The sequence below is a fragment of the Seriola aureovittata genome, chromosome 3 (genome assembly GCF_021018895.1).
Source record: "Seriola aureovittata isolate HTS-2021-v1 ecotype China chromosome 3, ASM2101889v1, whole genome shotgun sequence".
Taxonomy (NCBI): Eukaryota; Metazoa; Chordata; class Actinopteri; order Carangiformes; family Carangidae; genus Seriola; species Seriola aureovittata.
The window spans coordinates 23645374-23920849 of record NC_079366.1 but is presented as its reverse complement, the minus strand read 5'-3'; the positions used below and the strand labels follow the sequence as shown (position 1 = coordinate 23920849).

The 275476-nt window shown below is 40.1% G+C and overlaps 2 protein-coding genes and 1 long non-coding RNA gene across 12 annotated transcripts; 1 reads left to right on the top strand and 2 right to left on the bottom strand.

The window, feature by feature from the left end:
* Nucleotides 1–31926: 31926 nt before the first annotated feature.
* mtnr1aa (melatonin receptor 1A a) lies at nucleotides 31927–63790 on the bottom strand. Its single transcript, XM_056367822.1, has 2 exons — nucleotides 63534–63790; nucleotides 31927–33557 (listed from the first exon to the last, which is right to left on the bottom strand). Exons 1-2 carry the CDS (start codon nucleotides 63715–63717, stop codon nucleotides 32689–32691), a joined length of 1053 nt encoding a protein of 350 aa, XP_056223797.1. The 5' UTR covers nucleotides 63718–63790; the 3' UTR covers nucleotides 31927–32688.
* Nucleotides 63791–76409: 12619 nt separating this feature from the next.
* On the bottom strand, nucleotides 76410–150820 carry fat1a (FAT atypical cadherin 1a). 9 transcript variants are annotated; one of them, XR_008827204.1, is made up of 32 exons: nucleotides 150581–150820; nucleotides 143989–147278; nucleotides 132427–132741; nucleotides 121014–121075; nucleotides 115542–115871; nucleotides 114247–114463; nucleotides 112827–112895; nucleotides 112142–112281; nucleotides 105273–105548; nucleotides 104898–105108; nucleotides 99469–103542; nucleotides 98643–98839; nucleotides 98359–98512; nucleotides 96786–97019; nucleotides 93245–93631; nucleotides 92382–92596; nucleotides 90699–90836; nucleotides 90312–90455; nucleotides 88613–88810; nucleotides 87306–87911; nucleotides 86018–86240; nucleotides 85788–85919; nucleotides 85528–85685; nucleotides 84104–84572; nucleotides 83381–83534; nucleotides 82830–82940; nucleotides 82052–82695; nucleotides 80985–81122; nucleotides 80626–80688; nucleotides 79549–79608; nucleotides 79086–79121; nucleotides 78032–78059 (listed from the first exon to the last, which is right to left on the bottom strand). XR_008827204.1 is itself a non-coding variant. In XM_056372555.1 (31 exons), exons 2-31 carry the CDS (start codon nucleotides 147248–147250, stop codon nucleotides 77380–77382), a joined length of 14034 nt encoding a protein of 4677 aa, XP_056228530.1. In that variant the 5' UTR covers nucleotides 147251–147278; nucleotides 150581–150813; the 3' UTR covers nucleotides 76410–77379. The 9 variants fall into 9 exon arrangements, 7 of the variants coding, with proteins under 7 accessions (XP_056228530.1, XP_056228523.1, XP_056228524.1 ...); XM_056372555.1 differs by lacking the exon at nucleotides 80626–80688 and having other exon boundaries at nucleotides 76410–78059; nucleotides 150581–150813; XR_008827203.1 differs by lacking the exon at nucleotides 79549–79608 and having other exon boundaries at nucleotides 77955–78059.
* Nucleotides 150821–187183: 36363 nt separating this feature from the next.
* LOC130166625 (uncharacterized) lies at nucleotides 187184–193402 on the top strand. 2 transcript variants are annotated; one of them, XR_008827177.1, is made up of 4 exons: nucleotides 187184–187315; nucleotides 190144–190243; nucleotides 191721–191757; nucleotides 192896–193402. It is a non-coding gene; the product is annotated as an uncharacterized LOC130166625 (long non-coding RNA). The 2 variants fall into 2 exon arrangements; XR_008827176.1 differs by lacking the exon at nucleotides 187184–187315 and adding an exon at nucleotides 187337–187767 and having other exon boundaries at nucleotides 192896–193371.
* The last annotated feature ends 82074 nt before the right edge of the window (nucleotides 193403–275476 follow it).

Genomic DNA, 275476 nt, shown 5'->3' with positions numbered 1-275476 from the left:
ATGGCATCTAGATACTTGAAGTACAGCCTTTTTTTTTTCTTTCCCAAAGGCATGTAACATAAAGACACTATGCCGTTTGTACAAACAGTTTCTGTGTGTTGAGACTGACGCTGCAATAGACTTGTTTCAAAGCCGACAGTTTGGCTTGTCATTGCAGGAGAAGCGCAGGGGTAAATGGTAACATTTAAGATGACAGTATTTCAGGTAGATAAGGGTACCTTCAGGTATTGGTGTTGTGTAAGCTGTCTCACTGTCAAGGCTTACTGGGACACTTGATGGATCCGAGCCGTTGTTAATGAAATTTGTTTCACCTGTATCTTTCTTTCAAGTCTGTAACAAGTCTGCCGTGAAAATGGTCTTTACACTCTTCACTTAACTGTATATACAGACCTAACATCAAGCTCCAATATGAAGAGCATGGAGTTATTTTCATAGAAATGTTATGCGATTTAAATGTGTAAAAAAGAGAAAAGTAAATAAAATAAAATAAAATATAAAGCAGACTTTATAAAAAAAAAAAATATATATATATATATACAGTATATATCATCACTTTACAATACAAACCAGTGTCACACCTACATCAAGGACAGAGGAGGTTAAAGACAGAAGAGTATGACACTGTAGGGATAATAGCTATCAGCCCTTCCTCTGACCTCCAGCAAGGTGGGTTTGAGATGATCGACAGACACATGACCTGCCTGAGAGTGACGCTTTACCTTTCTCCTTAGGATGAACAGTGTCATACACACAGGGATAGTCACCATAAGTGCAAATGTAAAACGGCTGGTGGCAGAGGCTGTAGAATAACTGTGCCCCTCATGTGCACACCCCCCCCCCTTTTTTTTTCAAACCCTTTGTAGGAGGTGTAGGGAAGGGAACCATGAAAGGTCAATGAAGCGAACAATGAAATTTTGGCCTATTTTCACATATGATCTTGATGTTACATCATGAAAATGTGAGGCTGACTTGAATCGTTTCATCATCAGTTATACTGATAAATAGGTTTTGATTGTGAAAAGAGCATCTGTGCTTTATATTCAAGTGGCACATGCATCTATGCTTCTATGCTGCTCTTTGTCCTGTGAGGTAAATGTGACATACATGACCTATAGCAATGGTGTGTAGGCCACAACATGCTACAGAGAATACACTGTCTCTGACACCTAGAGTGCACCGTTCCACCTGGACACTTCCAAACATCTGAACAACACACGCAATCTATATTTCTGCTGCTTTCAACCGGCCTGGCCCCACCAAACACACTCAGACAAAGGTTCATCGTTTCTCTCGTAGATCCCACCGCCCTCTTTGTAGGAACCCCCAGACGAACAGTAGACCATGACAAAGATTTGATCCCTCACTGGCTTCCCACCACCTCTGTTTGTTCACATGTATGATCAAGACAGAGGCGATGCTCCACTCCGCTTACATCCTGCCGTGTGAGCCATTCTACCCTCACTTGCAGTTTACTATATGTTGATTTAAGAGTTTTTTTTCTTCTTGTCGACTCATAGCAACTTGTAGCTTGTAACAACTTGTAATTTTAGAATCCATTTTAGTGCTCACTTTTAGAGCTGTACATGGCCCATCCTCAGAATATATTGCAGATCTCCTACACCCCCACACCACGAGCCGAGCTCTTAGAGTCCTCTACCCTGGGGCTTCTAATCGTATGATTCGCTGTAAGTCCTTTGGGGGCGGGGCACCTTCTAGTCGACAGCTCTTAAGGTCTAGAATAGTCTTCCACTAAGTTTAAGATCCATGGACTCTGTGGACTCTTAAAAAGCAATTAAAAACCCATCTGTTCAGACAGGCTTTCATAGCATGTGGTATTTTATGCTTTTAACCAGTGTCCTATATCTGTTTTTCCGCTTGTATATTTTATTTGGCGTTTTTACGTTTGCTTTTATTTGATGTATTTTGCCTTTAATTCTTTCATTTGATTTTATTCATTTGATTTTGAAGCACTTTGTGACTAGTGTCTGTCTGTGAAAAGTGGTAATCCCGCCTACTATGATCATGACTGGTCACTTGTTTCTCTAACTGGGGTAAAGAGCTGTCAGAACTGTTTGGATCTCTGAACAAATCTGAGATATGTGCATGAACTCAGGGTCGGGGTATGGAACCAGGATAAGGAGGCTTTGGCATTGTATTTTTTGAACAGGTGAGCAGCTTTAGCCACATAAGCTAGATTGCATTACTAATACTTATTTTTATCAGTGCAGTTCAGTTCTGGTAAAGTGGTAGTAGACTTTTTTTTCCCCCCTAGGACTTCCTTAAATAAATGTAGGAAAGCTCTGCTTTGTGTCACAGTGGCCATGTGGGAACACTTACTCAGCTGGAAAGTGTATCTGAGCAAGGTTCCTGCCAAATTAGCAGTCCAACCTGCCCATCATTCTGACCTATGATAGCCAAGAGTGAGAGAGAGAGAACTCACACAGGGCTTTCAATGCACCGCTGCCTAGTGGGGAAGTAGAGAGAGCAAGCCATAGGCAGATGTAGCTGAACAGCTGGAAATCAGCTGCTGCTTGGAGACCTGGCAGTCAGTGCCATGTCTGAGAGAATGAGAATGAGTGGTCATTTAAATGTTGCATTGCTTTTTTGGCTGCTGAATAAAAGTGGATGCCAAGTGCCAAGGTGCCCATTGTTTTGGGTCAGCCTCAATGAGAGAAAGATGAGTTTGTTATGATTGGACAAGCAAATGAATGCAATGCTGCACACAGGAGAGCAGTCAAGCATAGAGGGTGTGAAACCGGCCAAAAAGCTGAGATCACAACGGGGAAATCTGCAAAACCACAAAATGTCCAAAACATTACTCTCAATGCTCTCAACCGGTCGGCAGTGGAGTGTCACACTGTGTCATCGCACTCGATGTCTGTGTCACCTTGCATACAGAACACGGAGTTAATGCTGAGTTAGGCGTTTGTCTCCCACTGGGGCAGCCTATGTAAGAAAACAGAATGCACCACATGGCATCCGGGGCAAAATACAAACTCTCACTACATGTGTTACATTGAAAAATGGGTCTTTTGTTTCTGCGTTGTGTTACCAGCCGAGGAATGAGCTAAACTAGACATCAGCGATCAGTGCAATATGTACGTTGGTCTTTAGTGGCTTGCATTAGTGAGTGAGCAGAGGAATAAAGATGACTGGATTTATGGTCCTATTTGGGATCAGATTAGCAGCTAAAGCCCAATGCGACTGACAGTATAATAAGCCCCAATGATTTTAAATATTGTAATCACTATATGCTTTCATTTGCCATTTTTCTGGCTTTCCTTTAACATTTGGTCTTTGTATACTATATATATTTAAATGTCAGTTTCTACTTATATTCATGACTTTATATTTTCCTTTTTTCCCCTCTAACAAGCCTTTTCATAAATTCAACCACCCCCTAAGCTTCCCATTTCTCTCCCTCCATCTTTTTTTTTTTTTTTTCCTGTCAGTCTTATCGCTGTGCCCTTGGCTTTCATTTCTCTGGGGCTTTGATGGGTGCTGTGATGGCAAGATGATTGACAGGCTGAGCTGATTTCCAAACACTAATCATGACATCACCGCTCAGTGGATTTCATTTCACATCACATCGTATCACATCACATCACGTCACATCAAAGCAGGCTGATTGGAAGGTGAAAAAGACCAAAAGACGTTTTCTTCCATATCCTATTGGGGAATAATGTACATTGTCAGTATCATTCACTGCAGAAATAATCTGCTCAGACTTTGATGGATTAGCGATTATTGGAACAAAGAAAGACTTAAACTTCAACAAAAGACATATTTTATTCATTTATTTTATTTTTGCTCTTGCCCTTTGAATTAGCTGCATTGTCTTTAAATTGTTATATAAGTTGGAAGGAGCTGAACTACTTTTAGTGATATTTTTTTAAGCATCAAGACAGTGACTTTCATTCAGTTACTGCCTTCCAAAACATTTAATGCATGACATTAACATTTTGTCAGCTTTATATTTTGTTCTTTTGTTTGTCATATGGTAATAGAATTGCAAGCATGAACTGTGTCGGGAAATACCTGTTTTTAAATTGATGTTGCAGAACTTATTTTCACGTCAATTGTTTTTTTTAAATGCACTTTAGGCTTTTGGCTTTCTGAGCCACGCTTATTTGTCATCCATCTCTTGAATCATGGATGTCATTGTAGACTTGAACACAAGGACAAAGTTCAAAATGGGCCGAGCAAACTGCATCATTTGCATGTGACCTTAATGCAACTTTTGACAAGAAAATTAAGGTCATGTAATGTGTACTGGGATTGCCTATGTCAAGGAAGTTTCAAGTCCCTGCAACTTGAATTGCACAGTAAACTGAAATGACTTGAAACGAGACTGCGTCAATTTGTTAGAGCATGTTTTGGAAGAGGGTCAGCAATTTGTCATTAAAGGGCTGAGCGACAAAAAAAGTGCTTCTCCTTTTAAAGGTAGTGAGTCTAATCTATTGATACGAACGGTACACTTGATTACCAGACAAATGTTTGACCATTATCGAACTATCTAAAAGGAGATTGGCTGCTATGTTCAACATGTGAGATTTGCAGCTACTTAAGCCAAGTTCCTCACTCTATGTAATATGTCAGACTTCACAAGAGTTAATTAGTCATAACTTTCATACTTAAACAAACAGGTAGTTCTGATTCCAGGATTTTAATAATGGCAGACCACCATCAGAGAGCCATCACAAATCTTGTATTTCACCGCAACATTTGTGTTTTGGATTACAATCTGCACATTATTGTCCCAGTGGGCCTCAGAGGGACAATAAAAATCCTCAAAAAGCATTAGTAACCAATATTCAGACAGAGACCAAATTTTGAAAGCCTCAGCTCCAGATGCAGGATAGTAATTGTGAGGATTGGGAGAAATCTCAGCGGCTCAGTAAAATGTCAGGCTGATTCCTCTGGGCTAACTAAGAATATACTGCCCTGCTGGAGCCTGAGCTGACGGAGCCGTGCATTCTGCAGGTTCCCTATAGATGCATATCACATACACAGCCGCCCCATCCGGTTCAGTGTTCATATCCTGAAGACGGAGAGCTACAATGCAAAGTGGTGCCTTTCCAACAAATTTCGTTGAAATATATCAAAGCAGCATTCATTTGTTGGCCACTGGAACAAGCTGTAAACACAGCATACAGTATACAACAAAACTGAACACACCCCCAATATCAATAAACTGTTCAACTGTTGTATCATTTTACAATAATTGTATTGGTTCTAAGTTAAAAACAAACAGGTTAGAAAGATCACATTGCACATATGGGCCCTAAAGTAAAATCCTCATGCAACAAAAGTCGGTTCACCTGCGATCCTGGCAACAAAAGTGATTACAACTGTGGTTTCCACTTAAGGCTGACTGCATGAACAAGGCTGGAAGCTAATCTGTGAACAGCACAGCTTCCTCACTTTGGGCCTGGGTTGGGGCTAATGCAACACGGCTCCGGCTCAGGTTAGGAATTACCTGAACAGGAGAGGCTACAAGAGCATCAGTAGACTACTGAGCATCAGCCGAAACACAGCTGCAGGAGGGGTTAGGATGTATAGGAAGAGCCATTATATCAATAACAGAAGGTGCAGTGGCTGTCCTCTTGCCTAGTCAAGTCCCCTGACCTGAATCCAACAGATCCGACATCTATTTCAGGGAAATCCGCGGCTAGTGTGATCCATTGTTCATATCAAAATATTGATTAGTGCAGTCGATTAGTGAAGTCGATTTTAAGATAGCCTGTTTAGTAAAGGACAAGATCTAGATGCAAATAAAACTTCATGTAACTTGAGAGAAAATAATACAGTTAACAAAAGTGTTAGATGTGGTTAATGAACTCACGCCCATGAACCCCATCACTAACACTCTCTGCCTCTCTATTTTCATCACTCTCTCTCTCTCTCTCCACACATGACTACACTATACTATAAATAGTAGCTGCATTCCACCAAATCATTTTCTCACTGAGGGAAAAGCATTAAACCTAAATAACCATGCCTTTGCCTGACAGGCAAAAGGCCAATGTTTCACCTCCAAGCCTGACGCTAATCATGGTGACAATATTTAGAAAAAATGCATACAGATACTCACAGCAGCCCTGTCATCTCTGACATTTCCCCATTTTCCATCTTGTTATCTGCAGCCTTCTGTTGACATTCCCAAAGCCTCACGTGCGGAGCCAGAAACAGTCGAAGGAGGATCTAAAAATAGCATCAGCACAACACAGCTCAGTGTGCCCAATATGAGTGAGCACGTTTTTAATATCTCCTCATTAAATATGCATGAGATTAAGTACTCCAGACTCCACTGTTTAGTGAGTGATGAGCTTTTGTTTTGAAATTCAACTCCCTCCGCCCAGCCCCCGAAATCTGTTGTTTTTCCAGTTCAGTGCAGATGAATAATGCTTGACTGAATGACACGTGAATGGTATGATAGAGAGCACCCTGTACACACTACTGTAATCATTATTACACAGTGAAGTGTTTAACATCTTCACTCTAAATTTCCTGTTTGTACATGCAAACACATACCCTTTCATTTCTGTCTTGTCTGTTGTGTTTTCTTGGAAATTAGTACAACTCTGGTTACTACAATCACATGATTTACCTGATGAGTTAGATTTATGACATACTTCATCTCCTACATGCAGGAAAGGAGGAGCAGCCTCTGTCTCCACAGCTGTCAGACTCGCACTGTTAAATGTTTTAATCATGGTTTGAGTGATTTTGAATGTCAAAGGTTGCACTCTCACCCTACAGGGCATATATACACACACACACACACACACACACACACACACACACACACACACACACACACACACACACAACATTTCCTCTGTGTAATCCTGTATGTCAGAGCTCTTTTAAGGGTCTCAGGGGTGGGGGGTGGTCGGGGGGTGGGGGTGTGCAGGGGGAGATGATGCTCCTCTGCTGCTTTAACTGGGCTCACATACCTCCAACGATCCCTGCAGGTGCCACTAATTCAAATATGGGTCATCTCTTGTGACCCCACAGACTGGGCAGCATATGCCACAGTAGATGCCGACAGGTCTGGCCAAACTTCATGCCTGTATTTCATGAGGTGCGACTTGCAGCAGCTAGAATTTCTTCATCAGTTCTCTAATAATGATTTCTCCAAGAACATGCCGACTCTGCGGTGAAATAAGTGCAAATGTTACCAGGCAGCTAAAATCCCTTTGCTGAATTGGCTCCAGTGACAGCCTCTATAATCCAGGTGGACAGGTGTTTCCATGACAACAGCTTGCCCTGAGCTGAGCTGGCAAAGCTTACAAACAAATGATTACATGAGTGAAAAAAAACCCTATGTCTGTGCCAAATATGTGCATGAAGAGGCATTCTGCCTCCTCTGCTGCTCTGAAGCATGAGAACGGAAAACGTGTCCAAGTTTCTCGCCGAGCGCTTCAAACGAGAGCTGGAGATGCTAAAGTGGGAAACCACAGAGCGGGCATGAAGTGACCTTGGATCTATCAGGAGATGACTTAGTACAGGAGCTGTTGACCGATGGTGCACGGTGGTCCCATCTCTCTTGCTGACTGAAGATGAAGCTAATAATAGAGCGACTGTATCTCACAAGTGTTCAGCAGCAAACACAGAGGCAAGAGAAAAACCTCACAAAGTTCTTCCACTAAAGTTAATCCATGAAGGAGACTGTGTGTTGTTGATGAATGTATGTATGTATGTACGAACGAATGAAGCTGAATAATGAGTGGTGGACCTGACAGCAGATGTGTGTGTAGCACAGCGTTAAGGTCGAAGACTTCCACCCGCAGCAGTTAGTCCCTCTGAGGCCTATAGTATGTGCTGCTTTTACAGATAGCGCTTAATTGGAAGTCTTGTCTCGTTTTTTCACATCCCTGCTCATTTATTTACTCTTTGACTGTTATCAACTACTGTTCTGGGTGCTAATCTATACAGAGGATGAGAACAAATGCTGGGCTTGCAGCGTTTCAGCAAGGTAAGTCAGTTTACATCAGCTGTTGAGCTATAACAGCAGACACGGCATACACTGTTTGAAAGCGTAGCTCAACATTCAGGATAATACTGTACTTAGATTTCAAATACGAGGCTACAGCCAGAAGACAGTTAGCTTAGCAGAAAGACTGGAAACAGGAGGAAACAGCTCACCTGGCTCCATCCGCAGGAATCAAGATCCACCTACAAGCAGCTCAGTAATTCAATCATTACAAAAAACAGAAGGATAAAAAAACACCAAGTTGTGGTTTTATCAGAAGATATACACTGGATTATGCCATTGTCACAGAGCAAGACAGCTAGCATACGAAGCAAGTTCAACATATACAGGATATATTTTCCTTATCACTGAACCAACCAGCTGGCGATCAACTGGGTCTGCTAACTCTGGGTTTTCCTATCCAACTGCTAGCGCTTTCATGTGAAAGAGGTGGAGTTGTTAAGTACAAGCAACATCGTCAGAACCATGAGTAAAGTACTTAATATGAGAAAAAAAAAAATGCTGATACCTGCTGATAAATAATTGTTTATAACGACATCCAAAAGTGATCTTCAACAAGCTTAAATGAAAACAGACTAGAATAGAAAAAGTCAGGCTAAGGATATTTTGTAAATAAGTATAGGAATTATTATTAAGTTATTACTGAGTGAGTATTTTTGCTCTGTTGTCTGATGATGAATATGTGATGAAGATTAAAATAGAAAAAGTTAAAGCTATTGTCAGACTGTTGCTGCAGCCAAAGCAAAGAGGAGAGGAGAGAAGTAGTTCATGTCTGATGAGGTCAATCTGACTGAAGTGTTCCTTTATAATCATGGGAAATATGTGTGGATAATGTTTCTAATAAAAGACATCACAGGGTTTAGTTTTTATTTCCAGTTACCGACACAAAGTTTCCTCGTGTTATTCTGAGCTGCAGTGATGGAAGAAAAGAGTAAAAGCATCAACACTGTCAGGAATCCTGTCGGGATTCAATTAAAATGAAGCTATAATAGTTATTATGTAGTTATTTTTAAAACCAGAGTGGACACATGGGATGCCTCAAAAAGCAAAACGATTCGACTGATCTATAAGAATATCTGTTGCTCTTTATTATTTGTCATTTTATTGCAAACTCTTTGTTCCTATTGGGATCCTGTGGGAACGATGACTCAGTTTTTCCAGGTATCTGATTGGTCAGTAGTTGAGCTGTTGACAAGTTTTTATCTGATCCTCTGAAGTTAACCTGCTCCGGAGCAGGTTAGGGGTTCAGCATAAGGATTAAGCCTGAAGCTATCTCGCTAACCCCCGAATCCTGCTTCGTATATGCCAAAGCTCCTAAATTAACTGGCTGCTGGTTCTTACATTCATATTTAACAGACAGATGAGGGTGATGGAGATGTTGCTAGAAAGCAAATAAGCACATTTTCCAAAAATATGAAGCTATTCCTTTAACAATGGCTGACCTTGGCTAAGATAAAGTATATTGAAAGTGGCCAGTTTACTATACATACATTTTTAGTGCCCTTGATATGCTGTTGTATATAGTGCTTCTCCTGTTTGCGAGCATTATCACCACTGTATTCACTGCATTCATGGGTGGAACAGAGAACATATTGTTTCCTGTCCGGAAGAGTAAATAAGGCAAACAGGACCTGCCATTAGTTAACATCAGCAGAACAAGCTTCTCTTATATTTGGGTCAATAGTGTCATGTACCATGAGGGGGGTTTCTGTGCTTTTTAAATAACATGTCCAGTAACACAGCACATCATTTGACACAGCTGACACATTCTACAACGCATCAAAGACACCCTGTCAAAAACATCCCCCATCCCTCATACTTATGTATCCGCTGTGTTTCTGTGAATTCTGGGACTAATGATAGTTTCATTTGTGTTTTGAATTGTGCAAACTTCATTAAATTGATATTTCAATGTGAATACATCTCATTTGTATCATATTTTTTAAACACCAGATTGGCACAGATAGAGAACACAACATGATACAAACATACAACAACAACAAAACATCCAGGCATATTTTTAAGCAATATTGCACTAGTGGTTTATTTAGTTAAAATATCATATTAAGGTCCTTTGATGTAATGAACAAGTTATAATGCATATTGCATTACTAACTCATAATGATAAGAACTATGATTTCTATTACACTGTAAGCTTGATTACCTATGGTTTTTTCAACACCTGCGGACGCTTCTCTATTTGGCTGACTCAGCATTCGTAAAGAGGGCAACCCTTTCAGTAGGAGTAATCTTTTTAGAGTAAGAACTAAAAAAGTGAATGCGATAATCCTGTATATCACTTGCTGTTGAATAAAGAATGTCGTGGGCTCCGTCCACCAGCAGAGCAAAGAGAAACTGAAGAAAAGCAAGATGTGATGTGATGATGTGAACAGATAGTAACTCCTTTGTTCTCAATTAAATTGTTGGATAAACATGGGCAATGCTGCACTAGAGGGAAAGTCAGAGTATCACCATAATCTAAAGTATGTATACTCTGGGAACTATGAACATATACAGAAAAAGTCATTGATGTTCACCAGGTCATTTTTGAGACAAGTGAAGAAATTCTGTTCTGATGGTGGTGCCAGATGAAATGTCAGGGGGAGTTTTTGGGACTTGCTTGTATTGGAAATGGTGCCGATGGGTCGTTATGGTGTGGCAAACTCCCTGGTTCGGATCTGACCAGACTCTTTGACTGCATGTCATACCCTCTGTCTCTCCCCATGTATCTCTGCTGTCACGGTAAAATGAAGGCAAAATGATATGAATAATTATTCATTCTTGATAAAAAATGGGGCTCATCAGCCTCCAACTGTTCTTATACTGTAGTTGATGATTGCATAAGTGATTATAATGAAGAATCATTTATTCATTTAAAATATGTCCCTATTGTTGTCCACAGCTTGAGGTACTTGACGACATTTAATAATTGCAATTTTTCCTAACAGGTAGTGTTGAGTAGGATGTTCCTATACAACTAAAGGATTAACATCACCTCTAAACCATGACCCAGAGGTATTCAACAGGCTAGAGGACACAGTTCATTTCAGTTCATCGGTTCTGTGAATAAATAAGGTTAAACACTTTGTCTAATTTTGGCATGTACAAATCTGCATGTATATTGAGGAACTTGTTTATTTGGCTTCCCAATACAGACTGCACCAGCATTAAAAATTTACAGAGTCAATGCCTTTTGAAACTATTTTTGGGAGCCACAGCCCACAAAAGCTACCTTTCCCTGGGTAGCACAGGCTGACAGGGTAATTTAGGTTTCTAAAACCAGCTCTCACGTTTGCACTTGTGATAGAGGAGCATTAAAGCATAGAGGCATTAGAAGTCCTTCTCTGTGGACTCCGGCTTATATTCTCACAGAGCTGTCTCATCCAGGAACACTTCAAATTAGCATCTCTACCCACAAGGCAGTACTAGGAAAACACTGGACTGTCTGTAACGTGGGAGCCAGGAGCTGGCTGACAAAGCCCAGAGGGCCACAGCAGCCCTCGCTGTCTTTGGTTGGAGGTTTTAGAGCACGAGTGGGAAAGGCAGTAAAGAGTAGGTGGACAGTTTCATCACTGTGAAGAAAGGGAGAAAGCAGGCTGTTCTCCCAAATAGTTCGGGAGGGTAGCAGTAACGATTAAAGAAGAGCAGAATTGAGTTGATTACTTAATGTGAGAAAAAGCACACCTAAGTACGCTAACAGCCATTCAAACCCACACACTCGCTCCCAGGCAGGTCCATATACTCTGAATGGATTTGAGACTGCATGAGAAACAATATAGTACAAAAGCCAATCACATCCATTGAACATGCAAGAGGTCATGTCAATTATTCATTATAAGCACAGTTCTCTAATTATGCATATCCACATAAGCATCATCAATTATGCACATAAATTATTCACATTATTAATGTGTCAAAGCAGAAATTGGAAGAATTGGGTTTTGAATCTAATGTTACATTAAGGGATTTTTCCAATGTTGCTTTTCAGACAATCTCAAGTAGTTACTGTTAAATAGTGAAGTGATCAATAGTAAAAAATACTACTTAATGTAACAATTCACATAGCATTTACGGTTTCAGCCAGTGAAATCAGTTGATCAACAGTAAGTGAAAGATGTAAAACTAATGTCCACCCCGTGGTAAAATACTCTAATCTCATGGTTCACCTTCTAGCAATTCATGGAGCTTTCAACTGTGTCTCATTGCTTTCTTCAGCAAAAGGATGGATGTAGACGATCTCTTTGAAGTTCCATACTTAACTCAAGGTCAGTGAGTGGGGTACATGTACCCCACAGGGTGATTCTGCAGTTAAACCTGGGGGTACAATGGAAAGGTTATGGAGAGACTCAGATAAAACGAAAATATTTTATGCTAATTCTATCTAGTAACAACAGGTCAGTGAGCCAATCAGAAGAGAGATTTTGAGCCTTTCCTCTGATTGGCTGGCTGTTTTCTGAATGAGCGAATAAAAATATAGTAGATTTCCTGTACAACACACAGAGAAACCAAATCCTGCAAGGTTGGATGTTGGGTCCAGGTGGGCGGGTCTTGGTGCATTGGATGAGGGCATTGCCTGCTCTTTGTGACATCACAAAGTTACAGAAGTCCTGACAGCTTGTTTTTAAGGCTTAGTTTCTAAATACAAGCTGTGTGCATCCCTCTGTGATGAACCATAAAAGAAGACATGGAAATCTACCTTCATACAATACAGGACCTTTTTACCCCCACAATAATGACTTATGATAAACCAACACACCTGAGCTTCCCATCGACCTGTGTCAGTTGTAACATTTTTACACCAAACTGCAGTATGATTATAATTATCCATAAAAACCAGGTCGTTAGCGAGTAGGCAGAAAAGTTGGATAGCTAAAAGTCATGGACAAATTCTGCCATTCCAAGTTATAGTAGTATGGATACGAACATGAATGAGCCTACTGAGAAAAAGAAAAAGACCAAGTTTCAACATCAACAGTTCCAAACAATCACTTTGTCTCGTATGGATTCACATGTGCAGCCACATACAGTGTTTTCACTGCAATCCAATTCACAAGCAATTTCACTTTCAAAACCATCTATCAAAGGAGGCCATGATGGGAAGAGAACATTGAGTTTGGCATATGTTATCTCAGACATGTGATCCCGAGGTACAGAATGAACCTCCATGCCAAGATGTTCATCCCGATGCTTCTCCATCAGCACAGAGAAATAGGAGGCTTTGTGTAATTGTAACGCGCAGATGGATTTAATTAGACTTTTCACACACACACAAGCGAGGGAAACCTGTTGTACCCTCCAATGACATCAGCATGCTAAGTTTGTTGCTACACTTTGGGGAACCGGTGTTTTCTCTGGAGGGGGACTCATGAGGAAGCCTCTCATTCTGATCCTTATAATTAGCTTCTTATCATTCCAGTTAACCAGTGGCCAATTAACACACTATCTGATCCATAGTGCATGTGTTTCTTACCTTCATAAAAGATGCAAAATAAGGTAATCAGTATCCTTGAAACCCTACATGTTGGCAAAAAACACAACTTTAAAGATTTTTTTTTTTTTTTTTTTTTTTTTTTTTAAAACAGTCCTATCATGAGCCACAGAGGGAGACATCAGACTGACAAGCTTTTAAGGATATAATGCCTATAAGGCCTTTATGCTTTTTGCATAAAAGCTAGGATTGGTCAAAAGATGCCACTTAATTGATTTTGCACAAAAAAAAAAAAAAAATAGCTACATAAATTCAACAGCAACTTCATTAAGATCTCTAAATTGCTTCCACTATTAGTCAACAATCTTGGAAAGCCTTGCGTTTCCTCTCCAACCAAGAACCATTTTCATCCTCTCGTTTCTATTTTTGGATCTGCTCTGTGTTGTCCAGCATAGCCTTTCCTTCCAGAGGCTTGTTACTTAGAGCTGGTGGGATCTGGGCACATGTGTCCCTGTTTGTTTCCCATGTATTTACAGAGAGGTTAATGCGTGCTGACATCACATAAATGTCCTCTCATCCAACTGAGAATATGCCAACCATGCAGCAAGCAAACCAAGTGCACACACGCACACTCACACTCTATCACTCTGCCCTTACTTCCCATCTGAGTTGATCTTTTTTTTTTTTTTTCCTTTTTCAATACACTGTAATCCCATCTCTCCCTTCATCTCCATCGGTAAATAACCAAGCTTTCCTGCTTGATTACTCTAACAAGTTGATGTCGCAAGATGGACTGGATCAGTATGTCTGACTTTCTACCCTCAGAAGTGTTGGAGCACTTTCCAGCAAGCATGCCAAGTACCACTAGTAAACTTTAAAGGGACATTAGCAAGAACAGAGGTCTGGGATTTCCTTGGTGATCTTTATGGTATACAGTAATAATGTGCATGTACTGTACTAGACTGGAATTCTGGGAAGTGATAAAATTAAAATAATATATCATATATATATATATAAATGATATATTTCAGTGGAGTTTGAAGTTCATAATCTTTATGATCAACATCTTCCAGTAAGTCACTTAAGAGTATGGGACCTCTGGACTTAGTCAGAGCTGGAGTTGGGAACTGAAGTGATGGGCTGATGGTTGCCCATTGTCAAGGCATTACAAGGTTACATTTTACAGCAGAAAACATCAAGCTGCAGTTTTCAGGAAAGATTTAGGTTTAATTGTTATACAGAAGAATTCAGCTTCAGGATACATTAAGACTTCTTTAAATCTTGTTTGTACTTGTGCATCATGAGATACTGTACATGGACATCTTGAGAAGCAAGCAAATAACAAACAACAGAGTTCTTTATGTTGAAGACGACTCGGAGTCTCTATTTCTTTTTCAGTTGAGTTATGAGAGGAGCATCCGGACAAAGCTGTCCGTCTGAGCCTGAGGTACAGTGATAACAAGGCTGCAAAGAGAGTTTTCTTCATCTCTGCAGCGATGAACTGGAGCATACAGTGCAAGAACAACAACATCATCTCACAGAAGAAAAGCACAGTCTGAGACACAATACAGGCAGAAATTTATACTTCACAGACTGGAAAGCCCATTATTCCAGCTGGTGAAAATTGCAATGTCTCCCATAATAACTTAATCAGCGTAAAGGTAGCGCGGCTGACATGCTCCCAAGAAGGGAACAATTATCTCTGGGAAAAATATCTGGCGTTGTCAGTATCTCTCACTGTGCGTTTACCTCGTCGTTACGGTCATACAAGCTATTTTTATGCCATCGCACCATTACAGTGGAATCTCAGAAACAAACATTAATTATCTCAGCTTGTGGCTAAAATAATGAGCTATGATAGCAATTCAGTTTGCTTTGTGTCTCACACCATCACATTCAAATACTTAAATGCCACCGGAGCTCTTTGTCTAAAAGACTGCTTAAATCTTCTGACTGACTCTTTTCAGTGGAAATTGACTTGCTCCCTAGACAGCAGAACTAATCTGCTGCCATTATATATAAAAGAAGCCATGACCGGTTTCATCACACCAGAACAGTGCATGTGATGGATGGGAAAAGTGAGTTCACGTCTTCCTCAAGTATGACCCCACAACTACTTGTCACAAAGTCGTTCAAAAATAATGTATTTTTTCAAATTAAAAAAATGTTCCAAATCAAAAGGTTTGATCGTAATAACCCCAAATGACAAAGAGACATGTTTTTGTTCCAACAAAGCGACAGTGAAGAGCAGACGCATCCAGAAACATGCACGCACAAAATGCACGGACCTTGTGAGAATCACCATTCACAGTGGGGTATTATAGAGTCTGGTGTCACGGTAGATACAGCCACCTGGATAAAAGGGAGGAGCTGTTCTCTTCCAAGCAAGAGAGGACATATGTCCTGTACAACACAGTTCATTAACCCCATATGTTACCCTGAGCGCAAAACACCACAAACCGGCAGTGTCCAGTCCAGTAGAAGAGCAAAATCATACCAGTGCCAAATGAATAATCTGGCTAAATGTGACTTACTTTATATTTTCATTTCACGTCGGGATCCAAATACAAACTGATGTTTTGAGAATAATTTGAGAGATTTCTCATTTCCATCCAGTCAGGCTGAAGTTCAACTATTGGAACAACTTTTCTTACACAGCCTCAGCCTCTCTCCCCAAGCTGCCATTTCTTGCACACTTTTTCACAAGGGGGCAATATTTTTGAAAGTGAATACAATTACAAAAACGATAAGAATAGAACCATTATCATCTTATTACATCTTCATCTTAATGTAATGGTTCATAGAAATAGATGAAGTTCCGCAGTACAAAGCAACACATGCACTGCCGTAACACAATGTATGCGTTACAGCAACCAGCCGTCAGTGTGGCCACTTGGATTATTATTTTCCCGTGATTTTAGAATGATTATTTTGTGGAAATGTATCATAGATCAAATATATGTTTTTGCCATAAATAAAGTTGCAAACAGAACTGTGCATAATTTATCATAAAATTTAGTTTATTTTCATTTTTGTAATATTATTCTCCCATATTTGTTACATGATGTGGATTTTAGTAGCATAACTCTTCTTTGAGGTGAAAAAAATCCCAGTGTCATCCATACAGAATCACTTGATCCTCAGTCTCTTGCCAATTTGTAACATGTAGTAGTGGTACCACGGGGGGGGGGGGTGTGAAGAACTGTCTTTAAAATGCTGATCTGAGGTTACGCCTGCTTGAAGATGAAGATAAAGAAAATCTGTCCCACAGCTATTTTGATTTGTTGTTTCAGTAGTTTAAAGCATGTGAGCTTTGTTCTTCAACATTTAGCTGTAATGTTGCGCACCGCTCTATCCTGGAATCATGCATATCTGATTCAGGCACTTATTTAACTGTCCTCTGGGTTTTTGTTTACAGATGTGCAGATAGACTTTAGACACTCATCTTGTGAAGGAAGTTTAGGCGTTTAGGCCGCACAGGTCACTTCTGAGCAGCAGCTCACTTCTGAGCAGCAGCTCACTGTCAAGCTAGCCCAGTCCCCGGTGGCCGTTGTCATAACAACCAAGGTCGCAAAGATATCATGGACAGAGCTTTTGGTCTCACCACAACACTAAAAGTATTGTGCCATACAGCTGACCTGTAACTGTTGCTAAGACTATAGCCCCTCAGTATTTTAAACACACAGACACACACTCCTGTGCTCCCATAGGTGTCTTTTCCTGAGTAAAGAAAGTAAATTCCCAGGTTATACAGGGATTTCTGTGTCCATTATGCAACTCTAGCTGACCTATATAAAACCTGTTCCTAGGCTAAAGGTGTCATCTCAGTGTGGTCACCCCACTACCCCCTGTCGTCGAGGGCCACCAGCCTCAAGCTACAATATCAACACTGTCATACACATAGAGGATGCAAAAGCTATTGTGCATTTGATTTACGTCTTTATCCCTGGGTCTAATCACTTTCTGTAAATGTAATCATGCAGTGGAAAAACTGTGGTTTAACTCTTAAATACGTGTGTTGCGGTTTTCTCCTGGTTAGATCACATACTGTGATCATCACATTATGCACAGCAAAATTACTTTGTGGTTTTCATCTTTGGGCAGCCAGTTTGAGAAAAAAAAGAAGGTTTTCTGGTGTTATGCAGCATTCCTGCTAAAGTGACAAGAATCTGATCCCCCGTTAAATCCTGGGATTCTGCAGCTGACTATTTATTAAAATGGGATTTGGCGCATTAACATTCACAAGATTTACAAGTCTAATTTGTGAAGATTCTGACAAGTGGCGCTATAGCTGAAATTTGTAAGAGATGAACAGCAGAGGCTACAAAGAAATTAAAAAGTGAAAAAAGTTTAACTCCCCACATCTTTGGCACCAACTTACACTTTTGCAGACGGGCTCTTTAACCGTATTATTTCCATGAAGATCAGTGTCAAGCGACAGAGTGACCAGAAGAGAGCCGGTACGGTGATAAGAGAGAAAGAAAATGACAAAGAATTTTCTCCTTGAGCATGACAGATGGGAAGTAATTTGAGCAGCGGATATGACAGCACCAACGTGTTGCTGAAGGTATTTGAAGAATTCTTGTCACAAAACAAAGTAACACATCCGATCTAGTCAAGTTAAGACAAGGTGACTTTGGATCTGGCAGCCGCACAGGGTTTTCTACCCCCTTGAGAAATGCTCTTGTATACGAGTGTGTGCAGCATGAGATCCTGGCACTGGTACAATGCTCTTACTTGTTTCCTTCACATCTTTTTGACAACAGATGTACGGTCATTTGTCTTTGTCTGCCTCAGTTTCCTTAATTGTCCTGTAATTGATCGTAGAAGACGTTCATGTACCATACGGACCCCGGGGGTGACAAGCTGGAGGTTACACACACAGAGTAGAAATTCGTTTTAAGTGCCACACTTGTATCGTGGTGACTTTACAAAACACAGAATACATTTTTCAACATTTTTCATTGGCAGGAAAATAAAAAATAATGTCCAGAAATTCTCCTCATTTTAGTTTAAGAAGATTTCATCTATAATAATACAGCAGCTTTTTCTAAAAAAAAAAAAAAAAAAAAAATAGAAAAGAAAAAAGGGCAACAACTCATATGACTGGCAACTGGAGAAATGTTTTTCCATTTCAGCACTGCTCCCATAAGATAGCTTGAACTTTACATGTTGGAGGAAATGTACTTCATACTTCATTAGATTACTGCTGTGAAATTTCTCATTGCAGCCCTGTCCCCTGGTGTACATGGTTTTATCTAATATGTTTTGGAGGAAATCTAATTGCAGTGCAGATTATGTCATAGGGAGGTGGTCCGAGTGTTTGGTAGGCATACAAAGCCTACAAAGGATTTATGGTAAGAAGTCAGTTTGACTTTAATGTATTACCAGAAGACTAACAACTAAGTTTAATTTTTTATTCTTTTAGTATGTATAATCAGTTTTATGGATGACATTTCTATGTAAATCACATTTGCTCCTACTCTTACTTAAATCAACAGCTGCATTGTTGCCGAGGGCAACATAATGACTGACAAATACATAGATACCTTAAGTATCTTTAATCATACTGCTGCTGAATTGGACAGATTGTAATTTCACATCAATATACCAGCTTCTGTCCATTACTTCTTTTTGACATACTTAAATGAAGATGAAGATATAAGATCACACATTTGTTCAATTTTGCTTCAGATCACTGATTTTTCAAAATAAAGCAGAACTGAAAGAGAGAAGAAAACTGTGCTTGTTAAAGTGTGTACAGTATACATAAATGTGTGTGTGTGGGTGTGCAAGACTTCCACAAAGAGACGGGGACATGCTAAGTCATGGAGCATGTATTCTCCTCCAGCTAGCCCAGTTAACACTATTAATGGCTTTGCAGCATGTCCAAAAGCTGTCTTGCTCCCTCATTAGGAGGAAGTGTCACTTCCTGGACCTTTGCTAAAAGGGAACCCTGCTGTGAACTGAAACAGAGAGCAGACCACTATCTCCTACTGGGGCCGCCCTTGAGCATCTCTCTCGACTCCCTTTCTTTCTTCGTCTCTAAACCCATCCATCATTGCTTTTCCTGTTTTATCCAGGACCCGAGGAGGACTTCTTAATTAGCGCAGTCATTAAAAGTAAGAAATCTCACAAAGAGGCTGTGGAGGCATCCGCTAATTCCACATTCAGACGCCGTCATCCCTCCGTCAAAGGGATAGATTGGATGGTCTGAATGTGCCACTGTGTAATGAAAAGAGCTAAAAATGACTGTTCACTCATTTTTAATACAGTGATTTATCCATTTGAAAAACCATCAAGACTTCCTTAATTCTCTTTGAGTTGTCAATGTACTTGTACAGTATCTGTCTAAAGTGAAGTCTACAGACACATGGAGAGAGATGAGCTGCTGGTTGAAATGGTGCTGTCAGTATTACTGATGTAGTAAAACAAACTTGTATTTCTATGTTTTATTTCGCAAAGGCTAAAAAAGCAGTAGATGTACAACTAAAAAAATGATCGATATGATTAATGATGCCGCAATATTTCAGACAGGCTAATGGACAGCTCTTCTTTTTTTTTTCTTTTTTTACATAAGCAGTTCATCTATGTTATGTAACCCATCATAATAATTAAAGATGTATGTAGCCTAATGAATCCTTATCTGGGTGCATATATTGCCATCTGCAGTGAGTGAACTGAGCAGTGTGACCAACTAAGTTTGATTTAGCTTATCTTAGTTTATATCATTTTAGTTTAGCTTAATTTATCTTCACTTATTTTATTTTAGCTTAGTTTGGTTTAGTTTAGCGTAAAGACCGGAAGCAAGAGTATCTATCAATATCACTGAAGTTCACTAATAAATATATTCTATCAAGTTTGTTGAAACCGCATAAATGTAGCATTGTAAAAGCATCTACACTATTGTGTTTGTGTCTGAACGTACCTTTGGAGATGCTTGTAGATATAATTTTGAACTTTTTGAAACAAGCTATCCATTTCCCCCTGCTTCTCTGAGATTTGCATTTCATGCAAAATATTACACAACAGTATATTTCCCAAAATATCAACATATTCCTACTGTCCTACTTCTGAAACCCATGAGTTACAAGAGTAGCTAACCTAACCAACGTTGCCTGCCAACAAATGGCACTCTTTGACAACCACTCAACGTCAGTTGCAGGAGGAAAGTGATCTTAGACAACACACATGGACATATTTCTTCAGAGTAAGAGTCTGGTCCTATAAAAACTGCTGCACTTCTGTCTTTGTTGAAGCCTACAAAGTAAAACAGACTGCTATGTTCATGTGTTACTAACCTGACGCGCCAGATGGTTTATTACACAGGACCATCTGGGAAGACTTCATTGGAAACTCTTTGGAAAAGGGCAGGCGCTTTAAAAAAAAAAAAAAAAAAAACCTGGCAGGTGATTGATGATGTAGAAGGAGAGTGCAGAGGATGAAACACGACAATAAGCCCTAATCTGAAGACCTTTGTTAGTATGTCAGCAGACGATTTTGTAAGGAAAGCTTGCACATAAAAAAGGCACTGAACACCTTAGCTGTCAGTTCCTCCCTCATGTGATGCTGATTGGTTCCAACCACTGTGGTTCAGCCATAAACAAACAGCCTGGAGTCTGGAAAGATGGATTCTCAGTTGAGAGAAATCCAGCTGCCTCTTAATGAATTAGCCAATGACATGTTGTCAGTAACTCACATATTAACATACTGAAGTTTACAGTATCTCAGTTCATGCAGCCTACAGGTCTTCTATTTGCTGTTAAGAGTACATGCTGTAAAGACATAAAGCTAATCTCAGTTTACCACAGCTCTTGGATAATATGATGGGAGTCTTGTAAGGAGCGTTAAAAATAATGTGGATATTTTTTAAACAATTTATGTGTCTTTACTTATAAAGCATTTTCCTGTCTTGATATGGGAACAGTGAACATTTATCAAGACTGGCATTTAAAAGTAGAAGGATGCCAGGGTTATTTACCTCTAGCAATGCGTATCGGCACGGATTTCTAAATTGGTTTTGGTTCGCAAAGTCCAGAATCGATTTGTTTAGATTTGGTTCAGTTCGATTTGATCCATGTTGATTAACTTATATCAGAAAAATACCCATGTAGCATGAAGTGCCTCTCACACTTTATCCTGGGAACTTAAATTTCAACGACATTCAACAAGTGAGCGACACTGTAGGTCCCTTAAAAACTGTGTAAAGTGCACTTTATATACTAAAATATAAACACACTTCCCTGTTATGAAACTGTGGCAAATGTAATTAAAGAAACATGAGTCATCTATGTTTTTTAGGCCCACATAGGCAAAACAGCTGACCAAGAATGAGACGTGTGACTGACAAGGACTGAATGAATAGGCCTATTTAAAAAAATACATTTTATCCCACGCAACTGCACATGGACTGTCAGCAGCAGATGCTTCAACTAACTTGAGATATCCACTTTAATGATCACTTTGAGCACAGACAGGGCAAAAACTGAAAGTCTGCTCACTAATTCATCTGCACTGTTTGCAGATATTAGGCTGATGCCTTGTCAACACAGACAGCAGCTGGCTAGCTAGCATTAGCCACCCAGCAGGGAGAGACTGAATGAAGTAGAATCTGCACATTGCTCACACATTGTTCACTCAACTTCCAACTTCCAATCTTCATCAGACACAAACCAAGAGCTCAGATCAGAGTGCAGAGTTTTTCAGGCAAATTTTTCAGGCTAGATGCCGCCTCTCAATAATAATATAGTTTGAGTTTCAACATCGTGAAACCAGGAAATAAGTAAAAAAGTGCAACATGTATTGCATTTAGACCCCGAGGCCATTTATGGAAAAGCAGCTGCTTCTCTCATAGATCTCTAACAAGTGAACAAATCAGGGTTGGATTTTGAGTCAGTATGAAAAGTAGTGATTGTTATTAGAGTATCATGTGGTAATTTTCAGATTAAAAATTAATAAAAATATGGAACTTTGTTTTGTGATATCTGAACACAAACAAATGTCTCACGGGTGTTGGTACACAACAGTTTAGAAGTGTTATGGACCTCATTCGAGTCCGCGGGCCTCTCAGTTGATGATCACTGACCTGTTTAATCAGAGCAACTGTACTATCTCATTCATTGACTTGCACTCTGGCAAGACAGTGTCAGCTCCAACCAACCGTCACATGAACACACTCCCGGATGCACCCAACCAACAGAACCTATCAGGGCAGCGCGGCCTGGCTGCTCTCAGCTGAACTTACACTTCAAGCACATTCAATAGAAACCGTCAAACGCTGAATACAAAGACTCTGAGATGAATAACGCCTGCATTCCATGAAGTTTTACACTTAAACACAGTGACTAATGGTAAATGCGACCATTAAACTTCCAGTTTTCTGGTTTCCATTATTTACCCCTTGTACCGTCTTTTTCACATTTACCATGAGTGCAAATATCTGCTATACAATGTGGTTAAATGATACTTTTTGACATGAGCAATCAAACACAATGAACCTGTGCGCTGTGGACTATTGGAGACCTGTGACTGCAAAGGATTCACCAGTTGTGAGAAACAAGTGCTTCAGCATTTCTTGGTTGCCTTTGGAGGAACCTTTGAAATGGGTTCAGACGTTGTCAACCTGTGATGTATACAGTGTAGAAATGGGGACTTATGAGGATCTAGCCTTTGAATTGGGACACAGCCTAAGTACATATGCGAGGGAGGGGAAACTCCGGACTTTGCAGTTTCAAAAAGGAACCAGCTGGTCCTGACATGATTTAGAGTATTATCCGTGTAATCGTTAGGGCTCTAAACATTAAGTCATCTCAGCAAATTCATTTGGCGTTGACGGTGTCATGAGGACCTCAGCGATTAAAAAGATCGGCTGTCAAATATTTCATGCTTTCATTACTCAACATGCAGTTAGGATCATAGTGAGTTTTAACTCTTTGTTGTACCCGCACGATCTCTCAGCTGTCCTCCATCAACATCTGTGAATTGTACGCTGCTAAACCTGTCTCTATTAGCTTTACTCTGCCTCACAGAAACAGTGGCACAGAAACAGTGGCACACACACACACACACACACACACACACACACACACACACACACACACACACACACACACACACACACACACACACACACACACACACGGCACTACATGTGACCCAGATAACCTTTCGTGCCTACACTTCTCTCAGGGTTCTATAAATAGCCGTCAACATTAAATGAAATATGACTGCATTTCAATGTAAATAATGCAATGAGTGGTTAAATACATAGACATCTAGACTACCATGCTGTTGGTACATCCACAGCTCCAGGCAATTATTTACTTCCATCTGGTGTTAGTGTGGTTTCAGATGTGTAAAACTAAACTTTACCATGGTGCGGATGCTTTTCATTCGGAAAAACATTTAGACTGTTATACAGAATAGTTAACATCCTGTTGGAGTTATTGAGGTGAACAGTACAATTCACCCATTTTACAAGTAAAAAAATAAAAAATAAAAAGTAAGACACAGCTTTCTATAAAGAGGAAGAATGCAAATAGCAGAGTCCTGAGCATCAATGCTTTTAAGGAAATAGATAAAGGACAATAAAACTAAATATACTGGCCATGTGCAGGTATTAGGAATAATTAATTTAAAGTATTTTCAACATACATAAATGCCATCGTTGTCTGTAATCCAAGGATAAAGAGGGGAAGTACAGTGAACGTTTATGTGTTGTGTATTTCCTCCAGATTCCTACCTCAATCTACTTATTTCTCCGCTTGTGGGTGTTGATTGGCTCTGAAAATAGTCTGGTCCAGCAGTGAAGCACGCCGCCTCCAGAATCCCGTAGCATCATGGGACTGAATCACAGCGGCGTTAAGAGGAATCTAAAACACACAGAAAAACACAACGATAAAAAGAACAGGCTTTTTCATTTCACTGATTGTATTGTAATATTTTTGTATACCACCCCGGTCATGAATCATGTGTATCATGATATTGATGCCAACCTATTAACTGCATGTATAGAAGATTAATTTGACCATAAGACGCATAATGAGGTTAGATAGATATGTTATCTTACTGATCATGGGTTAGTCATCCCCATTAACAGTGCATGGAGTCCTGCTACTGTGTGAAGGCTGGAACATGCTTGTCCAGGCTGCTTATAAGCAAGTGTGCGCAGGGTTTACTCAGAGACACGCACCAGTGGATGTTTCTTATAGACATGTGTGGATTTCAGGTAAAATGTTCAAGGTTTTGTTTTTTTTTTTTTTCTTTTCTGGCTCGACGCTTGACACTAAAGTCCAATCAACATGTTAAGATTTGGGATGTGTGTGCTCAGGTCGTCTGTGAGCCACCTGTGTGACTTGCGTACAGTTCCAGAATTATGTGGCTTGTTAAGCCCACGTTTTTACTGCCTGATTTCCTCCAGTGATGATTCGTTGTTGCAGTAGGAATAAGGTTAAGACTCCACATGCTCAGGTAATGAAAAATGATTCAGTTTAGTCCACATGCATAAGACTGCTCTTGTGCTAATGGTGGGAAGATAGAAAATGTGAAGTCAGTGCTACTGAAATCTATAAAACGATTCCTATGTGTCCGTAATGAGACAGTACTATAACCTCTCTCTCTTGGATTTTAGAAAGCACCAGTGGCCTTTTTCTTTGACGACATGTCGCAGTTGGAAAAGCACTGGTGTAAATTATAAAACTAACGATGGATTAATTCCACTTCGGTTTGAGGGTCATGGTTATTGTGCATGCTGCCTCACTGTCACAGCTTATTGGGAGACTTGAATAGAACAAAACCATCATTAATGTAATTAGTAGCATCTTTGCCTTTCCTACTAGGGCAAAGTCAAAACATCTGCTGTGAAAAAGGCCTGCTGAGATAAAAGGCTCTGGAGTATGTGACTGTGAGGATGTGTGTGTGTGTGAGCCGCACACCTGGGTCAGTGTTTCATGGCAGATAATGACATCAGCTCCAAAGTGATTCTTAAATAAATTCTAATTATCTCTCAAAGTAAAAGTAGTATCACACTAATTAGGGCGCAGACATCTCACCTCTTTCTATTAGGATATCAGCATCACATAGCCACCCTCCCGCCCCCATCCCCACCCCCTCCTAAGAACATTAAAGGTGGCTGCACCGTTCTTCATCAAGGCATGCTCTAAATCTCAAAGTAATAAAAAAGAATGAGGGCTAGAGAAAATGTCAGTATTATCTGAGAGCCACCTGAAACCCAGTTGCTCAAATATGAGTCACCATCGTGCCTTTCCTGGCAGAGCCCTTTGATGAAATAATCCAGTGCTCACACACAGTGTTGTACACATTCATCCGAATAAAAAGGATGATGCTTACTTAGTGTTAGCTACTCCTACGCTAATATAGCTATAATTTGGAGTAATTTTTCCTATCTAATCTCCTTATCCGTTCTTGCATTGACCTACCTACAGTATATCTCTCATTCTGAACTCTTAAATGTCACTGTAGCTTTTCTTGTCACATACTGATTGATCCTTAAATGTGTATGCTGGGTGTGTTTAGTGTTTAAAAAAGAAAAAAGGAAAAAAAAAAAATCCACGTTGATGTCATATTTTTTGAGTTAAGGACGTCATGTTGTCTGAGATCACAAGCGCAATGATCTGTCATGTGATCACCCTCACTGACTGTGATTTCTGATAAGAGAACGACCCCTCTGTGAAACCAGCGAGTGCGTGACAGCTCTGTCACAGGCTTTATGTACCGTTCTTATATTTTTCAAAGAATTGACAATTGCTCGAGGGCCTATGATGGAAGGCTATAATGTAAATGTTATCTCAATAACATCACCAGGCCTGATTAATTAAATTACATGAAATATTAGCCAGAGTCCAAGGGTCCAGTGCATACAGAGGGGAATGGGGGTGGGCGGGCACTGAGAGAACTTTTCTGAATAAAACAAGGAAAAGTTGAATTTAAGTCCATGTTCCAGATTTGAGAGGCCTCCAGGTTTTAAACTGACCACTTAAGTTTGTAATCCAGTTTAGTTTAGTGAGACAGGACTCAGTTACGGCTCTTGCTTAGTTTTTTTTTTTTTAAAGGCAACCTCTGACTCATTGGGACATAAATCAATGTTTACTGCCACACAGCACAGTTTTTGTTTTTTTTTGGGGTGGTCAAAAGAACCTGGCTGCTCATACAGTATGTTAGGCATAAGAATGTGGTTCTTCTGTACCCTGCAGTGATAAAAAAAAAAAAAAACAACAACAACAACAACAACATAAAAACAAAAAGAAAAACCACATAATGCACCTTTAATGTCGAGGCACTGCATTCAACTTTGAGTGCTGTGTAAAGGCAGTTTACAGAAAACAGTCATGTAAACAAGCTAACCAAAGTGCTCTCATTATCAGGTCAGAAAATAAGTGAGCAGTGGAAAACACATGCTATTTAGAGCACACATTTATTCAAACCACTTCACTGTGCCATGAATGCAAACATGTTTAACCCTTGCAGCTTTTGTTGAAAAGCTGTGACTATCTATCTTTACACAGTCACAAAAACATACTTTACACTGAAGAGGAGACAAGTGGCTGTGGCATCAACCTAAGATGAATATCTTTGTTTACATTTACAAAGCTTTCATAGTACGGCTTTAATGGTGTTTGCGCTGCTGAAACAGTCACACTGTACTGGGAAACATATGTGAACCATCATCAGTTTCTAACAGAGTTAACACACTCTTCAGTTATTTCTTTTTCTGCTTGTTTGGGTCATTGTGTAAGAATGTCAACACTTTTGTATAATGAAACCACTTCTTTTATTTCAATATATCAAGATGAGTTGAATAAGATAGCCTGGTTTATTTGAACAAATTAAGTCAAAAGCTATGTGTGTGTGTGACACAGTGGATGAGATCACACCATTTGTCCAATTTGCACTTTATTGTATGTGTTTTCAACCATGCTTGTGATTTGTTTATCCAGAACCATCTTCATTTGAAATAATCTACTGCATGTGACCATTAATCTTCCCAGGTTAAATCCTAATTAAGAAAACCATAGTTCAGTTATTGTTGAATCTTTAGTTTGGTTGAATCACAAATTATCACTTACCATACTCGACATGCTTTTTTTTCAGGAGGTAAAGAGGGTGGCAACCAAACACTTCCTGCCTGCTGTTTATGTCATCGATGATGTCACGGGCAATTCCAAGTATAGGAGGATTGTAGTGGGTTTAATGTTATGTTCACAAGAATTTGTTGGTGATTATAGAAGTTTTCTTTTTGCAAAATGGTGATGAATGTTGACTTGTAGAGGACTGATCATATTAACCAGAACACGTGGAACTGCCATTTACTTTATGGTGAGAGAGAGACTAAGACACCCCTGAGTATAATATGGATCTACCTAAGTTGATCCTTCAGCAGATTGATGGGCCTATTTAAAAAAGCTGTTGTCTGTCAGTCACTGAGAGAGGGATGGTCATGTCACTGTGAGAGCTTTGTGAAGTATTGCTTTTATAGCAAATAAATAGCAATTAACATTAGTTACATTTATTCATTTAAATCAAGTAGGTCAGCTCATTCAATACTCCCATACTGTAATATAATATTTAGTGCCTCCCTAGGTAGATATATAAACTCCATCTTGGACTTCTGTCTCTGAACTCTTCCTGGTGTGTTTTTGCACAACCAATGGAATTGCTTACAGCTATATTTTGCTACTGTACAAACCACTGAAAACAGTATAAAAGTAAATATAACCCATTTGTATGTATTCAGCATAGAGGTGTGCTCCCACAAAAGACTATTACTTTTTTTGCTGATTGAAGACCATATGAGTCGCTGTGTTTTGGACCGTTTGCAGAGGTGTTATCATGCATGCTTGCAGCACTGCCAGAGGGGTATTACAGTGGTCAAGGTGTGAGATGACCAGCACCTGCACAAAGAGCTAAGTGGATAAGGGACAAGTGGATATTCTTTCTGGTTTTATATGCAGTAGTTAAAAGTGACATGGCATCAAGTAGAGTTTTGGTTTTTGGTTTCATCCAGCAGGAAGAACAGAAAGCAGGTAACAAGATAACTGGTAGCATCAGCATAGTAATGGTAAGATAAACTATGCAAGCAGATGATCTTATGAAGAGAGGTAGTGAATACAGAGAAGAGAAGAGGAGCAAGCACCAATCCTTGAGGTACACCAGAGGAACTGAAGTAACACTTGGACACACCACACCACAAACACCTTATGGTGGCTAAAGGAGAACTGTACTTGAGATGACAGAATTACTGGAGGGATTGGACTGGGTTGAATGAAGTTAATCATAAATCATAAACCCCAATATTTTGCAAGAAATCAATCATCATTTTTGCAATTCAGTATAATGATTTACAACCACATTTATCAAAGAGCGTATCAAAGTAAGCCCAATTTCTGCACATTTTCTTAACACTCATGTCAGCCTGTGTGATTCAGGCTGTTGCTACTTCACTCGTCATTTTGGTGTTGAGGGAAGCAAAACTAAATGTGTGCAATAACTCCCTGATGTTTGCTGATGTTTTTGAATGAAAGCCGTGAGCTGAAATGTGTTACTCTTCCAGTGCATCAGTTACTGCTACAGAGTGGTGAAGAAAAAGAGAATAACACATGTAGCTCCATATCGGCGAAGTTATGAAAAAAGGTACACAATGCATGTTTTGGTTTTTTGGTTTCATTTTTGAATGGTTGAAAGAGACTGAAAAGCTTTTGTCTGCTTTATCCAAAAAAATAAGAGCATCTCCAGCCTGATGTCGTTACTTTCTTTTTTCTTTTCCCTCTGCATATTTCTCTTTTCTTCTCTCTCTATGTTCCTAATGGTCCATATCATTCTTGTGTGGTCAGGCCGAAACCAGAGCTGACACGCTCCGCTGGGAAATGTGATAAAAGGTATGTGAAAACAGCTTCCATTATTGGATGAAAGCTGGAGAAAGCATGAAAAAACCCTGTGGGAGAAAATGACTGAATGAGTGAAGTTGCCACTCTTGGTGGGAAGAATGAAATAAATATACAATAGCAGTGGAAAAAGAATTGAAAATTGTGTCTTCTACACACATTTCGACACACTTCTGACAAGTGGCTCATTGTCATGCTGCTGAACATTTTAAAAATAACTTGTGTAATTTAGCACCAAAGTACAGGAGGGATGGATGTGAAGAAGTGCAATATGAAAATAATTCTAATTATAATAATTTTCTATAACTCTTATTACATTTTTTGTTTGGTGTCCCTCTGGCTGGAGTCCAATGATTTATGTCAGGTGTCATTCAGTATGTAACTTTGGTCACGTGACCAAAGGTGGTTGTGTAGCTTGAGACTACAACAGGGTTGTCACATCACCATAGATAGCAAGTAAACCATGAGTTCAGGTGATTTTATCACAGGTACTGCAGTGTTTGAAGTCAAGAATGAATTAAAAAAACAAATATCCCCTCTTAATCCTGAGCAGTCATGAAGAGTCCAGTTTGGTTTTGTTTACCAGCATTTTGAGATATCTGTTGCTGAGACTATTGACTCTATCTCAAGACAATGGGGCTCAACTCATTTATTTGTGACACTCAAACCAGTGAAAGTGATGTTTGAAACACTCAGCAGCAATTTGTCTCTTCAGAAAAAAATGTGCTGGGTGCTCAGACCTCACTGTCGAGTTTTGTCTTTACTTTTGCTATTGTATTATCCAATTTACCAAAGGTTCAGAGATTGACACATAAAGCACATGTTTTGGGTTATGGTGTTTTGGGTGTAGTGACCCTTAACTGATCAGTTCATGTGTTTTTATCCAGCACCGCTCCAGGGGAGATACTCACTTGGTGGCGAGTCAAGTGAATAGATATTGTAAAGATGTGCTCAGTGAATATTTTTCTGCCAACAAAAACATTTTTCAAGAAAGTGAGATCTTTCCTTTTAAGGTTTACACAGACTGCAGAACTTTACTGAAGACGGTGTGGGCTCTGGTGTGTTTTGACTTTTGCAGGATATGCTCTGCTGGAGCTCTGATCTATGGTCTTGTCACCGTGAAAGATACATTCTATTTTCTTTTCTTGGTATTGAATTAGTAATGGAAGATGGACCTAATCATGACCAGTGTAACACCTGACTTTTCTCTTCCATTTTGTTGTACATCCTGGGCTATAAAAATCTTTGGGCCCAGATTACAGTATAACTCTTTTTGGGGGCAGTGTAAATCCCTGGGATTTTTACATTTGCTCATCCCCATCCCATTCAGTTGTTTCCTACCACAGCTCTTGGGATTAATCGGATAGAGAAGGGGGCAGGGAGTCCGCTGGAAGCTGGCTCTTTCAGCTCTTGCTTTGAGGATGATGGTCAGCAGCCATTATGTAAGCCAAGTGGATTTCAAATGCATAGTTGAGCCGTTCTCCTCTGTGATGCATGATGCCTTTGTCTGTGTTCCACTAACCGGGAAGCCCACGCACGCGATGCAACAGACATGCAAACACTATTGTACAGTGGGCTATACGGCCCCTGCTTGTCTGTACACTGCATAGTCCTTCACATTGTGAAGGACACTAATGCCCACCAACACTTTTTTATAGATGCTCACCTTGAGATTCCTTTGCAGACAGAACCTGATCGCTTCTGTGTGAGATTTACCACACGTGAGTCAGATGATGCAGAGAAAAATGCCTGACATACAAAATATTCATTGGATGTGTTCCACCTTGGATACAATTACATTACTCAGGCAGATTTGTAGCAGAGCTGTCACAGTTGATCCTTAACAAAAAAATATGAATAGAGGACAAGCCAACAAAAACAATTTAAAGGTTTTTGTGCACAAGAAGAACAAGAAGAACAATTCAAATACACCCAGGTTCCAGGTTATTAAGTACACCTAGCTGAAGTCAATTGAATATAATTCAACAGCCCTGCAATAAATCTTTCTTTAAGTTATCATGTTCAGTTGTTGATAAAATTGTTTTAGAGAGATGCTGATTTACCTTTATAGCCACTCTGGAGAATGTAGTACATACACATACTGCAGTATTTATCTTTTTATCAATGAGACCACGTGGACTTAAGGTAATTAGAGGTTAACCACAGGATGGGTCTTATTTGTGTTGCCATCATTCATATCAGTAACATAGCATTGCACTGCATTGACAGTTTTTTATAGAGACAACAAAGGCAAACAGTAAAATTACTACTCAAACTATCAATTGGAAACATCCATGACAGTTTACAGACCAAACATTTGGTTCAACTGTGACCTAACATATTTGCTGTAGTTGTGTGTGTATTGTGGACTCCTTCATTAGCAGTTTAACCTCCAGATAATCTGGTTTAGATAATCTGGTTAAACTGCTGATTAACCAACAAGCCAGTCTGATCATCCGACTGCTCGGACTGCTCTTTAGTGTGGTTGTGTCCCAAGAGAATGATGATGGCCAAAAAAAAAAAAAAAAAAAAAGAATCGCAATAAACTTGCATTTTGTGAGTGATACTGAATGAACTGAACACAGGACTGAAGCAAGATCCTCCATCAATATCAGATTTTATTTTGCATATGAACAATTCCTGATATCCATGCATACAGTATAATGAGCTCACAAGGTGGCGAAGAGAGAGAGAGAGAGAGAGAGAGAGAGAGAGAGAGAGAGAGATTTTTGTTATTTACTAAAATATATATTCCACCTAATGAAAGGGACGGTATTGCAGGGCATAATAAAGACAGCAGCAACACACATTGCTTGCACTCAGTGTTACAGTGTCACAAATGAGGTTACTAAAATTGATTAACTTCATTTATAAACTTCTGGTTATATTTTCAACCACCATTTCTGTAGAAATTGCTTCTTTTTTTTCTTCTTTTTCTTTTTTTTTTTTCTTTTTATTGGCCTTGAAATTTTGTCTTCACTTTACTGGAACCTGATATATCTTACTATACATCTACATGACATTTCATACAAAATAAATACTTATATGATGCATGATACATTTATATCATCACTGTAAACATAAAAACAAAACCAACATCATATATTTACTGTACTACAGATACTGCAGAGTCAAACAAAAGTGCTTGATAAAAGACAAAGATAATATGCACCCCTGTTCTTACTGTGATTGTTCAGAGGTCAGATAGCACCGTATGACATGTGTGGACAGCCTAGAGGATAGAAGCTGTTGTATAATTATATTTGGTATTTTTCCTGCTCATCTTTCTTTTTTCTTTTTTTTTCTTTTGTCAGTCACAGCAAATCTGTTCACGTGCTCTCAGTATCCCTCTGTGTTCTGGATCAGACAGAGTCCACCTTGACCTGGTTATTGTTCGTCATGAGCGGGGACGGTTTACTCTTGAGCCTCTCCCCCGCGTCATTTGAGCTGTCCTGGAAGAAGATGCGCGCCGTGCACACCGACACTACAATGCGCTTGTACTCGCGGCGGAAGTTCTGGTTCAGCACACCGTACACGATGGCATTAAGGCAGCTGTTGAAGTAGGCCATGAAGTAGCTGGCCACGAATAACCACTCGGGGATGAGGGGGATCACTACCTCCGGTTTGATCGCTACGGCCAGGCCGATGAAGTTGAGCGGCGCCCAGCAAACGGCGAAGAGCACAAACACCACAAACATGGTGACAAAGTTTCTAACGTCGTGCGGCGTTAGCTTGGGCCGATTGTCTGGTTTGACCCGTCTCCTCACCTGTATGACCAGTATCCAGATGCGCAGGTAGCAGTAGGTGACAATCATGATGGGTAAAATAAAGTGAAAGAAAACCACTGCGATAGTGTACGCCGAGCTGGCTGACTGTTCGAAGGTGCAGGAGTAAACCCGCGGGTCGTACTGAAGCGAACCCACGAAGAGGTTGGGCACGATGGCCACCACAGTCAGCGCCCAGATGAGCATCACATAGCAGACGGAGTTTTTGTCACTGTACAGTTTATCATACTTGAGGCTGTGGCAGATATAACAGTATCGGTTGATGGCGATGCCGGTGATGTTGAAGATGGAGCCGATGACGCTGACGCCCATGAGGAAGCCGCTGATCTGGCAGTGGACGTAACCCAGGTTCCAGCCATTGTGGAAGATGGAGGTGAGGACCAGAGGGTACGGGTAGATGGCCACCACAAGGTCTGCCACTGCCAGGCTCACCACGAAGATGTTCCCTACAGACGACACACAACCAGAGGAGAGACAAGGAAGGACGCATGAGTCACTGACAACAGAAGCAGAGCATCCAAATGAGCAAGATAAAGAGAGACACTGTCAAATTATTCATTCAGAAACATTGTGGAGGTATCTGCCTGAAAAAAGGACTGAACCACTGATTTGCTTGTTTTGGCATATTTACTCTTCCCCCACTTCTCTGCCAGCCATTTGTTCCAATGTGGAGAGAGTTATAGTGATGCTAAAATTATAGAACAAATATCAGCGTACAGAGAACAAATCATGAACATCATAGAAAAAAAACTCTGTAAACATCTCTAGTCCCCAAGGAGATTTATGAAGGAACCATTTCAATTTTATTCTTTAACACATACAAAACTATCACCCTGAAGGTGTTCTGTGTGACGATCTAAATCAAAGTTCTTTAAATTTAAAAGAAATGCAAAAGCTGCCTGGCAGGATGGATAATCCTTTTGAAAATCCAAAAGAGCTATGCCATGTTTTGGAAAATGGTTGGCAGTAATTTTAAGAGTACCCGATTTGTAAATATGCTAAAACATGCAAAAACACCAGCGCAGTCCTTTAGAGACCTCAGTTTGTTTTTGTTGCTACTTCGTTACATAAGCCGCAGGGAAAGGGCCTCAAGGCTGGATGCTGAGAGGGAATGCATCTGCAAGTTTAGCATTGTGTGTGTGTCTGTGTGTGTGTGTGTGTGTGTGTGTGTGTGTGTGTGTGTACTTGTGTGAATGCGTAAACATGTTTGGGAGTTTCCCCCGGTTGATTTGGCGTGTGTGAACTTCAACTTGCTTTCAACTGTCACCTTTTGATGTTGGTGAATAATGAAAGGGAGGAGGGGGTCCCTGTCGCTAAATAATGCATTTTCCTAATTGCCGGCAAGGACTCCACATTGTGCGTGCCAGGCGAACATGATCTACAGGCGGGGCGGTAATCAAGGGCACACAAGTGCATTCTTTGTCCCCAAACTGATGGGAAAATTATACATGACCTGTCGGAGAACACACTGTGGCACGCGGAGAGGCGAGAGTCAGCGGCTGTGATCTTCACCCTCTCTCAAGTGCAACGCATGACGTACTTCAAACAGGCTAAAGAGCAGATATCTTGTTACGCTCTGTGGGATGAATGTGCAATGAAGGCACCGCTTTGTGTCTCCATTTTTCCTTAATTATGCATTTTAGCATCATTTACTGTTGAGCGGCCTTTCATTACAGGTACCGCAGGATCCTAACATGCAGCCTCACAGCATTTTCACAGCTGTCACTTGTGTATCAGTGGAACGTGTTGCATTTATAGTAGTAAGCACCATATTACAAGGTCTAATGACAAGCCCGGATTCACTTTCCTCAATGTGACAACACCCTGTCACAGCTGATATGATGCATTTACTGCATGTCAGACGGGAACTAAGCGCATCGTATATCTCCACAATCACTCCAGTGCAAGAGGCAATTTCATGTCTGCCATGACCCCCTGGCAGACCTGTCGGTCTCGCCCCAAGTACACAGCTGATCAGCCCGGTGGTCTGTTATCTCCCATAGAACATACCAACCATTCTACTGCCGAGGATCACATGCAGCTATTAATTAAGTTTTGTCCTTTTATATCTGTCATTCAGCTGCCCTCTATATGGAATTAGGTGCACCTGCTGTTGTCACAAGATCCCGTGATTGCTTGAGAGCTTTACTGAATATATATATATATATGTATATGTGTGTGTGTGTGTGTGTGTGTGTGTGCGTGTGACATTTATCTTTGTGAGGACTTTAGGGAGTAAGGATATGCTTACTGGAAAGTAAGAACATTTGTCTCCAAAATGTGCGTTCCCAAGGGCGACTGACGATTAAACAACAAACCCTGTGAGGCTTTTCTTGTTTCCCATACGCTCATGCTCGTACATGTGCATCAGTTTGTGTGGCAAGATACAGGATACAAAGCAACATCATCAAACCACTGCTGCATATTGCCACTAGAGGCCAAAAACTCCACAGGATACCTTTGGTTTTAAGGGCCCAGTTAGAATTAGATTTAGGTTAAGGTTCAGAAGTGTTGGATTCTGGCACCTCTTAGACTTTTGGCCCTCACTGTAATTGTAGAGGTGGTAGAAGCAGCAAGCTGCAGCTTTATTTTGGCCACCTGGGAGCAACAAAACAAGATGTAAACACAACACTGACATATCACCGCCTCATAAGGTTGTTGTGGCTCACATAGATGTCAGTAAGCAGTTGTTTATTTACACATCCAGCAGACATAAAGCAGCGTTTTCGTCCACCTGATTAATGTAGGTCTCATATTCACTCTGCAGCCACAGCTCTGGTAAATATCTGCAGCTAAATGCTCCTCTGTGAGCTGCAGTCGGGTGATCATTGTTACTGTGTCATTACTAATGATTAGTTGATCAGTTGTTAATATAAAAGAAAAATGATTAGTGCAGATTAAGAGTGAAGGAATGTCAATAAAGGTCCTCACAGGGTGTGTGAACTTATTTTAATCACATTATGAGGAGTTGCCCATTTGTGGTTAAACAGTTAGTCCCCTCAAGGTCAACCACTGAATGTTTTGGTTATTGGTAAAGCTTGAGGTTAGGGATGTAGCGGTTAAGGTTAGGGTAAGTCTGTAAGGAGTTACAAGTCTGTACGTGTGGGGGTGAGGGTGATGGCTGGCTGCAGCTAGTGAAGCCTCATGCTGTCAAAAGAGAAACATGCTTCTCATGTTTGGAGATGCTGCTGAGACAATGTGCAAACAGTCACGTTTAAGGGGCTCCCGCTCCCTCCCTCGTCCGTTCTTGACTGTAACAACCCTGTTACAAGGTTTTAGAGTCAAGTCGCTCAGTATGAACAGCCTTGACCTTGACAAGGTCATGTTTTGAAGGGCCTACAGGCAGCTGGCTCTTTTGGCTGTTGGACTCTCTCACTCACTGTCTCCGTCACTGTGACTAGTCTTGTGATTGACGCATCCCTCAGAGTTTTCATTTGGCTTGAGGAGAGATATGGCCTGTGTGCTGTGTCCCCTTTTTTTCCTGTTCCTGCAATCCCACACTTTCAAACACTTTCTGTTAGGATTTTGGTACAAGTAAAGCCCGTCTGAGCTTTTTCACCTCTGTAGCTCGCAATGAATTTTTACACAGAGCAGCAAGATAAAAAGATATGCGGTGCATTTAGACTGTATCCGGCCACACTGACTTTTCCTCACATTGTGTATTGTTGCAACATAATCTGAAAACTGAGATTTTCAGATTTTAGAATTGTTTTTCTGACATGATGCGAATGAAATACTGGCATCACATCAATATCAGTTTTTAACCATCATATATATCGGTAATGACACCTGCTTCTCTATCAGCCCGGACCATCTGAATTAGGATTTACGTCCCATTTTTCAGAGCACAGTCACTCTGGCTCAGTCGAGCTGAAAGTGAATCGTCTGTGAGCGGCTATACTGTGGTCTTTCCACAGATTTTCCAAAGGGATTTAAGACCTGGCTTTTACTGGGTCATATAAGGACTGTCACTTCCTTGTCCTGCAGCCACTGCAGTGATATGGAAGGGCTGTGATTTAATATGGAGCTTAGCGTAAGTGCAGCCAGGCAGACTATTTTATATTCTTAAATCTCTTGCTTCTACTCGTTCATTGACAACTTCTAATCTAATCATTTAAGCTCCACCTTCTTGGCTCTTCTCCATTCACAATTTAGTTGCCTCTTCTTTTAAATCAAATCAGGCAAGAAGAGGAAACTCCTTCTTGCTTCATATTATCCAATCAAATCAGATTGAAACATCTCCACTCACTAAACACTGTGTATGTTATTTACTCCAACCAGCGCCTCCTGCACTTCTGTCTCCCACACAGACATCAACATAACCAGAGGGCTGACCAATTATACAGTTATTCCACTGTAATTGGGTATTAGCCCAAAGTAAGTCTATGCCAACAGCTGATCTGCGTTTCATCAGTGGGACTCTGGATTCATAAACAGTCTCTCCCGACTGAGGTCGGTGCATATCCCTCGTGCGGGAACATAAACTGTCCATAACATACGGCTTCACATTTGGCTGCATGTATCTTTCCTCCACCCTCACAGGTTCCCCTGTCCCTCTGCACTGAGAAGAGCACCCACAGCAAGAGACTGCCACCTTCACGCTTTATATTACAGCAGGGATGTTGTTAACTGTCTGTTTCCTCCAGACTGCTGCGCATTACAGCTGAGAGTTACAGAGTTATATTATCCCTTGTTTCAGAGCAGTGTCTTGCTCTGGGAGTCATACTGTTTCCGGAGCAGTGATGTCTTTCAGTATTCTGACATGTTGCCCAGCAAAAGCTGCTCTAACTGCTGTCATTCAAAATGTGCTATCTCAGCAAAACTTTAGTTCTGCCAGTGGTTCTTTGAATCTTTGTCACCTCTCTGACCGACGCCCTTACTGCCCAGTCGTTCAGTCTGGTAAGAGGCTTCCTGTCACATTCAGAACACATCAGCCTTGTGATAACTTGTATTGGATGTTTTTACACAGAAAAGCAAATTAATCGTTGAACCATGGTCTATTTTCATGTGAAATCTCAACATATAGGTTGTTTCGTATCCTTCCCTAGATTTTCCCTGGAATAAGGCTGAACAATTAATCGACATATCGAAATCACCGTATGGCCAAGTGCAACATCCAAATCACAGGAGGTGCAATTGTTTGATGAAGGTAAAATGTGTCACAACATGAAGGAAGCATTGTGGTGCTACAGAGATGCTCCGGCCACAAATCATAGTCTCCTGATTTAGGAAACATATTTGTTTGATACAAGCCCCAACAAAAAGTCACATCGCGATTGCAATCTCCCAAAATAATCACAATATGATTTTTTTTGCATATCGTTCGGCCGTTATGTTACGCCTCTATCTCTGAATTCTCACAGTTCCTCCAGTGGCAAGAATAAATATGTGGAGCCCTTGGATTTACCTGGTGTCTTTATCAAACACACCCATTAAACGTTCATAGTGGTGGTGGAAAAAGTAAGTTATTATTAATTCAAATCAATCTTGTTTGTTCATTATTGTAACTTAGATGAAGATCTGTCAACATTTTAAGACAGAATTATACATAAATTTCAAAGGTACTTTTCTCACCACTGTGTATATATGAGAAGCTAGCTATTATTATTTCTGGAGTTTTGGTGTAATTCCAGTAGAATGGATGATCCTTTAAAGACATCGGCCTACAGGCAGTCTGTGCAGACAGCTGTCTACCAACTCTTACAGGCTGTTACACTGATCAACACGAAGTGTGAATTTGATGTCTCTTTCTCGGAAAAGGAAGAAACAGGCTCTGATAATACTTAAACAGTATGGAGAATGTGGGTGTTTAATTTCTGATTTTGAGCAGCTGGTAAACTGTACAGTCATTTTGGAGCTTCACCACCCACTAAACCCCTGGAAAAGTCTGAGGCACTGTGTAAGATATAATGTGCTGCAGGTTAGCAGCAGGAAGAGCAAGTCTGAATATGACAGCATCGACACGCTGTGGCCTTTTGTCCTGACTGCACTAATGAACTAGGCATTTCATTACCCACGGTCAAAAGTCAAGTCTAACTGCATACCTTGTCAGGGGAAGTTACCGAGGTCAGCGTGATTGTGCAGAAAAAGTACGTAAGGTCCTTTACTACGGCGCCAATGGCAGAACATACTGCAAAACGCTCATTTTAATGTATGATAATGTGTGAAAAACCACCCCAGGAATATGAATACATTTCAATATGTCAAGAATATGTAAATGTTGATTATAATTACATTCCATATATAAAGTAGTCAAATACCTTTCTCTACTATGAATTCAAATTATGAACGGCAGCAACAAGACTGGTGAAAGCTTTTGCTATAAGACGTGGGTATTTTCCTGACCTTGAAATGTACTTTGTTACTTTGGTATTTTCACGCCCAGTGCTGTGCGCGACACGAAAGAGGCAGCATAAAGGCATGATGGCACTTACAAAATACATTGAGGCAGCACAAGGCGAGGTGTTTATAGTTTTACTGGAAAATGGGTCTTTTATGCTGAAAAGCAGATCCGTTTTTAATGCAACCTCATTCAGCTATTAATTTTGTGCAAGTAGGCTCAAACTAAATGCTTGGCAGAAATACACAGCAATTCCAAAACAGCAGTGAAAGGTAACACTGTGTGTTTTGTTTGTTTTTTTTAAATCAGACATGCTTTTTAACTGAAGGACATCTTGAGAAACACAACAAAACTGCAAGTTTAATACAACTATAGCAAATGCTTTAGGGAATATGAACGACTTCCTCTATAGCTATCCAAAGTTCCTATCTGCAGTTCCTCAAATGGCCACTTGAGGCTGACTCCAAAGGTGAGTCAATCCCTATAAACTGTCATGTTAAAATGCCCAACTTTACAGCAGAAATAAACATGTTTATTTTATTATGTTTTGGTCTCTATAGCAAATTTCCTCCTTCATGACAACTATATGGGGGTTAATCTTTATATAACTTAAGGCTTAGAGTTATGCATAATTGAGGATGTGCTGCTTTGATTGACAGGTGGGTGAGTGTATGGTTACCACAAACTGGCATGCACAACGTCTCGGCTTCACACGGCCCAACTCGTTGCACATTTTTATGGTTAGCTGGGAGTTAGGTGGAGTGAGAAGGCACTGCCAAGATGGCGATGGTGGAGCAGCCCGCTCTGAGCTTCAAAACCGCTCCGTATAGCTTCTGTGATGAGCAGATCCATCTTTATTTAAAGTCTATGGATGGAACACTTTGCTGATATACATGGATACATATTCAGTCACCTTGCCAACATGACCTTGTGTTTGAAGTTGGTCTTTGCGCCTTTAAAACAGAGCCGTCAGTGTATAACCTCTGCAACTGTTCTTTGCTTCTAAGAAAACACACTTGTGTGGATTTTCCCTCTTCATTAATTCTGTAATGCTCTCACATGATTCAGCGATCAGTAACTGTGCCGACAAATCTGGAGGTCGTGAATAAAGATGAGCCCTTCATGAATGAAAAGACGTGTATGGTGTGTGTGTGTGTGTGTGTGTGTGTGTGTGCCTGTGACTCTGTGTTGGGGATATTTAGGAGTGTTGTGGAATTCACTCAAAATATCTCCCAGCTACCACTATGACAGAAAAAAAAAAAAAAAAAAAATTCGGATTATCAAAGCAATCCGTCCGGCAGAAATAGGTTGGCAGCTCCCGGGTGTGCACACAGAAATGTGACAAAACCGCACACAAAACATCAACTATGACTATGGAACTTTACTTGAACTGTATTAATAATAATCCAAAGAAAACAGAAATGGAGCGAGAAAGAGAGTTGAGGCAAAATGGAGTAGAATTAAAACAGAGTGAGGAAAAGAAAGAGATGAAGGCAGCCCCATGAAGAAGCAGAGTGATTATGTCCCTGGGTCACTATTGGATTTGCGGATATTGTGTTTATGAATGAAACCGGTGACAGGCGTGGATGATGAGACTCTCGGCAGGTTTAATCTCTTCACTTCTCTAACAGAACCTATTTCAAGAGTCTGGGATGAGCACAAAAACACACAGAACATACAGTACATTAATAATAAAACACGAGTGACAAAATCTGCCGGTCGCCTCCTCTGTTACTGTACAGAGAGTCTGTTTCCAGCTGCTGATGGAAAAGTGAAAACGGAAGCACTTTTGATATGGATTTAGGCAGAAGTGGCTTATTCCTACCCCGGTGTGGCGTGGCGAAGGAAAGAAAAGGATTTACAAACTGACCTCAAGTGCCCTCTCTGCTGGGGAAGTGTACCGACCAGAAACAGCAGAGTGGAAAGCAGCATTATGAACTGTCAGCCTGATTCTAGTTTGCACCGAGCACCAGGGCTTTTTTCAGAAAGCAGCTGGCCCCAAGTAGCCTGAAGAATATTTAAATGTCAGAATCAAGTGTTAATCACCACAGTTAACACCAACACACACATACACACAGTGCCCGTTAGACAAAAAAAAAAAAAAAATCTTCCAAATTACTGTGACAGCACAATGCAACGTTTCTTTTTATGAGCTTGCTTTTTAATTAGAGGTAATTTTCTGACTCGTGACATCCAAGCATGTTGCATGAGTCTCTTATCAGGCCGAGGACGTTTTCCCATTGGGCAGGAGATTCCTTTGGAGATGAATCGGATTAGCACACAATATCCTTTATCCAGCACATTTTTCTCAAACAGTGGTGCATTTTCTGTTTCTAATAATACAGGAATTTTGCTTACAGCAACACAACAGATCTCAAGTCTCAAGTATTTAGACTTTTGCTTTTACTAAAGGGGAAGATAAACAAGCTGCTGTTCTGCTTGATGCTGTTATGGGCGTGCAGGCTGTCAGCACTAGAGATGAAATTTGAGTTAAGATTTTGGTCACATCTCAAACCCAGTGCGGTTTTCATCAGCTAACTGGCCAACCTCGTCAAACATAAAAATAAATAAATAAGTAATAAAAAAAACGTAAGCAGCCTCAATCTCAAATTGCTGGGCTCCTTTCTCACAGCCACCACTTGCAATTTTGAGCATCATGTGTTGTGAAAATACCTGTCCGCCACATTTACTTTCTCTGGTCAGGGAGCAGAGATGACAAAACACCACGGGTGGTGTCACACTGGATGTCAGCCAGGCCCCCACAGCTGGTGGCCTGACAAAGCCTGACAGGACCAGTCACGTCTTCCAGATAAAGCCCCCTAGACAAGTTGTCCAATGTCATGTTGTCAATCTGATTACACAGTCTTCATGTGTCATGGAATAGTGGCAAAACAGGATTTTAAAAAATTAACCTGTTTGTCAGACCAAACATGGAATTTAACAATGTTTGCTTATCTGCTATCTGCGTTTAACACCAGTATTGTTATCTTTAGTCACAGACGTACAAGCGTTTATCTGTCCATCACACTTGATGAACATCGGGTCATTGTGTGGGGGTTACTGTACTTCAGATCCCCCGAGGAGCAGTGGGGTTGGGTGAACCATGTGGCCACAGCTCTCTTAGCTGCTGGTGCTGCTAAGATTTACAGTGCTCCAGCTGCTCCCCAGTGAGCCACACTCTGTGGTTCAGCTAAAGCATCTGTTATAAACTGGAGAAAAACCCAATGTCATCTATACAGCTCTACACACTGTAGCATATTCTTTGTCTTCCTCTTACTGTCCAAGATGACAACTAGAGGACACTGCCAGCAGAGACTCTTATCTGAAGCTGAGTGCTGTTTGAATGAAGGTATTTCTGCGTGAGTTCCAGCTCCATCAAACTGTCATTAATGTGGCAGGTGCAGGTTATTTTGCTGATGCTAGCATCCAGAATGCATTTAACCCCTTTCACACCGGTGACATGTGAATGACGTACAGTTCAGCCACGTCTGAGGCTGCTGTTGCAGATTGATCTCCGGGCATCGCTGTTCAGAGAAACCATAAAAGATGAAGCTGCAATTTTCCTGATTTTGAGAACCTTCATCGAGGTTGTGGTCAATACCGAACAAACTGTTTTCTCATCGCTCTGGACAGATTCAGTGTACATGATGTGTGTGCCTTCTCGTACCGTTTTCAAAACCAACTAACAATTCAACTGAAAAGAACCATTGCTACGAAATGACCTTTACACATACAAACACACACAAACATGCACAACAACATTACAATCACCAAAATAATGGCTATAGCGGTTCAGTATGAATTACATTATTTCCTGTGTGAAAGTCCTTTCAAACACAGTGGGAACAAAATGATAGCGCAGCATGTTCAGACACAATTCTGATAAATTGTTTGCTGAAAACCGATTTTTGGGACGGAGGTCAACCCCCCCCACACCCCCGCCCCCCTACCCCCCCCACCCCACCCCCGCCCACACCCCCCCTCACTGTTCCACAGGTGATTCCAGTCTGAGTAGTAGAGTAGCTGCCTGAAAGGCAGACCAGTGCAGAGCATGGCAGGGGGCTGATGGGTTGACCCAGATAGGGGGAGACAGACTTAAAGTTCAACCAGGACACTCGAGATAGGTTTTACAGTGTCATGCTGAAAACTGTCTCTCTCTTTCTTGATCTCTCTTAAACACACACACAAACAATTGATTCTTCTCCACCTGTCTCCTTTAAAAAAAACAACAACACAGATCCCTGTGCTGTGACAAGTTGATCTACGGTTCATACCTCAAATTTGCAGCGTTGATTGTATGCCTGCTCGCCAGGGTTATTGTTTTCCTAATGTACGCCTCAGCTGATTTAATCTTCAACTCATCCGGGAACAGAAACATTATGAAAACCATCATTATTTCCACATATTGATTCAGTTGCCAAAGACAAGTCGGGATTGGTCAGAAAGACAACAGAAGTCATGTTACATAAGAGCATGCAAATCCAGCTCTGCAGACAGAGGGCTACTGTACAGATGAACAGAGGTACTGTCTGCAGATGGTCACATGGAGAGTGTTAAACATCCGATTCTGCTCCTAGTCGTGCTGGAGCTCCAGCAGATTAGTGGGTGACAAAGAGCCTCTTGGCTTTAGAATATTAATACAAAGTGAAGTCTGACACTATTGCCATACAGTATCTGATATAATGTTTGTGCCCAAGGGACCTCAAATCTAATGCCAAGACCACACAATAGGTGTTTAAGAAAAGATAGATATGTATAATACATGATGTAGAGGAATCACATACATGATTTACCTTTGAACAGTATAAATATGAAACGGTACCGAAACAGAGCTTGTAACATAAACTGTGACAAAACTAGAGCTTGTTCCTTTAGTATACAGATAGATCAGAATATTCTGTTGCCATAGTGACAGTTCACAACAAAAATGGTTAATGCAGTTACACAAGAAAGTGATACGGCAAAATTCATACAGCCTACATGTCTTTGTGAAAAAGGCTGTTGTATTAGAGGGTTGGTGACATAGTTAATACTATGAATGTATCAAGACACCTTCACCAATGCCATCACTCACTCAGGGTACTGCATGAAAAAAAAGCCCAAAAATCATTCTCTCCCTAATGACCATTACGAAAGACGTGTCTGTAGGCTCCACCTGGAGTGCCAAGACACAACCTTTATTTTCTTTTTATTCAATGTAGCTTTTATGTTTGTAAAACTTTCTCAGAGCCCAAAAAAGCTATTCTAATGAGTGTGACATCATCCAAATGCAAAGTCTATGGGACCACAAGGACAGGAGAAACACTAATGCAGCAACACAGCCAGGCAACACAGAAAGAAACCCTATTTCCATTCAAATGAATGTGCATTATCTTAGCATCTGATATCCAGTTTATGTATATTACTACCGGCAATTTGTTTTCAAGACTCTACATCATAAGAGTGTTTGAAGAGGGAGAAAAGAAGATCTCAAAGTGTGTGTCAAACTTCAAAATAAAAAAGATTGTGCATTTATTTTGCCCCCCACGAGCAAAATGTTTTAAATGCTGGTGTGACCTTTACAAATTGTCAAACAGCAATTTTAAACAACCATGCACATCCATCACACTGATAAACCAGCAGTGATGGTGTTAGGACGCAACAGAAAATTACATCAAATAAAATTTCTAAAATACAATCTTATAAAACAAATAATCAAATGACACAATTGTGACTGAAATTATTAGATGTTTTTTATCAAAAAATAAGTTAAGTACCAGAGTAATGTTGGCACACAGTTTCATCCACACACACACACACACACACACACACACACACACACACACACACACACACACAAACATACAAGGACCAACTACAGGGTGGGTTGGATTCCCATTTGCAATTACCAAGCAGCTTGATCTTGTCAGAAGATTGATCCCATTTATGTCATTCAGGTCCCTGGGAAGCAAGTATTTAATGAGGAGTTACTGCCACTCATTATGAAATGAGCACATTCATCGTGCTTCAAGGTCAATGAGGTTATTGTAAAATAAAAACCAAATCTTCTGTAAAACCCAGAATGTTCCTGTTAAAAATTACGATTTTTGAGAACTAATTTTTCCCCCCATAATTTAAATTAAATGTCACTGACATACAGTACAAGACGCTGCTGTAGTAAATATTTACGCCTGGAGCTGAACTTATTTTCAATTAACTATTAATATACTTTATGTTTACGTTGTGGAGGCAGTTTCATACGTGGTGCAAGTTCAGAGCTTATACGCAGCTGATGCCGGGTGTGTATCTGTGAGCGTGTGTGTTTGCTGTTTGCTCCACTTTCTCATGACAGCAGCTGTTTAACTTCAGGATCTAGTTGTGGGTGAAATATTTGCAGCTTGGTATTAGAAACCATAAATCCAGGGTTTTCACCAGCACCTCGTTCACACCTCGAAGCTTGGACAGCCACCAATTCTCCACATACAGCAGATGATGTGTGTGATGAGTCACCGCCTTCAACTTTGGCTTTTTGGAGCTTAAAGCTGCACTAAATGATATTTGTGAAAGATGTCGCTCATGGTGACATACCCACGGAGAATTATCACCTAAATGCAGCTCCACTCAGCTCACCTAAGTGTTTTAGCATCTTTCAGCTAACTGGCTTCTGGAGCGTGCAGCTTTGCTGTTTTCTTTCGCTGTTCTCATCAGCCTCATTCTATCATCGCCTGCAGCTCTGACAAACCCACTGTACACTACCTGCTCAGCAGCAACAAGCTTAGAGAGTAGGGGTGGACGATCTGGCAAAAAGATCGTATGCCCATATCACTGTCTTTTTTTTAACAAATTGTGTCACCACCAATTACACTTTTTTTGGAGTACTTGTTTTGTCAGCACTGTTGTTTATTTAGAAGGTGCTAGTATATGTAGTTCATTCGCTGCTGACTAGCTAACCCCCGGCTCCTCCCGCCTTCTCTTGTCCTACGCACGGACTGCAACTCCACTGTCTCGGACTGCAGCTGGTGATGGTGGTTCTAGTTCTGCTCTGGTGGAGAACTGCTACATTTGGCGCTACGCTACGCTAGCGAATGCTGTAGAGCAGAACATGGACTGCCATCACCAGCGGCAGATGGCGGGCTAGCTGTTTAAATGTTGACAATGGGGTGGTTAGCAGCAATGGAACCTTTACAATTGAATATCTAAATATAGCACCTTTTAATGACATGATCTGTACGTTTCATCTGACAAGTAAATTATATGCCAAAGATCGTCCACGATATAAGACCGTCAGATCGCACACCGTGAATACAGACACAGTATTAAGTAAAAAATGCTAATGTTGCTTCGTGTCTGCTTGATGTTGATAAAGACAACTGCTTCAACCTCGACTACTCTACAGGGTGATAATATGTCAGTGTTGTGTTATAGTAGTAGTAGTAGTTATAGTAGTAGTTATTCTGCTACCCTCTACAAGCCAAAAAGAAAACATAGGCGAAGTCTGAATTTGCACAACTACTGGAGCTACATGTGTAAGAGCTGGAGTTCATTCTCAAACATTCTGACACGTTTCATTTTGAGGTGATTAAAGAGGTTGTTGCGACTGTTGCTCTGCAGTCTGCAGACACTTTTATTCTACTCAGCATCCAATTTTTATAAATATAACATTAGGTCTTCTCCATCTTTTACCACCACCTCTTTAACTCTGTCCATCTCCATTTCTTCACTTAACATGCGAATGTGCATTTCATTGAGCATCAAAAGGGGAAGAGTACGCTCATAATCTTCTACTGACCTATCAGTGACACTGCCTGCATTAACAGCCGTACTGGTTAGCATGCATGGAGCTGCACTAATGTTCACAGTGCAATTTAACAGTGACAATCAAAATCCATGGTACATATCTCTACCATTGTGCTGGTTATGAAAATAATCTGCAATGGACAGGGCTGTATGACACTTTTAGGTGATGAATCAGTAATGTAATGAGTTATGTAACTACCCCAAAGCGAACAATCCTTTGTATATTTTGATATATTATTGCTGTTCCCATGGAAATTGAGGTCAGACCAGAGCTTTAGCATCTGTTGAGCTTTATTATATATGATTAGTTTGCGCAGCAGTTATTTCCATCATCCTATCTGACCCCAATTGACCTGAAAGAGCTCAATGTAATCTCCTTATACCATAGCTGGAATTCTTTTTGCATTTTTTTTGATGTCATGTTTTTACTGGGTTTTCAGACTTGCATACCATAAATTTGAGGACTTTGAGCAGATGAGCTGTATTTTATTACTGTGGTTAACGGCTTATCTTACCATTTTTTTTTTTTATGAGTGTCACTCTGAGCATAAGCTTTTGACATAGCCTCCAATTTCCTATTTACTACATGTAACAGCACCACTTCAAAGTCACATACACTGCAGCCAGAATGTCATATTCCCACTAATCCCTATATTAAAAAGCCACTATCTTTTTTTTTTTTTTTGCATCACTTGTATTTTCCACATTCATGTGTCTCTCAACCTTGCATCACTTCCTGTGCAGCCATTCCCATCACAATTATGATGACAAGATCAAAAGTTCATTTAAACATTGAGGGGGAGAGAGAGAGAGAGAGTGTGTACAATCAAACAAGCATATGAGTACAGAAACTGTATCTGCGTGTGGAAAGAAGCTTCATGGACTGGTAGTAAATACACAGAAAAATAAGCATCATCTGTAAACACACACACGGCAGCTGGGAGACGGACATCAATCATCCGCCCACGCTTGTCATGCATACCCTCTCTATTCCAGTCCGGGTCTCACACACTCACAAATAGACATACGGTACTGTTCTGCAACAATGACATCAACAAGCTGATAATAGAAAGGGGGACCCAAAGACAACCAAGAGGAGATATGATTCCTTGGACAATATATATATATTTTTTATCATATTCTTATTTTTGTTCGCGACATGGGGCGAATGGACCCTGATGTGTCTGTATTTAGCTTGTGTTTGTTATTGTTTGTGGGGGGGGGAGTTAAACCTAAAGGATTTGTAGAAATAAGAAAACAAACCAAATTCAGTCTCGCAAGCATAACTGGAGCTGCAACTAACAAACATTTCCGATATAAAATAATCCCTCGATATTTTTCCAATAAAACAAAGAATTGTTTAGTCTATTCAATGTCAGAAAACAGTGAAGGTTCGTAGGGCCCACAGGGGACGTCTTAAAGAACTTCTTTTGTCTGATCAACAGTCTGAACGCCAAAGTTGTTCTTTATATGAATCATAAGAGAATCCTTGCATTTGTGAAGCTGTTAAGTATTTCTTGTGTTGCCCTTAATCGCCAAAAAATAAAAATAGAAAAATAAAAAGCAGGCTAATGCAGGTCAAACAATAAATAAATAATTGAATCAATACTAATACATTTTCTGTCGATTGACTTATTGTTTCAGCACAACTACACAACACAATTCACATTTTAGCCTCCCAGAAATGAAACATTCACAACTGAGATCCGTGTATGCCGAGACACACCCAGACACAGCGCCCTGACAGCGTTCGTTCCTCAGCCCCCAATCTTACCCTTGACCCTCAGCTCTATATGTTCACCCTCAAAGGTTCACCCACAGTGAACCTAATTCCACTTCCAACCCTCATTTTATTAGGCCCACCCCAACTGTGAAGATGTGAGGCTCCGTCAAAATGACCTCACTTTACAAAAACGACCTCAGTCTGAATCTGAATCTCACACACACACAAACACATACACACACACACACACACACACACACACACACACACACACACACACACACACACACACACACACACACACACACACACACACACACACACACACACACACACACAGTAACTTAGTCTGAAATTACAGCACAGGACAGTAATTTGCAGTCTTGACAGGATGATTTAGCTCATGTGAAATGAATGGACACAGATGATGAATGAATGATCAATTACTCATCTCGGATCTGATGATATTGTATTTAAGGCTCCGCACTAAATAACTGACAGCATTTGCTGCTGCTTTTTCTGAAACTTAATTGAATTACAAAAGAAGGGGAGGACAGATTCTCATACTCTGCTTTCACCAAAATTTGATGCACAGTTCTCGTTTTTCACCCTCAGGGGGAAAGCTGCTCGCATCCGTCGGCAACATCATCACCCCAACCCCGTGGGTACATCACCAGCTATGCATCTCTCCACACCAGTTCATGTAACTTTCCCATCCTAAGAGAACATCTGTTCTGATGTAACCATTTGATATAACGGAAGTCTCCACTTTGGTTAGATCAAATCTAGTGCAGGGGATTTTTTTTAACATAACCTTGACCCGAAACTGGGGAGAATTTTATATTATTGTGAAAACACCAACTTAACTTAGCTTGCCCTGTGCTCCTTTGACTATTCCAGTCCTAATATGATGATCTCAGGGGGTAATATGATGATACGATAGGTGGTAAAATCTGTCTGATCAAGTCGAAAAATATTTACAGGTTCGCATTTCTGAATTCTTTTGTTTGTCTGTCAGAATTGTTCAGTTGTTCATCTGTGACTTTGTACATGAGATTAGAGCTGAATCAGCTCAATTAATCCTTTTAAGTCATTTTCAAGCAAAAAATTCCTTTTTCATTTTATATCATTGTAAACTGAATATCACTGGTTTGGTATGGGACCAAAAACAAGAAACCTGAATATTTTTTCTTTATTTTTAGATTTTAAAGGCTGAACAATGAATTGATCATTAATCATTAGTTGCTTCATAATAATTGCTTTCATAATCAAAACATGCAGATGCAATGTTTGTTAAGTATAAATGCTGTACAGTACAGCCACAGCAAACAGCAAGGAGCTGCAACATATTGCAAAGTTGTAATAAATATACTACATGCTATGCTAACTACATTACATATGGACATGGAAAGGACTTGGTCATTTCTGATCCCTTATCTATTCTTCTAGTGGGTTCCATGTTTCATCAAATCCAGGTATGCCCCGATATTAACACTATTTAATGTTAATGCTAATGTTAGGTTAAATTTTTCTCCAAATTTGGAAAAACACTTTAATCGCACTGTGGTCCTGCTATTGGCTTTGAGAGGTTGTTGGCGGTCGCATCAATCCTTTCCTTTAACCTGTTTTTTTTTTTACTTTGTGCCACCCAGGTACCTCCAACATCATATTTCACCATTAGCTAGCAAAAGCACTCATCTATTTTCATGGCATGCATTGTCACCAGATGTCAAAGCATAACAGTGGTATAGCCAAGTTTTTAGTATAGGAAACACTGCATGGTGTTCAGTACAGTACAATGTACCCAGAGCCTTTATTATCTTGATTATCTCTGCCATGGCTAAGGTCCCACTTCCTGACATTAAAGCTCCATTAAGAGATTTCTGATATGGACAATGAACCAAACCACAACTGTATAATGTGAAATGGTTCCCACCGTGAATCAGCACAGCTTTAATCAGATTTTAGCCGTGTTTTCTCTCATCATTTTGGTTCCTGAGCCTGTGTTTAAACTGTATGGCAAAGAGCTGAAGTAAACAACAGAGCTAAAACAAGAGAATGTTGAGCATTGACATATAGAGCAGCCACAAACAAGACTCCAGTTAGATAAAATGATAATGTTGCTCTGCGTCTTCTGAATTTTTAAGAAAGCAGTTGTTTGCTAACATTATCATTTCAGGAACTGTGTTTCTGTTGTTTTCACTTAATACAATTATATGTAATTTTGGGCAATGCTCAAACCTTAACAGAGGAGCTGACAGCATCAGAACTAAACAATTGTCCAGAATCAAACAATCTGGGAGCAGCTGGCTCTGAATGGAAAAATTCTTAAATGCCATCCCTAATGACCTCGTATTTAATATGCTGTTATTGTGCAATACTATCAACAAAAACACCATCCTCTCATTAATACTCAGAGCAGATATAGAGGGTGTTCCTGGGATGACAAAAGATGCAGTCTGCAAAGTATGATCGGCAGAAAACAACCATCAAGTCAACTAAATATCATCCCTTATTCACACAAAGAAATTCAGTGTTACTGTTATTGTGACCTGTGATATGTTCTAATTTGTGTGACCACTGAACTTCCCATAAACTTTTCTTAGCTACTTTTACTTGAGTCAGTGAACAGCAACCACAGCAAAACAATCTGTCACTGCATCACGCACAGCACTTCTAGTTAAAATTAGAATTTATAAGATATTAGGACGACTATGGCAGCAGAGTCAGCAAAGAGGTTTTTAATAAATGTCCCAAAGCAGCAAGATATCATACATATCTACTCCCATCTCCCATTTTATCACACTGCAATGATTTCCATAAAATATATCATTATTTCTTCATAATACTACATGCCACATGAGTTCACTCTCATATTCTCAGAGAAGCTGAGGCTTAAGACTAGGTCACTGAGCACTGAACAGCATGAACATCTAACTTCCTACTGCATAATTCTCTTTTTGCTTTTGGACGGCACCCAAAGAATGCTGGAATGAGCCCAAGTGATGTGTGAATGTCTGTTAAAGTGTGACAAAATACACTCATTTAGACAATAATCACAGGGAGCATGTTTAGGGGTCATTAAAGGAAAGCATACTGCGATGAGGAAATCACACACACAAAGCTCCTGCTCATTAGAGGGACGCCTAGGACTCGACTAATTACTTTTACGAACGTGACAGGCCACGAAGAATGTGTCATAATCTGCCTCTTGAGAATTAGTGTGCACCTCTGCACTGCTAACTGTGACTCGTCTTATTAGAAGAGGGCTGCTGAAAAGCTCTGACTGCTCTCTCAGAACTCTGCAGGTAAAACAAAGTGCAGGAGTCGCTGACACTCCATATATCCTCAATAAGAGCCCACGTCTTTACAACGGAGCCAGTTATATAAAGTGGAGATTGAGTTAAGTGAGCTTAAATGATGCAAAACAGAGACAAAGGGAAACTAAATTGGACTCTAGCAGCATAATAAAGATCTAATAATGGAAATATTCATTGGCGATTAGATTGAATTAAATGGATGAGTTAATGATAGGATTGGCTGTTGGATAACAACATATCACTGCACAACAATAAGTATTAAATAAGTGGATGACTGAGCGCACAGAGCCAAGCACTTCCAGCCACCTTTCCCCATACATACGGCGTATTGAAACAATAACAGACGAGTTTCACATTATCTACATAAACATCTGTCAGTAGATGTAGATGTCGGCTGATAAGTAAGAGCAAAGTGCAGAACAGAAATGCCAAATATGTTTGAGATCAGCATCAGCTGGTCACACATGTTAGACACACTTTTTTAAACCTGCATTAACCTATTTTATTTTTCACTTGCTTACTTAGTCATCCAGTAAATACAGAGTGATATTACTGACTACCAGACAAATATAAGTCCAATGCACTCTTTAGCTCTGGATTTGTTCACCACCAACTCTTTGGACAATCCCTGTAACTGCTAAATGCACCACTATGTTCACAAGCTAGTCACTAAATCTTTTTAACCAAAACAGTACAATCATGAGCCATAAACCCACAACAATGAGGTAAAAGAGGCTAATACGCTGCACAGAGCCGAGGGGAACTGTGCAGAGTTGGGTGATAATTCTCTCTAAATTTGATGCTACAAGTGGCCCCTGCCATATTATACATAGTCATTTGAACCACTGTTAATAAAAAAAAAAGATTAAAGCAGCTTTAATATATCATCATTACGAGAGCCCCATGAAATTACCAGATTGTTTTAAACTCCAGTATCCAGTATCAGGGGCACTGTTCACTATTCAGCTGACTTCATTTCAAACAACAAGCTTTAGTAATTAAATATTGGACACACAACACAGAAAATGAGATTGTTAACAATCTTACTGACAAACTACTGACTTCAAATTGAGTAAAATCTTGTACTTTACTGTTTGTGGACTGATTTAAAAGTCCCATCGTCAGTCTGTTCCAAAGTGAATCTGAAGACATGAGAACATTTCTAGCTATTACATAACGCAATAGTTTACAGATTTCTGAGGAAATTCAGGATGAATCTTGTCTTGTGCAGACTGAACTGTGCAGAACAACCGTGTCTTCATGAATACTCTTCTTTTTCTGTCTCTGAACAACAAAACATGATCTTACCATTTGTTATCTCCTGAGAAATTTACATCCTGTTTTCATTGTCTGACAGAGCTTTTACAAGTGCTGCCTAAATTCTGACACCTCTAGGCCTATACTCCAAAATTAGTTGCTATTATCAAATAAAAGACTTGTTTTCCTATTTTAGACTTGGCATGGTTTGAACCATGTTACTAATTTCACCCAGACAACATGCACCCCTCTACCCTCAGGATTATTTTTAGCATGCAATGCCCCTCCCTTCTTTGCTTTCTAGTTAGTCAAATTGTTATTTTTCAGGACAGTGCTGCGTCAGTCTCAGTGAAAAAATCACCGTGCTGAACCCAGAGACAGTGGTCTGATAAGGCTGAATGGGGCAGTGTTCGCAGAGCTACATCAAATGGCATTCGTGTGTCTGCCAAAATAATCATCATTACATGCCATTCAACCGAATCAGCCCATTGGCTCATAAAGAGTGACGAAGCTTTCTGATTGAGCGCTTTGCTTGTTAGTCAACCGTGCTCTGTTCTTTAGACCTATTAATGATAAAATAACAAATAGGGATAACGCAGGAGGAATTTGGACCATAATGAGGTCAGTTTGTGTGTTAAATTACATCTGAGGAGGACTGGACTGAGCCTGCATATTTTTCTGTTTTTCATCAGTGTCCCGCTTTAACAGTCATACAATCTGACGCGTTCACAGCTGGAAGCTGCTGAGTCCAACCACAGTCTTCCACTGTTTGCCACTGAGTAGAAATGGTGGACTAAGTGCTTCAGTCAAGGGCACCTTGAGCGCAGAGGAAAGCGTTTTCTTGCCTCCCCCATTCTGCTTCTCTCCACTCAACTCAAACTGGGATTCAAACACCCTTCTCATCACCAGCCAGCATCTCTAACCTCTGAGCTTTTGCAGCCTTGTGTGTGTGTGTGTGTGTGTGTGTGTGTGTGTGTGTGTGTAATCAAATAGTTACCGCTCTACAGTAAGCACTCTACAGTATGCATGTGCTATGCATAGTTCCCCTTGGATGAGCATTAGGTTTTACTTGATCTCACTGCCCTAAGCTTCCCATGTGCGTCATCCCGAGCTCCCATCAAGCAGAAAGAAGTTTCACTGTATAATATTGTAAATGATTAAAAATAGTATGGAAAGGGGGAGGGAGGGTATAGCTTGAGTGGGGGGATGGAATCTTGAATGGCTGCAAAAATGCTCTCTTGTATGTGTAAGTATTTATAAACTATGTGTCTTCCTTTTGAAGTTACACTCTTTCCTTTTGAGTGTGTGATACGGACACAAACAGACTGAGAGCTGGGGGAGGGGGTCGTGACAAAGCGGACCAGATGCCAGACGCCTGTTCTTGTTAAATTCGACCACGTCAGGCCGGTCATTGTTTAACACTTATCAAAAATAACTCATTTTTTGCCCACTTGGCCATTATATAATCTGGAATCCACAGGGTTTGTGCGATAACCGTCTTATTGCCTGACTGGCTTGATGCAAAGCGCTATTGGCAGAATTCCTCTACAGGTATGCAGTCTGACAACATAACATCCTTAGAGAACGGTGGGGGTGTTGGATCAGAGTGATACAAACAGACAGGGTGTCATGGAATATGAAGCCTAGAAGGTCAAATTTAAGTGAAAAGAGAGAAAATATATATATCGAGTGTGCGTGCGTGAGGGTGAGTAAACTTGGGAGGAAGAGAAGCACAAAGAAGGTGATAGACTTGAGATAAGGCACAGTAAAAAAAATAAATAAATAAAAAACTTGGTGAGGGGAATTCCAAACACTGAGCAGAAACAAAGAAACAGAGAGGTTTCTTTTCAGAGGAGAAATGTGGAAAAACACAGCCTACATCATACAGTTGATGCAAACCATATATACAGAGTGCATTACTGCAGGCAGGCTTGTGTGTACAGATAATCCTGCAAAATATTAGAAAATCACGAAATCGTCTAGAAGCTGAGGCACCGTGCAAAGAGGCTGCTGAGTCAAATGAGCGCTTGCTGGGTCAATTTTTCTTTCTCAGATGACCCTGGAAAGAGGCCTAAACCCAGCAGGACAATATGGCACCTGCCAAGACTTGAATAGTCAGGTCAAATGGAGAAAAACAAGACAGCTTTTTGCTGAGCAATTTTCCAATGATTGTCACTATTAATGTCACAAAAAAAAAGAAAAAAAAGGATAAACCCAGTCGCCCATGGTGGAAGCAACAAACTAACATGACATGAAATGGCAATTCTCAGAGTAAAGAAATAAGCCGCTGTCTCTTTCACTGTGCGTCTGCTTTGTATGACAGGCTCGCACCAAACTGCTGCCTCCTTCTTCTTCTGTTTATCTCCACTATCATGTGCTGTTGTGAACCTTTCTCCCTTGTTGTGTCTGAGAGCGAAAAGGCAGCAGCAAACAACCCAGACAAGGTTGGCAACGATAACATCATGCACACAATCCCAGCAGCGGACCCACAGCCGCACACATATCTGCTACCTAATTAGATACATGTGTGATCTCATGTTTTGAGTTTTAATCCTTATGAGAGCCACAAAAGCCCCCTGACAGGAAATCTGTACAAAGTAGATCTGCAAGCCCGAGCATAATTAATGAAAACGTACAAAGTCTCTTACATGTTTCGGGATTTGCAGGGAAAAGCAATGGAAGAAGTGGTTAATGCTGACTGTAAGTTATCAGGTGCAGAGCAGCCTTGGGGCACGCTAGCAGGCGCGCCTTTTTTTCGTGTCCTGGCTGACAGTAGAGGCATTAACTAATCTATAGCTGGGAGTTAAGTGCCTCATGAGTAAAAGAAGGAAATCTTTATCCTCTCCCACTCAATGTTCATTTATTCAGCTTGGGCAAACTATGAATTAATTGCAAAGTCATGACCTCCTGGCTGTTGTGGGTTCCCAATTAGACCGTGTTTTTCACCCACTGAGCCCTTTTTTCTTTCAGTTCTTATACTATTAAGCTGCTCCACCACACTGTGCCGCTCCGACGCTTGTCACAGCAATCACCGCGGAAACTGACAAACCCGGTGAGCAGCTACGACTCCTGTGCCTTCACGTATGTTAGAGAGCAGCTAGGATGATGGCACGACACAAAACCAAATAAGGATTTTAATTAAATGCTGCAGTGTTTGTGTGACCTCTTGTTTTTTCTTCAATATTAACGATCCTGGGGATAAATACTCAGGATGGTATCACATTCAGAACCAATATTTCAATGAAGTGGAACAGCAGGAAAAATGTGACTGCCCTGAGATTGTGTTTATTTTATGAGGCATATAATCTGATAATGTCTTGGCAAAGAGAAACATACAGTAGATAGAGTGTAGTTCTTCTTATGTCAACTTTAGCACACACTCATTCTCCCTAACCTTTGGCCTTTTTCAGTTATTGAAGGCCCCTTTAATAACTTAATCTTTGAGGCCCACTTGAACCCAAACTAAATACCTGTAGAAGCCACATTTTTCATGTCAAGATTTTGTGCAAATATTATGTTGCCCCGTAAGATATTCAATTTGGTAACATAATTGTGCTTTGCATTTAACTCACACAATATGAACTCCATGCCCTTTTTCCTTCCCATGTTTCCCCTTTACCGCTCCTTACCTTGGAGGTTTTCAGGTAGAGCGGTTTCACATAGTTTTGACTGCACGTTATTGTCCTTTTTTTCATTCCATCTAAAGGCGTATAGAACTTTTATTGTTTATTTTCTAGCTTTCATGAGGGAACATACTTTGTTCTCATAATAAATGTTGTTTATTTTATAAATACTATTGGATCACTTTGTTTTTCTTGTGATCGCGTCTAACTGAACACATCATACCTGGAGTCTCGAGGCAAGGGTGCATTGCAGGATTGTCTTTACAGTGTCTGATATGGTTTCTCCAAGTTCAAATACCTTGTCCACGGGAGGTTTCAAGCTTCCACATAAGACTTGCACATCTTAAATTCAGATTTAAAGTTATAATCCTTAAAATTTCATGCCACCAAACCCGATTTCTCTGTAATAGCCAATCAATGAATTTACGTGCAGGAAGTATCTCTGGAGTACACCATTCCCATGCTGGATGAGGGATTCACAGGCTACAACCATGTTTTTCAGTCATCTGTCTTATGCGCATCTGAAGGAACAGAATCACGTTATCAAGACAGGCCAGGTAATAGCGTGGTTTATTTTTTGCTATACGCTCAAAATATGTTTATGTTTCAAGCCTGTTTCCTTCCTTTTTACATACCTGACTATAATGTTAATTAGATGAGTAGGTGAGATTCAGCACCTTACAACTCATTACTGTGCCGGAACGTATCATGTGTTTAAAAGCATGGGGGCTGCTGCTCTGCTAAGATGGTGCTCATGCTACTCCTCCTGTGTAGAGACAAATTCAGCCTCCCTGTCTAATGTTCCCTCTTGTTACACAGTGTAAGACCTGTAATAGGTTACTGCTGATGTAAACTGATCATCTGATCATCACTCCCAGCTTAATAATGTACCATGCCAAAAAGCAAAAGTCATCTCAAACTGGTTTCATGAACATGACAATGAGTTCAGTGTACTCTCTCAAACTCTGCAGTGAAAACATCAACGTCAAGGAATAACAAACAAAACACAGTTTTGAGTTTAACAAAAAATGTGATACCACATGTTGTTCACTGTCCTTTGTTTAATACAACAGGTTGTACAACACACACTTGCCTTGATCACGGTGTGCAAAATTTATTTTTCTACAACAGTTAAACTTCCTAGCCATATAGTTGGTATACATTCACAGCTCCTGTCCCTTATGATGCTTCCGCACACACACTGCAACCCTGAACTTATCTGCACATTACTCAGAGGAACTGTATGTGAGAGCGTAAACATCCGAATCCGTTGGACTGGACATTAAAGGTCCCATATTGTATTTAGTGACATTTCCATGTCTTTTTGAATATAAAGCAGGTCTAGGTTCTATATTAATACAGTGAAAGTATCAAAGTGCTCAGTCCTCAGAGAAATGCACACAGCCTGTATTCAGAAACTGAGCCTTAAAATGAGCTGTCAGGAACAGCAGTCACCGCTCTCAGCCACGCCCCAAGCCCAGCCCCACCTGGACCCACCATCCAACCTTGCAGGATTTGGAGTGTTTACCTGAACCTGCTATATTTTTATTCAATCACTTTGAAATCAGTCAGCCAATCAGAACAGAGGCTAAATGACCTGTTGTTGCAAGAGCACCAGAGAGAAGCCTGAGAGAGGAGCTGTAAAACTACATTGTGATGGTTTTTGGTAGCCTACTTAAAACCACAACTATATCTCCTTATGGATTATCAACACTTCAAATACGTAAAATATGGGACCATTAAACAGACTGCCAGATCCATAGTACAAAGTTCATGTAATGCCCTATTGAGCAGGTCACTGTCTGGGGAATTCACAAGGTACCATGAAGAAGAAGAAGAAGAAGAAGAAGAAGAAAGGTTACTTACACAAAGACACCAATGAAAATGTTTGACTGGAGAAGACGACGAGATTCGAAATTCTGTCAGTAAGGGCCATAACACCAAAATCGTCAGACAACCGTGAACAAAACATTGCGACTTCTGCAGTGCACGCTCTACACAGAGGCCTCCCCTCACCTAAACCAAATGGAGTGTTTTCAGTAGCTGAGACACAGACAATCTCCTGTTGTGTATGAAAGGGAGTTCATATGAGAAAACAACTTCAGTCACTGTTAGTGAAACTGTAGCAGAGTGAGCCAAAGCGGGCACAGCAGGGTTCACAAAGAGGCAGCCTTGTCATCAGAGGTGGGAACACATGATACAGCCACCCGATATTGACACTGCTGGCAGTGGATACATTATGCAGTGTAGCTTGACAATGCCTTACACATTTTCAAAGACATGGCTTCTCTATGTTACTGAACTCATCTTCATCTAGATTTTACAATTTACGTTTTTTTGAAGTGGTGTTTAGCCATGCAGAGAACACACAGTTTTAGAGAGCAGTAAATGCAGCCATTCAGGCGGCAGGTGTCGCGGATGGTTCCTAGGCACAGCATGCATTGAGAAAATTATATTGTTGGACAACTGCACTGGGGATACCTGATTTTCTTTTTTTTTTTTTAGGAGAAAATAGTACAGAGAGGCCAGGTATGTCATATGCAAGTGTATCATTAAAGTTAATAAAAAACAGCTTGGGACCTACTTTCAACTTAGCAAAGAGACCTCAAACTGACTTTTGAATTTAAATAGAAATCAGCGTTCAGCTTGTCAGAGACGGGACACGAGTACATTCTTTCTTTTAGCTTTGTTCCAGCATAACAAATTCAACTCAAGAAACTCTCTTTGGTTTAATCATTGCTGTGCAATCTTGATACAGCTATGTGAGGCCCTGATTAACCCTGGTCTACAGGATTACAGTTTCTCACAAAACAAGTCTTTCAAATGGCTATCCTCATGATGAAAATAAAACAGGACGCTGCGAAAGCAACATCTACTGTACAACATCTACAGAAGAGGATTTGTTTTCTTTTCATAGTCAACTCCTCTATTAAGCTCCACAGTTCGGAGCTAATTTCCGTTTAGAATCTCCCAACAAAGCCAATGGATATTTAGAGAACTAAAACATTGATTTTAACTGGAGACATGCTTAATTCTGCATTAATGCCTGAATATTTTCATTACCCTGAGAGCAATACTACTGTACCAGACACTCTAGAGGTGTACTGAACGATTCCAAATAACATTCTGCCGACACACAGTCAAGTCACGCAACCCCAAAAAGGATAAACTCCGAAACAGACAGCCCTGCTCCAATGTGGAGCGCTTTGGTTTATTTTGCAGCAGAGAATCTCAGCACACTAAGGTATGAGCTAAAGCTCGTCTTTGTCTGTCACTTCAGCCTGTGATTGGTACAGTAGGCAAGTCACTGTTTAAACTTCCTGTGCTGTTGAACCTGAAAGTTTCAGCTTTGAGAATGATATGTACAAAGAAAACAGGGATGGTGTGACACAATTAAGACTTTCCAGATATTCTACAGACATCTCGCTCCCTTTGGTTCTCATGAAAAAGAGGATGATACCGTTATTTTCTAATGAATATTGCTGGAGATAGCCAGGTCGCTGTACTGGACAAGGACTGCTCAGATTTTCCACTTTGCCAAGATGCTTAAAAATTAAAATTAAAATTAAAAATTCAAATGTTAACCCCTTTTCACAACACGTCAAATCAGTTTATGGCCGTCTGTGACATACAAGATACAAACAGCTCTGGATCTAACATGGAGGAGAAGCTAAGAGTCTCGTACCACAACCTATGCGAAGAAATGATGTTGCATGGCATGTCAACAATCACAGGTTTGGTTTTCTCCTCTATTTTCGTCAATAAAAGCTACATAAACCCACCTCATGTAATATTTCATGATCTAATGTCGCACAACAGCTAGCCAAAGCGGTCAGCTACCACATTACCTCATTGCAATCTTTTGTTTTTTTCTTCAGCATGGATTTAAAATTTGATTTATCTACAACAGAACAGGTACATTTAACATGATTTATTGGCAATGAAGTCATTCTGTATCCAGCCATGCAGCTTCAAACCGCTCACCATGTGTTGTTGGCTTCACGCTCACTCGCTCACTGGCCATTTCGTGCGCTGATGAAGGCCATGCAGAGACAGGAGTGCTGCTGCTGCTGCTGCCTGCAATATGTGACCACGACGCCTGCCAGCTTTTCCAATGAGTATAGTTCTTCCTCATTATTTAATTCATCACCTTGTTGTTGGACTGCTGTGCAGTCTCTAACAACATTTAGTTCTTGCCAAGAAAGTTTATGCCCATTTGTTTTTCCACAGAGGAGATTTGATTTATTTGACAACAGGAAAAGGAATTCTTTGAGGATGGAAAACGCGGCAGTTAAAACCTATTCCTGAAGGTTTAGACTGGTGCTCCGCCCGAGTCAACTCTGTGGCTGCTTTTGAAATAATAATTTGCGGCATCAAATTCCCTGATAAGGTCCAGTAAAACGAACAGTAACGGCCCGCCTGCCATCAAAACATTCCAACAGTGATGAAAGTATGAATGGAAAAGTTTTTACACCAATCAATATGTCTGCCAATTTGCCAATGGCTGATTGAAGAGAAAATTGTAAGAGCCTTAAGTTAGGCATGCATGTCTCCAGACCTTGAATGGAAAGTGGCAAATGCACTTCAAAAGGCATGAATTTGAAAAACCATGTCATCAGCCTACGTAAGCCTTATCAGTATTCATGGACAGTTTTGCAAAACACAATTAAGCTGAGGTTTTTATTTTGATCCTCAGACATTTTTCTTATAGATGCCGGGTCGGAATTCTGTGTGGCAAAAAGAAAATTGAATATCCAATGGAGTGAATAAAAAAATGGTAATCCCAGCTAGAAATGCTCAACCATATAAAACATTAAAGTGGAGATAATATAAGTTAACTCCATGCTTGATTGAATTCCTGCTGCTGCTGCATTATGTCCTCCTTACATGTAATTAACTATAATTAATGGAAAGACTTCAAAGATACAGTTTCCTAAATATATCTCTCCTCTTGTCTCATACTTTGCTTCACAATTTAACATGCAATACCATAACTTACAGAAATCACACGTTTTCAGTTTCAGAGATAGATTCTTTTTCAAGACAGCTAAGGCAAAAACTGTGTTGTCAGCAGCTCTGTGAAAATAGTCAAATCCAGGGTAACTATGGCAGAGTTGCATGTGCGCTTTATCATGTATTGATTATCATAAAGTAATGGCAATTTGCAAGAATCTCAGTGAGAGGCAATCACATCCTTGTACATCCTGGATATCACTTAGTATTCCCCGCAGGGGATCTCCGCTCTCTTATCCACATGATGGAAATCTATTCTGACCCTAACATTTCTGCAGTGAGTGAAATGGTAATGTCAGGAGTGTATTTAGCAAATCACCCTACTACAGCCTCCAAATAATGACAACCATTATAAGTGTAGCTGCCAGTTAGTGTGTGCAGACCTGAGCACGACAGAAGCCTCTTGGGTTTTCGCAGCAGCGCCCTGTCCTCTCTGAATATCAAATCATGAGCGTTTTACCACCTTCACTCAGCAAGATAAACACTGCTTAGTCAATCTTGTCCAAACTGGGGGGCGCACAATTTAATCCAAACCCCTTATCTTAATTACATTCACGTCCAAGTGGTGTGCATAAAAACACACACGTGGCTCAATGTTCCATCGTCGACCTGCTAATAATTTAAAAATTCAGTTGTCATTATCATTATTAAATAAAATCTCCTGACTGGAGTCACATCGATAGTGGAAAAGCCTAGGAGGCATCAGTCTAAGCACCGCTGGGATGCGCGCCGGGCTTTCCCCGTGGCTTCAGACAGTGTCAATAATTACTATAGTGTTTCTCTTCGCTTTTACTCTCTGAACGTGCTTAGCTGCCCGTGTACTTGGTGTAGGTCAGTGAAATTATATCCGCTTCAAAAGTAGGCTATAGCAAGTGGAGGTCGATTTGAACTGTCCATTTACAGTAAGCCTATATATATATATTATACAATAACCTCAGAATACATTTAAGAGCATAAAAATATGTGGCAGTTGTATTAAAATGATACAAGATAACAAAAAACAGTGACCTTAATGGGAGGTTGTACTGTGTCGCGAGCAGCATTTTCATGCTGGCTCGGCTTTAACGACCAGCTCACAGGAAAAGATGGACAACCGTTAAAATGACAAAACAAACAAAATTCTCATCCGTGATGATAACAGAGCGCCTGAGCAAGAGAGGACGTCAGCTTGAAGACGCGAAACACTTCAAAAAAGTGTGTTTTAACCTTGAGAACCCGCACATACAGGGTTGTTGTCACTTTAAAAATGTTAGGCTGAAGAGTTTTTATTTTGGTTTTTTTTTTTGTAATTCAGCAGAGTGCAGATCACGCGCGCGCGCCGCTCCGTCGCCACGGACGCACGCGCACACTTTTCCCTGAATTTCACTCACCTGCGTTCCTGAGCTTCTTGTTCCGATAAACGGAGAAGATGACCAAGAGGTTGCCCAGGATGTCAACAACGATGGTGAAGATGAGGAAGCAGCCCAAAGTTGTGGTAACCCACGGCGGGCGGTTCAGGACGGTGTCACTGGGGTCTGGCGAGGAGCTGTTCAGGTGAGACCCATTTATAACCATTGTATACACTCACTGAACTTTCTCAACTGAGCCAAATTCAACGTGCCGTCCTAAAGCCTGGATTTCACAGACGCCGGTGATGGGATACTAAAGCCTCCCGCGGCTTTCATCTTCATCCTCTCCACGCGCACTTCTCCCTCTTCTTCTTGTACTTCTTCTCTCCCGCGTGGACTTCGCCCAGCTGCCGTGGATCAGCTCTGGTAGTCTCCTCTCTGTGGTCGCTTCGGTGTCACTTCTGCGCCCGTGTGCCATTCACTTTGTCGGTACGCATGTGTGACATGAAGCCGCAACTTCAAACCTTCCCAGCATGTGATCAAACAGTTCGGAGAGGAGCGGGTTTTATTTCCAGGGAGAAATACTGTCGCTTGGTGGCCGAGAGGAGGAAGAGCAGTTCTACTGCTCGGAAAAGCTTCCTACTTCTTTTCATTTACCAGAAGCGTGTTCATTCATGGCTTTACGGTCTCCCGCTTTGCTTTATTTCACCCCATTCATTATTATTTTTGAAGAATCATTCATGTTTTTTTTATCTGTTTCAGGAAAACGCCCCAATACTCAGTAACACATTAGGAAACTGTCTTATTGTCGCCTATAGGCTAAAACAAACTGGTGATTGAAGGTCATTCTGTCTTTAAATTATCTATAATCCACAACTTATGCTTTGTCAACTTTATTTTGAGGCGTTGAAATGTGTTTTACATACGATTCAACACTGCATTTAGTCTGTATAGCATAAGGCCATATTATTGGCCACAGTGAAACCACTGACCCTCCCACTGTGCAGACTTAAAATATACAGAAATACTAAGATTTTTGTGTGAGCTTCCATTGTTGGAGTGGCCATTATGCTATTGTTTGCATTGTAAGTTAATGATGTTCACAATAAATGGGTCAAATCCACCCCAACCCCCCCAACCCCCCCAACCCTCCTCTACACACACAGAGTTTCTGCAGCCTATTCCCGAGCTGTCTCATTACATGACAGATTGTCATAATAAAAAGGTAAAACCTAATTTTATGGTTTTATTTTGATCTGCAGATTTAAGGATACTGAAAAATAATCATGCTTTGCAAAGATGAAGCCAATCAGTCAGTAGTCATGACCCCAGCCCCCACCCCTTTAACACAGGATTTTTAATTATGAAATACAATAGAGCTGAACCGTTTATAGATCAGCAGAATAATAAATCATTAATATTTTAAGTCATTTATCACAAAAGACAGCTGTTTTCAGCCTCTTAAATATGGAGATTTCCCCACTTTTCTTTATTTTATATCACTGAAATGAAATATCTTTCCCATATTTCTGACATTTTAAAGACTAACCAATGAAACAATCAAGAAAATGATCCCAAATTAACTGATAATGAAAATTATTGTTCGGTGTAGCCTTAACATACTGTAGTTTTTGACTGTATGAAATGAAGCAGTGCGCCAAAGAGTGATTGTTTAAGTATGTTTCAGAGGACTGAAAAGAAAGCATCACACATAAATTCAGACAGAAAAGCAAACATTAGAGAAATGTCTGAAAAAAGTGTAGCAGGCAGTTGTTTTTCTACTTTCCTATCCTGTTATTCATATTATTTTGTATCATTTGCCTGAAAATCATATCTTGTGACCTCTTGGAGCTCACCCCTTAATGACCTGTACTGATTGTACTGACAGACCCACGAGTCACTGACAGACACTTATAAGTTATCGATAACTTATCCTTTAAGTAAATCTACAATAATCATTACACTTTACCATCAATATGATAAATAGAATTGTCAATATGTTTTGCTTTTGTCAGTGCCAAATCAATTATTTACCCACTGTGTAGTCATGACAATGAACAAGCAACATGTGAAGTCTATTTATTCAGCACCCTCATTTCAATAAGGTTTGTTATGTTGTCTGTATCCTCAGCTCTCACTGAAAAGAAAAAAAACACTTGGCCTTGTTACATTATTCACCAAGATACCCACAGCTGCTAATGTTAAGCTGTTGAGAGCCAAACACGCACTTTCTGAAAAGCGCCGACCTATTTGTCTGTATGAAACCACATCAACACACAAATTAATTAAAAAAAAAAAAAAAAAATTAAAAAAAAGTTTAAAACTGACCATTGGTAATAGTGAGTCATTCTAGTATCACATCTGCAGCTAATTTTTATATAACAAAAAATATATATACAGTATATGAGGAAAATGTTTCTCCTGAATCCAATTCTTTCTTTTGAAGTCACCAAGTTCTTTTTATCAACATGTGTACATGTTTCACTGATTTCAAGGGTAACTGCTTTTATTCTGAAGAGACGCATCTTTGTCCCTTTCTGTTTCTCAGAACATTATGTTACTCAACAATGTCCTAAAATTATTAGTCATAATAATCCTGTGCTGCCCTTTGAACCCTTCCTTTATCCTTTAGCCATTTCATTGCTTCTTGCCATATCATTTTAAAGTACAAACAGCTCATTATTATAATAAATATTATAATATTTGTGAGTTTCATTCAAGCAAAACTTGATCATTATCTCTCCCCATTCAGTCCTCTATATTACATTTCAGGTCAGTCTGTTCTTCATACTGAACTACTCTGCTATCAGACATGGATCAGCAAACGCAGAAATCTGTATTGCATTCGAGAAACACATTAGAGGAACAAAAAAGCCTGCTGTATATCAGAATAAATTGGAGGGAGGGAAAAGAAGCAGCAGTGTCTGATTCTGAATAATTATAGCAGTTAGGGAGACAGTATAGCAAACACACTGTAAGAAAAAGTAAATGAGGACTTGGAGGGAGAGAAGGAGAGGAAAGGAAAGTGTGAATCTTTGTGCGTCATTTGCTGATGTTCAATCATTTTTATTTTGTTTGATGATAAAAAGAAGCCATGGCAGCAAGAGCAGAACAAGTGGAGCATATTTCAGAGCTGCAAATACTTATAAATTGCCTGTTATTCATCAGATACATTTTGTGAGGAAAGTATTAATATGATTATTTCATGGCTTGCATAATTTACAATTAAATGTTAGTTGTACTCATTGCAACTCACAGAATCTTGACCCACGCTACAGATCAACAGATAGATCCCTGTTATTTCAAATCAACACGTTGCAGTCTTGTTAAACAAAGATACCGCAATATCAGCTTTACAATTATTTAATTGTCTCACCTTGTGTAAGGAAATATAAACTATATTTCTATAGCTATTTTTTCCAAAAGGGGATAAAACCTTTTCTGGACATATTTTGTGGAAACAGCACTTAGGCTTCAGGCTTCTAAGTTGAGGTTTATCATGGCAGCAGCCGACTGATATTTGAGGCCCAGCATTGCTAGGAGATCAAACTGCTTCATGTACTGCTCACTGGAGCACATCATATCCCTGTAGCCCACTAACAATGAAATGCTGATATGATATAAAGTTGGTTATGTACCGTTAGCAATTTACAACATACGTCCCATCACATCCAACAAAGTGCAGAACTGTTGACCCAGCTTGATGGTTGACATTAGCACTGATTTTTAATAGACGTTACTTTTAATTCATGTTATTTCAACACCTGCCGAGTCAGTGACTCCACAACTTAAGTGGTGCGCTATGCTAGTGACTGGAGCAAGTTAAAGCCCTGTAGCCTACAAACGTAAATACACAATGGTTTTTCCCCTCCTTTTTCAAGAGGTTCACATAGCATTGATCACAAACTTCATCATGCCATTTAACATATCTGGGCCTTTACATAATGTGAATTTTGTGTTCCGTTCAGACAGTAAAAGCTAGGAAGCTAATATAACTTCCTCAAAAAATGTTTCTTCACCCAGCCCGCAAATGTTAGCACAATTTCCAATGGCGGCTGGTGCTAAAAAAAAAAGGCAGTTTTTATTTTTTAAATTTTCATTAGTTTTTCTTATTGAGTCCTTCAGTCTGTTTTTTTAATTTCAGTCTAGTTTTATGAGTGCATAAGTAGTTTTACTTGTAGCAGTTTGTGTTAAGAGATTTTCACATTACAAGGAAAGCCTTGATTTAAAGAAGCCAAAAAGGTAGGGTAGGATGAAAGAATGCATGACATTAAATATGATCTACAAAACCATTGTTTATTATAAGATCACATATTATGCAGTTTTCTACACCTTCAAACCAATAAAATAAAAAAGACCCTAATGTTTCCCAAGCACTGGTCAGAAGCACTGCAAACAGCAGCATACAGAATGTATGGAGTCCTATTATACAGAACAACAAGCAGTTAACAGTGTGAAAGTGATTATTAAGTGTAAATCCACAAATTAAAGTAACAAAGACTGAAGTGTTGATAACATAGTCCAAGTGAATTCTTTCTTAAGTACTGCTTACTGATCAGAACGAGAACATAAAAGCTGCCAATATTTAGGTTTAAAAACAGTGTTTCAGCACCAGCTAACGTTAAGTCAAAGATCCTCTATACAGAAGATACCGCATTACAGGCAGCGCCAATGGTATGAAATGGACACAGTTCCGGTCTCCTAAGTGGCTGTTGTCCCTCAAACCCTCCCTCAAGCCAAAGCAACTGGCATGAAATGTGACAGTAGCTAATACTAATATCTATCCCTGTCTAAACTTACCTCTCTGCATCCTTTGAGAATTAAAAGACAGATGTTTTTCTTGTTATTTCCGCCTATTGCTACACAAAGCTCAGGCATTTTAAACACTAATTTATGGATTACTTGTCCCTGCCAAAAGAATACAACAACAGACGATACAAAGATACAGTACAAATTTGCACCTTTTTTTGTCGCTGTTTTTTTACCTACTAAACGACATCTGATCAACCCAGTACAAAGTCATGTCAATTTAATAGGCTAATAATCTATTTTAGCAATTGTTAAGCAATGAAACAAGTTTTATTGAAGTTTTAAAGTTTAATCCATGATTTAACGTATAAGTAAGTCAATCCAAAAATAACTGGTCCATCTAAACATCCCTTTATCGGTTGGCAAGCGATGTCAGCAGTTGACAGATCCGGCCATAGTATGGCACTGACACAGAGGCAGGTCTCCAATAAAGTAAATTATCTCCAGATCTGGTTGTCTGAAATATGTTATTTTGATGTCAGAATGTTCTGAAGACATGTGGCATGTGAAAACTGGGTCCAATATTCATTTCTGTGACCATGGAGCGAAAGAATCTGTGATAATCTGTGATCTCGTTCACTTCGCCCATTGGAATGAATACAGTCAGACCTGCTTCCGGTCTCCTAAAGGGGCGGGGAGGTGGAGAAACCCACGTGACAAAGACACAGGAAATAAACGGATAAGAAGCGTCTCGGTTTCTCTACTGTCTTTGGTTGCCCGTCTCATTTGCCTAGATTGATTAAAAAAATTTAAAAAATATATAATTATAAAATAAATGAAAAATAAAAAAACACAGCTTTGGGCTTCTCTGACGATGTGTTCCCTGGCAACAGGATGTTTCCGGGATACGATGGCGTTCTCAAGGTGTTATTTCAACACTCAATCAAGGGAAGCAACGAAATCGATCCCGGGATTATTGGAGGTCTCCCTTTCATCATGGCCAAGTAAAGCAAGCTCAAAGGCTCCACAAAATTTCATACAATTGATTGTTCTGGATAGGATGTGTCGATTTTTTGTCACCTCTTAGTTGTGCCTTGTAACACCAATTCTGTACCCTCATCTAGACTAAGCCTGCCAAAAAAAAAAACTTAGGTTTAAACAATTGTCAAGATGGATACTTTCGTGCCGTTTGCACTTCTCAGAAAGATGTTTAAGGTTGTAGCCCGTCGTTGTCTACAACATTTCGGTGCCCAGCAAACAGGGAAAGCAATAAAAGGCATTACTTACACGACATCCAGCAAGCCAGCTCTGTTTGTCAAGATAAGAGCGGGAGAAGCCCGTCCTAGATCACCTGCCTGCTGCTTAATGTTTAAATTGGGTCCGGTCCAAGCTCTTTAATCCTCTTTTGTTCTTCCAGTGTAAGCAGTGTAAAAGGATGTTTCTATAAAGAAATAATAGAATTTTCTTTCTCCATGGGTCCACTTGAATTTGCAATTTTCTGAAAGCTCCGATTTAACGACCAGGAGTAAACGACAGCCTCAAATATGGTAGTCCGTAGAAAACTATCCAATCACATTAAAAGAAAAACTTAAACGCAATTCCGATTGGCTTCTAGTAAAAAATGAGGTCCCGGGGCAAATCTTGAAGCCGCCAATTGAAACGCAGCCTCAGCTCACCTGCTCTCCAAAAGTTTGAGGAGCTACATCAAGGTTGTATTACTCATTTGGCCAGCGCCCTGGCTGGCGGAAGTAAACCGGAAGTATACGTATTCATATCAAATTGAAATAAACACAATTTAAAAACGATTAGAACAATAATTAGATGGATACGGGGTGAAGTAAAATGAGTAAACAATTTTGACGTAATAAATAATTTTGCTTAATTAATTTATGTTTAATATGATGTAGTCTGCAGAATTGGAAGGGGGGCGGCGCACCAGTTTTTAATCCATTTCAACACCTGTTGAGTCTTGAGCAGCTCCTGCTGGGGGAAGTGTTTGTTCTGCATTCTTGAAGGAAGTAGAAATGATGGTGCTCAAATCACAGATAGTACTAAACAGCTTGTACCAGTGTTGACTCTCAGCTGGTTAACTGCTTGTGTACCTGTAGGAACTGTGGAGATATTTTTAAAAAATTATTTTCAGTACCTGCCCACAGAGATGATGCATCAGTCAAACTACAGACCAAAAATTAATTATTAATTAGTTTTATTTAAAAAATAAATAAAACTTTAATGTATTCCCTTTGGTAACTGCACAACTCAAACAAACCCCAATGATATACTGATTTATTAGAAACAATAATTCAACTTTGATTAAGCACGCCAAAATATTTCTTCCCGTACATCTGTAGCTGAGACTTCCAGTATCTACCTCCTATTCTTTGCTGGAAGCCATCAGTGTTTTCCCCGCTGTACCTCTATAATCATCCAGAGCAATGAGACTTTTTATGTAATGGATAATTGAAGCAGTTTATAAATCAATAATTTCAGTGGTAGAGGAGCAAGCATAGTACATGTAACCCGGCCCAGGACAAGTAATGAAAAGGCATCTGAAAGGGAGAGAGACGTATCTGCAGGGGATACAGCGTTTTGTTTTGACTCTCATGCTTTTAGGAAAGCATGCTGTCGCTACAAGGGTTTACTTTTATTAAAATGGTCTTAAAGAGTAAACCAGATAATGCTCTGGCTCAGGACGCACCTATGAACACATGCTTTTTACCACATTGTGTCTTCAGAGGAAGAAAGATGAGACAGAAGTGCATTTTATAGGTTTGAGTTCAAAGTGATAGAGAACAGGAGGAATGTAAATACCGTCAAACTTTAATTGCAAAAGTTTAAAAAAAGGACAGAGAGACAGAGATGGGGCGAAGATGTACAGTATGGTTTCATCGTACTAAACAGAGAAACAGGTTAGGGAGGAGACCCGGTATGAGTTGTGTGTGTGTGTGTACGTGGGGGGGTGGGGGGTGAAAAGGGGAAGGGTGAAGGGGGAGAAAGGAGAGTGGGAGAGAAGTGCTGTGTATGGGGGAGGGAAAGGGCAGATGCACCCATGATGAGGACAGGAGGGTACCAAGAGGACCCACTACCCCTCCACCCACCCACCTACACACCTACACACACACACACACACACACACACACACACACACACACACTCCCGCTTACGTCTCTCATTTGAGAGAGCTGTCAGCAAAATGAAGGAGAAGAGACAGAAGTAATGTAATGAGTGCGGTCTCGACACAGCCCCGGCATGTCTCTGCCGCTTCACTGGTCATCACTACATCCCACAGAGAAACGAGAGTGTTTGCTTTTATCTGCCGTTGTTCCCTCCCCCTCTTCCTCCCCCTCCTCCTCCACCACTCGGCTGGTTGCCATGACAACAGCGGAGCTCCACCCAGGAAAGAGATGTGTATGCTGGGAGAAAGAGGATTATTGGGGTCAGTGGTCTCTCGCATGCGTGTGTCTCTCTTTCTCTCACGCACATGCACACACACGTTTTCTCACAGCTTATGACTATGCATAAACACGTAACAATACAGTAACTGATTATTTTACATGAATGGGACCGGACAAATAGTTTTTGTTGTTGTTTTCGTTGTAATTCATCGACCCCCCGGAGAGTTAAACTAAAGAACTCATTTGCCCCAGACCGCTAATAGTGCAGTGTGTTTTGTGGATTATTCAAACTCAAGTTGTTTACTATTGCACTTCCATAAAGTTCAAAGTTTAAAGGATTAAATGGAATATATTAATAAAATTCTGTCATAACGATGTATAAGTTGGACTGTCCTTAGTGCCTCTGCCTTAGTGTTTGTACAGTGGCAGTGTGTGTTTTCCTTTCATGTGTTATAATTAAATGTATACAAAATTATTCATTATAAAAAACATAACCAGACACTTTTTAAACTCGCGTATAAAAAGGGAGAAAAATATTCTGAAAAGGGGCTGGAAGCACATTCTACACCTACTTCCTTACTGAGAAATTCAGGCCTTGTGCCCCGCCCACCACTGCTGCTAATGCTAGGTGAAAGAGCAGTGCATATGAACACGGTTAGTGTTTGAGGAAACATCGGAGAGCCTCAGCCACACGTGAGCCTCAGTCAGACCTAGACTCAGATGAGCAGTCTGTTGTGCACCAAAATGGGTGACTAGCAGACGTACCAAAAAGGTTAGCATTGTTAGCATCTTTTATTTGTTCATGTTGTATGTTATGTAAACCACCACCACACAAGTTGACCGGATTGGTTCCTTAGATTTGTGACATTTGAAACTGTGCCAGTCTGAATGAGGTTTTTTGAATCAATGTAATTTCAAGATGGAAACAGTCATGGCGTCGACTGCTTATTTCACTCATGATATGTCTTGTATTATATAATAAATCATCACGTGGACCGTTAACAAGGTAAAACACTTGATTTTCATCAGAGGGTTCTTTAAAAGACTGAAAATGCTTTCACAAAATGAAATGAAACTCAGCCTAGCAGATTTATTATTAGCTATGTATAGTCTTACTTTCCTGTGGGCGAGGCTGTAGACCTTGAAAAAACTAACCCTTGTAAACTTTTGTCTTATCTAATAAGTTAGCAAGTAAAAGTTTAATAGTGGAGTTATTTAGAACAGAAATGAAGCCGCACTTCGAGCTAACGATGGGGCTTGGAGTTCGGTCATTAGGAGCACATTCACATTTCTGTCTGGCTGATGATTGGTTAATAAAAGTGCTGCTCTCTGCCAATAACTGAACATTGGCAATTCACAGATGATTAATGATGACTGTCTTTAAAGAAAGGAGCTGATGTCTGCCAAAAAAGTTGCTAGATTTGTCACATGGTTGAAGTGGGCCTCTGTAACCCCCTTGATGACATCACTATGACACCATCTGGTTTATTTTCTCAGGCTTGACAAAGCTCCGCCAAAGTCACAAATGACATTAAAGTCCTGATTTCAAAAGTTTGACTGTACTAACTTTACCGACGAGTAAACAGATTGTGTGTAAAATTGGCTTTTTTTTTTAAGGCTTAGGAAAAATCTTCTAACAAAACAAGTAAATACACAGCTCTGGCAGAATGGCTCCTCCACGATGAAACATGTCATTACTGAGAGGTTTAATACAGTTCAGATTGGCGTGGCAGCCATCCTCGCCTTATTTCTATGCCTGCTGCCTCTGTTGTGACCAGGCCACTTCAACAAGTGTCTTTGTTTTCCCACAGCAGCTCAGCGTTTCTCCCTGTCTGCATTGTCTGTCTGTGGGGAATAATTCTGGGGCAGACAGCTGAGGTGGGTCGATGTTAATAACAGCTCTGAGTTTCTCTGTAAAGATCAGACATTTATGGGTCTGAGGGGGAATCTCTGCACAATTTTTCATGAATGACTCGGCAGATTTTCAGGCTCGGGAGGTCGATTTTTCTTTTTTTTCCCCCTCGACATTCACTTCTGTGTAGACATATTTAAACAGCACGTTAGCCGCTAGTTAATCACCTTATTCCACTCTGCATTTCTCTCAGACACTTTTGTTTGATTTGACTTGATATTTGAGGCATTTAATATTTGCATATTGTCCAGGGAACCAAGGTATGCATTTATAAACGGTCTTGTGCACACATCCTGTGCAAACAGCGAATCATAGCTCGAGGCGTGATTGATGAAAAACTAATCTCTGGATTACACTGACTGTTTTAAACTTTCAGTGTGAACTTTTTTTACATTTTTTTTCCAGAGCATGCATTGCATATATATAAGATATATGGGACATTTTAGTTAATATTACAAATGTGACCATCTGGCTTCAAACGTCAAAGAGAGAGAATGTAACTGTTAGACAGAGCTGTGAGGGGGAGATCATGCAGAGTGTGTAATCACTGTGCAGGTTTGCGTACCAACAGATCAGTGAATTGGCTGATTTGTGTTGCTTTATCCAGCCAGAAGGATCTACTGATTGGAATCATTTGATGAAACTTCTCATCTCTCACTGGGTTGTTCTGCTGTCTCGGGTCTCACAAACGTCCCGTCCTCCCTCAGCTTTCATGAGCTGCCATATGCAGCCATCTTGTGGTTGTCATGTTGTACTACAGACTCACAGCCTCCACAGCTGAGAGCTAATAATCACAACATTCGAAGCAGAACACCTCCTTTTCCAACAGAATTGCATTTGTGATTCTATAATATGAATAATGCATTAAAAGGTCCGTCTTAATTTATTTAATGGAAAATATAAACACCTGGTGCCATTTCCAGAGTTAATTGGATCCATCAAGCATGACATTAAGCAGCACATGAGTGGTTGCAATTAGTGGTGGTTCGATTACCCACCACTGCTAGAGTTTGGGACCACGATCGTTTCTGCAACCCAGCTGAGAGAGTATTGTCCATTCCCGCTCTGAAACTAAAAGGTCTTTGTAAGAGCCGCCTCTCAGGGTGAAAAATGCAGAGGTGCACTCTGATGTTTGAGGACTGACATTATGAGAGATGAGGAAGCCAGAGGAATCCAGTTATTAACAGTGAGTGAGGCAGAAGCATAAAGGAAAAATGGCCTTAACAGCTGCAAATTTGGGAGATTATTAGAAAGTGAGAAATCAGGGATGCTTTAATGACATTTATACCTGCAGATTGATGGCTTATTTCAACGCAAGTAATCCACTAATGAAGGGTCTTTAGTTTCTCACTGTATAATAAACCATCGGTTCTGCAGTTATAAATGTTATAATGGGTTCTTCCACTACAATGATCCATTAAGTCTGCAGCTCTTATCTTATTCAGTTAACTACTGCATGTGTACAATTTGAAATCCCAAAAGACAGCAGAGCCCACTGCCATTTATGTGACTGCACTGTAATCGCATTAAAAATGTACTCCTCATATCATTGGAGAGATCCTCCTAATGAAAAGACACAGCAAGTTGTGCTGCACAACATAAATTGCCACTAACGGTTTATTGGTTATTTGAGCATCAATTCATTAGATAATACAACTATAAAAGCCACTAGTTGCTTAGCTTTCTGAGATTTCATTCAGTGGGGGGACACACTCTGCAGCCCTGTGGTACAGTGGGCTTCACTATTGTGCAGACAGGCAGTTATGACTCATTAGAGGGAGGATCAGGAGAGATGTGTCTTGACAGTAGTCAGCCTATAACAGCAGACTGGGATTGACTCTTCTGTCCTGACTGCAGGTCAAAAGGTCACTGTTCCATGAAAGAGCCCGGGAGGAAGAACAGTCAGTCCTGCTTGGAACCACGACCAGGTCATCACAGTGCACAGAGCCAAACAGTGAGAGAACAGACTGACTGTAGTGGTGGTGGACCCGGCCTGGAGGTATCAGGGTCATGTTAGTTTATCAGCCTCATGTGAAACAACGAGGGTTTCTATTGATACAAGCAGCGACAGGGAGTCCGAGGAGGAAGGTGAAATGAAACTGTCAGACTTTAAGGAGGCCTGAAACAAGATGTGCTTGTGACTTTAACTTGTTTTTTTTTTTTAACATGATAGTTTCCGTTTTCTTTCCCTTGAATCCTGAAGCTTCATGATTGTTAATGTCATCTCATTCCAGGCTGCCTGACAGTGTCATATTTTTCTAACCCAACTCCTCATTGAAGTTATGTGATGTTTTATGTGAGTCACATATTAAACTAAAAATTACATTCATTTTACTGAGGCAGCGCTCAATCAGTCTGCCGACAATTTTACTCAAATAGTCAATTAATTGTTTGGTCTATAAAACATCCACTATTTCTATATCTATAAATTGTTGATCCATAAAACAGAGACAGATACACACGACAGTTAACAAAAGCATGTTGTCAACATGTTTACTTACTGTTACACAAGATGCAAACAGTGAATATCAATTCTCTCTCAATTAATCATTCTTGAGATCAAAGTTGAGTAAATGATCAATCCATAATCAAAACTGTAACAGCTTAATTATCTGTTAATCAACTAATTGTTGTATGTGCAGTGCAACGCAAATCTTAGATTAAAGATCCAAGCTGGGAAACACTACAGCAATCCAAACATTTAAAAAAAAGCCACCTGTTTAAAAGTTTGTATTAAAATTTCTGCCTTACATTATTACAAGTTTTATTTTCAATACCAGCCACAGCAGCAGTATTGTAACAACTTATTGGTTCTATTAATAAACAGGCTTTGGAAATAAATGCACTCGGAGACGGTAGAAATATTTTTTAGGAATAATTTATTGCCAGTAGGAAAGCGTGAGCTTGTGGCAGTATTCAATAAAAACCTTAACAAGACCATAGCATTGCTCACACACACATAGACACATGAAAAAGTCACGTGTCCATGGATAACTCTGCACTATAAATATATTGGGTCCCATTTTCTTGGTGGAAAAATAAAGAGGTTCCAAAGTCAAAATTTACAAACAAACAAATTAAAAAAAAAAAAAAAAACAACAACACAAGAATATGCAGTCGTTCACTGAAGACCCTTTTTGAAATGAGCAGGAGACAATAAACTTTACGAGTACACTGTGCGGGAAAGCCACGCTCTTCTCTCTTTTTTTTTGACACTTGTTTTTTTCGTGAATGTAAGCACAGTAAGGCTGATAATGTCACACCATTTAACTCTTTTTTGAAAATAAAAGCATAGAATATCTACAAAACCTAGTAAACTTTGAAATCAAAACTGTACATTTAAATTTACATTGAAAATGAGGACTTGTATAAAAACATTTTGCTTGATTTTTTTTTATAGAAACAAAGATATTGTGGTGAAATACTCTTTTTTTTTTCATGACGTTTTTCCTGTTGTACATTGAAATGTTGATCCTTCAGACAATCCACTTCCTGTGTGAGATGACAGTTACTTAAAGCAATGGCACCGCCAACTCAGAGGGGCAGGAGTTGGACTGAGCAGACGCAAAGATGCTACAGAGTCTCTCCCATAACTTCTTCAGATCTTCTCAGCCGATTGGCCTTCACAACCAGTCTCAACAACCCCTGTGTTTTGACTCATAGTGTGTGTACATGTATGTATATGTTTGTGTGTGTGTGTGTGTGTGTGTGTGTGTGTGTGTGTGTTGTTGTGTTTTGTGTTTCCACAAACTGTGTGTTTAGTGTGGGTGGTGTGTGAGGGGCAAACGTAAGGTGTAGCTGTGGGTTCAGGCACTTTTGTTTGGATCCAGTGTCAGACTTCAGTGTGCTGTTGGGAGTCCAGCGCCGGGATGGACAGCCGCTCAAAGTGGCCCTCGTCGCCGCTTTCGTAATCGCTTATCATCACCTCGGACTCCTCGCAGCACGCCGACATGTCCGAGCAAGAGGCTGTGGACGTGTACAGAGACATGGACATGTTGTCCAGAGCTGAGGAGTCAAAGTCCCGACTACAACCTAAAGGGAAGCCCCCTCTGTAGCCACTGGTGCCCAAGGTAGAAGCTGGGGTGGTGTTGGCTGAGGTGGAAGTAGCCCCTTGGCCCTCTGTGTCACCCCCGTCGCTTGGGTAGGAGTGCTGCGGCAGGTACTGGTTAAGGCTGTAGAGCTGGGGCAGGGCCGGGCGCTGGCGGACCCCGCCCGAGCCGCCTGTGCCGGCAGCAGACGGGTCCAAGTCTCTGCCCAGCGGCCGCAGCGTGTCACAGCGGTCACCGTACTCGGGCAGAGGTGGCGGCGGCAGGTCGTCATTGGCAGGGAAGTCCTCTGGCGGCGGAGGGAAATCGCTCTCAATGTCGAAGCCGCCGGGATAATAGTCGGTGTCGATGGCATTTGGGTCACTGTACAGAGGGGCAGGCGACTCCACAACCTCATACTGTGGAAACTCCTGGATTCCAGGAAGTTGAACACTTGGCATCCAATCAGATGTGTCCCAGTGATATCCTGTTAGAGAGGAAACCAGCCATTCATTAGTGTTCCTGCACTAAAGCTCAATGCATCACATCTGGTTATTAACATTCACCAAATGCCATCATGTTAAACGTTAAAAACCCCACACCATGCAAAGGGAACACAGTACAACAACGTCACACCAACACGATGACTTGTTCATTAATACACACTTAATTTTGTGAGAGACTTTTTCACAGACAGTGAGATAAAAAAAATTATTCAATCTCCCTGTTTTATTCTCTGCCAAAACTATGAAAATACTTTCTGAGTGTTTCTGTCCTTCCTGTTTAAAACATGGGTATCTCTAGTTGTGTGTTTGGGACATCAGTTGGCTAAAATGGTTCGATCTAACAACACAGGCGAGGCAGATGTGGGCGAGATCCCACAGTCCTCTACGGCTCTGTATCTCATTACAGCTGCAAATCAATCCCGTCAGTCCTTTAGGATTTCACTTCAATCTCTCTCCTAATTAAACCTGGACTACATATTCTAATTCAGTCGGAAATACGTCACACCACTGATGCTGAAGACTTTCTAACTTTCGTTTCACTGTATGTTTAAGGCAGAGTTCTCCTTCCTTCCACAAATACTAAATATCAGAGTGAATCTTTTGAAAATAGTTACTGTAGATCCTGTGACAAACTCTTAACAGTAGTTACACACACATACACACACACACATACACATTTACAAACACATATGACTCAGAATATTTCCAGTTAGTTACGGAGCATAACCTTTGATCACATGACACTTGGATTAACATTTTCTCTAATGTTGTCACCACATCAAAGCCATGCATGGGAATGTTTCTGGGGGGTAATAAATAATCTTACAAGGGCATACGTAACACCGTATGAGGCCACTGATGCAGAAAGGTGCTCAAGTGTCGCACCAGCTTTGCCTTAGTGAGGAGGTTTAACCCTTAAGCTTTAGGGGTTAGTGGTTAAGAGTTAAAGGGTGGGATCGGGGGGGAACACCAGTGTACATCAGGCAAACAAAGATGAAAAAAGTCACCTCTTGGGTTCTTGAGATCATGAGCCAAAAAAGACTCTTTATATCAGGCAAGAAGGAGGAGAAAAGAGAGAAAGAACAAGTCACATTAGAACCTGAATGGAAGGAACAATCGGCAAAGAACACAAATGAAATGAGGACAATGTAACACTACAAGACCAAATAATGATGAAGAGAGTGACAGGTTAATTCATGGAAAACAGGTTTGCCATTTTCTTAAACAGACTTCTTGAGGTGTGTAATCAAAAGTTGGCAAAGATCAATACCGAGACTTGTAGGCAACACTTGTGTGCCTGTTTAATTTAGTATTTGCATATCTTAATTAATTAGCAGCTGCATCTGAAAAGGCACACGTCAGGGTTGGATGGGCTTTGTCAGAGTAAGATAATGGCAACTCTACAACCTGCACTTCACATCCCAACACCAAGGACAAAACTACTGGCAGATTGAAGCAATAAAAGAGTACCTTCTCCTTCCACCGTGTCAACAGCAGCGTTGACAAGGTGGATTACTGTCACTATGGAGGCTTGTGTGAGAGGCAAGGGAAGGGAGAGTGGGTGGAAGAGACCTAGCATTAGTACAAATGCTTTTATAATTTCAAAAGAAAGAAAGAAAGAAAAAAAAACACATGGAGAGCATGGTGGGTGGGAGCACAAGCAACACTTCCCATAGATGTTGCCGTCCTTGTTGCTTTTTTTTTTTTTTTGGCTTTTCTGTGTCGCCAACGAATGTTGGGGGGGTTTCATGGCTGGGCACAAGACAATGGGGGTAGGCGACACAGTATGGGGGAGGGTCTGGTTTTGTTTGTGCAAGATAACACACAACAACAACAACAACCATAACAACAACAACATACTGAATGCTACGGGGTGCCATTGACAGTACAGATGGAAGAATCAGTGAAATTCCCTGGAGATATAAACGCATTTCCAACCCTAAACACAGAGAAGAGCCTCTGTGTGTGTGTGTGTGTGTGTCTGGGAGACAAACTGAGGAAATAGAATTACTTCCTCACAACACATTTCATTTCTTAATCGTTTTAGGATTCGTTCTCATTTTTCGAGGGTGTAGATGCAGGTTTTGATGACTTATGAGCAGCACAATCCCCCAACATGATATCCCAGTGATGACACAGGGTAATAAGTATGAAATGAAGAGGAGCTGGGAGAACATAACATATGCGTATATACCCGTGTGATATGTTCCTTGATGTTTGCTTTAAACATCCGCTTGTGGCTATGTTTTGAAGAAAAAGAACAGACAGACACAAAAGAAAAGAAAGAAAAAAGAACATGCTTGTAAATAAAAAAAAAAAGGAATATGCAGATGTGATTTTCAAACAGAACATAACTGCTGTCTAAGTAAGTCATCAAACTCCTTTTGTTGAAGCTGAGCTCAGGTAAACTGAGACCGGCTGAATTGAAAACAGGGTCAGAATGCTTTTTCATTTATATATATATATATATATATAATCCCAGGAGAATTACACAGCACAAGTTTTTGTGATTGCTTCCGTCTGTACCGGTAGTGATTGAGGACTTACAGGCTGGACCCCCTATTTAAAACCTTGTTCTGGATCTGTGGACTGATTTGATCCATATGGGAGCTGAAGCCCCGCAGCAAAAAGAAAGAGAAAAGATCACATGACCCCAGAGCAACCATTTGGGCTGTCCATTCTGAGCATGCAGAGAAAGAGCGTTAGCACTGAAATCAACAAAGGTAACTGCTGCAAAAATCGTGCAGAAGAAAGAAGAAAAGACAATAACTCATCACAAAGTGCAAAATGACATTTCCTACATGTACATCTACATCTGTAAAGTGCTTTTCAAACTCTGCTGTCTTGTTAGTTTTCCTCCATCTTCACTAGGAGAGATAGATTTTACAAGCTGAATGGCAGCATACCGTTATCATCACAGGACTCTGACTGGAAGGAGCTGAGGGACTGGACCTCAGACATGCTGCCCCTGGTGTTATAGGGGTGACAGGCACTGTCCTCTACAGGCTTCTTGGTCAGGCACGGGTCCAGGTCCACCACTTTAGCTAGTACAGAAAGCACAGTACAGTTTTAGCATAAAACTACATGCGTGAGATATGAAAACATCCTGTGTAGGACATAGGGATATGGTTGAAATCCATTATTAGGTATTAGAGTATAGAAATGTGCGACAAGCTTTGCTACATTTCCATTTTATGGGATATTTCTGCATTTAAACTGTTGAAAGTGAATATAAAACATGCATATTTTTCTAGTTGATTATAATATAATGGTCTGGTTCTGGTTTGTTTATAATATCAAATTTATGTAATGAACCATGCCTCATGCAGAACAGTGGAGCACAGTGGAACACACGCAATACCACAATCATTTTCTTTCATAAAGAATTAACTCGGGCAGCACTTTATTTTGAGGGTACATAATTTTTTTTAAACAATTCTCAACAAGTTTCCTGGAAAGAACTGCATAATTTGGAGCCATTTAGACAAAATAAAGGCAAAGTTCTGTTATTTTAATTATTTAAAATAGACTTTAGTTACTTGTGTTGAGCCCATAAGCACTTTCAGACTTACAGGGGAATTTCCCTCAAAGAACTGCCCCATTTAAACCTAAGTAAATATTCATTCATTATTTATTTATTTTTAGAAACTTTTTTGTCCATACACTGTATGCTGAATTGTATGCCTGGCTGTAGAAACGTTTACAGGTTAATTTAGCAAATAATTGAAATGGGAAGTGTACCAATTTAATACTGTCTCTATTTTCTCTATAATTATTACCAAATGATATCATGCTTTACAGGAAACCTCAAAGAAAATTATGGGGAATTATAGACCCTTAAAATAAAATGACAAAATCTTATTATTCAAGGATTCAGGAAAGCCAGTGATGATTTTTGAATAATCTTGTCCTACTCCTGCATATGCATAAGTCTTTTAGAGGGTAGGCAATAAGGCACAGGGAAGTTACTTACTGTCATAGTCATAGTCCCAGTTTGGCTTCTGGATGGAGTCGCTGTCTGAGACTGAGTTGGAAGGAGGGGGTGGGGGGAGGTTGGGTGCCACGCTGCACACGGCCACGGTCTTGCGGTGCCCGTGCACAGAGTCTGGGTTGAAGGTGCTGAACTCGGGATGCTCCGGGATGGCTGAGCCCTCGAATGAGTTCCTGTCCAGGTTGTTCCGCGAGTCGCTCGGAATGCTGGGAGTGTAGGAGATGGGCCGCACGGGGACCTGAGGCGGGATGTCGGAGTAGATGTTCTTGTTGAGTTTGGCGTCAAAGTAAGGTCTCTGGAGGAAGGAGTGAGGCACGTTTGAACCTCCGGGATGTTTGTCGTCGTTGTTGGTCTTGGACTTGCTGCGACACGCCTTCTTGCGGACGATGATGAAGAGGAGGACCATGATGAAGATGCTGGCGACAAAGACCACAATGCCGATCACCTCCTCCAGGCCGATGTTCCAGGAGGTGGAGATGAATTCATTGCGAACCTCTGCACGGAGTTCACACATCTGCCCGCTGAAGCCCAGCGAGCAGTTACACTTGTAGGAGCCGTACGTGTTCTGGCACTGGCCTCCGTTGGCACAGGGGTTCTTGATGCACTCATCAACATCACTCAGGCACCTGGACAATACATGGGAACGAGGTGAGAGTATATCACACACCACTGTTGCAAGAGAACAGACTTGTCAGGTTGGAAACATCATTAAATCATTAAGTGAGTTCAGTTCAATAATTTGAACTCAAAATGTACACACCTGTCTCCCTGGAAACCTGTTTCACACTCACACACTGGACCATCCAGACTGTCAATACACTTTCCACTGTTCTTACAGGGGTTGTCTCTGCAGTACGGCCCCAACTGGCACCTGAATTCAAAACAAGATTTCATGAGGATCCCAAAGAATCTCCAACTGCTGAGCTGTGTTCTTCATTGTGAAAGATTTGTATTCAGGAGTGAACTTGTGGAAAAGCGTATGTTGTATGTTGCTGTAGGATACATCACTGTGCAAATGAGCGAAGACATGATTACATAAATTACAGGTCAGCGAGTCCCTCAGACTTGAGAAATGCTGCTCAGGTTTCGACCTCAAATATAATCATTACTATTCAACATTAAATCTTACTAGTAAGTATTCATGTCAATATTAAATTAAAATGACTGCTATAGAGCATACTTTTAATTTTACCATTATCTACCTCTATCATGTCATTATTATAACAACCATAGACACGTGTGCAAAATCCCTCTATCTGTCACATCCAATGCTGAAGGTTTGTAGACAATGTTCAGAAAAAGTTGTGATACCTCTGTCCTGAGTACTGCCCTCTGCACTGGCAGTAGAAGTCCTCTGCACGAGGGACACAGGTGCCTCCGTACAGGCAGGGGTTGGAGGCACAAGGGCTTATGCCAATCTCACAGTGGGTGCCCATGAAAGACGCAGGACACTTACAGAAGTAGCCTGTGGTATGAAGAAGACAAAGAAGAAGAAAAAGGCAAAGTGAAAACACTGTTTCTGAAGTGCTATACAAATCTCAAACAAAAGCCAGTTAGGAAAGAAAAAGCTGTGGCTGTGTCAGAAATGTCAACAGCACAATAACTCAGCCATTATGTGCTAACCACAGTGTTGTTTGGCCTTTTTCTTGTAATTAATCTGATGTTATTGAAATTCAACACATCCTGCAGATGTTTTGGAGATGGTGAGGGATTATGGGTTTTAATGTGAAAGAGATGCAGAAGTGTTGAGTTTGTGTTAACAGCAAAGAGCACAGGGACACAGAAGGGAACACGTGTTCTTCATATTAATTAGCTTGCCTCTAGTTGTTCATCTTCAGCAGACTTTATGCTACCCCTTGTTGCAAGTAACAGAAAAGTAAAGCTCCTCTTAATCTCCTCCAGACATAAGAAAATGTAGGAGTACTCAAGCAGTGCGGTATACAAAAAAAAAAAAATGGAGAACTGGAAATTCAAATGAAGCGGCTTCAGAGGAAATGTGAGTGAGTGCAATGAGCTGAGCAGGACATTATGTACCTCCATTAGGCAGCGAGGTGCAGCTGCCTCCATTGGTGCAAGGGTTGCTGGAACAACTCTCAGCAGGTGCGAGGGCACAGCCCGGAGCCACGTCCACGATGTCCTCCAGCACAGCGTGGGCCCGGTGAGCTTTGGTGTTGAGAGGCAGCTCCTGGCCATTCAGGGCGATGGCCTCCATGCAGCCGCGGAGCCCGTTGGTGACAGGCAGGCTGCGTCCGAGGCGAGAGGAGGCATGCTGGCGTACGTGACCGCCAAAGTAAATACTGTTGTCAAGGTTGAGGGTACGCAGGGTTCCTGGCGCAGTGCCTGAGGCGGCGTGCACTCGGTCCAACACCAGCTTCGCATAGTTACCGTCTACCTCGAGCGAGACAGTGTGCCACTCCCCGTCGTTAACCTGCGCGCTGTGGACTGACACGAGGCCGGGGCCGCTGCCACAGTCGAACTTGTACTGCAGGCGGCCGTTCACAATCTGTTGCAGGGGCAGAAAATACAGCGTTAGAACATGGTGAACGGACTCGCACTTATATAGTACTTTTCTAGTCTTACTGACCACTCAAAGCGCTTTACAATACTTGCCACATTCAGCCATTCATTCACACACTCGTACAGGAGGAGCCGGGGATCGAACCACCGACCTTCTAATGAGTGGACGACCCGGTCTACCTCCTGAGCCGCAGCCGCCCCTGAACACTCAGTGTATATCAGACTTCATTAACACAACATTAAAACTTGTAATCAAATCAAGTCGCTGTTAGAAATCAATGTATAACGCTGTTTGAGATCACTCCCTGTCAGAGAATACGCCTGATTATTTTCCTTTAAGGGAGAAAAACAGCTTTGTACAACAATACAACTTTGCTTCATGCCTCTAAAACAAACATAGGAACTGTAGATATTAAAAGCCTTACATGGCAGTCTGATAAACAATAAGTGCCTGCCTGCTGGCCAGTCAGGTTTTAGGCTAAAGTCTGGCGTGCAGACTGCTGTTCCAGACAGACTCTAAAAGGAATGTGTGGAAAACTGCTTTCTGTTTCCCTCCCAGTACTAAAATAGCTCTTGTGTGTGAGTTTGTCAACCCACCACCACATTCCCATCGTCCCTCATGTGAAAGGAGTTTTTAAAAAATGGCTTCTTTTTTGGCTTGAACCCTTCAGCATAGTTAGCTGGTGGGATGGTCCCAAAGGAAGGCGGGTAGGTTGTGTGTTTCATTAAGCCCTTCTGATATGGAAATGCTTGGGTGGTAATACAGAGATGGGCTAAGAAATGTAGAGAGGTCGTCAGTCTAGACTTAATTATGATAAGCAAGGTCATCGTGTCAGTTTTAAAGAGGCTGGAGGAATAAATGTAGGATTACGGCTGGTTTAGACACACACGCACACACACACACAAACACACACACACTCACACACACACAACACACACACCTCGAGGATGCTGTAGTCCGTTCCTTTAGCATACATGACAGTAGCGTGGCTGGAGAATGTCCTGAGCCTCAGAGACAGTTTCATCAGCTCCTTGTTTTCATTCTCCATCAGATGATATTTCACGTAGCCGCTGCCGCTGAATGTCAGCGAGTGGCCATCTATGAGGTGACAGACATTTATTTAAAAAAAAAAAAAAAAAAGAAGAAAAAGCAAAGGACAAAGATATCTTGGGACACGGATAAAGAGGGGGGTGGTCTTACCAGAGCATTTGCCCTTCTTGCCCTCTGGACACACACAGCTGTATATGTTCTCTCTCGGATCCGCCTCACACTCCATCCCCTCAGGACAGGGACTGCTCTCACACAGGTTGTTCAGCATGGGACACCTGCCTCCTATGTACCAAAATACATCCACTCAGAACGTGAGTTCTAAGAGACAATAAATGTGTGAATAAATATGTGTGTGTGAATATGAGGTGTGATCAGCGTACCGTCACACTGGCAGGTAGCAGTTCTCTGGTGGCGCGGTGTAACGAAGCTGATGCGAGCCGTGCTGTAAGTGGACATGGCGGTTTTATCCAGGGAGATGACCTCGTCGCAGAAGCGCAGTGGGCAGTCCAGCCCGGCGCACAGCTTCTGCACCACCCGTATGATCCGGACCCCCGTCATCTCCTCAATGACCGCTGCAGAGGAGTTCAGCTTACGGAAGACAACCTGAGGATGAAGAGCAAAAGACTCAGTAAAGAGGAGCCGTGCTGAGATAAGTACTTAATCAATAGAAAATTCATCCACAGTAATGTTGATTATTGATTAATGACAGTCATTTATAAAGCAAAAACACCTAATATTCAAGGATAAGCTGAAACAGTTGACTGATCAGTCAATTGGCCGTAAACGAATCTGAAACTGCTTTGATAATTGATTAATCATTTCACATATTTTTCACAGAGGTGATAATTAAGTTTACTGCACTCCAGGAAGTCGGATCATAAACTTTCACTGTCACATCATCAGGTAAAAAAGTCATTTTTCAAGCTAAAATATCAAACATTTGCCGGTTGTACTTTTCACATGTGAAGATTTGATGCTTTTATTTGGCATGTATGACGGTCAATTTAATATTTTGGGGTATTGGATAAATAATAAGATAAAACGTGGGATGAGAAGATGTCATCATGAATTCTGTGATGAACATGTTTCACAATTTCCTGACATTTTATAGTCAAAAGCTTTTTTCGCTGTTGTATATCAAATATCTGTGGACTTTAGACTGATGGTGGGAAAGAAACCAAGCAAAACGAGTTTGCCATGTTTTCAGTATTTTCTGACATTACAGACTAAATGATTAATTGATTAGTCAGAAAAATTATCTGCAGATTAATCAATAATGAAAATAACACTTAGTTACAACCTTAAATGTAATCATAACATGTTCATTGATTCATCGACTACTTGCCCGACAGAAAGTTATTCAGCTGTTTTAGTGATTTTACAAACAAAAACGCCAAACAATCTGTAGTTCCAGGTTTTCAAAATGGAGATTTTCAGCTTTTCTCTCTTTCAATTTATTATAAACGGAATATTTTTGAGTTTTTGAACTGTTTGCTGAACAAAATAATTAAATGCATTACCTTGGGCCTCATGTTATATAGACTAAAAAATGAATTGATTGATGGTCGTTGCGGCCCAAATCATCCCCAGTCCCAAACCAAGCACCGTCAACTATAAATAAACTAGTAATTATCTAGACACATAAAAGCTAATTCTGCTTGATCTTACCTCCTGTGACTGGTAAGGGCTTCCAGATCTCTCTAGAGTCAGCAGCACGTCCAGATCTCCTTGCTCAGAAGGCTGCAGACTCACTAACTGCACCTCACTCCTCCTCACCCCAGCGATGTTCCTCAGTGCCCGCTGGAAGTTGCGCCAGTAGTCCCCGATAAACTCCTCCGGAGCGATATTTGCGAAGCGTACGGCGACAGAGTTGTCCAGGGCCTGACGAGCTGCTTGTCGAACATGCACGGTGACATCGGCGGCTGTGGTGAAGCGCCCGTCGGTCACCGTCACATTGAGTGGGTAGTGACCCACGTCAAGAGGCCGCAGGGCGATAACTTTACCATCGGAGGCGGAGACTGAAAACAAGGCACCGCCCTCATCTGCGGACGAGGAGTAGGAGGTGGATGAAGGGGCGAGGCTGTAGGTGAGGGTGTCGTAGATGTCTTGGTCAGTGGCGTGGATCTTGCCCAGGACACCTCCGGGGTATTCATCGCCAGCGGTGGAGATGAAAATGTCCAGAGGAAGAATGGCAGGGGGGTAGACGCTCTCCTCGATTATACGCACACTGATGAAGGCGGTGGAGAAGAGCGGAGGTTTGCCGCTGTCTGACACCTAATGTGAGAGAGGAGAAGGGAGATACATCCAAGTTTTTATCTGCAAGAATTATTTTTCCGACAGCAGAGGGCAATCAAGCTCTTCCACTGCTGACATTCATACTGTCAGCACATTAGGTATTAAAGCCATCATAACATATACAGATCGTGCACTTTAACATTCACACTGACACATGGACGTTCACCGGTTCTGCAAGAAAAACAAAAAAACTATAACTCAAGCATGAGTGTGCATCTTGTGTGTAACGAGACTTCACACTTAGATCTCATATTCCATCTGCCCACTCTTTTTTTTTTTCCCTTTGTTCTTTCCTCTAAGGTGACACATCAACAGCCAGCAACACACATAATCGTACCATAACAAACTTAAAGCAAATGTCTTTTATTTATGCTTCTAATATGAGATGCACTCTGATGCAGCAGCTTTATTATACTGCCTATTTCAATTCAGTCTTTTCATGCTGTTGTTTGCAAAGGCAAAATTTCAAATTACATTTAGCGGGATTAAAAGATGGAGACGCAGAGACAAACTCTGAATAGTTTGAGAGGAAAAAGAGGAAGAGATAGCAAGTGAGTGAGGATGGCAGAAAAGGTACAGAGAGGGAAAAGAGGAAAGACAAATACATCAGGTTGCTGTGGCTTGATGGTTAAATCAATACAACCTCTCAACTCTGGTTTCTCCTCACTGCTGTGACTCACCTGTGCTTGAAGTAGGTAGTGTTCTTTACTTCTCCTGTTCAGCGCCCCCATGGCTACTAGAGCTCCATGCTGATTGATGTGGAAAGCGTCGCCCTCGTTCCCATCCATGATGGCAAAGGTGAAAGGTGGGCCGTTGTGGGAGGCGTCCCGATCGGTTACGGTGAGCTGAAGAACACTTGTGCCTTTCGGTCGATTCTCCTGTGGGATACAAGAGGGGAGAGTTTAATATTTGTGGTGAGAGGAGGCGGTCGTCGTGAAGCTGTTCAGTTCTGTCATGTAGTACTGCAAATGTTTTTTTCAGAAGTGAGGATATGCACCCACAGAACACTGCTGATGTGGGAGAAATGTGTTGCAACAGTGACTGTCTGAAACTGTCTTCATTGAAGATCTGCTGGGACCATATTCTTTCCAGCCAAAAAAAGTGAAACTCTTCAGCAGCAGGTGGAAATGTTGGTGTGTCGTGTATGTTTTGCAAACATTCATGGTCTTTAGAGGAGAAATCCTATTCACTTTCAATCCTTCATTCTTCCCCTAGCACCACCTGCAGGTCCAAGTTTGAACTTCCTGAGAAATATCTCAAGGCCTACTGAATGGACTGGCACAAAATCTTATTCAACTCATATTCATGGTTTCCAGATGATGAATCCTAATGACTTTGATGACCCCTGACCTTTCTTCTGGCACCACAGAGTGGTTGACATTTGTGGTTCCGGGTGACATGAATTGGAATAACTCTGGTAATCGTTTTCAACTTTTCATTTAGTCTCACCATCTACGACTTTTGCAGTTGTAAAATCTAGTTTGTGTCAATTCATATTATGTTCTCTGATTGGTACTGGTGTTTGCTTCATGCCCTTGTCTAACAGCTGGTCCACGATGCTGCGAATAGGCTTGTGATGAGTAACAGTCAAAGGGACCGTCAGTTTCACAGTTAAGTCCTTGTCTCTTCTTTTCTGTGCATGAATGAGCTTCAGATGTGTCCCCGCTGTTGACTCTTTCAAGTCATGACTCAAAGCTCTCCTGATATTCCTGGTGATGTGTACAGTATGTGTGGGCCCTGTGCGTGTGTGTGTGTGTGTGTGTGTGTTTTCCTGTTCTGTTTTAGTGTGATTTTGTGCTTCACTTTGATCAAAGTTCCACAGTGAGTAAAGTAAAACCAGTCAGGATTTTTTTTTGCAGGGGCAGAGCAATCTTTTATCGTGAGGTGCTTGAGCTGTGTCTTCTCAGAGTATCTCATAAATTACTTTTTCAGTTTTCTAAACAGACAGGAAAATTGGAAACAGATCACCTTCCCTCTTACCTTTGGGATCATTATTTGTTCCTATTTTTTTTTTATTTCCCAAGCAAGGATACAAGTGCATCTCCTTTCATTTTTCTCAACTTTACACGTTTTCCCTGTACTAGAGTCAACCATTCATTATCAGCTTCAAATTTTCTGATAAATATTTTATCTGCATTCTTATACTTAAGATGCAGCCTATGTCTTTCAGTTTCTCCCTCTTCCTTACCTCTGTTACTGCTCCATCCTCCAACCTGCTTCTTGACATTCTAGTCGCACAGTCTCCCATTATTCCTCCCTGTTAATCCCTCTCTCTGTGTCCACTGCAACCCTCTCCCCCCTGCACCTCCCCCACTCTTTCCTCCTTTCATTCCACCTCATTTTCATGTCCTCCACACTGATCCATTCCCCCCCCCTCACCTGGATGATGAGGCTGTAGTTGGACTGGGAGAAAAGTGGCGGGTTGTCATTGACGTCTGAGATGTCGATGTTGATCATGGTGCTGCTTGAAAGAGGGGGCACCCCATTGTCTGAGGCTACCACCGTCAGAGTGTACCCTGAAGTCTGAGAGAGAGAGAGAGAGAGAGAGAGAGAGAGAGAGAGAGAGAGAGAGAGAGAGAGAGGGAGAGAATTACCATACATATGCAAAGCTGCTTTTCTAAGCAATAATGCAGTGGAGTTCGGTAAACAAGCTTTCCTATTAGGCTTGACATGACTCTGATTGGATTTCTGCATAGAGTGCAATTAGTTCCTCAGTGGATTAAAGTCTATGTGTACAGTCAGCATTGTATCTGCTGTTTCTCTTACTCTCTCTCTGTCCAGCTGGCGAGCAACTTTCAGTTCTCCTCTGACCGGATCGATGGTGAAGGGGCTGCCTTGGTTCCCGTCCACGATGGAGAAGCGTACGCGATCATAGGAAGGCCCATCAAGATCCTCAGCCATAACCTTTAAATCAATTAAACAATCAAATCAATGATCAATCAACAATCTTTGATAAGGCCTTTAACCCACAATTGAATGCCTTTGCCTGTATAGCTTATGTTAGCTTATATGTTTCAAGCTCTAAAAACCTATTTTCTCAATCAGCTTCTTCCTATGAGTGATGGGGTTTTACATGAACACACAATTATCTGCCACATTTACACCAAATCTGGTTATTTTACAGGAGGATTTCTATATTTATGTTTGTGTCTTTACTAGTTTCCAGTGGGCGGGATTCATTGGAAAAATGTGATGTCATATACCTCCATGCACCAATCAGGATTTAGCAACATTTGAATTAAAGTCTGATGACTGTTAGTGAGTTTTCACAATCCTAGTGAAGCAAATTAAACAGATTTTTGAGTGTTGAACTCTTAATAAATAAAAAATAAAGACATTTTTAATTAACTTAATCTTTGATTGTTGTTTAATTATGCATATGTATTTTTTGAGAAATGCAAGAGTTTTAAAGCACCACTGTAAAGCTGAAACCACCAATGGATTAATCGTTTAATCTTACTTTAATCAACAGAAAATTCATTGGCAACTATTCTGATAATCATTGTTATTTTTTGAGTGAATTTCTGAACAAAAGGGCAAAAAATGTAAAAGTTTTTCCAGTGTCTCAGACTTTTTCCTTCCCCTTGGACTCGGAGATTTTTCTCAGAATCTCAGAGTTGAGATTTTTTAATGAAACAACTCATTCATAGAGAAAATAATCAGATGATTGACAAACATCAAAATAATCGTTAATTGCAACCTTACTGTGGCAACGTCATACAGATACGTATGACCTTTTCCTTCCACACTCCTCCATCAAACACAATCACGCACACACACATACACACACACAGAAACACACACGATCTTAAAACCCACCAACCGTCACATATTGAAAGGAATCCCCAGGGAAATCAGCAGACAGTGAAGATTTACAACTATGAGACAATGGTGGGTATTAAAATCTAATTTCATGATCGATAATTTATATTCAGGTACATTAGACACAGATAAATGGCCGTAAGCATCAGTCTTTTATGGGGTAGGAGGAGAGGTGAGGTAGACAGGAATAGATGGAGTGAAAATTTTACATGCAAAAGGTAGAAAGCGCCTTATCTTGCATAGAGGCTTAATGAGTCAAATGCCTTTTAATTAAACTGTTTGAGCATGTGTGTCAGATAATGCTCGAGAACAGGGGTGCAGTGAGCATGAAGAGCATTGGTCCTAATTTAGCTGTGCCACCAGATGGTGATTTGCCACAGGTGCAGATACGTGATAGTGTGTTCAGTGAGTAATGGACAGAGAGGAGAAAACCTGTGAGGGAGTAGACAAACGACTGAGTGAGAAAGCAAACGAACCAACAGATTTAGCTGGGTGGAGAGAGAGTGAGGTGAGAGAGAGAGAGAGATGAAACATGTCTCTCACCCTGGATGCACTTTTATATTAATTATGGGTTATTTCTCCACAACAAGCACCTACTGTATGCAAACATAGTACGTATTTTCTTACCGCCATCACAGTTTTTCCCAGCTCCGTGTCCTCGCTGACAACAGCTGTGTACACATCCTGGCTGAAGACAGGTCTGTTGTCATTGACATCAGTCAGGTTGATGTTCACAGTGGCCATGTCGCTGAGCGGCGGTGAGCCACCATCTGTAGCCTCTATGGTGATGTAGTATTCATGGGAGACCTCATAGTCCAATGGCTCAATCACAAAGATGTCACCTGAGGACACGGAGACAGGAGAAAAGGCAGGAAGTTAGAGAGTGTGTTGGTGTCACATTATGAAAATTCTTACTGAGCACCATAATGATACAACAACATATACATAAAGAACACAACGTATTATGTCCACTCCTGTCATTACTTTAGTCAACTGGTTTATATTTCTACATGCAAACATTTTCAGATGAAATGCAACACAAACCACAAGTCAAATCCGTCACTAGCTCTCATTTGAAATTCAAAAGTTTGACCTGGCTCAGCTCCTTTAACTTGCATTAGTGCTTGCAGCTGGACAACAGAACAATACCCTATCCTTTTTCTTTGGTGCTGCGCTGCAGTTTTCCAGTCTCAAACAAAACAGGGTGCTGCTTTTGAAAGTTCTGAGTGAGTTTTATTTGTTTGTTTGCAAATGTCCACAAACAGGCTGAAGTGTCAGAGATACTGCCATTTTTGTCCACATCAGCTGCCAACAACGTAATGGTATGGGCGACGTCGCTCTAGATATCTAATCCTGTGGTCATGATATGTTCTCCTATCATGTTTGAATTTGTTAAATTCATTAAAATTAAATTTAAGTTTTTAGAATTCATTATCAAATTTAATTGTACAGGAAGTAGTACAGTACATCTATTTCATGCTACCACATACCTGTACGTGGGTCCACACTGAACATGCCGTGCTCATTCCCGCTGATGATGCTGTAAGAGATCTCTCCGTTAGCCTCTGTGTCCCGGCTGGCGGCCTGCACTCTGAGCACCTGTGTGCCCACCGCCACGTCCTCGGACACGGTGGCTGTGTATTCACGGTGCTCAAACACTGGTGGGTTGTCGTTGATGTCCAGGACAGAGATCACCACCTGGCACAGCGAGGAGAGACGCGGCGAACCCTGGTCGCTGGCACGGGCTTTCAGCTCATACACTGACTGCACCTCACGGTCCAGGGGACGCTCCAGGCTTATTACACCAGTGTGCTCGTCAATAGAGAAATATCCATCAGCGGAATTGACTAACGAGTAGAGGATGTCACTATTGAGACCTGGAATGAAAGAAAAAGGACAATTTAGTTTTTTTTTTTTTTTTTTATTGTGCAACATGGATCTTTTTTTATTGCATTTTGGCAGAGTAGTTATGATATGATACCTCTCAGTTTACAACCTGTCTGAGTGTCTGACCTCTCCTGTTGCTGAACAGACTACCCACATCCAAATAATTAGGCTGCTGAGTGAAGTGTTATCATCACCAATAAGCCTGATGGCCACATCAACAGAAACACTCCTTTAAAACAAGCATATCAATTCTTATATTGACGTATTGATCTGAGACTGATTAAAATCGTCAACCTCTATTCTCATTCCAAAGCATCCATCTTTCACACAGCCTCTGATAAAGCAGGAGCTGTAAACGTCTAATCCGTGCCATCCTCATAACTCATGTCCTCCCACTAGCAAGACGCTCCCAGCAACAAGACAGAGACGGATCACAATAATAATCATAATGCCTTTCTGCAGGTGGCCTCCATTTGAAATATGCTATTATATTCCCATTTATCAGGTAAGTCCCCCCCCACCCACCATCCTCCATGGATCTCATTATCAGGCTGGAGAGACCGTGGGGAGCCCTGCTTATACGCTTTCCAATCACTTTAATCTGGTTTGATCATCCTTGTGACAAATGCTTAATGGTGGAGAAGTGTTAAGAGAATTGTGTTGAATTATGATTGGCTATATTTCTTAGTGCATGCTATTATGATTGTACGCTCACGCCTGAATCATGTAATATTACATCAGAGCTGGAGTGATTAGTCGACTGACAGTCCATTAATTGGCATCTCCTTTGTCATGTATGACAGTAAACTGAATATCTTTGGTAATACATCAACTTGACCTCCTAAACCTTATAATAGGCATTTATGCTATTTTCTAAATAAACAATTCATTGGATTAATAAAGAAAAAAGTAGCAGATTAATTAATAATGAAAATAATCTTTACTTACAGCTCTATATCAAAGAGTGTTGTACATAACATTTATTCAGTGCAGATTAACTGCTGGCTGTTTTCAGACTTTATTTTGTGGACATCTGTAGTTTTAAGACATATTTTTCATTAGCTTCAATTGGATGCCAGACTGTCAAGAACAAGCTTGGCACAGAGAAGTGGACAAAGCAGAAAATGATTTAGTTCCCTTACGATGAAGCAGCATGAAAAATCAAATGAAGCAAAATAACAACAGCAAGGCAGTGCAGAGGGCGAAGGGAAACAGACAGATCCGGGCAGAGTGATAAAGGTCAGAGCAGAATTAAAGAAGGAATGTGTACTCGCATAACTTTAGTTTATCACAGATCAAGGGCACCAGTCTGGGTCTGATTGTCTGTCTGGTTCATAACCATTCCACACTGATAAGTGCTGCCTCTCAGAGATTGTAGCAGCAGGCTGAACTGAGGAGCAGCGATGTGGGTAACTATCAAACGTCTTCCAGCCAAATGGGCAGGCGGATCGCAGAGGGCTGTGGCACACAGCAACTAGTGCCAAGAACGGGTCCACACAGAGACATGGAGAGTCAAATATCGATGCAAGATAAAGCAACTCTTTTCTCTTAGGGAGAGGGTTACATTAGGCTTCGCATTTTGATGGTTGGCTGCAAGACAGTTGACTGGAGCCTGAGTGAACTGGGTCAAAGCTACAACGTCTATTTTTCTTGTACTCTTCGCGTGTCTGTGTGGGACTTGCCAGTTGTGCTTCAAGCCTGCACCTAAATCAAAAAATACTAGACACACACACACACACACACACAAAAAAAGAACTCTCAATGTGCGATACCCGTGAGTGTGAGACAAATACTAATCAAATCCCTCTCTGCTTCAACTCAGTGTAACTCTAAATAATTATTGCTCCTGGCTAAACTGCAGGGAGCACCTTTTTTCTCCACCCTTTCTTCAAGTACCCTTATCCTTGATATTCAAAATGTGAAGCTTTTTGTGCCAGAAAGCCTCAGGGAAGAAATATCTTAATACCTGCTCTTTCCAATTTTACCATTTAATGTTTCTCTCTGAGGGACCTAATTCTGGCTTTCCTTTCATTATGTCAGGCTGTCAGTCTATCCAAATGAGGGACTGGGAAAAAAGGGGGAAATAGAAAGAGAGGGTGTTGATTGTCTGACAGGAAGGAGGCTGAAATGGTTCTTTAAGCTAGAATGTCCTGCTTCGCTAAACTAAAGCTGTATTCTGGAGCGGAAGGTCCAAACGATTCCTGGATTAAGTCTCAAGGAGTTTAAATGACTGTTAAATCGCTCGGCTTTAAGATCTCAGTCTTACCCACGTGTAAACCTCTCACTGGTTGGCAATGCTTTTCTGAAAGGTGAAGACGCCTGAGATAAATATGAGGCCTGGTGGCTTTGCACCAGGCAAATGGAAAATTGCAATTATCCCTTTTGAGGATTCAGCTTGAAGAGAGAAGAATTTCATTAGAGTGTAATGGAGCTTTTAATTTGAGGGGTTTATCATTCATGAAATTCCACATTTGTTATCCCTCCCTCTTGCCATTTAGTGTAATGCAGTTGCATAATGGGAAGATAATAACCTGGGCATTGTTAGTCAGCACTGAGCCAAAACACATATGCATACAGTATACCATGAATCTAAAAAAGCTGCTTTAAAGTATTCTTGAATTATAAGTGCTTGCTATTTTATTGTGACTTTGAGTAATGAACTGGGATGCTGTTAATTGCATTTGAAGAATAATGTACAGGCATTTGTGAGCGTATTGCCTCATAATTAACTTTCTATTGCCTCAGCAGAAACTAAGACTGAATGGAAACCGATTATCCTGAGAGCTCCAAGCGTCTCCAAAGTTTAGCTAAAACATAATTCTGATACTTATTGATTCAGTGCACTGTGGCAGTAACGTTAGAGCAGCTACAAAATATTAAAGTATTCAAAAGAAGAACTCAAATGGAGATAATGACATTAAGACCCATATCATAATGATTACTAATTGTTTGTCTACCTCAAAAACAAAGATTTCCCAGTTATTGTGATGACCAAGCGCTGAACTGAATCCATTATAGTAGGTGCTGTATTCACTTTCTCTACTACACATCAGAAATTAAAATACCAGAATGATTTTTTTGGGGGAGTACAAGGTCGTAGTACAAGGTCGTGAAAAAATTGTGCCTGAGAATAAAGTGCCTCACCACTGTCGATATCGTTTGCCTGCAGTTTCGCCACGTATGTGCCCGTCTCTGTGTTCTCGAAGACTGTAAAGGTGTAGGGATCGGACGAGAACTGCGGAGGGTTGTCGTTGAAATCTTCCACGGTGATGTGGATGTCGGCCTCGCAGTACCGCCCTCCTCCGTCTACTGCCCGCATTTTGAACCTGTGCTCGTCTTGCTCCTCTCGGTCCAGGGGCTGTAAGGTCTTCAGCTCCCCTGGAGGTGAGACAGAACTATTTTGAACAAAATACACAGAGACATGTCCCTTCTACTCCCAGAAGAGTGTAAGAAAATTAATAATAACGAAGCCATTCCCTTGATAGACAAAAATACAATCTGTGCAATTAATCACAAGACTAAGTTTGTGTATAAGAGAACAAAACACTGTAACCCCCTCGTCTACTGTCTACTAACAAATTCAAAAGCATCTAAACAACTAATGGTTTTCAAGACAGAGAAGAGGGGGGAATAAATAAGTAATTGGAGCGCAAGAGGAGGGAGAGGAAGGCAAAGAGAGTGGGGCGATGAAGGAAAACATCAGTGTTGGCAGCTAAGATCAGCTTGGAATTGCGGCAGCCAACATTACCACAGCCTCTCTGGAAAACTCCAGAGCCTCTTGGCGGTCCTCATCTGCAATAATCCTACTTGTCTGCACCGAGAAAAAAAAAAAACATTCCCTCTCCATAACAGTAGCACTGCTGCTAGAGACTTAATACTGAGTGTAGTCAAATGACAGCTGGATGGCATTGTTGCCTTATTGTCTGTCTTGGTGTCAGTCTTTCAGCATATTAAGGCTGAATTTTGCTGTTGCTCAGGGATCTTGTGCAACAGCAGATGTGTTGCATGGCTGTTTAAATCTGCTGGCTTAGTTTGTTTTGTCCTTTAATGATTTTACTTTGCATTTGTTTTAAAAACAGGTTGGTGGTGATTAACTGGCATTGTTTTTTCTCTCCTTTTTCCTTCTTTCTTTTTTCATCCCAGCAACCAGCTGGGGTGTCTCATTTAGAAGGTCTCCCAGAAGACATTATTTGGAGGCAAGTATTGCAGCAATTCAATTGAAGTGTTAGACTCTGTATTTTGGCGCCACTGTGGCTCTTTCAGTTGCCCTGCAGGAGAATATTCTTGGCTATTTTAAAAAATGAATAAGTAAATAACAACTGGGCAAAAGAAAACTTGCTGGCCTTCTTCATGGATGATGATGATTTGCAAACCCACACACAGAGAAACACAAATATAAAAAAGCTGACATTTTGCAGAAGGATCACAATTCCTGAATCTTAAGAACATAGAATGTAAGACTGCTGTCATGCTGAGCTGCCTTTTTCATTTTGTGACTCGAAGCAGAGGGCCGTGAGTGATGAAAGACTTAAACATGAGTTTCCCAAATACTGCTCCCTGAAATTCAGAATAACCTGCTACATAGCTTGAATGAAATCCAACACAATGAATGAGGACACAGATGGCTTCAGAAAAGACAAATGAATACAATAAGAATTGGGATTTTACACTGACCACAAAACATCGCACTCAAGCCTGTTACCGCACAGATACACACCTGTATCAGAGTCAATGACGAACAATTCTGATCCAACTCCCTGGAGCTCATAAGAGATTTGGGCGTTTGAGCGAATGTCAGCATCTGTGGCAGCGACCTGCAAGATGAGCCTGCCTGCGGGGGAGTCCTCTGGGACGCTCTCGCTGTATAGAGACTGGGGGACGGATAGAGGAAGAGGAAAATGCAAGAGGGAGAGAAATTAAAGTGAATACTTGGAAAAAGAGGAAACAACAAACAGAACTGCTGAAATTACAACATAACTGGGGGGAAAGAATTATGTATACCTTTTCGCATACAGGGCTGTTGTCATTGGCATCCAGCACCTTGACCTCCACAATGGCTTTGGCAGTGAAGATGCCATCACTGGCAGTAATGTTAAGGAGATAATTGTCCTTCTCTTCACGGTCCAACGGCTTCCTGACAGAGACCTTCCATTCATTCTGAATGTGTTCGATGGCAAATTGGCCGAGCGGGTCCCCTCCTGTTTGGTGTTAAAAGGAATATAACATTTTAGAATGATCATCAGTTCAGAAGCAGGAAGCAGCCTGAGTCTTTAAAAGGACAGGATCTGTCCTCAATTTTTAACTCCAATTAATGATCTCTGAAATCATGTATCAAGTATTCAGCACTACTTCACAAATCGTTACTTCTAAATCAAACATGTTTGGTACACAAGCAAACCTTCAAGCCAAAAAAAAAAAAAAAAACAGCCGTATGTTGAAAAATGTACATGATCTAATGATAATTCTGGTTCCTGATTACTCTTGATATTTCCAGACTTGGCATAGTTCTTCATGCTTGCTAATTAGCACCAGAGGAAGTATTTTTCCCCAGTCTATTTCAAAGCATTATTCAGATAATTATACATTTCTGTATTATGATGACCTAAATATTTGCCTAGAGCTTGGGCAGATTAGGCAATAACTCAGACTCCTAAGAGATAATAGGACTGTGTAATGTTTCACAGATGAGATATTATCATCATATTAAGTGGCATAAACGGATAATCCCCCCCTAAGCTCTGTTTATGAAAAACTGTTACACAAAGGAGTAGGGAGTAAACTCTCTGGGCTTACTAATTATCTGTTTTGCAAAATAATGAACGCCCACCTGTGATGAAGTAGTTCACTTGTTTATTGATGTCTTCAGAATCGTCATCCGTGGTGCTGAGGATAGCAATCACCCCGCTGGGTGGAGGGTCATCTTCACTCACTGTGCCTTTGTAGATCTCTGCAGTGAAGCGGGGTGGGTTGTCATTCACATCGGCGACTGTTACTTCCACTCTGGTGCCAGTAACATGTTGGACTTTATCCCCTTGGTCTGTGGCCAGGACAGCCAGTGTGTATTTGTTCATCTTTTCGCGGTCTAGCTCTTTTAAAGTGGTCACCCATCCAGTTTCACTATTAACAGCAAACAGCTCTGAGATCTCCCGCAAGTTCTGTTTGGGGTCGAGGCTGTATACGACATGTCCGTTGGTTCCAGAGTCTTGGTCGGTGGCTTTAACTTGGATCACTTGAGTCCCACTAGGAAGGTTTTCCACAATGACAGCCTCGTAAGGGTCTGACTCAAAGACAGGCTTGTTGTCATTGAGGTCTTTCACTTGGATGTTTACGTTTACAGATGTAACTATGTCGTAGTTCTCATATTTTGTCTGGGCAACCAAAGTGAGTTGGTACCATTTGGTAGTCTCGTGGTCGAGGCTTTTCTGGAGTTTCAAAGCTCCACTGTCTCTGTCTACGACAAACACCTCATCTTCATTGCTCTCAAGAGTGTTTCCCCTCACAAGGCTGTACACCACTGGTTGCTCACTCTCTACCTGAATCACATCAATTTCTGTGCCAATGGGAAGGTCTTCAGCAATCGTGTAACGGTAATGTGGTTCAGCAAATTTGGGAATTGGGGTCTCTGGTGCAACAATCCTGATGTAAACCTGTACAACTGAATGTTTGGATGGATTCCCAGTATCCTTTGCCCTCACAAAGAATGCATAGAGCTCATTTTCAAGTCCAATAAGACTCTCTTTGGTTTCAACGACCCCAGAGGTTGGGTGGATTTTAAAGTTCTCCTCCACGTTTTCAACATCTGCCTCGATTGAATACTCAATGTCAGCGTTGCTTCCCTCGTCCATGTCTGAAGCAGCAATTTTAACCACAGAGGTTCCCCTTGGGACATCGGATGCAATGGTGGCTTTGTACTCAGCTGCTCTGAACTGTGGGGCATTGTCATTGACATCTGTGAGAATGACATTGACAATACAAAAGCCTACTTTTCCACCACCGTCTTTAGCTATGAGAGAAATAGGAATAACCTTCTCAACCGTGTTCTCACGATCAAGGCTCTCTAGAGTGAAAATCTCCCCGTTGTCGTTGACAGAAAACTTGTCCTTTGCAAAGTCATTGACAATCTGGTATGTTATTTGCCCATAAATGCCTTCATCATCATCTGTTGCCTTTGCTTCTGCTACCAAGGTACCAACAGGTGAGTTTTCAACCAGCTCTACCACATAGTCCAACTGAGAGAAGGTGGGGTTGTGGAAGTTGGCACCAATAACTGTGACTATGACAAGTGCTGAGCTTCTGAATACACCGTCAGATGCTGATACATTGAGGTTGTAAAGAGGCTGCATATGTGGCCTCCGATGGTTGGAAATGATGATGGCACCTGTGTGTTTGTCTATGACAAAGTTCTGATCTTCATTTCCAGATATGATTGAGAACTCCAACTTGTTGGAGTCTGAACTGTCGGCATCTGATGCTTGGACTTGAGTGATGAAATGTCCACGTAGAGCCAATTCGCTGATAGTGGTTTTGTAAGTGTGCTCTGTAAATACTGGAGCGTTGTCATTTAGGTCGGTAATGTCGATCGTCACGATGACATCACCGGAGAGGGCTGGAACACCTCCGTCCACAACGCGGACTCTCAATTTGTGCTGCTGGATTTCCTCATGATCGAGTATTTGAGCTGTAGAGATTGTTCCTGTGTCACGATCGATGGTGAAATAATCTGAGCTCTTCCCCTTTTCCTCAACCAACTGAAAGAACACTTCTTGGTTATTACCAGTATCAGAATCTTTGGCGTGAACTTGCAAAACTGATGTACCAATGACAGAGGCTTCCGAAATATTGGCATAGTAGGTCTTTGACAGGAACACAGGGGCGTTGTCATTTACATCTTCCAGTATGATATCAACAAACACATCTGAGTGCGCTCCAGTCAAAGAGTCTGTGGCTCTTACATTTAACTTATACGCAGGATGAGTCTCAAAGTCCAAAGGCTGAATCACATGAATGACACCTGTGTTGAAATCAATTGAGAACTGTTTGAAAGGATCTCCCTCAGAGATGGTGTACACAATACGAGGGCTCTCGGAATCATTGGCCTGTACATGAAGCACAGGCGTGTGTAACTGAATGTTTTCAGGGATTTCAATGCTGTAAAAAGGCTTCTCAAATACAGGCATTGCTCTGTTCACCACGGTTACTGGCACTTCTACTTCAGCCGAGAGTACCGGCTCTCCATTATCTTTTGCCATGACAACGATGACAAAGTCTGTGTTGAGTGACTCCTTCTCAAATTTCTTTCTGAGGGAAATTTCACCAGAGGGGCTAATTTGAAAGTGGTCCTGATGCTCTTTCAGGTGATAACGAATATCTGCATTTGAACCCATGTCCTTGTCCACGGCCGTGACCTGTCGGATGACCTGGCCTTCCTCTGCATCCATCTGGACCAGGGCATGATAGGGAAGGTTCACAAACATAGGTTTGTTGTCATTCACATCTTCCACGGTCACAGTCACTAAAACATGAGCCGTATCTTCAGATTTGTCCTCTCTAGTGACCTCAACAATGATATCAAATGTGTCCTGTGCCTCACGATCAAAAGGAATCCCAGTGGTCGAAATTACTCCAGATGTGCGGCTGATTTGAAACCTGCTGTCAGGGTTCAAAATTTTATAGAACAGAGGCTCGTTCACCTGGTTCCCAACAGCAGCAATGACTGCTAGTGTTTTCTTTTCCGACGAGTTTTCTTGGACGTAGGCTTTGTAGGACTCCCTGGTGAACTTCAGCTTGCTCTCCTTGTTTTCTTTCACGTTTATCTTTACTGTAGCAACAGTGGCAAATCTACCATCTGACACCCTAACCTTTAATTCATATCGACTCCTCAACTGTGTGACATTCTGAACAGAGATTACGCCTGTGATTGGCTCCATCTTAAATTTATCACCAATATTACCCTCGGAGATGAAGAAGAGAAGTTTGGAGTTAGGCTCAGAGTCTGCATCTGTGGCGTTCATTTTAATCACTTCCACGCCTTTGTATGTTGGCACTATGACAGTTGTCTCATACACTTCTTGGCTAAAAACTGGTGAGCAGTCATTAACATCAATTACTTCAATGGTCACATTGGCTGCAGTCTCTGCGAACAGGCGTGGCATTCCTAAATCATGGACCTGGACTGTGAAGCGGAAAACACTCCTCTGTTCATAATCCAAGGCTGTTGTAATTCTGATGGCTCCAGTGCTCGAGTCAATGGCGAAATAGTTGTGTGCGAAAGGTTCGACAATTTGATAGACGAGCATGGCATTTCGGTCGCAATCAGAATCAGAGGCACGAATGACGAAAGGAGTGTTTTCATAGGTCAGAACAACGCTGTTGACGGGAGCAGACTCACTGATTACTCCTTTGAATTCCCTCTGGAGAAATATTGGAGCATTGTCATTTTCATCCTTTAGGTGAATCTGAAGTGTTGTGTTGCTGGCAATTCCAGCCATGTTGGTGCCCTGTATGATGAGATTGTATTGAGAGGTGGTCTCATAATCTAAAGCTCTCTGGGTCACAACCACTCCAGAGTTTGGGTTTATATCAAATGCGTTATTGATGTTGCCATCCTTTATTTGATAGAAAACCGATGACTGGCTGACAGCTGTGACCAAGCACACAAAGCTTCCCGGGTGGGAAGATTCACTGACTTCTGCCGAGAATTCCTTTTCAGCGAACCTGGGAGCTGCATTATCAGAAACTGTTACCACAATGTGTACAGTGGCTGTAGTTGACAGTGGAGGTGTTCCATTATCAGATGCCTTAACAGTGAGTTCAAACAGGGTCTTGCTGCTGCGATCAAGCTCTTTGGCCACTGCAATTGTCCCGAGAACAGGGTCGATGGCAAATGAGTTTGCAACGTTTCCTGTAAGACAGAGAAGACCAAAGAATAATATGTTTATGTGGCTGTGCTAGAAATGTTTTTCATCCTGACCTGTGATGGCAACTAGGGCAGAACCAGTGTTTTACCATACATTGATTTATTTGTGGCAGCCAGCCACAATATCAACATTGGTATTGATTTTCTACTTTTTTTGCTATTTCAAATGGGTAAAATCTTATTTCGCTGCAGAGCTGAGCGCAGCGCATTAATTCGCTCAGCCCCTTCCTGCCTCCCCACCCCCTTCCCCTTCTGTCTCTCTCTAGAGAGAGAGAGAGGGAACTGCTCATGCAAGTGCAAGTGGATAATGTTAATGTTAAGTCTTTAACTCTGATGCTGAACGTTTGCTCCTTCCATCCAGATGAATATTGAAAAATACTTTCCGACTCAAAAGGGGCACAGAGAAAGTCTGGACCAGAGGTGTTAGCAAAACAGAGTACCTAGAAACTTAAGAAAACACACATGGGAAAGCTTAACAGTCCGACCAGTGTGATTAGCTACCCAATTAATTTGTTTTGAATATTTCCAGACGTCAACCAGTGCCGCTGTGGCAGTCAGAGCAGCAAGAGAAGGTCAGCAAGGAATAACTGTAGGTAATGAAGAGAGTGATGTAGGAGAGGAGGAGCAGGACAGCAGCCAACGTGCTGCTGCTGTGGGAGTGCCAGCCAGGGCAGGAGCAACAGGTGAAATTGACAGCAAACACAGGGAGAGAGCTGCATATATTATTCAGTTATTTATTTGTCACAAAGTACTTGGCAATTAAAATATTTGTAGTGGTGCAACTTATATATTTTCAACTACCACCACAGATAGAAATATAACTAGAACTGCATTTTGCTGTGTGTTGTACTAGGAAGATTTGTTTGATGAGCATTTGACACAAAATCTTCAAAAAAGTTCCCCCCTTCAACATTAGATAGTAAACTTCCGTTTTAAGCCATCACTTTGACTCAAAAAAACATGTTTAAGTTCAATTACATTAAGTAATCACGCCTATTTCAAATATGCATGTATCCAAACAACAAGCTAATCACCACACTGTTGCTTAATGTAGGAGAAAACCATTGTGGGAAATTCTGAGGGGGGATCTGCCCACCTCCCACGTATTTGGAGATCCTCTAGACAAAGTCTTCAATATTCTCCTAGTTTTTGTAAAGTATTCCATTCATGATCATGATGCAGTGGGCAGCAGGACTCTAGATGACTCATGCATTTTTTAGGAGCTGATTTCATTTGCATCATTTTACAATGAAAGCTTTCTGCTGTGAGAAAAAAAAAAAAAAAAAAAAAAGGGAAACTGCGGCTCTGCAGAGTGGCACAGCAAATGTGTCTATATTTACCTGAGTCGATGCTGTATACGATCTCTGAGTTGTGGCCCTTGTCTTTGTCAAGAGCTGTGACCTGGAGCACAGCCGAGCCCACGGCAGCGGATTCAAACACACGGCCAGAGTAAGGTGTGCCTATAAACCAGGGTGCGTTGTCATTGGTGTCGTCCACATTGACAATAACGCGCACAAGGTTCCTCTTTACTGGGATGTCCTGGTCTCGAACCTTGAGAAGAGGAATTTAGAAAGTGACCGAAGAATATGAAGAGAGAAGAGAGAGGAAAGAGTGTGAGAGCCCTCAAGGGATAATTCCTTCCTGAATATTAACATCATAATTCATTTACTACTCATATTCTGAAAAGCTCAGAAATAAACTTCATTGATTCATACCATGACGGTGAGGATGTGATGATGCATAGTCTCATGGTCCAGTCGCTCAGCGGTGTACAGAGTGCCTGTTCCTGGGTCAAGTCGGAACTTCCGCAGGCTGAATGGATCGGTGCTGCTCAGGAGTGTAAAGGTCAGTTTGTTCTTCTCGTCTCTGTCCACGGCGCTGATCTGCATGACCTCGCTCCCCGCTGGTGTGTCTTCAGGGACATTCACAACATACGCTTGCTGAGAGAACTGTGGCCGGTGGTTGTTGGTGTCGATGACACGGATAAGCACCTTCAGGAGAAAAATAAATTGGAGAGAATTTTTTTTTTTTTTTGTCATCTCCCAAATCACTCATGTGAATTTATTTTTCTAATTTTGTCAGAGTATTAAGCACTGTCATGTTTCAGAGGATAACTGGATGGATAAATTATTCAAAGTCAACCTTGCGTTTCAAGTTACTGTTGATCACTTCATTGATAAAAAGCCCGGAAGAGGGTAATTCTACAGCTGTGATCCCCAACCTGAGTGAGGTTTCCAACCTAATAATTACCAGAATACTAGTGTGTTGTGTAGATATACACCAGGTATATACACATATGATAGCAAAAGCAATATATATTTTTTTCATTTCATGCAGCAAACTGTGAAAACAAGAAATCAATACTGATTAACTTCAATGCATCTACATGAAAACTGAGGTAGGTGGGTGTTGGAGATTCAGTTGAGAGGACAGTGATTATCAACTGTGGACAGAGGAAAAATGTAATAACATGTCTAAAAGTAATATAACTTTTGGAATAGGTAAATATGTCTTTGTGGTGCTGCTTTGTATATCAAATGGTCTGCTGATGTATTCACAAACTCATAGGCATGAAACACATTTCTACACATTGTTGCTTCTTGCTTTGGAAAGCAAAAAGTGCAGGGCTCTATTCCCCACACACAACAAAGAATCTCACATCCCCAAACTGTAAAATTCCACTGGGAGCATGTTTTATCAACACCAGCCACTCGTCTACTGGACTTCCGACAGAGGATTATGGGGAGCTGCTGGAATGCCATCTCTGCTTCCCAGACCAGCGAGGGGCTTCTACCGTTGCCAAACATGGGGAACAAAGGGATCAGCCTAGATTAGACACCTGCATACCAGACACCAGGGGGTGATGTCCCGTAAGGAAACAGTGGAAGCCGAGCTGTATGGTGCACGAAGACTGAAGGGGACTGTAGTCACAAAAGCTCTGACCCGTTGACAGCTCACTAGCTGACCAGGATTTGTCAGATCTCTGGTCGACACAACTGCCCGCTGTTGTTTTTTGTCATAATACTGTTTGTTGAGCACTGTGAGCCTATATCAGAGACAAATATAGACTCAACCTGACAGGACTGATAACATTTACAATCTGCTGTGTGCTGTGATGTTGGCAATGCTGCTGAGGCTCACAGATGTCATCTTGCAGGGGGAGCGCTGGGCTGCATGCTGTCTGTCAGTGCCGTGAGCTGGCTGTTTGCCGCAAGTCATGTGTCATGAGCAACCCATGTCACACTGCTAATCAGAATGTGTGATGTAAAATAAATAAGCTTTTCTAATAAGATATTAACCCTGAACAAAAAAAAACGTATGTAATTGGGCCTCCCGTGCATGTTGCACATCTGAGAATCCATCTCATTCCAAGCATGTCTTCTCATGTCATGCCAGACATCATATAGCACCAGATCCCTGATGTCTCACAAACCACCGTTTACACACACAGATGCAAATGCATGCACAGCGACGGCCACATAAAATATGCTCTTACACACACACACACACACACACACACACACACACACACACACACACACAAAGAGGCTGTCCAGTGTGTCTCTATCTGGCCAGTGTCAGATAACACGTCTTGTGAATAGTGAGTAAGGTGGCGAGGGCTGATAGTGCTGTCAAGAAGCAGAAAGAAATGGAACCTAGACAGTAGTATCCACATCTATCCATAATGTACTATTTCATAGTAGGTTTAGAAAGCACACAAAAGGCTATTCAGCAGCCCCCCCATCCCCATCCATCCCCCCACATGCACACAAACTTGCCTTTCCCTTTGCAAAGAGGCTCTACAACACTTCAAAGGAACTTTGCCCCCAAACATCACAAAGCAGCATGATACAGCCTGGCTACAGCAGAAATGCTGGTGTAGAAGAAAACTCTAGTCTTTGTATAAGGCTTCCTCTGGGAATGCTGAGGAGGAACAAGATTGGGACTGAGACACAGATGTGACAGATGGAGATACTAAAGGAAAAAAAAAAGTGCTGTGAGGGTGAGATGAGAGTACGAAACAGACATGACAGTGAAAAAAAAAAACAAAGAAAGCTAAGGGAAATTGTCAAATTTAGAAAACACAGGTTGAAGGTGAAAATTAAAACAATGTGGCTGAGAATAAAATATACAAAAAGAAAGTCCAGGAGAAGACAGTCCTACATATAATAGTCAGCTTTCATAAAGAAGACAAGAAAACATTTACATGTGAGGTGAACTTTGGAGTGAGACATAAAGAGAGTCTTTGTTATGTGGACGCAGATAACATGAGAAACGGGAGACCAGGAACAGATTGTGAGCAGAACAGCTTGAGGTACTTCTGCACGGCCAAGGGAGGATGTCATATAGCTGGAGATGGGGGAAGGGAGTCTGGGCTGCATGCCGAGGCTGCCTTGTTGGCGCAGCTCCTGGCTATGAGGTGCCCGAGCTGGAATGCGGCACCCCTTGTCTACATCAGCTGATCCTTCAGAGACGCCTTCGTAGAGCTACAACAGTCAAATGGAAAGTGCACAACAGAATGGCCGACTGTTGTCCACAGACCTCCCACAGAACAGAGTTCCTCAGACTGTCACCAGCACTGGAGTCACAGGATGGCAGGGTTAAAAATAATTCTCAATTTTCACCTCACAATTTTCTCTGCAATTTGAAAATAAAAGACATTTAAGCATAACAGTCTGCTTAAGGGACCACACGTAGAATAGTACCTTGTGAATAATGAAACACCTTTTGTGTGGTATCCTGAACAGGACACACGGGAGTTCTCATTGTGCTCATTGTCCTCCCGTGCCATGCGTAGGAGAGGAAGCCCCCCTGCCAGGTGGCAGGTTCTGGGCAAAGGCAGGGCACTGGCACCGAGCACTCGAACATGTTCCCAAAACAGGATTAACACAGCCCACTACCCACAGAGGTCCAGCACTCTTGTTTGCGCTTTATTCTAGCCTAACAGAATAATCATCATCCCTGCATGCCTGGCCAATAAATGTGGAGATTTTTGAAAACCAGAGAGGGAGAAAATCAGAAAGGAAGACAAAGAGGGAGAGAAACAAAAAAAAAACATTCCAAGGAGAGAGAAAATAGGCCAGCCTGTCGGGCAGCAAAACATCCACATGACTTTGATTTACGGAATAGACAAGTCCGACTTTGAACTTTCACGAGGTGCGCTGCATGTGTGTGATCGGCTTGATCTAATCTGCAGTGAAACTCCGAACGACATTTATTTATTTTTTTAAAGGTAAACAACACACTGTCCCCAAAGAAAACAAATCCATACACAATAACAGAGAATTAATGACTTGTTTGCATGTGTTTCCTTGGTGAAATGGATTCATTGATGTTGCGAGCACAGACACAAGGAAATCTGATTCTGACTCTACATAATTCTGTCTTTCATATTATAATCCACAGATCATAACATTTCTTAAAGTTTTTTGACGGGTAATCTTACTATATAACCAATTTGATCATCTAAAGTGTTAATATTACTTTGCTTGCCTTCAATAGCAAATGAGTAAACCTACACCAGGAAGTAAATTACTACAAAATAATTCAGTGTGATTTCACACATTCCATTGCGACAAATATGCATTCCCCAGCAAGAGGTGTGTTTACAGTTTCTTCTAAACCCCCCCCCCCCCACACACAGCAAATACTGTCGATGAACAATGTTATCAGATAAACAAGTTGGTAGCCAAAACACTCAGATGACTTTCCTGAAACATGTCACAGTACACTGTATTCTGAATCCTCGGGACATGTGAGGTTTTCCCAGACACATGCGTAAGCCAACCAACTGATGTGATACCTCAAATATGTAGGTATGTATGCAGGTTCAAATATGAAGGTTAGATACTGCACTACGGACACTTGCTTCGTTAACTTACTTGAATGCTGATCTTCAAACCATGATATCTACAGAGGCCAAGACAAGTTATTCGTTTTTCGTGGAAAATTATCTGCGCTAACAATAAGTGTTCACTTTCAGGATGTATTTATGACTACCCGTCCAAATTTGGGTGATTGCTACAGTCTCTGCTAGTGCTGTGTGCCTCTTTCAGTCACCTATTGGACTTTCAGTATATCCCACACAGCTGGCCTACATCACTAAGTGTGGTTTATGGAGCATACAAATTCAGTAAATCCGTTCCCTCAACAGAAAACAGCTGACCTACGGTGGTCAGCTGGGTATACAATATCTTACACTCTAGCACTCTTCTGCAAGTCACAGCGCTAATATTACATCCAAAAAATATGCACATTCAAAATCTCCAAGCAGCGAGAAAGACTGAACTGTTGTTGGCGAGAAGCTTCATCTGATATACAGAACAAGTGAGTGTTCTCTGACCCATTTCTTGAGGTACAAGGCTCAAACTTAAAGTTCAACGGAGCCGTGAGGGCTTGTAGTTACGGAATTCATATCCAGCAGTTCTTACAGTTGTAGTTGTCATTACACTGTCCTTTTGGATCTGTGCAGGAAAACTTTAAGAAGTGTAAGTTCTGAAAACAAGAAAATCCACTCCAGACATAAACATTTACTGCCAAGGTCACCCAATTTAAATACATCACAGACTGCTGAACATCCAATTTTTCTGATATTCTTTCACACCACACTCTTAAATCTTTAAACTTTCTTTAAAAGATAAAATGCCATGACATCACTGCATGTGATGCAGTTTCAAGGTCTGTCTCTGGAGTAGCCTGGAAATGATACAGTAGTCATGCAGCAAACACAGTAAACAAACTAAAATCAGTAAGTTTTGAAGTCCATTAAGTGATTCTGTATTTCTTTTTATACGAACAATGAATTAAATCATTGCCTGTAATGTAAGGGTTGCTAATACAGCCCCTGAGAATTAGCCTTTGAATTTGATAATTTGACTTCAAATATCCCTGCATGCCGTGTTGCTGAGGGGCTCTTAGATTGTTTGTTGCCGGGGCTTTTAAGAAAGCGCTTTTACGACGGGAGAGGAAATCATGGCTGAGAAAATGGGTACTCTGCGGCTGCTTTTAAGGTTCTGCACTAAACTAAAGGACTCGCTGCTTCCGCGGATGAGCTGCAAAATGCCAGTGAAGGCGGTGCTTCATCCAAGACTCAGTGGAGCACAGCAGCCAGATGATGAAAGGCTTTATTCATACAGAGTGACAACAAATAGATTCCTTTCCAGCTACAGTTCTCTGACGCTCCCCTTTGAGGACAAAGGACAAAACATTTTGAATGCCACCGTCCCATATGACCCAAACTACCATGTAAAAATGTTCAAAATCTCATGGACAAGGCATGACCATGTGAACAAAAACTAAAGACAATTTGCATGTTTAAAAGCTTTTATCATGGCTGTTCAGCTTTGGTATCAGCTGGGGAGCAAGATATATGCAAGAAGGATTAAATTAGCATATTAATATATTAAAATGCAAGTATGCAAGTGCTTTGGAGGTTTTTTTGGAAGCCATTTTTAATATTCATCAAAATGGCTCACATATGGTTTACAGTAGCCATTAATTTTTTCATTTTCCTTAAATCATCTTTTCAGTTGATTTTTTACAGTTTCCAGACTGAGCCAAGAGCGTGGTTTTGCATGTATGTGTCTAATACACCTAGTTATTTAGAGTCCTTTCACAAAAGACCAAGGCAATCTGTTCCTCTCAGAGAAAAGTAAGAGAAGGTTCACAGGTTCAGCGAGACACACAGCAGAGTGGATGAGTGGATGAGTGGAGGAGTGGAGGAGTGGAGGGGGCTCAAGAATGCACTCTTTTAAAAAAAAAAAAAAAAAAAAACAACTCTGGCTAGACGGCACCATCACCGCAGCAGCTCCGCGTCAGGAATGAGACAATGGAAGATTCCTGGAGCTCAATGCTGAACTGAGATGGTACAGAATAGTTGAGGTGGAACGCTAACTACTTTGTCATTGACAATTTGTTAGTCTTTCTTTCTTCTTTTCAGGGTATATGCTAATTTGCTTTCTTAGATACCACTCTCATGTCTGTGTGATTCTACAGCCAGGACAGAGGTGGGATCTGTCTGTTTCTTCTGGTTTTCAGTCTTTATGCTAAGCTACACTAATCAGCTGCTAGTTGTAGCCTTATATTACAGTCCTCTCATCTAAGTCTCACCAAGAAAGCGAATATGTTTCCAAAAAGTCAAAACTATTTTTCTTTTGATCAAATGAACTCTCTTTATCTGCCGCCATTAGTCAAAGATCTAATGGTAAATCACAATTCAACCACACTCATTGGGCAGCACCAGAGAATACAAGACGACCTCTTCATAAAGCCATAAAGCCTGACTTGATCTTATCCCATATTGTTGTATTATCTGTCCATTTTTTTTTTCAAGGCAGCATTGTACAGTTAGAAGTCAGGTCATGTATGGATGTAATGACACTCAGACCTATACACCACCATTTTCCCCGGCCAGTTGACAGCAATGATAGCTTCACAACGTAAACATATCCCAACAAACAAGACAGTTTGGCCACTGCTTCACTCATTACCCTTCGCTTTCCTCCTGATGTATCTCACATGAGAGAAACAGAACCATGACAACTGCCTCATCAGCTTCCAACCGTTTCATTAGTGTTTCAATTACCTGGGTGCTGACAGTTCGTGTCCCATCTGTGGCTTCCACCGTCAGGTTGTAATTTGATTTCTGCTCGGCGTCCAGGGGCCGTGCTACAATCAAGGTTCCACTGGCCTTGCCCACGTCAAAGCGGCTGTCATAATTACCACCTGTGGAATTATTATTTTTTGTACAAACAACAAGGAAGGACGAGGGATTAGTGACAAATCATCACTTAGTTGTGTGCATGTACCAAGGTTACACAAACACTGAATGGGGGGGTGCTGAGATGGACACAGAAACATCAATTTCCTGCTGTGCTGATGTCATACATGATAATGAACAGATACAATAATGTTTATGTTGTTATGTGCTGTCGGTATAGACCTGTTTATCTAAATATTATCTAAATATTATCCACATAATATCGATATCGATTTATACTACTAACTCTAACACGTGCAGTGTGTGTACAATATACACTGTATAAGATTACTCTAATTAGTCCAGGCTAATCCATACAACAACAGTGGATATAAAATAAGAGTTCTAATTCACACAAGGAAAGGAGAGACTTCACATCATGAGAACAATGTGGCACAACATCAATCCAGTGGCACAACACAATTCATTCACAGCCAACAGGCAGCACCAACAGACAATGTAGGATGATCTCTTAATACAGCACAGCCTATTAGGAGATCCCAGCAGCTACCTTCTGCTGTACAGTTGTGGTCACAAGCCATCTGAAGGATGTAAAACATCTCAGTATCCTCTATGCCGTCTTGCAAAAATCCAACCAAACAGAACATTCCAGTGAAAAGAGGAAAGCAGTAGCAGATCACAAGAAGAGAGAAGAGAAGAAAAAGAGACGTGTCAGTCAGACATTGATTAGAGGGAGGATAGGCTGGGAGGAAGGGAGAAGAGGCAAGCATTTCTGAAAGGAGTCAATTGAAGTCTTCTCATGCACATAGTGCTTAGCATAAGTAGAAACACACACATTCAAGAGAGGATAAAATAAGTAACACTTCAAAACATAGTTGCCAATTCAAACTGTGAGGAAATATACTCTCTCTTCCATAAAAGCCATAATATATAGTAATATTGTTTTTGACCTGCTGATTCATGGTACAGGCAGTAGTAACTGCAGAAGCAGTAAAAATGAGAAAAACTGTCTTCAGACTATAAATCAGTACCAGTAAACTGCATAAAATCTAAGTTGTGGTATCTTCATTTTATGTGTGTTTAGGTAAATTAACATCTTAAAGACTTCAAAATGCAGAGACTGCACTCTGCCTGTTCATAAACCTCATAGGAAACCGAGTTTTTAAGAAAATAAACTTTATTTGACCATTTGCAGTGCCTGATTAAAGGGATAAAACATGTTGGTTTTGCTAGTGTCTGTCCACTATTAATATTTAAAGAATATTGTATTTTAGTTTAATATACAACTGGCAATTACTGCTAATCTATTGCTACTTACTGCTACTCATAGTTAGACTGAGCTGAATATCTGTTTTTTTCCCTTCATGTTTGGAGCTTCATTTAGTCATGAAAAAGTAGTAAAAATAACTCAGTCACCAAGAAGTCAGTTCATCAAAATGGGTATTTTTAAAATACAGATTACAGCTGAGGTAAAACAGAGAATAAATTTAGTTTTAGCTTTAGTTGCGGCTAGCCACGGCTATCTTTTATTTTAGCTTAAGCTTGCCATATCTTTTTCTCTCTCTGTGGCAACTTTATAGGCTGTTTTCACAAAGTTATTCACTTCTATGGCAATTCTTTATATGGTAAAACAAATTCTGACAAAATGTGAAGTTTTGCGTTTTGGCTTTGGCAGCAAACATGACAGGAAGTCAGATTTCTACCAGAAAATGGCTGTTCAAATCTGACTTCTCACTGCCATGACAAACAACTTAAAACTCTTAATATGCAATACAACATGTCTGTCTTCTAAATTATTGTTTGTTTTTTAAATTGTCATATTATCCAGCCATTTCACACACAAATACTACGTTAGTCCTGAAGTGAGGGTTTTTCTTTCTAAAAAGCATTTCTATGACACAGAGCGTTTCTACAGTATGCATGCACACACACACACACACAAAGGTAGAGACTTGTGAACTAGGCAGTACCTGTGATTTCAAACCACACAGGAACATCAGAGGATTCGGTGGCGACGACGCCCACCATGTGCGCCACAGGGTCGCTTTCCATCACAGAAAATGTGAAGGGGGACTCCTCAAAAAGCAGGGGAGCTGCATCGGCTGGCACTTCTGGTTTGGGAATCCACTCAATGTGCAAACGACAAGTGGAGGATTTCTGAGGACGTCCATTGTCAACGGCTTTAATCTGAGAGAGAGGCAGAATGAATGAAAGACTGTGTTACACAGTGTTATGCAACATTTCTGTTGCAAATGAGTTCCTGCACAGCTCTCTAGCAGATCCTCTACCTGAATCTTTCTGGAAGTAACACACACAGGAACATTTGGTTATGTAGCTTGATAGTACAAATACAGCAATAAACCATATTCAATTTTAAAACACAGTGTATGCATAAACAGGACCGTTGATTTGTGGCACAAATCCACAGAATGGGTTGTCTTTCTTTGGAGGCATTTCCGTACTCTTAGCTGTCCACATGGCAACAAAACCTTGTATTTAGAATAACAAAACACCTATTGTGTGGAGTTCTTTTGTGATTCCACCTTTTGTCAGGACTTCAATTACTGTAAACTGTGGTGAGAAGTGTCTTCTGCAGCAAGAGACACGACATTTAATTCTGGATAAAATCACTTCAGGTCTCACCACTAAGCGTACTAAGTCACTGCAGTTTGGACAGCCAGCTGATATAACTAACTTGCCTCACAGGTGGAAGACTGACACATAACATTAATTTTCACATGTATAACAAACAGTGTAATCATAAAACACTCTTCAAAAAACAACTGACATAGTGGTTAACGCTGTGATAAGATTTACAAAAACAACCAAAGTGAAGTGTCACATCAATGACTGACAAATTTGGCTGTGTTATTAACCGAGGCAACCCAAACCCACAGCAATAGAATCACAGCAAAAACACAAAAGTACATCTTTGTAATATCCTTGTCCTAATTCGATGCTGCTGGCTGGTGAACATGCTCCCTATAATTTAAAGTAGATGCTTTTGCAAGTAATTTTCTTCTACACTTGTGGTCCAAAGTGATGTGTGTGGACCAATTAGTGGTGGGTCTCTCTTACAAAGACTTTTTTTTTTTTTTTTTTTTTTACTGCTTTTAAACACAAGAACTGAGAAAAGGTCAGAGAAACAAAGGAGGCTAGAACACATGAGAGGATGGGGGAGTACAATAAACAAACACCTGTTGTTAAATTTTACTGCTCAGTGAGAGACTGAGGACAGGATGAAGGCCTGGGATTAGATACTTACTGTGAGAATGTCGTATTCTCCAGCAGAGGAGAACTTCTTGGACGACACCAGTCCGGTCTTGGGCTCGATAAAGAACTTGCCGTGTTCGTCTCCCTCCTCGATGCTGTAGGAGATTTCAGCGTTAGGCCCCTCATCGCGGTCCGACGCAATGACCCGATAAACTGGGTCTCTCTTCGTGGCTCTCTCTCTCTCCGGCCTCTCCCGTTCAGGGAGTTGGATCTTGTAGATTTTCTCCAGGAACAACGGCCTGTTGTCGTTCTCGTCAAGGACTTGGACAATGACGCGGACGGTGGTGGACTTCGCAGGAACACCATGGTCGGTGATGGTGATCTGAGAAGAATAAAGAATAAAGACTTCAGACCAAGTACACTGACTCAAAAGCAAGGGTTATCACGATAGTATCCGTAAATATCACAATGTTATCACATTCAATATCTCTTATCGCCACCACTCCACAACGCCACAGCTGTTTTATTTCAGATACAGATGCAGTAAAGACCTGAATCCTTCCAATAGTTACAACGTTAGAGTTGGTGAACAGGAGGCAGTGAATTATGCCAGCGACATCACTGAACATTACACAAAACTATCCTGGGAATTTGTAAAGATCAAGACACTCGGTTTTATATTCATCATTCCAAAGCCTAAAATTAATCAAAGACAAGATGAAAAGGGGAAGCACGCTTTTTCCCTCCAACATGCTTTCATTCCACTTCTTTCTCCGCAAGTTAACTGGCAGCGAATCCCCTCTGAGAGTTACTGTCAGAGGGTCTTTTCTAATACACATTCTTTACTTAACAAAACAAATACACATCGCTGACAGGCTGTGATACACTGTTCCAATGATGGAGACTAGTTATTGTCTCTGGTTTTTTAACCTAAAAATATAATCTCTACAGAATGATGAACTTCTCTGACAAAAATGTCTTGATGTTGTATAAAAGGAACTTTTTCTGAACTACAAATACACGTCTCTGAGTCTTAAGAGGCAAATTCTCCAGCAGAAAAATACAAGTTTAAATTAGATTGTATGTACAGTGTTTTCAGCCTTGCTAGAGAGTGTGCTCGACTTTAACTGAAGTGATTTCTGTCCCTTGGTTCAAACCCTTTGGTTCAAACCACTTTTGTGTGGTTGGATGTAAGCAGTAGCACAACACTACTGTGGCTTTCAGACTCTCAGGCTTCTATTTTTAGCCTAATAGCCTAATAATAATGATTTAAAAATCGAATTGTATGCATAAACATACACTTTCTGAAGCACCCAAAGTTTCAGTGTAAGTTCTTATACACATCGGCAATGCAATTATTAACACCAATCACCAATCAATCATTTAAGAAAGGACTAATATAAAAATATCAGTTCGAATATTATTGTTGTGATTACAGATAATACTGGACCCTCTGTTGCCCCGGAGTTACAGTCTGTGGTAGGTGTCTTCAGGTAAACATCATTTGTTTCACTTAGAACTTTCCTAATCTGAAATAACGTTTAATATGTTTTCCTGTGATCATGATAACAGTAGGTTGTATGGCTGGTACGCAAACACACCAGAGCTAATTATTTTTAATTAGCTGCACCTCTTCATACTGTTAGCACCAGCTGCACTGACTCTGCTGCTGTGTATCAAACTGGCATAAGTGACTTTGCACCGCTAGTAAACAATAAGACATAGCGCCCTCAACCGAAGATTGTTTTTTCATACCCCAGAAGTACTCAGTATAAAAGAAAGTGTCGCACAACCGCATCATTAATGGAGCCTTAATTCGAGTCTTGACATCCAATGTTACTTGTGGCATGTTGACGCTTTGTTATGCGCCCCACGTTTTAACACTCTGTTGCGTCTTCGGACATTTGAGTGTAAAGTTTGAGGAGTTTAATCAAAAGCAAAGAGCCACACGCTGACCTAAACAAACACAATTTTCATATAGTCCCTGAAGGATGGGCTGAAAGGTTGTGTGTCTGAACACTGGCAGAGATGTGAGCATTTCTAGCGGCAAAATACAGCAGAAAAAAATACGCCAGAAGGGCAGGACAAATGTCACAGTCATTTAAAACCATCTGCTAAGTGCTTCACTAAAACAGTCAGGAGTCCGGGGCCAGGCACACACCATTTGGTACCATAGTTTCAGTTTCTAAAATAATGTGTTTTTGTTTTTCTCACAGTGTCTGCAGCTGTCCGTGCTATTCACATGAGCAGAATTAATTAAATGGGATGACAAGAAACCTGCGTGTGAATGTCTCTCTCAGGGAGGATGTGTTGGTGCCCATCCTGCGCTTTGTAATCAAGATTTCCACTGTTATCACATGTGCTTTTTGGCCTCATATATGTCGGTATAGAGTCTGATATCACAGGGACTCTGTTTATGTAAGGAGAAATTTAACATTTAACAAAAAAAAACAAAACAAAAAAGCCTGTGACCATGTCCCAGCACAGTTCCTAATCACAGCTGCTATGTGTGTGAGTGTGTGTATGCACACTACAGCGACACAGCTATCCATCACCACGTGCAGCTCCTTGGAACATTTTCATCAAAAGCCTTTGTCTGATAATTAGGCAAACTGCACAAAAGGCAGAGAAGCTACACCAGAGGGAGTGTGTCTCTTTGCATCAGTACAGCACTGCTGTGAGGCAGCAAACGGAGAAAGTGAGACAACCCATTATGCTCCAGTTCGCTACCTCAAAACTTTCAGCTTTATCTGCCCAACCATATGTACCGGTAAGTAAAGTGGTTATAATGCATTTAGCATTAAATTAAAAAAAAAACATCCTGGGAATCAAGATACACTGTGTAATTTTGTAAGTTAATTATTATGTAAAGTAAAAAATGGCATAATGTTTATTATGCTTTGCTATAATGTTGGGGAGTTTGAACTGAATTCCACACCAGCTGTTTACACAGTGCTCGAGCACAACTTGCTCTTTTTCCTATCACCATCAAACATGCGTTGCAGAGGAGGGACTATCGCCTGCTGTAATAACTATTAAATTGTGTTTCAAATGCCGCCATTGGTTTTTTTTTTTAAACTGTCATCGGTCTGATTTGCCCAGTCCTCGCAGTTCTTTAAATGTAATGGAAACTCTAATAGGAATGCCAAAAGGGGAATTTGAGTTCCTGCCGCAGTTTACCTCTTAAATGTACTCCTTTATAAAGCAAACAAACCTAAAGTGGTCACACTGGACTCTGAAACCTTTGATGTTGATTTTCACTGTTTTTTCCGACACATTTACGTGTTTACTGATTAATCAGGAAAATGGACTGGGTAGGATCTAATGTCCTAGTCAAATAAGCCAGACTAGCGGCCTGTGCAGGGTGTACCCATGCGTCCTGCCAACCGCATGCTGCGATCGGCTCCAGACAACAGATGTGAACAGCCCATTCACCTCTGCTTTTCCATTATAGTGTGTTCCCTACAGTCCCAGGCCTAAATCCACAACATGTCCTGGCATGTCCCACTTTTGCTATTTACCCAACCCCCCGCCCACCCACCCCTCCTTCCTGGGACGGAGGCCTCTCATCCTGCCGCTAGAGCCCACACAGACCATCAAGAGCAGCTTTGCCTTTTTTCTCAAATTCCCCCACTGCCTTTCTGCCTTTAGCTCTTTCTCTCTCTCTCTTGCGCCCACAGGCACACGACGGCTACCAACCCCCATCTGTCTCATCATAAAAGCTGAAGCCCCCTATGCTCCCTCCACCTCCTCTTGGCATTTGGTGCAAACAATGCTGACACAGCCCCCACCCTAATTGCTCCACATGTTCCACATGGCCCCACATGTTTCATTTCTTCTTCTACAACAAGCTAGTACAAAAACTTCAACACTAGCTAAGACTTCAATTTGACTTGCTCTGCCAGCAACCGGTGCACACACGAAGGCATGTGCACACACATGTATTCTCCTGAGTCATGATTAACCCTTAATCAACTGCTTTAAAGATACACTGAGGTGTGTGTGTGAGTGAATGGAGAGGGGGTGGGGGGCTATTCTATGAGTGTATAGTCAATAAATTTCTTCCTGCTGGATTCCCAATAACCAGTGACCAACACACAAAAACTTCTTAAGTTGCCATGGTTACACATCTCTTCTCAGGCTGTGTTCACTCAGCCACTTTCTACCTATTTAGGTCAAATGTTACTTGCTTTAAAATTATCCACCCAACTCATATTCTCAAATAAGAATGTGCAAGAGAAACTTTTAATTAGTTATTTTCCTGGAAAATTGCAGTTCTTTGTGCACTGGAATTACAGTATCTGATTAGTTATTGTAAGCTTTAGTAATAAACATTACAAAGAAAAGCGAGAATATTAGCATGAAGAGAATAGGGGTGTTGAATCTGGCGTAGCATTAAAGTGTGAGCGTTTGAGCCGAGTGTTTAATGTGGTTATTAAATGTCTGTCTGGAGGCGTTTTGTCAAATGAGACAAATGAACAACATTCATGAACTCAGCTTAGGCGGGAATTTGCTTTCTTCTTCTTCTTCTTTTTTTTTTTTTTTTTTTTTTGAAAGACAAAGACTTTGCATCGGACACTAATTCCAACCTCGTAATTCAACAGCTTTCAACCACATGTTGGAAGCAGCAATTCTATGTCTACAGCAAAGCCCTAAACGGAACAGCTTTGGGTTTGCATGGAACCCCTTTTTCTGACCCCTAACAGTCTTCACTAATTCAAAAGGCAAAGAGCTAAAGATTCAATTGTTCAAATTTGTTTTTTCAGTATCATTTATCAGCTAAAAGTTACCCTCCAAGAGCAGTGTTGCCTTATTCCCCACGTTAGTCCCTATCATTTACTCTCAGTCCTCTAATGAAATTAGCACAGTGCAATGTACAATCAGAGTATGAAATACAACACTGCTCTGGCACCAGATGCACAAGCATTAACCATCACCCAGTGATCACTGAATTGTGTAACTTCTAACAATAATTAAAAGGCGTCCAATCTGCTCCCTGTCAGCACCGGAAACACAATTAAAACGCCTATTATCAGGCTAGAGTTCTGTGGTGAGAGAGAGGGGGAGGGAAGCATCAGGAGAGATCAGAGCTGAGCTCAATTAAAACCCGCAAGTTTAGACATTGGCCTGTTGGTTTGACAGCAGTTTCCTGTCCTAGCTTGCTCCATCCACAAGACGGAACAGTGGAAAAGAACAAAGGAACAGTCACCGGGATCTCCCACTCACCTCCCACCTCTGCCTCCTACCCCATGCGGAAATCAGTACAAGGAGAAATTATTCCGAAAAAGGATGCTTCTTGCATATACAAGAAGACTTGTTTCTTCTTGGCAACACGTGGCACTCAGCCAAAGTCGGCTGAAAAACTTAAGTTGAAAAAACTTAAGTCTCCTTTTTGAACTGTCGAACTAAACAAGTTGACCTTGAAGGTTTCAGATTATCATTTTCACATGAATAAAGGCTCACATTGACCAGTCTCCATTTTTTTTTCTTTAGAGTTGAAAATCTGCATTAATATAGAGCTCACCTCAAGAATGTGTTCGTCCTGCTGCTCTCTGTCCAGTTTCCTTGAAGTAGTTGTAACCAGACCTGTTGAAGACAAACAATAATAATAAAATTAACAGATATAGTATTAATTATAAAAAGCAACAACCAACAGCAACAACCATTTCTTTGTTTTATATCAGCAATCATAAAACCAAAAAACGCTATCCCTGAAAATGCTGTATCAGTGCCAAAAATATAAACAGGCCAGGTCGAAATATAGGTATATTCTGACAATGCTTATCAGAAATGTTTATTTATTTTTTATCGTGGCGTCGTGTAGCGTAGTGGTTTGAGCAGGCGCCCCATGTGTAGAGGCTACAGTCCTCGCTGCAGTTGGCCCCGGTTCGAATCCCGCATCGGATGGCCTTTTGCTGCATGTCATTCCCCCTCTCTCTGCCTCCCTGTTTTCCTGTCACTCTCCACTCCACTGTGCTGTCCATTAAAGGCATAAAAGCCCAAAAAAATATACTTTAAAAAAGAAATGTTTATTTATGTAGTGTTATCTTAAACAGATTTTTAAAAGTCTCAAATGTTGATATCAGTACCGGCCTCAGAAACCTTGTATTGTTGAGCTACGTGCTGGACAAACTAAATCACACGCTTTTGTTGTCTCCTTTTCTTTAATTAAAAAAACAAAAAAAAACAAAGCAACACTTTCAACAAATACTGGCTGAGTGCAAAAGGCCAGAGACAATATGTGATTAATAAAAAAAAACAATCCTCCCACTCACTGTTAGGTGACATTAACTGAACCCTGCTGGTTATCTCATCAGTCACCCATGAGTTAAGAGTCTCCATGTGGAGAAGCGCTCTCCCTGTAGGTCTTCCCTGCTTTTTGCTTTTGGTCAATCCAGTTGCCAGACAGACCACCACACTGCCTTACATATGTGAAATATCACAAAGGTCTGCAAATCGAGACCAAACAGCAGCATAGCCTTGACACCCTGCTTTTAGTTCTTCCACAAGCTGAGTAAATAAACAGCTGGTCAGATGTTGCCCCAAGTCCTGAGCACTTTTTTGAAACAGAGAGAAGAAAGATCCTGCTGCTAGCTGAAGTATTTCAAGGATCTTTTTGAACTCCATCATTCATTTAAAGTAGGAGGATTGGTGTTGTGTGATATCAGTCACACAGAGGGGACTTTGTCGAGCCAGGCTTTGAAAAAAAAAATAAATAAAACAAGCCTGAGTTCCTAGCTAATTCCATTTTGAATCAAATTCACAAACAAGGGAAGAAAAGAGAAGAAAATGAAGGAAGCACACTGTAATTACAACTCTGCAGAGACACCGAGTGTAGACGAGCCAGCTTCAACCGCACCAGAGCTGTCTGCTTGCCACACTGCTCCTGATTAGCATAAAGCAAAGGATTTCCGAAACCCAAACCCATCAATGGCACATACGCTTGCAACAAGAATAGCAGGCCACAACTTACAGGTCCTAAAATAGCCCTCCCTCAGCACTGCAACTGAGGCATATGAGCGAGGTGCTCAAATGCCCCCCCCGTCTTTTTTTTTTTATATCATCTCCTTCTTGGGCTTTATTTAATCTTCACAGTGAGCTGTGAAGATAAAGGTCTACTGATATTTCATAAGGAAGAATAAAGAGCACCAAACGTTTCCCGTCTGCGTAGCCCCTGTTTTTGCTCTGATTACCGAACATAGTCACATACTGCTGGGCAACAAATTAAATATTAATTTAAAATAGCCCACTGAAAATATGAATGACAAACCTGAATTAACACAACGTGAACCCCTCTTTCCCAGTACTGTTACATACACCTCCTCACTTTGCTGAAAAAGGGATCTCAACACTGGCAACACGAGTTAAACTTAGTAAATTAATATGACCTGCAGGAATCCTTCTTTGCCATGTTGCATGACATCTGGTAAAAAGTTAGCAAAAGATCAGTGTGGGTTACATGAAGTGAGCGAGCTGCAGAATATTACCATCAAAGCTAATAGTTCTGCTGTGTCACATCAAAACAGGCCGCGCTGACTAATTATTCATGTGCTTTAGCAAGGCTGGAGCTGATGGATGATAATGTTTTTTAAGCTCCCCTGTGTGCCATGTTAGGTAACTCTTCTCTCTGTACATGTATTATGGAGCAGAATACAGATGACAACATTAATCACACCGAGTCGAGGCCTCTGATTTATAATTCCTCTGCAAATCAGCTGCCTAATCAAAGCTTGGCTAAGTATCACAACACATGCAGTGCGTTCAGTGTAAACAGTAAAATCTAATGGCAACAGATAGAACATTGGGAAAACGAACAAAATCACAAAACGACTGGCCTTTATCCCGAGCCCACTCTAGAGAAAAGAAATTTCATTTTAGTTCTGCCTTGTAGGAAAGTCCCTTTTCACAAACATAATTTACACCTTGATGCTGCAACAGTGGCTACACAGGAAGATGAGTTAATGACTGACAGAACATTACTGTTTGCCTTTTGCTTCTGGGTACACACACTTGTTCAATAATCATATTTTGGTTCAGGTGTAATCTCTCTCTAGTTTTCTCTCTCTCTCCATTTCTCCACTTGACACACAAATTAGCACTGCCACCTCCAGTCATAAATAGGGATGGGAATTGCGTTTAGAAAATGAGCTAGCTATAGCCATAACTGAAAAGTTATTTGGTCCTTATTTCATTATGGTTACCTGCTGAAGTAAAAATGGTGACAGCTAAATCTCTCAGGAAACCCTCCAGGAGAGAGCACGCTCAGATTTCAGGAACTAATACTCTGCTGAAATGTCATTGTCCCGAGCGACACAATGAGGAAGGTGTTTGGTGAGGACTGCTTCAAGATACAGTTGTGCCGTTGGCGACAGCGGGGTGCCAACCTTCTCACAGGAGGGCGGCAAAGACCCCTGCCCACATGTGTACTCTGAATACACATCTCAAATGCAGCAGAAAACCCTACCATATAATGTGCAACCGCTTCTAATCCTTCAGTTTGACATAAGGTGTGTTCCATAGGTGGACCGAGGGCTGTAACTAATCATTCTCAATTAATCTTGACATTGAAGAAATTAAAATAGTCCATCATCGTTTCCTAAAACATGGTGTGATGTGTTCAAATCCAATTTAAATTCCAAAACCCAGATGACAAAGAGAAGCAGCACATCTTCAAATGGGAGAAGTTGGTACTGGGTATGTTTTGCATTTATCTCTGACAAAATTACTTTAAAAAATGTATCAACTGTCAAAACGCTTTGCGATCAAACAGATCGATTCAATCACTTATTTTTTCAGTTCTATAATTGTCAGCTAGGCAGTTTTGGGGCATGGCCTCATGGGGAAATAGTTTGAACCACAAGCTCAGTTTCAGTGCTCTCACATTTTTAAAGTTTAAGTATTTTAGAATTTTGATGGAGCACGAAACCTCAAGATTGAGAGATGTCTGAGATGAGAATCAAACATCTGTAAAAGCAACAAAAAAAAAAAAAAAGTGTTGCATCTGCATCTGTGGATGATTAAAAGTTATTTTGATACATGTGGTGTGAATGTTGTGGATTAAACTGCTTTTGTTTGCTTCTGTTCCATTTCTGTCCGTCGCGCTGCCAGCTCGCTGCCAGTTCGCTGCCAGATCTCTAACCACGGGACTTGCCTCCCACCCTAATGTCCAAGTGCTGATATTATTTGCGAACGAAGCAACTTGCAAAAAATAGAATCCATTTAAACTCATCCTGCAATGCCACATGCTCACCAGGAACAATCCTTTTATGCAAGACGTTGCTGGCATTAGTGTTCCAGTCAATGAAGGTGCATATTCTGCCATCGCTACCTAAAGGTTAAGGAACTGTAAAATGATTGGTTGGTAAGCCAGAGCTCACCAAAGAAGTCTGCACTTCCAAACCGCAGTTTTCTTCACAACACACACATACACACACATATATATATATATATATATATATATATATATATATATATATATATATATACATATGTATATATATATATATATACATATGTATATATACACACACATACACACACACACACACACACACACACACACACACACAAAAGCCATCCTCAGGCGTGGGCTGAGCTGGGCCGACAGTAATTATAGCCATGCTGTTTTGAGAGGGGGAGAAAAACAACAGCAAAGCAGCAGTGGCACTCTCAACCATGTCCTTGAGTGCTACAACCACTGCTCCAAAATGGAGGCCTGGAGGGAGTTGAGGAGTCCAGGACATTGTTGGGCTTGTTCATACCCAGGCATTAATGCTGTGATTAGCAGTCTTGAGAGGTGCACGCATATTTCTGTGACACCCATTCAGCTGTGACTCCCGACAATCGGGTTATGTGCTGGGTGTCTGTAGTGTTTTGGACTTGCTGTGTAAATTTAAAATCTTTGAGATCTAAAAGTAAGTGATGAGAATTCATTATTTCAACACCTGTTGTTTCTGCACATTTTCAACCCGAAGAAACTGCAGCGATATTCTCGGGTTCATTATGATTCAAGTGTCGGCCAATTGAGCCTAAAACAACATTGTGAAAAGTGTCTGTTTTTACACCATTGATACTGTCAACCCACGGCACACCAAAATCCAAAAGGATTGTGTGAGTTAAAGAAGGGATCGGTGCGTCAAAGTAGGAGCTGTTTGTCCCGTCCTTTGTAAAATGCTGCTGAACAGGAGCTACTGACCGTTCTCTTTTACTAAGAGGGAAAGCGGCGTCTGGCAGGCCATTTAAAAGTCTAGTCCAACGAGTAGCCTGTGCTGTCATCCACAAACACGTAGAATTTGACAAATGCAACAAAGAGAGGCCACATTAGCTAAGGCAAACACATTCGTATATACTTTGCAAAAATGAGTAAAAAGGCATGGGGGGGCATTGTTTACACTAGGATTGAGATATCTCAGCACCTCACAGCTGCAAGGCTTATTTGTAATCTGAAAAGGCAAACATGTCATGGAAGAGTTGGGGCTATAGGGGATTCCGGTTCCCTAGTGCTTGTGAAAGTGAATGTTATGCGGTGTTGTGTAAATGGATGGGATGTTTGGAAGCTGAGGCACCACAGTGCTTACTGGTAGCTTTGACCTCTGTAAATTGTGTTAAGTACACATAGAATCTGGGAGGTATTTAAGACATGGCATTACAGAAATATCATGAATGTCGATGTTGCTGGTGGATGATTTGGTCCTCTAACATACTGATTGGCGTGTACATTCGAAGGCGGTGAAGGAGTCTGATTGAATGATTTTCTGGTTGTCCTTAGAGAATTTCGTGGATTTCACACGGATCATTTGGCATCTATGAAATTCACAGACATGTAAAGTCAGCTAAGTCCCATTGCTGTGCCTCGTCTTAAGAATAAATCTGAGAGTCCAATTAGACTGTTCACCCTCTGCCAATGAGTGAAGAATGATGAGAGCCGAAAAGGCAGATGCCAACTGATTAAGTCCTTTAGCAAATGCTTTTTTGACAGACTTAGTGGATAGGGATTTTATCTGTTAAAAGGCCCGCATGGTGACACCAGCATTTAAAACAGTGGATACATTTTATGGCAAAATCAATTTATTCCGATCGCTGCGACTGGTGGACCTGTTGAGACACTCATTGCTAAATAAAATGATGTGCAACCCCAAGACTAAAATGTCAGGAGGGAGTAAATGGCAAAGTAGAGAAAATAGAGAGTTTGGAGCTGTTGTGACCAACTAACTGTAGCGTGTTACTACCTGGCTAGCGTGTTAGCAGCTACTGCAGTTCATCAACCAGCCCTGGGCATAATAACGAGACACATGGATGAATTTCACTGCACCTTGCTTATTGTATATCGGCATTTGACAAATAAAACTTTGAAACTTGAAACATATAAAAACTACATATTATAACTGAGAAGTATTGCTCCCTTCAAATTGTAGCTTTGTACTGTTCATTTTGACAAGGCCCTTTCACACCTTCCACATCAAAAGTGCTTGCTTGTATGGTTGAGTACGAGCGAACGCCCTAATCGCATTTTGATGTGCACCAACAGGCACGACCTGGTCCATTAAACAGAGGTGTCTCAGAGCACTTCCACATTAACCCTTGAGAAGGAACATTTAAAGTGATAAGGCATTCAAACTAAAAACCCTGCAACGTTGCATGCTGGAACTTCACCGTGTAGTGACAGTAAGTGTTTAATCTGTTCAGCTGTCTGGCTGCATGTTAGCTTTGGTATACCTCACTCAACCTCCTTTTTACAGTGACAGTGAGGCCAGCCATCACAGTTTCTGTAAACACCACCTTTCAAAATTTGACCAGAAAAATCAACAAGTCAAAAGCCTAATTAAAATGTGTCGCTTGATCTGTGTGGATGATACGGATGGTTGTCATGGTTACTATGCTCAATTTTACACAGAATGACCATACTGTGCTTATTACTTTTTCTTGCTTTTAAGCCATGCGGTTGGCCACCTGACACATAATGGTCTGGCATTGGCACATTCATTTGTCCAGCTTCACTTTGCACTGAATAAATCAAACTTGGTGTTTTGTAAATTTTCTTCAATCTAATGTTCATAGAAAGCAGTCGTGAGTCGATGAAAACTTCGTAAACCCGCAAAGCCAAGATATGGCAAGACATGGCTTTCTTTGCTCTTTGAAAAGAGAACGAATGCCACATGTTTAAAAAGATATCCTGCCACTAAGGCACCAGGCTGAATTACTTTCACATAGATACTGCGCTCAAACTGATTCTTAGCCAACCTGGCCACCATGGCCACTCTTTTTCATTTTAAGGGGGTAATAAGCAGTTTTTCATTTCCGTATTTTCTTCTCTCAATCTATTTTGAGAGCTGCAACAATTGTTTGACCCCAAATCACAGGAAACATCAGGAAGTTGTTGGAAGTATCCATTTCCTATCTCACTTCCCCTGATAGTCGTTGGGGCTTTTGTAAACCACTGATAACACCAGTGTGTGTGTTTTCACTTCCAAACAGAGAAAGCGTTACTTAAAGTTGATATGAGCACCACGAAAAGCTGATGATTCTCAGCTGCAAAGTCGAGTGGCTGTTTTCCCTTACCTTTTCATTCAACCCTTGGGAATGATAAATGCACATGAAAACTCTCGAAGGTATCCAGGCTCGCCAAAGCATTAGCCATAGCATTCCTTTTCAATTGATGACAATGACTTTCTCTCCTTTTCAACTGATGACAATGACTTTTTCTTCAGGCGAAGAAGAAGGACGGGCTAAGATTGTTCAATACACTGTTAGAATTCACTTGGGTGTATCTTTCTTCATTTGGGTTTAACCACTGGAATGAAAGCTGCCATTAAGGGGCAAACACAATCAGGTATAGACAGCCATATCCTATTAAAGGCATGTTCTTGTCAGCTGTAACTGCACCATTGTCTGGTGACGAATACAGATCGGCGCCGTTATTATAGGGTGGAGTTTTCAACAGGCTTGAGGCGCTCCAAGTAGAAATCTCATGTGTCAGGTCAACATGGGACTAATGATGATTCACTCTAAAAAGTCAACGGGCAACACCGGGTCAATTAGAGAAGCTTTACAAAGCACTAATATTACACATAAAGAGGTAGAATAGGTACAGCAGGAAGTATAATAATGAGCATTCGGCAAGATAAGATTGCTATCATAGTGATCTTTGCTCCAACTCTCTCTCCTTGGCTAAGATATGAACAACTTCCTCTATGTGTGTGTGTGTTCTGACTGCATGTTCTGCTTGGTTGCCCTTCCCTAACACTTGCATGTTCTGGCATAAGAGTGCTGTTCAAAGTCCACTAAGTCATAGCACAGTTGAAGCATTTCAGAGAAGAGTGAGAGAGTGAGAGAGTGAGAGAGAGAGAGAGAGAGAGAGAGAGAGAGAGAGAGAGAGAGAGAGAGAGAGAGAGAGAGAGAGAGAGAGAGAGTGATTCACTGGGTAATGAACACAGCTCACTCTCCCACAGAAAAGGTGGGCAACTCATGTCAACAACCTCAGATGAACTAGCTCCGAGTGCTGACAACTCCTTTATAAAGAGAAAATAAAACTAGACAGCTTGTGGGCTGGCTGTCTCAAGAGCTGTGTGTGTGTGGACAAACCATGCTTTTTCTAAATTTACACCTAAGTAATAAACAACCTTCGGCTACTCCACAATACAACCGAGGGACATTTTACACAGTACAGCACATACAGTAATTTATCTGTCTCATATCCTACTGTGAGCTGGTGGCAACCAGCGTACGAGTCTTTATCCAGTAAATGTAATTCTCCTTAGCCGCCAAATGAAGGCGCATGAAAGAGCCTGAAACAACTGTGGTCACGTCTGTGGGTGGGATGAGATCTGTGCCACCAGACAAACTGAGCACTGGTTCATCTCTCAAAAATGTCAGACCTGAGCAGCATTATTCAAATTCACTGATCTCATACTGATTTACAAGACATAATTCACATCCAGCTGACTGGCACAATTTTCACCCCACATGGCTCTGCCTCATTTTTTTCCTCTCTCTTTCTCAATCCCTTCCAAAACGAGGCTGTATCAAGCCATTACATTCTGAGGTCTCAAGACACTGGGATTGCTATAGTGTCTGCTAGAGAGAAGAGCTGGCCTTGCACTTTAATGACAAACTAAAGTCAGAACAGTCAAAACAGCAGGACTTGTTTACTTGGCAGAAATAAAGTAGGCCTAAGCCTTTCATCCTGGGCTTTAGTGAGCCTCTGTGGGTCTGTGCGGAAAAAAGGGCAACCAACACCACCCAAGGCGTCAAGCAAAGCCTTCATATGTGTTTGAAGCTTGACAGGTTACTTGAAAAGCAGCACAAGGCCATAACCCATGATAGAAGGCTAGCTAGTTAGCTTGGAACACATGCCTATGAAGTTCCAAAACCCACACACAAAACACAGGCCTTAACGTCTTTTCCCTTTTCCCACCCCTTCGCAGAGCTTTGTAGATATGCCAAAACACGGCCTATGCTTCCAATGCAATTTTAGAGCATATAATTACAGAGACTTGCATGTTGTAAATTTAAACATTTTCAAAAACCTGTAATATGCGGGCAAATGTCATATTGAGTTGATAATGTGGATAGATATCAGGCCTGTTTTGACCTTGTTAAATACCACAGATTTACATAAATAAAATTCATTTGTAATCACTCTCAATTCTGTCAAAAAAAACTGTCTAATTATGAATGTTGCTGCCGTTTTAAGTGGCCCTCTTCGAAAATCACAGATTTCTCTTTCAGTCAGCTAAATTTGGCTCGCTGTTTTCTCTCCCCACCTACCTCTCTACCTCCACTCGCTTCCATAAACTTCAAAAACAAAGAAGGAAGAAAAAAAAAACTCGAGCATCAGAGCAGTGATTTAATGAAGTTTTCATTGTCCAAACCACTCTTTGTTGAACCTGACGCGAGGGGCTCTGGTGTCCCACTAATAAAAGTTTTAACATGCTTTGCTATGCATGAATGGATCTTATCCTCATGCTTCAGTGTCCTCTGTACAAGGTTTTTTTTCCCAGAGTGCTCTTCTGACATGTATGAAAAAAAAACATGTTAAGATACAGCCAATTCTCCTGTTAAGAGTTTCTGCCCACAGTGGACTTGGCCATAAGCTTCATATATGATCTATAATCCTCGGAGTAGGAAATATTTACTTCAGATACATGGGGTAAGAAGACTTTTTTTTAAAAAGCTGAATAAGTGATGTAGTGTAACTTTACCGTGGACATTTATGATGGAATATAAAAGAATTCATCAAAATAGAAGGCTGACCTTTTGTGGGAAAAGAGATAAATATACGGTCTCGTAGCAAAATGAAATACTGAAACACGAGGACATTCAGTTTAAGAGCAGCTGCTCCAGTGTAAACATTCATTTCCAGCTCTGTTCCCATATTATCTCAGGTTACTTGCTCACACAAAGGCAAAGAAACAAGAATATATGTTGAAGACACAAGATATTTTTTTCTCCACAGCTTAGGATCAGTCTATGCCATTAAAACAGCATCAAGTGTGACTGCTCTGTTGGAAGATACATATTCCTTCAGTTTCCACTTTCCTTCTTCAGCATCCCAGACTTGTTATCAGCAGGCATAAGCTGATCTTGTCATGCCTGCAGACAAAACACCAACCTTATGTGTCCGCATACCTAAGGTTTCCCTTTTTCCTTTATCATTCATTTTTCTTTCTTCCCCTGACCATTGGGGAGAGCCCAGAATTACATGAAGGCTTGTTTGGGAGGCACGCTCCATGATGAATCCTTATTTGGTCAGAAAATTCACATTGCCACTCCCAACAAAAATAACTCCAGTTTGTTGATGTGACTACCTTGGGAAACGGGACCACACACGTCACAGAGGACAAATTGGAGCAACTGCTTCACTACCCTTTCCTCATTGCAGTTTAATGAGCACTTGCATTCAAAGCAATAAGAGACATGTGTGTAAGCTAGGTGAGAAAGAAAAACAATTTGAGTAATTGGAATTTCAAGAGGCAGATACAGAGTTTAAGGATCTCATTTTGCTCCTGTGATATATGTTTGTCAAGTCATTTAAATTCACACTGACTCCTGTCCTTGGTTTCTTTTATGTTTTGATGATGAAACATCATTGAAGTGCAGTCAACAGCTCAAACGTAGAGCAAATTCTTCAGCACAATCACAGTTGAATCCTGAGTCCAGAACTTGACGAGAATAAATCTGTAAATTTACAAACTACCTCTGTCTGTACTTGGAGCTTCACTTCGCATTACAAGTATTTTTTTCTGCTATTTAACTAAACATAGCCTGCTCCAGCAACTTTAAAAGAACCCAATGAAATATTAATCATCACACCATTTCCAGAGTACGCATATGAGAGCACACTTTAGAGTGTTTGAGTGGAAAAACCCCTGTAGGCTCAACCCACTCCTGTCCTGGGTTAAAATATTATGTTCACACTGCTCTTCCTTTTCACAAGAAAGGAAACAGGAACCTCGCAGAAGCCCACCACTTCGTCATCCATACACAACAGAATATAAACCTAGCCCAGGGTCTCAAGGATAATGTAATATGTAGAACAATCTTTTTTTGCCACATTTATGACCTTTAAAGTAGTTGATGTCTTCAGATAAGGAAGATATATGAGGAATTTCAGGCTAAATTTGTTTATCATTTCTAGCCATGAATCAGTCAGGATATCTTTACTGATCCCTGGTTGTTGATGTAAATCTTATGATTTTCCCTTCCGTGGAAATCATGAGATGTGACCATCGTGATATAGGACAGTATAATAAGCTTTTATTGTTAATATTTACTCATTTGGACTTGGTAAGATAAACTGTATAGTCTCAAGCCAGCAGCCATATTTAAGGTTGTCCTTTGTCCTGCAATATAAGATCAAGACTCAGAGCAGAGACTTCCTGCTCTGAAGAGGCAATTTACAGTGACATGAACTGCAGTCGCAGTTACAGCAATCTTACCTGTCTTGGTGTTAATGGCAAAGAAACCCTGGGGGTTGCCGCTTGTGATCTTGTAGGTGAGTTTATCACTGCCCTTGTCATCTGGATCGACAGCGTTTATCTTGATGATTGACACATCTCTAGGGGAGTTCTCCATAACAGAGGGGTAGTAGACAGGCTCTGAGGTTTGCGGCGCGTTGTCGTTGACGTCCTGCACTTGGATGTAGACCTCGACGAAGGCAGAGAGGGGCACCACGCCGCGATCCATGGCGTAGACTGTGAGCCAATAGTGAGGTGTTGTCTCATGATCGAGCAGTTCCTGTGTTCGAATAACACCTAAGAGATGAGAAAGACATAAAGATACTCTTAAGTCTGCATCACGTCAGGGAACATTTAATGTGTAATGAGTCTCACATTACTACCTGCAGTATCAATGATCTCTGAAATCACTTTCTGACCATGAAGAGAACAGAAGCTTATGTAAAAGGAGATGTAGGGATTGGTTTGAAGGCTTGTCCACTGAAACATGTAAAGGTGGTATACCGACACCAGCACTCTCCTGTTTACATTCACTGGCAGGGAAGTTTTTTTACTGCCATGAGGGGGCTATAGGCCTCAGCTGAGCAAACAAAGAGCTTTCGTAAACATGTGAGTCCTCTGAGTTGACGAAGCTCAATGGAAGAGTGGAGGATGGGTAGATTTAGCAATTTGGAAGAACTAAAGGGGACATATGAAAATATAGGACTGACTGAGAGTGTAGAAAGAGGATAAATAGCATAAACATGTTTCGTTTTGCAGGAATAAATTCTGTCAACAAATTGCGCAGGTCTAAGTTTTGTAACAATAAGGTGCATTTTAATGACACAGAATTGATATGTAATTGGTTTTAACAGCAACACAGTTCTACTGGACATGCAAATTACTTGGCTGGTGACCTGCTTGACTAAAGTAATGCAGCAATTATAGCATCTGTCAACACTAGTTTAGATGTTTAAACGGCTGAGAATGGCTAGCAATGTGAATGCTCTCGCCGGTCTTTCTGAGGAAAAGCTAACAGCAAAGTTCACAAGAGAGAATTTGCTTTAGTGCTTTCCATCTCCCCTCGACCCCACTTACGAGCACTCACCAGGTGCTCAGTTGGTACATTTGGACTGCAGGAGGGGGGATAAGTGTGCATGTTTGCATATGTTCAAGCAGTGGTAGGTATTTCTGTTTGGGGGAAGAGGATCTGTATGCATTCCTACTGGTTAGTTTGCTTGGAAATGCGTTTATATGCAAGATAATAACTGAGTTATAACCATACTGAGGTGATAGCGTAATTACTGCTGTTGTCATTTAACATTTGACCAGTTTACCTTAGATTTGAAGTAAGCATAACCTCGTTGATAGATCTAAACAGGCCTCACCCTGTTTCTATAAACAAACTATTGTCCATCACACAAAAGCATCAAGTGGAGAAACTAGTTTATTCAAAGTGATGTGAAGTAATGTAGCAGTTATCTTGATTGGTTACTTACTCAAATAAGTTTTTAGTGTCAATATAAACAAATTGAATGATGCTGAACAGATGGACGCACTGTACTATTCTTTTGTTCCTTCAGTGAATTAAATATGCTGGAAGAAGAGTCAGGATAAAACAAAAGGCAAGGTCTTCAGAGGTCAAAAGTACTGCAAAAAAAACAAACAAGGAGGAGCTGATGATAATGGAGCAACAGTATGTTATTTAGATAACTTGCACATGTGATGTCCCATTATTTCATCAAGCATAAAATATGAGGCTGCGGAGGGAAACAAAAACACCCGACAACTTCCAGACAATGGAAACATTGACAACCTTTATAATGGCGGCCATTCTCATGTCTGTGTTATTTGCGATAGCTGTATAACTTTGATATCTGCAATGGAAATTTATAGCTACAACTGTACCGTTATCTGAAACCAATAAAAGTGAATCACAGTATAAGCACACCTGTATCATCACCGGGTATGGGTGTTGTCCATTTCCTACAATGACTCTGAATCTGTGGCTCAATTCCAGTCACTGCTGGCCCAGATAAGGAGCCGCCACAAAACCCTACACACAAGGACGAATTTCAAAGGTTCCAAGTGTTTACATAGACATATCTCTTTGCTGGTGCTGTCTTTGTTCACGAGCTGTAACTTGATGAATTGCAATGATGGAGTGTAACTGAGAACAGCCAGACCTCTTGCCTTTGGTAATGAAAGATTTCTCCGAAAAAGAGATAGATAACATGCCAAATGACTTGTCACAAAAATCTCACATTTTACACAGGAGGGGAGATTGGGGGGTTCAGCTAATTTATTCTCTTGCCCCGCTTTAGTTTAGCGTCCCTGCGTTTTCAGCCCTGGGATTCTCTCTTGTCATTAGTCATCATTACAGCTCTCTCAACTTATCTTGAGGCATGTAATAAGAAGGGTAGTCAGGCAAGGGAAAATAGGTAGCTCCCTGATGATCCCTAAAGCCAGGAGTCCCATGGCAAAAACAACATTGGCCAAATATATCAAGAATGCAAATGAGATGACTCTGTTTAAGCAAACTAATGAGAGAGAAACACAACCAAACATTGGGAGACGTCAGAAAATAAGATTATCAGATATAAGAGTTTAGAAATTAAATAACACGGTAATGACTAATTTGTGACAACACTGAAGCTGAAAACTTGCAGCAGATAATAAAGATCGCTACTTGAAGAAAACATGTGCAGGAAATTGCAAATATTAAACCCAGATAAGAAATGCAAATCATTTTGTGAGGTATATAGAGCAGAAACACTTAAGTGTATGGGAATAAATGTTTTAGACCCCAAAAGTGGAGAAGGGGATGTCACATAGTGAATGTTTAAGATGAACCAGAAGGTGAAAATGGTCAGATAGTGGTGCAAGTTGGTGTTAAGAAGAGGAGTTACAGTAAATAAGAAGTGGTCATGCGTGCACATGCACACATGCTAAAAACACAAAGTACAAGAGAAAAGAAGGGGCGAACGAGAAGGTAAGAGAAGTTTTTAAGTTTCCAAGGAGATGCCCGTGCTTAAATGCTCATCTGTTTGACTGGCAGACACAAGCATAGCTGAACAATTCAACTTTCACCAGGGTCTTACTTTTTGCTCACAGTTCTTCACATTGTATCTATCAGCATAGACGATATATCTTCACATATAGAAGTTACAAAAGTTGAAAACATGAATACAACTGCAGCTCCAAGAGGGAAGTTATCCATATTTTTGCCTTTTCAAACTAAAAGTCAATGCCAACTTGCACACTAGTGAGTTTTTGTTCATATTTATCTCTGAAAAGACACAAAAACAGACCAACTTGACCTTAAAGCACATAAAATGAAAAGGTATCTGCCCTGGCCCTTGGGTGAATAGTTTCTAACAAAGCACATGAAAGATGAATCTGAAGAATTTACTTGCCACACCCATCCCATATACCTAGCCTACCCAGTAAGGCAGAAGCAAAACTTGCCCTAAGGCCACAAGAAAAAAAAAAAAAACAGACTGTGCAACTGCCTCTGCCAGATTTGCTTTCCGCTTTTTTTCCCTGCTCTTTTCTTTCCCTCTGGCTTTGTTCTTCAAAGATACTTGAGCACAGTGGCAGCGAGGTGGAATCTTCAGACAGCCAATGGATTTTGAGCTATCAAGACCAGCAGGTATTTTACATATAAGTGTACTTAAATCAACATTCTATACAGACACACAATGAGTTTATTCTACAACAACTTACAGTCACAGTAAAGGCACAGTTTGCTACAGTTTGAAGAGGGTGAAATCTGCTTTGGCAGAACTGTGTGAAACTGTTCACTGCTAGTCACAAGTTGTCCAGTTAAACAAAGTAGCGTGCTAAATATTGTATATGCTATCAAAACAAGATTAAGATCGACAAAATCCAGTTTGTCTTTGCTGATTTTCACATTTCTGACTTGACTCTAGACATTTGACAATCAGCATTCATCATCTACCCAAACATCCTTGTTCATTCTAGAGCTGAAAAGTTGGGGATTTGCTTTGAACTACCTTTGTTAATTCCACTCACCCCTACCCCACATTCCTCAGCCTTCTCAGGCCTCTGGCTCACATGCTTACATAAACTTTCTCAGTGCCCCCCCCCCCCCCCCCCCCCCCCCCCTTCTCTTTCCACAGGCCTGGCAAAATGCTTCAAATTCCACCACCACGTTGTAGGACCTAGTGTAATAGAAACTAAACTAAGCTTTCTGTTACCCAGCAACTTAATATCACATCATCCTTTAATTCCCAGACATCTGTAACGAACATCTATATTTCAACCTTCAAACCTTTTAAAAATGTACAGAATAAAAGTATAGTCCAAGGCAATGAATGATATGTGTATTAAAAGCATTGCCTGAAGCATCAATTTCATCATTTCAGTGCAATATGATGGGGTGGTGATTAGTCAAAGACTCTTTAAACCTTTAGTAACTACAAATATTCTTTTGTTCTTAAATTCAAAAGATACATTTTTCATTTGCACATGAGAACAAAGCATTTGGATCGGGCTGCACCAGCTATTCATAAATCCATTACTAAGTATGTGTGTTATTAGTTGATACTTACTAGTTTTGGATAAGATTAACAAATTCAGGTTGCTCTGTTGAAATTTAAAAAATGTCTTCACTAGTACACTCTTTAGTAACTTACATCAGATGCAAGGATGCATCTGTAGCACCATCCCATCAAAAGCAATCAACTGTATAAACAGGAGGTTACTGTAGCATCACAAGCTAGCATAACTTGCAATCTAAATGTAGATATTTCTTTTATTTTTCCTGCAAAAATGTCTGAGATATGTTTCAGAATCTGTATTATTCATGCAGTTTAGCATGGGGAATGTTTGACTAGGCTAACCTAATGTCATTTAGAAAAACATTATTGGCATAAAGTTTTGTTATTTGAGATATCTTGTGCTATTTTTGTGAAATGTAATCTAAAATCTTGCAAGATTATATCATTATTGAACAGCATATTATCAGATGTCAGGTCAGATGGGTCAACCGTATTGCATTTCTTCCCCCTTCAGTCTAAATGTGTCATCTAATAGCAAGCTAATGTTAGGTTTGATGGCTAATTCAGTTAGCTGCGCAAGCTACACCTGGCAGTATTGGATGTAAATATTTAGTAATACATACAATATTGTTCATCTATTGCTATGAATAGTCTCACAATAAGCACCATCACTTGCTGACTCACATTGCTTCCTGTATCTTGTTTGAAGGGCACACAGGGGTCATATTACATTAGGATAGGTCTCACAGATGATCACAAAGATAATAGTGTCCCCACAAAAACTGTGTCTATATTAGAAAAACCCATGTATTCAATATCCTGAACAAACAATTACAGCCTTTTGAGCCAGTGAGCCATTTCCACTTCATGCATCACTGTGCACGCCATATACAGTCACTACTGGCAGAAAAATGGCTGTCAACTGCTGGCTTAAGGGAAAATGGTACTTAAGACAAGCTCAATCATTTCACCCGCTTAACGATGGAGAACACTGATGCTCTGTACATCAGTGTAATCCTATTGTTTTTTTCATTTGTTTGTTTTGTAGTGGGGTATAAAACCGTTTCACAGCAAGTACTAATAATGAATTCTGAATTTCTTTAACCCTAAAGAAAACATAAAAACAGTTTATTTGTGAGCGAGTAAGCATTGGAAAGAAACTGAAAAATTGCTTTGATGCAGTTGTTACATCTGTGATGTGTGAATGAATAGGGTTTATTTTCCCCGTTTTTTATGAAAAGTTTTGCCTATTAATTCCAGTTGAGATAGCTTTTGGGACTTAGCTGACGATACAAAGCTTCCATTGTTACTGGGAACATTGTTATTTCAGAACCCTTTGAACAGGCCTCAGAGCAATACTCCTTGATTCAATATCACAGTATTATTTAGAAGCAGTTACTGTACCTCCTAGTCTTCCTAATACTCTCTGCCTGTGCCTCTGATAACAATGAGAGAAACACATTCATGTCTATATCTGCACCCCCCCTGAATATTTTATTTACTATTTTATCAACAGTATAGCTCTATATTTACATCTATATCTACACTATTAATCTATATCTCCACTATATATAATAACCTCAGCTGGCTTAAAGAGGATGTAGACTCTCAGCTAACAGCACACAATTTTTCCAGGACAGCATAATGTGAGAAAGCATTCACACTGTCTCTCCCAGATATCACTGCAGTGACCGGGACATGATCCCCTGCTGGCTTCCCACCTGTGCAGCCAGTCATCTCAGTGCATGACTACATAGTCATTGGATTATATTATATTATGATGGCCGTGATGTCACTGACTCCACCTCCTTGAGTTCAAAATACGTTTGTACAATTTTAGGAGATTTGACGAAATTAAATGTAGGCCTACTGACATTTGTCATGGAAGTATTATGGTCTACACATGAAGACACTTATCATATAATCTGCTTGTAATGTTGCTGCTTTTGTTCACAAAAATACCCAAAAAGTATTGTTTAAATAGTAGTGTTATAGTCAGTAGTATGTTTGAATTAATTAATAAAAAAATAGGAACAATTTAAATTGACAGGTGAAAAATGTTAGTATCAGCCAACTTGGCTATAAAATTATGGGTTGACGGACAGGCTAATGTATTTTAGTACCCCACTGCACCTGAGTGTATTTGTGGTCAGGGCTGTCACTTGTCAAATATCACCAGCATGAAATTGGCTATAAATGCTTGAAATAGTCTTGAAATTTGAATAAAAGGATAAAAGCATGTCAGTATCTCTTATATCACTGCCATAATTTAGCAGACAGAGCCCCAGGTGTAGATACTCAGATGTGTCTGTTGGGAAGATGCTAATGTTTCAAAAATATTACAGCTGTTTGTTCTACTAAATGCTATAAACTGCTATTTGAGGAAGAGGCTCTGTTTAGAATCATTAACTTAAATGATAAACTAATAATGGAATAGGTTCTTGATCACTGTATTTGATCAAATCAAATAAGCAGATGTACTTAAAGACTTCTGAATGTTCCGTGGGGCCCACTTTGAAAGACACAGTTTTAAAAACATAAACTCTACAATACTATCCACAGTATCAACATGAATAGAAAGTATAGATCTAATTCATGAGAGTGTTAGCATGACATGAATTAACACACAATGAAGCACGTCCTCTGTACAAGGCAGCCTCGAGTTTTTCTTTAAACAGATTTAATGGACTGAGAGAACAACATACTTTTAACTAGGGAAAGTGTGTTTTTCATTTAGCAACCTACAATCAACTTTGTCCCGCTGCACATTCCTGGTCACGTCTCCACAGTAACAGCACTCAAGCAAAGACTATTTGGAATCATGTGCCACTTTGCAGCCCCATTTCCATCTAAAACATATAGACTGAACACAAATTTAGGGACATAGGGTAAAAGTTTTATTCAGCTTTAGCTTTAGTCAGAGGACTGACCATAAACAAATGAAAACATACGTTATTTCATTAACTGTTAAGAGTCTTTTTACTTTAACAGGAAAATGTGGAAAAAGGAGGGAATGACTGGCGATTTTTTGTGGAAATGAAAAAAAAAGATTTTGCCATTATGCGTCAAACTGTTTCATTTGCTTTCACAAAGAACGCTTTGGAAGCACAGGCTGCAAACAGCTTCAAGTGAAAGGGCAATGCATACATTATCCAACAAGAAAGGGCAATGCATACATTATACAATCAGCATCTGCGTCTCATTTAGACTGAACACATTCTGCTCTGGTCACTTTGTATATTGGATAATTTCAGTCGAGACACAACAAAGCTTTGAACATAGTTGTGTCGAGCTCCATACCATTACCTCTATGGCAATGTAGCTTTGAGTTATTCTTTCCTTCCATGTAGAGATGCACAAATTGATTATCATGTGTTTGGCTCACAGTATATTGGCCCTGATGTACTTATGTAGCAGTGTACCTTTACTCTACCTTTACCTTGAATAAAGCAGAACCGATCATCCCTAACTGCCCCTCGAACTATGCAACAAACTTGCTGTTGAAAAGGCCTCATGTGGAGGTGACTCTTTCCGTTTCTCCTTTGACATTCCAGCGTTCCTGATATCGTCTAGCCGTGCTTTTGATTAACTAAGGCTCCACTTCGTCTCCCTTAGTCATTCCAGACGATAGGACGTGAATAAACGGTTATTCATTGGCAATAAAAACGCCCTCGCCTTTTGTATCTGTTGATTCCGGTGTAAGGTGTGTCATGTTCAACATCAGCCAGGTGTAGCTTGAGGCGTGGAGACTTGATTAGGTTCATCGTGATAAGCATTGTTTTATTGCAGGTCTGTTTCGACTTGCAGTGGAAGCAGTCCTCGCGTGTTCATGTGTTCTTCACCTAAACAACTGTTGGTAGAGTTTATATATCTTTTTTTCTTTTAATTATTTCACTGATCTGACGCTTTATCTGTGCATCATACATCACATATGCCTTTGACTACATTCAATTTGTGGGCTCTGCACAAGGAGTTATAATCCTCACGACTCTCTTCACTACTGACCCACATATGCAGTGCTGTTTTGGATTTAGATTTAGATCAATAAGGAGAACAAGAGAAGTCAAAAAGACAAAATATAATGTGCGACCACTTAATGAGAATATGAATTAGAATAGGGCCAGGAGTTAAATGGAATTTGGCTGTCTTAGTATTGTGTCAAATAAGAGTCATATAAATGTGGGTAATGCCGCAACCATTTTGTTATCTGGAGCATGCAGAGTCGGTGCACTGAAATCCACGCCATCACAAATTTTGACCCTCACAGACATGGGCGAATGGTGCCAAATAACCTTACACGAACCAAAGAAGATCCTCGTAGACTTTGCACACTGGTGGCTAGTACAGGAATATATCTCACAAACTATACAATGTGTATATATTTCTCAGTAGTTACTTGAATAAACCAGGGCTAAAAACTAATGGTGAAATTGCATTGGAGGATTTGCTCTGTTTCTGCTGAAACTAAGTTGGCTAATGTGTTAAAAATAAGCACTTGGAAAGCTTTTAGTGTATCATGGTTCAGTTTCATTACTCAGAGCCTTCGTGGTCCTTATCAGTCAAAAATCGCTTAACTATTAGCAGATTTTCTGATTAAAGCGAGGAATGGTAAATTTGGTCTGCATGGGAAGGGGCCCAGAAAAGAATCTTGATAAGTTTTAAATTAAGATGGCACTGAGCCAGTGACCACAGCGCTTTTAATAACACAGAGAATGTCTGAGCAAACAGTTGTCATGGACTCCCTAAGCAGTTTGGTAGAAAAGGAGCCATATCTGGAGAAGACGACATTAAAAGTTTTTCTTTTACTTGATCAATGTAAATGAGGACAGAGTCTCATTCAAAAAACAGCAATCACGGACACCACATTTACATTTTACATCGCTATGTCTCACAAACACACAAATGATTGGTTTGCCTGTTCTAAAATACATCTTCTGCTCAGATTTGTTGGATACACCTACTTCACGAGACTCACTGACTGTCTTCTTGCATCAATGACCACAGAGTGTAGTGCCTTCCACAGCAAAAGTTTGTTGCCCACAAAGTAGTATTGTTGTTTCAGTGTTATTGTGTATGTCATTATAGGAGGAATAACTGAAAGAATATTGATATATATTGTGGTGAGAGCACAATATAAATACACTACGACACAGATTAAGACCATGCAATTGACTTTTGTGCTCTCAACCAACACATGCGCAAGGGTTTGGGATTACAAGTGTCAAGTAAAACAGGAAAAGACTTGAGTAGTCCTCCTTCACTCCTTCCCACTCTGGAAAAACAAATTCCATAACTGAAGGTGCGTGGCTCCTGGCATTTTTCCTTATACCACTTTTTCATTTGTTTTCTAATTTTAAACAATTTTAAAACATTCTGGTTACAATTCACAACATGCAGCTGCAGAACTGAATATACAGCGGGGTGTGCACCCGTGCTTATATTTTCCTTTTAGAGGCATAATATTCTAAATGCATATGGTAGCCTAACAAACCACACCCTTCATCTAGTGAAATCATAGGAGGGGCATTACCACCTTGGCTGTATTTAGTTGTCTACTGACCTCAGATGTAATCTATAATAACAGGACCCAACCCAGGACAATCCTATCATTGCACCTCCTGATAATCACTTAATATAGGCCTCTGGGATTAAGTAGAAGATCAGACCAGACTCCCTGAGTCCGTACACTACACAGGATTTTGAGTTAAGACATGGATGCACAGTTGCTGGCCTGCATATGGATCCATCTAATACTGTAGTACTGCACTTTATCTTAAATCTGCACTATTCCCTGCAAAATTCAACTTCCACTACAGTCAATGTTGCACATAAACAGGAAAGAAATTACGAAATAAAACAGAACAGCACTTGAAATTCTTGCATAAAGGCATTACAGTCACTATAGTCACTAGTTCAAGCTTTAAATATCTCCATTGATAAAACAAAATCTTACTGCTAATCAGATGTGCAAGCATTAACACAGAAATAATCACAAAGGCATCACAGCTGACACACAGCCATGGAAGATGGATCCTTCATAATGGCTCATCTCAAGTGAATTTTACCACACAGAGGAATGCATTTCCCACTGTGGAGGTTTCCTGTCAATTTATTGAATTATTCTGATTCTTAATAAACATTAAACGTAAAAAAATTAAAACCATTTTTGTAACAGAAGACTTCCAGCTTTTTTATGTAGATATGAACCTCCGAGGTTACATGTGCCAAGAGAAATCAATGTATAATGCATTAAGTTTCACTGCCTCATTTAGACATTAAACATGTATAGTGAAGAGAGAATTTTAATTTCATATATGGATAAAAGTCACACTAAGCGGTCCAAGAATGTGGTTAACAAGTAAAAAAAAAAAAAAGGAAAAAGAAAGGAGGGCAGCAAGCCAGGTCCAAAACATCCATATCAGGTGATTGCTGGCTTTTTGGGTAGGAACTCCTGAAATTCCAGACTGCTTATTTTGAGCTAATTTGAGTCAGCTGTTAAAATCATTCTGGGCAGCTGAGCAAGTATTAACATATTTTCAGCGACATAAATAAGAAACCCACAAGTAAAGCCTTGCTGTCAGTACAATATTACAAATATGCTGTTATCAAAACCATGTTTTAAATGCCATTAGAATATTGTATCCTTAGGTCAAACAGATTGGACTATTTTCCAAGTTTAATCTGTTTTAAAGAGGAGTGTGTATTTACACAGTGAGAGCATGACTGTAGAAAAGAGAGGGTGAAATCACTCTCAATCTTCTTAGTGCCACAACAACTACTCAAGAATGTCCACACAGGTCTGAGAGACAGCTGGTCCATCTGTTCCTGCCGTCAATTCTCCCAAAGAAGAAAAATGACTGGAATCAGAAACCTTACCCTCTCTCACCTGGAAGACTCCCTTACCTCTTTGTTCAACAGCGTGACATGACTAAAGAAACTATAGCTGCGTGGAAACTTTACTTATGCAAATGATTTCAAGCTAATGCACACCTTAACACAAGCTTCACATAGCTTTATAGTGACAGTGAGAAAAGACACTCACCAGTTTCCTCATCGATGGTAAATATCCCCAGGCCAGATCCATCTCGTATGGAGTAACGAATCTCTCCATCACGTCCTTGGTCTTCGTCTTCGGCTGTTACAGTCATCACCGAAGTCCCAACAAGTGCATCCTCTTTTATAAATCCCTTTTCCACAAATGATCGGAACAAAGGCCTGTACAGATTCTCATTCACATCCACCACATCCACCTCAATGAAGCAGGTTGAGGACAAGGATATGGGCTTCCCTTTGTCTTTAGCCTTGGCTGTTAGGTTGTATACCTGTTTGGTCTCGTAGTCTAGGTTTTGCACAATCCGCACAGCACCACTGAGTTTGTCTACTTCAAAATTCCCGTCTCCATTATCAATAAGGCTGTATCGTACCTGGCTGGAAGGTCCAATGTCAGGGTCATGGGCCTCCAGCCACATAATTACAGTACCGATAGGAAGGTCTTCCCTCACTTTCACGCGGTAATTAGGGGGGACAAATTTAGGTGGATTATCATTGACATCTTCCATGGTGATCTTCAGTGGCACAGTGGACACTAACTGCGGCTCGTTCACTGACTGGTCACGTGCTGCGATCTTTAGGATAAAAACTGGATGGAGCTCACGATCCAGCGGCTTTGTCACAGTCACCACACCGGTCTCTTCATTGATCGCGAATTGATCTGTGCCGCCCAAAATCGAGTACTTGACGACTCCGTTATCTCCTTGATCTTTGTCTGTCGAATCCACCTGGATGATTTCCGTTCCAACAGGTGTGCTCTCACTTATTTCAACTGAATAAGAATCTTGTAAAAATTGAGGACTGTTATCATTGGCGTCTAGGATCTTAACATCCAAGAGGCGTGATGAGGATTTCTGTGGTATGCCAAGATCATAAACTGTAATGTTGAGGGTATAATGGTCTGTTGTTTCCCTGTCAAGAGGAGAATAAACCAACAGCCAACCAGTTTCCATGTCCACTATGAAGCGGCTTTCTGTGTCTCCTCCTGAGATAACATATACCAGTTTCCCATTGAAGCCACTGTCTGGGTCTGTGGCACTTAAATGGACAACCCGGGCCCCAACAGGGAGGTCCTCTTTAACCTCAATAACAGTGGGGAAAGATTCTGCAAACTGAGGAGTGTACCGGTTGACTGAGTGAAAGTCCATAAAGTTGTCATCCGGCTCAGTTTGAGTGTGGATTTTGCTGCCCTGAAGTAGCTTTTCAGCCAACATGGTAGCGACACCAGTTTCAACACATTTTAACTGGACAGGCTTGCGCGCCGTGATGACAGTTATGTTCATGATCATGGGCCGGGTCTCGTGTTCGCCGTCGGTTGCGATGATTTGTAAACTATGAAAGGACACTTTAGCTGCCTCTCCCTCACTCAGTGTTTGCTTCAGTGAGAGCATGCCAGAGTTTGGGTTCAGTTCAAACATATCAAGATCATTCCCAGCTTTAATATTGTACCGTACAAGCTGCAGTTCATCAGCATCTATGGCAGACACTGTTGTTATCTGTTCTCCCACGCCGTGGTCTCTCGGCACCGTCACTTCACAGTCCACATTTTCAAACAAGGGCTTATTGTCATTCAGGTTATTTAATGTAATGGTGACTGATGCCTCCACCTCTCTCCGGAAAGGAGATCCCCAATCTGATGCCCTGACTCTGAGATTGTAAATCCTGGGCATGAGCTCATAATCTAGGACCTCAGAGGTACTGATGACACCAGAGAAGTAGTCGATGACAAATGGTTGAGGGCTCAGATTGGTAATGCTGTAGGTCACATAGCCATTCTCACCCCTGTCTAGATCAGTGGCTTTCACCGTCACCACACTGGACCCTATGGGTACATTCTCATCAACGATGGCCTTGTAAGATGTCTGCTGGAACTCAGGTGCATTGTTATTCACATCAATCACATCAACAATCACTTTGGTCACCGCCTTTTTGTCACTGGTAATCACGTCTAGCTCAAATCGGGGGGCGAAATCAGCATTGATTGGTCCAGTAGTGCTGATTAAGCCAGTATCTCGATTGATTGTAAATCTGTTCTTGTCAGATTTTTGTCTAAAAGCATATTTTATCTGTGGATACTTTGGCACAGCTGTTACCATAGTGACAGGTGTATGAAGAGGGGAAAACTCACTCAGATTGACTCTGTAAACTGCCTTTTCAAATATAGGAGGACCCACTTTGAACTGTGCAGAAGTGACATGTACCAATTTAGCAGATGAAAATTGAGGAGGGCTGCCTTTGTCCTTCGCCTGTAAGGTAAGGTTGTATCCAAAAGGCTGGCTGTCCCAGTCGACATCTTTGACTGCCTTTATTTTATATTCTTTGCTCCCCGGGCTGCTTCTTATTGCCTTAAACTGCTGAAGGGGGTCACCAGCAACAATACTCAGTGAGGCTATCTCTCCATTTGGTCCCTGGTCATTGTCCTCCACTGTCACAATAGCATATGTAGGGTCATGGTCTGTGTCAGAGGGAGCCAAGGTTACTGCAGTGATTACAGGTGCATGCTCATTGGCCTGCTCCACCCTCACGGTAAGTTTGGCCATGCTGCTGAAGCCACTGCTGCCGTACAGCTTCATCCCTCTGTCCACTGCGAGGATCTCCAACTCATACAGCTTTGTCTCAGAGTAGTCTAGTTTGCCAGTCAGTGTCACCACGCCACTTGTTGGATGAACTGCAAACATGTCCGTCCACTCTCTGAAACTGTAGTAGTATTCTCCATTCGTACCGATATCTGCATCAGTTGCCGTGACTTTGGCCACACTCGTGCGTATGGCTGTGTTCTCTGGCAGAGAGATGCTGTAGGATGTTGGTGAGAAGAGAGGCCTCAGATCATTGGTGTCCAGTACCTGCACCTTAACTCTAGTGCGACACTCTAAATTGGTGCTCCTCTCTGAGGCTTTAACAGTTAGCATGTAGTGGTCTTTAACCTCCCGGTTCAAAATGGCAGTGCTGCCTCCTTTGGTCCTTATTCGCAAAAAACTGAAATCTCCCAACAGGTAGTCCTCAGCTTTGAATAAGTTCTCATTGTCTCCAGAGATGATTTTGTACCGTATCTCCCAGGATGGATCTGTGATATAGATCCCCATCTTGGTGTGACTCTCTAAATAAGTCTTAGCAGCAGAGTTCTCATATATGGTGGCGTTGTAAACAGAATGAGTGAACTGAATGGAGGCAGCCCTCGCCATCCTTTGGTTCCCTGCACAGCCACAGAGGAGCTGCAGGAGCAGCACAAGCAGTGAAACCAAGTGCTTCCCCATTATCGTACCGTGATCTTCACAGAACCACCTGGAAAGAAGCAAAATTATGATTGTTAATGTTGCAACACTTAATGTTACAATCACACAAAACTGGGTAATTAACTGTGATTACAACGACTAAAATTTAAAAAGCAAATACCCACATACAATCATCTCATTCCCTGTGTGGGTAGCCCGGGAAGATAAGCCTAAATACCACAAACCTTACTTCTTTCTTCATTGTGCACTTTCCCAGATTTTAAATGCCACGACAAGTGATGGTTGGAATGATAAATGGCGTAATAGGCTCCATGTGGAAAAGATGAGACAGAGCAGTCAGTCAGGTGACAAGATGTAAGCCTGCACTGCTCCCGCGTCTGCACAATGCCATATGCCAACTATGAGCATTTCATAACAGTGGAACCTAATTTATCCAAACATCAGCTTTAATGAGCTAATAGAAAGAACTGCTATTATGAAAACACATGAATCTTTAATTTCCTTACTGCAAAACGCAAAAAATCTTTTCTATCTAAGCCTGTGCACATTGAGGGTCACTTCCCTTTTCCTTTGCATGGAAATGCAGTAATTTTTACATTTCTGATCATTAATCTAATCACATTTACACACGGAGTAACAACTATGCAATTCAACAACTTACAGATACTGGACTTTTCTGTCAGTAATACCAGCAGCAGCACAGAGGAAAAATCTGCCGAGTTAAATCAAACACAGGGGTACTCTTTGCAATCTTGTCGAGCTACAATCATGGTTAAAGCCACAAGGGAGATGAGTAGGAAACTGCTTTGAAATTGCAGATTCATTCGTTTACAGCCGCTTTACAACGTCTCGGGCTCTGCGTGGGAGTCCACACAAAGACAAATAAAAGCAAGACGTTGCTATGCCTGCGCAAGAGTGCTGTATTATAAAACCCACATTATTTGCTTTTGGCGTGCCAAAATGACCCGACCGGGGTTTGGTTATCAGTGCTTTATGTGGGGTTAATAAGTGACAGAGTCGAGCTCAAATCACCTTAAATCCGAAACTATCGCCTGCAGGTACAAAAGAACCATCTGCTAGTGGAGGACCATTGTAAAAAAAAAAAAAAAAAAAAAAAATTCAAACTTAAACTAAAACTTGTAGTTTATTTACACACATGAAACAAAAATACAGTGGGCATTTGCAACATTTCTCTGTAACCTCTAACCAGTGAGTCGTTTTCATAAAAGGAAAAAAGTTAAATGATTCAAGAAAATAAGTTAGGTGCTTCCAGACCATTTCATTTCTAACCCCCATCCCCCAACTAAAGCCATTCACTTCACGAGACGATGGCAGCCGTTTGCTTATAAAGAGAAAAAGAAAAAACGACCCCATACAGCCTTCTAACATAATACAAAGCAATGCATAAACTACTGTCTGAATGAGTAACGGATATTTCAAGTCCCCGTGTCATCAAAATCAACGATAATCCTTTAGCTTTGTTGAGGCTAAACTTCTCCGAAGAGGTAGAGAAAGCAGCGCTGGCTGGTTTCTTTCACAGCCCGCTGCTCACAATAGCCGACCTAACCTCTCGCAACTTTTTTACACGTTACACAGATGCCGAGGCTAACCGTCGCGGACTAAAAAACATACACCCAGTGCAAAAACAATGATTCACGTACCTCTTCTATTGTTAATCTCATAGATTTGGAGGTTTTGCATGTAGTTTATATAGTCCAAATCTCGGCATGGTAGTACATGGACTTCTCTCCTCTCCGTTACTCCGACTACCACCACCAGGCAGCCTCTCTCTCTCTCCCTTTACTGCTTCCCTTTCTCTACCACACTGGAGCTGCCGGTATCTCTCCGCGCTGCGCACGTCCGGATCTACTTACCGGCTGGCAGTGGGATAAAACCTATCCGCTCTGCCTGAACCCTGGACCAGGGCACTTTGATATAGTGACCGACCACATTATATATAAAAATATATACAGGCGTGTGTGTAAAATATTCTGAAAATGGCCGAAGGGCTGTGCTCAACTGAATCAAATGAATCTTAAACCAGTAACCACCACTTCACCTATAGCCTCAAGGCAGCCTACTCATTATTATAGGCGTAATTTTACTGAAATAATTTGTTACTCCAGTTTCCAAACCCCATTCACTTCCACAGGAAAATTTATTATGGCTATATCTGAAGAATATTAGCTTGTAATTGTTTTGCTCAAACTGCTCACATTTAGGATATTGGGCACACAAGATATAACTAAAGGCTATATGTGACTCCCTGATATGACTTTTTTTCACATATGAATTCTATCCAAATTAAAACAACCCACAACAAAGTCCTCTTGAGGTTAGGGCACATGAGATATCCATACTAAGCGCAAAACCTTGTCCTGTCCACATGGGACTAACCTTTAATCCAATATTCACCTCTCCATCTGCAGCACAAACCACTTACGTATCGTGACGAAGTTATTTTGTGGGGAAAATAAATTTTAAAAAAAAGTTTAGTTTAATGTGACCTCCATCTGCTGATAAGCAAACAAATATTATAATACAGAATAATTTATGGTCGCCGTGCAGGGAAACAATTGACTCGAGAATTCACATCAACATTTTGTTGTCAGCACAAAAAAAGGTGGATTAACTCTGTTTTGCAACTGAAATCGCAGTTCAGGGCATCACTGATGATGATGAATAGGTTCATAATACTTGCAAATGCAAAGTTCCTCGCGCGTGTTGTTGTATTTTATGTGTTATAACAACAATTCTTGGGATTATTTTCTTCTCATTATTCTTACTAATGCTATTGTATTTTTAATAGCCCGGGTTAGGATGGCAATATAGCGCCCAGCCGTGCGTGCCTGGGTCTGTATTTTGGCATTAGCGCAGGGTGACTGATGATGGAGGTACAGTCGCCGTGAAGGCGCTGATCCCATCAACCCCCCCATTCCTCCTCCTCCTCCTCCTCCTCACACAGTCATCCTGACTGCTCCTCAGCCCAAAGCTGCACTACCTTCCCTCCACAGGCGCTCAGGAGTGTGGCTGCTATGCGATTGATGGCGCTGTCTCACTGCTCTTGCCCGGACTGCAGTGATCCAGCCGGTGCGCCTGCAGAAAGCCTGTGCTGCATGCAGCTTGACAACTTGTCAACTTGGACTGTTCCTGCCTGTGATGAGTGCGCTAAGCGTGCGTATTTGTGCATTTGGTTGTTTGGCACAAGTCACACAGAGACACTCACTTTTTTAACGCCTCCCCCTAAAAGATACTTTGACCTGAGAGTAAAGTTTTTAGGGTCATTTTTAACCTTCTTTAGAAAAAAAAACTATGAGTCCTTGTCTTTTCATTTTACTCAAAGCTACTCACCAGACCAGCTGGATGATCGCCGGCGGCCGCTCCAAACTTCCCCTTCACATAAATCTTGGCAATTTTTGGTGAATGCTCTCTGCGAGCATCTCTAAGATCAGTGTGGCTTCTGCTGGTGCGAATCCGTCAGTTTGTCTCTCCTCAGTCTCTCACAGTCTCAGAGCCGTGTGTTCCGATCCGCTCAGAGCCTCAGAGTCATCACACATGGTGGTGGCTTGATACAGTAGAGCTGTAGGCTACGCTTTGCCTCGCTCCTCTCCTCCACAGCGGTTCAGGTGGAGTTGCATAGTACTGTTGCTGCCTTCAGGTGATATCGGGAAATATCGCAGTCCTGATAGGAGCGCGCAAGAAGAAGAAGAAAAAAAATATTAAAGAAATAGCGAAGTCGTGATTTACTTGTCTACAGTTCTCCGGTGCGGAAAAGTGACAGAGCTACTGGGGGGGAGGGGGTTTGGGGGAGAGGTGGGGGGGAGCGGAGTGAAAAGAAGTCACAGCAACAACTGATGGAGAAAGTGATGCTTTTGATTTAAAGCTTGTGTTTTTTTATTCGGGCTTTCTGCTACAACTATTAAATAAATCTCACATGATAATGACTTTATTAAAACGGTAGTTTTAGCCAGTGGTTGATGCATGTTTTCTCTTTCAGATTGATGCATTTAAATGAACAACAGCCATTAAAACATTTTCTTACAGAGTCATTAAAAAAAAAAAAAAAATTCTATACCAAAACCACTGGAGTGTCATTGGAAAATCCACCAAGGTTGGAAGCGGGAGCATATGAGATCTCCTTGAAGGCACCCAGAATCTGAAACCTTCAGTCACAGAGGGACAGCTCTGACGTCACAGATTCCTGTCTCATGCCTTTCATTCACACAGCTCAGTGTGTTTCCTGTTTATTCTCTCCAAAAGCAGCCACTACAAAGCATTTTTAAAAAAGAAAAAAATCATTTTCAATCATTTTCTCGAATCATTATGTGAACTTCTTCCTTCAACCTTTAAGAAACCACCATATAGTTCTTACAGTGAGCAGTAAGTGCACTTGAACATCAGAGCAGCAAATGTCCTCATTCAGCTCTTCCAACATGTGGTTAACAACTAAACTCGACACTGTGCTGTGAAGTGGCTGCCAAAAAATGCCACAGCAGAGAGGGCTGCTGCAGCCGGCGGTCCAGCGTGAGAATCTCTGCCTAATGTCCATTCAGCACTGGCTCATTAAAGTCACATTTGCCCACAGGCTGAGTAAACGAACGAGACCTATGGGCTTGGTGTGTGTGTGTGTGTGTGTGTGTGTGTGTGTGTGTGTGTGTGTGTGTGTGTGTGTGTGTGTGTGTGTGTGTGTACATGTATGTGTGTGTGCAGGCGGGAAGGAAGGAGAGTGAGAAAGATTGAGCTTGTGTGTCAGGGAGCAAGTGTGTAGCGTTTCATCTCTCTCTCTCCCTCTCTTGGTCTCCCCTCTATCTCAGTCTCAGTTTTGTCTTCGTCTTAGACAATGTTAGGTATCTGGAACAGCTTTTTTCTCTCTCTTAGCCTCTCCTCTGATCTGCCTGTAAAGCTTTAATTGAATTCAGGTCAGGTGATGCCCAGGGCTGGTTCCACTGCTTTGATCTCACCAAGTGTTTGCAGTCCTGGCTGCTGGGGGTCAGGTCCTAGAGCCTTATAGACCTTATGGATGTATAGTGTTTGCACAGGGGAACTCTTCCAGCCCCTTAATAACAAGTTAAATCAACTGCAGAGAGCAGGCACATAAGGCGCAGTGTTGGGCAGCAACTCACTACTTAAACTGGAATTATGCTTCTCCGAAGACAAACATAAACATCTATGCAAACCTATGCAGAGAAGGGTGTTATGGGTAACAAAAGGTCACAGAGGCTTAGAGAGGAACAATCACACAGACCTCCCAAATCTCAACAACAGATTGCGCAGTCCTGCACTGTAAAACAATATCAATGGAAAACTAACATGCTAATTTCTAGTAGGCACAGCACACTGTTAATTTAACCATAGAGTGAATTAACCCTTGTGTGATGTTCATATTTTTGTTACTCAGCCAGTGTTGGCGGGTCTGGTGGACCCGCTGCATTTGTTGGGGTTTAATTCAACACAATCAAACAATTTTCTATTAAAATACTTAACAGATGTTTACTTCATCTCAATTACAAGCAATATACAGTAAACAGCATTTACTTTTATGGTTAATATTTGCCCTTTACCTTTCTTAGATCACACTTACAAATTAAAGTGCTACTCGATTTTGTTTGTTTTTTAATAAAATGTAATAAAAAAAGAAAATCAATAACAATCAAGATATGATTGGAAAAAATTCAACAAATTTACAAATGAAGCAAGGTTTTTTGTAACTATTGATTTTCATTTATTTGAACACCATTTGAAATTTAACCTCCTAGGACCTGGCGTCCACATATGTGGACCTCACATTTTGGGTTCTCTAGACCACAATACTAACTTTTTCTCAACAAAGGCCTGGTGACCACATATGAGGATATTATACTGCCACTCAGTAATCGAAATTTAAAACTAATGTCCTCATATGTGGACATCATTTTTCTCAGGTCCCAATCAGCCTATATAGCAAAGTATAGAGCTCGGGTCTTAGGAGGTTAACAAATTCAGGTCAGTTTACACAACACAAGCTGAACACATATCGTAACCATGTCAGTTTAGACAACACATCAGCCCCATTGAACACATTGCCTTTTCATACCAGCCTATACAACACACGAGGGTCCATCAGGTTTCCCTGTGTAGACTTGTAAGTTCCAAGCATATGAGGAAGTGGCATCACAGGCAGCCCAGATCTTTATACCATATTTTGCAGGTGTAGATGGTATATACTGCCTAAAGGGGCAGTGGCCCCTAAATGGCATCATTGTTTTGGAGCTAGCTGATGCTCAATCTCATACGCTTCTTCTAAGTCACTGTCAGACTCTGAATTTTCAGTAATGTGATCCTCACATTCTGAAACCTCTTCCTCCAGGCCTACATCATCATCAAAAGCTTCACTCTCTTCAAAAACCAATTGCAAGGCCCTCTGAACAGAGAATCTTTTGGCCATCTTGATCAGTTGTGATAAGGAACCACACTGGCAAAGCTATATTTATAGTGTCCCGCCCCCAATTTGCAGCTGGGATAGACTATGAGAAAATAAAGATTGGTTCCCGCAATACAGAGGGTAAGATGTACGGGAATGTGAGAGCAGACAGGTGTTGGTACTTGAATTTTGCAACAATGTTGCAACCTTGTGTGGGAATGGCAGTGGCAGAAACACAAAACTCACATTCACACACTCTCACTCACTCACACACACACACACACACACACACACACACACACACACACACACACACACACACACACACACACAGACACACACACACTAACAGCTGGCCCAGACTGGTGGAGGACAGAGTGAAGGTACAACAATTTCCATACTTTTATTAGCCCCGGGTCCAGTGGACCCGAACATCTTGTATGTAATAGAAATGTGTAGGGGGGGTGTACAATGTGTGGTCATTGAAAATGTGTTCTGATAAATATTCTTCACAGAAAATGAGCCAAGGCCAATGAGTCTGGGTTTGAAAAAATACTTAATCATATAATTTTTCTTTTGATAAAAAATGAAAACGGGTCCCACAGACCCGAACACCACACAAGGGTTAACAGAAGTAAATTTTGAGATGTGATAATATGAAATAATATGTAAGTCTAACATAAAGTTCTCATTTGATCTTAAAAAAAATCCCTGTCCATGTCCACAAGAAAAAACAAAAACACGCAGTCAAATGATGTGAAGAGCAGCCAAACCCAGACGTGGTGCCCCAATCATAAAGCCATGTTGGCCAATCAGAAGCCTAAAAAAAAAAAGTTATTATTGGTTCTGGTAGGCGAAAAACAACAGTCACAAGCCAAACCTCTGTTGCCCCGTCTACGTCAACATTGAAAACTTAGTGTCTGAACATCTTCACCGTGGATTTTGCAAAAAAGCAGTTTTCATTTACCTTAAAATGCAGTTTGCATGTGGACAAAAGGCCAAGAAGAAAAAAAAACCTGTCTATGTGCTAGGCCGTATTTAACAGATAAAAAAATCTAAGTTGGAAAAAACTTATGTTATTAATAATTAAGTTAACTAACTTGCTAAAAAAAAAAAGTTATTTTTTACGATATGTGTGTCAAGCAAGTTCATTGCTTAATTCAACTCCTGTTGTGAGGCGAGTCTGACACTGAGAAGAAAACAAAGAAACTGAAAGCAACAACCAAGCGAATTGAATTTCTGTAATAACATTACAGTTATTAATCTATGTAACACTCTGTTACTCTGACAGTTTTGCTGGAGTTGGAGGGAGCGTGAACACTGTAGCTTCACTGTGGGTAGAGGACTTTGGAAGTGCTGCTAATATTAAGTTAGCTGTGGATGGTCAGTAATCTCTGCACTGTAGGCTGGCTGCTTGAAAACCACGACATCATTTCAAATTCTACATGTATTACGGGATTTGTATGTGGGTGTATAGAGGATGTAGTTGTTTCAAGTCGTCTTGGATGAAACTCCGCCGAGTAATGAAAGTAATTGATTCCATTTTTTTTTTTTTTTTTTTACAACGCTGCTGAGGACTAACACCTTACATCCAGGAGACTTTATGTTGGGGACCAATTTTTCTGTCACTCTGAATTCAGTGTGATAGCTTGATGACTGACCTGCCACTCTCCACATCCGGTGCCTGTGAAAGGCACCACAAATGCTCATTCTAGATGCCTCCCGATGTTCCACTCCACAGAATGCTGCATATTTTCTCGCACACTGCAGGCTCAATTTCCTTTTAAAAATCATACTAATCCGCTACAGATTGTCTTCATGTTGTTGAGAGATGTTATAGGAACAGGCACGGACCGGCATGCTGAGTGAGTTACTTCTCCTTTCCCCGTGACTAATGTTTTAAGCTGTAGGTTCCTCTGCAACTTGAAACTGGATAGAGATCTGGAAAAGATACAGATGATTTGTAGTGTGCCTGCAGCAATAGAGCACCCAGGTATCTGTTTCTCCCACCACCAAATCTGTGTAGAATCTGATTCCTGAGGCACAGCTTAACCGTAAAAGAGATTAGAATTATTCAATATCTAACCGGCTGAAGTGTCCTCAAGTGAGGACACTGACCCTCTCTGAGCTGGTGTCACTGACCCTCTGTGGAAAAAAAACAAAAAACAGACTACATCATCGCAAAACGAACACACTGCACAAATACTGTGATTTTGGGCTTTATACTAAGCTTTATTCCATCAACAATGTACCTGACACTATTTTGGTGTGGGGATTTTTTTTTTTTTTTTTTTAGAAAATAACACAAGAAATTTATAGGAAATAATAATAAACAATTTACATTTCCCTTGCAGCTGGAGACAAACTGCTGTGCTCTGAAAATAAAGTCTTCGGCTGCCTCAAGCAAAGCAGGAGATTATCTTAGCAAAGCCCCTTGGTTGTAGAAGCTTCCGTAATTACCCCCAAAAAATGACACAAGAATACACTGCACTATATCTGGAGCAACCTGTTTTGGGAGTTAACATTACTGCATTATTTATCGGTGTTGTAACTTTAAGAGAGCATGCAAGTGAAAAATTTAAATGTGTGAAATGGATTAGGGCACTTCTCTCTGCATGCAAGGCTATCATGAAAACCTATACCGTATCCTCAGTTAAATCAATAACCTCTTTTTTTCCTCCTCATAAACTCTATATTTGACTCAGACTGTGTTGTATTTTGAAGTTCCTTTTGTTATTCACTGTTCCATAACCCAAATAAGATGGCTACATCCCCAGAGATGTCCCCAGGTGTACCACAGAAGTGCATTCAAAATGTATTGTAAACAGGCTGTTTGCCTTATTAGCCCCCAAGAACAAAGTCCATCTAGTCACCCAAGAACAGAGAGGGCAATGATGATGAGTCACACAGCACGGCCGGGCTAGCCTCTGTTCCATTAGCTTCTGTAGCTCAATGCAGTTTCTCATTCAGCAGTTATTTCATTGGCCTGTGAGGAAAAAAACAAACCATGTTTCTTGGGATTTCTTTCAATATATAAGAGGAATCACCAACCACTGCAGCTCTGGCTATTGGAAGCTAAAACATTTGTGATTTTAATATCAAAGCTTACAAGCTTTTTATTTTTAGCACCTAAAAAAATTACAAGCTACAATAAAAGTACAAACAGTGGGGGTACTTAACATCATCGTATATATACAAAACGTTTTTGTTAATTACTGAGCTTTAGAGTTGTGCTGTTACCTTTTGACACAGCCAGGGTCGCTGTTTCCAGGCTTTATGCTAAGCTAAGCTAACTGGCTTCTGACCGTAGCTTCATGTTTAATGAATAAACGATAAAGTGCGATCGATTTTCACACGTAACTCTTGGCGAGAAAGTGAATAAGCTTAATTTCCAAAATGTCATTTAAAAAACTATTCCATTATTAAGCTTATCGCAGACAGTGTTGTTATTGGTCTTGTTTTTATCATGTAGCTAAGACGCTGTGAAACATTCCCCCCTTCACAGTCAAATCACCTCAGCTCCTTTCCTCCAGAGAGTCTGGACTCTGAAGTGCTGATTGACTGGTTGGGAAAGTAGGTGGCTTGGGGAGATAATATCTTTGAAGTGTGCTAAACATATCATGACTACTTACCAGATGCGGTGCGGTCTGAGCGGTGTCACTGCAGGCACAAAGCTAGATTGAAGCAGAATAAATTGTTATGATATAGGATAAAGTAATTTAATCTGCTTTTACATGCAGACTAACACTCTGGTTCGGCACAATATATGTTATTGTCACACATAAGAAAATGTTCCTGAAACAGACCTTGTTCAGCTTATGAGTGGCTGGCTCTTTCATGTGATGTAATGTATAAAGGCGGTGGGGGATAAAACAACAAACTGAGCACAACACCGACTGATATTTCTGATGTACTGTATTCCAGTCATTTTTTTCCCCTTCCTTGCTAAATCCTAATCCCACAGAAATTGTGTCGGGATTATACACAAAAGGCGCATTTTGGACATGGATTTGCATGGATGGATTAGTAAAGCCTTGTAATGGAGGCTCGTGTTTGTAGAGAAACCTCCATCTTTTTGTTGTTGCACATTAAAATGATGCGGCGCTCCACTTCATGTTAACACACATTACTCATCTCCCACCCTGGGAGAGCCTAGATAATTTCTCATTGCTATAAAAGTTGTGAATTTGTATGTATCTGCAAGAAACAGATGCCCAAGTCAGAAATATTCTGCTTTACAAGGACAGTTTCACATGTCAACAATCCACTCAAAACAACCAGCTCCCAATGCTGTATGTTCATTTAGAGCCCAGGGCTTTAAGGCAGTGATACAGAGGATTGGGAGTGCTTTGAACCCCTGAGGATGATGTTGCCTTTCACTGTCACCCAGCCCACATTTTCACTTGAACAAGCTGTGGCTGAGAAAATAGAAAATTGCTAATAAAACAAAACCATTAAGTACTTCACAGTGGATTCATTCAGGCTCCACAAGACACTGCCTCAGTCTTCAGTTGCATTCTTTACACAAAAACAAGCCAATAAAAGTACAAACAGTGGGGGTACTTAACATCATCGTATATATACAAAACGTTTTTGTTAATTACTGAGCTTTAGAGTTGTGCTGTTACCTTTTGACACAGCCAGGGTCGCTGTTTCCAGGCTTTATGCTAAGCTAAGCTAACTGGCTTCTGACCGTAGCTTCATGTTTAATGAATAAACGATAAAGTGCGATCGATTTTCACACGTAACTCTTGGCGAGAAAGTGAATAAGCTTAATTTCCAAAATGTCATTTAAAAAACTATTCCATTATTAAGCTTATCGCAGACAGTGTTGTTATTGGTCTTGTTTTTATCATGTAGCTAAGACGCTGTGAAACATTCCCCCCTTCACAGTCAAATCACCTCAGCTCCTTTCCTCCAGAGAGTCTGGACTCTGAAGTGCTGATTGACTGGTTGGGAAAGTAGGTGGCTTGGGGAGATAATATCTTTGAAGTGTGCTAAACATATCATGACTACTTACCAGATGCGGTGCGGTCTGAGCGGTGTCACTGCAGGCACAAAGCTAGATTGAAGCAGAATAAATTGTTATGATATAGGATAAAGTAATTTAATCTGCTTTTACATGCAGACTAACACTCTGGTTCGGCACAATATATGTTATTGTCACACATAAGAAAATGTTCCTGAAACAGACCTTGTTCAGCTTATGAGTGGCTGGCTCTTTCATGTGATGTAATGTATAAAGGCGGTGGGGGATAAAACAACAAACTGAGCACAACACCGACTGATATTTCTGATGTACTGTATTCCAGTCATTTTTTTCCCCTTCCTTGCTAAATCCTAATCCCACAGAAATTGTGTCGGGATTATACACAAAAGGCGCATTTTGGACATGGATTTGCATGGATGGATTAGTAAAGCCTTGTAATGGAGGCTCGTGTTTGTAGAGAAACCTCCATCTTTTTGTTGTTGCACATTAAAATGATGCGGCGCTCCACTTCATGTTAACACACATTACTCATCTCCCACCCTGGGAGAGCCTAGATAATTTCTCATTGCTATAAAAGTTGTGAATTTGTATGTATCTGCAAGAAACAGATGCCCAAGTCAGAAATATTCTGCTTTACAAGGACAGTTTCACATGTCAACAATCCACTCAAAACAACCAGCTCCCAATGCTGTATGTTCATTTAGAGCCCAGGGCTTTAAGGCAGTGATACAGAGGATTGGGAGTGCTTTGAACCCCTGAGGATGATGTTGCCTTTCACTGTCACCCAGCCCACATTTTCACTTGAACAAGCTGTGGCTGAGAAAATAGAAAATTGCTAATAAAACAAAACCATTAAGTACTTCACAGTGGATTCATTCAGGCTCCACAAGACACTGCCTCAGTCTTCAGTTGCATTCTTTACACAAAAACAAGCCAATCATAGTCTTCTGGTATTCATGTATTTACAGACACATTTGCTTATCTAATAGGAGCCATATCGCGTCTCAGATTTAGACAGCTTAGGGAATGCCCTGGGGCCCTCACGCTGCTTTCTAATCCTCAGATCTGGGGGATGTCAAAATCACTCCTGGGAGTGGATAAAAGGACCTAAAAGGACCATAGTTTCTCTCATTCTCTCTTTCTGCCTGTCTTCTCTACAAAACAGAAAGCATTTGTGTGACTAGCGCTGAAATAACTTCTGTACGGCCTTGGCACAGTCACAGCAGACGATGGGTGCTTGGTCTTTGCCTGCAGACAATATTTTGTGTAATCACATCTGCGGCAAACAGACAAGCCACCATGTTGACACCATATCCCTTTTCACAGGAGGTACAAATTAAACTTGTGTAATTATCGGTGTCTCGTTACTGAAATCCGTGAATCACCAGTTCTTTGTCACAGGTAACTCAAAACTGCGGATCACTTTTATGCTAAATCAACCACTAGCTAAACCCCTTTCACCCGCCTGAACAGCAGTTGCCCAGACATAACTTAATAGCAACTGTAACTTGGCATGGCAGGCCTGTCAAGCTTCGGATCGCTTCACATGCTGAGCGAGTGTGCATGAGGTTCAGTAAGAGTGAGACTCAACATCTAAACATTTTGGGAGGGTGTCTTTTTCAGCCTTTCCAAAACCACAAACAAAAAGAAAGTATGAGGAAGTAAACAGCAAATATTAGCGAACTACATCTAACCCAACATTGCTTCCAAAACCAAGGAGGCAGGGCTAGGTTACATTAGAAAAAGCGCCCTTTATATTAACATTGCCTTTATATTTACCCCTTACATGTTAGCCGGTTTTAGCTGCTAGCTTAATTGGAGTATGATATCAGGTTAGCTTCTCTGTCCTGAATTCAGTTGAGACTCCAGCAGCCCAGTCGATAGCTTAGATAACCTTTGCCAAACACGTAGCATTAAAACTGTAGCATTAAAATTTAAACATAGTTAGAAAATACAAACAATTAAGCATATATCTCATCAACACCTCTGTGCTGCTTGCTCAACTATGGTTTTTCTATAAGCATCCAAAGAGGATTATGCTAGTAGCCTTCTGTTGTCATTTCAGCAAGGAAGGAATATCGACAGTCGCCAGGTAGAATTGTGAAGCCTGCTTATGTCTTCCTCTGTGTAAAATCAATGATCCACTGTTTAAGAAAGCAACAGGAGCTAAGGCATGTGTGGCTTAGCGAATGGTCAATTCAGTGCTTATTCAGTTATTTAGATGTGGTTGGTTGTCGATTTGGTTTTCAGAGTGGCAGCCAGAATTATTGTTTCATGCTTGCATCTTGTTCCCCAGAGTTATTAACATTCGAGGGACATGAAAGATGTATTCTCACGGTGCATTATGTGCATGAAACTGACACTGTGAGCTCTGCCTCCTCTCCCCACAGACTCTCAGCAGGAAAATAGCAAAGTGCTTTGGTGGCAAATAATCTGCCCTCAGGACATGTTGAGAGAGGGTTGCGCTGGTGGCCCTAACACTGTTGTCATTGTAATAAGGCAATATTTTCCTCTGTGTGTAATGCTTGTGCGCTTTAAAATGTGTAACACATCACATAAACGAGCCGGCTCAAAAGATGCCGAGTTTAATTGACGTGCATTTGCATGTTTTAGTCCCTTCTGCAAGATTCAGAGCTGGAAATCAATGCCAGGACAGAGATGCAAATCAGTGGAGCAGCAGGCGGAGAGTGGCATTCATCAATGTTTGATGGGCTTCTTTCTTTCTTAGTGGCAGTCTGGTGAACTCACGACAGCACGGAGAGATGAGTGAGCGGCAAACACACTCAAACCGCAGCAGAGAGGGTCATTATCATGTCATGTTTTATCTAAATCAATATTCACTGACGTAAACATTAAAAAAAGAATAAAAAACCCCTGAAACAATAAATCATTCCATTTGAGAGAAGAGCCCTTTCTTCTGTCTATCACCCAGTTGGGTAAAATGTGTCTGCTTGCAGTGCTCAGGGTTATTTCTGATACATAATTTTCCGCCCTCTGCCCCTCGAAGAATGACATCACACACAATACTTGCTGACATTTTGACTTGTTGCAGAATAGGCCTGTCGCCTTTTGAGCAGGTTTGCTCAGTAATCCAGCTGAGAATTTTTTTGGAAGGGAAAAAAAAAAAAGAGTTTTAAACCTTGGAACTGCTAATGCTGACAAAATATTAAGCTGATTTGATGAACTTATTATCAACACTACACCTCATCAGCATAATAGAAAGTGGTAGCTTAAGTGATGCTCATGTTTTACATACTGTATGCTTCTTGAACTGAATAATGCCTTGTGGCAATATAGGTGTGATGCATCATCATCATATATGAAGGTGCCTTTAAGCAAGATGCAGGAGTATCGGGATTAAGATGAAGGTTTCTGAGGCCCTCATATGTCGCGTATCCAGGTTGTGTTCAGATCTAGTTGAGAGTGACAGCTGTTCGCATCTGGCATCAGAATACATTTCATGTCCTACCCATTAGGAAAACAGGGATATTGCATCTGTGATGTCACATGCTACTTTCTGAACAGATGTTTCCAAGTCTGGAGTTGACTTTGATTTGCTTGTTGTGATCTTGGCAGTTGTTAAAAGCCTGAACATTCACATTAAGAAATGGGACAAGCAGGCAATAAGCCTGTCACTCAAAACAAGCACACCTCAGTACATATCCCATGATATCTTCTTGATGAAACAGTAATTGTTACAATCACGATGTTAGAAGTTAAAATGAGTTATTAGTCAACTAAATTAATTGCATCATTTTTTTTGCAGCAATTTGCTGTCCATTATTTAGTCATCTACCTGCTTTGTCGTTCTTTTATCTTTTATTGTGAAACACTTTGTGACATCTGATCTAGAAAGGTCCCAATCCAAAAAGGAAAGACAATAAAAAAAAAACAATATGGGGACAATGATAGATATAGTTCCAAATTACCGACTAAATTAACTGTGAAAGCCTAACCTGATCACCAAGAGGACTATAAAGCATTGTAGATCACATGGGGACTGCTGAAAGAACATCTATTGCTTTCTGGCGCCCTTCCCTCAGACTGCACTTATTAGCTATTTAACAGACATTAGATTGGGCCTCGTTAGCTAATGACCCGCCACACAACCGTACTGCTGATTCAGCTCAGATATCCAGCCAAAGCTGAGTGAAAGCGCTGCACATAAACACAACAACGTGCATCAAATGAAAACAAACTTCCAGTGCTGAAATAATACGGCGTTAATACAATTAAATGCCACTGTCCGACTTTGCACCCACGAAACTGAAAAGTTCACTGTCTGTTTTTTTTTGCTTATCTAATAACAATCACCTCTCAAGTGCATGACCTTTTCTGAGAAGAGGGATCAATACGGCTTGCCATGATGCTGCAAACAAACCACTGTTTACTTTACCTTAGCGTATCTTTCACTCATTTAAAAAGGTCAACAGACTCTGTTATACTGATAGGGCGAGAACACTGCCCTTTCTTTTTTTGGATTGATCTGCAGGCTGCTGCAAAAACGACTGTACTCGCTCCTGATATCCATCTTTTCCCTATGTCATTTGATGTATGTATGCCCATGTGAGTGTGAGTGTGAGTGTGTGCGTGTGCGTGGATGAGTGAGTTTGTGCAGCGCATGTGCGCTAATGTTTTCGGTACAGTTCACATATTGTAACACTCTTCAAAGAGATGGGTCAAAACAGTGTTTTATCATCAGGCAGGTTCGGCTTCCCTTTGAAGGTCTAACGAATGCCTCTTGCAGCCCGGGCCCTCTTTGGGTTTGTGTGCAAAACATTACAGGGGCAGTTGTTGTGGGGGAAGTGGCAACAGCGGCAGCTATTGAAGTTTGGGAAGAATGAAGGCTGAGGATTAGGGTGTTCAAACATTGCTGTCCTGTGCAAGCCTTGATATGACTGCACCTGGGAACAGGCTGTTCTGTACAGTGGCAGTTTCCCAGAGTCCAGGAACAGCACTGTCAGAGCAACACAGCAGTCTCAAAAGAGTTAGAGCAACAAGCGCAAACCCTAAAATGTACAGCACATCTTGTGGACAAGTGTGTAGAGATGACACTGACTTAGACACCGATATCATGAAATAGAATGCAACATTTTAACTGTATTCATAGCTTAAGCAACTTTGTAAGAAAAGGTCAGGTTTTGTTAAATTTGAATATTTTACTCATATTGTCACCCTGACCTCCGCAGCTTGACCCTCCACCACTCTATTATCTACAGGGGAGGTCAGCATTTTAAGAAACTGTGCTCATTTGTTGAAAGGCCCCAGTTACTGACCACATGCAGCATTCTCTCTCCACCGAGTGTGCTATCACTATCACTCAGATCACTTTGGCTAATTCTAAATATACTTCAATAATATGCAATGGTGAAATTAACACGTTCTATTACACTAAGTCAAAATTATGTTGTTGAATTCCTCTTCTTCTCGCTGCAGTCAGATAAAGGTTTCATGATTGCACTGCATTAGCAATAGTTTAGGGTTTTATTGTGTTACTTTGACGTAAGCAGCACAGTTACAGATGTTGGTGTGTACAAAACTGGATCTTCATGGAGACATGTAAAACTGGACTTGAAATACACCAGAGAGAAAAAGAAAAATGACAAAAGGCAGAATAACTGTATAAGTTTTGTCTTGGAACCAGATAAATGGAATTTATCCTTCTGAGATAGCTAAATTCAATATTTTCATAAGGGATCAGATATTCATATATTATGATCAGGGAGAATTCCAACAGAGGGGGAAAATGATAAGGTAACATAAGTACAATTGACAGGCTGCCGTGACTAATCTCAAGGAAAGCTTTCATCTACTATTTTCAGCTTGCAGCACATTTCAGGTGAATAAATGCAAGAGGGGAAAATTGGACTATTTTTATACCATCTATATTTTGGAAGCAACAAAGGGGAAGTGTAGTCCGTCCATTTTCCACCTGAAACACTTCCCTTAAAGAGAGGGTTTGTCAAAATCTCATGATTTATGTTCCCGCATTAAGAAATACAACACAGACAATACACTATTATGCGCCAATACAGATACACAAACACACCGACAGCTAACTGAACTGACTGAGCTCTCCCATCAGAGTCAATAAGGCTGCATGTTTAGTTTGAGCATAATTGATGAAGTGCCGTTGTACTCGTAGATCTAACAGTTTGATATGGTGCTCTGTAGTGCTACCTGTGTCAAAATGCTGTTACAGTCAACTCCCCGCTGCTTTGTATTTCTGTCAACGCAACAAAACAGCATTTTTTTTCCCTCTCCCTTTCTTGCTGGCTGGAAATAACAAGGGGAATATTCCCTCACTTGTCTCATTTTCTTGGTATACCCCCTGCTCCTCACAGACAGGAAAACGCCAATAGGAGAATATTGAACCAGATAACAGACTATGGCAGTGTTGCTTTAGTGAGGTGTCAGTGACATTACAGAGGATTGCTCCTGAAAGTGGAAAATCCAATCAGGCTGTGACTCTCCCTGGAGCTAAAGGCCCACAGACTACAGAATGATTCATTCAAATTCTTTGATCAGGCCGAGTTATCTCCCAACTCCTCTGGGACTGAAGACAAACTGAGGAGATCCGGACCTTGAGGAGGGAGACAAGAAGTCGTCTTTATACTGGGATAATGTCAAGCGAATGTAATGTAGCGCAGCGCTGAATCATTGCAGCTGTGCGCTATGAAATTGTCAAAATTAACAAATGGGTTTTATTTCATCCACATGGTCATTAGTACACAATAGAGTAATGTCTATGTGCTAAGCCTAAAGGAATAATATTCTTAAAGTAATGTGTGCAGCATGTGAATCTCTATCTTTTTTTTTTTTTTTTCTGAGAAGCCTGAAAAATAATCAGCGTGGAAGTTAAAATATTGATAAAGAATAATATGACTATTTTTTTCATAAGCAGTGAGGAAATCATGAAAATTGCAGGGCCCTTGCAAAGTTAGTGAAATTGAAGTGAATATTTCATTTCTTCATTTCATCACAGACTGACATTATACAGCAAACTGGGCACGAGTGACTGGAGAGCCTTTGGACATGGCTGATGCTGGAGAATCAAAAATACATTAGATAAGGCAAAAATATTTCACATCACTGCGGGGGTAACCTGGGATGTTATTATCATCATCATTCATTTAGTTCCACCCTGAAAATTGCCCTTGGCGAGTGAGAAATGCAGCCCGCTCTTCAACCTTTTAAAATCTCTGGCATGTTTATGCCCTTAGTCTTTTTTCATTGTGTGAATGACCGGCACTCGGGCATCAAGGCGTGTCATTAAAGGATTGTGAGCATGTGACCGAGGCTTGCAGGTTCATAGTCAAACACGCACACACACAAAAAAAAATAAAAAAATAGAAAATAAAAATATCCATATACATTTATTCAGTTCACAGATGCCGATGTTTTGACCTATAAGTCAAGGGGAGGGCAATGCTTCTGCAGTGACATCTGGGCATTATGCTCAGCCATATGTTATTATGTGCCTTTATTAAGGTTCCTTCTAAAAATACCACAATTAAATGCTCAGCATCGGGTTCATTTGGGACTATCTTCATGGATATTTAATAAAATGTATCAATCACATTGTTTTTCAAAAATCCTTAAGTGACACCTGAGGTTATTGGTGGAACCAGCAAGTGCCATGTAACGCAGGTTCCACCTCTGGCTATAGGAAAGTGAAAATTAACAGTGAGGCTGACATCATTTTGATAAAACAGTAACAATGGATTTAATGCATTCATCATTTCCTGTGTATCCTTTGTGTGTAAGTAACATGAGTCCAATAAAATGAAGATCTTGACTAAATGCAAACTTTTTTTCTATTTGGCCTGTATACATTTATCTGTCTGCTGGCCCCTATTAGGAGAAATAAGAATCACCTATAAAGGAGAGGTGATCTGCTGTTCTATCAGTGATATAGTGTAGTAGCCCACTGGCCACTAAACGTGTGGAAAAGCTAAACCATGATCTACTTTACACCAGTAATATGTTTGTTTAAAAAAAAAACAAAACAAAAAAAAAAAAACTGTTTATCTCTAAAACTGGATTTCCTTGTCAAGGTTTATCACGATTACAGCTAAATGGTGTCTGAGCTTTATCTATGGAGGGGAAAAAATCCAACAGTTAGAGTCTCCAATTCAAGCTATATTGACGATAACAATCTGAAATTACAACTTTCTATTTCCACAGAGAAAAGAAAAATTGCAGCTGTTTGCTTGAGGTACAAAATTGCCACAATACAATTATATTGTCCCCAACAACTTATATATTTCACATGTATTGAGTGTGTCTGTGAACAAAAGGTACACGCTTGTTTTTTTTCTCCCCCCTCCAACTCATTTATTCTGAAGACGGTGCTTCCACTGTAAATCTCTGTCAGGCTTTTATTTTCTATCGATCTCTTAAGGAGCTAAGTACCATTTTGGTGGTGGGATATCATTTTAGAAGAGGAGGGAGACAAATTAACTGAATTGATTTTGTGAATTACAATTAGGCATTAATTTTTGGAAGCCATAGTTCAATATCTTCAAAATTCAGTCTCTTCCTGTGCTATCACTTGGGTTGTCTTAAACTGACCAGCTAATGTTTATTTTATTTTTTTTCAGTTCTATAGAATGCAGATGTTGTATTTTCTTATAGTATATGACCTTAGAATGCAGAAAATCCTTCTTTTTATTTGTATATTTGTACCTAAGACTGATGCTTTATGTTGCTTAGATAGTTGGCTTTCTCCACCAGACAATTGCCAACCTGTTTGCCAGCTTGTTTGTTAAAAACAGCTGCCTGCTGCTGCTGCTGCTGCTGCTGGTGATGGAAAAGGTTTGTTGAGAACACTGTGACCCAACCATACGGTAAAAGCAAAACACAGTCATTTGATTTAGTGGTAATGTAGAATATATTAATTCGCTGAGTTTTAAATTATGACAAAAAAAAGGAACAGAACATATGTAATTTGTTGATTTGGGTTCCCTGGTGGCCATTGCACTCTGACACACAAGCAGCCACTCTGCTCGCTAATGTCTCAGCAGCAATTTTTAATGATGAAAGATATGATGAAATTGCTCTTCCTGCCACTGCATTTAGTTCATTAGGCTTCCTCTACAGCTAAATGGAAATGCCCTTCAGTTGAGGCAGTAGACCACCCAATCTGGCCCCTGGTGAATTTATGACAGCAGCACCCCCCACCCAACCCCCCCAACTTCCGAGCAGTTGTACCCTGAGGTGACAGGCACGTCACCATTATTTACCCTCATGCCACCACCCGCAGAATCAGCAACTGGCTCAAAGGTCAGCAGGCCGCGTCTGTCTGCGCCTCAGCCACCAGACGCTCACTCTTTTCTCAGCCCGCCTGCGCCTCACGGACACTCCGGGGAAATCTGATACCTCCACAGCTGCAGCTACCAGAATCAACAAGTACAGATTCTGTGCAGTCCCACAGCACATTTGTGGCAATGACAAATAGACCTAATTAATTAGCAATTCATTCTAATGTGATCTCTGCTCTCTGCGATCCCCTTGATCAGCTGCTTTTATCTATCCTTTGTTGAATACAGTGACATCAACTCACTCGGCTTGTTACATTAACAACTGAACCATTAGTAAACATACCAATAGTATAGGCCATATATATAGAGAGGCAACAGAGTGTGGTAGTAAAAATACCAGGCTGTCTCCCTTACAATCATAAAAAAAGGCATTTACCTCCACTACTACTGCTACCACTACTAAAACTAATAGTAATAGTAATAACATTAATAGAGTACTACTAATAGAGATTAAAATATAATATGCCCATAGTATTTTTATAAGGTTAAAAAATGTGTCTTGTGCAGTGTTTCATTTATACAGATTTTATGTAGGTTACTGTCATTAACTGACGACTCGCTGAACCTCTCCACTGAACAGAGATTGTCGAGCTTAGCAACCGCAAGTAGGCATGACAGGCCTGTCAGAATCTCTCTACATGCTGCGTGGTTACGAATGGGACCCTAATTAGAGAGATACTTGGTCTCACTAGTGTCATTTCTTTAGTCTTTCCAAAATCAAACACACAGAATGTGGAAAGTTTGAAACAGAGTGTTTGTTTCCTTAACATAAACTGCAAATTGTAGCATGTCCAGCTAACTAGCTTAGCCTACTACCTACAGTGGTCACCTAATGATGTGCTGTGTTGCATTTACCTCGGAAGTCGGAGCTGGGAATGACGTCACACCTGAGTTGACTGGGCTTCAGTACAATAAATCGGACGCTTGTTATTGTTGTTGCTTGCTAATTGTTATTGCCGTTCAGTTGATGATGACACATTACGCCGTATTTTGCACATACACGTCCTCAGATAGAATTTGGATATTACTGTGTGCGCGACCGATTTAATGAAACACAAATGATACTACAGCTTTCACTTCTTTTGATGCTCAGAACAGCCATCTTGGATTTTGAGGTCTGGAGTGGTGAGATTCTCCCGACTTTCAGAGTCGTAAATTTGGCTTCAGGGGGGCATTCTAGTTGAAATTTCCAACTGGGAACTCCAAATCAAATGTAATGCACCATTACTTCAGAGGCCAAGAGTAAGCATATAATTACAAAGCTATTTTGTATTGTGGGGTTAAACTTTACAGTGGAAAAAGCCCCAAATGACAATTTGCAGTATGTACTAGCTGCTTGGGAGCTGCTCCTAGCTACCACTGATAAAAAGTTACAATGCTGCTCCTTTTTTGTCTTCTTGCTACATGGATTGTCTTTTTTCCTGGGATATGCAGCGTTAGCTTTAGTCTTTGATCATGATATATGCAAGTAGCCATCATGTGCATAATTAAGAACCTTTTTCAGGGCTTGTTTTTCTATAGACTATTATCAACCAACATACAGAGTTAATGTTAATCAGCTAGCTAGCTAGCTAGCTAGGGCTAACAGCTAAGGACAGTCATTTCAGTTGACAAAATCAACAGTTGCCAACTAGAAATGGGCAGGCGTTGTTTCAGAAATTGCTAAAAAAAATCTGAGTGGTGAAGATGCTACTGTTATCATTGTAAACTGTTCATACGCCATGCTAGAATGAAATGCTTCACAGGCGTAGCAACTGCAAATAAGGGAAGCAGGGCTCAGTGAAAGGTCAAATATGTATGTGATCAGGAAAAAAATATATTTGTTTTTAAAATGCAAGAGCAGTCCCTCCAAATCTGAGAAACATCTGGAGTCTCTTCTGCCATAAGTCAGAAAATGTGTCATTAACACATTTTCTCCTAAACAGAGTGTTTGCATCTATGTGGTATGAGGTTTACATTTTATCCTCCTTGGTTATGGAAATAAGAACTCAAAATAGTAAAATTGGGTTTGAGATATAAAAGCATATAGGAGGGTAGATGGCAGATTACTGCTCAAACAGACAGATAAACTAAAGATAGTACTGAGCTTCTCACAAACTATGTAAAACCACCAAGATCTTGTTTCGACTGTACTTGTAATGTGTCTTCAAAGCAAAGCCAACATTACATTTAAAAACATTAAGAGATCTGAGTAAAGATACTGAAAATGTCAGCTTTTCGCATATTGAGAATGTTATTTGCTTTCTAAATAAGGGTACATTCTGTACACATCCATCATGTACAAGACTGGAGGGAGTGTGAAGCCATAAGACATCTGTTCAGTATGTATGTGTGATGTCTGTATTTGTATGTGCGTGTGTGTGTGTGGACCAATCATATGCTGGTCAGTGATATGACACAGACACTGGAGGCTATATGAAAGAAAATGTAGTATTGGCCATTGGTAACTCCCACATAAAAACTGTATTACACTATGGTATGGCAATGGCCGTGATGTTACACCCCACTGCACTTGATTACAGCTGTAACTGCACTGCTCGTGGCCACCTACATGTGTATGTGATCAGCGTAATCTTGAATATCCCACAGTTATACTATTATCAGCACGGGCATTCTAACTTCTCGCCTGGTTCCAGACCTGTACTTTACTTTGGGCCATTATTTTGAAATGCATCCCAATAGGCTTGAACTTAGAGTGGGGTGAAGACACAGAAAATTCGCCTTGGTGCATTATGGCGGGAAAGCAGGTAGCCAGTGCTGCAGAGTAAAAGTTTGTGGTGGTGGCAGAAGATGATGTGCATCATGGGAAGAAATACTGATTTCCAATCTGGGCAATCAGAATCACATTCAACTCCCAAGTATACAGCATGAACAGGGTATCGATCATAATATCATACAAAGTATGCATGAACAGTCACTCTTTGATGAATTAATATTATGTCAACTCATAGTCACAACCAACATCATGCTTTGCTGGTTTTTCATAGTTAATACTTTTGGGAAAAATGAAAAGTTGAGCCACTGTGACCATGAACATCAAGCAAAAGTAGGAAACACTGCACACCTCTAAAAAAGCTGCACAATTCTCTGAATTCATTACTGTGATAAGAAAAAAAAACTTATTTAAAACAAAATCTGCAGAGAGCAGAGTTGCAATTTACACACAAAGGTGGTTCTAGACTATCACAGGATATTTGTACAAAGACCAAAATTTTGACTTCAGTACCTGTCTGTGTGGGCATCAGCTCAAAGCCCATTGGTTGCCACTGGAGACATAAAACTTTAAGGCTGGGTCACAAACAGTTAGTTTCACTTTTTGTTTTTTAAAAAAAAATAGTTTCCTTAAACAGCTGGGCACTGTAGTTTTTAACAAATGTTATTCATACAGGAGGAAATAGCAATTTTGTTATTTTCACTATTGAATAAATACATCACACTGATTGGTCAAAATAAACTGCAGTTCCTGAGTTAAGTTAGGAAAATTTCACCCAGTCCACACTGTGGCTTATATGTTTTTTGACAACAGTGGAGGTCTACGGCACAGAGGAAAAAGTTACTGTATATCCAGCCTTGGCTACACAGATAAAATTTGTTAGTAGGACCAATGTGTTGTTGGCTCTGGTCTTTTAACAGAATTTGGTGCCAACAAGAAAAATATGAAAGATTGCCAGGCTTGCCCTTTAAAGTTCCTCAGTGGAGTTAGATGTCAGAGTCTGATTTAAAGACAGGGAGATGACTCTTGGCATTAAAAAGCTGGAGAGGGTTTACAGTGCTAAAATTTTAGTAGTGTTATTTTATTAAAGAAAGGGGACCCCAGAAACATGTTCTTTCATCTTCTACAGAGTTGCAGTACTTACACTCAGAAGGAGGTACACATACTAAACAGTTCAACTTTTCAAACAAGGTACAAATTACTTTTAGTGCTTCCAACAGCGAAGATCACAAGATATAAGTATCAACGCATCAAAAAGATGTCTATCTACCACTAATAAATATGTAGTGAATCATAGTGCTAGTTGAGCCATGTGGATCATAGAATCACAGCTGCAAGGCAAAACATCAAAGAACAGTCCACATGTGTGAGCTGACTTTGACAATTTTGGAAATACACAAATCAACCCCAGAACTGGCCGGCTGCCTTAGAACATTAAGAATTATTAGTTGTTATTATTAGTGTAACAACATGTTACATATTTGTTTCTGCAAATCTAGAAAATAAATACTTTAGCCAAAAAACCTTATTAGGGAAACGTAAATATTGCTGTGTGATATTTGTTGAAGTTGTTTAAACAGCTACTTTTGCCAACAGTTCTCAATACTATCCAATTTCCTTTTGTAATGCGGCCAATTAGGATGAGGGGGATTTATGTGTTGTCTCTCAGCACACAGACACACACACACACATACACATGTACACACAGACGCAGACGCACACACAGACACCTGAGACCGACACTGTTAAAACCGTTACTCTTCTGGAATTATAAATCTGTAAATTTCAGAATATTGAGCTAAAATCTATTATACAGTTGTTTATCTTTAATATATAACCTCATAACACATGCACTGCGCACACACACACACACACATACACATACACACACACACACACACACACACAAAATCCCCGGAGCCATCGTGGCAGATAGCAGCTGGCATTGGCTTGTCGGCATGTGTATGCAGCAAAGAAGTGCAAAAAACAATCAGAGGGCATTGCTGGTGACCTCTCTGCATCTGCACTTCCATTGGACCATTAAACACACACACAGCATCCACACTGCACTAGTTAGTGTGAAGCATTGGGCAAAAACACACAGCCACACACTCGCATTTACCAAAAGAAAAGAAAAGCCTTGACTCCTACATAATCCACAAAAGTTCCACTATACTGTAAGATGCATTCTGCAAATATCTGCATAAGATTCGGTTGTTTTTTTTTGTTTTTTTGAATAGCTACCCATGATATGCTTAACCCAAACATAAATACTGTTGAATGTAACATTTCTGTAGTGTGGGTATTAATACAGGCGTGTTGGAATGAAAGCTCTCAGTATTATACAGAAATGTGCCAGCATATCTTTTCAAAATAATGTGATCAGAGAAATGTGTGTGGCCATCTTCTCACAGCTGGTTGGTTGTTATATTATACAGAAAGGCACATTTGTGTGGTGTGTGTTTGTGTTGAAACCACAAAGCTTTGCTCTGTGTGGTGAGACACACATCCTCAGAGACTCCTCTTCATCCTGCCTGGAAGCTTAGTTAGCTGCATAATCGCTTGTTTGCCTCTGAAGAAGAGAAAGGAGGTTTGTTAAGATACAATGGTTCTCATGGGGCAACATCCACACACACACACACACACACACACACACACACACACACACACACACACACACACACGGCAATGCATCCTTATTGTTTTCAATATGACTCTGTTTCAATAAGTCACTGTAATTGATGCCCATCTTTCACTGAGACAAAGACGAGTACTGCATCAATTCATCCATCCATCTGTCCGTCTAACTGTTGATCATTCATCCACTCACTCATTCACTTGTCTGTACATCTAGCCATCCACCCATCAATCCAGCCATCAATATGTCTGTATATCTATCTATATCCATCTTTAATCATATATCCAATAATGCATGTCTGTCCATCCATCCATCCATCCACCAGTCATTTATTCAATTCATCTATCATCCATCCATCCATCCATCTAACCATTAATCATCCATCCATCTATTTATCTTATTAACAGTATGATGTGATGAGAGAAAAAGGCAGATGTCTCTGTCCTCCCTTGTCACCACTCTAATACATATGGGAGGGACTGTCATATAGATGTTATCTGTAAATGTCACATCTGTATTCCAGCCTGTTTTACGGAGCCATTTACAGTTCCCTCCTCTATGATTCATTGCTCACTTAAGGGAGGTTTTGGTCAAGAGAGTGCCATTACCCAAAGACGCGTGGGCTCCTTTCAGACCATTCACTCTTGAATTGACATGAGAAATCAAACAAAGATCAAATGCAGATACATTTACATGGGTTGTTTGTGGACTCATTCTCTAAATATGTTTACATAACTAGAGAGCAGTTGCCTGTGTTCATATGGAACGCAGTATCTGAGCAGACCAATATGACATGCAGTGTTCCCCAAGGCCCACTCCTTGGGCCTCTTTCATTTAACACTGACATGAACCTTTGTGCCAAATCATGCAAAGCTTTGTCATCATGCAGTTATATCCCCATAGATTCTTTTTCCACAATAAACACACCAAAGATTGCATGGGACAAATTTTAAATTTAAATGAGGACACAAAACACAACTGTTTTTGATGGAAAAGGAGAGAAAGTTTTCACCTTGACTCTCTGTTATTAGAAACCAACATACATAAACTTTTGCTCTCTATCATCTGTATATCAGTAAGAATCAGATGTTTCATATCCAGGTATAAGTTTAAAGAAAGTTTTCATCTCCAGAAAGTTGAACTATACTGTAACAGTCTCCCCAAAGGAACTCACAGTCATCTTCAGCTCATTGAGAAAGCTGCTACGAGGCCTAACACGGAATACATCACACCTATTCTCAGGTCCTTGCACTGGCTTCCCGTCTCTAAATCTCTCAGTTGTTTTAACCAAAACACATCTCCGACTGTCTAGTACATCTCAGATCTGCAGGGCTAACTGTTCCCAGGGTTCAAAGTAAACATGGAGAAGCAGTATTTAATTACAGATCCACAGAGCTGGGACACACTGCGAAAAGATATGAAGACTTGCCCCACTTTTGACTTCCTTTAAATCTAGATTAAAAAATGTATGTTCTTCGCTGCCTGTGACTGGAGTGAAACTTAAGTTTTCATTTTTATCCACCCTGTGCTTATATCCTGCAGTTCCTTCAATTCATTTTTTCATGCTCTTTAAAATGTTCTCTATCATTATATGCTTAATTTCATGATTAATGTTTTGAATTACCCTTTTGTGGGAAATGTGCTATATAAATAAACTTGCCTCATCTCGCCTTGTCATGCCTGCGTGTATTTGAGTGATTATATGTATACTGAGATGGGGATAACATTATTCATTTGTTCAATTTGCTCACCTGCTCATTCCTGTGCAGGGTCATGTAGGGGGCTGGAATGTATTTATACATGCAAAGGGTGAAAGGTGGGAAAGATGAGGGAAAACATGCAGACAATATTGAAATTGTTCGCATGATGAACACTAAATTTCTTTCTTTTTGAGCGTAGATGTTTTCTTTAGCTCACCAGCGATTGATATGTTTTATATTTTATTATGTTCTCAAATGCAGCGCATTTTGTATTTTACCTTATTTTTGGAGAGTTGAATCCTATACATATTAATCTTTTATCACACCAATGCTTCCTTGTAGAATATAAACCTCTCAGAAATTATATAGAGGTTCATTTATTCCTGAGAATGTACAGAAGTTGACTTGTACTCTTGAAACATGACATTTCTAAGCTGTAGGCTACTAATGTCTCTTTAAAAAATCTTTCAAGGTACTGTATATCTTTCGTGCAGAAGGACTATGACATGTATTTACATTTATGTTTGGCTATACTGGGGTACTGCTATGGAATCAGTATGGCTGTAATAAAATATGGTCTCTCCGGTCGCAGGCTTTGCAGACTACAGTGCTGTGTATCCCAGTGTGCAGAATGAGGGAAGAATCTATTTCCTTGCTGTTTCTTGCTTGTAGGGACAGATTTGCGGTTAACAACATCTGAGCAGAATCCCAGAGCAGCAAGCTGTTCCACCTGCCAAGGGAATGTCAGCCCTACAACTACAGAGCTGCAGATAGACAGTGAAATAAGAAAACACACATACACATAAACTCACATTCAAACAGCATAGGGTAGAAGAATTTGTTTTGTTTTTTTAAATAAACACCAATGCGTGAAGAGAATATTGTGAAAGGTCTCTATAAAGTGCCCACGTATTCATTTTCATTTTCACCTGAAAGAAAAAAAAAACAACACTATAAAATAATAATTCAGTACCCTTTTGATCACAGCTATAAGCTGCAATAGATTGTCACAAAGGGCAGATCGCATGGCGCACAGAGTTCATGTACTGCTTGAAATTACTTGCCAGTCCTCCACTATGCTCTGAATTGGCTTGTGCTTGTGTTCTAAACAAAGGCTTGTTTCTCCTCTGGAATAATGAAGTCGCCATCTGCAGGGAAGGTGTGTGTGTCTGTGTGTGTCTGTGTGTGTGTGTGAGTGTGTGTGTGGGAGAGAGAGTGTGTGTATTATGTGGACTACCCAGCTGCTGACTTATGTAGGGGGGGTGGTTTAGTGTAAACACATTTCCACGGTAAGAAAGGTGTCAATCCCTCTCTTTTCTTCCCTCACCTTCACAGCTCATTTACTCCTTCCACGGGAATCAAATAACAGTACAAGTCACCCAAAAGAAAAGCTTCAGAGTTCCCTCTCCTCTCTGATAAGAATCGGGCCTCACCTTTTGGGCAGGAACGTTTGGAGAAGGTGAGGCAATTACTCTTTGAGGCAAAAGGCTTTTATCGGACTCACAATGGCATTTTTTATTTTTGGTTTGATATGTTACACACAGAACATCCATAACTGCCATAAATTCCACATCCCTCTTAAATGTTCTGACATCACAAATACTATGAATTATACATGTAAGTTTGCAAGTCAAATGATGTTCACACAAGCTCTAATCTCTGGCCTATAGTTACTCAGTAACTAACCAGGAAGTGTGTTTTATGGGGAATGATATATGATGCTGCTACCATGGGCTTTACTTGATTAATGACTTGGAATGAATTGCATGTTTTGTTTGTACAGCAGTGATCACAGCTGTTTCGACACTGAACAAAGGGTTAAAGCTTTACTAAGCAATTTTCTTATGTACAAAAACAACAGATTGCATGAGAGTTAACTACCAAGTGAAACTGTGGTAGCAAATGCCCGTTCCTACTAAACAAATCCACTCAGATTCACCTTATTTGACCAAATTGTTTTCGTGTGTTGGGTATATCCAGCTTTAGTATGGTCCAGGATATTAAAATGTGTGTTTTTCCTGTTAATCTCACAGGTAGGTTGAGTTATTATTCGTCCCTTTAGCTGTATTATTAAAGATGGAGCTCTTAGCCTATTTCAAATGTGATAATGCTAGTAGGAGGTGTTAATTCACAGCAAGAAAAATAAACACATGGTCAAAGTGTGTCTTCCAAATGAAAGAAGATGTTATATTTTGTGTTTATTTAGAATGTAATTCCATTATTTCTAATGAGCAGGTAACATTCCTTGATTATTATGGCTTCGCTAATCTGAAGAAATGCAGTGCTCTTAGGTGTGAATTACAGTATTCTCCATACATATAAATGGGTTAAAGCAGCACTTCAAGTTTGACATATATACAAATGCGAATATGTAATAATAATTGATGGGCTGGAATAAGAGATTTATGATTTCTGGTTATATATAATTGGAAGATTATAAAGCCACAGTTAGGATATTAAACATTTCTAATGTTTTTATTTATTTATTTATTCCCTCTTTAGCTCTTATGGTGTGTTTACTGTTGATTTAAGGAGTCACATGACCACATATTTTATACAACACTGACGCTTTTATGGAGCATCATTCATCCATGGATGCTGTACTTAAGGAGTAGTTATACAAGTTAAAGGTGCCCTGTGGAGTTTTCTTGCAAAAAAACAAAAGATATTTTTACACTGGATGTAACTCAGCAAAATGCATTGTGTGTATCCTTGAGCTGTAACAAATGTGTTCAATAAATTTCCTTCCTCATAAAACATTCAGAAAGTATTTTAAATCCAGTGTTTTGTTTTTTAATCCATGTTTACTTGCTAGAACTCTTCTTCTTCACTTTCTTTGTTGGCGTGTCGCTACATTTCTTAGCGTATTACCACCACCTGTAGATCAGTGGAATAGCGTGCTACTGTTGGCAGAAATTATTGCATCATCTGCGTGTGTGAAAGACAAAATTGGGACCCACTCATAAAATTAGTTCCATAGTGCAACAAGAGATTGGAAACTCAGGGAACGTTTAAAGAAACTGTCTATAGAATGTAAATAAAGATGGACGTAGCCTTCGTGACATCACCCATATGGTTACTGAAGAGCAGTTTTGAAGCTCAGAGCGCGCTGCTCCACTGTCACCATCTTGGCAGTGCTTGACACCACCTAACTCCCGGCTAAGAGAAGAAGCTAGTACATATAGAACTGAACTCATCAATTTTAGATCAGTTATCTTCTGTCACAGTTGCACATCACACATGTAATCCACCTCATAGAGTCCAAACTGGCAACATCTTTTATGTCAAAGAGTGTTGCTGTTGGTCTGTTACTTGTGTACAACATCCTAAAAATAGTTATTGTAGTATGTAAACATAATATGATGGATATATAATCCTACAGAATCCTACAGAAAATTAAAACACACAATAAATAGACAATAAAATAATATAACAGCCTTGCAATAATACTGCTACTTGGACTATTGTTTTTGAATAGTATTAGTATTATATTACATGTATTGTTATTGTGTCCAGCCCCTCTATAGCGCAAGTGTGTACTTCATATTGCTGCACTGCATGATTGATATGAAGTACATGACAAATTAGATGGAATTTTTAAGTACACATGTTCAGTGGATAAATCCAAGAGAAGTGCTTGAAAGTGCACACTCCATTCACACACACGCACTTTGTGTTGGCCAGGTCCGTTTAATAGGAAAAACATTTAGAGCCACTCTGTTAATAAAGGCTTTATCTGGAACATCAACCCTGAAGTGCTTCCATTAATCCCTTAACTGTGAAATGTTTAGTGTTATTCAGTCCTTGTAATAGCATTCACTTATTGTATTACATGACTTAAAAAGGTGTTCTATCACTAAAAGAAGGCTGCGTTCAAATAATTTAAGACAACTGAGCTTCATTCATAAGTATTATTATTACAAGTAGTGCACTTGTCATGGCATAAGAGTGTTGTTTTTTATACACTTTAGCGTTATAACAACCACACAGCCACGAAAGAAAATAGTTAGCATCAGAATTCATCCAAGGCAGACCTCTGAACTAGACTCCTATGTGGACAGTACAGAGTTGGTGTACTCCGTCTCTATGCAGTCTGAGTGCTGCACACAGCCCACTCTGTCTATCAAACTGAGCACACAGATTTATCTCTGACAAATAAATTGGGAACTGTAATGATGGACTCTGACTTAGTCATGACTTGTAGCCTGCCTTCCCCACTCATCGGCCACCAATTGGCCTATCTGTCAGTCATTCGGCCCCATGATTTTCGTGTGCCTGAGATTATGTATCGTTTATCATCTCAGCTCATCCAACCCCTGCAGCTGTCTATCATTTAACATAATCATCTCTCTCTCCCCCTTGGAAATTTGCCTCTTTTGTAGCTCCCTTATGGATAATTTTTCCTGTCATAGGCAAACTATAAAACCTGCCGCTCCCGTTTTTCCCTCTTCCACGCTCTCCTTCTCTTTTCCTCATCTTCCCTCCCTTGCTCCCTGCCCTGGATTTAAACCTAATGAGTCCTTTACATTTCCCCCTTTGCCTCCAATAACATTCAGGACTGTTCCAGCTCCAGAATGGCATATCAAATGGGCAATTTATGAACTGTATCCACAGGAAGCCATTGGTGCCACAATACAGTAGCATATGCCCTAACAGAGGACAAATTCAAAACAGGCAAAAACACTTATCAAAACGCCATTATCCATCATGTGCTGTGAAAAGTCATTTGAAATCATATACCTGCATAACAAAAGATATTTTCAAGCTTTATCATTTTCATAAAAGGTGGCAATGTCAAACCATACAAATCCAAAAGGTGGTTTCATCCTGATGTCACTTGCACTCCTAAATCGCCATGTAGGCTACTGTATAAAAGTGGACTCATTTTCATGGGGTCTTTGCAGACAGATCAATGTGACCTGCGATATCCTCCCAGTGTCGTAAATACTCCCAGACTACAGTCTAAGGTGACAGTTCCTTTTCAACTGAATCCTTGACCTGTGTCAGACACGATCGACCATTAATGGAATAGTGTTGCTGCGCGTCCAGCAACCCGTGTGGACGATCCACCTTGAGATCAGGGTCCCAGCTGAGTGTGTGATGCGGGTCACTCGATGAAAATAAGTGAAACCGGTGGTTAGGTGGCTGATTTACACAGTCAATTTACTTGCTAATAAATAAGGCGAGAGCCTCCCAGGAAATAGAGCTAAAACATTTTTTGTGCGAAAACACTACTTATCATTAAAGTGACTACTCTATAATCTCTGGTGTGTTCAGCATTTATCATAGTCAACACTTGCACATCGCTGCTGGAAGTGGGGAGGGGGACCTATGGGAATCACTTCAATATCATTTTCAAAAAGAAAAAAAAAGAAAAATGGTGCTTTAATCTTCTCTGCAACTCATGTTCAGTGTTCAGTGTTTGTAACACGGTTTAGTATGTACCCACTTTAATTTCCGAGTGCATGAGAAATGATACAGTGTGCACTGTAAAATTAGAATTTTACTCACCAGCCTTGTTAAAGCAACTCCTCATTACTTGGATTGCATTACTGAGCCAGTAATGTAGGCTGCAGGAGATTTATCTTATAATAACAAAATACATTCACTTAAATAACATTGTTCAGCTTCACAAGGTGACAAACCTGAATTCATTGTCATGTCTGCTGCACAAAAACTCACCTGAAATTACCTTTTTACTAAATGGTTGACTGATTTTCATGGTTCTTTGCAGTCAGATCAACGTCGTCTAGTTTGACTGTGAAAGCATTAATGACACATTATTGGCAGCATCAATGTTGCTGATACAGACATCAGCAAAGGCCAAGTGTAATGAACAAAAAAAAAGAAAAAAGCAAGGCTAATTAAAAATAATGAGCTGTGTGGGCTGCCTCCATCGTAGCCTTGTAAACCATCATCAGACACTACAGCCTAGCGATACCTTAAAGCTAATTATTAGCTTATATTAACAATTGATCAAAAATAACTGTATGTAACATGATTCATGTTGTTAGTGATGTTCCCTCAAAGCCCTAAAACACAAACTACATGCTAACTGTTCAGCACCAAAGAGTGTGGCCTACAGACAACGTTAGCGACTAGCTGCTGAAAATAACGGAGCATTTAGCAGCTAAAGAGGCAGATATTTCCCTCAGGGGTTGGTGGAGAGTAAATACAGAGCTAAAAGAAGAGGGAAAATAGGACTTACATTAATTCAGACGAACGAAACATGACTGCGGATGCGATATTATAAGATAACACTGTATCTGTTTGATGATGTTTGATCCCAAGCGATCACAAAAAAAAAAAAAAAATCATCTAATGCTGGTTTAAAACTGACTTTGCTATGACAACGATCTTTCCCTGACCTTAACTAACTCTTTTAGTTGTTCATTCACCTGGACCACATCCCATTTCATTTCTTGTCTAAACAAAATATGAGATTCATCAAGTATAATTTACAGTAGGGAGACATGGAAAATGTACTGTGAGTGTGAGGGAAAGCATGTTTGTGTTTCTATTTTATCCTCAGAAGAAATGTTAACTTTTGTATTCCTCATCTCCTCCTCTCTCTCTTCTCCTCCCCGGCCTGTCATGTGTAATAAATGTATGACCTAATGGGCTGCTGTGGTGAAACTTGAAAACTGAACCACCGCAGAGCGTCTCTGGCATCAGCCCAGTCTCAGAGAAAATTTCCTCGCTGCCAGCCAGCGACTACTTGAATCAAGTTGAGACAGAGCAGGCTGATATTAGGGATGAGGGGGCGCAGAGAGCCTCTTCTATGTGATCTTCATATCTCATCTCTGATGGAAAAATAAATAAATAAAAAAAGTGAACGCGTGGGTGTGAGTACATGCAAATGGTTTGGGGAGGGGCAGACAGACAGACGAACAGACAGATTGAATTGTGAAATATTCCTGAAGCAGCGAAGCAAAGATGTAATGAGGAATGAAGGCCGTGTTGATCGAAAATATTCAGAGAAGTAGAAGAAAGAAAATGGATTTCTAATTTTAGAAAGTCTCACATTCAATCAGTTCTGTGTCACAGACTCCACATACAAAGCACATACATGTTTGATTGAGTGGCTATCATCTCAAAGAATACATGGCTCCTCCTGATCTATTGAAGATCAGTGACACGCAGCAGCTCCCGGATCTCAGAGTTGAACACAATTTAATTAGAGACTAAAACTTAGTTGTTCTTCATTTAGGGATTTTCTTTCTTCGTTTTCCTTAATAATGCAGAAGAACAGCTGGGCAGAATATAGGCTGCACATTCATTTGAACTCAAGGAGCTGTAAGTACTGTAGAAGATAAAAAATGACTCTTCAGTAAAGTGGGATTGTCATTACTCCTGACTCAATTAACACTCATTACAGATGGATAATTTGTGCATAGAACATTGTGATTGGGATGCCCTCATTCATTGACACTTCTCCAAGACTCACTCGACCTTTTGACTCATTGTGCAAATCTTCTGCGAGCGTCCCTCCTTAAATCAACTTAGATATTCAGCAGCTTGTCCAGTCTCATCAGATTTGATCATCGCGATATCCACACAAAAGTAAATAATTGATTTTAAAAGGAATTGTTGGGATCAACAGATCTGATGTCAGCAGTGAATTAAATCCACAAACTGTGAGACCTTTTGTTTGACATGTGAATTTGTGGCACTGAAAACAGCGACCTGTCGCCGTTGGAATGTTGCAGCTCAGCGCGCCACACCTCACGATTATTTATGTTCAGTGCCGTGTTCAACGCCAACGCAGGAAGCAGTGCGCCCACAGAGTAGCACGGTGGAAAGTAAAGGTCTGGAGATCGAAGTGGTGCATAGACGTAGAGTGTGGCTGATTTCCATGCAGGAGTTGTTTCCCATCACAGACCTGCAATTATTATTTTCCTGTTTATTAACTATAACCGAGGTGTTTCCCTAACCTACCTAACCGTCACAGTACTTGTACAATTGTTTATGTTAAAAATCATTGTTATATATTCTAATTTGGGGTTTTAAAAAACACAATACATGTAATATATATATATATATATATATATATATATAGCTAGTAAGTAAACTTACTTAAACTGCAACAATTCCTGCAGCCTTTCACAAAAATTGTAGTTTTTTTATTATCGCAATTAAAAAAAAAAAGGAATATGCACATCCAAGCTACGGGCTGCATGCACAGGTGCTTGAACTTCAAACATAACAGCTGGCCAACATTCCTGCACAATCCACGTTATGTTGCTAAATTAGTGACAGCACCAGCTTTCACAAGCATGAACAAGTTAATGTTGCTCTGCCATATGCTGATGCCACTGCAGAACTACATACTGTACTAGGCTGGTGAGATGGTAAGGTTGGACTCTTCAATTATCGGAGGCCTTGTGCTCATCAGTAGATCTATACTATGATCATTACCTGCAAAAAGTTCTGCGGTTTAAATCAGCAGCTTAGTTCATAGTAACTGCGGCAGAGTGAAACTCAGATGCATATGAACCTCAGATCAATAAAATCAATTCCAATTTCATCACACATCACCCAGCAAAAACTGCAAGGTCAGTTTTAAGAATGTCTATGTAAATAAAAGAAAATAGATTGAAGGGGAATAGTAAAGTTTCACGGATAACCGTTAAAACTTTAAAGAGTTACCAACTGGGAGTATTTGCAGTGTCAGACTTTGTGGTGCAAGGACCCTTGACTGCAGTGAGATAAGGTATTATCTGGCTCTCTTGTTCACTGTAACTCCCCTCTTTGCTCTTCTTTTTCATTTATTTCCTTCAGTCTGTCAAAGCACTGGTATTTTGTGCTTCCTACTCTGTTGTTCACTCTAGCATCCAGCTCATAAAAAAACTGGTTAGAAATCAGCCGCTGTCCTGACTCCCTTACAGATAGCCGGCTGTTTCCTGCCCTGAATTTTACTTGGGAAGTTTTTTACCGTTGGTTAAATGTCAACTTCACAAGCACTTTTTCCCCACATGTTATGACCACTGTTGTCCACATTTTTTTTCTGCACTTATTTTGACACAATAAAAGTTGTTTTTTTTCTAAATCTGAATCAAATATACAAATATACTGTAGTGTATAACTTGCAATGGATATTACCATAGAGTAGAGTCATTTATAGCACACACCCACCGACTAGCTAAACCATAACACACAAAATATTTATTCACTGTGATATACGAATACGCAGTGTATTAAAATGTGATGTCACAACTAAGCAGTCACTGCTCTCAGCCATGTCCCATGCCCCGCCCACCTAGACCTACCATCCAACATTGCAGGATTTGGGTTTTTCCCGAGTGTTTACCTGAAATCTGTTATATTTTCATTTGATTACACAGAAAACAGTCAGCCAATCAGAGGAGAAGCTTAGAGCCTCTCTTCTGATTGGTTCACCAACCTATTGTTGCTAGAGCTCCAGAGAGAAGTCTGAGAGAGGAGATGTAACACTATGTTAAGATGGTTTTTGGTTCTTAAAACAACAAATACATGTTCTTGTGGATCAACACTTCAAATGTACCACAGGAAAAGTCTAAAATATGTGACCTTTAAAAAAAAAAAAAAAAAAAGAAGAAGCAAGATTCTCTCAAAATGCCATTTCATAGTGACTGTAAAATGTTTGGCTCAATCTAACACTGCACAACCAAAATTCATCCTCTGACATCATCCTTCCTGTTTATTATGCCTCGGATGTTGCACGTTGACACCGACTGTGTAATGTATTCACGTCTGAAAGACAAAAAGGAGCCTTCTGTCTTTATGGTATTAGAAAAACACTGAGCTGATTACAGTGTAGATCAAATATGGCTGGTGGATACACTCTGACCATATTCAGTTGATCCTCAAAAAGGCCAAGCTTAAAGCGCAGCAGTATTGATGAACAGCTGCTCATGATATAAATCTTGTTTTAGAGCAAGTAGAATGCAGAGCAATGCTGCGGAGACTCTGAAGGTAACTACCTGCATATGTTAAAGGTGCCCTGTGGAGTTTTTTTCTTTTTCTTTTTAATAACAAACAAAAGTTAACATTCAGAGACTGGTGTGTATCATCAAGGTCCAACAACCGTGTTGAATGCATTTCCTTTCTGATGAAACATTTGCAGAGGCGATGTCTTGTAATATTTAAAATTGTGCATTGTGTACATGAGTGTTTTTCCTCTCTGAGCCTCGGGTCAGAATAATAAAGAGTGACATAATTACTTAAACCTCTCAATAAAAGCACACAGTGTGCTAGGTCGCTCACAGGGGCAACGGTCTGTATGTCCTGAACCCAGAGTGAATGATCAATTCAGCTGTTGGAAAGTTGGCAGTGAGTATGTTTTGAGAGAGGGATTGATACCAAAAGCTTTTGGTGACATCTTTGGACTCCAAAACATCAGCTGTAGTATCAGGAGCCCTGGTGGAAACTGGCTCCTAATAAGCTGTTACTTTAGTATTAACACTGGCAAGAATTTCTTGGAATAGCTCAAAGTTTTTCTCTGTGGGAACTTTCTCCATCATCATTAGCCTCCGCAGCAGAGGGCTACGACTGCAATGAAAATAGAGACTCGCAGACGACATGAAAAGAAATATGATAAAATGAGCGTAATTAAATCCACATTTGTCTGGCTTGAAAGCGTTTGAGGCAGTGTAGAAAGAAAGAAAAGAGCATGATTGATAGAAATGTGTTATTGCAAATACAAAAGTGAGTGACAGATGGATTGAAGCATCACCCATTTAAAAAAAAAAAGAAAAAAAAAGAAGAAAAAAGTTCAGCAATTCATTGAGATGTGTGCATAAATTAGACATGGCTAACAAACACCAATCCCAATGTTTTGAAACCTTTATATCTTTTAGAAATGGAATATTGTACATTCCATTGTGATTCAAATACATTTAAATTCAAATACAAAAGGGGAGAGATAATATTATTCCACCACTATCTGTTATCACTGGAGAACAGCCCACATCTTTGAATATGGACACAATAAGCGCTGAATAACTGGCTTATTTTATTTAGAACAACTGATTGGTTCTGCTGGATTTGTCAGTGTGTGTAGGCTCTAGATATTTTAAAGACGAGAGGAATTTAATTATGTATTTGACAATGCATCGGACCTGTAACTATTGACAATGGTAAAGGCAATCAAATATATTTTTTTTAGAAATTAAAAAAAAATGAATATATTGACAAACTTAAGAAAACAGACTTCATCATTGTTCAGAGTTCCCACTCCGACTGTGGGAACTCTGAACAGCTGCCTAAATATTACTCTCCGAGCAGGGTCAGTGTTCCTGCACTCAGGCGCTGGCCGTCGACTGTTTTCACTGATTTCCTCTCACTTTGGCAGTGGAGAGTTCCTGAGAGGCATTTTGGCCACGTGTTGTGTTATAGAGCAGAAAGTGTCATGGGACAGCAATCATCATCTACATGTGACGTGAAACCCAAAAATAGTACATACTAAAATAACAGATTAAATGCACAGTATGTAACTTCTATCACTATTGATCTCTCAATCAAAACAACAACAAAAGACAGCGTTGGGTGACGTCGTGAAATAGCGAGATGATGATGGGAGTTGTCGTCATCATCACCATCGCCGTAAGCTTTTCTCGGTTTTGACTCCTTCAGTGTCAGTCGTTGAGGAAATCAAAATGACCAGGTGATTATAACCATTAAAAACACTGAATAAAGCAGTTTCACATTTAAAGTCAGTGTTTCGCAGACGCTGTAGAGCGGACACGAGACGTCAGGGAGGGTTTGGGAGCTGAGATCGCTGCTAACCTTTGTTGTGATTGTTTCTCTGACAACTTATGAACCAGACGTTCAGGGTTTTTTTTTTTTTTTAATCAGCAGCTGAATTCTCTGCACTGAATAAAGCAGTTTCATGTTAAAAATCAGTGATTGACCTGAGTTGAGCTGCCAAACATTTGCTCGGCATTTTTCTCTGATAAAAGTCCATTTCGAGCTTCTGGCAGACAACCAGAATACCAACACATGCACACAGTGGATATGACACCATTGACAGGAATTGGGATAATGTAAGAACACAACTCAAAATATAGATAGCAGGTCTAGTTATTTTTAGACATTTTAATGTGGAAAAGTTACATATTACAAATGTATGCACATTTTAAAATCAATCTGAAACATGAAACCCATGAAAGAGAGTCAACTAACCCTAGTTTGATGCAGGGCAAACTCCACACTGAGCTGTTGGCATGAGAAATGCCCACCCCACAGAAAGCAAAAGGAAACGCAGCTCAACTTTAAAGAGAGAAAGATGAAACATGATTAAATACTTCTCAAACAGTGGACGTCTCACTCAGTGCTCTTTGACGTAAGTGTACAGCTGTGTTCAAATAAGCCAAAATGGCATCTCCTTTTTTTCAGGGGTATAGTTGTCGGTTGTCGGTCAGGACCGGAGGGTTTCTTTTACTCAGTACACTTTCAGTCCTTATCAGCTTCTCGCTCAGTGCTGAGAGCTGACCTTCAGACATTATCTTTCCCCACTCTGTTCTCATCAAAGGGAGAAATGATAAGAACTGACTGTGCAGTGATAGAAACCTTCCACTGCGAGTCCCTCTCCATGTGCTCGCCTCTCACAGCCCGCAGACTGGCCGGCTCTGTTCTGGGGACTCCCCCAGCAAGAGATTTACTGCATCACTGGTCATCATGGGAGTAATGGGAGGAAGGGAGCGGGGAGGGCATCATTCATAGCACCAGATCAAAAATGAGACACGACCTTGAGGTCAAACACACAGGGAGACAGACAAGGTTCAGCAGACTGAGGTAATACAGACAGAACAAAACATTTCAAGTGAAAATCTTTTGCATAACTTCAAATCATAATGTCAAATAGGAGCAATAGGGGTGCTATTGTTTAAGTAGTAACATCAACTCAGCTCTTACTGCCACCCTGTCACAAGCAAAAATTTCTCTCGTCCAAAGAGAGTAACAAATAATTATGACCAAGGGTGTTCCTGAATTTTTGGTGTGAGGCCACGGCTGTGAGGTGGCATTACACACCCATCTGGTTGCAGCACCTGGTGTTGGTATGTTCTGTTCGAGTGGGATGCAATTAATGTAACCTACAAAGGCAGGATTTGTTTGTGCTCATTGGTTGGCCCACCTGCAGCTGCTTTTGGCAGGAGACTATTCTGAGAGTGGCAGTCAGGGGAGATGGCTCCTTCTCCATGTGTTAATTAACAAGGAGGTGACTCTAGGGCGTTTTTTTGGCTGCGTTTGTGTTGTGGAGGTGTGTGTGTGTGTGTGTGTGTGTGTGTGTGTGTGTGTGTGTGTTGGGGGGGGGGGGGGTTGTTAGCAGAATTCATCCAGCTCTATCCAATAAATGTACTCTCATGTCAACTCGTGCAGGGAAACTGTTTAAAAAGGGCTGTCTCTTAGTTCACCAGTTTGAAAATGCATATGAACTATATGTTAATTAAACAAGCAGATATTATAGTGGTGTTGACAAGAAAGCCTCATATACACTGAGCCACTGTGTGCCACTTAAAAAAAAAAAAAAAAACTTATTTTAGATTAGCCATTGGTGCCAGCCTAACAATCTACATTTGTTAACAGCCTGGCGTCTTAAACAAAACTCATTAATTCCTTTGTGTATTCGAAAAGATAATGAAGACAGAGATAACTTGAGCTGCGGTGTCCAAACTGGGAATAAACACTCTCATGCTGCATATTTTAAAGCATTGGAAGCCAGTGGAGGAACTTGCAAGATTTTAAAGCATGAAATGTCCTTCTTGACCTTGAGAGCAGGAGTTTGACAAAATAATTCTAACTCAAGGTCCACTTGCTAGGTTATAAAGTTTATTTTTCAAATCCATAAATGACATTATTACTTATTTTTGCCTGTGCAGCAGGAATAGCAGCAGTAGGTGGGTCCACTGCAGAGTAGGTTCTTTGAAAACCCAGGGTTTATCCTTTCTTCCACTGGTTTCTTTTTTTTTTTTTTCCTGGATAGATGTCAGTAGAACGGCAGGAGGAGAAGAGAGCGGAGAGAGAGTGGTATGGACATGCAACAAAAGGTCTCGGGGCTGGGTTGGAAGCAGGGACGGTGTGTGTGCCGATGGGGTAAAGTGCCCCAACCTCCCACACTTTCATTCCTGATGGTGGTATACCATCACTAAAAGGTTCCCTCAGCTGGAATCACTCCTTATTTAACAACTTTATCATGGAACACTATAGAGAATTATGCCATAAATATTCACTGCAATATCAATACCATCTTGTTACCCTGTAAATATATTATTGTGCTCTGTAACCGTTAAATAGAGAGTCAATAATTATACATACAATTATGTTTGCCCTTATTAATTATTATATTATTATAAGTCGTTCCCCTGTCTTTACATATTTGTCCTGGCATGCGTACAGTTTTTTTGAAACCCCAAATGTACATAATAATTACACTGAAATTAGTGGGTTGTAATCGAAAGTGTTACAGAGGAAGTAGCAGAATATGAAACATTTGAGTTGTGACTGCGCAAATATTTGCTCTGAAGTCTATTCGCAATACACAAATAATTTTGATCCGCACTGGAGATTTCAAGTCTTTCACCACCTCAGTGTAAGCACCGTTGCGGTGGGTACCCTGCAATGCTGTTAATTTCCCTCCAAGACCTGTCTGTGTGTTCGGATCCCTGCAGTGTAGGACCGGTGAGTGGGAGCTGTGGAGAGGAGGCAGGAGTGGGCTGCTGGCGCAGAACGACAGCCCCACTGATTTATACCCTTGTGGGCCATTTTCTGAGAAATTTGTACTGTACTTAACACAGATGACTCACATTCCACTCCAGTATGTTTTTATGCTCGATACCAAGAGAGCCTTTCGTAGCTGTACTGTACATCTTTGTTGCAATAGCGCAGAACTGTCAGGTTTATTGCAGTATCAACAAATCTAACGTTCTCTCTGGGCGGACGTATGTCACAGCAAAAGTTCAGCATGAAGTTTGAAAGTTCTCTGTAGCTACAGACATTGATTTTAACCAAATTCAACTAGTTTTGTCTTGTAATTTGCGAAACATTGTTTTTTTTTGGTTGTTGGTTTCTTCTTGTTGAATTCTGACACTGACGTTGACACAATGACATTGACTTTCACTGAATAAATGTTACCACTGTATTACGTGTCTGAGCACTATTTTCCTCCAACAGTTCCTTCAAAAGCGACATCAACAAAACAAAAGACAACAACAGAAGACAATTATTTATTAATACCTACTTATCAGCTGCCGCATACATTCCTGCAGCATCGGTGAGTAAAATACAAATTAATGTTTGCTTTGTTTAAGAGACGGCAAGGTTGGAAATTCTACATTACTGCACAGCAAATTGAGGCAGTGAGCACTGTGTGAAGTGAGATAATTATTAATGCATTAGCGATGGGCTTTTGCATGCTCTGAATACCTTAAATGGGCATTGGATGTGTCAGACTTAAGCAGACATATTCGTTGTTTTGCTGGAACAATTACCCCCTAAAAGGCCTCTCCAACTAAATCATGCAATATTAATCATAGTTTTCTGGCCAGCGGCCCTTTGAGATTGCTTGTTTTGTGTCCATGCACAGGGATACTACAAATTATGAAGCAAGGACATCATTATTGGAACGGTGGCATGTCTAGACTTATTTATGCCTGAAAGAATCCATAGAGTGGTACTGCCCTCAGTGTTTTCAGTGTGCAATAACTCCTTTTCTCTCGCTCCTTTGAAAGTGAGGATAAACAGCAAAGGAAAGTCAGTGTGTGTGTGTGTGTGATAAATGGAAGTTACTGAAAGTAAGCTTGATGTTGACTCACCCTGTGCTTCACACAGCAGGTTTCCACAGGATCCCTGTGGCTTTCAGGTGTGCGAGTTAAACAGTTCTGCTTATTCGTACAAATTCTTACTTTCATGAATCACACACACTGAAGCGTTACTTTAGATTGAAGCCATATAGATCCACATGCGCTATACCCACACCCTCTTTACTGTACTGTACTGTACTGTGCTTGTTGTGTATTTACTGTTGGTGTGCCGCAAAAGCACCACTAGCAGTCTTTTCTTAAAGTGAAAGGAGAGTGAAAGCTCTGGTGGGTGGAGGCCAGCAAAGGTAGACGTATACACCAAAACTTTTACATGAGCAGAGTTTGAATCTGTCAGGAAAAGTGAAAGGTGTTGTAAGGGCCATTGCGTAGGTTACATTTTGAATTAAAAAAGTGAAACTAAGGCAGTATTCGTTTTGTAGGATATTCAGATATTTTACTTTAGTAAAAGTAACAATAACATACTTTGAGAAAACATAATTTCAAGTTTGTTACTTAAACCTGCAATGGCAGATTTTTTGGTGAAATGCAGAGGCAGTATAAACAAGCTGTAAATACAACAATGACATATTAACATCTTTTATGTTGATATGGCAAACAAGTTAGCAAACAGTTGCCTCTTTCCACATCCAACAGATACAGAGCAACATCATCGTTACTTTACTGGCCCTTTAACCTCTGTTTTTGGTCTCCACCAACTCCTGAGGGGGAAATGTGGCTCTATAGCTACTAAATGCTTCACTTTCTACATATTAACTTAAATGGTTTGAGCAAGATCATGTTGCCTTTCGTTTCACATGAGTCACATGACATTAACATAAAATGTAAAGTTACATTTCTGTCCACTCAAATGAAAGCTTTCATGTATGGGCATGTTTCCACTACATCATTTGATGCATTTTCATCCTGGAAATGTCATTGTGTTTCTAGACATAACATGGTGTTGGAGAAAATTAAATCACAACAGGTAAGTGAACGGCCAATACTTGTGTATTTTCTGCCCTGCAGTCAGATGTATTTAATGGAAAAGAATTCAAAGGAAAGAAAAGAAGCTCTTATTTGCTTTGATAACAAACTGCTGCAAGTCCTGTTTGTTAATATGACTTTTTTGTGTAACTCTATTATCTCGGTCGGATATATTTTAGCGGTGGCCAATTTATGATTTTCAGCATTTAAAATTAAGAACCCAGTGTTTAAAGAATAGATGGAAAATTTTATTTCATCCACAGAGAATAAATACACAGGTGTTAAACAAACATGGATTGCAGAAAATCTTGTTGGTGATGAATGATGATAGCTGAATGTAGATAGTTCAGCAAAACCCTTTGATAGATAATCAGAAAGACGTGTGCAGCCCCACTCCCAGCCTTCAGACCATTAGATCACTCTCACGGATCACTGCGTAAAGAACTGTCACCTTACACAGGAGCCGCTATGGAGTTTTGAGGGCCCTTTGCAAGATATTGTTCGAGCTTCCTTTGTGAAGCAGTTTCTCTAGTCATTTTCTACAGAGCAAACTGAATCTGTTTTCGCAGTGGATGTTGAGCAGGAGTTTCTGCCGCAAAGGCTGTTCTACCATAAATTTGATCCTATAATGAGATTTTCAGTCATGCTAGCGGCAGGGATGGCAACATTGGACCAATTTTTGGTTTCAGATTTAAGTATCTAAACAACTACTGGACAGGTCACAATGACATTTTGTGCAGTCATTGCCCAGTGATCCTCTGACTTTTCTTCTAGTACGACTATGATGTTGACATTTGTGGTTTTGAGTGAAATGCCTTTTCCTTGAAATATGCTCTAGGCTTATACATACATCATTCATGTTATTTCTGCATGAACTGCAATTGCTTTATTGATCCCCTGACTTTCCATTATCACCATCAGGTCAAAATTTTATTCAGTCCAACACTTTGGTTTATAATCAATACCTGCTAAACTAATGATAATCCAATCAGTTAGTGCAAATTAGCATGCTAACATGCTAAAGCAAGATGGTTAATATGGTAAACATTATGCCTGCCAAATCAGTGTGTTAGCATTATTATTGTGAGCATGTTAGCATACTTGCATTATAGTAATTTGTTCCATGTTTCCTGTCCCAGGTCAGAGAGAGGAGGATAGAGTCTGTCCCAGTGTCTTCAACTGGCGGCCCATGGGACACATGTGGTCAGCAACCAGAGCCACTCGGTCCAGGGATAATGCCAGACTGATTTTATTGATCGCTACTTTTAATCACTTTTAAGAAGATTGAATTAAGTGAAAAGATATTTTCATGTCGTACATTACCGATGAAACGAAATTCATCAATGATCTTGTAACAATCTCACCATGAGAAAATTGTGCCATGGATGGCAGCCAGTGTTTAGCTCCTGTTCTTTGTGTCTTTCACCAAAACACATGTTTTGTATGCTTGCATGCTTGGGTAATAAAAACAGACTCTGATAAGAATAAATCAGTTGGTGGAATTTGCCCAGGAGTCAAGGATGCAGATGTTAAGATTTCCTTGTTTTTTTTTACTTTATCACTTTACGGATTAAAGATGGTTTGATTAATCGCTGAGTTCTTAATTTCATTCTTGACCTCAGAAAGGGTTAAAGCAGTTAATGCAAACACTTTCACCATTGGGTGAATTATTTGTCCTATAAGTATTATTCTGCCCTTCAGTTACAAAGAAGCAGTTGCCAACATCCCACAGTCCAATCAATTGCCACTGTACTGTTGCTGGAGAATGATATATCTGCTGGTGGGCTGATAGCTAGCGAACACTCTCCACATCATTGAACAGATTAATATGATGGAAGCTGGCAGCTCCTACAATTATTGTATTTAGACCATTTTCTTTAAATCTATTTTTTGGTTTTTAAATGCTGTTCTAATGCATTTCTTCCCCTTATGTAAAGGACTGTCGACTGCCTGTGTGTTTGAAAGGTATTATTCACATGACCTTGTCCTGCCTTGACAGGGGGAGGCACAAGTGCATTATTTGAATGCACCACACCATCCAGTTTATATCAACAGTTACCTCTATTCACTCCTTGCCAATTTTGGTGCAAGTGATGTCATTTCAGTTACTGAATGGATGCAGATTGTTTACAAATTTCAGCACAAGGTTACCGCGGTATTGAGTTTTATCCGTGATAACACAAGGGTTGTTTCCTAAGTAGCTTGTGCCTTGAGATCAAAACACTAAAGTGGCAATTTAGTGTAGCATAGTAGAATAAAAGAAGATTTTGTTAAATAATGTTCACAGACATTTTAGTTTTGCAGTATTCTTAATTACCTTTCAACACATACCTCTCAAAAACTGATGTCATGGCTTAATAACAGGAGATCATTTGTGTTTGTCATATATCTGAACAGACAGGTGAATGGCTGGAGAAACCCGTGTGGAAGGTTTCAGTTATTTCAATATATAAAGTTGAAAATTGGGATGGAGGAAATGATTTTTTTTCTTCCTGAAAAATCTCCTGCTTGTATTTCTTTATTTAAGCTCTCGTCCATGGCTGAGTGTGAAGAGAAAAGCACAGCATCCACCCATGGAACAAACCCAGAGCTTCACACTGGGAGAGGCGAGAGTGAACAACAATGCTGCCTTTCTCTCTCCAAAGCACCAGAGACAATTTGGCTCCGTGTCCATTTGGCTTCTGCTCTGGCCATCCATCCATTCCTGAGTACAGAACCCTCATCCAAGAAGTGTATTATGGTCAACATAATGGTTCAAATATAGAGCCACTTAAGAATGAATTCAGCATTCTGGCTTTTTGTCGGGAGCCTTTGGCCAACCAGGTGTGATGGGACTGTAAATGAAAGAAAAATGTGTGTGACAGAATTCAATTTTCCGTTGGGAAAGTGTAAGAAAAGAACAAGAAAAATTAAATATGCCTTTGAAAATATGCCAAAACATGGAGTAAAGTCAAATTTCATAAACAGAGTTAAAAAAAAAACGAATAAGTATCAGGATATTTTAATCAGTGTCAGCCTGTAATTGGACATTCTCCACTTCTCCATTCGCACCCACACATACAAACAAATCCATCCGAACACAACTGTTCACTCCAAAAACATTTAAGCCTTCATGGAACTGGGACATAATAGATTAAAGACAGGATAAATAATAATCAACTCGGAAGTTTTTAACAAGGGTAAAACAAGACAGTTAAAGGTTGTGGAACGCTCATAGATAAAAGATGCAATATTGACTGCTGGTTTGAAACAGGGAACAAACTCTCTTTCCTGTTTCAAAGTCCTGTGTTTTGTTGACCCATCCATTCACACAAACTGCTTCTTGACATGGACTTTGTTGCCTCAATATACTACATCAGCTGACTTCCTCCTTTACTGGTATTACTACAGCATTGCAGCAAGGTTGCAAAACAATAAAACATAACTATGGCTGGTAATAAGCTGCTGGCATCTGCGACTTATGGCTCTTTTTATTATTGTAACCATGACAACAGTCATCCAAACTTAAGTACATGATGTTTTTCCTAATACATAATTTTTGAGCCTAAATCTGAACAAATTGGGACTGTTCCATAAGCTTAAGTGGGTATGTATTGTTGTAACCATGACAACAAGCAGACACTCCTACGGTCGTATCAGAGGGTAGGCATAAACGACAAGTATGATTGTTCAGGTTGGATGACTTGTGGGATAAAACAAAAGCAGTATTTCATTTTAAATATAACATATCATTTCAAAAGGCTCAAGCCAAACACTCATTACAAAAATCCCTAATTACAGTATTTATTTTGTCTAATTTTCTTTTGCATAGCATTTTACTACATTCTTTATTTAGAGGCTCTAATAACTGACTGGAAAACACTTTCTAATTTGAGTCTTCTGAAGAATCGCCTGACAATGGATGCAAGTATCTCTAATAAGGTTGTTGACTGAAGATAACATAGTTACCAAAGTCAATAAAATTTTGAATGAATAACATATCATGTGGACCGACCATGTTTCCCCTTCTCGCCTAATAAAATAATGTTATTCAACCTGAAGCGTGGGTTGTTAACTCGCATGCAACCCCAGGATCAGACATTGATCCGTCTATGTATTTCACTCAGCACTGCAGTATAATGAATACAGCTAGGGTGAAGTGGTCTAAAGGTTGAATATGGAATTTATTTTTATAACACTACAGTCTTCAGTCACATCAAAGCAGACCATGATCTTTGCCTATCCTTAACCCAGTGCTGCCATGTGCCATTTTTCATGAAATATGTGGTTCAATTTAAGCCAGGTGATGTAATGAATAAGGCCGGTTGCTGAAGTACTGTAGCTGGTGATCTTACTGCTATAGCCACCTGGTAACATGCTAATTCGACTAATAACAGCATGTATCTCAGAGCTGGTCAAGTGATGTTAAAAGCTAGTTAGCTTGGTTAGCTTAGCTTGGTTTGTCTGCAAACCACATCTCTGTTTGGAGCAGGTTCTACTCTGACAAAGGAGATATAGTTTATAGTTTATATAAAATATAATCTGACTGCAATTATGTTTCCTACAGAAAGTTTGCTGTTGCAGTTTAGTTGTATAGAAATGTAATTTCTAGGAAAGAGGGATGTGGTCTGTGGTGTGAATCCGCAGGTCAAAGTTGATCAAAGTTGAGCTTGATGCAAGAAACATTTGCCATTTTATATATTGGAGTGAATGCTGCTATCACTGTAGTCACAGCTATACATCTTTTCACAACAAACAGATTCAATTCAGGGGAAAAAAATGCCTGAAATTTTATAAATACACAATTTAAATTACTTAAATAAACTTTGACAGGATGATTTTTGAATGTGTTTCCTGAATGTCACTTCTTTTATTAACTTAGGGGCTCTAAAGTTTGTGATTTCTTGTTGACTAAAACTTGAGCAATTTTATGTTCTCGGATTAAGACCCTGTCATCCTTTGGGGAGACATGTTAGAAGTGGAAGTTGTTTATGGTGCAATAAAGCCTGTGAGTGTCATCATCGCCTTGCATTATGGAGGCCATAAAGCCCAGAGGGATTCAAGAAGACTGCTCAGTGATGTCAAGGTCAGAGAGACAGACAGGTGGCTTTCTTATTGAAGGGCTGACTATCATACTGCAAATGCTGTCAGTGCTGCAGGCTTCAAACATACTCAAAAGCTCATATTGAAAAGAAGATGACATCATTTCCACTAGTTTCATCAGAACTCCATATAAACAACATGCCGCACAATGTTGATCATGAGAATGATTAAATAACATTCTTACTTTATTTACATGGCAGGTCAGAGTTTAACCATAATCCCCCTACAGATTGTCTGCAGGACAATGTACATGTTAGGTAATAGCAATTTTGCCTTCAGCAATGAAAGCACCTCTCAGCAGCAGCAGCAGCGGCAGCAGCAGTCCATCGAATGTCCTCAACATTTCAACAACCTGCACCCTCATGGGTGGTAGTGACATTGTGAAGGAAAGATCTCACTACACCAGCCTCAGCTGTGTTACTGTTGCAGTGATTCATTTTGTCTTCCTCCCCTTTTTGTTTCACCTGGATTATGTTCCATCTGCAGGCAACTACCACAGCTCATCAGCAAAGATCTCAAAAGTTAACAAGACTCAGGAACAAACAGCTTTTCGGTAATAAATGTGTCTGAGGCAACCACGGCCCTGTTTCCAATTAGGACACATTGATCTCATTATTGAAAAAAAAAAAAAAAAAAAAAGCCATCTATTTTGAATTTAAAATGGTAGAAAATCAGATATAAAAACACTGTTGACAACTGTTGACATGTTGTCTTTCTCCATTTTTCATTACTACAATAATTTTCGGAGCTGTGTTGCTCTTAAGAGACGGATCGTTTCCTAAAAACTCTCATTGGAGCAGGAAGGAGGCACAGAATAGTAGCATTTTATTCTGTTTTTGTGAAAAAGGGTTTAACACAATATATATAAATCTATAAAGTACAGACTATTTGCATCCTGTGCAAGAATTCCTTATAAAAGCAAGCGTTAACAACCAAGAGATCAAATTTTATTGTAGCATAAAAAGATCTAACGTATCTATTACTTAAGAAATGTGTCTCAATCATTCACACTAAGTGTCACTTGAGCGCCTGCCAGTAGAAACATATCTTCAATGGACTTTTCTTCCTAGGAATGTACAGATTTTATTTTATGTCTAAATTACTATGTCTATTTTATGTTTAAATTCTATTGGGCAAAGGGAAAAAGCTGGCAGTTAATCTCAGGAGAGCTACAAACATTACTTCAGAAGAAGGATGGCTCATAACTTCAGGGAATCCCTGTCCTTGAGTGTGTTGACATCTGAAGGATTTATTCAGTGAGGATGAATATGCTACTCTAAACATTCATCTTTAAAAAGGTAAGTGTAACTCACAAGGGAAGTCTGTGGCACTGAAACCTGAATGGTGTTATTAAAAAGGTCAGCCTTTTGGCTCAACGTCCAAATATAACACTTTGCTAAATCAGCCTGTCCAGAGAACAGTCCACTTTATAATCCACTGGAAAGATACATCCCGTTTAAGAATGAGCATACTGATGTTCAGTTTAAGCATCTATGTTTTTAACACAGGAGAGACTGTTCCAGATTCTGAGTTGACGAATAAACTTTTATTGCCGTGTGAAAAACAAGAGAAGAAAAGTGAGAGATGGGAGAGACTTTGGCGAAGTATAGGAAACCTCCACCTAGACAGTGGAGGTGGTGGGGGGGGGAGCTGGAGATCTGAATGTGATGTGGTGAGTGGACTCTGACGGGGTCGGCCTGGCACTGGATATGAAGACCGGAGGTGGACGGTGCGGAGGAGGGTTGCAAAAATACGCACAGACAGCAGGAGAGAGGAGAACAGCGACAATGTGATTGGCTGGTTGAGATTGTGGCAAAATCTCATTGGTTACAGAAAACACCTGAAGAACCTTACAAGAAGTGGGGTGAGAGGGAGGGGTAGAACTGTTAATGACTGAGGCATAAAGATAAAGATAGTCCTCCTGATTGAACTTGTACTCGGATTGAACTCCAGTGGTGGAGACAGTGTTCTTAATATCTAACCACCACAATCTTTCCTGGATCTTGACACAGTATCACAGCTGGCTAACATCAGCCAGACTTTGTCCGTACCATGCACGAGTATTGTAGAAGTTATTAATAAAAGTTTATTCAGCATCAATCCTCTGTGGGCTGGAACAAAACCGAAGAGTCTACAGCCATGCTAGACTTTAGCTAAGCGCTAATCTTAGCAAGGTAGCATGCTCACAACAGGCCATCTTTGCTTAGTTTGTTGAAAACCCGAAAACATTTGATGATGAGCACTAAACACAAAAGTAATAATGAGGCTGAGAGTGGATTTTTTTTCATTAAGCAAATTAATTGTTCACCAAATTCATCCTAATTCAAACTGGGGAACATGATTGTCTGAAGCAAAAATAATGGCAATAGTTGTTGAGATATTTTACTCCTGGTCATGCTGGACGACGAATCAGGGGATCACCTTGGTCATCAGGACACATCCTCCGGGGAACGTGAATTTAAATGCAAAATTCTTACAACTATCTGTCCAATATTGGCTACGTATTTTCAAATTACACCAAAGTAGAGAAAGAAATTAGCAATATTTCCACCCCGACAGTCCCACTGCTGATGCTAGCGATTCAATTATTATTTTTAAACGCTTTACGTCCCTAAGTCCAGGTCCGGCTGGGTGTCATTCCTCACGTCTCTCTCCCTACATGTCACGTGCTTTCAACTAAAGTGTCCAATAATAGGCTACTTGGGAAAAAATGTTACACGTGTGTTACACTGGAAAGGGGGACTAAACATCGCAGAGGTTTTTTGTGCGATTCCTATTTTTGATGCGACCTTGATACAAAAAGTAACAGGTGGCACACTGACATGGCCAAATGGAGCACAGGCGTTGTTCCCTGCAGTTTATACTATACAAACATAATTCTAAATTTCTGGTTTTGCAAAGACAGAGAAAACTCAACTCAGCTGCTGCTGCAGCTGTTTGTGTTCCTCTACGTGATTAAAATGGTTACACTATTTAGCATTTTAACTACAAATGGTAATTTCAGTAACCAATTTTCTGAAATAAATGAGTTGCTTTTAAATATTAAACCTGCAAACACGGCATCAGGAAAGCATTTTAGTGAGTTGAGCATTTGACTTTTGTAACTTAACGAGCATGCATGTTTACACACACACACGCACACACACGCACACACATACTGTATACGGTCCATTTGGCATATGCTCCCTTCCTGTGTGAGGAAAATGAAGTCAAGGGGAGTGTGTGAGCTGAACTGAGAGCTGGCTAACTGTGCAGAGGAGGAGGAGGAGGAGGAGGAGGAGGAGGAGGAGGAGGAGGAGGCTGCCTAGCACGACCATATACCACACCACAGCCCGCAGCACTAAAGCACAGAAAGAGGCAGTAGCCATCTACATACTCCATCTGTGGAGAAGACAAATGAAGTGCAGTTTTATAGCTTATCCTGCTGAGCCGGAACATAAGAATGTGCTGGAGGTTTTTAGAGAACCAATTGGTAGGAAAAATGGTGATGGAAGTGCTGACTTGTGGGGAACTAAAAAACACCAAACTAATTTTACTGCACAAAATGGAGATGGCTGGCTGTTTAAAAGGCTATGATCCTGTGATGAGTTCTTAAACTGACACTGTTTAAAAACACCCTTTTGTCTTGTGCATACTGGTGGCTAAGGTTTCCTCTAACAGAATATATAAAGACGGTGAACAAAGCTCTTTTAAGCAGCCTATGATCTACAGACAATCATTTGTTTGTCTCTCAGCACACGTACATACTGCAGTCCCCCGTTTCTCTGGTATCAGCCACACCTCATGCCAAATGCACTAGGTAGGACGATAATCGCTACAAAGCTGAAATGCTGGCGTCTCTTCACTGGTTACCTGTTCTGCATTGATTTTAGGATGATAGCGCTCGCTTTTAAAGCATGATTACATGGCCTCAAGCTTTAATTCACATCAGCATGCAGCCTTAGATCCTCAGGGCGCGTTAAACTAAAGGTGTTGAAAAGGCTTTGAAAAAAGTTGCCCGAGTAGCGTAGGGTCACAGAATTAGTATCATATGTTTAAACACTCAAAATCCTATTTTAATAAAGCTTCTCTTTGATGTAATGTCTTTTATTATGTCCTTTGCATATGTGATGTTTTATCCTGTATTTTTTGTGGTGACCTTAAAAGTTTTCTTTATTTAAGTTAACACAAAATGAGTGAGGCGATAACACGGTTTGACAACATCAGAGGTTTAATATTAAAAAGGCCCCTGCAGGTGTGCTCACTCATTCACCTGATTACAGTCCCCTCAGGACCGTGTGGGTGTGCAGACTGTGGCTGACTGACATCTTCCTCAGGCCATGTCCACACGTACACAGCTATCTATTAAACATGCTGTCAAACGCTATCAAAAGCGTGTCAAACCAAAGCAACAGGCTGGCGATAGAAACCTAACCGTAAAGCCACATTGCCCAATCAGAAGCCTGGAAAAAAAAAAAGTTACTACTGGTTCTGGTGGGTTAACAACGATGACGTCACAGGATTCCTTACAGCGTAACTATTACCAGTACATGAACATGAATTCCATACTACAGTACACACTCTACAGTACGGTGCAGTATATTGTTCTATCTTTAGGTCTCTGTTGTTCAGTGTCCGAGTCAACCAAAGTGATTCAAAAGACATACATATTAGCTGTTTACTACATATATGTATACTATTGTAATGCAATGCACAAAGGAAATGGAGCTACTCGCAGCTGCAAATATTGCTGGTGGTGGTGGTGGTGGTTACAGAGCCAACTAAAAATTTTGGAAAAATAATTCAATTTCTCTTTGTAAAACCTCTGTAGAAGTTTCTCAGACCCCTGTTGCAGTATAACCCGGTAGCAGTGTGTGTGTGTGTGCAAAGCTGCCACATCGTCTCCAAAATGTCTAAAAACATTAAACCCATGTCAGTCATGCCCAACCCTGCTGACAGCTCACAGGGAAGGGCAGGGAAGGGCGCACAATGACTGCTTGACTGGCACGCTTTTATATACATTAAATTGACAGATCAGCCTGGTGACACCAGGAAAATCTTGGACTAATATTCATTTGTACACAACTCAAGGAGTCAAATCAATTCGTTGCCAAATAATCCACCTTCTAAGTTGAGGGCCACAAGATTTTCAGACGTTACACAAAAAACATTTTTCACAGAACAAATAGAAATTTCAACAAAACTCCAAGAACTTCAAAAACCTTTCATTAGTTAAAAGATTATTTCACATTAAAGTAAACTTTCACTAAACAGACACCACTAATCAGTATAATTCTTTAAAACTATCTGAAAGCACATAAATATCGTTAGACTCTTTGTTTGGTTCATCATGTTTAATTAGTATTTCTTCTACTGTGCTATGGTTCATATTTTTTGTATTTATTTTAAAATGAACACAGTTTTAAATTTCTGAATGTACAAATGATGATTTGCACCTTGTCTGAATCATAAATTCTGAGAGCATCAGACATGAGGCTTGTTATAAACTCGGGGTCTTAATGTTGTGACTGAACTCTATCATGACAAACTCCCGAAAGCATCTGTGTAATGTTGTGTGTTTTGTGTGTTTCTGCGGTTTCTATTCGCACAATAACAGCGGGTGAGAGCTGAGAGTAAATCTTTGTAGAGGTGCTTGGCTCGCCGTCTTGGTGCTAACTGCACACCTGCAGAGCATAGATTAGACCTGAATTATCTGAGGAGCGAGCCTCCACTGCTGCCTCTCCTTCCCTAATCTCAGCTTTCATCTGAGGCTTGTTATTGCTGTTTTTCTCCCTCTGAAGGAACTACTACAGGACTCGGTGTCTCTCAGATCACGTTGGATGTGGATAGCATGTTAACTGCCATACAAATGTTTTGTGTTACAACACCCGCAACTGGATTATAGAGAACTGAAATATATGAGTGCTACATACAAGGCTGTGCACCTCTGGGATGATAAAAGTTTTTCAATTAATAAATTCAATGACAAGTTATGACATGGTCTCTTCCCAAGCAAAACAGGAAGTCCGCAGAAGCCATAAAGTCTAGGATTATAGCATGGATTCATGGATGTGGATAGATCAACCACATATCGTCTGTGTTACCACCTGCTTTCATCTTGACTGACCCCAGTCACACAGAAGATAAAGCATATTTGAAAACTTTGATATTGCACTGCCAACAAAACATGAGCAAGCTTTGTTCCAAAATCCAACCATGACTGCTCCGAACGTTACAAAGACCCAGACAAGAAAATTGTGTTGAGGCTTGATGCAGACGTTGGTATTTATTAAACTACCTTTTATCAAACTACCTTCCAGCTATTCGACCGGCAGCCCTGCTTTTGTGTCTCTGCTCATGGCAGTGAGTTTTTATTCAGACATTCCACCTGATTTTGGCTGAACCTTTCACCTCTTAAAAAAACTAGGCTGACTTCTCCTCAACATTGCACCTGCTCTTCCATTGACTGATGGTTTGTGAATAAAGCTGGGTTTTCTCGTGATACCATTCCAATTAAACATGGCAACAGATAAGTATAAGTGTTGGGACAATTGCTTCCACTGCAGTAGCTGTTGTAGTATTTAATTGAAGGCAACAAGGTCACCTGGACGTAATGACATGCCAGCGGTACAGATCAGGGATTTTTGGGAGATAATAGTCTGCAAGGTTTTGGATGTCATGTGACTTAAATGCGGAAAGGTGATACCATTTCACTTTTTTGCGAAATATTGCTTTGTCGAATAGTCTGAAATTTTTTTTTTTGTAATTCATGTGTTTCCATTACTTCCAAATCGCTCACATTGCAAATCAAGCAGACAGTGTTAACAACTGGCCTATGGCCTTTGCTGTGTGGTACACTGCTTCTAAAGATGAAAGCTTCCAAAATATATATTGTTCTGACATTAGCAGGAGTCTTTATTATGGGTGAGGCCGACACTATAATTTGCTGTTGAAATTTTAAATGGCAGTTATTAGTGTTTCCAAGTAAACTGTGCAAAATTCATGAAAGGTTTCAGCTTTATATATTGAGAAAAATATTGCAAATCCAATTTTTACTGTATTTGTATCTGCAAAATGGAGACCTGACAGAAGATGACGAGGAGCTACTGCTTTCATGTATTAAGAACAGCAAATGCATCCTCATCTAAAACACTTATCGCAACAGTTTTTGTGTGTCCATGACTCTGAAACACACATGTGACAGGTGTGTGTGCATGCCACTGCACTGGGGAGGTCATTGTACTTGCAGCATTTCACTGTTTAGTGTGTATGACAATAAGGTTGATATGATGCAAAGTAAGGTTGGGTAATATGGTGTTAAACTAGTGATACTGATCTGATAAAATCCCATGCTAGCTAACACATTAGCCTGTGAGGCTAAGGATACAAAATAGAAACACTACACACAATTATAGCTTGTTTTGTAACACAGCCACAGTTGAGATCAACTGACAACAGGTAATTGGACCCAAAGGAAAACTTGGGACTCCAGGCAGGTGTTGTTAAAAGCAGTTCTAATAGTATAAAGTTCAGGTCTCCAGTTGGTACCTGGCAGACAGGTCAAAGTCAGGCAAATACAGACAGAATCAGAAGCCAAGCAGGAGAGTACCAAGTAGAGAGAGGGATTTCAGGCCGAGAACAGAACAAACACGAAGCAGAATTGGCCGGGCTGCTAAGACAAAGAAAGAACATTGATTATCAGGCAGAAAGAAAGTGTGAGCGCTCCACTTTATACAGCATTCTGGGGCTAATGACAAATGGGGAGCAGCTGAGCAGGCAGAGGACGAGGTCAGGTGGTGAGCAGAGGGCCGATGCTCTGAAGAGGTGATTTCGAAATGTTTGCCAAGAAAAAGGCCAATAGCAAGGCCACAGTGAGAGGACGTGTGAAGCTTGACTTAGATCATTTAAATGTGAAGCTACGCTGTGGCTGATGTGCACCTCAGCAAAAAAACAAAACAAAACAAAACAAAAACACATACATAGGGCTTCGGTGGCTACAATACTATATGGTGGGGCTGCGTGAACAGGTTCCCGGTTCCTACAGGTTCCTGATGCTGTTGGAAAATGTCGATAATAAATACTACAATGAAACATAGTCACTTATTAAGTGATGAGATAAGATAAAATAGAATTTTATCTGGATGTAACTCCCATTAAATAAACACAGACGTAGCCCCATCAGCGCCGTAAACATCAGGCCTTCTGGGTTTTTGTCTGGAATGTTTTTTGATTAGCCCCAAAACTTTCTGACAGAGGAACAAATCTATAATCATCACGCAATGTAAATAATTTAATTCCCGACCCCCATCACAGACAGCTTTGTTTTTGGTTGCTGGATTCTCCTGGTCCGCAGCAGTTCAAGTCAGCTGCTAGGGGTCTCGCGTGACCGGGACCCAACGGGCGCCGTAGCTGGGGAGATCCGTGAGAGGGGCCCATGTCCAGAACCATAAACGCCGCATTTTTTGAATTGCCAGCGCTCGCCATGCCGGACTGATGGCAGGTGCTGTAAATCCTCAGGTGCCACCTTTAAAACGCAGGTCGAACTCATTACTTGTAAACAGATACGATCAGTTAACTTTTCACAAAAAAAAATGTCTTTAAGCGTGTTCATGCACAACACTGACTGAATCTAGTTTAAGGATAAATACATGAGGATAAAGCAGATGAGAGGGAATGATTCCAGATCATTTCACTAGGACTTAGATTGGAGGGTAGGACTGATGATTCAGACCAGAGTCAACTTAAACTTTAAAATTTCATTATTGTTCTGATGGAAATTTAGCCATTTAAAACATACATAACAGAAATCCTCTGTGGTCACAAATACGACTATATATCATTTAAAAAAAAAAAAAAAAAAAAAAAATCCAGGTCCACATGAAAGCTGTTGCCAGGAAGAGTTACCTGTTATCTGTAATTCAGGTGAGGAATTAGGAGACATACCAGTGTGAGCAGTGTGACATGAAATGTGGCGCAGGGTCTAATACATGTGTAGATTTACAGTGACACATTCTATAATAGATGGCACACGTCATGTAACACCATCTGTTTGAGACACAGGGTGTTGCCTAAACATGTCTCCATTCATCTGAATGACTTTCAGGAGAAAGAAAGTGCGCGAGCGAGTCGAGCGTTACACAGTAAATCACGGGTCAAGGGTTTCAGGTTTTAACACAACAACAATGTTCCCCGCAGGGGTTTTTTTCATCCCAAACAAGCTTGGTCTCATTTTTTATTCTAACCATCAATCCATTAAAATCCTTGAGTGAGGTTTGCGGGAAAGAGACAGAAGCTGGTTAGGATGAGACCATGCAGCTCCCACCATGCTCAATGGAGCATTTCAAGACACAGCGGGGAGCTGCTGGCCATAATCTGGGGATTTCAGATAGCAGTCAAGTGTGAAGTGTCTGACAGACAGAGAGGTCAGCTGAAACTGCAGGGAACCAATATCACTGCCCGCTATTTTGCTAAACACAGAGGGGGCACAGCTGCAACAAACACTGAGGGTGATGCAGGGAAAAGGAAGTCACAGTTTAATCAAGGTTTCTTTTTTTCATTTTCTTTTTTAACTATCAAGGACATACAACATATAATTATAATGCATCAGAATTTTAGCCTATTATCTCTTAAGGGCCAACAATACAAAGTGTGTTGTGTGTTATCATTTAACACAAATGCAGTTGCAATGACCACATTCATCAAAATCATTTCATCTGTAACCCCCACGTTGCTTCCACATACAATACAACATGATTTACAACATCTATTAATTGCATTTTTACCCAGAACACTGTGTTCTGTTCTTCTGTGTTTATATATTCAGCATGTGTGATAACTGTGCAGGTCTTCATCTTGAATCCAGATTTATGACTTTCAGGTTGAGTGCATGAAGCATAGGCTATTTTCTTTATACAACAGAAACCAATACATTTTAAAATAGAGCTATTCATGTGTGCATGGATAGCTCTGATAATGGACAGCTATTCTGCCATGTCCATGACCACCCTGTTCAACAGGCATTTAGTGGGAGAATATTGTAATGGCAATGGTCATTTATCAGCCCTGATGGCTCCTCAGACAATGACTCTGTGATTTCAGGAGCCCACTGAGACTAACAGCAGCTCTCACATTCAGAGAGGATGCTCAGCCAGCTCTGTTCTTTGCTCCTCTCTTCTCTCGCACAGCCACAGCCATGTATTCTCCTCCTAATTAGGTGGCACAGAGGATCAGATGGATGGTGACAAATGAATCTCCAAACGGCTGTTGTTGGAGCTGGAGCACCTTTAGTGATGCTTTCCCACTGTAACCATGCAACTCTTAACAAGCTTCAAAAGAGGACTTTTTCTTTTCATCCCCCTCGTTCATCTACAGCTGTGAGCCTGTGATGAAGAATATGAGAATGTTTTCTGTTCGGAGGGAGTGGATAAGTTATTTAAGATTGTAAATAAGATTGTGAATTTATGTTTTTCCATTTGCTTAATCCTACCACAATGCAAAAAAAACAAACACTGCTTTGTGAGGCAAAAAAAAAAACTTACAAACTTAAACCTAATTTGAACAAGAGCTAGTTGACAGAGAGTATGGTAATATACTGATAATGTCTGTAATTGACCGTTGGCTAAAGCCCTGACCCTCTAAGACATTGTTGCTACACCTGTCCGCCTTTCTATTCCCACACAGCACATGTGCAGTTTACAATTATAACGACGGGAGATTTACTACTGAAAATAGGATTTTTTTTCTTCTTTTTAAATATTGGGTCCTTTGATTTCAGGCAGTAGTAAACAAAAGCACCCCAATTGCTGAAATTACCACTGTCACCAGCAGATAGCTCATTAAGCAAATGTTTCCCATTAGTTGACTGAAAATGTGCCTCTAACTGATTTTTTAATGTTTCCATTAAAAAAAAAAAGACATCCCTGTAAAAGAGGTCAAATATGATGGTGGCTACATAGCTGCATGATACAGTGCTAAAAGACTGAAGCTAAAGTTTACAAGTCCCAGGCAAAAAAGTCAGCATGCTCACCTGTTGATGAGAAGAAGAAGACGTGGAAAGAGAATAGCATTGTTTTTGTATTAAAGTGTGTACAACAAGTCTATATAAATATGATGAAGAAAAATGTAAACTAGGGCCCTATTTTATTCTGATATGGTATTGTTTAGCTCCAATACAGTCGTTATAGATTTATGCTTTATTGTTAGTATTTTAATACAGTATCTGTCTCTTAATGTGATGAAAGAAAAGGCTTTTAGGTCGAGGAGCTATGCGTTAGCAAAAATGTACTCACAGAGCTGCTAGCGTTAGCCTAAACTCTACTAGACTACCATTGAGGATAGCTATGTATATACTTGCATTTTTTGGATTTGCTATCATGAATGGGACTTTTTTGACATAACCTGTAAACCCACATAATGTAGTGAGCTAATGAAATGCTCCCTGGCTTTGAAAGTAAGGCTGGGTTAGATTAATGGTTTAGTTAGCTAGCTACCTGGCGAGGCTAATGTTTGCACATTGTCATCCATTCTTCATACTTTGGTTCTTAAGTTTTGGAAAGGATAAAAACTAAGACCTGGTCCTACAATCTATTTCAGCACGACATATTTCTTTTATCGAAGCCTCGTGTATTTTGGCCTGTGCAGAAATTCAAAGCCTGAAAGACCTGTTTTCTTGTTATGTTAAGCTAATTGACGATCTGACAATTGCTGTTCAGGAGAGAGGTTTAGCAAACTATCGATTACACAAAAGAAATCCTTTTAACTGAAGAATAACTCACCAAACGCTCAGCTTACATACCCCCTGACTGCAGATGATTTGTTTTATTAAATCACATTGATCATGACAATTGAGAAATAAATAAAAAAGTGTATTTTAAAAAAAAGAAATACACAAACAGCCTCAGTCTTTTCATATCCGTCATCACTCTGGCCGACATCCAAATGACCCATCTGATTAGATAGGAGAGGCAAACCTGGAATGCCTGATATACAATAGAAAATAGTCTACATTTGTCTGGTAAATTGTTTCGATAATTTGAAAATACAGAAGAAAACAAGATGTACCCAAAACACAGAGCTGCTCCCAATCTGTTTTATCTCTAATCTGATTTCAGGTCTCTGCCTGTGACCACGTTGAGGATCAAACTACCAAAGCTCACCCTCCAAGCTGACAGGCCTGCGGTGGACACTGTGATCTCTGCAGGACTGACCACTGTCACACTTCTCTGAGGAGGAGCTCCAACAGAATGTGACCTGTTCCGACATCTTCTGCTTGGCAAATGGCCAGGAAATACTGTGTCAGAATGATTTATTTATTTATTCTTATTTTACTTTCTAACCAGGAATTGATAGCACAATATTGTGATGAAGTGATTAAGTGATTACAAGCTTGTAACCATAAATAATCTTGTCGTGTTTAAAAAAATAATAATTTTAATAATTAATTAACATTATGAGTCTTGCCACAATCAGCCAGACCTAGGTTTTGTTTCCTACCATCAGAGCCTGTAAAGTAAATACATGTGTGGTTGAAGGATCTGCCAGGTCTGTTTACAGGTGAATCATGTAACACTTTCCCCATCAGCTGACAGACAATAATTGAATGCTGCGTCAAAGAGAGCACTGTTTCACATCACGTTGTGACAGGCTCTGAAGTTACTGTGATTAATTACTCTGTCTGACCCCGAAATTAGACTGCAGTGACACAAACTTCTACAGACTCCAGTTATTCAGTTAAGTGTTATAGTATATATGTGTTGCAACCATTAAAATGCAACAGCAATACTGCAACCTAGATCTACTAATTCTATTCAATGTTATCCAACAGCATTTTAGCAGTAATGTTTACAGAGTTCACAGTTGGCCTCTCAGCTCTGACCTGAGAGAAGGAAACTCCTGCAGTGGCTGAGAGGACTTTCCTGATGATTAGCTAATGTCTTTAGCGTACCTGTGAATAGATTAACCCACACCACAGCCTAATAAATCCTCTTTGGATCCCCCACTTTGTGGATTTGCTCATGAAGAACAGCAGACGCATGCCTCAGAGGCATCAGCTGATAGGGCTTATGGGAGGTAATCAGGGCTGAGCCCAGCACCAAGCCCCCAATCCATTTGTTTAGCAAGATTTGCACCTGTCGCTCTCTCGATTCTGACAAACTGAATATAAACAGTGATCAAACACAATTATCCGTTCTCTGGAAAGCAACTTGGCTACTTTCTTCTGTAAAAAATGAATCAGTCTGACAGAGCATACAACAAACTACATTGAATCTTTACACATGTCATTTGTTTCACCGGCAGTCTCTGGTGGTTGGTAAGTCATGGGTCAAAATCGGTTTTACACAAAGCTGAGTTTTCTTTACATTAAAGTCTGTAAAGCACTTTGAAAGTAAATGTAAATTTACTGCTGTAAACTGTAAATTAATTTAATGAAGAAAAAAAAAATCTATTAATTTGCCCTTTAGGTCATGAATTGTGATCTGAAGGGGAAACAAACAACCTAAAAGGAGTAACTCAGAAGACAAGAGGTTAGAAATGAAGTAAAAATTCCTACAGAAATAATACTTAGAGCTGATTAATGCTTGGTTGAGTCAAGTGGACAGGAGGCAGTAATGTTCACGTTCATTATAAAAAAACAATCTCTGGGAGACGGAGACAGAGGCATTACGTGAACTCCAAAATTGAGAAAACAAAAGCACACACACTGACATGGTTACTTCACTTTAAATAAAACACACCAGACAGATGGTTGAAAAATGTAATTCTGGCCCTCATAAAAGCATTATCGACTTTTCATTTTTTCCAGCCTCATTGGAAACCCACTCTATCATGCTGCCACTTCTACTGATGTTAGCTTGTTGACAGTGACTGCCTCTCCCTGCAGGGCCACTTAAATCACTGTGTCTACCTTGAGTCCTGTCTGCGGAGGAAACCGAACCTCTAGCATTTTGCCTAACAGTTATTATCATCCCACTGGGGAGAATAAATGACTCATGACATAAAAGGAGAGGCTCGGTGTTCATCCGCGTGCTTGTGTGAAGAAACAGTGGAAACATTTTTGCTGAGACGGTGACTCCCCGAGAAAAATGACAGAATCAGTCGTTTCGGCGAGTGCTCCAAAATGAGACGTGTTTACGTTCGAGTGCCGAAGCCTGCCGTCTTTCAAGAGCAAAAGGAAGTGGTGTGACATTGTTACAGTGCAACAAAAATCTCCAGAGGGAAGAGGCCGGGGAGGTTAGATGGGTCAGCAAAACATCAGACTTTGAGAAATCACTGTTCACTTCTGGTTTTCTACCCTCAACAGTCAATGATGGCTTGTTTTAACCAAATTTTAATCAAACTTTAACCATATCCGATCCGAACAACAACAGGTGCTCTGTTTTTTATGTCCGATCCCAACGCAGTTAATTTAAGCTTAAGCACTGAGTTCGGTTACCATGGTCACAGCACAGCCCCAATTACACTTGTGTGAGCATCTACATGACCATCAAATGGCCAATTTGACTGAACCAAACCCGAACATCATTTATCAGAACCGGTTGGGTCCAGTCAGGCTCTGGTTGTGTATCCACCCTCTGTGTGACGAATGCAGTGACAAATGTCCTCTTGATAGAAGCATGTACTGGACCATAACAGGCTAACTGGTTATGATGTCATAAGTCAATTCTCATACACATAAACTCATATTTGAGGTGAGCACAGGGAAACTTTTCCACTTCAGCAGATGAATGTAAGAGCAGATTTCTTGTGCCGGACTCTGCACACGCATCGCTCTGCACAGAGAAGGTTAAATATCAGAGAGAAACGACAATCAGAAACACATTTATGAGCAGAGGTGCTTATTACATATGTTAAATGATTTATTATTGCACGCAGACAATGAAATCTAGTTTCCTAATTCCCTCAAGTGGGTTACAAAAGGACTTTAATCAGTGGTTAATGTTATATCCCACTGAGCTGTTCCAGCTGGGAATTCAACTTAAATGTCCCAAACAATTACAGAATGGCTTAAGAACCACTAGCACAGTTTTGACAGTTAGACTGCTGTTAAAAATACAAAAGGCCTTTTCATATTTTTCCCAGCATGTATATTTAAGTGATTGTTTCCAATTAGCCATTGAATTAGGGTCTTTTTTCTCTCTCTTTTTTGGAAGTTTTCCCTTTGTTTGACAAAAATATTTAATATACAGTATAAAATAGAAGAAAAATGAAAATGGAAATTACCTCTAAATTCATCAAGTACAGAGTAATAAGTCATGCAGTGGGAATCAAAACTAGATTGCAGTATTGTCCCTCTTTTGAATGAAGTAAATCTACACGTTTTTACATCATTATTAATAACTGACTAATGGTGTTTTGAATAGGATAAAATAAAAGGATGAATGGATGAAGATGTTCTGGGAATGATAAAAAAAAAAGAAACAAAAAAAAAAACTTTCTTGTGGACTTCCTTTGATCTCTCTGATGATAACAAGAGTGCTGATACAAAACTGCTGGAGGAAAAAGACAAATTAAGTGCTCAGTGAAACCCTGCTGGCTTCAGAGTCTCTCCCTCTCGCTCTCTGATTGGACGGGGTCCAGACGAGGCAGTGGTCTCTGATCAGTGCTAATAGGCCTTCTAAAGCCTGATTAATGTATTGACAGTCTCGGGAAGTAATTGATTGCGCTCAATAGGATTGTAGTCATCAGCAATCTACAAAAACATTGACAACTGTGATTCATTAACACACGACTGTAGAAAAAAAAAAGAAAACAGTCATCACAACAGAGATCACTGAAGAAAGAGAAGGTGATTACCCGTTAGATTGCTCAATTTCATGGCACAACTGCCACATTTTAATTGAGTTTATAGACACAAATCTTGACATAGGTGTTAATTATGAACGCTGCCACTTCAGTATATGAAATGATTCAAGACACCGAGCTGTAGGGTCGTAGGTTATCTGTGATGGAGGAGGGCAAACTAATATCCTGGCTTGATCTGCTCGGTCTAATTAACATAATTAAATACCTGACAAAAAGGAACGTTAATGATCGACTGCTTTTAAACGATAATATCTGAGATTTTCATGAAGCATGTGATACTGTTTAGGTTGTTTTTTTTAAATCAGTGGCCATTCTGGAACGACTTCGTCCTATATAAAGGTTTCTGTGGCTTTGCCATTCCCGTGCTGCCTTCACAGGCATAAGAGGTTAACACTGCATGCATGTAATCCAGCATAAGTTTGTGACATCGACATCAGCCTCACTGTCACTGTTAATGCAAACTGAACATTTCCTACTAATACTGCCTCCCATTAAACTGGCAAAAACATTTCATTGTGAAACAGTGAAAAGAAATACAGTGTTTGTCATCGAGGTTACCGGTGACCTCGATCGTGATCTGAGCTGCTCAAGGAGTGTTTGCTTTAGTCTCAAGCCTCCCGACGTCTACATGTTCCACAGGTGTTGTCAAAGCAACAAGCACATCAATTTAGGATAAGGACTTTAAAGCGGCTGTCCTTTTTTTTTTTTTTTTTTTTTTTTTTTTGTTGTTGTTGTTTTGTTTTTGTCTTTTTTACCCAATTATCCTGCTCCTTCTATTCAATAATTTATGGAACAGAGACAAGAGCACAAACACAGCAGTCCAGCTAAATTTTCCATGAAAATGCTCTGATCTGAATCTGCCTTGGCTTGCCATTTTCTCCACGATGCCATTATCACTCAGGAAGAGAACAGTGACACACAGTTTGACAGTGCTTGAAGATCTTGGCTTGCCATAGCGTGCCATATGTCACTGGATCAGTAGAATACTGGACGGCGACAGAAATAACCCTTGGAAACCACTAAACCACTTGGCCCGCTCACTGAGGCCAAGATTAGTCACATAATCACAGGCTAATAATGCCACAATCTGCAAGATTAGTATTAAATCATTTTTAATCTGTGCACCAGCAATGCTTCTTTGGTCGTTTTTGGCTGCAGATTATTATGTTCCATTAGTGTGAGGAAGTTGGTTGAAGTGTCATGTTTATGCACAACTTTAGAACTTAAATGACTTTGCAAGTTGTTGGCTAGAGGAAGTAATCCTGTTGCTTTAATCTAATTGGTAAAATACATTTAGCAGGGTGACAGAATGCAGCGATAAAAAACTCGATAAAGATCAGCAGTCAGTACAAATTATCAAGCAGTATTAAAGACTGACATTCCATTAACTCGGGAGAGTCAAAAAAATGTTATGGTGGAAAAAAAAATACACATATTTGTGCAATAATTATCTCTTTCAGCTAAAAATGACAATTTTCATGTTTTGAATAAAAGTGTAATTTAGAGGAAAGTTCTTCAGTGTTGTGACATGTCGGTGTCATCTTTCTGCCATTAACTAAAAGTTAATGCTATTAATGTTATTTTACATTTTTTCCTGCAGGGGAATAAACACTTATGTAGCAGTAACTGAAATGGTTAGACTATGAATAACATTAACAATAATCACTTCTTTTTTTTTTTTTTTTCTTAATTGGAGATGAAGAGAGACAACAGCACACAAGTGATGGAGTCAGCAGCTGCACCGCATGTGTTAATGATTTCTTTGTGACTTTTGTTCTGTGCTGAAGTGTTTAATGGAAAAATCATGTTGTTCGCCTAAAGTGACCTTGTGTAGGTTCCACCAGAACATAAGTTTGCTCTCAGACACAAATCTGTTGTTCCTCATGAGATATTTTTTTTTTCCTCCTCTGACTTTGGTTTATTTTGGTCTTGGCTGCTGGTCAAACTTACTGAGGCTAATGTGTTTTCTAAAAAATGTCATAACGGTATGAACATAAAAAAGTTGAGGAGGTGAGAGACGGTGTGTTTGTGTGTGTGTGTGTGTGTGTGTGTGTGTGTGTGTGTGTGTGTGTGTGAGACTGTGTGCCAGAGGATTATTTTGTGAGAGAGAAAGTAGGTGAGAGAAAAAGGTGATGTTTAGCTCCCTCTGGCAAGGGTATCTTTTATCTCAACAGTATTTTCTAATCCTGCAGGGTGACGACCTCAGGTACTTAAGAGCAGATAATCTGTAAAATTTTCCCTGGTGTGTGATGTGACCTTGTTTTAAAAACTCCTGAGATATGAGAATATTATAATTCTTTAAAAAAAAAAAAGAAAAAAAAAAGGACACAATTTTTGGGAAATTCTGCTGAAGGAAGTTGCTCATTCAGACGGATGCATGGGTCACACGTCTGTTCTAAACCCTGCTGTGTAATATTTTGATCGATAATTAAAGGTGTGAAATAACCATCTGACACTTTTATCCTCTCAGGCATCCGAAGTGTGAAAGTTGACAGAGTGAAAACATCAACGCGAGGCGAGTCATTTATGTTTATGAACTCCTGTTGTTATTTCCAGTGGTTTTTAGTCAGCCAGATACATCGCGTGTTGATCTGAATCTGGAGGGAGATCACTTGATTTAATCAACGACAGAGCTCAACAGACCGCTAATATAAACAGCACAGGAAACCTCAAACTGCAAACACGGCATATTCTCAAAAACAGAACTCATTTATTATGATATATTGAACCATGAAGATTTAATATACTGTTAAACACAACTCAAGTGTTTAACGTCATCTTAATTCAAAGTCTCTGGGATGGGACAGGCTCGATGCACATGTGCAGCCGACTGCACGACATGGAAGCCAACCAGCTGAGGGAAAAAACATTTTCTGCATATGCAATGAGTGGAAGTGGATGTTTCCACTTCTTATAATATATTCATGGAAAGAAGATTTTTGAAGGTACAACCTAACTCTCCCAGATAAAATAAAGATAAAAAATCGCTAGTGTCGGAACAAGAGCAAAACCTCTTAGCAGCTTCCGACTGCCAGCAGACCTGTCATGCATTTTGACTTGTCTTGGCAAGAGCAGCAGAGACGTGCTGCATGTGAAAGGGTAAACGATGGCTGCAGCTGCAGCTATGGGACTAGCACGCCTGACTGAAATGCAGCCATTATCAATGTAATTAGTGAGAGCTGCGGTTGACAGGAAGGTCAAAATCTCCACTGTGACAAAGGTCTATTCTGTCTAATGAAGCCCCGAGACAACCCGGTGGCACCAGTGCTGGGGACTCAACCGGTCGAGGGCTTTTTTGTGTTTATTATTTATTTATTTTTTATTTTATTTATTATTTCAACCATGATGATGAAATCATTTCAACCCAAACCGTGATCGTTCCCTAAATCTACACGAGTCATTTCCATGCCTAAACCGAACCTTCACCACAGAGTAGACACACGGATTCATTTTTCATGAGTGATTAGTTATGATTTTGGATATCACAGACAAATGACATTGTCTTGCCAGTAGGGGCGTTAGATTGGAAAGCTCATCTATGTGTATTTTGTTCTTTAATTTGTATTTTGATTCGCCTTTTGTATTTGTTTTTTTCACTCCCTCCCAAAACCCCCCTTATATGCATCTGCTGAATTGTGCTAATGCAAAATACAGTATAGCAGGTATTTTGGCTCATCATAATAATAATAATAATAATAATAATAATAATAATAATAAATAATAAGCTAAACTAAATACAATACAATAAAAGGTAAAGATTTACCTCTTTTTGAATTGCTGAAAAAACATAGAAATGACATAGTTTTGTAGCCCGACCGGGATGTTAGCATCACCCTGGTTCCCTCAACAAAAAGCTGATGGGATTTTGGATGACTGCAGAAAATAAGCTCTGTGACAAACAAAAGTTTATGAAATTTACGCATTTTGTTCAGCAGGATAACCTTAACTAATGTACAAATTAAAAAGCTAATGTTAGGCTATAAACTAACAATACCAATGCTTAACTTCCAACTTGTAGTTTGATTTGGGGCTTTTAAATGCTTTGCTCTAACAAATGTTTTAATAGTTTGCAAAAGCGCGAGTATAAACACAACAAGGTTGTCGAAGCGGATTGGTTAGTAGATCAGTTCTCATGTTTGGTGTATATTGTCCCCGACAACTTCTGTTGTCTCATTTTGCCAGTGGTTAGCAACCGGCCTTTTTGAGAGACGTAAAAACTTAAAAAAAATCACGACTAGGGAATTTACGGATGTATTTTATGTCATAGAATAAAACGTGAAAATGTCTTTGTATTTCAGTCATCTAACCAAAAACCCATTAAAATAAAAACCCATCAACTTCAGGACGAGGGAACCAGAGGTGATAACTAATTTCTGAGTTTTAGGAGTCATTCCTGCGGCACTCTATTAACACTGTCACTATCAATGCATATAAATATGGTTTCCAATACAAAGAGTGAACATTTGATTAAAATAAACTATTATCATTCAGCAAATTCAGCATGTAGGTGAAAGAATACTTGGGAACATTAAAAAAAGATGAATGCTTTAATTTCATTTTCTGAAAATGCGTACGACGTAAACAGTGGAAGTTTGGAGTAGCACGCATCATACGGCTTGTGCCTGTAATTTCACTGTGGGCCACAGCTACTCTGGTAGCATCAGGACTTCTTAATGAATGAATGAAATCCTTATTCACAGCACTTCAGCCTCCAAGTGAACAAGGCACTGGCTATCTTTTTTTTCTGGAAATTTTCATTAATTACAGGGTATAACTGCGGTGAACACAAACATTTAAATGAAATCAACAGCTTCTCTATAATAATTCTCTATAGTAACTGCACATGTTACAATTGATGTTAACTACCCACCTAATGCTGTAGTCTAGATGATCAGTTGTGAAGAGTTTGGACTTCATTGGTGATGAATGAGGTATGTTTACTTCGTATTTATGTTCACTATTTTTAATTATATTGACTTGACAGCTTATAGTACTGTTTTCTCTCCGTCTTACATTTTCATTACTGAGATGTATTTTTGTGGTTTTATCCATATGGATCTCTTGTGATTACACATTGCTCAGGCGTTCAGCTGGATCTGTTCCTTACTTGACAAATACTATTTCATATCGGCTCCAGTGATCAAAAGACTAACAAAGAGGATGATTGGATTTGCTTTGTTTGAGTCACCGATGTGGTGTTTTGTAGGCAAAACAGTGTCCTCACATTTGTTTTGTTTTTTTGTTTTTTTTTAAAAACTTATTTATGCAGCTTTAGTTCCTGGTTTTAGTTGCAATGAGCCATAACAAGCTTGATCTGCCATATGGTCTGAGTTCTAAAAACAATTAGAACTTCTATCCTTCAGCTTTCTTCGTTATCTGGCTACTCTCTAACTCTTTTGTCTGTCGCTCACAGGCACACTCACACAAACAATGACACAACTTCTTCCTATCTGCATTATAGTATGAGTCATTCTTTTTTTTCTTTTTCATCTGCTGCACACTAATTGAATATCTTGCCATGAGTCAGGGAGGTGAGGCTTTGATATGAAAAAAATGTCTCCCACAGGCTTCCATTGCAGAGCAGTGTTATCCAATGGAAGCTTCGGGGGTCAGATTTTTTTTAGGAATATATATCTAGAAAGAATTTGGACTGGCCTAACTAGAGCATCTGTGCTTCTCCGCCTGCGGAGAGACTCCGCAGTGGATCATCCATCACTCCTTAGTGGACACGTCAGTGTGAAGCACTGCCAGAAGGCTCTCCACCACGCACGCCCTTTGTGTATTGAGTGTATTGTGGGTGTGTTTACACTCTTCTGTGGCTGTTTTGTTCTGGTTTCAGCCGTTCGCTCATGTAGGACCCAGACGAATTGTGGGAAAGCTGCCTGCGAGAATCCCTACATCCTCACCATTAAAGCTCGAAGGTCCGGCTTCTCCCACAGCTCTGATTGGAGTAATGCGCCTCATCTGTCTGCTAAAGTTCTTATTACTGAGACTAATTCACGGATCATTCTCCAAATGGTAGCTTCGGATAAAAACACATCTGGCATAGTTCTTACTGAAAATCTTTAATCATGTGTCCACCACATGTATCATAATAGACACAGTTGCGAGAGGTTTTTAAATGAAACAGAAATCAAATTTGGAGAAGCATCTTGTGTGTCAGGCTAAAGCTTGAAGTTATCAGGATCCTGAAGAAACTCTTTCTTTCTGCCTTCTCTTCAATATGAATAAGCATGAAGTTTACACAAATAAACAAACAACAAACAAACTAAGTCTTGTTGTATGGGGAAGAGCTAGCAGCTCTGTAAAGGTTGTGCTGAGGCACTTTGAGCAAAATGCTAACATGCATGGCAACATGTTCACAATGACAGTGTTGCTGTTTAGCAGGTATAATGTTTATTGTCACATTAACATGCTAATTAACCCAAAACCCATCTGAGGCAAAAGTATTAAGACTCTATGGACGTTATTATGAGTCATCATCAGGGCACCATGGATATCTGCGCCAAATTTCATTGCACCCAATGGCTTTGGAGACATTTTATTCCAAACCAAAATCTAAAACATATGGTGGCACTAAAGCGATATTCTATAGATCTCCAAAGTAAGGAGGATCTGTCAACTGGAAACCCTTGATTGTCTGTGTCATTCTATCAGGTAGATGTTGAGATATTTCACAGGAAGTGAAAACTTTGACCTGCTGGTGGTCCAAGGTAAAAAGTTTTTAGGGCCCATTGTCCAGGGGCCATGTTTGTACAGAAGTAAACAACATGTGTCCTGTACAACGCAGCATTCAACATTAATGACAGAAAGAAATATCAAACTGAGGTTTTTCAGGACTGTTGGTGTGTGAAAGCCTCAAGGACCCTTCATGAGGCTGAAGAAGGATTGTTCACATCTGAACACTGCACACTGTGTGTAATCCTGGGAATACTGTGACAGGATTCTTCTGCAATCCATTTCTGCACAAAGGGCAGTCCCACGAAGTGAATATGCTAATTGAGACCACAATGTACCCTAATATCATGTGAAACAAGAGAATCATGTGGGACAGACAGTCGAATATGGATCTGTCTTGTAAGTCTCCTTTTTCATTACAGAGAATGAAGACAATGGAAGCAAACTAAACAGTAACACGTGTCAATAGGGTGGCTGCTTCTTCCATCTTCATTTGGACTATTACAGGGCTCCATTAGGAAGTAAATGCCACATTGATCCCTGGCAAAGTCCTTGAATAATAGAATGCAAATTAATGTGGAGAGGGAGGAAATTCTGTAATTACAGAAGACAGACAGCGCTGCATTTGTCAAATGTCACATCAGTGATGTGCCTGAAAATGACTCGAGGGACATTCAGAAATTTTCCTTGTAGAAGAGATAACAAAAAAGGAGAGCATGCATTTGTTATGGCTTTAAACAGCTGCGCACTGCGGCACCTACCCTGCACGTCACTCATGTAGAGATTCACAGAGGTGTGTTATTAAGGTACTTACTGTGTTAGTGCATTATTCCAAAACCGTATCATGTCTTGTACAAATCATCACATAGTACAACACGCGTTTTCCCAATTAGGTCAAACATTACCCTGGATTATGGTCACAGCCATTTTTTCAAGTGAATGAAGTGCTACATTACTTAATTAACTAATTTATTTATTTATTTACTGTGCAAACACGTTGTGTGTTGTGTTCAGGTCTCTGCAGACTTCCTTCTGTACTAAACCAAGACCATAATCTTTCTCCAACATTAATCAAGTGCTGCCATTGTCTAAACATAACCCATAATGATGAAAATGTTTAATAATGCTATAGCTGCTGAAGGCAGATATTGCACTGTAAAAGTGGATATACAGGCTGAAAAGAAATAAAACACATTGTCAGTGAACATTTTACTCTCACTTTTAGTATCAACATTTTGCAATGGCCAGATGTGTTGATTAACATTTCTTCATAATGTGAATGGAAAACATAATACAGGCACCATGTCATTTGTATGTATAGAAAAGTCCAGGAGATGAGGTACAAAAATACATGCATTTCAGTGACAGAAATTCATTATGTGATTCGGAAAATAAATGATCATTTGATCACTATGCCTTCGGTGGACGAGTTTTATTCAGCATTTCCATGTTTGGGCTTAAACACTAGAGACGTGACAAGATGCCATTCATTCCTCTGAAAACACCAGGAGAAATTTAGAAAGCTTCAACTCTATTCAAAAACACATTGCTGGGGAAAGTATCGGATGTGGACAGCCTGTTGGAAGCGCCAGGACATTTCCCAGTGGCCTGAGGGTCATTTTGGCCTGTCAGCGGTAATGTAGCAAGCAGGAATGAGTTGACGGACCTCTGAGGATCAACGCATCACTCAATATTACACAATGACGTCATCAGGTCTCTCAGAGACGCACATAACAACCGTCTACCTGCTTCCCCAATGATAACATTTTAGACAAGTCGCTCAGCGAAATGAATGCTTGTCAAGGTCATTGGAAAGGGAAAGGTGGAGCAAAAAGAGAGAGAATAAAAAAGAGAAAGACCGTCTCCAGAGACACAGCTAAATGCTGTAAAAAAAAAAAAAAAAAAAAAAAGCGACATGTCTCTCACAGTGAGGGACTAGGTTGTTCATAAACACGAGCTAAAACACACACACACAACAGACTCGGCATGGCTAACTAAGTAGCTAATAGCAGCCACTTCTGTATGGAGGTCGAAGTTGGTGAAGCAGTTTGAGAGGTTGGCACTGGACATGGCCTTGGTAGGTGTCATTACAAATACCTTACAGAATATACATTTGTATATGACAAGAAAATAAAAGTGGACGTATGCCTATGATGTCAGCTAGCAAATAAGTTGAAGAGATGAAAACACCATCACATGGACGGGGAGCTGTATCTTGATATATGGTGTAAAAAAAAAAAAAAAGGTAGAACTTTGATCTGTGATCACTTGGTAAAAACCATATCACACTGTTCTTCGATCCCTATAGGTTTTCCACTATGAGTGTGTTATGGTGTGAGTAGCAGAAACTAGCTTGTGTATTCTGATGGTGGTGGCTTTTCATGTTTTGGATTCCTTATTGAGCTGAAAATATGCATAAAAATACCCCCAAGGACTCCATAAACTATCTTAAGACTGCTAATTAGAGAAGATAAAGAAGTCTAATATTTTATTTTGAAATCCCTTGTGTAAAATCTGTTCCTGTGGTGTACGAAAATTAACTGCGATGGACCAACTTCACAAAGCTAAGTTCAAAGTTTTCAGAGTATGAAAACTTCTATCACATTACAGTGCCAAAACCCATTAATAAATTGTCTCTGTTATAAACACACATCTCCCTTCCTTCCCCCTCGTGGATTTAAGATGCCACAAATTTTTAATCTGCAGATTCATCACCATAAATAAGTGAACCACTGGTTTGCAGTGGTCTGTGCGACAGGAAAAAAAACCCCACCAACTGTGTGATGACATTTTAAACACATCATTATGCTAAGATCGAATCAAGTGGAGTAATTGCAATCACATGGTTCTCATAAACCCCGAAGATACTGCTTTGTCTGACAAATTCCTTGTAGTGGAAAAGATTATAGTTCCAAGATTAATATTTATTCTGTGTTGACAATGGTGAACACATAAACAGACACACACCGACGGATAACAAATTGAAGGAAAATACCTGAATAAATCAGAGAAACATAACAAATGCAGATACTTCCACACAGATGCAGAAGCAGTTAACATTCATAGATGATCTGTCGCATGTATGAAAACGCTGAGCAGCCCGGTTGATTCTGATTTTGTGTAAAGATGGTGTGACCCCCTCCCAGCGTATTGGAGGTCGCGGCCGATCACAGCAGACAACTGGATGACGCGAGAGGGTTATCAGCTGATGCAGTTCACCTGGGCTTTTGCAGACTATAAAAGCTGGACCATGTGCTCACTTATTCTCCCCTTCCAACTACTACATTAATGAATTCTGGTATCTGTAACACCTCCATGGCACATATGCCACTTATCCATGAGCTGCTATTATGGCAAAACATGATGCTTATTTGTCTTGCCTTTTGATTATAGTAAATTATTTGTCTTAAGTGTAACCTCTGCATGAACTCCCTTCTTGTCGCATTCACTGAGCCAGTCTGTGACGGTGGCGAGAGGAAAAGAGACGGTTCATTTAAGGGGCATGGATGGCAGGAGCTTCATCACGCAGACCGTTTTGAATGTGTTTCAACAGGAACAGTGACCAAAGTGACATTTGCATTTAGATCTATGGTCAGTAAGTAGAGTCGGACATTGTGGTTGAGAGTGCACATTTGATGATTGTGATGCTTGTGCATTAGTGGCATATGTAAAGATAAAAACAGATGAACAACTGTTCTTCAGGTGACTGAGAAGTCAATGCAGGACTAGAGACTGTCAGCAACAACAGTTGGTTGTCAAGTGAACACAGGTTTGCAGCGCATAAACCCTTCATTACAGAGATGGATGCACCTTTGAGTTAAGTGGTGCAAAAACCCAGTGCTCCCAGTGACAGTGTAACATGCTGATGTTTAGCAGCTACACTTATTTTCCATGTTCACCTCCTCTGTTTAGTGTATTAAAATGTAACATCTGCTAAATGGCAAATACACCAAACCCAAAGTAGAGCTTAGGCTGATGGGAATGTCATTAGTGTTTGTCATAGACCCAAGTTCAAATTTTGACCTGATGATAGTACTAAGGGAAAGTCAGGGGGATCACCAAGTTATTAAACTTCACCCTGAAGAGGAACACGAGTGTCCGTACCAAACGTTATGACAATCCATTTTAATAGTTGTTGAGACGTTTCACTGAAAAACCACAAACGTCGACCTCATCATTGTGTTGAAGAAAAAGTCATGGGATCACTAAAGTCGTTTCATCGTCTGGGAAAAATTAACATCCCTATAAAATGTTGTGCTAATCCATCTCTTAGCTGTTGTCATACCTCATGTGTAAAGTTTGACCAGCTGGTTGCCTTCAGAGAAAAACTCATGGGGACTATGTATGTCTGTACAAAATTTCATGACAATCCATCCAACAGCTGTGATATTTCGGTTTGGACCAACGTGATGCACCAAGCCAAACAACAACCGAACCAATTCATCAACTGCCTTTAGCACACAGTATATTTTCTTTCAAGTCTCTGACCTGTACAAATACTTCCATGCCCTCATTGCATGTGTCTCGATTACTGTAGATCTCATCAACTCATTCTGACTTCCAACAAGCTCATAAATGGAAAGACCATATTAATCTTGTTCTTACGCCTTTTCCCTTGTAGTGAAAAACATTTTTCAGTTGTTGCTCCAAAATTAAACATTAAATTTGACTTTTCAATGAGAATGAATTTTTAAATTGTGCACATGAATTACTACTGGTGTTTGTTGGCTTTTTGATTACCTCCGCCGAGCAGGTATGTTTTCACCTGTGCCTGTTTTGTTGGTTTGTTTATTTGTCAGCAGCATTACACAAAAACTACTGAACCGATTTGTGCCAAAGTTGATGGAGGGATGGAGCACGAGCCACTGAAGAACTCAATAAATTTTGAGGCAGATCTGTGTCATTTACTATAAAACATTCTCTGAAGTCTGGTTTACGTGGTTTGACCTGAACACTGGCCGTAGTTAAATCTACTTCTTTTTAAATCTATGGTTCTTGTCATTGCTCTGTGAAGCACTTTGGATCAGTTCTGTTGTATCCACACCCCTATATAAAATTTATGGAATAACATAATATTATACTTTTTTGTTTTGGTTTTGTAACTTTTACTATTGCATATTGATATTAATCCCAACAGTACAAGTACTGTGATGATGAAAAAAGTCCATCTGTCACTCTGTCTATCAGTGAGGTGCTGGAATGTTGGAACACACACACACACACACACACACACACACACACACACACACACACACACACACACACACACACAGTTTAGACAAAAAGTCGACTGATCAGGCAGCAAGACATCCTGATTAAAATGGAACAGTTCTGATTTCCAGCAGAGTTTTGATTGTTGTAAAAGTGATTGCTGTGAAATTTTCGAGCAGAAGTATGCTATTAGTGTTTTAAAGGAAACTTTCTCTCTCTGTGTCTCTCACTCTGGTGTTGTAAGGGAGAGAAGAGAAAAACTTCCCTTACAGGCAAGTTGAGTCTATTACAGAGAGGTTTTACTAGGGTTCAATTATTTATTGTTTGATTTATGGCTTATTGTGCACATTGTACATTTTTTAACCAAAGGTCCAATTTACTGATTTGCTAAGATTAGTTTCTATGATTTTACATCAATGGTAGGACATTATCATTATAATGCTCTTTTTGACTGTGCTAAAAAATTTGTTCTGTGCAGGTTTCCACAGACCGAACATGTGTCATTATCACAAGAAAACTAACATGCATCATGTCAGCTGACTGTATTAATGTATTAATAATACTGTATGTTATTATACATGATAGATGTTTGATACTGGCTGATCACCAATGCAGGCCTGACTTGTAATTAATAGAAAACAACTGCAGTTTAAATCACGATCACACTATTGTCAGAGAAAATACACAGACACATGATCTTTTTTTATTCTGAGGTCCTGGCCTTGGTTTTCTAATGATTAAATTATCAGTATAATAGATGTAATGGTTTTATTTTCACTTACAGTAATATTTGTTAGGAAGGCTAATAGATTTTTATTTAAAGAACACTCAATTGATGACCTCAGTGGGTGCTTTCAAAAGTAATTATGATTTACAAGCTCATACATTAATCATGTAAGAAGTGGTGAGAGTGGACAGTGAATGTATTTAAGAAAACTAGAAAACAGATTTTTTCACTGTGATTAATGATGTTTGATCTTTCCACGCTGCTTGTGGCTTTGCTGCTGCTTTTCAAATACAACCTACGGGCTGAGACTTATACTATGGACCGGATATGATATTGTACTGTACATTAAGTCAGATCTATTCCACTCAGTATGATAATCGGCGGCTGGTCCATTACTCCTAATTATATCAATCATCACCCGTGGATTTAAAATGGCATGTCACACCCCGCTGGGAGCATTTATGGCTCTGTATTCATCAGAGACAAATTGAAATTCAAAGCACATGAAGTGCAATCTCGAATCCCACCTCCTGCATCCTCTTTTGAAAATGTCTTTTACTTTACAATGTCTCTGTCTTTCTCACTGTGTCGACAGAATGAGTCTGTACTAAAGGAATTAATAAGAAGACTTGAATCTGCTGAAACACCAACCCACTATACATGATTGTTATCTGCCATATGGCTGCAATGTTTCTTTCTTCTCCCCTACTTTCCTCAAGGGTAATTTTCCCTTTTTCCTTGACAATTTAATTCATACTTCTCACTCAATGTCTTAGAATAATAAGAAATAACAGCATTCATTTCTTGAGACTACTAAGTCCTACTGCATGCCTCCTGTTCTGCATGCTGCCAGAGGAATATATGTACAAAGAGGAGGTGACAGAAATCTGTCAAAATGTGAGACAGAACTGGAATAAACGTGTGAAAAGTAAAAAGTCATTTTTCATGAGGAATCAACAGCTGGTCCGTCCATGCATAACAATCAAATTTCTTAAAGGAACATTTATTTGATGTATTTATTCAGCATAAATACTGTTTCCCAGGGTGTTTATCAGCTTGTGTCTGAATCTGCAGAAGGTAATACACAGACAGGAGACAAATTAAACGAAAAACCTGACGACAGTGCCCCCATCCACAGGGCGTGAGGGGGTCACTGAATAGTTTGATGTCACCAAATCTCAAACTAATTTAACACCTATGGGAGGATTAGCAAGCTTGCTAACTCTCAGTTCACAGAGTTTACAACGTTTTTTCAAAAGACATATTTGTACTGTTGGCTCTGTCTGTTTGAAAACCATTTTTCTCTCTTTGACACGCTATAATTCCTCTGAAAGAGGAGGTGAAATTAAACTGGATGACACAGCCGATGTGCCTTAATTTGATGTGGATTACACCCCGATCACACAGTTACTTCAGATGCAGCTGATTCAGCTCTGTATTGGGGGTTTGATACATACTGTAGTTTAGAGATGATCTAACATTTTTCAGTACGGTGGGGAAAACAAAAAGAATTTATTTTGATTTATTTTGAAAAATGTAAAAAAAGGAGCATGGTTCATAGGCCATAATTCTTGCTGTGAAACTTAAGGCATTTCAAACTGCACTAGATTAATGTCCTGAATAAAATGCTGCCATTACACCCAAACTTTCAATACAATGTGGAACTTCTGCATTGGGATTTGCCAGCCTCTTTGTTTCCACACAAACAGAAGTTTGTTTGTTTTTTTCTCTGGTTGAAGGGCTCTAAACTCTAACTTTATGTTCTAAGTCAATCCTGTACATTTCAGTCCATACTACAGAATAAGAAAAAAATAAAACTATTTAAATGTATCTGGTAAGCGATACAGGTGTCTTTGAGACCTCACCACCCTGCTAAGTATAGTTTCTTAGTGTGTCATCCAACTGAACTCTGCCATCTGCTGAACTCTGCCTCTGCCTACACACACTGACAGTCCTCACACATACACACACACACAGTATATCTATGCCGCCTCACTGTTAACTTTCCTATTAGTCCTATTATTGCAATCCTTATGCAACCTTTTTATACAATATACATTGCTTCTCAGTGTATTCATACTGCTGCTATTTTTACATTCTTTACTCTGTGTATTTACACTGCTGCTATGCACTGGCTTAAGTTATTGCTTTATCAATGTGGTAAATGACTTCCATCTTTCCACATTTCAGCACATATTCAATTTAAAAAAGAATGGAAAGTAATCTTCTAGTTCATAAAAGCAAAACATTTATACAAGTGATAGCATCAACAGAGAGACCTTAAAGGCTCCGATCCCAACCTCTTTTGTCTGCTACGGAAATCATGGTCACATTCTGAATCCTAAATCCTCTTTGGTTTCCTATATCTAAAATTAACAGTCCTATGCAGTCTGTGCAAGATATGCAAGGGCAGCATGTAATGTGATGTAACCATACTCTTTATTTTTGTAGTCATAAAGAAGCTGCTAGTTGTTACCGATTTTCAACAGTTAAAATTGTTTAAACAAGAGAAAATTCATCTTTGTGTTGTGGCGCTATGATGCTGGTTGCCCATGTGGCATCAACCAACAAACTAAGACTTTTTTTGTTCGTCATACAGTCAACTTGACATTGTTAGTGAGTTTAGACTATAACTTTCCTTAACTTCTTTAGTTTAAATCCATTTGTGTGGGCAGTGAAACTTGTTCTTTCAGGCATTTCAGGTTCAGTAAAAACTCTTCAAACTAGTGGCATTGTGCTGCCTTCTGTTCAACCGCCAGAAATACACATCTCTGCCACATTCCTGTCAAGGATGGATTTGGAAAATTCTAATTTAGAAAGTGGGTTGCGCACACACACACACACACACACACTAACACACACACATACAAGCACATCTCCGTACTCACACACATCCATGTCAGCTTAAATGCATGCATGCCTGTGTGTAGTGACTTCCACTATTGCTTGGTTTCAGGTTACCAGGCCTCCCCCCTCTCGTCTCTCCTGTATTTCAGTCTGTCTTTTTCTTTGCCGGCTCCAGGAGTCTGGCTGTCTGCTCTCTAAATAGAGTTGACCTCAGTGCAAACTTGGTGCTGCTACTGTCTTTAACTCTGCATGGGAGGCGATGCATATGTAGGACGTATTGAGTGTATGCATGTGTGAGAATGTGTTTGTGTACATGCATGTGTGAAAAAAGTCCATACAAATAATCTGGTTTGAGTTTTGGATTTATTTAAAAAAAATAACACGAGTGAGTTAAAAACAGAGTGTAACCGTAATGGGATCTGGTACAAAGTACAGCTCTACTAAAATGGTACCCTTCACTGCAGAGGTTTTCCAGTGATGCAACAAAATGTAAACTTTATCACTCTTACCACAACACCATTGTGCATCCTGACATACACAATATTTACATCAAGGAAATCTGAATAAGCATCCACGCCACTGAAACCAACAGGCGACATAAACACAAATCCTGTTAAGTGTGTTTTTGACAGAGCTGTACATATCTCAGTAAAATGGAACAGGGCGAAACCAAGAGACAAGCGATAATTTAGTCTTACTGACGTGATAATATGAACAACCTGCAATTGTACTGGAGGGTTTTGTCTCCTAAGTGTGAGTCATTGCATTTTCCTCGCCAAAGAAAACAGCAGCTAGAGACAGATGACCACAATACTCAGAAAACCACGCAGACACATTTTAAATGAAAACTTATAACTTATAACTCAAAAGTAATTATTCGCTGAGGTACCTGCACAAATTTAACTTGCCATGTAGGAATTATTCTCAAAATAGGAGGCCTGTGAAAATGTTGCAGTCCATATTATTGCAGACACTTTGCGACCACAACATCAGCATCTCGTTATAGGACTGAAATCCCCTACGGTTTCGTCTATGTTACTGGTTTAACACAAAAAGGTTTACCTGTGCATAAACATGTGAAGGCAGACTTCTAAGGTGTGAATATAAGCATCAATGGTTTGTCTTTATATACTGGCCCTGTGATAGACTGGCCACTTGTCCAGAGCGAAGCCCCGCCTCTCGCCCAATATCAGCTCCAGCCTCCCCGCGACCCTGGAAGGATAAGCGGTACGGATAATGGATGGATGATATAGGACGACCTTTTCTTAGTTCATTGCTTCTTAATTTGCTCAGTTGCCCTTTAAACCAACCTTTGTGTCCCAGAAAATGTGGTCCAGCTCATGACCGTCAAATATATTTTTTGTTTTGCAGAGGGTGTCCTCACTCGTCTCTCTGTTTGTCACAAGGAAAGTTTGTAGGGCAAATGAAACAATAAAGCAAGCGCGTCATCCTCAGCTGATGTGAGTTCAGGGAAAAGGGTTAATTAGGTTTAATTCAGAAGTGTTATTCACTCACTAACTCCAGAGATGCTTATTCAGCAAAACAAAGAGGAGAGGTGACTTTAAAACAGCCCTTGAAGGTGACAGCTTTTAAGTGCTGAGGACAGACAGTGATCACCTTCTTTTTGGTTCATATTACACAAACTTTAGAAGACACAGACACATGCCTATAGAGCAGAAATGGAAGACATGTAAGCCGAATCCTCAGATACATGTCCAGGCGTAAAGACCTACTTAGCAGTGTGCCTAATTTAGTTTCCATTTAATCATTCATGTCTGTCAGAATGTCATGGATTGGAGGAAAAAAAAAAAAAAACGATACAGGATTTTACACTGTACAAAACCGCCTAAACAAAATCTGTATTACCTGTAACACTCTTAACCATATTCTGAAGCAGCACATGGACAATCCTGTCATCCTGACCCCTGAAAAAGGGCTGCAAAGGGCCAGCAGCTGGTGCAAGAGAGAGGTCACAGAGAGAGATCAGTCTCCCATGGCATCAGGAGTTCATAATTAACACATTTCCACCTGGTACACTCTCCATCCTCTACACCGTCAGAGAACGAGGCTTTGAAAGCGCCAGAGAGCTTTGGCAGATCAAAGCTGTAGAAAGGCGCTCCCTCAGACTGAAAGGCATCAGCCCAATTACTTTTTAAATATTCACTCTAGACATGTTACCACTTAGAACAGGTTGATATTGCTCCAGGTGTATGAAGTAAGACAATAAAAAAGGAATAAGCTTAAAAAAGGGGCTATTTGTAAGTTTTCTCTGCTGTCGAACGTGGTTCCTTGCCTGGGAGCAGGTGGTGGTGATTTTTGCTTGTTTTGTTTACAAGACAAGAGGTTATATCAGAGCAGGAGGCTACAGCGAGTCGCTATCTGGAAGTGACGAGGCAGGCTGTAGCTAGTTGGTTAACGTGCCAACGTCAGTAGAAGAGAAGATGTGATAGAGACAAGAGTTAACATCGGTGTTGCTTTCCATCGCTGGAGACAGCTCTTGGCGAGTAAAGGAATATGAAGTGTGATGCTGAACTCACAACGTCACAACGCTTCTAGACTGATAAGTATACAGCTGTTAATGCTAATGCTGGCTATGTAGCAATAGCATAACTCACAAATAGCACCTTTAGAGTGGTCTTTTTAAAGGGGATGGGCTGATAAATAAATGTCACTTGTATTTCATGAAATTTGTTTTTAATGTTCCAGGAGTTTGTTTGTTGGGAGACATGCTTGTTCACTTTCTTTTTCCCTCCTTTAAATATGATGCTACAGCTAGAAGCTAGTTATCTTAATTTAGCATAAACAAAACCACAATTTGTTGTTTTTACAAATTGTTTTTATTGTACAAATGTTTTTGTTCAAATTAAACAAACAAAATATAACATGTTTAGTGTTGCTAGGTGGTGTAGGGTCTCTATGCTAGGCTAAGCTAACAAGCTACTGGCAAGAGTTTCTTATAACAGACAGATGTGAGAGTGTGGTATCAATGTTTTTATTTCACTCTCTGCAAGAAAGAAAATAATTGTATTTCCCTTTAAAATGGCAAATTGATACCACTACTGTTCATTATGAAGCAATTAACCAGAAGTTGATTAGCTTAGCCTAAGATGAAGTGTGGAAGCAAGTGGAAACAGCTAATGTAGCTCTATTCAAAGGTATGATCATTTTCTGTTTCACAGGAGGTTATGTGCTTTTAGGTCAGGAACCCTTTTTGAGTCTCATCAAAGCATGTTTCACAAAATGCCAAAACTATCTATCATTTTACCTTCGGTCAAAAAAAAGCAAATAAACATATTTCACAATAATTTGAACCTATTCCTTTAAATTGTAACATTTCCAGGAATCTAATATATATGCATGTACATAGTAGGAAATGTGAAATATTTTATTTTGCAGAAAAGCAAACTGAAAGGTTGTTCTTTAGGAACCCTGTCATCTGAGAACAAATTACTTCCATTTCCATTTCTGTCCATTAAACACAAAAAACCACAAATGACAATGTGTGTGTTTGTGTGTGGGTGCAAAAATGTTAACAATAACTGTGCAGTGAATGGAAAACGTAACATGAAGCAGCAGCGGACAATGGGAAGAAACAAACAACTGAGGGAGGCATTTTGGGGAAATATAAGTTGTGTGCCGCTGTTGCATGTTGACATTCTGTCTGTGATCACGGATGATTAGCAGGACTCTGTCCCTGAGGAGCTAAGCCCACATAAATCCCTTCACTCTCACTTCTCTGCACTGAGCCTCTCTGGGGAAGGAGAAATCACTCTGTGTGTTAGTGATGTGCCAGCATGCGATCTGCATGTGAGAAATGGATTTTGAATATTTTGGATCAGAAGAAGCTCCTGGGTGGAGTAATGCCTGATAACGCTGTCACTAAGGTAATCACCCGTGACAAATTCTTCCTCAGCAGAGAAGGGGGCAGCCGCAGATCCTGAGGGAAAAAAGTTTTTGGTTGATTCTGGGAACCTGTCAAACCAGCAGTTACCAGTGGTGAGTTTGGCTCCGATGAGATGCAGACCATGCAGACAGACTGTCTCTGGAACCAACTGGTCAATGTCAAGGCAGCAAACCCAGCAACTTTTAAAGATTTTTATGTCTTCCTTTTGTTCTCTTTTGGTCATTAGCTGCCTTATTCTGCCATTTCCTGTCCTGGTTTTCTATTCATTTCTCTCAAAACACACGTGCCCCTTGAAATAATTCACTGTCAGGAAGAAAATAGTGATTTACTACAACAAGACTAAACATGCACTGATTGTTATCTTAGTTTACCATGCTAACATTAGCACTAAACATAGACAGCTGAGGCTGATAGTAATGGTAGTAGTTGCAGATATTTGATCATAAACGAAAGGAGTGGAAAAATAAAATGTAATTATTTAATTAGGTATTTAATTAGGTATTTGATCATAAACGAAACGATTGGAAAAATAAAATGTAATTAATTAATTAATTGAACTAAAACAGCTTTAATAATACTTCAAATGCAATGAACCACTCTTGAACAAGTTTCTGTTAATGTAATGGTTTTCAAAGGAATTAACAAAAATAAAAAATATCTACGACTTTCAATGGACTTCATTCAGACTTTGACTGAAGCATTGTGAAGTAAAAGTTGCAGCTGTCTTTGATCTCATAATTCTTTCCATTTCTTTCTTGCCCTAAATTAAATTGCCTAAAGCCAGCTTGACAAATAATGTTGAAGATGTACCTCTCTGAATATAGAGTGTTGTGTAAATGAAATGGATAGTTTCTGTACGAAAGGATGAATTGGTGAGGAAGTGAGTATTTGATGGGTCGCAGATCTGAAAGAAAAAAAAAAAGAAAAAAAAAAAAAGCAAAGCAGCAGAAGTCTTTTTCATTTCACTGATAAGACATTTTGCCAATACTTCTCATACCTCTCAACCCACAATAAAGTGATTCCTTTCTTTTGTCAACACAGATTTATCATTATATTGGATTAATAGCATTAGCAATTTATTTCTCATTGGATCTTTCTCCATATTTACAGAACATATTCCCTATTTGACTACACCTCAAACATTAACCTTTATTATCACCTCGCTCTGATACTGAGCCTCCAGAATCCTTACTACTAAACTACAACAGCAAATACGTTATGTAGGAAATACAATTGTGACCGGGTTGCATTTTCTATTAACATAATGAAGATGTATTGTTAATTTACATATTGGGTAAGTCGCAAATACATTGATACTGATAAATATTAGGAAAATGTTCAAAGACAACATATTTGTTTTCCGTCAAAATATCCAATCATGCTGTAGAATATGCACTTGTAATGAGTACAGCATTATTAAACCTTTTATGGACACATGTTCATTCATTTACATCTAACCAAAACCACGATCTTTCCCTAACCTTTATGAAACCACTTTTATTACATAAACCTAACCACAGATGGGGCTCAGGATGTGGACCCTGGTCTCTGGTGTGACAGTCGCCCGCCCTCAACCACCTCCACAGCAATAAATGTAGCACTTCATTCATTCACAAAATATGTTCCCTCTGAACAAAATCCAGACAGTGATTACATTACCAACAAAAATATTTATCGTTGCAATTTACTTGCATAGAAAGGTAATTCTCGGGAGACAGTTTAGCCTCCAAGGCAGAACACAAACAAGAGGCATTAATTGAAAAGTTACAGAGGAGCAGCTACACGTAAAATCGTTTATCAAGTTTGGGTTTGATGGAGAGTGCAGCTGTCTATCTCAGCTTGGTTTGAATTCTGCTCAGAAGCAGCAACAGCATGGCAGCCAAAAGAAAGTGCCTCTTTGAATCTATTGACAAGTATAGATGACAACTTTCTCACATATCTCTCAGTTCCAAAAATCTTCAGCCTTTCTGACATGTTGGTGTTTCAGAATTTGTCTTGAAGGCAACACACTGCGGGGAGCCTTTACTGATGTAAAGCTGTACTTCCTTACTTTCCTCACGGATCAAAATTTAAATCTCGTGGCTGCCACATTCATACTTTTTCTGTCTTGTGCAATGGTGAACTACAACTGACTGTTTGCTAAACCTCTCCCCCAAACAGAGATTGTCCAATCATAGATAGCTTAGCGACTGTAACTTGGAACAGCAGGCCTGTCAAGTTCCAAATTTCTTTGCATGCAGAAGTAGCGTAGTAAGAGTGATACTTGGTATCCAGAGAGTTTTCAGGGTCTTTTTTATATGCTTTTGCAAAACTAAAAACACAAGCGCAAAAGTGTAAGAAATGAGCATCTGTCTGATCCAATGTTGCTCATGGTAGCATGCACAGCTAACTGTCTTGTAACCTACAGCAGGGAACTACTTACAAAACCTGAAGTCAATTTGGTGAAAATCTTAATGCCAGATGAAAGGGCCTCCCAATTTTTTTTTTTTTTTTTTTTTTTTTTTTTTTTTTTTTTTAAATGGTAAAAACCAAAACTTTCCTTTTTGTCACAGAACTAAAAACCTTTCAATGTAAAACTTCACTCACAGTGGAAAATGTCAGATCACTCACAGCATCACAGATGAGCGAAACTGTGCGTGCCCATCCATCACTTCAGCTCCAATAACCTCCCTTTTTTTAGATATGGAACTGCAGCCGGCCTCTTTCTGTAATTCTTCAGCGGTATGAAAATGCATCTCTCCTACTTTGTTTTCCCCCACACTTCTTGACCTAACTTGGACTTTCAAAGTCATATATCAAGGAACTGTGAGGGAAATAAATTACCGTTAAATTACAACAGCCCTTTAAAGGAAGTTTGTTGGATATAAAGCTTAGGTAGTTACCTAAAAGTGAATATGAATAAAACAGCATGTGGGAAGTAGAACTGAATATTTAAAATGCATATTATGAAGACATTTAAAATCTGACAGCACGCACTGAAATATCACACTGACTAAAAGTAAGCACATCACTACAGTGCAAATTCTGAGTTTACTGAGAAAACAAAACATGAGGACACTAAAAAAATAGAAAATAACTACATATTTACACAACAGAAGAGTCGGCAAAACAAACTTAGGTAGTGATGATTATTTAATACCATTATCCAAATTAGAGCAGCTACGGTTTGCACAGCATGTGGGTGGATGATAGTCTATATTTTGTTGATGGGGTGCCTCGGCATGCCAATTAATTCACGAGTTATGAGTACTTTGGCATAAAAAAGAAAAAAAAAAAGATAAAAGTTTGGTTTTGAAGCTACAACCTGCAGCTTTTAAGCATGTAGAATTATAGCCATGCAAAACTGAAAATGGAGCATGTAGTGTCACAAAGCTGCTTCACCTTGTTCTAGGTACAGTATGTCGTGTGTCATGGATCAAGAAGGTAACAAGATCAAGACTAAAGTCTTTGCTGAAAAAATGAAATTAGATGGCAATGGTATTGTCAGCAGTATACGCGCAAGCTGACAAATTATTCTTCTTTGCAGCAGAGTCAGGAGACACATTAATCATGCTTTAAACTTTGCTCAGCGTGAAGATCTGATGTTTTGACTTGAATTCAGGTGAGTGACTTGTTCAAACACACAGTACATCATCTCTGGACTCTGCATAAAAGCATGTGTTTTTCAGACACATGACTCTACGTGAGATAAAATCATTTTTGCACCGCTGGCCATTCCATCCATCCAGTGAAGAAAATGAGCATCGATTGGCTGGAAAAACATCCATTTGCAATCAGACTGGTCCATGATTTCCAGTTCTTAATCATTAATCATGTCACTCACTTTATCCCTGAAACGCTTTCTTTTTTTTCCAACTTTGTGACCCAGCAGGAATGATTCGCCAGCTGATATGTGATCTAACAAATTAAGTTTATTTTTTCCACCTATCATCGCGTACAGTCAGAGCGTATTGATTTTCGTCTGTTGCATATCATCTATATGAGAAATAATTGCCCTCTCCACCTCCACTCCCCTGGCCTTCATTCTCTGCGAGACAGTGATCACATACAGTGCCATTAGACCCAGGCAATATTCGACAATTACATACATTTTTTCGCTCTAAAGCGAGTACTTTATGGTAACTCATCGAGATAATGCCCTCAGTTTAAAAGATCATCTTCTGTCTTAAAGGCATCATGAAGGCAACATTTTCTATACTATGACCTTCATTTCATCTCATCACGCTTTTTATCGATTCTCTAAGAAAGTTTTGCCTTGCAGTTTAAGGTAATTCCACATTCGGCTCAGAGGAGATCCCTGATAAAAGTCTCACTACATCACTACACTACCACAAATATAAATATATAGCCATTGCTTTAATGATGAAATAGAAAAGGCTGAAATGACCACATCATAAAAATGAGACAAAAACACTCTAAATTGTTAATTTTGCAAGCAAAGGCTCATTTGTGTTAACTATGCCAGTGGATTTAGCAATAATACAACAGTGCACATGTGTTTTATATTTGCCATAATTTCTTGAAAAACAAAGTAACTGTAAAATGCACAAGTAAACATATAAACAAACAAATGGGATTTTTATCTTTATTGCTGGGGGGGGGGGGTATAGGGCCAAAATGAGCTGTCTGGCCCCTGTTAATCCCCCATTCCTCCCACTCTTTGTATAATGTGGACAGTTTTGCTATGCTAAAATACTACCTGGGCCTGGATAAGTTAATTTTCATTCAACACATTTATTTAGGAACATGCCTCATATGAACAACTTGTTGAGATATTGCAAGACTGATTGAAACTGACATAACAATGGTCTTAAAACCAGATTTAAATCACATTGTTGCAATATGAGGTACAATGAGGTAATAAAACAAGACCCACCTTAAGACCCTTCACACATTATTTATTGAGTTTTGGTAGTAGATATAGTATCTCAATATTTTTTCAGTTAAATTAGTACAAACCAGATGACATATTAAGCCTGGAGCTTTATGCCTCTGGAGTTCTGGGACCCCAGGACATTTTCCTTTTTGGTAATCCAGTCATCTTTAAACATGTTTTGATCGTGAAGTTGAGAGATTTGAGGGGCTCATCCAAAGAAAAGAAAAGCATTTTAATTTATAAATCTTTGAAACCAGGGAGAACCTTGCAGAGACAAAAACTGGGAATTTAAATTAGTCATATTCATGTGATATTGCGTAATATCCACAGACTGAGCAACCACGATGCTTAATGTTTGTCACTGAACAGAATTGGTATTTACATACAGTAAGAAGAGCAGCTCACCTTTCCTTTGGTCATAAATCCTAACAGGCAGCTCTCTTAAACATATGTAGCTTGTAAATTTACACAAAATAAAAGATTTCCATGCACATAAATCTCCATATTGCTTCTCCCTATGACAGATTTATACATACCAAACATCAGTGACTAAACCTATTAAAGGTTTTACATTTACTAATCTGCACACCTGCACATGAGACTCTCTTGCTCCTTCACCATCGGCGCCTTGTCAGTTTGATAGCATGGAGACAGATGATTTAATCTGCACTGAAGCAGAGCGCTGGACTTGTCAAAACTGTCACTGACAAAGCCTGAAATATATAGTTAATTTACAGCTTTTTGCAATACGCTGATCATGACGTCAAAAAGGTAAAGACGACACGGATTGTTTTCCTCACGACAAAACAAAACGACAGTGTGTTTCCAGTGACCTGTTCTCTTCCACAGTCCCCCTGCGCTCAGTCAAGTCTGCCTCCTGCAGCTGCAGGTGTATTAACTCAAGGTCACTTACTTCAACCCCTCCGTGTCAACTCGTTTATCCATTTCAAGCCTGCAGTTACACCTCTGTTGGTGTACAGAATCCCATCAAGCAAACTGGCGCCACCACCCTTTCTAATTTTGTTCAATTTGAACTGGTATTTGCTGGGATGCCCTGTAAAATGTGTTCAATTTAAGGATATTATACTTTTATTAGAGATGGTGGGAGCGTACAGAATTGAGAGATGGAGGGATACCGGTGGCCTAGAGGGACCTTTATCCTGGTGATTTTATTTCAGAGAACAGTCTCATTTATCATCATCTTTGCTCTGGGTAATATCACACAGCTGTCCACCTCGAACACCTTAGTGTGCCACTTAACACTGACATACAGAGATATTAAAATATGCTACTCAATTAAAAATGTATGCAACATTCACTCTGGCGATAATCTTTAGTTTATTACGCATTCGTAATGCCGAAAACATTATACAACAACAACAGTACAACGAAACACCTAAATGTGTCCCACTCATGGACTGTTTAGAGAAAGTTCCCACTCAGTCTGTATGAGATGAGATGTTCATGAAACATGGTTACACATTTCTAACAATAATCAGAGATAGTTTTATTCAAATGTACAATTCACTGATAGACTTAATTGGCAATCCTAGTGAACTTCAGGGTTTTTCATTGGTCTGAATTCCTATTGTAGTTTAGCCTACTGATCAGACAATTACAGTGGTTTCTTTTTTCACTTGACCATCTTAGGTGTCTCAGGGAGGCTGTGTCATGTGGTCACACTGCCTGATGGAAGGAGGATGAGAAGTTTGGATACTAGCGGACAGCAAAATATCTGGCTGTACTGTCAATATTTTAGACGAGAGAGAGCATTTCGGTTTAGTGCATAATCCTTTCCATTGCATAATCACGCTACAGCTTAACCTCACACTGACTGGCATTTCATGACAGGTTTACACAAAATCAATGGAATGGTTTGACATTCATTTGACACTCATTTATTATTTATTATTAGTGTACTAACAAGTACATTTCCCAGAATGTCAAACTGTTCCGTTAAGATAAAGGAGGGAAAACAACACCTTGCCTCTTAATATATTTGTGCACTATTTAGGCCATATTACACCAGAGACTCATTGTTTCCGGGGTGATTCCAGGGCTAACATTTTAGGGAAACGGCAGTTAGGGCTTATTGTAACTAAATGTGTGATGGTATTATTTAACTCCTCTAAAACTGCTCAGCCTTGTTGTCATTTTTTAAACAGGAAGTGCAGGATCAAGCCGGTGAGAAAGTGATACTAATAGAAAAACAGGAGGCAGGCACACGCCCATGTGCAGGCCACTGCACAGGATTGCTTTTGAAGATTAAGATAGAGGTGTTATATTCAGAGTTATTTTGGCAAAAAACAGGGTCAGAATAAGCACATGGATGGACGGAGGAGGAGTGGATGGAGTTGCTGTGGTGGCTGTGGAAGTCTATGGGGGTGAATGTTTTGTAGCTACTTGAAGGATACATTTTGGGCGGAGTATTACTTTAAACTTGTTTGCACACACCCTGTGTATGTTTCACTGGGTTTGTGCAACTACCAAGGCAATTAAAAAAAAAAAAAAAGGGTGATAAAGGAAGGCTTTGCTGGCTAGTGGAGATAAGCACCACTGCTATCACACAGCCATTTATCACTTTTTTGGCTTCTTAAGCTGTCATTGCTTGTTACCAGCCTGCCTCCTCATATTCGAGTGTTAAAAAGATCCAGAAATGACGTTTGAAGATCTGAATTGTATTGCTGCTCTTATTTTGGAGCCTACGCCTGCATCATTAAAAGTCTGTCTTTATTTACATTCCCGTCATATCTACAAACACCACCCCCCCACCCCCTTTATGTATGTGGTTTTGTTGACAGACACATGGCTAGAAAGTACACATCAAGGGAGCAAGCAAAATAATGCCTGAACATCCAAGTAGATAAAATATAAAAAATATTAAAATATGGAGTAGAAAAAGCACAGCCTCTCTCATGTTTACTCCACTTTTCTTTCTCACCAGCCTCTTTCTTCTACTTGCCGCTGTCTGGTTTCCTGTTGTTCCCCACAGGCTTGGTCAGACTTTATGCCTAATTACAGCGCACAATAAACTGAAGTTGACAGACAAGACTTTCATTACTTGTCCTGAGGCAAACTGAAATATGATACAATGTTGTTTGCTTTGCAATTTATAACTGATTAATACACAAAAAAAAGAAAAACATTATTACATTGGCTCATTTTGTGACTCATCAACAATGGGTCTGAGAATGTCACATGTCTGTGGTATTTCAGTGTAAAAATGAATGTGTTTTGGAAAACATCTGCTGAGACAGCTGAGTGACAATTAGAACAAGTGTTGTCTGGGCACACAGATTTGCCATACTGACTAATTATCATGATTACTTCACTCTTTGCTGCCTTTTACTGCTTCTCGTCAACCAAGGCCATTGATAATATTTAACACATTTCAGTTAATCTCAACAGTTAATCTTTGTTGTGGTTGTTAATCTTTATTGTTTAATTTTAAGGCTTTACAAAACCAGGTCCCGTATGTGTATCAAGGATTTACTAACTCCATATGAGCCTGGGCGCCTTCTTAGATCAGCTGATAGTGGCCTTCTGTTTGTTCCCCGAGCCTGATTGGTGACTTAAGACTATCATGCTTTTGCAGTCTGGGTAAAACTCTGGAATGATTTACCTGCTGGGATTACATTTGCTAGATCAGTCACTGCTTTTAAATCCCTTCTTAAGACATTCCTTTAAAAGAAAAAAAAAAAAAAAAACAAACAAACAAACTTTGATCTGTGTGTGAGTTTTAATTTATTTAATTTAATTTAATTGTTTTATCCTTTTTTGAAGTACTTTGTAACTTTGTGAAGAACGGTATTATATAAAGCTCATCATTATTATCATTATTGTCATATAACAGACCTGAGTCAATTAAGATTAAGATAAAAACTTGTATTAAAATGTGTAAACCATATTCATGCAAACCAGCCATGACAAAACTGTGTTTGTGGCACTGTAATATGAGCCGTTTTAAAAAGTTAACCAGTTAGCACAGCTGAATGATAATACCACTCAGTTATTGTCAGCCACTTTCTGGCTGAAAGGCCACTGTTAATGTCAACATGTTAATGAGGCGTTACAAGAGCAGCCATGTGCACAAGCACAGGGGATTGCACACTGTCGGACAAAGACAACTGTGTCATGTTATAATGATGTGGATATTGGCCTTTATATCGGCCACCAAATGAACCACAAGAAGTTCTAACTCTGTGCTCCACTGCCAGATTGTATTCAACCACATGCTCAAGGATAACACTGAATACTGTGAGAAAATATGGTTTTCAGTTAATTTACTTAACAATTACATACACACCATTGTTTAAATGAACAGAATCACATTTTTGCAGATGATGTCACCTTTTACATAGAGGGCATACTTAAAAATTATCACTTCAAGTAGATTTAGATAGTTTAAAAGAAGTCTCTTGTGCTTCAGCCCTTCCACTAATGGAGGTCGGTGCTCTCAGAGTCAGAGACGATATGAACAGTTCAATGGTCCACTTCTGAATAACTGAATCCAAATAAAATACTGGGGTACAGAACTCACTAATCTATGCCATTGTTGTTTGACATAGATTTGAAAATAGCCTCCTCCTTGTACAGTCTCATATTGGGTGGGAGGTAAGCAATCTGTGAGCTAAAATATGATAGCAATCACTGAAGAAGGAAGGCACTGCAGTGTGAAACAACAAACAGCCCAATATTATTCATAACAAAAAAAAAAACAACAGTTACATCACAAAATCTTAAAGCTCCCATATTTTACATTTTCCTGTGTTTTATTTGAATTGTTGATCCATAAGAAGATATATTTGTGTTTTTTTAGTTTTACATCTCCCCTCTCACGTGTCTCTCTAGAGCTCTAGTGAAAACAGTTTGGTGAGCCAATCAGAGGAGAGGCTGAATCATCGAATAAAAGTTTTGCAGATTTCAGGTAAACACCCGAAACCAAATCCTGCAAGGTTAGATGGTGGGTCCAGGTGGGCGGGGCTTGGGGCATGGCTGAGAGCACAAAGTTATGGAAGTCCTGATGGCTCAGAAGGCCGTTTCTGAATACAAGCAGCTACTCAGTCCTTTGATACTCCCAAAATATTAAAACAGAACCTAGACCTACTTTATAATAAAATAAAATACATGGAAATCTCATTTTCTACGATATGGGATTTTTAAAAGGAGCAATGCTGTTGGGAAACAGATTAAAGATGAAAGGCTCAGTTCTTCACTGAGTCCATGTGGTTCAACTGTGTTTACTGTGTATATCCAGAAAGCTTCTCTTCTCAGTAGTTTATTGACCATATCTCCTCCTCTCTGGGAAGGAGAAATTCTTTCACTTGCAGGAAAACAGTGTAGAACAAAGCTCCCTGAAGAGCTGGGTTACTGCTCGCGTAAGACAGCGTTAAACTGGCCATCGGGAACACCAGAACCAATCCAGATGGGCTGCCCCATCGGTGGGCTGGTGGACCGACAAAAAATACATATAGCTTCTACAGTCTATTATCCCGTGTTGGTTTCTCACATCTTTCCACTCTTTCTGATGATATGTATGGTCACAATAGCTAGACATCTTTAAAACACTGTTTAACAGCAGTTTGCTCGTGCGTTTGTAGTATAGAGCAGCATCCCATTGTGCAATTGTGCGACAGCAATTATTGCCAATTAGACAAGAAATTAGCTATCAGAGGCAGCAGGACCCAGAGACTGTAGGTAGTAAGAAAATAAAAACAGCCAGGGTAAGACAGAGCTCCATGTGCCACCATCACCGGGGCGCTCCACAGGACACTGGGATGTTTGTTAGTGAAGGCTACAAATGAGTTTGTCTAGTTGCACTGTTTTCATGACAAAGGGAAACCATTGTGAAGGTATACATGCTTCCATAGGTGAAGAATAGACTGATAGACTGTTAGTATCTTTCCCTGTACTCTGGCACTGACTATCATATATAGGTAGGCAGATTAATTTATTTTATGATATCTATGTGAGTAGTAGTACTTGGAGGTCATTGATTGTAACATATAAAGCACATTTTGTGTATTTAATTTGAATGTTTTGAAATAGGCACTAGGCCCACTAGAGATAACACATAAACCTCCAATCAAGTCATTAGGCCTTGTGTTTATCTGGACTAATCTGGCCAGAGGCCTAATTGAGGAGGCAGTTTTCTCTGTGTTCATTAGAGTATAATAGATTAATATTAATAAAATGATAATCACTCTGGCGTGTTTAAAGATGAGTGTGAGGAAATTAAAGAGATTGTTTATGGGTGATGTGTTGACATCATTCCTTTAATAGTAAATCAAATTAGAGAAATACATGTTTGACACAACGACTGAGCTTGTGTTTTTTTACCCTTGAACGAAGCATTTTACTCTCAATTTGCCGCATTTTCTCTGACAGCTACAATCCCAAAACATTCAGCGGCAAATTGGTTTGTCATTTGTGAGTATAGCTTCAGCCATGATTGATTTACTTCACCGCAACATGTAAACAGTAGTGCTCTAAACAATCCTTGAGGTTTCCTACAGCCCACGAGGCTTATCCTGTGTGTTATGGGCTACAGCTAATTATCCTTCAGGGCATTATCGTCTGTATAATATTCACTTGTTTATCTGTCCCCATAGATCTGGATGAAATATTTTCTCCCAGTAAAAAATCTCATTGTTATTCTGTGAATGCGCTGAGGCTTTGATGCATTCATGAGAGGCTCTACAGATAAGAATTCAGTTCCATTGTAACCCCAGTTAATAGGTTTGGGGGGAAAGCAATGACATTTTAAAGAACATAAACAAATAAAAGATTTTTTTTCCAAGCTACTGGACCTGACAACCTGCAGAGTGTTTGTCTAGGTGATACACATGCTGCCTTTGCACAAAGGTCAAAATTGAAAAGCAGGTTACCCCTTAGCTTGTGTCACAGACTCAAAAACTGACGACTTTATGTTATAAAAAGGTAAAATATCAAAAGAAAAGGCCGTATTTCAGTGTCAACACGATGGCAGGCACAAAAAACAATATGAGGTTTTGTTTGTGCCAAACTTGTGTTGAAGTAGACTGCTTTCGGAAATTCTACGATATGTTACTGTTGTTTTTCATCTTTGTTTACACATTTCCTAGCAGTGGATCCTTTTCTTTACTTTGCTGATTGCTCCTCATGACCTTAAAAGCTTGGAGAGAAAGAACCATCAAAATGTGGTCAAAGGAACTATAACATGATGTAGTGTTCAAATGAGGCTGTATTAAGTTCATAAGTGCAGAAGTGCAAAATTTTGAATGGGTCGCACCCAGTGTAATGATTCTGGACCAAAGATGACTTGACCTAAGATCAAAGTTCCATTAATGAGTTACTGCATAACTTATTAGGAGTAATTCATGATGTAACTCACTCACACTGTTTAAGAAAAACTGTATTATCTGTTCAATTATACATGGTTGTTTAACACCCGTTGGAATATTTAAAGCTGCACTAACCAATATTTTACATTATATAAAGCACATGATAAACTCATTGAACACTATCTGCCCAACACCAAACGATAAGTCCTCCTAGCTAAACGAATATACAATTACTTTGTCCCTATCTTCTGATGTGACCAATAGGAACGTCTCCTGAATTACGGCAGCAAGATTTACACTACAGATAAACAGTTAAAAATCTCTTGAAAAATATAAGCCTATTATGATGTGACAATCCTATAATGAAGTTTTGGTTTGGTTTAGGCACAAAAATAACCCGGTAGTTTTCAGGAAAGATCTGAGTTTTTGGGTTAAAATAAATACTCCATTAAAGTAAGGGGACTGATTTAACGTAAACATGTTGTTTACGTTTGCTGAAAAGACTGATGCCGTCTCACACCTTTGGGTGTCACTTCGCAATAAAATGTAACAGTGCTGTAATACGTTGCTTGCACAAATGACCTATGGGGTCATTTTTTTTTTATAAGAGAACAGTCTCCAAACAGCAAACAAAGCAATTGATGAAAAGATTCTTCAATTGTTCCCTAGTAAACAAGCAAAAACAAAAAAACAAACACACATTCAAAAACACAACAAATCAATAAAAAAGCAATTGATGCAACTATAACCATGCACTGATTTTTTTTTTTTTTTTTTTTTTTTTTTTTTTTAAATCACTTTGGAACATTTTTGGTAGCCCGACAAGACGACCAACCTTTGTGTTTTTTACCCCTTGAACAAACATTTTCACTCTCGATTTGTCACATTTCCTCTGTCAGCTGCAATCCCACAACATTCAATGGCAAACTACATTGTGATTTGTGAGTATAGCTTCAGCCATGATTGATTTGCTTCATCACAGCAGTATTGCTTTAAACACACCTTCAGGTTTCCAGGTTAAACACATGTCCATCAGTTATGATATACATCTGTTTTAAGTGATAAATAAACATTACAAGGTCACATATAAAGTTGCAGCAGATACAAATGGAGAGGACTGTTCATACCTGGCATTAATGTACAGGTGAGAATGCACCCAAGACGGATTGAGGACCCATTGATATCCAATTGCTCAGACCACATTGGAAGCTGATCTGATCTTGCCATAATTTGTGATGCAATAAAATATCCACAGTTCACACAATCCGGTGTGTATATAGCTACGTTTTCATAGCCTAGCCTGTTAGCTTCACCTGACCTCTGCCTGCACTGCAGCTTCTCATCAGAATGGACGTTTCCAATGCGGCTTCGTTTGCTCGACACAAGTCAGTAAATGTATGTAATCTTGTCACCGTAGGAACAGTGGTTTCACAATGTTTAAACTCAAATGTGCACAGTACGTTAACAAACAGCACTACACATCTACACGTGGCAGACAAAAACAAGACAGACAAGGTCCCAATGAAGCCACCGGCAAGTCTAAAGGCAGATGTTTGGCTGCGTTTCAGATTTTAAACTATGAAGACAGTGAAGAGCTGGATAACAGCAAAGCTATATGCGAGATGTGAAGGGTTAGGATTAGTGCAAAAGGTAAAATGCTGCCTCCTATGTAGGTGGAGCAAGAAGCATGATCTTACACATTACACCTTTAAAGAATTGATTAATACTCAGAATGTTTACCTGCAAACTACAGATACATCAGACGATAATGTTACTGACAAGAATAAATCATGCACGTATTGAACAATTAACGATGAATCCAAATATGATGACCATTGATTCCAATGAAAGATGCAAGCACATATGCTGAATACATTCTCCTTACCCTGGGCACCAAAAATTCATGTTCATTAGTGTTTTTCTCTCTCTGAGCCAACTGACAGCCTGCTACAATAAGTGCTCAAATTTTCATAATTGCAGGACTTGTTTTTCAATGTATACAACACTCAAGGAAAGTCATCTTGGTTTTACAGTCATGTCTTTTCTACTGCATGTTTCCGTCTCACAACACCACATGGTGTTCCTGTGGCCTTGGAATAACCCTAATGATTCACACTCAGCCCATTTTGATGATGTATATCTTTTTTCTCTGTGGAGAGGGAAGAGGGAGAAATACTATCCACGGGGATGCAAGGACTGGCTTAGAAGGTTGTATATTTCTGTATGTCTAAGTGCCCTCTTGTAAATGTCAACTTGCCCAAACATGTTAATTGCTGTCAGTTATGTTTAAGCATCTGATTGTAATACTGAACCTTATAAGCTATTCACAAAGAGACACAAAGAGGAGGAAAGATTTCCTTTTACAACATATCGTCCGATTTCTAATCATTTCCAGTGCTTCACTATAATGAAAAGTGAATCACCTTTTATATTTTATTATTTCCTTATTCAATTCAAGAATGAATTTACATAAAAAGATTGTAATTTGTGAAATTACACTTGTAAAAATTTTTTACCCTCTCCAATTCATTTCACTGATACAATTAATTTAACTGTAGCAAAGTGACACATCACTTGTCTTTGGCAAAGGTATTCATCATGCCAGAGATATATAACAAATCATACTTTGATGGCAGATTTTCAATGTCATATTAATCTGCATTCATTAGGCCTCTCACTTTAGAGAAAAAAAAGGAACTTTCGAAAAAAATACAACAAAAATGAGAAGCTGAACCTTTGTGCAGGGCAGCGGGAAGACGTTTTACACTGGGGGTGCTGCAGTGGGAGAAGCATTTTACCCCAACCCATACAAATACAACACACAATACTACAGAAATACTACTAGCCTACACACACACCAACAAAGCAGCAGCAGTAACAACAGCAGCCCGGTCTATAAAAACCGACTCAGTAATGCTATTACACAAAATAGCTCACAATAATGCCATAACATTGCAATACACATGTCCAAAAGCCCATTGCGCATGGCACACAAGTACATATGCAAATATGCAAAAAAAATTCAACAAAAGGTATATCAGTATGATGTTAAAAGTAATTGACTGCTGAATATTAAACTGCTCGGCGGCAGCTTAAACCAAATAACTTACCTTGAGCTGCAGACAATGTGCTCCAGTAGTTATTATAATCCAGATGTGGTCATCAGGACGGCCTGGGTCCGGCTCAACTGGAAGGTGAAGGGGCACCAAATCAACCGGTTTCCCTCTGCTGCCTCTTCACGCAAGCAAAACACACAACCTGACCACACTCCCGCATGTAATGAAGCCACGTCCATTTAGTAAACCAAGTTTGTGTAAATGCACGGCTGAAAGTTTCTTCTTCAAAACGTCTGGAGGTTGGCTGGAGAGACTCCTCAAATGCCGCCAGGTCAGTCCTTGTCGGACACCTGTTAGCAGCAGGCTTTTGAGTGGAGGCTAACGCTGACACTCGGCGACAGTCTCCGTCTCCGAGGAAAAATTACAATGAAGGGAAAACGATGCTGGTGTGAAGGCGAAGACCGGACTTTATTTGTGCTCTCTTCAACAGGCGGTGAGCCAAAAAAAAAAAAAATCTGGAATAGGCTTTTCCTCCATGGTAATTCTATCCTTCGATTAGCTATCAATGCTACAGCAGCCGGATGTAAACTTAAGAACCCTAGTATAGAGTTGACATGGCCCGCGCGACACTGCCTCTGATTGGCTAATAATTGGTGCCTTCGCTGGTTGGATTGGTTAGGTTAAGGCATCAGGTGTGAAAATGGTTAAGGTTGAGGTAAAAAAATAAGTCATTCTGAGACGGAGTAGGTCTTATTTGCTTACGAAGGTTCCTACCTGAGTGAAATGACCCGGAAGTATCACAGTAGCGGCAGCCATGATAATAGCAGGTCGAATTCGCTAAATGATAAGGAAAGGAGCTTCAGTGTTTACTATCTTATCTCCTTTAACATAGGAAACACTGGACCTTCCTTTACGAAAGGAAAGGAGAAAATGCCATGATCCCACAATTCCTTTCCGCCGCAACATTTAAAGCGAAGCACCGTTGTAGTGTCACCTCGGTAGACCCACGTAAATGTAAAAACAATATAGCAGCTTTGTGTTTGTGACACAATCCTAAACTTATAAATACTATAGCCTATACATAAATGTCGATTCCCTAAATCCCGAATGCACTAAAATAAAAATTCTCTAGTTAACAATAGAATAGAAACATTAAAAGTGCCTATGCCTGGAAACTCTATATAAATTTGTCTGAATCTAATTTCTTTTGATTTCTTGCTCAGTTCCTTATTTCTATTTAATTATTATTTTACCGGCTCAGCTTTTCCTATTTGTGTATTCATTTCATGTCATCTTATTTCAACATTTCAATCCTGTTTGCTCCGTTTTTGTGGTGAGGAAAGGAGTATTTATCCTCCATGTATTATAAATAAAGTTAGTAAAACAAATTTTTTAAAAAGCTAAGTGTAAGTACAGTCGGATTCTCTCTGCACTGCGATTGTCTTTTCCTAAGTCCTTATGAATTCTTTTTCACATCTTTCCTTGACCTCATGACGTTTTCCATCGAGGTCAAGGAAAAGTGCATAGAAAAGGAGATTATTTTGACTTTTCATCTGCAGCCTAGAACTGGCCATGTCAACACTATAAGAACATTATGCTGCAGGTGCTGCTCCGGTGTATAAAATGATCTGATGTCTACATCAGTGGGTTTAGAACTAACTAACCACTTTTTTTCCCCGCCCAGATCTCCCAGCATTAAGGTTAAATTATCTGCTTATGGGAATCAGCTATAGTCTCTCTCCAAACAAAAAGCTAACAGTCTAAAGATATTAAGGTCTTTATTTTTCGGTGTCTCTCGCTCTCTCTCTCTCTCTCACTCCTTTTCTGTCAGCCAACGCAGCTCAGTTAGAATTTAGGTTAAATGAGGAGGCATGGGATGCAACGTAATGAGAATTTGTTTTTGCAGCTCGGCCAGTAATTAGTTTGTTAAAGCAGAACAAAATGAGCATGTCTCAGGAAATGTAAAATTGAATATTAATTAAATCATGCTTGAATGCTAAAAACAGTCATCAGTCTGTGGCTATTTATGTGTTGATATGTTTTAAAAAATGGAAACTGTTTCGTTTGTGGTTGCTTATAATTATGCAAAAAGTTTTATCCGCTTTTCTCATTTGGTTTGTTTTAAAATTAATATTGTTAGTAGCTCCAGATGAAATGGAGCTGAAGTCACGTCCCCGGTTTGTGGCTTATATTCATGATGTGTTGCAGACTGTAACTCTCTCAGACTTGGATGTGTCAGATGCACGGAGGCAACCAGGTAATGAGATGTAGATATCCCACGCACCAATTTCAAACCCTGTGTTCTCATCCCATGGCTGCCTGTCACTTCTGGAGCAATGGCACACGGCATCAGTAACGACTACCCTTCATGCAGCGGGAGGTGGAAACATGGAGACAGAGTCCATGACACAGAACGCAGAGGGAGAAGACAAGGGCAGGAGGGTAACAAGTGCTGAGGAAACGCTATTAAAAAAAAAAAAAGAAAGAAAATCAACCAACATAAACACAGTCACCGACTGCCATCAAGGTTGAAAGACGCGGAGGTAGAGCATCAGAGACATGTAGTGAAATGTGTGCGTGGTCAAAGTGTGTGAACTCTGTGTTGGTACTAATGCATATGAAAAGGAGCTCGGTATTGTGTAAGCACAGAGTGACAGAGACGTTCGGATGAATTATTCAGTGTCCTCACTCCATGATCCCCACTGCTCAAGATGCACTGGCTGTTTACAATCCCTGTGAATGTGCGTGTGTGACTGAGAGTGGGGGAAAAGAGAAGACACCCGCCTAATCATGCATATGATTATGTTTGTGTTTGTTTGAATTTACATGTTTAAGATCAGATAAACCCAGCCCTCCAGGGGAGATTTATCTGAGCTTACTTTATCAGTGCTGCCGGTGAAAGAAACATCAAAGCAAGGTTTGAGAGATTTATATTAAAAATATGATACAAAACAAATATTATCAGTGTACAACATATAGACAGCAGGTCAACAACTTGGAATTTAGTCTGTCTATTTAAGGCCTTCAAATCGTAACATGTATTTGATGGCTCTGCAACACTTGCCTGAGGGAGAGGCTGATATTCTGAGTGGAGGCAATGAGACGGGTCAGAGATTGTTTTCTGAGTCAGCCTGCAGCCTGACCTCAGTCTCCCCGTGGCCTGAAGGGCCTGACTCCTGCAACCTTCACAGCCGTGTGCACCGGATGACATCCTCTTGTCCTTTTCAAGAAGTGAGTCTGACCAAGGTTGGTTTTAACTCTCGGTACAACTGACACTGGCAGAAACTCACTGTTCAATGTTTCACTTTCATTGGCCCCTTCATTGGTCCTGAATTCAGTTCCTCCTTTGCTAATGTTTGGCTAATGCACTGTACTCCTCAAAGTAAAGGTTTTACTGCTTTGACTTTAGACCAGTGGTTCTCAAAGTTGAGAGGGAATCATTTATTTTCACTATAATTCCATCCATAACTAACACAGTGACATTTTGGTATGTGTGACTTTTGGTCCTGGGTTTCAAACATTTTCTGTAATAAAACATCTAATAGCAAAAATCTTATCAGATGATGGTCTGGTCTAAATGTAAACAGACAAGGCTACATTACGATTACTGACCATACTTGCATTGGCGACTATGATGCTCTTTATCCTTTAATAATTGAAAAGTACAGCACAAACATAATTGATAGAGGGCACTAGCCAATCAGAGTCAAAGGGGCACAGAAGGCCCACCCACCAATGAAAGTAAGTGTCTGCCTGTGTCACTTGTACCGAAAGTTAAAACAAACCTTAGTCAGACTCACTTCTTGAATGACCTCTTTCTGTTTCCTGCCTGTATGTCAATCATACCAAAAGTTACAGAGTATTTTTGGTCTGGGAGTCACGTGCATAGGCATGATGGTTATGTATTGTAATCCTGCTTCTACAATCACACAAGGAGCTCTCTTAACAAGGCTCTGCAGACTTAGGCGCTCACCACAAATTTATAAACTGTTCCTACCGAAGGGTGGCACAGAAACTGAGTGGTTGATGTTGTTGCCTCACAGCGAGATGTGCTGGGTTTGATTTCACCAGCCCGTTGGGGCCTATTTATGTGGAGTTACATGCTGCCCACATGACTTCCAGTTGCTTTACATATGCTCTAGTTTCCCAAAGGCTACACGTTAGCAAGGCACAGATGTTATTCTCATTCCAAATATGTATCTCTCTGAAAATCTTCTGTTTTTTCGCCTACACTGCTGGGAAATATAAGATCAGTTTACACGTTGAATACTTGATAAGGGAAAGAGCAACTCCACCTCACCAATGTTAGAGGTTCAATATAAGAGCATATGAATTATGCACCGGTACAATAGTATTCTCACATCATACAGCACATGTATAGTTTTGAGCCTCTAAGCAACAATAACTAAAATCTCAACATTGAAAGTCTCTAAAGTGTTTGGAAAAAACAAAAAACGTGTTCCTAATGGATGAATGGTTGGATGGAGGGATGGAGGGATGGATGGATCTACTTTGCCATTTGAAATGAGCTTATTGTTCTATTTGAGGCATGTAATAAAAGCACAGGACCTTACTACTCTCTGTCTAAGTCTTAGCGACATGTTCAATGGCGGTGACTCATTACATGGCTCCCCCTGTGATGGCGATCTAGGGTGACATCATATAACATTTATTCTATTTCACACAGGCTTCACCCTCTGAAAAGGTCTCAATAAGTGCAACCTCTGCGGTGACACCGACAAGACAGCTTAACGGTAAGACTTGTGATTTATCAAAGAACAACTCTCGCCCTAACCGGTCTGCAACAGGCCGAAGGGTGAGCGGTCTCACACTCTGTAACAAACGCCCCACTGGCTCTGCGTCTGTAGGTCAGCAGGTGAAACGAAAGCAAAGCAACACCAAACGGCTATGGAGAAGGTTGGTGGGCGCAACATCACCAGTACATGCTAATTGTGACCAAGCTGCTGGAGCACGTAATCATCTTCTCAGACCGCTAAACAGAAGGTGGAGAGTCACGCTATTAACACATGACAGTAGTGGAGGGCTGTTGCACAGTAGTGTCCCACACCTACAGCTGCTAAGGTGAGAAGTACATCAGGACCGAAGTGGACTGCACAGTGATCTCTTCCACATATAGGTCTCTTTAGAGACATGGACTCGGAGAGAGAGCTGCTGTTTTCCTGACCAGCACAAACATGAACAAACAAGATTTTCATCTGTATCTAACCATAAAAATAAATAAATCAAATGAATCTGCTTAGTTTAGCTTTGGCCAGTATTTCTATCTGGGACTAAGATGACACTGACAGTCAAGACAAGTCTGAGGGGTGAGGAATCAAGAGTGGTCAGATGACCACACCCAGATGTTTAGCCACTTTGTTTTGAGGTAAAAGTGAAAGTCAACACACCTGTGTTTTTGCAAAAATGATGGTAAATATTATATAATATTTTTATTATTACTGACAGGTAGGTAGATAAAATAAGAACCGGGTTGTAAGAAACCATAATTTCCCTCGGAGGTTTGGATCAAATAAGTGGAAATAGACTTAACCTGCTTATTTACTGTGGCATGTTTGTGCACTGTTAAAGGACCTGGACGACCACAGAGGTGATTTTTGATTACTGTGATTAATTAGACCTGTAGTCAGGTTGAGTTTGGTTGGAGCTATGCTAAGACTGGTGTGATGTCTTAACAAATTAAGATAATAATAGTGTAGGAACATGGACAGACACTGTGTTTTTATTTACAATATTCTTATTTTGAGTGCAGTTTTATTGCCATAAATGCAAATGGCCTCAAAGGAAACCCAGCATACACCAGTTCAAGAAAGAGATGAGACCATACTGGGAAGCACTACACTGATAAACAGTTGAGAAAGACATCAGGACTCTATTTACTCTACGATAAATTGAAAACCTCTCAATGGTGTGAACTGATTGTACATTAGACTTGCAGGGGAGTGATGGAGCTGTCAATCAAGCGCAGTCTGGACACACCCACGCATTCTTGAAAAAGTGTGCAAACAGGCAACATGAATGACACCTCCTGTAATAGCATGTAGGGGTTAAAAATATTATGTAATGTCTTGATGTTCAGCACTGACTTATTCTGTGTTACACGTTGAGAGCAAACTATTCTGCAGCCCAATAAATAAAGCCATCTCCTGAGCGCCCGGGGACAAAAGATGGGAAAGTATAATACACAGTGACTGAAGAAGAGAGACAAATAAAAACATCATACCATGTTTCTGTTGTCAGTGAGACAATCACATACTGGCCGTTGTGTCTGTCGTGTCTGCATTTATTTGGTTACACCATCTTTGTTCCTCCAGATAAGCTCGAGCCTCTCAGCTTATTCCTCTGGGTTTCTCCTCTGCACTCTATTGACTCAAAAACCACAGTTTGTCACAGCAACATTGTTAAGAGTCTCCCAGTGTGTGTGTGTGTGTGTGTGTGTGTGTGTGTGTGTGTGTGTGTTGATACAGCTCTAACCTGCTCTGTCTTTTCAGTAAGCTTTTATGAAGCTATACACAGTAGTTGCAGCTCCATATTATAGAGTTGTGGAGGGATTCATTAGTTGATTCCCCAAAGAGAAACACTCCAAGAATGTCAGCTCATACCTCGATTGTAGCTCTTCTCACAAAGCCACTAGAGAAGCCCAGACAACTACGTTTCTTCATTTTTTTTGTTTGTTTATATGATTTTTTCTCTGACAGGATGTCAACGCCGCACTTTTGTGTTCTCGAGCAAAGCTCTTGAAGAGGCTGTTACAGACAGATCAAAGTAATATCACTTACAAAACCTGTTGTTTTGTTTGCGGTTTCATGTTATGTGTTCGTTTCAAGATATGTATTTTTAAAGAAAAGGCTCTGTGCATTGGCAGACTGCCTTTTATGCGATCTGGCCCAAGTGATGTGTTTTTTTGCTCTTCGGCCTGTTTTATGATTGTGTGGCTACATAGGAGCGTCCTTGCACCGTTGTTGGTGGAGTGGGGCGGTTTGTGAGTATGCAGGTGAGGTGGCGCAGTGCAGACCACCCTGAGTGCTACAGCAAATGGAATTTTTGGGGTTTTAGTTGGCGACGGCAAAGCCATCTAGAGTCCACGTCTGTGGTTATGTTCAGGCCACAAAAGCACTTTGGTTTAGTTTAAGGAAAGACAGTGGTTTTGGTTAAATGTAAATAAACTGTTAAATGTTGTGTCTGAAGTCACTGTGAACTTGTTCTGTGTTAAATGAAACTACGTCTCTAACCTTGACGAAGTGCTATGAAGCCATAAAACACTGTAATAATGCTGTAGTCGGTGGATATTGTTCTGCAAAATCAGATATTAGTGGAAAACAAACAAATTCTCTGTGAACATTTTACTGATAAGTTCAGTATCAACATATTTGCAACTTGTAAAATAAGTAAATTGACGTCATGACCTCATTCGTAGTTTAGTTTTATACGTAATTTCTAGGGGACAAGGTTGTAAAGATGAACAGTGTGCCTTTGGACACAATTTGGATTAGCCTGCTGTATATGAAGATTAATGTTTTAGTATTTGGGATTCTGTGTGTTTGTGTGATGTGGTTTTGTGTCTCTTGGAAAAGAACAATTTTCTCTTTGTAGAAGCTGAGCTGGAAAACGTTTTGCTGCTTTTAAATGGGGGAGGAGAGGAGCTGATTTGTTTGGCATTATTGAATCTCACCCACACGTTACTTTTTCTATTACTCCTCAATCTTTAGACAATAATCATGACCATGGTGGGAAAGGTCCGTGCCAAAAATGTAATTGACTGAAAGAGGGGAACATATTTTGTCATTAGAAAGCTTTTAACTTTATTCATGGCCATTAGGTTAATTGACAAAATGACACAAGAGCAAAATTTGTCCAAAAGCAGGTTTTTAAGTGCCATTGTGATGATTATTTTCTAATATACTACGTAAAAGACAGTTTTCTGCACTATAAATTAAAAGAGTAGCTGCTCCGCCGCTCATCCTGTCGTCTTTTTTCAGGTTGTACTAGTGGCGGCTAACACAGCCTCAGGCCACAAGCCTCAGGCAGAGATGAGGAGCCTCAGGCACAGATGAGGAGTGGGCTGCAGAGGGCTGGTAAGATCACTTTTATTTTAACTCCACAACCCCGTATATATTTTTTTTTCCTTTTTCAAACTTGTTGTCTCAAGTTTTGTCGCTTGAGGAAATTTATCAGATTTTGCCTGGTTCCGTCTGGAGCCAAAAAAAACAAAAAAAAAAAACAGATTTTGATGCATAAAATTGGTGCATTTTCTCTTTGGGATAAAAAAAGGAAAACACAAAAATTAAGATGACAATGATGTCCTTGGTGAGGTCTATATTAGAGAGACTGAAAATTTATTGTGCTGTGCTTCAAGGTTCCTTTCTGTCTGCCTTGAAGGTGCATATTTTCTACATTATTCCATTGTTAAGTTGAATACACACAGCCCTGCATTTCTGCTTCTTCGGACAATGTGTGTGGACAAACCTTGTAAATTGCACATCAGATGGTCACAGTAAAGGTTGGCTCTACAGTTTCTACAGTCACAAGAAGAAAAACAGAGATTAAGGCTGGTATCTGCACAGTTGCAGAAGTCTGACACAAGCTGCTGCTCAATGCAGTCTTCCATGAAATATGTTTGCTTGTAGATTTGCAAGTGAGATTAATGGACAAAAAAAGAATCCCGGATGGTCTCACTTCATATCCTGTCACTCTGCAGACTGGTGTACACAATATTTTGGATACACTTACACGATGTCGGTTGCACCAGCACCAACTAATATTGATATCCATTGTGATCAAATGTAAAACTGCTGCGGCGACCTGATAGCTGAATGGTCAGGGTGTATAACACATGGGCTCGACTCCCGGCCGGCTGGAGCATTTGCTGCATGTCATTCCCCTACTCTCTCCCTGAATTTCCTGTCTGCCTCCACCGATTCTGTAAAATAAAGACATAAAATCACTGAAAAAAAGATTATATAAAAAAAAAGTAAAACTGCTTTGGTTTTATACACTGCAGTAATTCAAGTTATGCATGATGCTCTTCAGCTGTGGTTGAAAAAAATCTTGTAATCCAAGACTGCTAGTCACTTCATAATGCCAACAACTTAGTGAAAAAAAAGAACATCTATTTTACAAATCCCTTTCTAATACTGGGATGCAAAATACTTGGGCGTTCATGATTCTCAGTTTTTGCTTTACAGTTAAAACATGCCAGAACAAATGAACATGTATTAACAAACGTATATTCTAGTTCTTATTCCGGCATCTCATCCTTGAAAAGTGAGAGTCTCTCTGATCATCTGGCATCAAAAACAACAAAAACCCAAGTGTTACAATCATGATAAAATGCCAGTTCACTACAGCTCTCCTGTCTTCACTCACTGCGCTCCCGTCAGCAGAGGTGACAATCACACTGGCCAGCAGAAGTGACAGGACCACAGTCATTTCCACTGTCTGGTATGGTTCCTCAGTTGTATAGCTGATCGTGGAAGTCACTGAAAGTTCAACGCTGGGCTGGAAGGACCAAACCTTAACCGTCACTCCAACAGCGCTCTCTGTCAACATGAGTATCGCAATCATTTGTAGTGCTTCCGAGTGGTTACAGAACATCCCCCTCCTCTCTAGATTTTGCAGCAGTGCATGAGCTGTGTTCTGCTTCTGTTGGCTATAATCAGAGGGCGATACCAGTATGAGAAGAAAAACAAAAGAGACAGGTGAATTTAAGAGTGGATAGGTGTTTTTTGTAGTATTATATTGTTGGCATTTAAAGGAGCAGTGTGTAGAATTTAATGGGATCTCTTGGTTTCTGGCCCACACATATGTTGGGCCAGAAATGGAAAAACCAAACGATGGCTCTGGAGAGGGCCTTTAGGGTTTTTACGTTAAGGCTACCATAGGTTCTCTTATACATGCTCGGTGAGGGAAGGGGTATTAAGTTGGTTGCAATTTGTAACCTCACCGCTAGATGCCACTAAATCCTACACACTAGTCATATAATCGATATTGATGAAGGCCTATACAGAAACAACCAACCTGTCTTACTTGGCTGTTATTTCTTACAATTTCTCCACATTATCTCATAATTACTACATATTTAATGGCCTGTTAATTAAAGTGTTATCAAGGGAAGAAACAACTAGGTGAAGACAGCTAAAAAGTGGAAGGTGGGATTGAAAATATTGAATTTAAAGAGGTCAATGTGAGGCACTTGAAGAGGAAGCTCTTCATTCTGACATGTAAGATAGGGAGTGACTGCTGTTCGGATTGGAGGAAGGAGAATCATTACAGCACTGGAGTACAGGATGGAGAAGGTCATTGTTGGCAGAGTAGAAAGTACTGGCTGTGTGTAGACCTGGATAATAGCCAGGAGACAGATTCTTTAAAAGCCTTTAAGACAAACACAAACATCTTGAACTGTGGGAAACGTAGTGACAAAAACACTATTCATGGTTTCAACTTGCCCCTCGGACCAGACTGGGGACACACGCATGCTTTTCGGGGGTATGTATATGCAGACATGTAGATGTGCACTAGAAAACACGAGAGAAGAAGAAGCTCTCCTTTATTCGTTGTATTTGGTTGAATAAAAAGTCAAAAAAAAATAAAACAGTGAGTGTGATCGCTTAACAAGGACAGGACAAAGGTGAGGAGTGTCCAGTGTACTTGTTATGCACATGTATAGCTTGGCAAATTTTGAACTGTGGACTCTCGTGGATGATGACATTCACATCACACGGACCTATGAGGACGTGGAAACCAGGGTTTGAAGTGTGAGGCTGCACCTAGGCACAGCATTGCTTTGCGCTAAACGCTGATATACTCAAGCTAACATGCTCACTATAACAATGCTAACACGCTGATGTTTAGCATGTAGGATATTTACCTTGCTGACCATTTTAGTTTAACGTGTTAGCATGCTAACATTTGTTAACTAGCACAACGTAGCCTTCAGCTGAGAATGATGAGATTGTCATTTGTTTTGGAGATATTGGGTCATAAACCAATGGACAAATTAAAATTTTGACCTGATGGTGGCACTAAGTAAAAGTCAGGGGATCATCAAAGTTATCACAGTTCATCCTGAGCTGGACATGAATTTATCCTCTAGGAACCTTTAATGTTTGATCGAAGTTTCATGAAAGTTGGTTCAATATCACTCAAACCTGAAATATCAACCTCATAGTGGTGCTATATGAAAAGTCAACTTTAAGTAGCTGTTGAGACATTTTATCCTGGATTAAAGTGGTGGACTGACTGGCCATCAAACCGATATTATCATCCACAGAGACTGGTGGAATTTATAAAACTATTGGCTGGAAAATGTTTTGGTAACAATTCCTAAACCTAATTTATTCCCCGAAAAAAATCTTATAATATACAATATGATTTTAAAATGTACTTACACCATGTGCAACCCACAGTAATTTTTTAATTAGACTAAATAATTCACTGTGACTCATTCTACTGTGCAATTTATAGCAAAAGATCTATACACTTCTATCTTTATACAAGCCTTACACCCCTAATCTAATTATGCTCTTTTTGCTAATTATGCTGTGTTAAAATAATCTGCCACTATTTCAATTAAACTGTTGATCAAACTTGTGTTTCACATAAGTATTTCCTTAAATATGATCTTCAAAAATTCACATGCATATTCTTAACTTTGTTCATTATAGATGTGATATGTTTTTTTGGGGTTTCTTTTTTTTATTTGGAAATGTGTATTTGGACTGTTTTGTACTTTCAGTCTATTCTGTTCTGCTCTGTTCCATTTTATTTCAAATATAAACTCCTGCTAAATCCAACCATATAACCTACCTGTCAGCAGCCAGTTATCGTATACCTTATGTATAAAGTCACAATAGCAGCTCGAGCCTGAACACCCGCATACCTCCATCAGTGTCACTATCTGTAATTGGTTTGGAAACTGATTTAATTGTCTGGACATGTGTTGCACAAACTGGGCAGATACTGTTCTACACCTGGTTTTTGTATCTCCTGCTTGCTGGAATATATTAGTACCACGACAATATTTCACCACAGTTTCATCAGTTCATCCACATTCACCACCAGTTTTTCTATTTAATTGGATATCATCCACTCCATCCTCCCCACTCAACCCTCAGGATGGCACACACACCTTTAGACACACTGACAACTTTATATTCCAGTAAGTCAGTGTCAGAGAGAACTGATGTTAATGAAATTGCTGTCAGTTCCTCATCAAGACGGTTCTCAACAGAATCTCCCCTAATGAGTTTTAGAGGGATTTGCTACAGCCTTTGACACACCTCTTTCTTGTCAGCAGGTGGTGAGGTGTTGGTGGTAGAGATGATTTATAAAATGAAGATGTACTGTGTATTGTGCAATACCCAAGCGAATAAGTGAGATTTTCTAACTATCTATGAATATAATGAATTGCTGTATCCCAAGTGTAGAGTATAAAAATATGCCTCAGATGCATTCAAACACTGAATCACTGTCACACACGTAAGAATGTGTTATCGACTGTGTTCTTTTTTTTTTTTTTACAACTATTGAAAATGTGTGTGAGATATTTTTCATTAAAATCCACTGTATTTTGATGGTGATAGGAGGATTAATTAGTGATTGTTGGGTTAAGGATGTGTTTACATTTCACTTTATAGATTGTGTAGATGTGTCGACATGTAAAAATAAAATCAGTCTGTTAATAGAAGTTACAGCATGCAATATAAATGTATTTGTAATGACAGGTGAGATATACCCAATCAAATTTGTCATATTGGAGCTCCATAAAGAACACATACATATTTAGTCAATGAAATTCAACATTACTGTAAAAATTTTATAACACAAAATGGATATAAATTTGGATATAAACAAAATACAGAGATGTTCGCTACATTTGTTAGCACTTTCATTAAAGTTAGTATGGAATACTGAGCAGATTATTTGAGAGTAAATATACTCAAGTGCTTTGGTGTAATCTTTTACATGACGCACAGTTCAGCACACCAGATGTTGAGAAATCAATCTCATTTTAATTTACTATTGACAAGCCTGTCCACATGCAGCTCAAACTAACACCTAAAGAAGACTCATTATTGCATTTAAGAAATGTAGTTGTTACTAAATCATCCATCCATCCGGGCATTATTTATAACCAAGGACTGGTGCTATAGGAGCACACAATAATCCTCATCCTCATCATTGTCAAACACATGAACGCACAACCACTCACACTCACATTCACACGTACAGGCAGGTTGGAGTTTCCAGTTCACTGTCTTTGGACAGTGGGAGAGAACAGGGAGGTAATCTACTCGTGCATGAGAGATGAGAGATGTCGTGAGAGATGTGAACTCCACCAGATCAGTGGGTTGGAACCCAGAACCTTCTCGCTGTGGGCAACAGTCTCATGTTATACATTCGTATACGCCAGTTTCTGAATTGTCAACAGTCATGTGTAATTATTAGTGTTGTTGAAGCTCAAAACCATATTTATGTCACTTAATTTGACAGTTGTTATAGAGTGTATTATTCATTTGGTCTCATATTCAACAACACAACATAACATGCAAACTTCACACAGAGATGATCTATGCTAGAATGAATTACCTTTTGTGCTTATTTTTGTTTTTTCTATTACGACTTTGAATATTATAATTATTGCTGAGAGGCTGAAAACTACACATGTGGTATGATGTGAGAATATTATTGTACTTGTACATTATTGATATGCTTATATAGTCAATGCTATTAACATTGGCGAGGTGGGGTTGCACTCTCCCTTGTAAGTGTATTCAGTATTCGATGTGCAAACACAGGGCCTTATCTTTTCCCGCAGTCTAGGTGAAAACAGAAGAATGTTAATGCACACGTATTTGGAATGAGAATACCACCTCTGTTATAGCATTGCGTACCATTTGGGACACTCGTGCAGTGTTCTGTGAGTTATACAGCCAGCATCACTCCAAAGCCCTCACTGTTATCTGTTCCTCTTTTAAACTCACCTCGCTGCTGTTCATATCATCAATGCACCAACGTATCATGATCACAGAGAAAACGATTTACTGATGTGCTGACGCTCGGCATTCGACTGGATGAACACGACCCATCTGAACCTCAAGCTTTCCCAACGGAAGCATCTCTAATGATGTTTATCTATTGAGCAATTTTGACCATAAAGAGGGAAAGTGATGTTGAACAATGGTTTATTACAAAATTCTAGCATGACTTCCCAGAAAAAGAGGAAAATATGTTTTTGAATGTTGCAGCCAAATGAATAAAATTGTCCAGAATACAAGACGGAAGAATCAGAGGCAGTCCAAAACCGTAAATGAATTATAAAAGCTTTTATTGAAGCTTGGCTAGAAACCAATGACTAAAAAGCAAGTCACAGTGTATTGGATAATGTACAACAGCTGTGTTATTTTTAAAGCCTGTTCAGATCACACTGACCAGCCTACATTTGCTAGACTTTGGACCCAAGGCACTCATGCCAAGAAATTAAAGTCAGAGAAACAAAGGAGGAATTAAGGTCCCTTTAGCTGATTTGTTTGCATTTCCGCTGCATCTCAAGAACCACATAGATTAGATGCATTAGACCAGTAATGGATTGGTTTGAGACATAATTTTTGCATGTAATGAGACAGCTACACAGAACGATTGTGTTATTCTTTTTTCTTAATTTACCATTGTAAGGCTGTGATGTTTGAATCAGAGCTGGAAAACAGACATGCAGAGGTGGAAAACAAGATTGAAATCACCAGAAAAACAAGAAGTCTGTCTCCAAAGGGTTTTGTGCTTGTTATTACAGGATGTTACCAGACCAGAGGAATTCCAATATATGGCAATCTATCAGGTTTGTCAGTCATAAAATGTAATGCTGCGTACAAGCTGCATTCACATATCTGCCTGTGCATGCCCACACATTCACACTCATACAGAGGTATCTCTGTTTTCATCAACTGAAACATTCACAGGTACATTTCCATAACAGAAGTGATATGTAACAGCCTGTGATTTTCTCCCTCAACCCACAAATGGAATTCAGATAAAAACGAATATCTTTTGCAATTGGATAGAAATGAGGTTAGCTGTACCCATGTCCCTATGTCTTATCTATATTGTATCATAAAGGTCATACAGTACAAATATGAAATGATGATGGACAAAAGTCTCTGATTACACAGATTTAGAGTTTTTTATTCTGTAATTTACAGTCAAACGTGAAGTACATTTTTGGAGCTACAGTTGTTCAGACCAAATTATTAAGATTCATCTAGGTAAATCACAGAGGCAACAGAGGCATATATTTTTATCGGGATCTTCAGCTGCCAAAATCTCACCATCAGTTCACAAAGAGTCACTGCACGACTTTCAGTTTCACATACATTCAGGTTTCAGTTCACATTCTCTAACTGAGCAAAGAATGAGTTCTGTTCATTAATATCACATTTATTATGTATTTACATGGGACAGAGTGAGATCCAGCGGTTTCTTGATATGTATTCTAGGCGGCTAAACATCAAGTGTTTGCTGGGTAAAACATCGTCCTTCATGAAGCTAATTTACAAATTACAGTTGCCTTTTGAAGTTTTCTAATTAACAAAGATATATTTCCTTCAAAATAAAACTTTTTCAAATCTGCTATATTTTCTAACAATTTGCGCTCTGCATGCATAGTAACCAACTTGCGGTCCTCTTCTTCCTTGACTGTTGCTGGGCCTGTTTGCACATTACCACCACCATCTGTCCATGAGCAGAAAAGCATGACACCGGCGGCAGGAATGCAAAACGTATCGTGTAGACATCACAAACAATACAGGAACCCATGCAGTGTTGTTAGAGGGTGAACACACCGCAGGGTAACTTTAAAGTTATATTAGACACATTTACTCTGAAGGGCAAGCAAGCCCAAATTATTCTTTGGTTCAGCGAGTTTCTCTCACCTCTTAAACTTTTCTTGTTTGACTACATCCCCACATCTGACTTTTGTTCTTACTAGTTCCACCCTATGAAGCAGCCTCCCGAGCAAAACGCAAATAACTCATGCATTACTGGAAAATTTAGAGAGGAGGAATTGGAGTAAAACCTACCCTTCTCAGCATCTACAGTGTAATAATAAAAAACCTGAGTGCTCTACAGAATAGTTATTTACTGACTGAGCAAAAAACACCTTTTTCTTTCATACATGCCAGTGCAGTGGAACAGATACAGATGAAACTGGACTGGAACCAGAAGCTTTATTCATCCGCACCTAATTTTCAATATATAAATTATAGGCCAGATTTTCCCTCAAATTTGAGAGCGATGTTCTGCACTCTTGAAGTTAAGCTGGTGATCTTAAGTCCCTTTAAAGTTAAAAGAAAATGTACTACGACACGATGCACATCCCTCTCCTAGCTTCAACTGCTGGAGCAATTAACCCACAGTTAATTAGAAAATTTCCACTCCTGTAATTCAGTTGGATGAGACTGAGGTGCAGCATGGTACAGTGGATGATTCATGGCCCACTGGTAATCACAGACGAGCAGGAACCAGGATACTTGAATTAATCACACCTTCATTTACTTCACAGAAATTGCCCACCACGGCTTTATGATTTAACTGTGTTTACCCACTGAATATATACTGTATCTTCCAAACACATCCTTCTTGGGCTATTCAGTATGCCTGTAGAGTCCTCGTTTAAACAGTTCTGAAGCAGTTTTTAATACCTCTGAGTATTCAGAGGCACTGCTGAGTTAGACATGCATCACAATGAACGAAGTCCTTTCAATCTTTAATATACAAAGAAGCTATTTGGGCTTTAATCTGACATATTTCAAACCAATTTAATAAATATTAAAAAAGTATATGCCAAACATTTTCCAGTCAATGAGTATACCAAAAAGATATATTTATTTTCTTTCCTTTTTTTGGTAAAATTTTCAGACTTTATAATGGTTTGTTATGTGTGATGGCTGGAGTCAGTGATGTTACCACTATGGCCGGATCAACCTCCTTGGGTGTTCAGATGCAAAAATGAGCTGTTGGACCCCAGTTATCCAGCCTCTGATTCTTTGCAAATAGTTTTCTATGAGAGAATAATATCTGAATCTGTTTGGCTGAGTGATTAAAAAACATTCATTTAATAAAATACAAACATAAAACTGAAATGATTAAGCATAGGCCTTGAGACAGAGGACTCTCTCCATGACAGGGCCTCAACTTCTGATAATAAAGCAATACCTAGCATAAAGATTTCAATGTCTTTTATGATTATAAAGCAGCATATAAATACTGTTAAAGTATCAAAGCGCTCAGCACTCAGAGAAATACACACAGCCTGTATTCAGAAATTGAGCCTTAAAACGAGCTGTCAGGACTTCTGTAACTTTGTGATGTCACAACAAAGCAGCCTCCACTGAGCGGGGTTTGGGGCATGGCTCAGGGAGCCTCTCTTCTGTAGAATTACACTGAGATGGTTTTTGTTTCTCAAAACCACAAATATATCTTCTTATGGATGTCAACACTGAACAAAGTGTAAAATATCGGCCCCTTAAGGCCCCTATCATGTCAGCTAACATGTGCTTTAGTGGATCAAATTTGAACATTATCAATGAAATGATCAATCAGTTGACACACAGCAGGCACTAACTCACAATTTTCCCCTTCATATTAAATATGAAAAAAGTTTATACTTTAAGTGACTCTCACTCTCCCATCCTCTACCAGTACAACTGAAATTTGACATCCTCCATTGAAAACATTTGTATTGTAATATAAACACTGTGTGCACATAATGTGTTTAGTTCAGCCTGCTGTCACTCAACAGAGCGCAAATGTAACTGAGAAATATCAATTTCTGAACTGTGGCCATCGTGGGTTTGAGGTTTTAATCTGCCATTCCTTCACGCTGAACTAACTGGTTTAAACTGCCCATGAGTCAGCAATTTTTTCACATGTATATGCACAGATACACATACGCCGCCAAATCTCTCCCAACGGACCTCAGTCACTGCTGCTGCTGCACACACCTCATCTACACTGGCCGTGAGGCAGCAGCTGCAGTCCTCCGTCAGGGTCACTGGATCATTGCAGCCACAGTTATGCCATGAAATAGGAAGCAGTTTGGCAGATCTTACATCTTAGTATATAATCATATAGTTATATGTGAAATATTGTATGAGCCATCATGTGTAGACAGCTGCTTTGGGAAAAATGGAAGTGTGGAATCTGTTCCCACAGACGTAGGACTAAAAAACATGGCTGAACGACATGGTGTAGTACTGCTGCTGCTGTGATACCACTATTAGAACTAATCTTACTACAGTTCTGACAAGAATACCTTAACAACCACCTAAAACCACCATCTTATTTTTAGCATTCCTAACTTTTGATCTATTTTTCTCTCCTGGTATGAACTGAATATTCCACCACCCACCGTTACACTGAAATTGAGGCATTAGAGGAAAATCCTCCTCACCTCCAGAGATGTGGTACATCAATTTACTTTAAGTATGTCAGCCAGTCAGGACTGAAATGTGATTGTACTGGCAAGAGCAGTACAATTTGGCACCGGCTTAATGCTTCCAAATGGTGGAGGAGCACATGTTAGCAAATACTGTACCAGAGCCCTGACATTTTTCCTCGCACCCAGTCATCAGTGGAGCTCAGTTGTAGTACATCCATTTCTCATGTCACCAAGCACGTCGAGAAAGCTGATGGAGTGTGATAGCAAGATTTTATACCTAGACCAGAAGGACTTGAGTTGTCTCCTTTTGAGTGGCATGATATGACCACCCCATCTAAGACACGGTGCAGATATGGAGCCGGACTGTCACAGTACCCATCAGTGGGTTGGATGTCTGTTGGCAGCTCAATTACCACACAGGTACAGAGAAGATATCTGAGTCTCTTATCAGCTGTTCGCCCATGCAGGTGACTCATAGTGAACTCTGAAAGTAAAAGAGGAGAATCCAGTTATTGATCTAAAAAACAACCCAACCTGGCTCTTCTCTAAAACCAGTGTAAATGTAATGGATAACAATTATCCCTCAACCATTTATCACCATACAGGTCTGAGAGGTACAGAATTTGTTAATAGTGTAATTTGTCTGTAGCTGGTGTGACATTAATGCTTTTAATACGTAGATGTCCCCCTGTGGTGCTGAGATAAGACTAGCATCACTAGCAGGTTACTTTAGGATGAAACCTGTCACCTTTGATGACTATGCGGCAATGATGTATCATATCAGTGCCCTATATTGGCACTCTGGTGTTATTTTTAGGACTCTTATTGCTTAAATCCTCTCCTCCATATCACAGGATTAAAGGATTCCTAAGGTGTCTGTTTGTGTGTAGTTGGATTTCTACCAACACCCTGAAGAAACAGTACCTTCAGCTGGAGTGTCAGCACCACATTTGACATATACACGTACGCATGCTTTTTAAAAAAAAAAAAAAAAGGTATCAGCACTGACGGATCTTTTTAGAAACATATGCTTACCTCAAGAAATCAGTATCAGCATTGTCAAATACGTTATGCATTTAATACTTTTTTTTAAAGTAAATGAAGTACAGTGCCATCCACCTATTTAGAAATGCTCTCATAAATGATCACATGAATAATGTTATGTTAATGCTACGATAAATCAGGTTGAAGCAGAGGTTTTGAATTATTGATTTGAGAAATGATTTCAATATCTGACCCGACAGTTGGTAGCAAAGATCAGTGACACTTTATTTTACAGGTCCTGACTTAACACATAATTTCCTAAAACCTAGCTCGTATTTACAATGATGTTCCAAGAAAGACCGGCACAAATTGTTGCGAATTATAAGCGAATTATTCACCATATCCTATAGCTTTTACTGAAAAAACCTGAATATAACACGTGGTTACTTCAACAGTAGCGACTAACACTTAGTCCATTTCACTTTTGATTAGTACCTAATTGCTTAGGCCTTTCTTAAAAAAGTCCTTTTAATTTACTGCTGAGTACGAGCTTACTTTTAAGAAATTATGAGGAAAGTTTCCATGAAATTACCTGGAACATACAGACTCAGTAAAAAAAACAACAAAAAAAAAAACATTACTCAAACTTCAAAGTGACTGCTCGACTTTTTACCGGGGAATACCATGATACAGCTTCAAAGGTAACAATTGATCTCATGATGTTCTGGTACAAGCTGCACTTATAAACTTCCTCCTTAAACATCCTTGACTGGCAGGGAAGTCCAATTACAAAACACAGCACAGATCAGTTCAGATCAGGCAAGTGGCTTCTATTAGTCTCCACCCTCCTGGTTTCTCCTTTGAACACTGAAGCCTCCTTGCCCACAGTCTCCAAACATTGCCCTGTCAAGGCCTCATCCAGAGCGTCTGTTCAACACACATTTGCCTCTGTAGTCAGGGCATATCAACACAGAAACATGGACAACACAGACACAGACAGCAGTCTGAGCCTTCCCCTCACTTACGTAGAGGTGACCCTCTTGTTCTCCAGGGAGAGCTCCAGCACAGCGGTGCTCAGCTGGGGGCTCATGAGTTTCCCCGTAGGGAAATAACCATTTGTTTTTGCTTTAAACTGGCTGTTTAGATTGCACATCAAGCCTACAATTTGCATTCCAATTTAAATTACCTTTCGTTTGAATTAAACAAATGAGATATAACATGTTAGAACAGTGAGCTTTGGAGGTGCTGGTATGCGTTACAGGCCAGCTGTTTCCAGTCTTTATGGTGCTATTTATCTTATTATCCAACTCTCAACTCTTACCTAACTCTCTGAAATGTTCGCATTGATAAAGAGCAACAACAGACCTCTCTGATTCAGACAGGATTAACGTTACTCTGTGGTGCTGTAAAAAATTAAATTACCTGACCTGCCCAAGAGACAGTAATCCATTCCGAAAGGGGTTTTACACACTTTTCCCTTTCTTCTGTCTTCCATTTACCATGTAATGAGATACACCCAAATAGATGGGGTGGCTCAGTGATCAAGGCTCCAACTATAAAATATCACCGGATGCACACAGTGTCTGCTCAGCACATTGAAATGAACTCTTGGCTCCCTTTGTGCGCTCTAGTTGTGCCGTCAACTTTAATGACCCTTTACAAACATGAGCACATAAATGTGCTCATTCAAATTACCAGCTAAATTGTGTACGATCGTCAGATTGCTTTAACTGCTATTCTAATTATTCAATGGCCAATGAGCAGGATTGAGCTGTCCTGTTTGTTAATTGTAGGAAAAGAAAGTTCATTAAATCAACTGCTTTGTCCTGGGCTGACATTCATCTCTTTAAAATCCATATTCAAGAAAACACACACAACTGCTCAAAGAACAGAGTCGTGTTCCTTCCGCTCCGGGCGCAGTACTGATGACTCTCTGGAAAGTAGCTTTAAGGTTTCTCCAAAAAGTTGCTAGATTTGTTGCTAGGGGCTTTTTTGAAAAGAGTTGCTAAAGTGGTCAGGAAAGTCACAAAATCTGGGGACAAAGTTGTTAAATTGGCAACACTGTCAGCTGTCATGCCCAGCAGAAGTCAGTCTTTTCTGAAGAGCTCCAGGAAGATTACCCCTTCCTTCGTAAGGCAATGAAAATGCTGCACTCATGGTGTCCATGGTGTTTAAAGGTGCTCTCGGTTGGGTTACTAAGGGCTGAAATCCCCCCATCCTAATGAAAACACCTATGGTGCTCGCATAAGTGCATGTGCTCTGGCATGTACACGTGGTGCACTGAATTGTCCTGGTTAGAGGTACTGAAAATATGGTGTTGGCTATGTCTAACTATGAGTATTTCTATGGAGCACAGAGTCCTTATATTACATCTCTTTTCCTGCTGCCAGTGACAGCTGTGGCCAGAGGCATATGTTTTTCAGTTGTCCATCCGTCCATTCATACTTCCACCTGTATACATTGGGGTCCAAAAGTGAATGGGAAAGGTCTCAGATTTTTGGACCCCATTGTATATCCATCCATCTGTCTGTCTGTCTCATTCTTGTGAACACAATATCTCAGGATTGCTTTGATGGAATTTCTTCAAATGTTGGACTCAAGGATGAAATGTTTAGATTTTGGTGGTAAAAGGTCAAGGTCACTCACAAAACACCAAGAACCCAAGAAATCATTCACACACATATACATAAATATCTGATAGGATAAAATAATAAAGTGATGACACTTTATATCCAAAGGTCAAAGATCAATTTCACTGTGACATTATAATGTTCTGCAGAAACACTTTTCTGGCCATTACGCAACACCATAACTCAGGAACAGAAGGGGGGATTGTGACCGTATTTCCTGCAACTTGACTGGTTGGCAGAGACATACAACCGTAAGGCTGTAATTTTAGTTTCCATATGACATTGCTGCATCTATATGATCCACACATAACTCTCCAGTCTGGAGTTTTGCTACATGACCCAAGCCTAGTAGGTCGGGGCAGAGTATCTCTCTGGCTGCATCAATATTTCGGGTTCATGTGTGTCATGTATTGCCAGTAAGACATCATGCAGTGAGTGCTATGCAAGAAGAACTGGGAGCTATATTTGAAATCCCAAAAGATTACAGGAAGTGTAGGAACACTGTGTGACCATGAACAGTGTGACCTGTGATTGTGGCTGTAGGTCTGTTCTGGACGATGGGGTGAAGAGTAAAACAGTTTGCCAGCCTCATTCATCCAGGCCAACACTGGGAAATGATTTAGTTGAGCTTGATACTGGCTAACAGGTGGTGCAGATGGTTTATTGGTATGAAATATTGCAACCGTGTCATGAGCTAGTAATTGCTTGCAATTTATGTGTCTCTGTTGTGTTATCACTAATAAACAAAATTGAAAGTGATCTTTACTGTCACATAAATGGTTATGCTTTTTTTCCTGTAACACACTCCATAAAATTTCTGTTTTTAAATTACATATAATAAGATAGAATTGTGGATTGCATTTACAATATCTATTAGACTATTGCACAGATTAAATAAAAGACAAAAAGATTTAAAAAAAACATGTTAAAAACTAGTTTGATAAAAAAAACAAAAAACAAAGTCTTATCACAAGGCGCACAGCTATGTTTTCTTCTGGAACTTTTAGCCATATCTCATGGCTTTCATCATCAGATGGAGTTTGCTTAGTAATTATAGAGACAGTTTGTAATGTAATCCTAGTATTGATGTATCTTCATGCAAAAAAAAAAAAAGACTTCCAAGGTCAAGAATTAACCTTCAAGCATAATAAACACACACATCAAGGCATATTCTGAAATATCTAAGTTTAATATATAAACATAGGAACAGCAGAACGAGTCTTTATTTAAGTCAGAGGTAGATTAATGGAGACTGAACATCACTGATGACAGTCTGAGGATTGGATCTGTGCGCTTTAGACGTTTCCTGTGACAGACGGAGCGTCGAACATGCAGCTCACAAGTCAACATGTGTGGAACAAACACAGGCTGCAAGAGTACAAGCCTCGAAAACCATGCTTCAGATCTGGATTCTGAATTGAATTGTACTCTTAGATGAATGAAAATCTAATTAATTCTCATGCTCTCATGCGGATATTTCAAAAATATAATGCAGAGAAAGCAAAATAAATTGGGTCAGTTGGTGGCTTTAATCGGATGAAAAGAAATCACCATTATGTTTTAAAGCAGGTCAATCCTAATCTGGGAAACGGCATGTATCCTTCATCATTCTATTCATCCCGTAATCCCTGGGATGACAGCCACCGACATTACCAGGACAAGAGTGTGCCAGACGACAGTCCTGCATTGTCAGCTGCAACACCCACTGGGATTCTCAAGTATCCATATTCAATATGAATTAGAAAGGAATTTACAGAGGGGGTTTACAGTACATGCTTGGTCAGTTCATGACAACACGGTATGTTAAGTGCACCAGCAGGGAACGACAAGGGAGAGAGCAGGATTACATCTCATACCTGAGTGTACAACAGCTTAGTATGTGCATATATTTTCATTCAGTCATTTTCAGTTTTCTGTCCAACAGGTGAGCTTTGCTTCTGTCTGCCACAGATAAAAATGTAATCAAGCAGTGACAAGCACTGAACTGCAAGAATCATTTTTAGATTGCAAACAGAAGTGTGAGATTACTACAACAATCAGTTTTTTTCATGTGCAGGATCTGATTAGAAATAAAATATAATTCTCAAAGCATTTTATACATTCTGTGCAGTTTCCATTCAATCCTTTTATTTGTGATTGACATCAGAAACAAGAATATGAATTTGGATTTTTCCCCAAACAAAATATAGAATCAAATAATAAAAATCTGAATCATCATCAGTTTATAAAATGTTGCTTGACCATTTGATCTTTGATTTTGTGTTTTGAATGCCACATGTGGTCAAAAATTTTAAATGCAGCTTTAAATACAAATAAAGTTGTGATGTGTTTTCAATTTTATTTTTCCCCCCTATTCTCTATATTTAAAGACAAAATTAAATAATTGAATGACATCACAGTCAAATGCATCTCCAGAGTACATCTATATGACATCATAGAAGTGAGTTGTGTTTTTTTTTAGTTCACTGTTCTCTGAGTCACAGGAATAACAAGGACAGATTCTGACACAGGATAAATTCCCTGTTATCTCCTTGATTTCACATGCGTAAATTGAATCTGTAAAAACATCTAAACACAGCTAAACGTACAATAGTTGCAAGGTTAAAAATGTAGACTTAGAGTGAATATATGAAAAAGCTCATATTAACTGAGCAGGTTTCTGTCGAAGAAACTCATTAACCATCTCCCAGATGTGGAAGGAAGAGTTCCAAATTGCTCCTGCTTTTACAAAGGGCACAGCCAATTATAGACTTAATGTGAAACTTGTCCAACCAGGATGTTTCCAATGCAGGTGGTCGCCAAAACAGGTGTTTGGCAATGCTAACAGATGGTTTGGGCCTCAGTAGAAAGTGTGTGTGTGTGTGTGTGTGTGTGTGCATATATGTTTTTCATTTTCTCAGCCTTGCAGTGCAGAGCTGAGTTAGTGATGAACATGATGTGAGTGGGAATCTGTGATTTTCAAAAGGATAATTTTGGACAGAAACCTTCACATTTTTGTCAAATATATTCAGGTCTCCTCCTCGCATAAAAGACCTTTTTCAGGTATAGCAAACCACTGTTACATGTTACTGTGATGCCATATAGGGACAAAGGGGACAAAACCTTGTGACCATGTATTTATATTGAAATCTGAAAAAAGATATACCACATATAAATGTAAATGTAATCAATAATACTATAGTCAGCACAAAAATACAATTAGAATACTTTTAATTTGAGATTACTTTGTTTTCATAAAATGTGTGCAATAATCAAACAAAACAGTGTTTAACGTTTGCATATATCTCTGTTTTTGACAAACAATGATAAAATGGGAATTACATTGTAAACCTTTTAGCACATTATAAACCACACTAATCGTTCCCTGGGTCTGCAGAGACGACAACAGGTGATGTATTTCACTTCATATTCATAGTCTCCAGCTGCTCTGCATGGTGTCTTTAAAATACATTTTTCATCACAAATTTGGCATTTTGTGTGAATGAAACAGGAAAAATATGTGCGTTAGGACCGGGGTCGGTACGCTGTACTTGATGCAAATGGAGCATGAGAGGATAATCCCTTTCTCTAGGAAATCCTTCATCAGAGGTCCTTGCATATTTCCAAAATGATGTAATTCCCTTTCAGTGGTCTCCAATGTAAAAGCTGAGCTCAGCCAGGGACGGCCCGACATAAGAGACCATGAAAGCTTGAATATAGATCACTTCAAATGGCTCACAAACCATTTATAGCCTGTATCCCTGTGAGATGCTGCAACAAATCTGAGAGAACAGAAGAGCTCACACATGGATGGTTGAAAAAACACAGCAATGTCAACAATGTAAAATAATGATCAGTGGACTATTTTGAATGTAGCATAAACCATAAAAAAAAAAACAAAAAAAAAAAACTGGAGAAGCATCAAACACATTAATTTTAAAACCCACAGATCAGTCCCTCAACGAATTAGCAATCCCCACATTATTTGTTCAGTCCCAGCAGCACGTCTGCAAAAACTGGTACCATCATATATAACTGCATAGCTTGCCTCTCATCGCCCTTTTCAACACACGGTAATCTAATTCAGAGCCACTGGTAGGAAGTTAGGAAGCGTTCGGAAGAACCCAGTGAAATAAAATCAAACCATAATTTCACACAAGCAAACAAAACCGTCGTCCTTGCAAAAGCGCCAGTGCCTAAAACACTTGAAACGAACAGTTGTCTTCTCAGTGCAGCAATTCAAGTCTAAGCAAGTCATTGCTACCACTGTATGTGAACTAAAGCATCTCAAACTTACAGTAAACTAACATATAAACTGACCCGTCGACTCATGAGATTTGCTTTGACATGGCTTCAACAGACCTCAACTAGGTACTGAGATAATAACCAATGGTTCACGTTTATATGAAAACATAAACATCTTTGTTATGAAATGTTGCATGATCGTTTTAACTAACCACTCACACATTCTTAGAAATGGTTGATTCCTCAAACAAACAATCACATTTTTTTTTCCCCATCTGACTTTTAAACATCACTGCAACTTAGTAGAAAAAAAATAACACAATTACGGGTTGGATAAAGTTTTTCAGAAAAGCCACATCAAAATCTGTAAAATCATTTACGTAGAAAAATTAAAACGATTAACAGCACTGTAAATTTGTTGTTTATTCATTATCAAAGGTTAGAAAACGGGGATGAGATTTTAGACAGGATGAAAAATTGCTATCTTAGTAATAGCTGTGATTTATTGTACAGGGTAAATAGGTGCAAAGTTTTTCTGTAACTTTTAAAGGCCAAACACACCCACACAGGTGTTTTCACTTGCTCTAATTAAACCTCAGGTTGATGACACCGGCCTTTCTCACAGACATTTAGTCTTGTGAATGTAGGGAAGCCACAGGTGTTACTAATAATGTTAACGATGGCTCTGTTCCGAGTGTCCCGGTAACGCTGGGCAGACGCTGCCATGCTTTCTGCGACCTCTCTGCTCACACTGTACACATACTGAGCTATGGAGCTACAGATACAGACAGACCTGTCCGTCTGCTCTCCAGTGAGTTTGGGCCAGTTCTAAAATTAGTCTGGGGCGCCCCATTCAGCGCTGAAATCAGGCTGAATTTGTACAGTTCAGCTAGTATGAACAAGACAGGACCTTGAAACTGAAGCAGCTATAGATGGAACTCAGCAGTGATTCATTTTATTATTTACACCTGTGCTTTTCCTGCCATCATGTGTTCAAAGGTCCTCTGCCAACAGCATCTTGAGGAGAGGTCTAATCAGGCGGCATAAATGAAAACACCTGTGCAGCAGCTTTTAGGTTCAACAGTGGCAGGAAGTACTGAGAGACTGTTGATCAACCAAGACTGTGGCTACATCCAAAAGTCTTTTTTGCTTAGGAAAGTTCCTCGATGAGTGAAATGACCCTGAAGTATCTAAGTGGCAGCCATGATAAGAGCTCTCTAAATGCTGAGGAAAGGAGCTTCAATGCTTCCTATCTTATCTCCTCTAATATACTGGACCTCCCTTTACACAAAGAAAGGATCTAATGCCGTCCCAAATTTCCTTGCAGCAGCAACATTTACAGTGATGCACAATAGTAGTTTCACCCCTGCAGATCCACATAGATGTTAAAACAACAGAGCACCTGTTGTATGTTTGTGACAAGATGCAAAACCTATGGAAATCCTTGCAGGATTGGTTGAGCTCCAAAGCCATAAATATAGATTTTTTCTCTTCCAAAATTGTCCAGTTAGGACTCATTAAGAACAAGCATATTCAATTTAGAGTTATCAATGCCTTCATCAAAAAAAAATATATACACATAAATGTATATCAACCATTTTGGAATGCACTGAAAATGACTTTTTTATTCCTCATAAAAAGGTCAAAATTGCCTATACCAGGAAGCTCTTTACACTTAGGTCTGAATATAATGGAAAGATATAATAAGTGGCAGCATCTTCATCTCATCAAATGTACCTTGTTCTGTCTTCATTCATTCATTCATTAATTCATTCATTTCTGCCGGTATTCCCCATTCCCTATCTCCCCTGTCGTTATCCTGCCACTCCCACCTAACCTGCAGTAACCCCAGCCACTCAATTCCCCACACACACCTACTCACCTGTTCCCCATTCCCTCATTAGTCCTTCAGTATTTATACAGGCCCAGTTTCACTCATTCCCAGCCAGGT

Bases quoted from the DNA above. Each gene is read 5' to 3' on its own strand.
- mtnr1aa (XM_056367822.1), bottom strand. From the start codon at position 63,717: ATGGTTATAAATGGGTCTCACCTGAACAGCTCCTCGCCAGACCCCAGT. The intron at 33,558-63,533 runs GTGAGTGAAATT...TGTCGTCTGTAG, and splicing joins CAAGAAGCTCAGGAACGCAG to GGAACATCTTCGTGGTGAGC.
- fat1a (XM_056372555.1), bottom strand. From the start codon at position 147,250: ATGGGGAAGCACTTGGTTTCACTGCTTGTGCTGCTCCTGCAGCTCCTC. The intron at 112,282-112,826 runs GTAGCTGCTGGG...ATAATTCCACAG, and splicing joins CCACAACTGTACAGCAGAAG to GTGGTAATTATGACAGCCGC. The intron at 82,696-82,829 runs GTGTGTACATTT...TGTATTGTCCAG, and splicing joins ACAGGTTTCCAGGGAGACAG to GTGCCTGAGTGATGTTGATG.